The 288,358-nt window shown below is 44.7% G+C and overlaps 3 protein-coding genes across 5 annotated transcripts in view; all 3 read left to right on the top strand.

Moving 5' to 3' along the window:
• The window catches only part of LOC307014449 (uncharacterized protein), a 214,556-nt gene extending 144,739 nt beyond the window's left edge, over positions 1 to 69,817 (top strand). The window contains exon 2 of the mRNA XM_079642347.1: positions 67,418 to 69,817. Within this exon, the coding sequence (XP_079498473.1) occupies positions 67,418 to 69,762 (2,345 nt within the window). The 3' untranslated portion in view covers positions 69,763 to 69,817. The remainder of the gene's footprint in view (positions 1 to 67,417) is intronic.
• A 40,455-nt stretch (positions 69,818 to 110,272) lies between these two features.
• LOC307016200 (RNA binding protein fox-1 homolog 1-like) lies at positions 110,273 to 280,195 on the top strand (the record flags this gene model as incomplete). Its single annotated transcript, XM_079645243.1, is given in 12 exon segments — positions 110,273 to 110,362; positions 110,471 to 110,665; positions 114,867 to 115,013; positions 115,173 to 115,226; positions 117,114 to 117,206; positions 126,142 to 126,202; positions 135,349 to 135,506; positions 135,508 to 135,518; positions 162,283 to 162,322; positions 184,872 to 184,936; positions 229,442 to 229,517; positions 280,151 to 280,195. Coding segments are annotated over 12 exon segments (1,035 nt in total).
• On the top strand, positions 245,087 to 250,529 carry LOC307014462 (chromodomain-helicase-DNA-binding protein 8-like). Of its 3 annotated transcripts, none has more exons than XM_079642381.1 (7): positions 245,087 to 245,158; positions 245,856 to 245,943; positions 246,038 to 246,139; positions 246,308 to 246,406; positions 246,961 to 247,128; positions 247,277 to 247,419; positions 248,889 to 250,529. In XM_079642381.1, the coding sequence occupies exons 5-7, from the start codon at positions 247,042 to 247,044 to the stop codon at positions 248,992 to 248,994; spliced, it is 336 nt and encodes a 111-aa protein (XP_079498507.1). In that variant the 5' UTR covers positions 245,087 to 245,158; positions 245,856 to 245,943; positions 246,038 to 246,139; positions 246,308 to 246,406; positions 246,961 to 247,041; the 3' UTR covers positions 248,995 to 250,529. The 3 variants fall into 3 exon arrangements, with proteins under 3 accessions (XP_079498507.1, XP_079498509.1, XP_079498508.1); XM_079642383.1 differs by having other exon boundaries at positions 247,266 to 247,419; XM_079642382.1 differs by lacking the exons at positions 245,087 to 245,158; positions 245,856 to 245,943 and having other exon boundaries at positions 245,955 to 246,139.
• Positions 280,196 to 288,358: the final 8,163 nt, after the last annotated feature.

The raw sequence follows: 288,358 nt of genomic DNA, 5'->3' as shown, positions 1-288,358 counted from the left end.
CCAACCGCATCCAGGGGCCAGCGTTAACGCAGTGAGCCACTGGACCTGAGTACTCAAACATGGCTACTTGTGCATCTTAGAAACTCTGAATTCACTAAATGTACAACTTTTTCTCCATCAAAATGAACAAATGAGACATTAAATAACATCTACAGATCAAGACGAAGCGAATTGAAGCGGTCCCAGCCTCGTAGCTGTGAACAGCTGTGATCGCAGGAAAATGCTGTTACAAAGATTTCTCAGTATATCTCCGGGACATTTCCCTGGCTTTCCCACCAACACAATGGACAAACGACACATTAAATAACATCAACAGATCAAGACAAAGCGAATGGAAGTACCCCCGGAGTCATAGCATGTGTAAATCGAGACGAAACATCTCTCTCTCCCCCGCCTGCTTGCGAAGGGGAGGGGCAGTTTACAAACACACACGCAGCTGCTGCATGCAACAACGCACACACAGGGAGGAGATGGCAGAGAGAATGCACTCCCCTGAAAACTCCCCTTGAATTCCTCCAGACTCAGAAAATGTAAAAGTTCACTTTTTGGAGATCCATAGAAAAAGGGTGAAAATGGAAAAATGTATTCGAAAATAGTGCCTCATAAGGCGGGTAGAGTCCTTTGAAAACTCCCCTTGAATTCCTCCAGACTCAGAAAAAGTCAAAGTTGACTTTTTGGAGATCCATAGAAAAAGGGTGAAAATGGAAAAAATTATTCGAAAATAGTGCCTCATAAGGCGGGTAGAGTCCCTTGAAAACTCCCCTTGAATTCCTCCAGACTCAGAAAAAGTCAAAGTTGACTTTTTGGAGATCCATAGAAAAAGGGTGAAAATGAAAAAAAGTATGCTACAGCATGGATTCGAACACGCGACCAACCGCATCCAGGGGCGAGCGTTAACGCAGTGAGCCACTGGACCTGAGTACTCAAACATGCCTACTTGTGCATCTTAGAAACTCTGAATTCACTAAATGTACAACTTTTTCTCCATCAAAATGAACAAATGAGACATGAAATAACATCTACAGATCAAGACGAAGCGAATGGAAGCGGTCCCAGCCTCGTAGCTGCGAACAGCTGTGATCGCAGGAAAATGCTGTTCCAAAGATTTCTCAGTATATCTCCGGGACATTTCCCTGGCTTTGCCACCGTCACAATGGACAAATGAGACATGAAATAACATCAACAGATCAAGACGAAGCGAATGGAAGTACCCCCGGAGTCATAGCATGTGTAAATCGAGACGAAACATCTCTCTCTCCCCCGCCTGCTTGCGAAGGGGAGGGGCAGTTTACACACACACACACGCAGCTGCTGCATGCAGCAACGCACACACAGGGAGGAGATGGCAGAGAGAATGCACTCCCCTGAAAACTCCCCTTGAATTCCTCCAGACTCAGAAAATGTAAAAGTTCACTTTTTGGAGATCCATAGAAAAAGGTTGAAAATGAAAAAAAGAATGCCACAGCATGGATTCGAACACGCGACCAACCGCATCCAGGGGCGAGTGTTAACGCAGTGAGCCACTGGACCTGAGTACGCAAATATGCCTACTTGTGCATCTTAGACACTCTGAATTCACTAAATGTACAACTTTTTCTCCATCAAAATGAACAAATGAGACATGAAATAACATCTACAGATCAAGACGAAGCGAATGGAAGCGGTCCCAGTCTCGTAGCTGTGAACAGCTGTGATCGCAGGAAAATGCTGTTACAAAGATTTCTCAGTATATCTCCGGGACATTTCCCTGGCTTTCCCACCAACACAATGGACAAACGACACATTAAATAACATCAACAGATCAAGACGAAGCGAATGGAAGTACCCCCGGAGTCATAGCATGTGTAAATCGAGACGAAACATCTCTCTCTCCCCCGCCTGCTTGCGAAGGGGAGGGGCAGTTTACACACACACACGCAGCTGCTGCATGCAACAACGCACACACAGGGAGGAGATGGCAGAGAGAATGCACTCCCCTGAAAACTCCCCTTGAATTCCTCCAGACTCAGAAAATGTAAAAGTTCACTTTTTAGAGATCCATAGAAAAAGGGTGAAAATGGAAAAAAGTATTCGAAAATAGTGCCTCATAAGGCGGGTAGAGTCCTTTGAAAACTCCCCTTGAATTCCTCCAGACTCAGAAAAAGTCAAAGTTGACTTTTTGGAGATCCATAGAAAAAGGGTGAAAATGGAAAAAATTATTCGAAAATAGTGCCTCATAAGGCGGGTAGAGTCCCTTGAAAACTCCCCTTGAATTCCTCCAGACTCAGAAAAAGTCAAAGTTGACTTTTTGGAGATCCATAGAAAAAGGGTGAAAATGAAAAAAAGTACACCACAGCATGGATTCGAACACGCGACCAACCGCATCCAGGGGCCAGCGTTAACGCAGTGAGCCACTGGACCTGAGTACTCAAACATGGCTACTTGTGCATCTTAGAAACTCTGAATTCACTAAATGTACAACTTTTTCTCCATCAAAATGAACAAATGAGACATTAAATAACATCTACAGATCAAGACGAAGCGAATTGAAGCGGTCCCAGCCTCGTAGCTGTGAACAGCTGTGATCGCAGGAAAATGCTGTTACAAAGATTTCTCAGTATATCTCCGGGACATTTCCCTGGCTTTCCCACCTTCACAATGGACAAACGAGACATGAAATAACATCAACAGATCAAGACGAAGCGAATGGAGGTACCCCCGGAGTCATAGCATGTGTAAATCGAGACGAAACATCTCTCTCTCCCCCGCCTGCTTGCGAAGGGGAGGGGCAGTTTACACACACACGCAGCTGCTGCATGCAACAACGCACACACAGGGAGGAGATGGCAGAGAGAACGCACTCCCCTGAAAACTCCCCTTGAATTCCTCCAGACTCAGAAAATGTAAAAGTTCACTTTTTGGAGATCCATAGAAAAAGGGTGAAAATGGAAAAAAGTATTCGAAAATAGTGCCTCATAAGGCGGGTAGAGTCCCTTGAAAACTCCCCTTGAATTCCTCCAGACTCAGAAAAAGTCAAAGTTGACTTTTTGGAGATCCATAGAAAAAGGGTGAAAATGAAAAAAAGTATGCCACAGCATGGATTCGAACACCCGACCAACCGCATCCAGGGGCGAGCATTAACGCAGTGAGCCACTGGACCTGAGTACTCAAACATGCCTACTTGTGCATCTTAGAAACTCTGAATTCACTAAATGTACAACTTTTTCTCCATCAAAATGAACAAATGAGACATTAAATAACATCTAAAGATCAAGACGAAGCGAATGGAAGCGGTCCCAGCCTCGTAGCTTTGAACAGCTGTGATCGCAGGAAAATGCTGTTACAAAGATTTCTCAGTATATCTCCGGGACATTTCCCTGGCTTTCCCACCGTCACAATGGACAAACGAGACATGAAATAACATCAACAGATCAAGACGAAGCGAATGGAAGTACCCCCGGAGTCATAGCATGTGTAAATCGAGACGAAACATCTCTCTCTCCCCCGCCTGCTTGCGAATGGGAGGGGCAGTTTACACACACACACGCAGCTGCTGCAAGCAGCAACGCACACAGAGGGAGGAGATGGCAGAGAGAATGCACTCCCCTGAAAACTCCCCATGAATTCCTCCAGGCTCAGAAAATGTAAAAGTTCACTTTTTGGAGATCCATAGAAAAAGGGTGAAAATGGAAAAAAGTATTCGAAAATAGTGCCTCATAAGGCGGGTAGAGTCCCTTGAAAACTCCCCTTGAATTCCTCCAGACTCAGAAAAAGTCAAAGTTGACTTTTTGGAGATCCATAGAAAAAGGGTGAAAATGAAAAAAAGTATGCCACAGCATGGATTCGAACACTCGACCAACCGCATCCAGGGGCGAGCATTATCGCAGTGAGCCACTGGACCTGAGTACTCAAACATGCCTACTTTTGCATCTTAGAAACTCTGAATTCACTAAATGTACAACTTTTTCTCCATCAAAATGAACAAATGAGACATTAAATAACATCTACAGATCAAGACGAAGCGAATGGAAGCGATCCCAGCCTCGTAGCTGTGAACAGCTGTGATCGCAGGAAAATGCTGTTACAAAGATTTATCAGTATATCTCCGGGACATTTCCCTGGCTTTCCCACCGTCACAATGGACAAACGAGACATGAAATAACATCAACAGATCAAGACGAAGCGAATGGAGGTACCCCCGGAGTCATAGCATGTGTAAATCGAGACGAAACATCTCTCTCTCCCCCGCCTGCTTGCGAGGGGGAGGGGCAGTTTACACACACACGCAGCTGCTGCATGCAGCAACACACACACAGGGAGGAGATGGCAGAGAGAACGCACTCCCCTGAAAACTCCCCTTGAATTCCTCCAGACTCAGAAAATGTAAAAGATCACTTTTTGGAGATCCATAGAAAAAGGGTGAAAATGAAAAAAAGAATGCCACAGCATGGATTCGAACACGCGACCAACCGTATCCAGGGGCGAGCGTTAACACAGTGAGCCACTGGACCTGAGTACTCAAACATGCCTACTTGTGCATCTTAGACACTCTGAATTTACTAAATGTACAACTTTTTCTCCATCAAAATGAACAAATGAGACATTAAATAACATCTACAGATCAAGACGAAGCGAATGGAAGCGGTCCCAGCCTCGTAGCTGCGAACAGCTGTGATCGCAGGAAAATGCTGTTACAAAGATTTCTCAGTATATCTCCGGGACATTTCCCTGGCTTTCCCACCGTCACAATGGACAAACGAGACATGAAATAACATCAACAGATCAAGACGAAGCGAATGGAAGTACCCCCGGAGTCATAGCATGTGTAAATCGAGACGAAACATCTCTCTCTCCCCCGCCTGCTTGCGAAGGGGAGGGGCAGTTTACACACACACACGCAGCTGCTACATGCAGCAACGCACACACAGGGAGGAGATGGCAGAGAGAATGCACTCCCCTGAAAACTCCCCTTGAATTCCTCCAGACTCAGAAAATGTAAAAGTTCACTTTTTGGAGATCCATAGAAAAAGGGTGAAAATGGAAAAAAGTATTCGAAAATAGTGCCTCATAAGGCGGGTAGAGTCCCTTGAAAACTCCCCTTGAATTCCTCCAGACTCAGAAAAAGTCAAAGTTGACTTTTTGGAGATCCATAGAAAAAGGGTGAAAATGAAAAAAAGTATGCCACAGCATGGACTCGAACACGCGACCAACCGCATCCAGGGGCGAGCCTTAACGCAGTGAGCCACTGGACCTGAGTACTCAAACACGCCTACTTGTGCATCTTAGACACTCTGAATTTACTAAATGTACAACTTTTTCTCCATCAAAATGAACAAATGAGACATTAAATAACATCTACAGATCAAGACGAAGCGAATGGAAGCGGTCCCAGCCTCGTAGCTGCGAACAGCTGTGATCGCAGGAAAATGCTGTTACAAAGATTTCTCAGTATATCTCCGGGACATTTCCCTGGCTTTCCCACCGTCACAATGGACAAACGAGACATGAAATAACATCAACAGATCAAGACGAAGCGAATGGAGGTACCCCCGGAGTCATAGCATGTGTAAATCGAGACGAAACATCTCTCTCTCCCCCACCTGCTTGCGAGGTGGAGGGGCAGTTTACACACACACGCAGCTGCTGCATGCAGCAACACAAACACAGGGAGGAGATGGCAGAGAGAACGCACTCCCCTGAAAACTCCCCTTGAATTCCTCCAGACTCAGAAAATGTAAAAGTTCACTTTTTGGAGATCCATAGAAAAAGGGTGAAAATGGAAAAAAGTATTCGAAAATAGTGCCTCATAAGGCGGGTAGAGTCCCTTGAAAACTCCCCTTGAATTCCTCCAGACTCAGAAAAAGTCGAAGTTGACTTTTTGGAGATCCATAGAAAAAGGGTGAAAATGAAAAAAAGTATGCTACAGCATGGATTCGAACACGCGACCAACCGCATCCAGGGGCGAGCATTAACGCAGTGAGCCACTGGACCTGAGTACTCAAACATGCCTACTTTTGCATCTTAGACACTCTGAATTCACTAAATGTACAACTTTTTCTCCATCAAAATGAACAAATGAGACATGAAATAACATCTACAGATCAAGACGAAGCGAATGGAAGCGGTCCCAGCCTCGTAGCTGTGAACAGCTGTGATCGCAGGAAAATGCTGTTCCAAAGATTTCTCAGTATATCTCCGGGACATTTCCCTGGCTTTGCCACCGTCACAATGGACAAATGAGACATGAAATAACATCAACAGATCAAGACGAAGCGAATGGAAGTACCCCCGGAGTCATAGCATGTGTAAATCGAGACGAAACATCTCTCTCTCCCCCGCCTGCTTGCGAAGGGGAGGGGCAGTTTACACACACACACGCAGCTGCTGCATGCAGCAACGCACACAGAGGGAGGAGATGGCAGAGAGAATGCACTCCCCTGAAAACTCCCCTTGAATTCCTCCAGACTCAGAAAATGTAAAAGTTCACTTTTTGGAGATCCATAGAAAAAGGGTGAAAATGGAAAAAAGTATTCGAAAATAGTGCCTCATAAGGCGGGTAGAGTCCCTTGAAAACTCCCCTTGAATTCCTCCAGACTCAGAAAAAGTCAAAGTTGACTTTTTGGAGATCCATAGAAAAAGGGTGAAAATGAAAAAAAGTATTCCACAGTATGGAATCGAACACGCGACCAACCGCATCCAGGGGCGAGCATTAACGCAGTGAGCCACTGGACCTGAGTACTCAAACATGCCTACTTTTGCATCTTAGAAACTCTGAATTCACTAAATGTACAACTTTTGCTCCATCAAAATGAACAAATGAGACATTAAATAACATCTACAGATCAAGACGAAGCGAATGGAAGCGATCCCAGCCTCGTAGCTGTGAACAGCTGTGATCGCAGGAAAATGCTGTTCCAAAGATTTCTCAGTATATCTCCGGGACATTTCCCTGGCTTTCCCACCGTCACAATGGACAAACGAGACATGAAATAACATCAACAGATCAAGACGAAGCGAATGGAGGTACCCCCGGAGTCATAGCATGTGTAAATCGAGACGAAACATCTCTCTCTCCCCCGCCTGCTTGCGAAGGGGAGGGGCAGTTTACACACACACGCAGCTGCTGCATGCAGCAACACACACACAGGGAGGAGATGGCAGAGAGAACGCACTCCCCTGAAAACTCCCCTTGAATTCCTCCAGACTCAGAAAAAGTCAAAGTTCACTTTTTGGAGATCCATAGAAAAAGGGTGAAAATGAAATAAAGTATGCCACAGCATGGATTCGAACACGCGACCAACCGCATCCAGGGGCGAGCATCAACGCAGTGAGCCACTGGACCTGAGTACTCAAACACGCCTACTTGTGCATCTTAGACACTCTGAATTTACTAAATGTACAACTTTTTCTCCATCAAAATGAAAAAATGAGACATTAAATAACATCTACAGATCAAGACGAAGCGAATGGAAGCGGTCCCAGCCTCGTAGCTGCGAACAGCTGTGATCGCAGGAAAATGCTGTTACAAAGATTTCTCAGTATATATCCGGGACATTTCCCTGGCTTTCCCACCGTCACAATGGACAAACGAGACATGAAATAACATCAACAGATCAAGACGAAGCGAATGGAGGTACCCCCGGAGTCATAGCATGTGTAAATTGAGACGAAACATCTCTCTCTCCCCCACCTGCTTGCGAGGTGGAGGGGCAGTTTACACACACACGCAGCTGCTGCATGCAGCAACACACACACAGGGAGGAGATGGCAGAGAGAACGCACTCCCCTGAAAACTCCCCTTGAATTCCTCCAGACTCAGAAAATGTAAAAGTTCACTTTTTGGAGATCCATAGAAAAAGGGTGAAAATGGAAAAAAGTATTCGAAAATAGTGCCTCATAAGGCGGGTAGAGTCCCTTGAAAACTCCCCTTGAATTCCTCCAGACTCAGAAAAAGTCGAAGTTGACTTTTTGGAGATCCATAGAAAAAGGGTGAAAATGAAAAAAAGTATGCTACAGCATGGATTCGAACACGCGACCAACCGCATCCAGGGGCGAGCATTAACGCAGTGAGCCACTGGACCTGAGTACTCAAACATGCCTACTTTTGCATCTTAGACACTCTGAATTCACTAAATGTACAACTTTTTCTCCATCAAAATGAACAAATGAGACATGAAATAACATCTACAGATCAAGACGAAGCGAATGGAAGCGGTCCCAGCCTCGTAGCTGTGAACAGCTGTGATCGCAGGAAAATGCTGTTCCAAAGATTTCTCAGTATATCTCCGGGACATTTCCCTGGCTTTGCCACCGTCACAATGGACAAATGAGACATGAAATAACATCAACAGATCAAGACGAAGCGAATGGAAGTACCCCCGGAGTCATAGCATGTGTAAATCGAGACGAAACATCTCTCTCTCCCCCGCCTGCTTGCGAAGGGGAGGGGCAGTTTACACACACACACGCAGCTGCTGCATGCAGCAACGCACACAGAGGGAGGAGATGGCAGAGAGAATGCACTCCCCTGAAAACTCCCCTTGAATTCCTCCAGACTCAGAAAATGTAAAAGTTCACTTTTTGGAGATCCATAGAAAAAGGGTGAAAATGGAAAAAAGTATTCGAAAATAGTGCCTCATAAGGCGGGTAGAGTCCCTTGAAAACTCCCCTTGAATTCCTCCAGACTCAGAAAAAGTCAAAGTTGACTTTTTGGAGATCCATAGAAAAAGGGTGAAAATGAAAAAAAGTATTCCACAGTATGGAATCGAACACGCGACCAACCGCATCCAGGGGCGAGCATTAACGCAGTGAGCCACTGGACCTGAGTACTCAAACATGCCTACTTTTGCATCTTAGAAACTCTGAATTCACTAAATGTACAACTTTTTCTCCATCAAAATGAACAAATGAGACATTAAATAACATCTACAGATCAAGACGAAGCGAATGGAAGCGATCCCAGCCTCGTAGCTGTGAACAGCTGTGATCGCAGGAAAATGCTGTTACAAAGATTTCTCAGTATATCTCCGGGAAATTTCACTGGCTTTCCCACCGTCACAATGGACACACGAGACATGAAATAACATCAACAGATCAAGACGAAGCGAATGGAGGTACCCCCGGAGTCATAGCATGTGTAAATCGAGACGAAACATCTCTCTCTCCCCCACCTGCTTGCGAGGGGGAGGGGCAGTTTACACACACACGCAGCTGCTGCATGCAGCAACACACACATAGGGAGGAGATGGCAGAGAGAACGCACTCCCCTGAAAACTCCCCTTGAATTCCTCCAGACTCAGAAAATGTAAAAGATCACTTTTTGGAGATCCATAGAAAAAGGGTGAAAATGGAAAAAAGTATTCGAAAATAGTGCCTCATAAGGCAGGTAGAGTCCCTTGAAAACTCCCCTTGAATTCCTCCAGACTCAGAAAAAGTCAAAGTTGACTTTTTGGAGATCCATAGAAAAAAGGGTGAAAATGAAAAAAAGTATGCCACAGCATGGACTCGAACACGCGACCAACCGCATCCAGGGGCGAGCGTTAACACAGTGAGCCACTGGACCTGAGTACTCAAACATGCCTACTTGTGCATCTTAGAAACTCTGAATTCACTAAATGTACAACTTTTTCTCCATCAAAATGAACAAATGAGACATTAAATAACATCTACAGATCAAGACGAAGCGAATGGAAGCGGTCCCAGCCTCGTAGCTGCGAACAGCTGTGATCGCAGGAAAATGCTGTTACAAAGATTTCTCAGTATATCTCTGGGACATTTCCCTGGCTTTCCCACCGTCAGAATGGACAAACGAGACATGAAATAACATCAACAGATCAAGACGAAGCGAATGGAAGTACCCCCGGAGTCATAGCATGTGTAAATCGAGACGAAACATCTCTCTCTCCCCCGCCTGCTTGCGAAGGGGAGGGGCAGTTTACACACACGCAGTTGCTGCATGCAGCAACGCACACACAGGGAGGAGATGGCAGAGAGAACGCACTCCCCTGAAAACTCCCCTTGAATTCCTCCAGACTCAGAAAATGTAAAAGATCACTTTTTGGAGATCCATAGAAAAAGGTTGAAAATGAAAAAAAGAATGCCACAGCATGGATTCGAACACGCGACCAACCGCATCCAGGGGCGAGTGTTAACGCAGTGAGCCACTGGACCTGAGTACGCAAATATGCCTACTTGTGCATCTTAGACACTCTGAATTCACTAAATGTACAACTTTTTCTCCATCAAAATGAACAAATGAGACATGAAATAACATCTACAGATCAAGACGAAGCGAATGGAAGCGGTCCCAGTCTCGTAGCTGTGAACAGCTGTGATCGCAGGAAAATGCTGTTACAAAGATTTCTCAGTATATCTCCGGGACATTTCCCTGGCTTTCCCACCGTCACAATGGACAAACGAGACATTAAATAACATCAACAGATCAAGACGAAGCGAATGGAAGTACCCCCGGAGTCATAGCATGTGTAAATCGAGACGAAACATCTCTCTCTCCCCCGCCTGCTTGCGAAGGGGAGGGGCAGTTTACACACACACACGCAGCTGCTGCATGCAACAACGCACACACAGGGAGGAGATGGCAGAGAGAATGCACTCCCCTGAAAACTCCCCTTGAATTCCTCCAGACTCAGAAAATGTAAAAGTTCACTTTTTGGAGATCCATAGAAAAAGGGTGAAAATGGAAAAAAGTATTCGAAAATAGTGCCTCATAAGGCGGGTAGAGTCCTTTGAAAACTCCCCTTGAATTCCTCCAGACTCAGAAAAAGTCAAAGTTGACTTTTTGGAGATCCATAGAAAAAGGGTGAAAATGGAAAAAAGTATTCGAAAATAGTGCCTCATAAGGCGGGTAGAGTCCCTTGAAAACTCCCCTTGAATTCCTCCAGACTCAGAAAAAGTCAAAGTTGACTTTTTGGAGATCCATAGAAAAAGGGTGAAAATGAAAAAAAGTATGCCACAGCATGGATTCGAACACGCGACCAACCGCATCCAGGGGCGAGCATTAACGCAGTGAGCCACTGGACCTGAGTACTCAAACATGCCTACTTTTGCATCTTAGAAACTCTGAATTCACTAAATGTACAACTTTTTCTCCATCAACATGAACAACTGAGACATTAAATAACATCTACAGATCAAGACGAAGCGAATGGAAGCGGTCCCAGCCTCGTAGCTGCGAACAGCTGTGATCGCAGGAAAATGCTGTTACAAAGATTTCTCAGTATATCTCCGGGACATTTCCCTGGCTTTCCCACCGTCACAATGGACAAACAAGACATGAAATAACATCAACAGATCAAGACGAAGCGAATGGAAGTACCCCCGGAGTCATAGCATGTGTAAATTGAGACGAAACATCTCTCTCTCCCCCACCTGCTTGCGAGGTGGAGGGGCAGTTTACACACACACGCAGCTGCTGCATGCAGCAACACACACACAGGGAGGAGATGGCAGAGAGAACGCACTCCCCTGAAAACTCCCCTTGAATTCCTCCAGACTCAGAAAATGTAAAAGATCACTTTTTGGAGATCCATAGAAAAAGGGTGAAAATGGAAAAAAGTATTCGAAAATAGTGCCTCATAAGGCAGGTAGAGTCCCTTGAAAACTCCCCTTGAATTCCTCCAGACTCAGAAAAAGTCAAAGTTGACTTTTTGGAGATCCATAGAAAAAAGGGTGAAAATGAAAAAAAGTATGCCACAGCATGGACTCGAACACGCGACCAACCGCATCCAGGGGCGAGCGTTAACACAGTGAGCCACTGGACCTGAGTACTCAAACATGCCTACTTGTGCATCTTAGAAACTCTGAATTCACTAAATGTACAACTTTTTCTCCATCAAAATGAACAAATGAGACATTAAATAACATCTACAGATCAAGACGAAGCGAATGGAAGCGGTCCCAGCCTCGTAGCTGCGAACAGCTGTGATCGCAGGAAAATGCTGTTACAAAGATTTCTCAGTATATCTCCGGGACATTTCCCTGGCTTTCCCACCGTCACAATGGACAAACGAGACATGAAATAACATCAACAGATCAAGACGAAGCGAATGGAAGTACCCCCGGAGTCATAGCATGTGTAAATCGAGACGAAACATCTCTCTCTCCCCCGCCTGCTTGCGAAGGGGAGGGGCAGTTTACACACACGCAGTTGCTGCATGCAGCAACGCACACACAGGGAGGAGATGGCAGAGAGAATGCACTCCCCGGAAAACTCCCCTTGAATTCCTCCAGACTCAGAAAATGTAAAAGTTCACTTTTTGGAGATCCATAGAAAAAGGGTGAAAATGGAAAAAAGTATTCGAAAATAGTGCCTCATAAGGCGGGTAGAGTCCCTTGAAAACTCCCCTTGAATTCCTCCAGACTCAGAAAAAGTCAAAGTTGACTTTTTGGAGATCCATAGAAAAAGGGTGAAAATGAAAAAAAGTATGCTACAGCATGGATTCGAACACGCGACCAACCGCATCCAGGGGCGAGCGTTAACGCAGTGAGCCACTGGACCTGAGTACTCAAACATGCCTACTTTTGCATCTTAGAAACTCTGAATTCACTAAATGTACAACTTTTTCTCCATCAAAATGAACAAATGAGACATTAAATAACATCTACAGATCAAGACGAAGCGAATGGAAGCGGTCCCAGCCTCGTAGCTGCGAACAGCTGTGATCGCAGGAAAATGCTGTTCCAAAGATTTCTCAGTATATCTCCGGGACATTTCCCTGGCTTTGCCACCGTCACAATGGACAAATGAGACATGAAATAACATCAACAGATCAAGACGAAGCGAATGGAAGTACCCCCGGAGTCATAGCATGTGTAAATCGAGACGAAACATCTCTCTCTCCCCCGCCTGCTTGCGAGGGGGAGGGGCAGTTTACACACACACACACACACACACGCAGCTGCTGCATGCAGCAACGCACACAGAGGGAGGAGATGGCAGAGAGAATGCACTCCCCTGAAAACTCCCCTTGAATTCCTCCAGACTCAGAAAATGTAAAAGTTCAGAAAAAAGTATTCGAAAATAGTGCCTCATAAGGCGGGTAGAGTCCCTTGAAAACTCCCCTTGAATTCCTCCAGACTCAGAAAAAGTCAAAGTTGACTTTTTGGAGATCCATAGAAAAAGGGTGAAAATGAAAAAAAGTATGCCACAGCATGGATTCGAACACGCGACCAACCGCATCCAGGGGCGAGCATTAACGCAGTGAGCCACTGGACCTGAGTACTCAAACATGCCTACTTTTGCATCTTAGAAACTCTGAATTCACTAAATGTACAACTTTTTCTCCATCAACATGAACAACTGAGACATTAAATAACATCTACAGATCAAGACGAAGCGAATGGAAGCGGTCCCAGCCTCGTAGCTGCGAACAGCTGTGATCGCAGGAAAATGCTGTTACAAAGATTTCTCAGTATATCTCCGGGACATTTCCCTGGCTTTCCCACCGTCACAATGGACAAACAAGACATGAAATAACATCAACAGATCAAGACGAAGCGAATGGAAGTACCCCCGGAGTCATAGCATGTGTAAATTGAGACGAAACATCTCTCTCTCCCCCACCTGCTTGCGAGGTGGAGGGGCAGTTTACACACACACGCAGCTGCTGCATGCAGCAACACACACACAGGGAGGAGATGGCAGAGAGAATGCACTCCCCTGAAAACTCCCCTTGAATTCCTCCAGACTCAGAAAATGTAAAAGATCACTTTTTGGAGATCCATAGAAAAAGGGTGAAAATGGAAAAAAGTATTCGAAAATAGTGCCTCATAAGGCAGGTAGAGTCCCTTGAAAACTCCCCTTGAATTCCTCCAGACTCAGAAAAAGTCAAAGTTGACTTTTTGGAGATCCATAGAAAAAGGGTGAAAATGAAAAAAAGTATGCCACAGCATGGACTCGAACACGCGACCAACCGCATCCAGGGGCGAGCGTTAACACAGTGAGCCACTGGACCTGAGTACTCAAACATGCCTACTTGTGCATCTTAGAAACTCTGAATTCACTAAATGTACAACTTTTTCTCCATCAAAATGAACAAATGAGACATTAAATAACATCTACAGATCAAGACGAAGCGAATGGAAGCGGTCCCAGCCTCGTAGCTGCGAACAGCTGTGATCGCAGGAAAATGCTGTTACAAAGATTTCTCAGTATATCTCCGGGACATTTCCCTGGCTTTCCCACCGTCACAATGGACAAACGAGACATGAAATAACATCAACAGATCAAGACGAAGCGAATGGAAGTACCCCCGGAGTCATAGCATGTGTAAATCGAGACGAAACATCTCTCTCTCCCCCGCCTGCTTGCGAAGGGGAGGGGCAGTTTACACACACGCAGTTGCTGCATGCAGCAACGCACACACAGGGAGGAGATGGCAGAGAGAATGCACTCCCCGGAAAACTCCCCTTGAATTCCTCCAGACTCAGAAAATGTAAAAGTTCACTTTTTGGAGATCCATAGAAAAAGGGTGAAAATGGAAAAAAGTATTCGAAAATAGTGCCTCATAAGGCGGGTAGAGTCCCTTGAAAACTCCCCTTGAATTCCTCCAGACTCAGAAAAAGTCAAAGTTGACTTTTTGGAGATCCATAGAAAAAGGGTGAAAATGAAAAAAAGTATGCTACAGCATGGATTCGAACACGCGACCAACCGCATCCAGGGGCGAGCGTTAACGCAGTGAGCCACTGGACCTGAGTACTCAAACATGCCTACTTTTGCATCTTAGAAACTCTGAATTCACTAAATGTACAACTTTTTCTCCATCAAAATGAACAAATGAGACATTAAATAACATCTACAGATCAAGACGAAGCGAATGGAAGCGGTCCCAGCCTCGTAGCTGCGAACAGCTGTGATCGCAGGAAAATGCTGTTCCAAAGATTTCTCAGTATATCTCCGGGACATTTCCCTGGCTTTGCCACCGTCACAATGGACAAATGAGACATGAAATAACATCAACAGATCAAGACGAAGCGAATGGAAGTACCCCCGGAGTCATAGCATGTGTAAATCGAGACGAAACATCTCTCTCTCCCCCGCCTGCTTGCGAGGGGGAGGGGCAGTTTACACACACACACACACACACGCAGCTGCTGCATGCAGCAACGCACACAGAGGGAGGAGATGGCAGAGAGAATGCACTCCCCTGAAAACTCCCCTTGAATTCCTCCAGACTCAGAAAATGTAAAAGTTCAGAAAAAAGTATTCGAAAATAGTGCCTCATAAGGCGGGTAGAGTCCCTTGAAAACTCCCCTTGAATTCCTCCAGACTCAGAAAAAGTCAAAGTTGACTTTTTGGAGATCCATAGAAAAAGGGTGAAAATGAAAAAAAGTATGCCACATCATGGATTCGAACACGCGACCAACCGCATCCAGGGGCGAGCATTAACGCAGTGAGCCACTGGACCTGAGTACTCAAACATGCCTACTTTTGCATCTTAGAAACTCTGAATTCACTAAATGTACAACTTTTTCTCCATCAACATGAACAACTGAGACATTAAATAACATCTACAGATCAAGACGAAGCGAATGGAAGCGGTCCCAGCCTCGTAGCTGCGAACAGCTGTGATCGCAGGAAAATGCTGTTACAAAGATTTCTCAGTATATCTCCGGGACATTTCCCTGGCTTTCCCACCGTCACAATGGACAAACAAGACATGAAATAACATCAACAGATCAAGACGAAGCGAATGGAAGTACCCCCGGAGTCATAGCATGTGTAAATTGAGACGAAACATCTCTCTCTCCCCCACCTGCTTGCGAGGTGGAGGGGCAGTTTAGACACACACGCAGCTGCTGCATGCAGCAACACACACACAGGGAGGAGATGGCAGAGAGAACGCACTCCCCTGAAAACTCCCCTTGAATTCCTCCAGACTCAGAAAAAGTCAAAGTTGACTTTTTGGAGATCCATAGAAAAAGGGTGAAAATGAAAAAAAGTATGCCACAGCATGGACTCGAACATGCGACCAACCGCATCCAGGGGCGAGCTTTAACGCAGTGAGCCACTGGACCTGAGTACTCAAACATGCCTACTTGTGCATCTTAGAAACTCTGAATTCACTAAATGTACAACTTTTTCTCCATCAAAATGAACAAATGAGACATGAAATAACATCTACAGATCAAGACGAAGTGAATGGAAGCGGTCCCAGCCTCGTAGCTGTGAACAGCTGTGATCGCAGGAACATGCTGTTACAAAGATTTCTCAGTATATCTCCGGGACATTTCCCTGGCTTTCTCACCGTCACAATGGACAAACGAGACATGAAATAACATCAACAGATCAAGTCGAAGCGAATGGAGGTACCCCCGGAGTCATAGCATGTGTAAATCGAGACGAAACATCTCTCTCTCCCCCGCCTGCTTGCGAAGGGGAGGGGCAGTTTACACACACACGCAGCTGCTGCATGCAGCAACGCACACACAGGGAGGAGATGGCAGAGAGAACGCACTCCCCTGAAAACTCCCCTTGAATTCCTCCAGACTCAGAAAATGTAAAAGATCACTTTTTGGAGATCCATAGAAAAAGGTTGAAAATGAAAAAAAGAATGCCACAGCATGGATTCGAACACGCGACCAACCGCATCCAGGGGCGAGTGTTAACGCAGTGAGCCACTGGACCTGAGTACGCAAATATGCCTACTTGTGCATCTTAGACACTCTGAATTCACTAAATGTACAACTTTTTCTCCATCAAAATGAACAAATGAGACATGAAATAACATCTACAGATCAAGACGAAGCGAATGGAAGCGGTCCCAGTCTCGTAGCTGTGAACAGCTGTGATCGCAGGAAAATGCTGTTACAAAGATTTCTCAGTATATCTCCGGGACATTTCCCTGGCTTTCCCACCGTCACAATGGACAAACGAGACATTAAATAACATCAACAGATCAAGACAAAGCGAATGGAAGTACCCCCGGAGTCATATCATGTGTAAATCGAGACGAAACATCTCTCTCTCCCCCGCCTGCTTGCGAAGGGGAGGGGCAGTTTACACACACACACGCAGCTGCTGCATGCAACAACGCACACACAGGGAGGAGATGGCAGAGAGAATGCACTCCCCTGAAAACTCCCCTTGAATTCCTCCAGACTCAGAAAATGTAAAAGTTCACTTTTTGGAGATCCATAGAAAAAGGGTGAAAATGGAAAAAAGTATTCGAAAATAGTGCCTCATAAGGCGGGTAGAGTCCTTTGAAAACTCCCCTTGAATTCCTCCAGACTCAGAAAAAGTCAAAGTTGACTTTTTGGAGATCCATAGAAAAAAGGGTTAAAATGGAAAAAAGTATTCGAAAATAGTGCCTCATAAGGCGGGTAGAGTCCCTTGAAAACTCCCCTTGAATTCCTCCAGACTCAGAAAAAGTCAAAGTTGACTTTTTGGAGATCCATAGAAAAAGGGTGAAAATGAAAAAAAGTATGCCACAGCATGGATTCGAACACGCGACCAACCGCATCCAGGGGCGAGCGTTAACGCAGTGAGCCACTGGACCTGAGTACTCAAATATGCCTACTTGTGCATCTTAGACACTCTGAATTCACTAAATGTACAACTTTTTATCCATCAAAATGAACAAATGAGACATGAAATAACCTCTACAGATCAAGACGAAGCGAATGGAAGCGGTCCCAGCCTCGTAGCTGTGAACAGCTGTGATCGCAGGAAAATGCTGTTACAAAGATTTATCAGTATATCTCCGGGACATTTCCCTAGCTTTCCCACCGTCACAATGGACAAACGAGACAGGAAATAACATCAACAGATCAAGACGAAGCGAATGGAAGTACCCCCGGAGTCATAGCATGTGTAAATCGAGACGAAACATCTCTCTCTCCCCCGCCTGCTTGCGAAGGGGAGGGGCAGTTTACACACACACGCAGCTGCTGCATGCAGCAACGCACACACAGGGAGGAGATGGCAGAGAGAACGCACTCCCCTGAAAACTCCCCTTGAATTCCTCCAGACTCAGAAAATGTAAAAGATCACTTTTTGGAGATCCATAGAAAAAGGGTGAAAATGAAAAAAAGAATGCCACAGCATGGATTCGAACACGCGACCAACCGCATCCAGGGGCGAGCGTTAACACAGTGAGCCACTGGACCTGAGTACTCAAACATGCCTACTTTTGCATCTTAGACACTCTGAATTCACTAAATGTACAACTTTTTCTCCATCAAAATGAACAAATGAGACATGAAATAACATCTACAGATGAAGACGAAGCGAATGGAAGCGGTCCCAGCCTCGTAGCTGTGAACAGCTGTGATCGCAGGAAAATGCTGTTCCAAAGATTTCTCAGTATATCTCCGGGACATTTCCCTGGCTTTGCCACCGTCACAATGGACAAATGAGACATGAAATAACATCAACAGATCAAGACGAAGCGAATGGAAGTACCCCCGGAGTCATAGCATGTGTAAATCGAGACGAAACATCTCTCTCTCCCCCGCCTGCTTGCGAAGGGGAGGGGCAGTTTACACACACACACGCAGCTGCTGCATGCAGCAACGCACACACAGGGAGGAGATGGCAGAGAGAATGCACTCCCCTGAAAACTCCCCTTGAATTCCTCCAGACTCAGAAAATGTAAAAGTTCACTTTTTGGAGATCCATAGAAAAAGGGTGAAAATGGAAAAAAGTATTCGAAAATAGTGCCTCATAAGGCGGGTAGAGTCCCTTGAAAACTCCCCTTGAATTCCTCCAGACTCAGAAAAAGTCAAAGTTGACTTTTTGGAGATCCATAGAAAAAGGGTGAAAATGAAAAAAAGTATGCCACAGCATGGACTCGAACACGCGACCAACCGCATCCAGGGGCGAGCGTTAACGCAGTGAGCCACTGGACCTGAGTACTCAAACATGCCTACTTGTGCATCTTAGAAACTCTGAATTCACTAAATGTACAACTTTTTCTCCATCAAAATGAACAAATGAGACATGAAATAACATCTACAGATCAAGACGAAGCGAATGGAAGCGGTCCCAGCCTCGTAGCTGTGAACAGCTGTGATCGCAGGAAAATGCTGTTACAAAGATTTCTCAGTATATCTCCGGGACATTTCCCTGACTTTCCCACCGTCACAATGGACAAACGAGACATGAAATAACATCAACAGATCAAGACGAAGCGAATGGAGGTACCCCCGGAGTCATAGCATGTGTAAATCGAGACGAAACATCTCTCTCTCCCCCGCCTGCTTGCGAGGGGGAGGGGCAGTTTACACACACACGCAGCTGCTGCATGCAGCAACACACACATAGGGAGGAGATGGCAGAGAGAACGCACTCCCCTGAAAACTCCCCTTGAATTCCTCCAGACTCAGAAAATGTAAAAGATCACTTTTTGGAGATCCATAGAAAAAGGGTGAAAATGGAAAAAAGTATTCGAAAATAGTGCCTAGATAGATGTTATTTCATATAAATAGAGCTTCAGTTAGCTCATTGGTTAGCCTGGGCTAGCTCATTGGTTAGCCTGGGTTAGCTCATTGGTTAGCCTGGGTTAGCTCATTGGTTGGCTTCAGTAAGCTCATTGGTTAGCCTCGGTTAGCTCATTGGTTAGCATCAGTTAGCTCATTGTTTAGCTTCAGTTAGCTCATTGGTTAGCTTCAGTTAGCTCATTGGTTAGCCTGGGTTAGCTCATTGGTTAGCCTGGGTTAGCTCATTGGTTAGCATCAGTTAGCTCATTGGTTAGCCTCGGTTAGTTCATTGGTTAGCCTGGGTTAGCTCATTGGTTAGCATCAGTTAGCTCATTGGTTAGCCTCAGTTAGCTCATTGGTTAGCTTCGGTTAGCTCATTGGTTAGCCTGGGTTAGCTCATTGGTTAGCCTGGGTTAGCTCATTGGTTAGCTTCAGTTAGCTCATTGGTTAGCCTCGGTTAGCTCATAGGTTAGCCTGGGTTAGCTCATTCCTCGGTTAGCTCATTGGTTAGCCTGGGTTAGCTTCAGTTAGCTCATTGGTTAGCCTCGGTTAGCTCATTGGTTAGCATCAGTTAGCTCATTGGTTAGCCTCAGTTAGCTCATTGGTTAGCCTGGGTTAGCTCATTGGTTAGCCTCGGTTAGCTCATTGGTTAGCCTGGGTTAGCTCATTCGTTAGCCTGGATTAGCTCATTGGTTAGCATCAGTTAGCTCATTGGTTAGCCTCAGTTAGCTCAATGGTTAGCATCAGTTAGCTCATTGGTTAGCCTCGGTTAGCTCATTGGTTAGCTTCAGTTAGCTCATTGGTTAGCTTCAGTTAGCTCATTGGTTAGCCTCGGTTAGCTCATTGGTTAGCCTGGGTTAGCTCATTCCTGGGTTAGCCGGGGTTAGCTCATTGGTTAGCTTCAGTTAGCTCATTGGTTAGCCTCGGTTAGCTCATTGGTTAGCATCAGTTAGCTCATTAGTTAGCCTCAGTTAGCTCATTGTTAGCTTCAGTTAGCTCATTGGTTAGCCTGGGTTAGCCTGGGTTAGCTCATTGGTTAGCTTCGGTTAGCTCATTGGTTAGCCTGGGTTAGCTCATTGGTTAGCCTCGGTTAGCTCATTGGTTAGCTTCAGTTAGCTCATTGGTTAGCCTCGGTTAGCTCATTGGTTAGCATCAGTTAGCTCATTGGTTAGCCTCAGTTAGCTCATTGGTTAGCCTCGGTTAACTCATTGGTTAGATTCAGTTAGCTCATTGGTTAGCCTGGGCTAGCTCATTGGTTAGCCTGGGTTAGCTCATTGGTTAACCTGGGTTAGCTCATTGGTTAGCTTCAGTTAGCTCATTGGTTAGCCTCGGTTAGCTCATTGGTTAGCATGGGTTAGCTCATAGGTTAGCATCAGTTAGCTCATTGGTTAGCCTCAGTTAGCTCATTGGTTAGCCTCGGTTAGCTCATTAGTTAGCCTGGGTTAGCTCATTGGTTAGCCTGGGTTAGCTCATTGGTTAGCTTCAGTTAGCTCATTGGTTAGCCTGGGTTAGCTCATTCCTCGGTTAGCTCATTGGTTATCCTGGGTTAGCTTCAGTTAGCTCATTGGTTAGCCTCGGTTAGGTCATTGGTTAGCATCAGTTAGCTCATTGGTTAGCCTCAGTTAGCTCATTGGTTAGCCTCGGTTAGCTCATTGGTTAGCCTGGGTTAGCTCATTCCTCGGTTAGCTCATTGGTTAGCCTCGGTTAGCTCATTGGTTTGCCTGGGTTAGCTCATTCCTCGGTTAGCTCATTGGTTAGCCTGGGTTAGCTTCAGTTAGCTCATTGGTTAGCCTCGGTTAGCTCATTGGTTAGCCTGGGTTAGCTCATTACTCGGTTAGCTCATTGGTTAGCCTCGGTTAGCTCATTGGTTAGCTTCAGTTAGCTCATTGGTTAGCCTGGGCTAGCTCATTGGTTAGCATCAGTTAGCTCATTGTTTAGCTTCAGTTAGCTCATTGGTTAGCTTCAGTTAGCTCATTCGTTAGCCTCGGTTAGCTCATGGGTTAGCCTGGGTTAGCTCATTGGTTAGCATCAGTTAGCTCATTGGTTAGCCTCAGTTAGCTCATTGGTTAGCATCAGTTAGCTCATTGTTTAGACTCGGTTAGCTCATTGGTTAGCTTCAGTTAGCTCATTGGTTAGCTTCAGTTAGCTCATTGGTTAGCCTCGGTTAGCTCATTGGTTAGCCTGGGTTAGCTCATTGGTTAGCTTAAGTTAGCTCATTGGTTAGCCTCGGTTAGCTCATTGGTTAGCATCGGTTAGCACATTGGTTAGCCTCAGTTAGCTCATTGTTAGCTTCAGTTAGCTCATTGGTTAGCCTGGGTTAGCCTGGGTTAGCTCCAGTTAGCTCATTGGTTAGCATCAGTTAGCTCATTGTTTAGCCTCAGTTAGCTCATTGGTTAGCATGGGTTAGCTCATTGGTTAGCCTGGGTTAGCTCATTGGTTAGATTCAGTTAGCTCATTGGTTAGCCTGGGCTAGCTCATTGGTTAGCCTGGGTTTGCTCATTGGTTAGCATCAGTTAGCTCATTGGTTAGCCTCAGTTAGCTCATTGGTTATCCTCGGTTAGCTCATTGGTTAGCCTGGGTTAGCTCATTGGTTAGCCTGGGTTAGCTCATTGGTTAGCCTGGGTTAGCTCATTGGTTAGCCTGGGTTAGCTCATTGCTTAGCATCAGTTAGCTCATTGGTTAGCCTCGGTTAGCTCATTGGTTAGCTTCAGTTAGCTCATTGGTTAGCTTCATTTAGCCAATTGGTTAGCCTCGGTTAGCTCATTGGTTAGCCTGGGTTAGCTCATTCCTCGGTTAGCTCATTGGTTAGCCTGGGTTAGCTCATTGGTTAGCTTCAGTTAGCTCATTGGTTAGCCTGGGTTAGCTCATTGGTTAGATTCAGTTAGCTCATTGGTTAGCCTGGGCTAGCTCATTGGTTAGCCTGGTATAGCTCATTGGTTAGCATCAGTTAGCTCATTGGTTAGCCTCAGTTAGCTTATTGGTTATCCTCGGTTAGCTCATTGGTTAGCTTCAGTTAGCTCATTGGTTAGCCTCGGTTAGCTCATTGGTTAGCCTGGGTTAGCTCATTCCTCGGTTAGCTCATTGGTTAGCCTGGGTTAGCTTCAGTTAGCTCATTGGTTAGCCTCGGTTAGCTCATTGGTTAGCATCAGTTAGCTCATTGGTTAGCCTCAGTTACCTCATTGGTTAGCCTCGGTTAGCTCATTGGTTAGATTCAGTTAGCTCATTGGTTAGCCTCGGTTAGCTCATTGGTTAGCCTGGGTTAGCTCATTGGTTAGCATCAGTTAGTTCATTGGTAAGCCTCAGTTAGCTCATTGGTTAGCCTCGGTTAGCTCATTGGTTAGCCTGGGTTAGCTCATTGGTTAGCTTCAGTTAGCTCATTGGTTAGCCTCGGTTAGCTCATTGGTTAGCCTGGGTTAGCTCATTCCTCGGTTAGCTCATTGGTTAGCCTGGGTTAGCTTCAGTTAGCTCATTGGTTAGCCTCGGTTAGCTCATTGGTTAGCATCAGTTAGCTCATTGGTTAGCCTCAGTTAGCTCATTGGTTAGCCTCGGTTAGCTCATTGGTTAGATTCAGTTAGCTCATTGGTTAGCCTCGGTTAGCTCATTGGTTAGCCTGGGTTATTTCATTGGTTAGCATCAGTTAGCTCATTGGTTAGCCTCAGTTAGCTCATTGGTTAGCTTCGGTTAGCTCATTGTTTAGCCTGGGTTAGCTCATTGGTTAGCCTGGGTTAGCTCATTGGTTAGCTTCAGTTAGCTCATTGGTTAGCCTCGGTTAGCTTATAGGTTAGCCTGGGTTAGCTCATTCCTCGGTTAGCTCATTGGTTAGCCTGGGTTAGCTCATTGGTTAGCCTGGGTTAGCTCATTGCTTAGCATCAGTTAGCTCATTGGTTAGCCTCGGTTAGCTCATTGGTTAGCTTCAGTTAGCTCATTGGTTAGCTTCATTTAGCCAATTGGTTAGCCTCGGTTAGCTCATTGGTTAGCCTGGGTTAGCTCATTCCTCGGTTAGCTCATTGGTTAGCCTGGGTTAGCTCATTGGTTAGCTTCAGTTAGCTCATTGGTTAGCCTGGGTTAGCTCATTGGTTAGATTCAGTTAGCTCATTGGTTAGCCTGGGCTAGCTCATTGGTTAGCCTGGTATAGCTCATTGGTTAGCATCAGTTAGCTCATTGGTTAGCCTCAGTTAGCTTATTGGTTATCCTCGGTTAGCTCATTGGTTAGCCTGGGTTAGCTCATTGGTTAGCCTGGGTTAGCTCATTGGTTAGCTTCAGTTAGCTCATTGGTTAGCCTCGGTTAGCTCATTGGTTAGCCTGGGTTAGCTCATTCCTCGGTTAGCTCATTGGTTAGCCTGGGTTAGCTTCAGTTAGCTCATTGGTTAGCCTCGGTTAGCTCATTGGTTAGCATCAGTTAGCTCATTGGTTAGCCTCAGTTACCTCATTGGTTAGCCTCGGTTAGCTCATTGGTTAGATTCAGTTAGCTCATTGGTTAGCCTCGGTTAGCTCATTGGTTAGCCTGGGTTAGCTCATTGGTTAGCATCAGTTAGTTCATTGGTAAGCCTCAGTTAGCTCATTGGTTAGCCTCGGTTAGCTCATTGGTTAGCCTGGGTTAGCTCATTGGTTAGCTTCAGTTAGCTCATTGGTTAGCCTCGGTTAGCTCATTGGTTAGCCTGGGTTAGCTCATTCCTCGGTTAGCTCATTGGTTAGCCTGGGTTAGCTTCAGTTAGCTCATTGGTTAGCCTCGGTTAGCTCATTGGTTAGCATCAGTTAGCTCATTGGTTAGCCTCAGTTAGCTCATTGGTTAGCCTCGGTTAGCTCATTGGTTAGATTCAGTTAGCTCATTGGTTAGCCTCGGTTAGCTCATTGGTTAGCCTGGGTTATTTCATTGGTTAGCATCAGTTAGCTCATTGGTTAGCCTCAGTTAGCTCATTGGTTAGCTTCGGTTAGCTCATTGGTTAGCCTGGGTTAGCTCATTGGTTAGCCTGGGTTAGCTCATTGGTTAGCTTCAGTTAGCTCATTGGTTAGCCTCGGTTAGCTCATAGGTTAGCCTGGGTTAGCTCATTCCTCGGTTAGCTCATTGGTTAGCCTGGGTTAGCTTCAGTTAGCTCATTGGTTAGCCTCGGTTAGCTCATTGGTTAGCATCAGTTAGCTCATTGGTTAGCCTCAGTTAGCTCATTGGTTAGCCTCGGTTAGCTCATTGGTTAGATTCAGTTAGCTCATTGGTTAGCCTGGGCTAGCTCATTGGTTAGCCTGTGTTAGCTCATTGGTTAGCCTGGGTTAGCTAATTGGTTAGCTTCAGTTAGCTCATTGGTTAGCCTCGGTTAGCTCATTGGTTAGCCTGGGTTAGCTCATTGGTTAGCATCAGTTAGCTCATTGGTTAGCCTCGGTTAGCTCATTGGTTAACCTGGGTTAGCTCATTACTCGGTTAGCTCATTGGTTAGCCTCGGTTAGCTCATTGGTTAGCTTCAGTTAGCTCATTTGTTAGCCTGGGCTAGCTCATTGGTTAGCCTGGGTTAGCTCATTGGTTAGCCTGGGTTAGCTCATTGGTTAGCTTCAGTTAGCTCATTGGTTAGCCTCGGTTAGCTCATTGGTTAGCTTCAGTTAGCTCATTGGTTAGCTTCATTTAGCCAATTGGTTAGCCTCGGTTAGCTCATTGGTTAGCCTGGGTTAGCTCATTCCTCGGTTAGCTCATTGGTTAGCCTGGGTTAGCTCATTGGTTAGCTTCAGTTAGCTCATTGGTTAGCCTCGGTTAGCTCATTGGTTAGCTTCAGTTAGCTCATTGGTTAGCTTCATTTAGCCAATTGGTTAGCCTCGGTTAGCTCATTGGTTAGCCTGGGTTAGCTCATTCCTCGGTTAGCTCATTGGTTAGCCTGGGTTAGCTCATTGGTTAGCCTGGGTTAGCTCATTGGTTAGCTTCAGTTAGCTCATTGGTTAGCCTCGGTTAGCTCATTGGTTAGCTTCAGTTAGCTCATTGGTTAGCTTCATTTAGCCAATTGGTTAGCCTCGGTTAGCTCATTGGTTAGCCTGGGTTAGCTCATTCCTCGGTTAGCTCATTGGTTAGCCTGGGTTAGCTCATTGGTTAGCCTGGGTTAGCTCATTGGTTAGCTTCAGTTAGCTCATTGGTTAGCCTCGGGTAGCTCATTGGTTAGCATGGGTTAGCTCATAGGTTAGCATCAGTTAGCTCATTGGTTAGCCTCAGTTAGCTCATTGGTTAGCCTCGGTTAGCTCATTAGTTAGCCTGGGTTAGCTCATTGGTTAGCCTGGGTTAGCTCATTGGTTAGCTTCAGTTAGCTCATTGGTTAGCCTGGGTTAGCTCATTGGTTAGCCTGGGTTAGCTCATTCCTCGGTTAGCTCATTGGTTATCCTGGGTTAGCTTCAGTTAGCTCATTGGTTAGCCTCGGTTAGCTCATTGGTTAGCATCAGTTAGCTCATTGGTTAGCCTCAGTTAGCTCATTGGTTAGCCTCGGTTAGCTCATTGGTTAGCCTGGGTTAGCTCATTCCTCGGTTAGCTCATTGGTTAGCCTGGGTTAGCTCATTGGTTAGCCTGGGTTAGCTCATTCCTCGGTTAGCTCATTGGTTAGCCTGGGTTAGCTTCAGTTAGCTCATTGGTTAGCCTCGGTTAGCTCATTGGTTAGCCTGGGTTAGCTCATTACTCGGTTAGCTCATTGGTTAGCCTCGGTTAGCTCATTGGTTAGCTTCAGTTAGCTCATTGGTTAGCCTGGGCTAGCTCATTGGTTAGCATCAGTTAGCTCATTGTTTAGCTTCAGTTAGCTCATTGGTTAGCTTCAGTTAGCTCATTGGTTAGCCTCGGTTAGCTCATTGGTTAGCCTGGGTTAGCTCATTGGTTAGCTTCAGTTAGCTCATTGGTTAGCCTCGGTTAGCTCATTGGTTAGCATCAGTTAGCTCATTGGTTAGCCTCAGTTAGCTCATTGTTAGCTTCAGTTAGCTCATTGGTTAGCCTGGGTTAGCCTGGGTTAGCTCCAGTTAGCTCATTGGTTAGCATCAGTTAGCTCATTGTTTAGCCTCAGTTAGCTCATTGGTTAGCCTGGGTTAGCTCATTGGTTAGCCTGGGTTAGCTCATTGGTTATATTCAGTTAGCTCATTGGTTAGCCTGGGTTAGCTCATTGGTTAGCTTCAGTTAGCTCATTGGTTAGCCTCGGTTAGCTCATTGGTTAGCCTGGGTTAGCTCATTCCTCGGTTAGCTCATTGGTTAGCCTGGGTTAGCTTCAGTTAGCTCATTGGTTAGCCTCGGTTAGCTCATTGGTTAGCATCAGTTAGCTCATTGGTTAGCCTCAGTTAGCTCATTGGTTAGCCTCGGTTAGCTCATTGGTTAGATTCAGTTAGCTCATTGGTTAGCCTCGGTTAGTTCATTGGTTAGCCTCAGTTAGCTCATTGGTTAGCCTGGGTTAGCTCATTGGTTAGCCTGGGTTAGCTCATTGGTTAGCTTCAGTTAGCTCATTGGTTAGCCTCGGTTAGCTCATTGGTTAGCCTGGGTTAGCTCATTCCTCGGTTAGCTCATTGGTTAGCCTGGGTTAGCTTCAGTTAGCTCATTGGTTAGCCTCGGTTAGCTCATTGGTTAGCATCAGTTAGCTCATTGGTTAGCCTCAGTTAGCTCATTGGTTAGCCTCGGTTAGCTCATTGGTTAGATTCAGTTAGCTCATTGGTTAGCCTTGGTTAGCTCATTGGTTAGCCTGGGTTAGCTCATTGGTTAGCATCAGTTAGCTCATTGGTTAGCCTCAGTTAGCTCATTGGTTAGCTTCGGTTAGCTCATTGGTTAGCCTGGGTTAGCTCATTGGTTAGCCTGGGTTAGCTCATTGGTTAGCTTCAGTTAGCTCATTGGTTAGCCTCGGTTAGCTCATAGGTTAGCCTGGGTTAGCTCATTCCTCGGTTAGCTCATTGGTTAGCCTGGGTTAGCTTCAGTTAGCTCATTGGTTAGCCTCGGTTAGCTCATTGGTTAGCATCAGTTAGCTCATTGGTTATCCTCAGTTAGCTCATTGGTTAGTCTCGGTTAGCTCATTGGTTATATTCAGTTAGCTCATTGGTTAGCCTGGGCTAGCTCATTGGTTAGCCTGTGTTAGCTCATTGGTTAGCCTGGGTTAGCTCATTGGTTAGCTTCAATTAACTCATTGGTTAGCCTCGGTTAGCTCATTGGTTAGCCTGGGTTAGCTCATTGGTTAGCATCAGTTAGCTCATTGGTTAGCCTCAGTTAGCTCATTGGTTAGCCTCGGTTAGCTCATTGGTTAGCCTGGGTTAGCTCATTCGTTAGCCTGGATTAGCTCATTGGTTAGCATCAGTTAGCTCATTGGTTAGCCTCAGTTAGCTCAATGGTTAGCATCAGTTAGCTCATTGGTTAGCCTCGGTTAGCGCATTGGTTAGCTTCAGTTAGCTCATTGGTTAGCTTCAGTTAGCTCATTGGTTAGCCTCGGTTAGCTCATTGGTTAGCCTCAGTTAGCTCATTGCTTAGCCTCGGTTAGCTCATTGGTTAGCTTCAGTTAGCTAATTGGTTAGCTTAATTTAGCCAATTGGTTAGCCTCGGTTAGCTCATTGGTTAGCCTGGGTTAGCTCATTCCTCGGTTAGCTCATTGGTTAGCCTGGGTTAGCTCATTGGTTAGCTTCAGTTAGCTAATTGGTTAGCCTGGGTTAGCTCATTGGTTAGCCTCGGTTAGCTCATTGGTTAGCCTGGGTTAGCTCATTCGTTAGCCTGGATTAGCTCATTGGTTAGCATCAGTTAGCTCATTGGTTAGCCTCAGTTAGCTCAATGGTTAGCATCAGTTAGCTCATTGGTTAGCCTCGGTTAGCTCATTGGTTAGCTTCAGTTAGCTCATTGGTTAGCTTCAGTTAGCTCATTGGTTAGCCTCGGTTAGCTCATTGGTTAGCCTGGGTTAGCTCATTCCTGGGTTAGCCGGGGTTAGCTCATTGGTTAGCTTCAGTTAGCTCATTGGTTAGCCTCGGTTAGCTCATTGGTTAGCATCAGTTAGCTCATTAGTTAGCCTCAGTTAGCTCATTGTTAGCTTCAGTTAGCTCATTGGTTAGCCTGGGTTAGCCTGGGTTAGCTCATTGGTTAGCTTCGGTTAGCTCATTGGTTAGCCTGGGTTAGCTCATTGGTTAGCCTCGGTTAGCTCATTGGTTAGCTTCAGTTAGCTCATTGGTTAGCCTCGGTTAGCTCATTGGTTAGCATCAGTTAGCTCATTGGTTAGCCTCAGTTAGCTCATTGGTTAGCCTCGGTTAACTCATTGGTTAGATTCAGTTAGCTCATTGGTTAGCCTGGGCTAGCTCATTGGTTAGCCTGGGTTAGCTCATTGGTTAACCTGGGTTAGCTCATTGGTTAGCTTCAGTTAGCTCATTGGTTAGCCTCGGTTAGCTCATTGGTTAGCATGGGTTAGCTCATAGGTTAGCATCAGTTAGCTCATTGGTTAGCCTCAGTTAGCTCATTGGTTAGCCTCGGTTAGCTCATTAGTTAGCCTGGGTTAGCTCATTGGTTAGCCTGGGTTAGCTCATTGGTTAGCTTCAGTTAGCTCATTGGTTAGCCTGGGTTAGCTCATTCCTCGGTTAGCTCATTGGTTATCCTGGGTTAGCTTCAGTTAGCTCATTGGTTAGCCTCGGTTAGGTCATTGGTTAGCATCAGTTAGCTCATTGGTTAGCCTCAGTTAGCTCATTGGTTAGCCTCGGTTAGCTCATTGGTTAGCCTGGGTTAGCTCATTCCTCGGTTAGCTCATTGGTTAGCCTCGGTTAGCTCATTGGTTTGCCTGGGTTAGCTCATTCCTCGGTTAGCTCATTGGTTAGCCTGGGTTAGCTTCAGTTAGCTCATTGGTTAGCCTCGGTTAGCTCATTGGTTAGCCTGGGTTAGCTCATTACTCGGTTAGCTCATTGGTTAGCCTCGGTTAGCTCATTGGTTAGCTTCAGTTAGCTCATTGGTTAGCCTGGGCTAGCTCATTGGTTAGCATCAGTTAGCTCATTGTTTAGCTTCAGTTAGCTCATTGGTTAGCTTCAGTTAGCTCATTCGTTAGCCTCGGTTAGCTCATGGGTTAGCCTGGGTTAGCTCATTGGTTAGCATCAGTTAGCTCATTGGTTAGCCTCAGTTAGCTCATTGGTTAGCATCAGTTAGCTCATTGTTTAGACTCGGTTAGCTCATTGGTTAGCTTCAGTTAGCTCATTGGTTAGCTTCAGTTAGCTCATTGGTTAGCCTCGGTTAGCTCATTGGTTAGCCTGGGTTAGCTCATTGGTTAGCTTAAGTTAGCTCATTGGTTAGCCTCGGTTAGCTCATTGGTTAGCATCGGTTAGCACATTGGTTAGCCTCAGTTAGCTCATTGTTAGCTTCAGTTAGCTCATTGGTTAGCCTGGGTTAGCCTGGGTTAGCTCCAGTTAGCTCATTGGTTAGCATCAGTTAGCTCATTGTTTAGCCTCAGTTAGCTCATTGGTTAGCATGGGTTAGCTCATTGGTTAGCCTGGGTTAGCTCATTGGTTAGATTCAGTTAGCTCATTGGTTAGCCTGGGCTAGCTCATTGGTTAGCCTGGGTTTGCTCATTGGTTAGCATCAGTTAGCTCATTGGTTAGCCTCAGTTAGCTCATTGGTTATCCTCGGTTAGCTCATTGGTTAGCCTGGGTTAGCTCATTGGTTAGCCTGGGTTAGCTCATTGGTTAGCCTGGGTTAGCTCATTGGTTAGCCTGGGTTAGCTCATTGCTTAGCATCAGTTAGCTCATTGGTTAGCCTCGGTTAGCTCATTGGTTAGCTTCAGTTAGCTCATTGGTTAGCTTCATTTAGCCAATTGGTTAGCCTCGGTTAGCTCATTGGTTAGCCTGGGTTAGCTCATTCCTCGGTTAGCTCATTGGTTAGCCTGGGTTAGCTCATTGGTTAGCTTCAGTTAGCTCATTGGTTAGCCTGGGTTAGCTCATTGGTTAGATTCAGTTAGCTCATTGGTTAGCCTGGGCTAGCTCATTGGTTAGCCTGGTATAGCTCATTGGTTAACATCAGTTAGCTCATTGGTTAGCCTCAGTTAGCTTATTGGTTATCCTCGGTTAGCTCATTGGTTAGCTTCAGTTAGCTCATTGGTTAGCCTCGGTTAGCTCATTGGTTAGCCTGGGTTAGCTCATTCCTCGGTTAGCTCATTGGTTAGCCTGGGTTAGCTTCAGTTAGCTCATTGGTTAGCCTCGGTTAGCTCATTGGTTAGCATCAGTTAGCTCATTGGTTAGCCTCAGTTACCTCATTGGTTAGCCTCGGTTAGCTCATTGGTTAGATTCAGTTAGCTCATTGGTTAGCCTCGGTTAGCTCATTGGTTAGCCTGGGTTAGCTCATTGGTTAGCATCAGTTAGTTCATTGGTAAGCCTCAGTTAGCTCATTGGTTAGCCTCGGTTAGCTCATTGGTTAGCCTGGGTTAGCTCATTGGTTAGCTTCAGTTAGCTCATTGGTTAGCCTCGGTTAGCTCATTGGTTAGCCTGGGTTAGCTCATTCCTCGGTTAGCTCATTGGTTAGCCTGGGTTAGCTTCAGTTAGCTCATTGGTTAGCCTCGGTTAGCTCATTGGTTAGCATCAGTTAGCTCATTGGTTAGCCTCAGTTAGCTCATTGGTTAGCCTCGGTTAGCTCATTGGTTAGATTCAGTTAGCTCATTGGTTAGCCTCGGTTAGCTCATTGGTTAGCCTGGGTTATTTCATTGGTTAGCATCAGTTAGCTCATTGGTTAGCCTCAGTTAGCTCATTGGTTAGCTTCGGTTAGCTCATTGGTTAGCCTGGGTTAGCTCATTGGTTAGCCTGGGTTAGCTCATTGGTTAGCTTCAGTTAGCTCATTGGTTAGCCTCGGTTAGCTCATAGGTTAGCCTGGGTTAGCTCATTCCTCGGTTAGCTCATTGGTTAGCCTGGGTTAGCTCATTGGTTAGCCTGGGTTAGCTCATTGCTTAGCATCAGTTAGCTCATTGGTTAGCCTCGGTTAGCTCATTGGTTAGCTTCAGTTAGCTCATTGGTTAGCTTCATTTAGCCAATTGGTTAGCCTCGGTTAGCTCATTGGTTAGCCTGGGTTAGCTCATTCCTCGGTTAGCTCATTGGTTAGCCTGGGTTAGCTCATTGGTTAGCTTCAGTTAGCTCATTGGTTAGCCTGGGTTAGCTCATTGGTTAGATTCAGTTAGCTCATTGGTTAGCCTGGGCTAGCTCATTGGTTAGCCTGGTATAGCTCATTGGTTAGCATCAGTTAGCTCATTGGTTAGCCTCAGTTAGCTTATTGGTTATCCTCGGTTAGCTCATTGGTTAGCCTGGGTTAGCTCATTGGTTAGCCTGGGTTAGCTCATTGGTTAGCTTCAGTTAGCTCATTGGTTAGCCTCGGTTAGCTCATTGGTTAGCCTGGGTTAGCTCATTCCTCGGTTAGCTCATTGGTTAGCCTGGGTTAGCTTCAGTTAGCTCATTGGTTAGCCTCGGTTAGCTCATTGGTTAGCATCAGTTAGCTCATTGGTTAGCCTCAGTTACCTCATTGGTTAGCCTCGGTTAGCTCATTGGTTAGATTCAGTTAGCTCATTGGTTAGCCTCGGTTAGCTCATTGGTTAGCCTGGGTTAGCTCATTGGTTAGCATCAGTTAGTTCATTGGTAAGCCTCAGTTAGCTCATTGGTTAGCCTCGGTTAGCTCATTGGTTAGCCTGGGTTAGCTCATTGGTTAGCTTCAGTTAGCTCATTGGTTAGCCTCGGTTAGCTCATTGGTTAGCCTGGGTTAGCTCATTCCTCGGTTAGCTCATTGGTTAGCCTGGGTTAGCTTCAGTTAGCTCATTGGTTAGCCTCGGTTAGCTCATTGGTTAGCATCAGTTAGCTCATTGGTTAGCCTCAGTTAGCTCATTGGTTAGCCTCGGTTAGCTCATTGGTTAGATTCAGTTAGCTCATTGGTTAGCCTCGGTTAGCTCATTGGTTAGCCTGGGTTATTTCATTGGTTAGCATCAGTTAGCTCATTGGTTAGCCTCAGTTAGCTCATTGGTTAGCTTCGGTTAGCTCATTGGTTAGCCTGGGTTAGCTCATTGGTTAGCCTGGGTTAGCTCATTGGTTAGCTTCAGTTAGCTCATTGGTTAGCCTCGGTTAGCTCATAGGTTAGCCTGGGTTAGCTCATTCCTCGGTTAGCTCATTGGTTAGCCTGGGTTAGCTTCAGTTAGCTCATTGGTTAGCCTCGGTTAGCTCATTGGTTAGCATCAGTTAGCTCATTGGTTAGCCTCAGTTAGCTCATTGGTTAGCCTCGGTTAGCTCATTGGTTAGATTCAGTTAGCTCATTGGTTAGCCTGGGCTAGCTCATTGGTTAGCCTGTGTTAGCTCATTGGTTAGCCTGGGTTAGCTAATTGGTTAGCTTCAGTTAGCTCATTGGTTAGCCTCGGTTAGCTCATTGGTTAGCCTGGGTTAGCTCATTGGTTAGCATCAGTTAGCTCATTGGTTAGCCTCGGTTAGCTCATTGGTTAACCTGGGTTAGCTCATTACTCGGTTAGCTCATTGGTTAGCCTCGGTTAGCTCATTGGTTAGCTTCAGTTAGCTCATTTGTTAGCCTGGGCTAGCTCATTGGTTAGCCTGGGTTAGCTCATTGGTTAGCCTGGGTTAGCTCATTGGTTAGCTTCAGTTAGCTCATTGGTTAGCCTCGGTTAGCTCATTGGTTAGCTTCAGTTAGCTCATTGGTTAGCTTCATTTAGCCAATTGGTTAGCCTCGGTTAGCTCATTGGTTAGCCTGGGTTAGCTCATTCCTCGGTTAGCTCATTGGTTAGCCTGGGTTAGCTCATTGGTTAGCTTCAGTTAGCTCATTGGTTAGCCTGGGTTAGCTCATTGGTTAGATTCAGTTAGCTCATTGGTTAGCCTGGGCTAGCTCATTGGTTAGCCTGGTATAGCTCATTGGTTAGCATCAGTTAGCTCATTGGTTAGCCTCAGTTAGCTTATTGGTTATCCTCGGTTAGCTCATTGGTTAGCCTGGGTTAGCTCATTGGTTAGCCTGGGTTAGCTCATTGGTTAGCTTCAGTTAGCTCATTGGTTAGCCTCGGTTAGCTCATTGGTTAGCCTGGGTTAGCTCATTCCTCGGTTAGCTCATTGGTTAGCCTGGGTTAGCTTCAGTTAGCTCATTGGTTAGCCTCGGTTAGCTCATTGGTTAGCATCAGTTAGCTCATTGGTTAGCCTCAGTTACCTCATTGGTTAGCCTCGGTTAGCTCATTGGTTAGATTCAGTTAGCTCATTGGTTAGCCTCGGTTAGCTCATTGGTTAGCCTGGGTTAGCTCATTGGTTAGCATCAGTTAGTTCATTGGTAAGCCTCAGTTAGCTCATTGGTTAGCCTCGGTTAGCTCATTGGTTAGCCTGGGTTAGCTCATTGGTTAGCTTCAGTTAGCTCATTGGTTAGCCTCGGTTAGCTCATTGGTTAGCCTGGGTTAGCTCATTCCTCGGTTAGCTCATTGGTTAGCCTGGGTTAGCTTCAGTTAGCTCATTGGTTAGCCTCGGTTAGCTCATTGGTTAGCATCAGTTAGCTCATTGGTTAGCCTCAGTTAGCTCATTGGTTAGCCTCGGTTAGCTCATTGGTTAGATTCAGTTAGCTCATTGGTTAGCCTCGGTTAGCTCATTGGTTAGCCTGGGTTATTTCATTGGTTAGCATCAGTTAGCTCATTGGTTAGCCTCAGTTAGCTCATTGGTTAGCTTCGGTTAGCTCATTGGTTAGCCTGGGTTAGCTCATTGGTTAGCCTGGGTTAGCTCATTGGTTAGCTTCAGTTAGCTCATTGGTTAGCCTCGGTTAGCTCATAGGTTAGCCTGGGTTAGCTCATTCCTCGGTTAGCTCATTGGTTAGCCTGGGTTAGCTTCAGTTAGCTCATTGGTTAGCCTCGGTTAGCTCATTGGTTAGCATCAGTTAGCTCATTGGTTAGCCTGGGCTAGCTCATTGGTTAGCCTGTGTTAGCTCATTGGTTAGATTCAGTTAGCTCATTGGTTAGCCTGGGCTAGCTCATTGGTTAGCCTGTGTTAGCTCATTGGTTAGCCTGGGTTAGCTCATTGGTTAGCATCAGTTAGCTCATTGGTTAGCCTCGGTTAGCTCATTGGTTAACCTGGGTTAGCTCATTACTCGGTTAGCTCATTGGTTAGCCTCGGTTAGCTCATTGGTTAGCTTCAGTTAGCTCATTTGTTAGCCTGGGCTAGCTCATTGGTTAGCCTGGGTTAGCTCATTGGTTAGCCTGGGTTAGCTCATTGGTTAGCTTCAGTTAGCTCATTGGTTAGCCTCGGTTAGCTCATTTGTTAGCATCAGTTAGCTCATTGTTTAGCTTCAGTTAGCTCATTGGTTAGCTTCAGTTAGCTCATTGGTTAGCCTCGGTTAGCTCATTGGTTAGCCTGGGTTAGCTCATTCCTCGGTTAGCCGGGGTTAGTTCATTGGTTAGCTTCAGTTAGCTCATTGGTTAGCCTCGGTTAGCTCATTGGTTAGCATCAGTTAGCTCATTAGTTAGCCTCAGTTAGCTCATTGTTAGTTTCAGTTAGCTCATTGGTTAGCCTGGGTTAGCCTGGGTTAGCTCATTGGTTAGCTTCGGTTAGCTCATTGGTTAGCCTGGGTTAGCTCATTGGTTAGCCTCGGTTAGCTCATTGGTTAGCTTCAGTTAGCTCATTGGTTAGCCTCGGTTAGCTCATTGGTTAGCATCAGTTAGCTCATTGGTTAGCCTCAGTTAGCTCATTGGTTAGCCTCGGTTAACTCATTGGTTAGATTCAGTTAGCTCATTGGTTAGCCTGGGCTAGCTCATTGGTTAGCCTGGGTTAGCTCATTGGTTAACCTGGGTTAGCTCATTGGTTAGCTTCAGTTAGCTCATTGGTTAGCCTCGGTTAGCTCATTGGTTAGCATGGGTTAGCTCATAGGTTAGCATCAGTTAGCTCATTGGTTAGCCTCAGTTAGCTCATTGGTTAGCCTCGGTTAGCTCATTAGTTAGCCTGGGTTAGCTCATTGGTTAGCCTGGGTTAGCTCATTGGTTAGCTTCAGTTAGCTCATTGGTTAGCCTGGGTTCGCTCATTGGTTAGCCTGGGTTAGCTCATTCCTCGGTTAGCTCATTGGTTATCCTGGGTTAGCTTCAGTTAGCTCATTGGTTAGCCTCGGTTAGGTCATTGGTTAGCATCAGTTAGCTCATTGGTTAGCTTCAGTTAGCTCATTGGTTAGCCTCGGTTAGCTCATTGGTTAGCCTGGGTTAGCTCATTCCTCGGTTAGCTCATTGGTTAGCCTCGGTTAGCTCATTGGTTTGCCTGGGTTAGCTCATTCCTCGGTTAGCTCATTGGTTAGCCTGGGTTAGCTTCAGTTAGCTCATTGGTTAGCCTCGGTTAGCTCATTGGTTAGCCTGGGTTAGCTCATTACTCGGTTAGCTCATTGGTTAGCCTCGGTTAGCTCATTGGTTAGCTTCAGTTAGCTCATTGGTTAGCCTGGGCTAGCTCATTGGTTAGCATCAGTTAGCTCATTGTTTAGCTTCAGTTAGCTCATTGGTTAGCTTCAGTTAGCTCATTCGTTAGCCTCGGTTAGCTCATTGGTTAGCCTGGGTTAGCTCATTGGTTAGCATCAGTTAGCTCATTGGTTAGCCTCAGTTAGCTCATTGGTTAGCATCAGTTAGCTCATTGTTTAGCCTCGGTTAGCTCATTGGTTAGCTTCAGTTAGCTCATTGGTTAGCTTCAGTTAGCTCATTGGTTAGCCTTGGTTAGCTCATTGGTTAGCCTGGGTTAGCTCATTGGTTAGCTTAAGTTAGCTCATTGGTTAGCCTCGGTTAGCTCATTGGTTAGCATCAGTTAGCTCATTGGTTAGCCTCAGTTAGCTCATTGTTAGCTTCAGTTAGCTCATTGGTTAGCCTGGGTTAGCCTGGGTTAGCTCCAGTTAGCTCATTGGTTAGCATCAGTTAGCTCATTGTTTAGCCTCAGTTAGCTCATTGGTTAGCATGGGTTAGCTCATTGGTTAGCCTGGGTTAGCTCATTGGTTAGATTCAGTTAGCTCATTGGTTAGCCTGGGCTAGCTCATTGGTTAGCCTGGGTTTGCTCATTGGTTAGCATCAGTTAGCTCATTGGTTAGCCTCAGTTAGCTCATTGGTTATCCTCAGTTAGCTCATTGGTTAGCCTGGGTTAGCTCATTGGTTAGCCTGGGTTAGCTCATTGGTTAGCTTCAGTTAGCTCATTGGTTAGCCTCGGTTAGCTCATTGGTTAGCCTGGATTAGCTCATTCCTCGGTTAGCTTATTGGTTAGCCTGGGTTAGCTTCAGTTAGCTCATTGGTTAGCCTCGGTTAGCTCATTGGTTAGCATCAGTTAGCTCATTGGTTAGCCTCAGTTAGCTCATTGGTTAGCCTCGGTTAGCTCATTGGTTAGATTCAGTTAGCTCATTGGTTAGCCTCGGTTAGCTCATTGGTTAGCATGGGTTAGCTCATTGGTTAGCATCAGTTAGTTCATTGGTTAGCCTCAGTTAGCTCATTGTTTAGCCTCGGTTAGCTCATTGGTTAGCCTGGGTTAGCTCATTGGTTAGCTTCAGTTAGCTCATTGGTTAGCCTCGGTTAGCTCATTGGTTAGCCTGGGTTATCTCATTCCTCGGTTAGCTCATTGGTTAGCCTGGGTTAGCTTCAGTTAGCTCATTGGTTAGCCTCGGTTAGCTCATTGGTTAGCATCAGTTAGCTCATTGGTTAGCCTCAGTTAGCTCATTGGTTAGCCTCGGTTAGCTCATTGGTTAGATTCAGTTAGCTCATTGGTTAGCCTCGGTTAGCTCATTGGTTAGCCTGGGTTAGCTCATTGGTTAGCATCAGTTAGCTCATTGGTTAGCCTCAGTTAGCTCATTGGTTAGCTTCGGTTAGCTCATTGGTTAGCCTGGGTTAGCTCATTGGTTAGCCTGGGTTAGCTCATTGGTTAGCTTCAGTTAGCTCATTGGTTAGCCTGGGTTAGCTCATTCCTCGGTTAGCTCATTGGTTAGCCTGGGTTAGCTTCAGTTAGCTCATTGGTTAGCCTCGGTTAGCTCATTGGTTAGCATCAGTTAGCTCATTGGTTAGCCTCAGTTAGCTCATTGGTTAGCCTCGGATAGCTCATTGGTTAGATTCAGTTAGCTCATTGGTTAGCCTGGGCTAGCTTATTGGTTAGCCTGTGTTAGCTCATTGGTTAGCCTGGGTTAGCTCATTGGTTAGCTTCAGTTAGCTCATTGGTTAGCCTCGGTTAGCTCATTGGTTAGCCTGGGTTAGCTCATTGGTTAGCATCAGTTAGCTCATTGGTTAGCCTCAGTTAGCTCATTGGTTAGCCTCGGTTAGCTCATTGGTTAGCCTGGGTTAGCTCATTACTCGGTTAGCTCATTGGTTAGCTTCAGTTAGCTCATTCGTTAGCCTCGGTTAGCTCATTGGTTAGCCTGGGTTAGCTCATTGGTTAGCATCAGTTAGCTCATTGGTTAGCCTCAGTTAGCTCATTGGTTAGCATCAGTTAGCTCATTGTTTAGCCTCGGTTAGCTCATTGGTTAGCTTCAGTTAGCTCATTGGTTAGCTTCAGTTAGCTCATTGGTTAGCCTTGGTTAGCTCATTGATTAGCCTGGGTTAGCTCATTGGTTAGCTTAAGTTAGCTCATTGGTTAGCCTTGGTTAGCTCATTGGTTAGCATCAGTTAGCTCATTGGTTAGCCTCAGTTAGCTCATTGTTAGCTTCAGTTAGCTCATTGGTTAGCCTGGGTTAGCCTGGGTTAGCTCCAGTTAGCTCATTGGTTAGCATCAGTTAGCTCATTGTTTAGCCTCAGTTAGCTCATTGGTTAGCATGGGTTAGCTCATTGGTTAGCCTGGGTTAGCTCATTGGTTAGATGCAGTTAGCTCATTGGTTAGCCTGGGCTAGCTCATTGGTTAGCCTGGGTTTGCTCATTGGTTAGCATCAGTTAGCTCATTGGTTAGCCTCAGTTAGCTCATTGGTTATCCTCGGTTAGCTCATTGGTTAGCCTGGGTTAGCTCATTGGTTAGCCTGGGTTAGCTCATTGGTTAGCTTCAGTTAGCTCATTGGTTAGCCTCGGTTAGCTCATTGGTTAGCCTGGGTTAGCTCATTCCTCGGTTAGCTTATTGGTTAGCCTGGGTTAGCTTCAGTTAGCTCATTGGTTAGCCTCGGTTAGCTCATTGGTTAGCATCAGTTAGCTCATTGGTTAGCCTCAGTTAGCTCATTGGTTAGCCTCGGTTAGCTCATTGGTTAGATTCAGTTAGCTCATTGGTTAGCCTCGGTTAGCTCATTGGTTAGCATGGGTTAGCTCATTGGTTAGCATCAGTTAGTTCATTGGTTAGCCTCAGTTAGCTCATTGTTTAGCCTCGGTTAGCTCATTGGTTAGCCTGGGTTAGCTTCAGTTAGCTCATTGGTTAGCCTCGGTTAGCTCATTGGTTAGCATCAGTTAGCTCATTGGTTAGCCTCAGTTAGCTCATTGGTTAGCCTCGGTTAGCTCATTGGTTAGATTCAGTTAGCTCATTGGTTAGCCTCGGTTAGCTCATTGGTTAGCCTGGGTTAGCTCATTGGTTAGCATCAGTTAGCTCATTGGTTAGCCTCAGTTAGCTCATTGGTTAGCTTCGGTTAGCTCATTGGTTAGCCTGGGTTAGCTCATTGGTTAGCCTGGGTTAGCTCATTGGTTAGCTTCAGTTAGCTCATTGGTTAGCCTCGGTTAGCTCATAGGTTAGCCTGGGTTAGCTCATTCCTCGGTTAGCTCATTGGTTAGCCTGGGTTAGCTTCAGTTAGCTCATTGGTTAGCCTCGGTTAGCTCATTGGTTAGCATCAGTTAGCTCATTGGTTAGCCTCAGTTAGCTCATTGGTTAGCCTCGGATAGCTCATTGGTTAGATTCAGTTAGCTCATTGGTTAGCCTGGGCTAGCTTATTGGTTAGCCTGTGTTAGCTCATTGGTTAGCCTGGGTTAGCTCATTGGTTAGCTTCAGTTAGCTCATTGGTTAGCCTCGGTTAGCTCATTGGTTAGCCTGGGTTAGCTCATTGGTTAGCATCAGTTAGCTCATTGGTTAGCCTCAGTTAGCTCATTGGTTAGCCTCGGTTAGCTCATTGGTTAGCCTGGGTTAGCTCATTACTCGGTTAGCTCATTGGTTAGCTTCAGTTAGCTCATTGGTTAGCCTCGGTTAGCTCATTGGTTAGCCTGGGTTAGCTCATTGGTTAGCATCAGTTAGCTCATTGGTTAGCCTCAGTTAGCTCATTGGTTAGCTTCAGTTAGCTCATTGGTTAGCCTCGGTTAGCTCATTGGTTAGCATCAGTTAGCTCATTGTTTAGCTTCAGTTAGCTCATTGGTTAGCCTCGGTTAGCTCATTGGTTAGCATCAGTTAGCTCATTAGTTAGCCTCAGTTAGCTCATTGTTAGCTTCAGTTAGCTCATTGGTTAGCCTGGGTTAGCCTGGGTTAGCTCATTGGTTAGCTTCGGTTAGCTCATTGGTTAGCCTGGGTTAGCTCATTGGTTAGCCTCGGTTAGCTCATTGGTTAGCTTCAGTTAGCTCATTGGTTAGCCTCGGTTAGCTCATTGGTTAGCATCAGTTAGCTCATTGGTTAGCCTCAGTTAGCTCATTGGTTAGCCTCGGTTAACTCATTGGTTAGATTCAGTTAGCTCATTGGTTAGCCTGGGCTAGCTCATTGGTTAGCCTGGGTTAGCTCATTGGTTAACCTGGGTTAGCTCATTGGTTAGCTTCAGTTAGCTCATTGGTTAGCCTCGGTTAGCTCATTGGTTAGCATGGGTTAGCTCATAGGTTAGCATCAGTTAGCTCATTGGTTAGCCTCAGTTAGCTCATTGGTTAGCCTCGGTTAGCTCATTAGTTAGCCTGGGTTAGCTCATTGGTTAGCCTGGGTTAGCTCATTGGTTAGCTTCAGTTAGCTCATTGGTTAGCCTGGGTTAGCTCATTGGTTAGCCTGGGTTAGCTCATTCCTTGGTTAGCTCATTGGTTATCCTGGGTTAGCTTCAGTTAGCTCATTGGTTAGCCTCGGTTAGGTCATTGGTTAGCATCAGTTAGCTCATTGGTTAGCCTCAGTTAGCTCATTGGTTAGCCTCGGTTAGCACATTGGTTAGCCTGGGTTAGCTCATTCCTCGGTTAGCTCATTGGTTAGCCTCGGTTAGCTCATTGGTTTGCCTGGGTTAGCTCATTCCTCAGTTAGCTCATTGGTTAGCCTGGGTTAGCTTCAGTTAGCTCATTGGTTAGCCTCGGTTAGCTCATTGGTTAGCCTGGGTTAGCTCATTACTCGGTTAGCTCATTGGTTAGCCTCGGTTAGCTCATTGGTTAGCTTCAGTTAGCTCATTGGTTAGACTGGGCTAGCTCATTGGTTAGCATCAGTTAGCTCATTGTTTAGCTTCAGTTAGCTCATTGGTTAGCTTCAGTTAGCTCATTCGTTAGCCTTGGTTAGCTAATTGGTTAGCCTGGGTTAGCTCATTGGTTAGCATCAGTTAGCTCATTGGTTAGCCTCAGTTAGCTCATTGGTTTGCATCAGTTAGCTCATTGTTTAGCCTCGGTTAGCTCATTGGTTAGCTTCAGTTAGCTCATTGGTTAGCTTCAGTTAGCTCATTGGTTAGCCTTGGTTAGCTCATTGGTTAGCCTGGGTTAGCTCATTGGTTAGCCTCGGTTAGCTCATTGGTTAGCATCAGTTAGCTCATTGGTTAGCCTCAGTTAGCTCATTGTTAGCTTCAGTTAGCTCATTGGTTAGCCTGGGTTAGCCTGGGTTAGCTCCAGTTAGCTCATTGGTTAGCATCAGTTAGCTCATTGTTTAGCCTCAGTTAGCTCATTGGTTAGCATGGGTTAGCTCATTGGTTAGCCTGGGTTAGCTCATTGGTTAGATTCAGTTAGCTCATTGGTTAGCCTGGGCTAGCTCATTGGTTAGCCTGGGTTTGCTCATTGGTTAGCATCAGTTAGCTCATTGGTTAGCCTCAGTTAGCTCATTGGTTATCCTCGGTTAGCTCATTGGTTAGCCTGGGTTAGCTCATTGGTTAGCCTGGGTTAGCTCATTGGTTAGCTTCAGTTAGCTCATTGGTTAGCCTCGGTTAGCTCATTGGTTAGCCTGGGTTAGCTCATTCCTCGGTTAGCTTATTGGTTAGCCTGGGTTAGCTTCAGTTAGCTCATTGGTTAGCCTCGGTTAGCTCATTGGTTAGCATCAGTTAGCTCATTGGTTAGCCTCAGTTAGCTCATTGGTTAGCCTCGGTTAGCTCATTGGTTAGATTCAGTTAGCTCATTAGTTAGCCTCGGTTAGCTCATTGGTTAGCCTGGGTTAGCTCATTGGTTAGCATCAGTTAGTTCATTGGTTAGCCTCAGTTAGCTCATTGTTTAGCCTCAGTTAGCTCATTGGTTAGCCTCGGTTAGCTCATTGGTTAGCATCAGTTAGCTCATTGGTTAGCCTCAGTTAGCTCATTGGTTAGCCTCGGTTAGCTCATTGGTTAGATTCAGTTAGCTCATTAGTTAGCCTCGGTTAGCTCATTGGTTAGCCTGGGTTAGTTCATTGGTTAGCATCAGTTAGCTCATTGGTTAGCCTCAGTTAGCTCATTGGTTAGCTTCGGTTAGCTCATTGGTTAGCCTGGGTTAGCTCATTGGTTAGCCTGGGTTAGCTCATTGGTTAGCTTCAGTTAGCTCATTGGTTAGCCTCGGTTAGCTCATAGGTTAGCCTGGGTTAGCTCATTCCTCGGTTAGCTCATTGGTTAGCCTGGGTTAGCTTCAGTTAGCTCATTGGTTAGCCTCGGTTAGCTCATTGGTTAGCATCAGTTAGCTCATTGGTTAGCCTCAGTTAGCTCATTGGTTAGCCTTGGTTAGCTCATTGGTTAGATTCAGTTAGCTCATTGGTTAGCCTGGGCTAGCTCATTGGTTAGCCTGTGTTAGCTCATTGGTTTGCCTGGGTTAGCTAATTGGTTAGCTTCAGTTAGCTCATTGGTTAGCCTCGGTTAGCTCATTGGTTAGCCTGGGTTAGCTCATTGGTTAGCATCAGTTAGCTCATTGGTTAGCCTCAGTTAGCTCATTGGTTAGCCTCGGTTAGCTCATTGGTTAACCTGGGTTAGCTCATTACTCGGTTAGCTCATTGGTTAGCCTCGGTTAGCTCATTGGTTAGCTTCAGTTAGCTCATTTGTTAGCCTGGGCTAGCTCATTGGTTAGCCTGGGTTAGCTCATTGGTTAGCCTGGGTTAGCTCATTGGTTAGCTTCAGTTAGCTCATTGGTTAGCCTCGGTTAGCTCATTTGTTAGCATCAGTTAGCTCATTGTTTAGCTTCAGTTAGCTCATTGGTTAGCTTCAGTTAGCTCATTGGTTAGCCTCGGTTAGCTCATTGGTTAGCCTGGGTTAGCTCATTCCTCGGTTAGCCGGGGTTAGCTCATTGGTTAGCTTCAGTTAGCTCATTGGTTAGCCTCGGTTAGCTCATTGGTTAGCATCAGTTAGCTCATTAGTTAGCCTCAGTTAGCTCATTGTTAGCTTCAGTTAGCTCATTGGTTAGCCTGGGTTAGCCTGGGTTAGCTCATTGGTTAGCTTCGGTTAGCTCATTGGTTAGCCTGGGTTAGCTCATTGGTTAGCCTCGGTTAGCTCATTGGTTAGCTTCAGTTAGCTCATTGGTTAGCCTCGGTTAGCTCATTGGTTAGCATCAGTTAGCTCATTGGTTAGCCTCAGTTAGCTCATTGGTTAGCCTCGGTTAACTCATTGGTTAGATTCAGTTAGCTCATTGGTTAGCCTGGGCTAGCTCATTGGTTAGCCTGGGTTAGCTCATTGGTTACCCTGGGTTAGCTCATTGGTTAGCTTCAGTTAGCTCATTGGTTAGCCTCGGTTAGCTCATTGGTTAGCCTGGGTTAGCTCATTGGTTAGCTTCAGTTAGCTCATTGGTTAGCCTGGGTTCGCTCATTGGTTAGCCTGGGTTAGCTCATTCCTCGGTTAGCTCATTGGTTATCCTGGGTTAGCTTCAGTTAGCTCATTGGTTAGCCTCGGTTAGGTCATTGGTTAGCATCAGTTAGCTCATTGGTTAGCCTCAGTTAGCTCATTGGTTAGCCTCGGTTAGCTCATTGGTTAGCCTGGGTTAGCTCATTCCTCGGTTAGCTCATTGGTTAGCCTCGGTTAGCTCATTGGTTTGCCTGGGTTAGCTCATTCCTCGGTTAGCTCATTGGTTAGCCTGGGTTAGCTTCAGTTAGCTCATTGGTTAGCCTCGGTTAGCTCATTGGTTAGCCTGGGTTAGCTCATTACTCGGTTAGCTCATTGGTTAGCCTCGGTTAGCTCATTGGTTAGCTTCAGTTAGCTCATTGGTTAGCCTGGGCTAGCTCATTGGTTAGCATCAGTTAGCTCATTGTTTAGCTTCAGTTAGCTCATTGGTTAGCTTCAGTTAGCTCATTCGTTAGCCTCGGTTAGCTCATTGGTTAGCCTGGGTTAGCTCATTGGTTAGCATCAGTTAGCTCATTGGTTAGCCTCAGTTAGCTCATTGGTTAGCATCAGTTAGCTCATTGTTTAGCCTCGGTTAGCTCATTGGTTAGCTTCAGTTAGCTCATTGGTTAGCTTCAGTTAGCTCATTGGTTAGCCTTGGTTAGCTCATTGGTTAGCCTGGGTTAGCTCATTGGTTAGCATAAGTTAGCTCATTGGTTAGCCTCGGTTAGCTCATTGGTTAGCATCAGTTAGCTCATTGGTTAGCCTCAGTTAGCTCATTGTTAGCTTCAGTTAGCTCATTGGTTAGCCTGGGTTAGCCTGGGTTAGCTCCAGTTAGCTCATTGGTTAGCATCAGTTAGCTCATTGTTTAGCCTCAGTTAGCTCATTGGTTAGCATGGGTTAGCTCATTGGTTAGCCTGGGTTAGCTCATTGGTTAGATTCAGTTAGCTCATTGGTTAGCCTGGGCTAGCTCATTGGTTAGCCTGGGTTTGCTCATTGGTTAGCATCAGTTAGCTCATTGGTTAGCCTCAGTTAGCTCATTGGTTATCCTCGGTTAGCTCATTGGTTAGCCTGGGTTAGCTCATTGGTTAGCCTGGGTTAGCTCATTGGTTAGCTTCAGTTAGCTCATTGGTTAGCCTCGGTTAGCTCATTGGTTAGCCTGGGTTAGCTCATTCCTCGGTTAGCTTATTGGTTAGCCTGGGTTAGCTTCAGTTAGCTCATTGGTTAGCCTCGGTTAGCTCATTGGTTAGCATCAGTTAGCTCATTGGTTAGCCTCAGTTAGCTCATTGGTTAGCCTCGGTTAGCTCATTGGTTAGATTCAGTTAGCTCATTGGTTAGCCTCGGTTAGCTCATTGGTTAGCATGGGTTAGCTCATTGGTTAGCATCAGTTAGTTCATTGGTTAGCCTCAGTTAGCTCATTGTTTAGCCTCGGTTAGCTCATTGGTTAGCCTGGGTTAGCTCATTGGTTAGCTTCAGTTAGCTCATTGGTTAGCCTCGGTTAGCTCATTGGTTAGCCTGGGTTAGCTCATTCCTCGGTTAGCTCATTGGTTAGCCTGGGTTAGCTTCAGTTAGCTCATTGGTTAGCCTCGGTTAGCTCATTGGTTAGCATCAGTTAGCTCATTGGTTAGCCTCAGTTAGCTCATTGGTTAGCCTCGGTTAGCTCATTGGTTAGATTCAGTTAGCTCATTGGTTAGCCTCGGTTAGCTCATTGGTTAGCCTGGGTTAGCTCATTGGTTAGCATCAGTTAGCTCATTGGTTAGCCTCAGTTAGCTCATTGGTTAGCTTCGGTTAGCTCATTGGTTAGCCTGGGTTAGCTCATTGGTTAGCCTGGGTTAGCTCATTGGTTAGCTTCAGTTAGCTCATTGGTTAGCCTCGGTTAGCTCATAGGTTAGCCTGGGTTAGCTCATTCCTCGGTTAGCTCATTGGTTAGCCTGGGTTAGCTTCAGTTAGCTCATTGGTTAGCCTCGGTTAGCTCATTGGTTAGCATCAGTTAGCTCATTGGTTAGCCTCAGTTAGCTCATTGTTAGCTTCAGTTAGCTCATTGGTTAGCCTGGGTTAGCCTGGGTTAGCTCCAGTTAGCTCATTGGTTAGCATCAGTTAGCTCATTGTTTAGCCTCAGTTAGCTCATTGGTTAGCATGGGTTAGCTCATTGGTTAGCCTGGGTTAGCTCATTGGTTAGATGCAGTTAGCTCATTGGTTAGCCTGGGCTAGCTCATTGGTTAGCCTGGGTTTGCTCATTGGTTAGCATCAGTTAGCTCATTGGTTAGCCTCAGTTAGCTCATTGGTTATCCTCGGTTAGCTCATTGGTTAGCCTGGGTTAGCTCATTGGTTAGCCTGGGTTAGCTCATTGGTTAGCTTCAGTTAGCTCATTGGTTAGCCTCGGTTAGCTCATTGGTTAGCCTGGGTTAGCTCATTCCTCGGTTAGCTTATTGGTTAGCCTGGGTTAGCTTCAGTTAGCTCATTGGTTAGCCTCGGTTAGCTCATTGGTTAGCATCAGTTAGCTCATTGGTTAGCCTCAGTTAGCTCATTGGTTAGCCTCGGTTAGCTCATTGGTTAGCTTCAGTTAGCTCATTGGTTAGCCTCGGTTAGCTCATTGGTTAGCCTGGGTTAGCTCATTCCTCGGTTAGCTTATTGGTTAGCCTGGGTTAGCTTCAGTTAGCTCATTGGTTAGCCTCGGTTAGCTCATTGGTTAGCATCAGTTAGCTCATTGGTTAGCCTCAGTTAGCTCATTGGTTAGCCTCGGTTAGCTCATTGGTTAGATTCAGTTAGCTCATTGGTTAGCCTCGGTTAGCTCATTGGTTAGCATGGGTTAGCTCATTGGTTAGCATCAGTTAGTTCATTGGTTAGCCTCAGTTAGCTCATTGTTTAGCCTCGGTTAGCTCATTGGTTAGCCTGGGTTAGCTCATTGGTTAGCTTCAGTTAGCTCATTGGTTAGCCTCGGTTAGCTCATTGGTTAGCCTGGGTTAGCTCATTCCTCGGTTAGCTCATTGGTTAGCCTGGGTTAGCTTCAGTTAGCTCATTGGTTAGCCTCAGTTAGCTCATTGGTTAGCCTCGGTTAGCTCATTGGTTAGATTCAGTTAGCTCATTGGTTAGCCTCGGTTAGCTCATTGGTTAGCCTGGGTTAGCTCATTGGTTAGCATCAGTTAGCTCATTGGTTAGCCTCAGTTAGCTCATTGGTTAGCTTCGGTTAGCTCATTGGTTAGCCTGGGTTAGCTCATTGGTTAGCCTGGGTTAGCTCATTGGTTAGCTTCAGTTAGCTCATTGGTTAGCCTCGGTTAGCTCATAGGTTAGCCTGGGTTAGCTCATTCCTCGGTTAGCTCATTGGTTAGCCTGGGTTAGCTTCAGTTAGCTCATTGGTTAGCCTCGGTTAGCTCATTGGTTAGCATCAGTTAGCTCATTGGTTAGCCTCAGTTAGCTCATTGGTTAGCCTCGGATAGCTCATTGGTTAGATTCAGTTAGCTCATTGGTTAGCCTGGGCTAGCTTATTGGTTAGCCTGTGTTAGCTCATTGGTTAGCCTGGGTTAGCTCATTGGTTAGCTTCAGTTAGCTCATTGGTTAGCCTCGGTTAGCTCATTGGTTAGCCTGGGTTAGCTCATTGGTTAGCATCAGTTAGCTCATTGGTTAGCCTCAGTTAGCTCATTGGTTAGCCTCGGTTAGCTCATTGGTTAGCCTGGGTTAGCTCATTACTCGGTTAGCTCATTGGTTAGCTTCAGTTAGCTCATTGGTTAGCCTCGGTTAGCTCATTGGTTAGCCTGGGTTAGCTCATTGGTTAGCATCAGTTAGCTCATTGGTTAGCCTCAGTTAGCTCATTGGTTAGCTTCAGTTAGCTCATTGGTTAGCCTCGGTTAGCTCATTGGTTAGCATCAGTTAGCTCATTGTTTAGCTTCAGTTAGCTCATTGGTTAGCTTCAGTTAGCTCATTGGTTAGCCTCGGTTAGCTCATTGGTTAGCATCAGTTAGCTCATTAGTTAGCCTCAGTTAGCTCATTGTTAGCTTCAGTTAGCTCATTGGTTAGCCTGGGTTAGCCTGGGTTAGCTCATTGGTTAGCTTCGGTTAGCTCATTGGTTAGCCTGGGTTAGCTCATTGGTTAGCCTCGGTTAGCTCATTGGTTAGCTTCAGTTAGCTCATTGGTTAGCCTCGGTTAGCTCATTGGTTAGCATCAGTTAGCTCATTGGTTAGCCTCAGTTAGCTCATTGGTCAGCCTCGGTTAACTCATTGGTTAGATTCAGTTAGCTCATTGGTTAGCCTGGGCTAGCTCATTGGTTAGCCTGGGTTAGCTCATTGGTTAACCTGGGTTAGCTCATTGGTTAGCTTCAGTTAGCTCATTGGTTAGCCTCGGTTAGCTCATTGGTTAGCATGGGTTAGCTCATAGGTTAGCATCAGTTAGCTCATTGGTTAGCCTCAGTTAGCTCATTGGTTAGCCTCGGTTAGCTCATTAGTTAGCCTGGGTTAGCTCATTGGTTAGCCTGGGTTAGCTCATTGGTTAGCTTCAGTTAGCTCATTGGTTAGCCTGGGTTAGCTCATTGGTTAGCCTGGGTTAGCTCATTCCTCGGTTAGCTCATTGGTTATCCTGGGTTAGCTTCAGTTAGCTCATTGGTTAGCCTCGGTTAGGTCATTGGTTAGCATCAGTTAGCTCATTGGTTAGCCTCAGTTAGCTCATTGGTTAGCCTCGGTTAGCTCATTGGTTAGCCTGGGTTAGCTCATTCCTCGGTTAGCTCATTGGTTAGCCTCGGTTAGCTCATTGGTTTGCCTGGGTTAGCTCATTCCTCAGTTAGCTCATTGGTTAGCCTGGGTTAGCTTCAGTTAGCTCATTGGTTAGCCTCGGTTAGCTCATTGGTTAGCCTGGGTTAGCTCATTACTCGGTTAGCTCATTGGTTAGCCTCGGTTAGCTCATTGGTTAGCTTCAGTTAGCTCATTGGTTAGCCTGGGCTAGCTCATTGGTTAGCATCAGTTAGCTCATTGTTTAGCTTCAGTTAGCTCATTGGTTAGCTTCAGTTAGCTCATTCGTTAGCCTTGGTTAGCTCATTGGTTAGCCTGGGTTAGCTCATTGGTTAGCATCAGTTAGCTCATTGGTTAGCCTCAGTTAGCTCATTGGTTAGCATCAGTTAGCTCATTGTTTAGCCTCGGTTAGCTCATTGGTTAGCTTCAGTTAGCTCATTGGTTAGCTTCAGTTAGCTCATTGGTTAGCCTTGGTTAGCTCATTGGTTAGCCTGGGTTAGCTCATTGGTTAGCTTAAGTTAGCTCATTGGTTAGCCTCGGTTAGCTCATTGGTTAGCATCAGTTAGCTCATTGGTTAGCCTCAGTTAGCTCATTGTTAGCTTCAGTTAGCTCATTGGTTAGCCTGGGTTAGCCTGGGTTAGCTCCAATTAGCTCATTGGTTAGCATCAGTTAGCTCATTGTTTAGCCTCAGTTAGCTCATTGGTTAGCATGGGTTAGCTCATTGGTTAGCCTGGGTTAGCTCATTGGTTAGATTCAGTTAGCTCATTGGTTAGCCTGGGCTAGCTCATTGGTTAGCCTGGGTTTGCTCATTGGTTAGCATCAGTTAGCTCATTGGTTAGCCTCAGTTAGCTCATTGGTTATCCTCGGTTAGCTCATTGGTTAGCCTGGGTTAGCTCATTGGTTAGCCTGGGTTAGCTCATTGGTTAGCTTCAGTTAGCTCATTGGTTAGCCTCGGTTAGCTCATTGGTTAGCCTGGGTTAGCTCATTCCTCGGTTAGCTTATTGGTTAGCCTGGGTTAGCTTCAGTTAGCTCATTGGTTAGCCTCGGTTAGCTCATTGGTTAGCATCAGTTAGCTCATTGGTTAGCCTCAGTTAGCTCATTGGTTAGCCTCGGTTAGCTCATTGGTTAGATTCAGTTAGCTCATTAGTTAGCCTCGGTTAGCTCATTGGTTAGCCTGGGTTAGCTCATTGGTTAGCATCAGTTAGTTCATTGGTTAGCCTCAGTTAGCTCATTGTTTAGCCTCGGTTAGCTCATTGGTTAGCCTGGGTTAGCTCATTGGTTAGCTTCAGTTAGCTCATTGGTTAGCCTCGGTTAGCTCATTGGTTAGCCTGGGTTAGCTCATTCCTCGGTTAGCTCATTGGTTAGCCTGGGTTAGCTTCAGTTAGCTCATTGGTTAGCCTCGGTTAGCTCATTGGTTAGCATCAGTAAGCTCATTGGTTAGCCTCAGTTAGCTCATTGGTTAGCTTCAGTTAGCTCATTGGTTAGCCTCGGTTAGCTCATTGGTTAGCCTGGGTTAGCTCATTGGTTAGCATCAGTTAGCTCATTGGTTAGCCTCAGTTAGCTCATTGGTTAGCCTCGGTTAGCTCATTGGTTAGCCTGGGTTAGCTCATTACTCGGTTAGCTCATTGGTTAGCTTCAGTTAGCTCATTGGTTAGCCTCGGTTAGCTCATTGGTTAGCCTGGGTTAGCTCATTGGTTAGCATCAGTTAGCTCATTGGTTAGCCTCAGTTAGCTCATTGGTTAGCTTCAGTTAGCTCATTGGTTAGCCTCGGTTAGCTCATTGGTTAGCATCAGTTAGCTCATTGTTTAGCTTCAGTTAGCTCATTGGTTAGCTTCAGTTAGCTCATTGGTTAGCCTGGGTTAGCTCATTGGTTAGCCTGGGTTAGCTCATTGGTTAGCATCAGTTAGCTCATTGGTTAGCCTCGGTTAGCTCATTGGTTAGATTCAGTTAGCTCATTGGTTAGCCTGGGCTAGCTTATTGGTTAGCCTGTGTTAGCTCATTGGTTAGCCTGGGTTAGCTCATTGGTTAGCTTCAGTTAGCTCATTGGTTAGCCTCGGTTAGCTCATTGGTTAGCCTGGGTTAGCTCATTGGTTAGCATCAGTTAGCTCATTGGTTAGCCTCAGTTAGCTCATTGGTTAGCCTCGGTTAGCTCATTGGTTAGCCTGGGTTAGCTCATTACTCGGTTAGCTCATTGGTTAGCTTCAGTTAGCTCATTGGTTAGCCTCGGTTAGCTCATTGGTTAGCCTGGGTTAGCTCATTGGTTAGCATCAGTTAGCTCATTGGTTAGCCTCAGTTAGCTCATTGGTTAGCTTCAGTTAGCACATTGGTTAGCCTCGGTTAGCTCATTGGTTAGCATCAGTTAGCTCATTGTTTAGCTTCAGTTAGCTCATTGGTTAGCTTCAGTTAGCTCATTGGTTAGCCTGGGTTAGCTCATTGGTTAGCCTGGGTTAGCTCATTGGTTAGCATCAGTTAGCTCATTGGTTAGCCTCGGTTAGCTCATTGGTTAGCTTCAGTTAGCTCATTGGTTAGCTTCATTTAGCCAATTGGTTAGCCTCGGTTAGCTCATTGGTTAGCCTGGGTTAGCTCATTCCTCGGTTAGCTCATTGGTTAGCCTGGGTTAGCTCATTGGTTAGCTTCAGTTAGCTCATTGGTTAGCCTCGGTTAGCTCATTGGTTAGCCTGGGTTAGCTCATTCCTCGGTTAGCTCATTGGTTAGCCTGGGTTAGCTTCAGTTAGCTCATTGGTTAGCCTCGGTTAGCTCATTGGTTAGCATCAGTTAGCTCATTGGTTAGCCTCAGTTACCTCATTGGTTAGCCTCGGTTAGCTCATTGGTTAGATTCATTTAGCTCATTGGTTAGCCTCGGTTAGCTCATTGGTTAGCCTGGGTTAGCTCATTGGTTAGCATCAGTTAGTTCATTGGTAAGCCTCAGTTAGCTCATTGGTTAGCCTCGGTTAGCTCATTGGTTAGCCTGGGTTAGCTCATTGGTTAGCTTCAGTTAGCTCATTGGTTAGCCTCGGTTAGCTCATTGGTTAGCCTGGGTTAGCTCATTCCTCGGTTAGCTCATTGGTTAGCCTGGGTTAGCTTCAGTTAGCTCATTGGTTAGCCTCGGTTAGCTCATTGGTTAGCATCAGTTAGCTCATTGGTTAGCCTCAGTTAGCTCATTGGTTAGCCTCGGTTAGCTCATTGGTTAGATTCAGTTCAGTTAACCAATGAGCTAACCCAGGCTAACCCAGGCTAACCAATGAGATAACTGAGGCTAACCAAAGAGCTAACTGATGCTAACCAGAGAGCTAACCGAGGCTAACCAATGAGCTAACTGAAGCTAACCAATGAGCTAACCCCGGCTAACCGAGGAATGAGCTAACCCAGGCTAACCAATGAGCTAACCGAGGCTAACCAATGAGCTAACTGAAGCTAACCAATGAGCTAACCGAGGCTAACCAATGAGCTAACTGAAGCTAACCAATGAGCTAACCCCGGCTAACCGAGGAATGAGCTAACCCAGACTAACCAATGAGCTAACCGAGGCTAACCAATGAGCTAACTGAAGCTAACCAATGAGCTAACTGAAGCTAACCAATGAGCTAACCGAGGCTAACCAATGAGCTAACTGATGCTAACCATTGAGTTGACTGAGGCTAACCAATGAGCTAACTGATGCTAACCAATGAGCTAATCCAGGCTAACCAATGAGCTAACCCAGGCTAACCAATGAGCTAACCGAGGCTAACAATGAGCTAACCCAGGCTAACCAATGAGCTAACCGAGGAATGAGCTAACCCAGGCTAACCAATGAGCTAACCGCGGCTAACCAATTGGCTAAATGAAGCTAACCAATGAGCCAACTGAAGCTAACCAATGAGCTAACCGTGGCTAACCAATGAGCTAACTGATGCTAACCAATGAGCTAACTGAGGCTAACCAATGAGCTAACTGATGCTAACCAATGAGCTAACCTAGGCTAACCAATGAGCTAACCGAGGCGAACCAATGAGCTAACTGAAGCTAACCAATGAGCTAACTGAAGCTAAACAATGAGCTAACTGATGCTAACCAATGAGCTAACAGAGGCTAACCAATGAGCTAACTGAAGCCAACCAATGAACTAACCCAGGCTAACCAATGAGCTAACCCAGGCTAATCAATGAGCTAGCCCAGGCTAACCAATGAGCTAACTGAAGCTAACCAATGAGCTAACCGAGGCTAACCAATGAGCTAACCGAGTAATGAGCTAACCCAGGCTAACCAATGAGTTAACCGAGGTTAACCAATGAGCTAACTGAGGCTAACCAATGAGCTAACTGATGCTAACCAATGAGCTAACCCAGGCTAACCAATGAGCTAACCGAGGCTAACCAATGAGCTAACTGAATCTAACCAATGAGCTAACCCAGGCTAACCAATGAGCTAACACAGGCTAACCAATGAGCTAGGCCAGGTTAACCAATGAGCTAACTGAATCTAACCAATTAACTAACCGAGGCTAACCAATGAGCTAACTGAGGCTAAACAATGAGCTAACTGATGCTAACCAATGAGCTAACTGAAGCTAACCCAGGCTAACCAATGAGCTAACCGAGGAATGAGCTAACCCAGGCTAACCTATGAGCTAACCGAGGCTAACCAATGAGCTAACTGAAGCTAACCAATGAGCTAACCCAGGCTAACCAATGAGCTAACCCAGGCTAACCAATGAGCTAACCGAGGCAAACCAATGAGCTAACTGAGGCTAACCAATGAGCTAACTGATGCTAACCAATGAGCTAACCCAGGCTAACCAATGAGCTAACCGAGGCTAACCAATGAGCTAACTGAATCTAACCAATGAGCTAACCGAGGCTAACCAATGAGCAAACTGAGGCTAACCAATGAGCTAACTGATGCTAACCAATGAGCTAACCGAGGCTAACCAATGAGCTAACTGAAGCTAACCCAGGCTAACCAATGAGCTAACCGAGGAATGAGCTAACCCAGGCTAACCAATGAGCTAACCAAGGCTAACCAATGAGCTAACTGATGCTAACCAATGAGCTAACTGATGCTAACCAATGAGCTAACCCAGGCTAACCAATGAGCTAACCGAGGCTAACCAAAGAGCTAACTGAATCTAACCAATGAGCTAACCGAGGCTAACCAATGAGCTAACTGAGGCTAACCAATGAGCTAACTGATGCTAACCAATGAGCATCCGAGGCTAACCAATGAGCTAACTGAAGCTAACCCAGGATAACCAATGAGCTAACCTAGGAATGAGCTAACCCAGGCTAACCAATGAGCTAACCGAGGCTAACCAATGAGCTAACTGAAGCTAACCAATGAGCTAACCCAGGCTAACCAATGAGCTAACCCAGGCTAACCAATGAGCTAACCGAGGCTAACCAATGAGCTAACTGAGGCTAACCAATGAGCTAACTGATGCTAACCAATGAGCTAACCCAGGCTAACCAATGAGCTAGCCCAGGCTAACCAATGAGCTAACTGAATCTAACCAATGAGCTAACCGAGGCTAACCAATGAGCTAACTGAGGCTAACCAATGAGCTCACCCAGGCTAACCAATGAGCTAACTGAGGCTAACCAATGAGCTAACCCAGGCTAACCAATGAGCTAACTGAAGCTAACCAATGAGCTAACCGAGGAATGAGCTAACCCAGGCTAACCAATGAACTAACTGAGGCTAACCAAAGAGCTAACTGATGCTAACCAGAGAGCTAACTGATGCTAACCAATGAGCTAACCTAGGCTAACCAATGAGCTAACAGAAGCTAACCAATGAGCTAACCCAGGCTAACCAATGAGCTAACCCAGGCTAACCAATGAGCTAACTGAGGCTAAACAATGAGCTAACTGATGCTAACCAATGAGCTAACTGGAGCTAACCCAGGCTAACCCAGGCTAACCAATGAGCTAACTGAAGCTAACAATGAGCTAACTGAGGCTAACCAATGAGCTAACTGATGCTAACCAATGAGCTAACCGAGGCTAACCAATGAGCTAACTGAAGCTAACCAATGAGCTAACCCAGGCTAACCAATGAGTTAACCAAGGCTAACCAATGAGCTAACTGATGCTAACCAATGAGCTTACCCAGGCTAACCAATGAGCTAACCCAGGCTAACCAATGAGCTAACCAATGAGCTAACTGAAGCTAACCAATGAGCTAACGCAGGCTAACCAATGAGCTAACCGAGGCTAACCAATGAGCTAACTGAAGCTAACCAATGAGCTAACGCAGGCTAACCAATGAGCTAACCGAGGCTAACCAATGAGCTAACTGAAGCTAACCAATGAGCTAACTGCTCATTGGTTAGCTTAAGTTAGCTCATTGGTTAGCCTCGGTTAGCTCATTGGTTAGCATCAGTTAGCTCATTGGTTAGCCTCAGTTAGCTCATTGTTAGCTTCAGTTAGCTCATTGGTTAGCCTGGGTTAGCCTGGGTTAGCTCCAGTTAGCTCATCGGTTAGCATCAGTTAGCTCATTGTTTAGCCTCAGTTAGCTCATTGGTTAGCATGGGTTAGCTCATTGGTTAGCCTGGGTTAGCTCATTGGTTAGATTCAGTTAGCTCATTGGTTAGCCTGGGCTAGCTCATTGGTTAGCCTGGGTTTGCTCATTGGTTAGCATCAGTTAGCTCATTGGTTAGCCTCGGTTAGCTCATTGGTTATCCTCGGTTAGCTCATTGGTTAGCCTGGGTTAGCTCATTGGTTAGCCTGGGTTAGCTCATTGGTTAGCTTCAGTTAGCTCATTGGTTAGCCTCGGTTAGCTCATTGGTTAGCCTGGGTTAGCTCATTCCTCGGTTAGCTTATTGGTTAGCCTGGGTTAGCTTCAGTTAGCTCATTGGTTAGCCTCGGTTAGCTCATTGGTTAGATTCAGTTAGCTCATTGGTTAGCCTCGGTTAGCTCATTGGTTAGCCTGGGTTAGCTCATTGGTTAGCATCAGTTAGTTCATTGGTTAGCCTCAGTTAGCTCATTGTTTAGCCTCGGTTAGCTCATTGGTTAGCCTGGGTTAGCTCATTGGTTAGCTTCAGTTAGCTCATTGGTTAGCCTCGGTTAGCTCATTGGTTAGCCTGGGTTAGCTCATTCCTCGGTTAGCTCATTGGTTAGCCTGGGTTAGCTTCAGTTAGCTCATTGGTTAGCCTCGGTTAGCTCATTGGTTAGCATCAGTTAGCTCATTGGTTAGCCTCAGTTAGCTCATTGGTTAGCCTCAGTTAGCTCATTGGTTAGATTCAGTTAGCTCATTGGTTAGCCTCGGTTAGCTCATTGGTTAGCCTGGGTTAGCTCATTGGTTAGCATCAGTTAGCTCATTGGTTAGCCTCAGTTAGCTCATTGGTTAGCTTCGGTTAGCTCATTGGTTAGCCTGGGTTAGCTCATTGGTTAGCCTGGGTTAGCTCATTGGTTAGCTTCAGTTAGCTCATTGGTTAGCCTCGGTTAGCTCATAGGTTAGCCTGGGTTAGCTCATTCCTCGGTTAGCTCATTGGTTAGCCTGGGTTAGCTTCAGTTAGCTCATTGGTTAGCCTCGGTTAGCTCATTGGTTAGCATCAGTTAGCTCATTGGTTAGCCTCAGTTAGCTCATTGGTTAGCCTCGGATAGCTCATTGGTTAGATTCAGTTAGCTCATTGGTTAGCCTGGGCTAGCTTATTGGTTAGCCTGTGTTAGCTCATTGGTTAGCCTGGGTTAGCTCATTGGTTAGCTTCAGTTAGCTCATTGGTTAGACTCGGTTAGCTCATTGGTTAGCCTGGGTTAGCTCATTGGTTAGCATCAGTTAGCTCATTGGTTAGCCTCAGTTAGCTCATTGGTTAGCCTCGGTTAGCTCATTGGTTAGCCTGGGTTAGCTCATTACTCGGTTAGCTCATTGGTTAGCTTCAGTTTGCTCATTGGTTAGCCTCGGTTAGCTCATTGGTTAGCCTGGGTTAGCTCATTGGTTAGCATCAGTTAGCTCATTGGTTAGCCTCAGTTAGCTCATTGGTTAGCTTCAGTTAGCTCATTGGTTAGCCTCGGTTAGCTCATTGGTTAGCATCAGTTAGCTCATTGTTTAGCTTCAGTTAGCTCATTGGTTAGCTTCAGTTAGCTCATTGGTTAGCCTGGGTTAGCTCATTGGTTAGCCTGGGTTAGCTCATTGGTTAGCATCAGTTAGCTCATTGGTTAGCCTCGGTTAGCTCATTGGTTAGCTTCAGTTAGCTCATTGGTTAGCTTCATTTAGCCAATTGGTTAGCCTCGGTTAGCTCATTGGTTAGCCTGGGTTAGCTCATTCCTCGGTTAGCTCATTGGTTAGCCTGGGTTAGCTCATTGGTTAGCTTCAGTTAGCTCATTGGTTAGCCTGGGTTAGCTCATTGGTTAGATTCAGTTAGCTCATTGGTTAGCCTGGGCTAGCTCATTGGTTAGCCTGGTATAGCTCATTGGTTAGCATCAGTTAGCTCATTGGTTAGCCTCAGTTAGCTCATTGGTTATCCTCGGTTAGCTCATTGGTTAGCCTGGGTTAGCTCATTGGTTAGCCTGGGTTAGCTCATTGGTTAGCTTCAGTTAGCTCATTGGTTAGCCTTGGTTAGCTCATTGGTTAGCCTGGGTTAGCTCATTCCTCGGTTAGCTCATTGGTTAGCCTGGGTTAGCTTCAGTTAGCTCATTGGTTAGCCTCGGTTAGCTCATTGGTTAGCATCAGTTAGCTCATTGGTTAGCCTCAGTTACCTCATTGGTTAGCCTCGGTTAGCTCATTGGTTAGATTCAGTTAGCTCATTGGTTAGCCTCGGTTAGCTCAGCCTCAGTTAGCTCATTGGTTAGCCTCGGTTAGCTCATTGGTTAGCCTGGGTTAGCTCATTGGTTAGCTTCAGTTAGCTCATTGGTTAGCCTCGGTTAGCTCATTGGTTAGCCTGGGTTAGCTCATTCCTCGGTTAGCTCATTGGTTAGCCTGGGTTAGCTTCAGTTAGCTCATTGGTTAGCCTCGGTTAGCTCATTGGTTAGCATCAGTTAGCTCATTGGTTAGCCTCAGTTAGCTCATTGGTTAGCCTCGGTTAGCTCATTGGTTAGATTCAGTTAGCTCATTGGTTAGCCTCGGTTAGCTCATTGGTTAGCCTGGGTTAGTTAATTGGTTAGCATCAGTTAGCTCATTGGTTAGCCTCAGTTAGCTCATTGGTTAGCTTCGGTTAGCTCATTGGTTAGCCTGGGTTAGCTCATTGGTTAGCCTGGGTTAGCTCCTTGGTTAGCTTCAGTTAGCTCATTGGTTAGCCTCGGTTAGCTCATAGGTTAGCCTGGGTTAGCACATTCCTCGGTTAGCTCATTGGTTAGCCTGGGTTAGCTTCAGTTAGCTCATTGGTTAGCCTCGGTTAGCTCATTGGTTAGCATCAGTTAGCTCATTGGTTAGCCTCAGTAAGCTCATTGGTTAGCCTCGGTTAGCTCATTGGTTAGATTCAGTTAGCTCATTGGTTAGCCTGGGCTAGCTCATTGGTTAGCCTGTGTTAGCTCATTGGTTAGCCTGGGTTAGCTCATTGGTTAGCTTCAGTTAGCTCATTGGTTAGCCTCGGTTAGCTCATTGGTTAGCCTGGGTTAGCTCATTGGTTAGCATCAGTTAGCTCATTGGTTAGCCTCAGTTAGCTCATTGGTTAGCCTCGGTTAGCTCATTTGTTAGCCTGGGTTAGCTCATTACTCGGTTAGCTCATTGGTTAGCCTCGGTTAGCTCATTGGTTAGCTTCAGTTAGCTCATTGGTTAGCCTGGGCTAGCTCATTGGTTAGCCTGGGTTAGCTCATTGGTTAGCCTGGGTTAGCTCATTGGTTAGCTTCAGTTAGCTCATTGGTTAGCCTCGGTTAGCTCATTTGTTAGCATCAGTTAGCTCATTGTTTAGCTTCAGTTAGCTCATTGGTTAGCTTCAGTTAGCTCATTGGTTAGCCTCGGTTAGCTCATTGGTTAGCCTGGGTTAGCTCATTGGTTAGCATCAGTTAGCTCATTGGTTAGCCTCAGTTAGCTCATTGGTTAGCATCAGTTAGCTCATTGGTTAGCCTCGGTTAGCTCATTGGTTAGCTTCAGTTAGCTCATTGGTTAGCTTCATTTAGCCAATTGGTTAGCCTCGGTTAGCTCATTGGTTAGCCTGGGTTAGCTCATTCCTCGGTTAGCTCATTGGTTAGCCTGGGTTAGCTCATTGGTTAGCTTCAGTTAGCTCATTGGTTAGCCTGGGTTAGCTCATTGGTTAGCCTCGGTTAGCTCATTGGTTAGCCTGGGTTAGCTCATTGTTTAGCCTGGATTAGCTCATTGGTTAGCATCAGTTAGCTCATTGGTTAGCCTCAGTTAGCTCAATGGTTAGCATCAGTTAGCTCATTGGTTAGCCTCGGTTAGCTCATTGGTTAGCTTCAGTTAGCTCATTGGTTAGCTTCAGTTAGCTCATTGGTTAGCCTCGGTTAGCTCATTGGTTAGCCTGGGTTAGCTCATTCCTCGGTTAGCCGGGGTTAGCTCATTGGTTAGCTTCAGTTAGCTCATTGGTTAGCCTCGATTAGCTCATTGGTTAGCATCAGTTAGCTCATTAGTTAGCCTCAGTTAGCTCATTGTTAGCTTCAGTTAGCTCATTGGTTAGCCTGGGTTAGCCTGGGTTAGCTCATTGGTTAGCTTCGGTTAGCTCATTGGTTAGCCTCGGTTAGCTCATTGGTTAGCATCAGTTAGCTCTCTGGTTAGCATCAGTTAGCTCTTTGGTTAGCCTCAGTTAGCTCATTGGTTAGCCTGGGTTAGCTCATTCCTCGGTTAGCTCATTGGTTAGCTTCAGTTAGCTCATTGGTTAGCCTGGGTTAGCTCATTGGTTAGCCTCAGTTAGCTCATTGGTTAGCCTGGGTTAGCTCATTGGTTAGCTTCAGTTAGCTCATTGGTTAGCCTGGGTTAGCTCATTGGTTAGCCTCAGTTAGCTCATTGGTTAGCCTGGGTTAGCTCATTGGTTAGCTTCAGTTAGCTCATTGGTTAGCCTCGGTTAGCTCATTGGTTAGCCTGCGTTAGCTCATTGGTTAGCTTCAGTTAGCTCATTGGTTAGCCTCGGTTAGCTCATTGGTTAGCCTGCGTTAGCTCATTGGTTAGCTTCAGTTAGCTCATTGGTTAGCTCATTGGTTAGCCTGGGTTAGCTCATTGGTTAGCCTGGGTAAGCTCATTGGTTAGCATCAGTTAGCTCATTGGTTAGCCTTGGTTAGCTCATTGGTTAGCCTGGGTTAGCTTATTGGTTAGCTTCAGTTAGCTCATTGGTTAGCCTCGGTTAGCTCATTGGTTAGCATCAGTTAGCTCATTGGTTAGCCTCAGTTAGCTCATTGTTAGCTTCAGTTAGCTCATTGGTTAGCCTGAGTTAGCCTGGGTTAGCTCCAGTTAGCTCATTGGTTAGCATCAGTTAGCTCATTGTTTAGTCTCAGTTAGCTCATTGGTTAGCCTGGGTTAGCTCATTGGTTAGCCTGGGTTAGCTCATTGGTTAGCTTCTGTTAGCTCATTGGTTAGCCTAGGTTAGCTCATTGGTTAGCATCAGTTAACTCTCTGGTTAGCATCAGTTAGCTCTTTGGTTAGCCTCAGTTAGTTCATTGGTTAGCCTGGGTTAGCTCATTCCTCGGTTAGCTCATGGTTAGCTTCAGTTAGCTCATTGGTTAGCCTGGGTTAGCTCATTGGTTAGCCTCAGTTAGCTCATTGGTTAGCCTGGGTGAGCTCATTGGTTAGCCTCAGTTAGCTCATTGGTTAGCCTCGGTTAGCTCATTGGTTAGATTCAGTTAGCTCATTGGTTAGCCTGGGCTAGCTCATTGGTTAGCCTGGGTTAGCTCATTGGTTAGCATCAGTTAGCTCATTGGTTAGCCTCAGTTAGCTCATTGGTTAGCCTTGGTTAGCTCATTGGTTAGCCTGGGTTAGCTCATTGGTTAGCCTGGGTTAGCTCATTGGTTAGCTTCAGTTAGCTCATTGGTTAGCCTCGGTTAGCTCATTGGTTAGCCTGGGTTAGCTCATTCCTAGGTTAGCTCATTGGTTAGCCTGGGTTAGCTTCAGTTAGCTCATTGGTTAGCCTCGGATGCTCATTGGTTAGCATCAGTTAGCTCATTGGTTAGCCTCAGTTAGCTCATTGGTTAGCCTCGGTTAGCTCATTGGTTAGATTCAGTTAGCTCATTGGTTAGCCTCGGTTAGCTCATTGGTTAGCCTGGGTTAGCTCATTGGTTAGCATCAGTTAGCTCATTGGTTAGCCTCAGTTAGCTCATTGGTTAGCCTCGGTTAGCTCATTGGTTAGCCTGGGTTAGCTCATTCCTCGGTTAGCTCATTGGTTAGCCTGGGTTAGCTTCAGTTAGCTCATTGGTTAGCCTCGGTTAGCTCATTGGTTAGCATCAGTTAGCTCATTGGTTAGCCTCAGTTAGCTCATTGGTTAGCCTCGGTTAGCTCATTGGTTAGATTCAGTTAGCTCATTGGTTAGCCTCGGTTAGCTCATTGGTTAGCCTGGGTTAGCTCATTGGTTAGCATCAGTTAGCTCATTGGTTAGCCTCAGTTAGCTCATTGGTTTGCTTCGGTTAGCTCATTGGTTAGCCTGGGTTAGCTCATTGGATTGGTTAGCATCAGTTAGCTCATTGGTTAGCCTCAGTTAGCTCATTGGTTAGCATCAGTTAGCTCATTGGTTAGCCTCGGTTAGCTCATTGGTTAGCTTCAGTTAGCTCATTGGTTAGCTTCATTTAGCCAATTGGTTAGCCTCGGTTAGCTCATTGGTTAGCCTGGGTTAGGGAATGTTCCGGTATTTGGACAACATTAACATGGGATCACTCCGGTCAATGTACGTACTTCGTCTCACTGGAATATTAATGGCCAGATTGAATACAACATCGACCCAAATTCTCCGGTCAATGACAGGAGAGTTTTGAAAGTGACAAAACACTGTTCCACACATTTAAAAACACTTAATCAATGTTTACCCAGGATCCATGCACCTTTCCTGGCTTGTAAAATGTGGTGATGCGCCCTGGAGGTAGCGGGTAGGCTCTGTGCGTGGTGCTGAACCCCAGCCTGTCTATGTGGAATACAAAAACAAACAAAGACAAACACCTTTAAGGTCACCAGGGTCGTGAGGTTCTGGTTCTGGCGGTGTGCATGGAGGGGTTTAGTCCGAGTGAGGAGTGCTCGAGCGTGGGAGGATGTGTAAGGCAGAGGAGGGTAACAAAAGGTGTGTGCAGGAGCAGGGAGAAAAGAGAAAATAAAAAGACTCAAAGTGTTCCACCTTCCAGCAGCAGCAGCAGCAGCAGCGGGCCCGCGGTGCTGAACACCTGCCTGTCTATGTGGAGTACAAAAACAAACAAAGACAAACACCTTTAAGGTCACCAGGGTCGTGAGGTTCTGGTTCTGGCGGTGTGCATGGAGGGGTTTAGTCCGAGTGAGGAGTGCTCGAGCGTGGGAGGATGTGTAAGGCAGAGGAGGGTAACAAAAGGTGTGTGCAGGAGCAGGGAGAAAAGAGAAAATAAAAAGACTCAAAGTGTTCCACCTTCCAGCAGCAGCAGCAGCAGCAGCGGGCCCGCGGTGCTGAACACCTGCCTGTCTATGTGGAGTACAAAAACAAACAAAGACAAACACCTTTAAGGTCACCAGGGTCGTGAGGTTCTGGTTCTGGCGGTGTGCATGGAGGGGTTTGACCTGGCTCCCCGACACAATGCACATAGTCTGGAGCAGCGGAGCAGCGGCTGGGCCGTGTTCCCCCTTCTGTCCATTTGCCTATCAGTTTGTTAACGAAGTGGACAGAGGCTGTTTTTCGCCCCTAAAAGTGACTTTTAATGGTGTTTTTTGTATTTAAATGATGGGTCTTATCGTTCTCCAGGGTCCCCGACACAATGAAACTAGTCTGGAGCTCGCTGGGGTCCCGCAAAATGCTTTAATCACGATTTTGTCCTTTTCCCCATCACTTTGTTAACGAAGTGGACAGAGGCTGTTTTTTGCCCCTAAAAGTGACTTTTAATGGTGTTTTTGGCATTTAAATGATGTGTTTTATCATTATCCAGGGTCCCCGACACAATGAAACTAGTCTGGAGCTCGCTGGGGTCCCGCAAAATGCTTTAATCACGATTTGGTCCATTTCCCCATCAGTTTGTTAACGAAGTGGACAGAGGCTGTTTTTTGCTCCTAAAAGTGACTTTTAATGGTGTTTTTGGCATTTAAATGATGTGTTTTATCATTATCCAGGGTCCCCGACACAATGAAACTAGTCTGGAGCTCGCTGGGGTCCCGCAAAATGCTTTAATCACGATTTGGTCCTTTTCCCCATCAGTTTGTTAACGAAGTGGACAGAGGCTGTTTTTTGCCCCTAAAAGTGACTTTTAATGGTGTTTTTGGCATTTAAATGATGGGTTTTATCATTCTCCAGGGTCCCCGACACAATGAAACTAGTCTGGAGCTCGCTGGGGTCCCGCAAAATGCTTTAATCACGATTTGGTCCTTTTCCCCATCACTTTGTTAACGAAGTGGACAGAGGCTGTTTTTTGCCCCTAAAAGTGACTTTTAATGGTGTTTTTTGTATTTAAATGATGGGTTTTATCATTCTCCAGGGTCCCCGACACAATGAAACTAGTCTGGAGCTCGCTGGGGTCCCGCAAAATGCTTTAATCACGATTTGGTCCATTTCCCCATCAGTTTGTTAACGAAGTGGACAGAGGCTGTTTTTTGCCCCTAAAAGTGACTTTTAATGGTGTTTTTTGTATTTAAATGATGTGTTTTATCATTCTCCAGGGTCCCCGACACAATGAAACTAGTCTGGAGCTCGCTGGGGTCCCGCAAAATGCTTTAATCACGATTTGGTCCTTTTCCCCATCAGTTTGTTAACGAAGTGGACAGAGGCTGTTCTTTGCCCCTAAAAGTGACTTTTAATGGTGTTTTTGGCATTTAAATGATGTGTTTTATCATTCTCCAGGGTCCCCGACACAATGAAACTAGTCTGGAGCTCGCTGGGGTCCCGCAAAATGCTTTAATCACGATTTGGTCCTTTTCCCCATCAGTTTGTTAACGAAGTGGACAGAGGCTGTTCTTTGCCCCTAAAAGTGACTTTTAATGGTGTTTTTGGCATTTAAATGATGTGTTTTATCATTATCCAGGGTCCCCGACACAATGAAACTAGTCTGGAGCTCGCTGGGGTCCCGCAAATGCTTTAATCAGGCGTTTTAACACTTTTCCCCACGAAAATGATTTTTAATTATTTTTTGGGGGCTATATAAATCAAATTCCGGTTAATGCCGAGCACAATCGTACCTTTTACTATTTTAATGTATTTGCATGATATATATTTGGGCTATAAAAGCGACATGTTTGGATGACTTTGTCAGTTTATGGAGCTTATCCCACAAATCCCGGATGATCCGGGCCAAATTTGGGAGCTCATAGGCAGCCTGCCATAGGCCCCCACCCGTGGAATGAAAAAAAAATGAAAGAAAACGGTCAATTATATGTTAAAATAATCAAAAAATGAACTTTTAAAATTACATGGGAGAGGGGATCTGAAAAATTGGAGAAGGGGAAAAGTGTTCGGCGCTTCGGGACGAAGCCCCGAACACTTTTCCCCTCCCCCGTTGCAAGGTACAACGGAGAGGGGAATCCAGACTTCCCCTCCTCCGTTGTAAAAAACCGTTCATGTTTTACAAGCTACCTTCTGCACGAAATCGGAAACCCGGTTTTTGAGAGAACTCAGAAAAAAAACGGCTGTGTAACTTCATGGAGGAATTCATCCGCTGTATGTGCACTTTGGCTCGGATACATTTTGTTGCCTGGAGACCCCCCAGCATGGTTCTTACCAAACTTAAAGTTTTTGAACTGGGCTCTGGAGGAAGGTGAGGGGAGTTGACAGGGGACTTTATCCGCCTTATGGGGCACTATTCTCGGATACATTTCAACACTTTTAGCCCTTTTTGATGGTTCTCCAAAAAATAACTCTGACTTTTTCAGAGTGTGGAGGAAGGTGAGGGGAGTTGACAGGGGACTTTATCCGCCTTATGGGGCACTATTCTCGGATACATTTCAACACTTTTAGCCCTTTTTGATGGTTCTCCAAAAAATAACTCTGACTTTTTCAGAGTGTGGAGGAAGGTGAGGGGAGTTGACAGGGGACTTTATCCGCCTTATGGGGCACTATTCTCGGATACATTTCAACACTTTTAGCCCTTTTTGATGGTTCTCCAAAAAATAACTCTGACTTTTTCAGAGTGTGGAGGAAGGTGAGGGGAGTTGACAGGGGACTTTATCCGCCTTATGGGGCACTATTCTCGGATACATTTCAACACTTTTAGCCCTTTTTGATGGTTCTCCAAAAAATAACTCTGACTTTTTCAGAGTGTGGAGGAAGGTGAGGGGAGTTGACAGGGGACTTTACCCGCCTTATGGGGCACTATTCTCGGATACATTTTTTCATTTTCACCCATTTTTGATGGTTCTCCAAAAAATAACTCTGACTTTTTCAGAGTGTGGAGGAAGGTGAGGGGAGTTGACAGGGGACTTTACCCGCCTTATGGGGCACTATTCTCGGATACATTTTTTCATTTTCACCCATTTTTGATGGTTCTCCAAAAAATAACTCTGACTTTTTCAGAGTGTGGAGGAAGGTGAGGGGAGTTGACAGGGGACTTTACCCGCCTTATGGGGCACTATTCTCGGATACATTTTTTCATTTTCACCCATTTTTGATGGTTCTCCAAAAAATAACTCTGACTTTTTCAGAGTGTGGAGGAAGGTGAGGGGAGTTGACAGGGGACTTTACCCGCCTTATGGGGCACTATTCTCGGATACATTTTTTCATTTTCACCCATTTTTGATGGTTCTCCAAAAAATAACTCTGACTTTTTCAGAGTGTGGAGGAAGGTGAGGGGAGTTGACAGGGGACTTTACCCGCCTTATGGGGCACTATTCTCGGATACATTTTTTCATTTTCACCCATTTTTGATGGTTCTCCAAAAAGACAAGTTAGTCTTTTTTCTTCCCCCTTCCTCTTCTGATTTCTCACTGATCGAATGGCAAACGCGACCCGCCATCGGAGGGCCTCCGCCGGCCCGGCCTCGTGCCGGTGCTCTGGCGGTCGGTTCCTCCGAACTGCGGGTTCGACTCTGATGGCCGGGAGGGACGAGGGAAACGTCGGGGGGGTCTGCTGGAGGCTCCTGCTGGAGTGTTGCGTTCACTGGGACCTGGCTCGAAAAACTCGAAACCCTGACTCCAGTGCGGTGTTGCGGCCATGCGCCTCCGGGTACCAGACTCCCCTGCCTCCTCCGTGTTGCGTGGGCTGCGTGGGGGTAACCCTGCGTGTCCGTTACCCTGCGTGTCTCTTACCTCCCAGGCCGACTGATATGAAGCGTTTCCAAGACGAACCGTCTGACTCAGGGGTCCCACCACAGGTTCCGTAGCGGGGTGGAAGTTCCACCTCCCCTCTTTGCCGCGGAATGCAAAACAAACACCTGTTTCTCTCATCCTCCACTGTGGCATAGCGGCCTTAGTCGGCTGCGGCATTCAGCAATTGGCCTTGCTCCGGGCACAGGACCCTACTTCATCAAACTACCTATTTGATCCTGCGTAACAACCACATATATGCTTGTCTGCAAAGACATTGATCGAATGGCAAACGTGACCCGCCATCGGAAGGCCTCCGCCGGCCCGGCTTCGTGCCGGTGCTCTGGCGGTCGGTTCTTCCAAACTGCGGGTTTGACTCTGCTCCTGGGAGCACATATGCTTGTCTGCAAAGAGGGACATGCCTGGTCCCGCCCAGGTGTTCTTCTACGGCTAGTGTCCAGCCAGCTGCGGTATCATCAACTTTGACCCGCCATCGGAGGGCCTCCTCCCCGGGTCCAGCTTCCGGTGCTTGGCGGTCGGTTCCTCCAAACTGTGGGATTGACTCTGCTCCTGGGAGCACATATGCTTGTCTGCAAAGAGGGACATGCCTGGTCCCGCCCAGGTGTTCTTCTACGGCTAGTGTCCAGCCAGCTGCGGTATCATCAACTTTGACCCGCCATCGGAGGGCCTCCTCCCCGGGTCCAGCTTCCGGTGCTTGGCGGTCGGTTCCTCCAAACTGTGGGATTGACTCTGCTCCTGGGAGCACATATGCTTGTCTGCAAAGAGGGACATGCCTGGTCCCGCCCAGGTGTTCTTCTACGGCTAGTGTCCAGCCAGCTGCGGTATCATCAAATTTGACCCGCCATCGGAGGGCCTCCTCCCCGGGTCCAGCTTCCGGTGCTTGGTGGTCGGTTCCTCCAAACTGTGGGATTGACTCTGCTCCTGGGAGCACATATGCTTGTCTGCAAAGAGGGACATGCCTGGTCCCGCCCAGGTGTTCTTCTACGGCTAGTGTCCAGCCAGCTGCGGTATCATCAAATTTGACCCGCCATCGGAGGGCCTCCTCCCCGGGTCCAGCTTCCGGTGCTTGGCGGTCGGTTCATCCAAACTACGGGTAATCCTGGAGCGGACATAAACAAAGAATGATATTTTACAGGACATGATGGATATGTGTTTTTTCCAGGCTTTTTGGAAATAAACCAAATGTGATTTTGCAGTGCATGATATAGCTCATTTTACCCATGTGATGTTGTGCAGTACATTACTGAGCTCATTTAACGATATTGGTCTACCAGGTGAAGTGGGATGCTGCCATTTCCCAACTGGTCTCCGGAGGAATATAAGGAGAGTTGACAGGGGACTCTGCCCAGTGCTCATGAACCAAATGAGGGGTGTGTTAGAGGGGAAAGGCTCTGGCTGTTTCTGCAGCCTCTGCATCTACCTTCTCTCCCCACCCCGATACCAGCGCGTGCCTGCTGTAAAAGGCAGGTGCACGGGCTCTCACTTCCACTAACTCTGAGCCTGGCTCCCGAGCAGCACGTTCTCCCCGGCAGTCCGCCAGCAGATGAAAAACACCCACCTCTCCGCCTCTTCCGAGGGACGAGGGAACCGCGCGGGGGGGTCTGCTGGAGGTTCCTGCCGGGTGCTCCGTACTGCGTTTCACCGGGACCTGGCTCGAAAAACTCGGAACTCTGACTCCAGTGCGGTGTGGCGGTCTCGCCCTGGCCGTCCACCGTGCGCCTCCGGGTACCTGACTCCCCTGCCTCCTCCAGGGGCAGGTGCGAGGGGTTCAATGCCTCCTCCCCCCGCTGCGGCGAAAGCCGGAGCGGGACGGAGCGCCCGGAGGTACTGTTACCCCCACGTTTTGTACCCAAAACTGTCTTGTGAGTTCGTGGCAGAACCATGAAACAAAAAACAATCAATGTATCGGACCCATCGCCAGTCGCGTTGGTGCGGAGGTGGGACCATTTTAACCAGGTGGTAACCCAAGTCCTCCCCTTGGTCCGTGTTCCCTGCATTGAAGCATCGGACCCATGGTTGCAATCAGCAGTTGGCTAACGCATATAAACGGAGAAACAGAAAACCATTTAAATAGAATTCATTGTGTGTGTTTTTGGAAGGATGTTGACCGAATGCCCGGTGTGCAGCCTCCGCTATCTGGCTTTGAATAAGCACCTTAAGCACAAACATGCAGTGCGGAACCTGGATGAAAGAGGCATCATTCTTAAAATGGCCAGTGGTAGAATAAATGTTCGGACCAAACCCTGTCCCATCACAGGGTGTTCGTATGCTGGGAGGAAACTACACCGTCATGTAACTCGTGACCACCCTGAGTTCTCCCGAGATGAGGCACATCAGGTCATGGCAAGGCTGAAGCATAGTGTGGCCCTGCAGTTGCTCCATGACCTCCGAGAGACTAATCCCATCATTGGAATGGCTACATCATTGGATATAGACAATGAGGAGGAATACCCGGTGCACCCTCCACCCTTCTCCCCACATACCGAGTGTGACGAAGAGGACTGCATGCAGGTGAGGCTGGACAATGTGGCATTGAGGGCTCAGAAGGATGCCCTCATTGATGAGGTGAAGACCCTGCGCTCCAGGCTAAAACAGGGTCTAAAACCCAGGAAGCAGAATGCCACTGCTGCTCTGCTTGAGGAAGACGAAGAATGTATACGATTTAAGGGCGTAGCAATCCCAAGTACCCCCGACATGAACTCAGTAGCCTCCGGCAGCAATACCCCTCTCAAGACCCCGGTGAAGACTGTCATGCGGTCCATAGAAGCCTCTGCGAGTGAGACCCCCCTCAAGTCTGTGATGCGGTCCCCAGAAGCCTCCGGAAGCAAGACCCCGGTGAAGACTGTCATGCGGTCCGACAAAGCCTCCGGTAGTGAGACCCCGGTGAACACTGTCATGCGGTCCCCAGAAGCCTCCGGAAGCAAGACCCCGGTGAAGACTGTCATGCGGTCCGACAAAGCCTCCGGTAGAGAGACCCCTCTCAAGTCTGTGATGCGGTCCCCAGAAGCCTCCGGAAGCAAGACCCCAGTGAAGACTGTCATGTGGTCCCCAGAAGCCTCCGGTAGTGAGACCCCAGTGAAGACTGTCATGCGGTCCATAGAAGCCTCTGCGAGTGAGATCCCTCTCAAGTCTGTGATGCGGTCCCCAGAAGCCTCCGGAAGCAAGACCCCGATGCAGACTGTCATGCGGTCCGTAGAAGCCTCCTGTAGTGAGACCCCTGTATGCCAGAAGACCCGTGCGTCTGTCTCCAATAAGCTGAAAGCTAATCTGGCTAAGGACTGGCCCTCTTCCCAAAATCAATGGTGCACTGGGAAGGGACTGTGGAATACCATGCGTGAAATCACGTTGCCTAAAAGCATGGAGACGTACATTCAGACATACAGAGGTCATTGTGAGGGTCTTGCACCGACAGTAAAACGGAAAGAGAATTGTATGTCCAATGTCAGCCGGATAAAGAACTTCATAGTATTCATGGCCCATGGTTTTGACCGGCTGTCAGACTGGCTGTTTCTAAAAGACACAAAGAGGGTCCGTGGCTGGAGCAAGTATATTTCAGAGTCGGGCCGGACAGTCACAACATCGCTGTTGTTCCTGAAGACTGTGAACCATTTCCTGAGGTACTTGTCTGCATCAAAGCTCCGGGGGTGCAGGCTCACCCAGTCTGATATGACCAACATCATCAGAGAGGTGAAAGCCAACATTAACGATTTGAAAAAGTCTGTCACTCTCCACCAGTTTAAGGTGAAGAGGGACAAGCTGGATCGTCTGCCGAGCCAGGCGGAGCTTCTCGCCGCCATGGCGGCCGCTGAGAAGCGCATCCCTGATCTCCTTGACCTGATGGCTAGCAATCCGACCACAATGACCCAGTACCTGCTATATGGCTATCTAACCCTCCATTGGAGCCTCCTGTATGGCCACCGTCCGGGTGTGTATGCAAACATGACCAACACGGAGGTCTTTGAGGCGGACAGAAGGGGCACTGCTGAGGGCTACATCATCCACGTGCAGGATCACAAGACTGCCAAGACATTTGGTGAAGCACAGCTGGTGCTTACAATAAAGGAGTTTAGCTGGGTCATGCGGTGGATGGGGATAAAAGAGGGCTTGTCGGGTCCTCAGAATGAATTCTTCCTTTTCACATCGGGGAAGCAGGCTTCCAAGAACCTGAACGCTCACTTGAAGAGGGCTTGGGCTGATGCTGGGCTAGAAACAGCCGTCACCTTCACCATCTTGCGCACTGCCCTGGCTGACAATATCAAGCATCACCAAGATCCAGAAAGCAGGTCGATTCTGGCTAGGTTTATGTGCCACGACGTAAGCACTGCAGACCGGTTCTACGCGAATACGCCTGGAATAAAGGAGGCATTGAAGATCCGCTCCATGTTCAGGGCGGCGGCAGCAGCTGCAGCAGCATCATCATCAGAAGGAGGTCTACCACCGTCAGCTACCTCCGAAGAGGATTCAGGGGCGGAGAGCAGCGATACCTCTTCTTCAGGACCGATTGGTACTCCTGATGAGGGGAAAGGGGCCGTGGACTCAACCTTTTTTCCCCGGTGCACTGTACAAGTTAGACGGCTAATATGGCCCCCAGGCCCCTGTTAATCATGTTGTTATTATGTTTATTTTGTATACTGTTTTTGTAAAAGTGGTGTGATAATTAAATAAAAAATAAAAAAAAAACATTAGTATAACCTTGAAGGTTCCCAGGGGCAAATACAGTGCCTGTCATTTTGCAGGATATAATTTAACATGTAACCTCTCCTGGAAATGGACATACTCTGTGCATTTCCAGGAGAGGTTCCATGTTAAATTATATCCTGCAATATCCTCCAAAGAAGGGGTGGTAGTGTCATGAATAAGGCCGAATATGTATGCCGATGTGCGGACGGTAAAGCACCGCAAAATCCACCCCTTTAGGGTAACCAGGGGCATGAAGTTCTGTAGGGTGTGAACATCTGGGTTTAGTCCGAGTGAGGAGTGCTCGAGTGTGGGAGGATGTGTAAGGCAGAGGAGGGGAACAAAAGGTGTGTGCAGGAGCAGGGAGAAAAGAGAAAATAAAAAGCCTCAAAGTGTTCCACCTTCCAGCAGCAGCAGCAGCAGCGGGCAGGCTCTGTCCGTGGTGCTGAACACCTGCCTGTCTATGTGGAATACAAAAACAAACAAAGACAAACACCTTTAAGGTCACCAGGGGCGTGAGGTTCTGGTTCTGGCGGTGTGCATGGAGGGGTTTAGTCCGAGTGAGGAGTGCTCGAGCATGGGAGGATGTGTAAGGCAGAGGAGGGGAACAAAAAAAAACGAATACAAATAAGTTAAAGTGTGAACCTCCAGCAGGGCAGGTGCTGCTGCTGCTGCTGCTGCTGCTGCTGCTGTGAAGGAGGACGAATATTGATGCTTGTGTTCGGACGGTAAAGCACCGCAAAATCCACCCCCCCTTAAAGGTGACCAGGGGCATGAGATTCTGCAGGGTGTGAACATCTGGGTTTAGTCCGTGGGGGAGTGCTTAAGTCCGGGGGCCCGGGGTCTCACGGTGCACGAGGTTATGGAAGTGCAGCAGGGCAGGTGCTGCTGCTGCTGCTGCTGCTGCTGCTGCTGCTGCTGCTGCTGCTGCTGTGAAGGAGGACGAATATTGATGCTTGTGTTCGGACGGTAAAACACCGCAAAATCCACCCCCCCTTAAAGGTGACCAGGGGCATGAGATTCTGCAGGGTGTGAACATCTGGGTTTAGTCCGTGGGGGAGTGCTTAAGTCCGGGGGCCCGGGGTCTCACGGTGCACGAGGTTATGGAAGTGCCACTGTTGCCGGAGGTCCTTAGTCCGTCCTTTGGGGCTCTGTCAGGGGCTACAGAGAGGTGGTTTTCCCGGTCCCTCTCCTGGAGGTATGAAATAACCTGAGCTCCATGTGAGGGAGCCGTGCTGGAGCTGCTTAGTCCGTCCTTTGGTGGTCTTTGAGGGGCTAATGAGAGGTGTTTTCCCCGGTCTATTTGATGGAAGTCTGACACGAGCAGAGTGTGCATGCTTTGAAACTAATCCACCCACACTTAGCATGCTATTTTAGGGTATAAATCGTACCTTGTCACCATGCACTGTGCTCCTTGGGACGACGCGCCCTCCTGTGGGGACACATGAGAACTGCACTCAAATCACTTTGTGCTTTTTAAACAGTTTAACATATTTTTTTCCACATTTAAAAAACGCTTTCTGCCCTGGAAATCATTTCTAATCATTATTACCGTTATGGAGGGGCTGCAGGAACACTTTCCCCGCCTTGCAAACATTTATTCCTGGTTCAAATAATCAATTTGTTCCGCCTGCTTTGCGTCAGCACCTCTGCGGCTGTCGGATTAACACAGATGAATGCACTTTTAACACTCACGCAGCCAGAATTCCTGCTCTTTTCCTGGGTTACAAAGTGAGGTGACGCAGCCTGTCCTCTGAGTCTCCCCGCCTCTCATAGACTTATTTCTGGGTAAAAAAAGCCATGTGCTCCGCCCCCTGGATCTCTGCATGTGTGTGTGTGCCTGTGAGTCTGTGGCTACTGTCCACATGCCCGCATTAGGAGGCACTATTTTCGGATACATTTTCTCATTTTCACCACTTTTCATGTTTTTATTATGTATATTGTTATATTATTATTATTATTATTATTGTATATATGTATACTGTGTATACTGTTTTTGTAAAAATCATGTGATTATTAAATAAATAATAAAACATGAATATAACCTTGAAGTTTCCCAGGGGCAAATACAGTGCCAGGTGTCAGACTATTTAAACAATGTTTACCCAGGATTCCGACACCTTCCCTGGCTTGTAAAATGCGGTGATGCGCCCTGGAGGTATCAGAGTATTTTAAACAACTTTTCCCCGCCTTTCAAACACTTTTTCCTGGCTTATAGCCTGTCATTTTGCAGGATATAATTTAACATGGAACCTCTCCCAGGGGCAAATACAGTGCCAGGTGTCAGACTATTTAAACAATGTTTACCCAGGATTCCGACACCTTCCCTGGCTTGTAAAATGCGGTGATGCGCCCTGGAGGTATCAGAGTATTTTAAACAACTTTTCCCCGCCTTTCAAACACTTTTTCCTGGCTTATAGCCTGTCATTTTGCAGGATATAATTTAACATGGAACCTCTCCCAGGGGCAAATACAGTGCCAGGTGTCAGACTATTTAAACAATGTTTACCCAGGATTCCGACACCTTCCCTGGCTTGTAAAATGCGGTGATGCGCACTGGAGGTATCAGAGTATTTTAAACAACTTTTCCCCGCCTTTCAAACACTTTTTCCTGGCTTATAGCCTGTCATTTTGCAGGATATAATTTAACATGGAACCTCTCCCAGGGGCAAATACAGTGCCAGGTGTCAGACTATTTAAACAATGTTTACCCAGGATTCCGACACCTTCCCTGGCTTGTAAAATGCGGTGATGCGCCCTGGAGGTATCAGAGTATTTTAAACAACTTTTCCCCGCCTTTCAAACACTTTTTCCTGGCTTATAGCCTGTCATTTTGCAGGATATAATTTAACATGGAACCTCTCCCAGGGGCAAATACAGTGCCAGGTGTCAGACTATTTAAACAATGTTTACCCAGGATTCCGACACCTTCCCTGGCTTGTAAAATGCGGTGATGCGCCCTGGAGGTATCAGAGTATTTTAAACAACTTTTCCCCGCCTTTCAAACACTTTTTCCTGGCTTATAGCCTGTCATTTTGCAGGATATAATTTAACATGGAACCTCTCCTGGAAATGGACATACTCTGCGCATTTCCAGGAGAGGTTCCATGTTAAATGATATCCTGCAAAATGACAGGCAACAACTCTCTTCCAGACGTTTAAAAACACTTTTCCGACTATTTTAAACGACTTTTCCCCGCCTTTCAAACACTTGTTCCTGGCTTATAGCCTGTCATTTTGCAGGATATAATTTAACATGGAACCTCTCCTGGAAATGGACATACTCTGCATATTTCCAGGAGAGGTTCCATGTTAAATGATATCCTGCAAAATGACAGGCAACAACTCTCTTCCAGACGTTTAAAAACACTTTTCCGACTATTTTAAACAACTTTTCCCCGCCTTTCAAACACTTTTTCCTGGCTTATAGCCTGTCATTTTGCAGGATATAATTTAACATGGAACCTCTCCTGGAAATGGACATATTCTGTGCATTTCCAGGAGAGGTTACATGTTAAATGATATCCTGCAAAATGACAGGCTACAACTCTCTTCCAGACGTTTAAAAACACTTTTCCGACTATTTTAAACAACTTTTCCCCGCCTTTCAAACACTTTTTCCTGGCTTATAGCCTGTCATTTTGCAGGATATAATTTAACATGGAACCTCTCCTGGAAATGGACATACTCTGCGCATTTCCAGGAGAGGTTACATGTTAAATGATATCCTGCAAAATGACAGGCTACAACTCTCTTCCAGACGTTTAAAAACACTTTCCCCGACCATTTAAACATTATTTATGGCTTGTAAAGTGCGGTGATGAGCCCTGACAGTATCAGAATATTTAAAGGGTTACCAGGAGCATGAGAATATCCTCCACAGAAGGGGTGGTGGTGCCGTGAATAAGGCCGAATATGGATACCGATGTGCCGACGGTAAAGCACCGCAAAATCCACCCCCTTTAGGTTAACCAGGGGCATGGAGTTCTGTAGGGTGTGAACATCTGGTTTAGTCCGTGGGGGAGTGCTTAAGTCCGGGAGTCCGGGGACTCACGGTGTGCAAGGTTATGGAGGTGCCCATGTCAGGGACACATGCTGGAGGTCTGTGGTCCGTCCTTTGGGGGTCTTGGAGATGCCACAGAGAGGAGATTTCCCCGGTCTCTGTCCTGGATGAGTGAAATAAACAGAGTCTCCATGTCAGGGACACATGCTGGAGGTCTCTCTCCCGAGAGTGGACGTCCATTGCCTGTAAATTGGTCTAACATTAGGTCTGTCACTTTGGCTAACCGCACCACTGTCTGTCGTCTCCCGCAAGTGGACATCCATTGTCACTTTGGCTAACCGCACCACTGTCTGTCGTCTCCCGCAAGTGGACATCCATTGCCCCTAAATAGGGTTAAGGAATGTTCCGGTATTTGGACAACATTAACATGGGATCACTCCGGTCAATGTACGTACTTCGTCTCACTGGAATATTAATGGCCAGATTGAATACAACATCGACCCAAATTCTCCGGTCAATGACAGGAGAGTTTTGAAAGTGACAAAACACTGTTCCACACATTTAAAAACACTTAATCAATGTTTACCCAGGATCCATGCACCTTTCCTGGCTTGTAAAATGTGGTGATGCGCCCTGGAGGTAGCGGGTAGGCTCTGTGCGTGGTGCTGAACCCCAGCCTGTCTATGTGGAATACAAAAACAAACAAAGACAAACACCTTTAAGGTCACCAGGGTCGTGAGGTTCTGGTTCTGGCGGTGTGCATGGAGGGGTTTAGTCCGAGTGAGGAGTGCTCGAGCGTGGGAGGATGTGTAAGGCAGAGGAGGGTAACAAAAGGTGTGTGCAGGAGCAGGGAGAAAAGAGAAAATAAAAAGACTCAAAGTGTTCCACCTTCCAGCAGCAGCAGCAGCAGCAGCGGGCCCGCGGTGCTGAACACCTGCCTGTCTATGTGGAGTACAAAAACAAACAAAGACAAACACCTTTAAGGTCACCAGGGTCGTGAGGTTCTGGTTCTGGCGGTGTGCATGGAGGGGTTTAGTCCGAGTGAGGAGTGCTCGAGCGTGGGAGGATGTGTAAGGCAGAGGAGGGTAACAAAAGGTGTGTGCAGGAGCAGGGAGAAAAGAGAAAATAAAAAGACTCAAAGTGTTCCACCTTCCAGCAGCAGCAGCAGCAGCAGCGGGCCCGCGGTGCTGAACACCTGCCTGTCTATGTGGAGTACAAAAACAAACAAAGACAAACACCTTTAAGGTCACCAGGGTCGTGAGGTTCTGGTTCTGGCGGTGTGCATGGAGGGGTTTGACCTGGCTCCCCGACACAATGCACATAGTCTGGAGCAGCGGAGCAGCGGCTGGGCCGTGTTCCCCCTTCTGTCCATTTGCCTATCAGTTTGTTAACGAAGTGGACAGAGGCTGTTTTTTGCCCCTAAAAGTGACTTTTAATGGTGTTTTTTGTATTTAAATGATGTGTTTTATCTTTCTCCAGGGTCCCCGACGCAATGCACATAGTCTGGAGCTCGCTGGGGTCCCGCAAAATGCTTTAATCACGATTTTGTCCTTTTCCCCATCACTTTGTTAACGAAGTGGACAGAGGCTGTTTTTTGCCCCTAAAAGTGACTTTTAATGGTGTTTTTGGCATTTAAATGATGTGTTTTATCATTATCCAGGGTCCCCGACACAATGAAACTAGTCTGGAGCTCGCTGGGGTCCCGCAAAATGCTTTAATCACGATTTGGTCCATTTCCCCATCAGTTTGTTAACGAAGTGGACAGAGGCTGTTTTTTGCCCCTAAAAGTGACTTTTAATGGTGTTTTTGGCATTTAAATGATGGGTTTTATCTTTCTCCAGGGTCCCCGACACAATGAAACTAGTCTGGAGCTCGCTGGGGTCCCGCAAAATGCTTTAATCACGATTTTGTCCTTTTCCCCATCACTTTGTTAACGAAGTGGACAGAGGCTGTTTTTTGCCCCTAAAAGTGACTTTTAATGGTGTTTTTGGCATTTAAATGATGTGTTTTATCATTATCCAGGGTCCCCGACACAATGCACATAGTCTGGAGCTCGCTGGGGTCCCGGAAATGCTTTAATCACGATTTGGTCCATTTCCCCATCAGTTTGTTAACGAAGTGGACAGAGGCTGTTTTTTGCCCCTAAAAGTGACTTTTAATGGTGTTTTTGGCATTTAAATGATGTGTTTTATCATTATCCAGGGTCCCCGACACAATGAAACTAGTCTGGAGCTCGCTGGGGTCCCGCAAATGCTTTAATCAGGCGTTTTAACACTTTTCCCCACGAAAATGATTTTTAATTATTTTTTGGGGGCTATATAAATCAAATTCCGGTTAATGCCGAGCACAATCGTACCTTTTACTATTTTAATGTATTTGCATGATATATATTTGGGCTATAAAAGCGACATGTTTGGATGACTTTGTCAGTTTATGGAGCGTATCCCACAAATCCCGGATGATCCGGGCCAAATTTGGGAGCTCATAGGCAGCCTGCCATAGGCCCCCACCCGTGGAATGAAAAAAAAATGAAAGAAAACGGTCAATTATATGTTAAAATAATCAAAAAATGAACTTTTAAAATTACATGGGAGAGGGGATCTGAAAAATTGGAGAAGGGGAAAAGTGTTCGGCGCTTCGGGACGAAGCCCCGAACACTTTTCCCCTCCCCCGTTGCAAGGTACAACGGAGAGGGGAATCCAGACTTCCCCTCCTCCGTTGTAAAAAACCGTTCATGTTTTACAAGCTACCTTCTGCACGAAATCGGAAACCCGGTTTTTGAGAGGACTCAGAAAAAAAACGGCTGTGTAACTTCATGGAGGAATTCATCCGCTGTATGTGCACTTTGGCTCGGATACATTTTGTTGCCTGGAGACCCCCCAGCATGGTTCTTACCAAACTTAAAGTTTTTGAACTGGGCTCTGGAGGAAGGTGAGGGGAGTTGACAGGGGACTTTATCCGCCTTATGGGGCACTATTCTCGGATACATTTCAACACTTTTAGCCCTTTTTGATGGTTCTCCAAAAAATAACTCTGACTTTTTCAGAGTGTGGAGGAAGGTGAGGGGAGTTGACAGGGGACTTTATCCGCCTTATGGGGCACTATTCTCGGATACATTTCAACACTTTTAGCCCTTTTTGATGGTTCTCCAAAAAATAACTCTGACTTTTTCAGAGTGTGGAGGAAGGTGAGGGGAGTTGACAGGGGACTTTATCCGCCTTATGGGGCACTATTCTCGGATACATTTCAACACTTTTAGCCCTTTTTGATGGTTCTCCAAAAAATAACTCTGACTTTTTCAGAGTGTGGAGGAAGGTGAGGGGAGTTGACAGGGGACTTTATCCGCCTTATGGGGCACTATTCTCGGATACATTTCAACACTTTTAGCCCTTTTTGATGGTTCTCCAAAAAATAACTCTGACTTTTTCAGAGTGTGGAGGAAGGTGAGGGGAGTTGACAGGGGACTTTACCCGCCTTATGGGGCACTATTCTCGGATACATTTTTTCATTTTCACCCATTTTTGATGGTTCTCCAAAAAATAACTCTGACTTTTTCAGAGTGTGGAGGAAGGTGAGGGGAGTTGACAGGGGACTTTACCCGCCTTATGGGGCACTATTCTCGGATACATTTTTTCATTTTCACCCATTTTTGATGGTTCTCCAAAAAATAACTCTGACTTTTTCAGAGTGTGGAGGAAGGTGAGGGGAGTTGACAGGGGACTTTACCCGCCTTATGGGGCACTATTCTCGGATACATTTTTTCATTTTCACCCATTTTTGATGGTTCTCCAAAAAATAACTCTGACTTTTTCAGAGTGTGGAGGAAGGTGAGGGGAGTTGACAGGGGACTTTACCCGCCTTATGGGGCACTATTCTCGGATACATTTTTTCATTTTCACCCATTTTTGATGGTTCTCCAAAAAGACAAGTTAGTCTTTTTTCTTCCCCCTTCCTCTTCTGATTTCTCACTGATCGAATGGCAAACGCGACCCGCCATCGGAGGGCCTCCGCCGGCCCGGCCTCGTGCCGGTGCTCTGGCGGTCGGTTCCTCCGAACTGCGGGTTCGACTCTGATGGCCGGGAGGGACGAGGGAAACGTCGGGGGGGTCTGCTGGAGGCTCCTGCTGGAGTCTTGCGTTCACTGGGACCTGGCTCGAAAAACTCGAAACCCTGACTCCAGTGCGGTGTTGCGGCCATGCGCCTCCGGGTACCAGACTCCCCTGCCTCCTCCGTGTTGCGTGGGCTGCGTGGGGGTAACCCTGCGTGTCCGTTACCCTGCGTGTCTCTTACCTCCCAGGCCGACCGATATGAAGCGTTTCCAAGACGAACCGTCTGACTCAGGGGTCCCACCACAGGTTCCGTAGCGGGGTGGAAGTTCCACCTCCCCTCTTTGCCGCGGAATGCAAAACAAACACCTGTTTCTCTCATCCTCCACTGTGGCATAGCGGCCTTAGTCGGCTGCGGCATTCAGCAATTGGCCTTGCTCCGGGCACAGGACCCTACTTCATCAAACTACCTATTTGATCCTGCGTAACAACCACATATATGCTTGTCTGCAAAGACATTGATCGAATGGCAAACGTGACCCGCCATCGGAAGGCCTCCGCCGGCCCGGCTTCGTGCCGGTGCTCTGGCGGTCGGTTCTTCCAAACTGCGGGTTTGACTCTGCTCCTGGGAGCACATATGCTTGTCTGCAAAGAGGGACATGCCTGGTCCCGCCCAGGTGTTCTTCTACGGCTAGTGTCCAGCCAGCTGCGGTATCATCAACTTTGACCCGCCATCGGAGGGCCTCCTCCCCGGGTCCAGCTTCCGGTGCTTGGCGGTCGGTTCCTCCAAACTGTGGGATTGACTCTGCTCCTGGGAGCACATATGCTTGTCTGCAAAGAGGGACATGCCTGGTCCCGCCCAGGTGTTCTTCTACGGCTAGTGTCCAGCCAGCTGCGGTATCATCAAATTTGACCCGCCATCGGAGGGCCTCCTCCCCGGGTCCAGCTTCCGGTGCTTGGTGGTCGGTTCCTCCAAACTGTGGGATTGACTCTGCTCCTGGGAGCACATATGCTTGTCTGCAAAGAGGGACATGCCTGGTCCCGCCCAGGTGTTCTTCTACGGCTAGTGTCCAGCCAGCTGCGGTATCATCAAATTTGACCCGCCATCGGAGGGCCTCCTCCCCGGGTCCAGCTTCCGGTGCTTGGCGGTCGGTTCATCCAAACTACGGGTAATCCTGGAGCGGACATAAACAAAGAATGATATTTTACAGGACATGATGGATATGTGTTTTTTCCAGGCTTTTTGGAAATAAACCAAATGTGATTTTGCAGTGCATGATATAGCTCATTTTACCCATGTGATGTTGTCCAGTACATTACTGAGCTCATTTAACGATATTGGTCTACCAGGTGAAGTGGGATGCTGCCATTTCCCAACTGGTCTCCGGAGGAATATAAGGAGAGTTGACAGGGGACTCTGCCCAGTGCTCATGAACCAAATGAGGGGTGTGTTAGAGGGGAAAGGCTCTGGCTGTTTCTGCAGCCTCTGCATCTACCTTCTCTCCCCACCCCGATACCAGCGCGTGCCTGCTGTAAAAGGCAGGTGCACGGGCTCTCACTTCCACTAACTCTGAGCCTGGCTCCCGAGCAGCACGTTCTCCCCGGCAGTCCGCCAGCAGATGAAAAACACCCACCTCTCCGCCTCTTCCGAGGGACGAGGGAACCGCGCGGGGGGGTCTGCTGGAGGTTCCTGCCGGGTGCTCCGTACTGCGTTTCACCGGGACCTGGCTCGAAAAACTCGGAACTCTGACTCCAGTGCGGTGTGGCGGTCTCGCCCTGGCCGTCCACCGTGCGCCTCCGGGTACCTGACTCCCCTGCCTCCTCCGGGGGCAGGTGCGAGGGGTTCAATGCCTCCTCCCCCCGCTGCGGCGAAAGCCGGAGCGGGACGGAGCGCCCGGAGGTACTGTTACCCCCACGTTTTGTACCCAAAACTGTCTTGTGAGTTCGTGGCAGAACCATGAAACAAAAAACAATCAATGTATCGGACCCATCGCCAGTCGCGTTGGTGCGGAGGTGGGACCATTTTAACCAGGTGGTAACCCAAGTCCTCCCCTTGGTCCGTGTTCCCTGCATTGAAGCATCGGACCCATGGTTGCAATCAGCAGTTGGCTAACGCATATAAACGGAGAAACAGAAAACCATTTAAATAGAATTCATTGTGTGTGTTTTTGGAAGGATGTTGACCGAATGCCCGGTGTGCAGCCTCCGCTATCTGGCTTTGAATAAGCACCTTAAGCACAAACATGCAGTGCGGAACCTGGATGAAAGAGGCATCATTCTTAAAATGGCCAGTGGTAGAATAAATGTTCGGACCAAACCCTGTCCCATCACAGGGTGTTCGTATGCTGGGAGGAAACTACACCGTCATGTAACTCGTGACCACCCTGAGTTCTCCCGAGATGAGGCACATCAGGTCATGGCAAGGCTGAAGCATAGTGTGGCCCTGCAGTTGCTCCATGACCTCCGAGAGACTAATCCCATCATTGGAATGGCTACATCATTGGATATAGACAATGAGGAGGAATACCCGGTGCACCCTCCACCCTTCTCCCCACATACCGAGTGTGACGAAGAGGACTGCATGCAGGTGAGGCTGGACAATGTGGCATTGAGGGCTCAGAAGGATGCCCTCATTGATGAGGTGAAGACCCTGCGCTCCAGGCTAAAACAGGGTCTAAAACCCAGGAAGCAGAATGCCACTGCTGCTCTGCTTGAGGAAGACGAAGAATGTATACGATTTAAGGGCGTAGCAATCCCAAGTACCCCCGACATGAACTCAGTAGCCTCCGGCAGCAATACCCCTCTCAAGACCCCGGTGAAGACTGTCATGCGGTCCATAGAAGCCTCTGCGAGTGAGACCCCCCTCAAGTCTGTGATGCGGTCCCCAGAAGCCTCCGGAAGCAAGACCCCGGTGAAGACTGTCATGCGGTCCGACAAAGCCTCCGGTAGTGAGACCCCGGTGAACACTGTCATGCGGTCCCCAGAAGCCTCCGGAAGCAAGACCCCAGTGAAGACTGTCATGTGGTCCCCAGAAGCCTCCGGTAGTGAGACCCCAGTGAAGACTGTCATGCGGTCCATAGAAGCCTCTGCGAGTGAGATCCCTCTCAAGTCTGTGATGCGGTCCCCAGAAGCCTCCGGAAGCAAGACCCCGATGCAGACTGTCATGCGGTCCGTAGAAGCCTCCTGTAGTGAGACCCCTGTATGCCAGAAGACCCGTGCGTCTGTCTCCAATAAGCTGAAAGCTAATCTGGCTAAGGACTGGCCCTCTTCCCAAAATCAATGGTGCACTGGGAAGGGACTGCGGAATACCATGCGTGAAATCACGTTGCCTAAAAGCATGGAGACGTACATTCAGACATACAGAGGTCATTGTGAGGGTCTTGCACCGACAGTAAAACGGAAAGAGAATTGTATGTCCAATGTCAGCCGGATAAAGAACTTCATAGTATTCATGGCCCATGGTTTTGACCGGCTGTCAGACTGGCTGTTTCTAAAAGACACAAAGAGGGTCCGTGGCTGGAGCAAGTATATTTCAGAGTCGGGCCGGACAGTCACAACATCGCTGTTGTTCCTGAAGACTGTGAACCATTTCCTGAGGTACTTGTCTGCATCAAAGCTCCGGGGGTGCAGGCTCACCCAGTCTGATATGACCAACATCATCAGAGAGGTGAAAGCCAACATTAACGATTTGAAAAAGTCTGTCACTCTCCACCAGTTTAAGGTGAAGAGGGACAAGCTGGATCGTCTGCCGAGCCAGGCGGAGCTTCTCGCCGCCATGGCGGCCGCTGAGAAGCGCATCCCTGATCTCCTTGACCTGATGGCTAGCAATCCGACCACAATGACCCAGTACCTGCTATATGGCTATCTAACCCTCCATTGGAGCCTCCTGTATGGCCACCGTCCGGGTGTGTATGCAAACATGACCAACACGGAGGTCTTTGAGGCGGACAGAAGGGGCACTGCTGAGGGCTACATCATCCACGTGCAGGATCACAAGACTGCCAAGACATTTGGTGAAGCACAGCTGGTGCTTACAATAAAGGAGTTTAGCTGGGTCATGCGGTGGATGGGGATAAAAGAGGGCTTGTCGGGTCCTCAGAATGAATTCTTCCTTTTCACATCGGGGAAGCAGGCTTCCAAGAACCTGAACGCTCACTTGAAGAGGGCTTGGGCTGATGCTGGGCTAGAAACAGCCGTCACCTTCACCATCTTGCGCACTGCCCTGGCTGACAATATCAAGCATCACCAAGATCCAGAAAGCAGGTCGATTCTGGCTAGGTTTATGTGCCACGACGTAAGCACTGCAGACCGGTTCTACGCGAATACGCCTGGAATAAAGGAGGCATTGAAGATCCGCTCCATGTTCAGGGCGGCGGCAGCAGCTGCAGCAGCATCATCATCAGAAGGAGGTCTACCACCGTCAGCTACCTCCGAAGAGGATTCAGGGGCGGAGAGCAGCGATACCTCTTCTTCAGGACCGATTGGTACTCCTGATGAGGGGAAAGGGGCCGTGGACTAAACCTTTTTTCCCCGGTGCACTGTACAAGTTAGACGGCTAATATGGCCCCCAGGCCCCTGTTAATCATGTTGTTATTATGTTTATTTTGTATACTGTTTTTGTAAAAGTGGTGTGATAATTAAATAAAAAATAAAAAAAAAACATTAGTATAACCTTGAAGGTTCCCAGGGGCAAATACAGTGCCTGTCATTTTGCAGGATATAATTTAACATGTAACCTCTCCTGGAAATGGACATACTCTGTGCATTTCCAGGAGAGGTTCCATGTTAAATTATATCCTGCAATATCCTCCAAAGAAGGGGTGGTAGTGTCATGAATAAGGCCGAATATGTATGCCGATGTGCGGACGGTAAAGCACCGCAAAATCCACCCCTTTAGGGTAACCAGGGGCATGAAGTTCTGTAGGGTGTGAACATCTGGGTTTAGTCCGAGTGAGGAGTGCTCGAGCGTGGGAGGATGTGTAAGGCAGAGGAGGGGAACAAAAGGTGTGTGCAGGAGCAGGGAGAAAAGAGAAAATAAAAAGCCTCAAAGTGTTCCACCTTCCAGCAGCAGCAGCAGCGGGCAGGCTCTGTCCGTGGTGCTGAACACCTGCCTGTCTATGTGGAATACAAAAACAAACAAAGACAAACACCTTTAAGGTCACCAGGGGCGTGAGGTTCTGGTTCTGGCGGTGTGCATGGAGGGGTTTAGTCCGAGTGAGGAGTGCTCGAGCATGGGAGGATGTGTAAGGCAGAGGAGGGGAACAAAAAAAAACGAATACAAATAAGTTAAAGTGTGAACCTCCAGCAGGGCAGGTGCTGCTGCTGCTGCTGCTGCTGCTGCTGCTGCTGTGAAGGAGGACGAATATTGATGCTTGTGTTCGGACGGTAAAGCACCGCAAAATCCACCCCCCCTTAAAGGTGACCAGGGGCATGAGATTCTGCAGGGTGTGAACATCTGGGTTTAGTCCGTGGGGGAGTGCTTAAGTCCGGGGGCCCGGGGTCTCACGGTGCACGAGGTTATGGAAGTGCAGCAGGGCAGGTGCTGCTGCTGCTGCTGCTGCTGCTGCTGCTGCTGCTGCTGCTGCTGCTGCTGCTGTGAAGGAGGACGAATATTGATGCTTGTGTTCGGACGGTAAAGCACCGCAAAATCCACCCCCCCTTAAAGGTGACCAGGGGCATGAGATTCTGCAGGGTGTGAACATCTGGGTTTAGTCCGTGGGGGAGTGCTTAAGTCCGGGGGCCCGGGGTCTCACGGTGCACGAGGTTATGGAAGTGCCACTGTTGCCGGAGGTCCTTAGTCCGTCCTTTGGGGCTCTGTCAGGGGCTACAGAGAGGTGGTTTTCCCGGTCCCTCTCCTGGAGGTATGAAATAACCTGAGCTCCATGTGAGGGAGCCGTGCTGGAGCTGCTTAGTCCGTCCTTTGGTGGTCTTTGAGGGGCTAATGAGAGGTGTTTTCCCCGGTCTATTTGATGGAAGTCTGACACGAGCAGAGTGTGCATGCTTTGAAACTAATCCACCCACACTTAGCATGCTATTTTAGGGTATAAATCGTACCTTGTCACCATGCACTGTGCTCCCTGGGACGACGCGCCCTCCTGTGGGGACACATGAGAACTGCACTCAAATCACTTTGTGCTTTTTAAACAGTTTAACATATTTTTTTCCACATTTAAAAAACGCTTTCTGCCCTGGAAATCATTTCTAATCATTATTACCGTTATGGAGGGGCTGCAGGAACACTTTCCCCGCCTTGCAAACATTTATTCCTGGTTCAAATAATCAATTTGTTCCGCCTGCTTTGCGTCAGCACCTCTGCGGCTGTCGGATTAACACAGATGAATGCACTTTTAACACTCACCCAGCCAGAATTCCTGCTCTTTTCCTGGGTTACAAAGTGAGGTGACGCAGCCTGTCCTCTGAGTCTCCCCGCCTCTCATAGACTTATTTCTGGGTAAAAAAAGCCATGTGCTCCGCCCCCTGGATCTCTGCATGTGTGTGTGTGCCTGTGAGTCTGTGGCTACTGTCCACATGCCCGCATTAGGAGGCACTATTTTCGGATACATTTTCTCATTTTCACCACTTTTCATGTTTTTATTATGTATATTGTTATATTATTATTATTATTATTATTGTATATATGTATACTGTGTATACTGTTTTTGTAAAAATCATGTGATTATTAAATAAATAATAAAACATGAATATAACCTTGAAGTTTCCCAGGGGCAAATACAGTGCCAGGTGTCAGACTATTTAAACAATGTTTACCCAGGATTCCGACACCTTCCCTGGCTTGTAAAATGCGGTGATGCGCCCTGGAGGTATCAGAGTATTTTAAACAACTTTTCCCCGCCTTTCAAACACTTTTTCCTGGCTTATAGCCTGTCATTTTGCAGGATATAATTTAACATGGAACCTCTCCCAGGGGCAAATACAGTGCCAGGTGTCAGACTATTTAAACAATGTTTACCCAGGATTCCGACACCTTCCCTGGCTTGTAAAATGCGGTGATGCGCCCTGGAGGTATCAGAGTATTTTAAACAACTTTTCCCCGCCTTTCAAACACTTTTTCCTGGCTTATAGCCTGTCATTTTGCAGGATATAATTTAACATGGAACCTCTCCCAGGGGCAAATACAGTGCCAGGTGTCAGACTATTTAAACAATGTTTACCCAGGATTCCGACACCTTCCCTGGCTTGTAAAATGCGGTGATGCGCCCTGGAGGTATCAGAGTATTTTAAACAACTTTTCCCCGCCTTTCAAACACTTTTTCCTGGCTTATAGCCTGTCATTTTGCAGGATATAATTTAACATGGAACCTCTCCCAGGGGCAAATACAGTGCCAGGTGTCAGACTATTTAAACAATGTTTACCCAGGATTCCGACACCTTCCCTGGCTTGTAAAATGCGGTGATGCGCCCTGGAGGTATCAGAGTATTTTAAACAACTTTTCCCCGCCTTTCAAACACTTTTTCCTGGCTTATAGCCTGTCATTTTGCAGGATATAATTTAACATGGAACCTCTCCCAGGGGCAAATACAGTGCCAGGTGTCAGACTATTTAAACAATGTTTACCCAGGATTCCGACACCTTCCCTGGCTTGTAAAATGCGGTGATGCGCCCTGGAGGTATCAGAGTATTTTAAACAACTTTTCCCCGCCTTTCAAACACTTTTTCCTGGCTTATAGCCTGTCATTTTGCAGGATATAATTTAACATGGAACCTCTCCCAGGGGCAAATACAGTGCCAGGTGTCAGACTATTTAAACAATGTTTACCCAGGATTCCGACACCTTCCCTGGCTTGTAAAATGCGGTGATGCGCCCTGGAGGTATCAGAGTATTTTAAACAACTTTTCCCCGCCTTTCAAACACTTTTTCCTGGCTTATAGCCTGTCATTTTGCAGGATATAATTTAACATGGAACCTCTCCTGGAAATGGACATACTCTGCGCATTTCCAGGAGAGGTTCCATGTTAAATTATATCCTGCAAAATGACAGGCAACAACTCTCTTCCAGACGTTTAAAAACACTTTTCCGACTATTTTAAACAACTTTTCCCCGCCTTTCAAACACTTGTTCCTGGCTTATAGCCTGTCATTTTGCAGGATATAATTTAACATGGAACCTCTCCTGGAAATGGACATACTCTGCGCATTTCCAGGAGAGGTTCCATGTTAAATTATATCCTGCAAAATGACAGGCAACAACTCTCTTCCAGACGTTTAAAAACACTCTTCCGACTATTTTAAACAACTTTTCCCCGCCTTTCAAACACTTTTTCCTGGCTTATAGCCTGTCATTTTGCAGGATATAATTTAACATGGAACCTCTCCTGGAAATGGACATATTCTGTGCATTTCCAGGAGAGGTTACATGTTAAATGATATCCTGCAAAATGACAGGCTACAACTCTCTTCCAGACGTTTAAAAACACTTTCCCCGACCATTTAAACATTATTTATGGCTTGTAAAGTGCGGTGATGAGCCCTGACAGTATCAGACTATTTAAAGGGTTACCAGGAGCATGAGAATATCCTCCACAGAAGGGGTGGTGGTGCCGTGAATAAGGCCGAATATGGATACCGATGTGCCGACGGTAAAGCACCGCAAAATCCACCCCCTTTAGGTTAACCAGGGGCATGGAGTTCTGTAGGGTGTGAACATCTGGGTTTAGTCCGTGGGGGAGTGCTTAAGTCCGGGAGTCCGGGGACTCACGGTGTGCAAGGTTATGGAGGTGCCCATGTCAGGGACACATGCTGGAGGTCTGTGGTCCGTCCTTTGGGGGTCTTGGAGGGGCCACAGAGAGGAGATTTCCCCGGTCTCTGTCCTGGATGAGTGAAATAAACAGAGTCTCCATGTCAGGGACACATGCTGGAGGTCTCTCTCCCGAGAGTGGACGTCCATTGCCTGTAAATTGGTCTAACATTAGGTCTGTCACTTTGGCTAACCGCACCACTGTCTGTCGTCTCCCGCAAGTGGACATCCATTGTCACTTTGGCTAACCGCACCACTGTCTGTCGTCTCCCGCAAGTGGACATCCATTGCCCCTAAATAGGGGGCGGGACCAGGCATGTCCCTCTTTGCAGACAAGCATATGCGCTCCCAGGAGCAGAGTCAATCCCACAGTTTGGAGGAACCGACCGCCAAGCACCGGAAGCTGGACCCGGGGAGGAGGCCCTCCGATGGCGGGTCAAAGTTGATGATACCGCAGCTGGCTGGACACTAGCCGTAGAAGAACACCTGGGCGGGACCAGGCATGTCCCTCTTTGCAGACAAGCATATGTGCTCCCAGGAGCAGAGTCAATCCCACAGTTTGGAGGAACCGACCGCCAAGCACCGGAAGATGGACCCGGGGGAGGAGGCCCTCCGATGGCGGGTCAAATTTGATGATACCGCAGCTGGCTGGACACTAGCCGTAGAAGAACACCTGGGCGGGACCAGGCATGTCCCTCTTTGCAGACAAGCATATGCGCTCCCAGGAGCAGAGTCAATCCCACAGTTTGGAGGAACCGACCGCCAAGCACCGGAAGCTGGACCCGGGGAGGAGGCCCTCCGATGGCGGGTCAAATTTGATGATACCGCAGCTGGCTGGACACTAGCCATAGAAGAACACCTGGGCGGGACCAGGCATGTCCCTCTTTGCAGACAAGCATATGTGCTCCCAGGAGCAGAGTCAATCCCACAGTTTGGAGGAACCGACCGCCAAGCACCGGAAGCTGGACCCGGGGAGGAGGCCCTCCGATGGCGGGTCAAATTTGATGATACCGCAGCTGGCTGGACACTAGCCGTAGAAGAACACCTGGGCGGGACCAGGCATGTCCCTCTTTGCAGACAAGCATATGCGCTCCCAGGAGCAGAGTCAATCCCACAGTTTGGAGGAACCGACCGCCAAGCACCGGAAGCTTGACCCGGGGAGGAGGCCCTCCGATGGCGGGTCAAATTTGATGATACCGCAGCTGGCTGGACACTAGCCGTAGAAGAACACCTGGGCGGGACCAGGCATGTCCCTCTTTGCAGACAAGCATATGTGCTCCCAGGAGCAGAGTCAAACCCGCAGTTTGGAAGAACCGACCGCCAGAGCACCGGCACGAAGCCGGGCCGGCGGAGGCCTTCCGATGGCGGGTCACGTTTGCCATTCGATCAATGTCTTTGCAGACAAGCATATATGTGGTTGTTATGCAGGATCAAATCGGTAGTTTGATGAAGTAGGGTCCTGTGCCCGGAGCAAGGCCAATTGCTGAATGCCGCAGCCGACTAAGGCCGCTATGCCACAGTGGAGGATGAGAGAAACAGGTGTTTGTTTTGCATTCCGCGGCAAAGAGGGGAGGTGGAACTTCCACCCCGCTACGGAACCTGTGGTGGGACCCCTGAGTCAGACGGTTCGTCTTGGAAACGCTTCATATCGGTCGGCCTGGGAGGTAAGAGACACGCAGGGTAACGGACACGCAGGGTTACCCCCACGCAGCCCACGCAACACGGAGGAGGCAGGGGAGTCTGGTACCCGGAGGCGCATGGCCGCAACACTGCACTGGAGTCAGGGTTTCGAGTTTTTCGAGCCAGGTCCCAGTGAACGCAAGACTCCAGCAGGAGCCTCCAGCAGACCCCCCCGACGTTTCCCTCGTCCCTCCCGGCCATCAGAGTCGAACCCGCAGTTCGGAGGAACCGACCGCCAGAGCACCGGCACGAGGCCGGGCCGGCGGAGGCCCTCCGATGGCGGGTCGCGTTTGCCATTCGATCAGTGAGAAATCAGAAGAGGAAGGAGGAATAAAAAAGACTAACTTGTCTTTTTGGAGTTCCATCAAAAATGGGTGAAAATGAAAAAATGTATCCGAGAATAGTGCCCCATAAGGCGGGTAAAGTCCCCTGTCAACTCCCCTCACCTTCCTCCACACTCTGAAAAAGTCAGAGTTATTTTTTGGAGAACCATCAAAAATGGGTGAAAATGAAAAAATGTATCCGAGAATAGTGCCCCATAAGGCGGGTAAAGTCCCCTGTCAACTCCCCTCACCTTCCTCCACACTCTGAAAAAGTCAGAGTTATTTTTTGGAGAACCATCAAAAATGGGTGAAAATGAAAAAATGTATCCGAGAATAGTGCCCCATAAGGCGGGTAAAGTCCCCTGTCAACTCCCCTCACCTTCCTCCACACTCTGAAAAAGTCAGAGTTATTTTTTGGAGAACCATCAAAAATGGGTGAAAATGAAAAAATTTATCCGAGAATAGTGCCCCATAAGGCGGGTAAAGTCCCCTGTCAACTCCCCTCACCTTCCTCCACACTCTGAAAAAGTCAGAGTTATTTTTTGGAGAACCATCAAAAATGGGTGAAAATGAAAAAATGTATCCGAGAATAGTGCCCCATAAGGCGGGTAAAGTCCCCTGTCAACTCCCCTCACCTTCCTCCACACTCTGAAAAAGTCAGAGTTATTTTTTGGAGAACCATCAAAAATGTGTGAAAATGAAAAAATGTATCCGAGAATAGTGCCCCATAAGGCGGGTAAAGTCCCCTGTCAACTCCCCTCACCTTCCTCCACACTCTGAAAAAGTCAGAGTTATTTTTTGGAGAACCATCAAAAATGGGTGAAAATGAAAAAATGTATACGAGAATAGTGCCCCATAATGCGGGTAAAGTCCCCTGTCAACTCCCCTCACCTTCCTCCACACTCTGAAAAAGTCAGAGTTATTTTTTGGAGAACCATCAAAAAGGGCTAAAAGTGTTGAAATGTATCCGAGAATAGTGCCCCATAAGGCGGATAAAGTCCCCTGTCAACTCCCCTCACCTTCCTCCAGAGCCCAGTTCAAAAACTTTAAGTTTGGTAAGAACCATGCTGGGGGGTCTCCAGGCAACAAAATGTATCCGAGCCAAAGTGCACATACAGCGGATGAATTCCTCCATGAAGTTACACAGCCGTTTTTTTTCTGAGTCCTCTCAAAAACCGGGTTTCCGATTTCGTGCAGAAGGTAGCTTGTAAAACATGAACGTTTTTTTACAACGGAGGAGGGGAAGTCTGGATTCCCCTCTCCGTTGTACCTTGCAACGGGGGAGGGGAAAAGTGTTCGGCGCTTCGTCCCGAAGCGCCGAACACTTTTCCCCTTCTCCAATTTTCAGATCCCCTTTCCCATGTAATTTTAAAAGTTCATTTTTTGATTATTTTAACATATAATTGACCGTTTTCTTTCATTTTTTTTTCATTCCACGGGTGGGGGCCTATGGCAGGCTGCCTATGAGCTCCCAAATTTGGCCCGGATCATCCGTGATTTGTGGGATAAGCTCCATAAACTGACAAAGTCATCCAAACATGTCGCTTTTATAGCCCAAAGATATATCATGCAAATACATTAAAATAGTAAAGGTACGATTGTGCTCGGCATTAACCGGAATTTGATTTATATAGCCCCCAAAAAATGATTAAAAATCATTTTCGTGGGGAAAAGTGTTAAAACGCCTGATTAAAGCATTTGCGGGACACCAGCGAGCTCCAGACTATGTTCATTGTGTCGGGGACCCTGGAGAACGATAAGACCCATCATTTAAATACAAAAAACACCATTAAAAGTCACTTTTAGGGGCAAAAAACAGCCTCTGTCCACTTCGTTAACAAACTGATGGGCAAATGGACAAAAGTGTGATTAAAGCATTTGCGGGACCCCAGCGAGCTCCAGACTAGTTGCATTGTCTTGGGGACCCTCCACAAGGATAAGACCCATCATTTAAATACAAAAAACACCATTAAAAGTCACTTTTAAGGGCAAAAAACAGCCTCTGTCCACTTTGTTAACAAACTGATGGGGAAATGGACAAAATCGTGATTAAAGCATTTTGCGGGACCCCAACGAGCTCCAGACTAGTTGCATTGTGTCGGGGACCCTCCGCAATGATAAGACCAATCATTTAAATACAAAAAACACCATTAAAAGTCACTTTTAAGGGCTAAAAACAGCCTCTGTCCACTTCGTTAACAAACTGATAGGAAAATGGACAAAAGTGTCATTAAAGCATTTTGCGGGACACCAGCGAGCTCCAGACTAGTTTCATTGTGTCGGGGACCCTGGAGAACGATAAGACCCATCATTTAAATACAAAAAACACCATTAAAAGTCACTTTTAAGGGCAAAAAACAGCCTCTGTCCACTTCGTTAACAAACTGATAGGCAAATGGACAAAATCGTGATTAAAGCATTTGCGGGACCCCAGCGAGCTCCAGACTAGTTGCATTGTCTTGGGGACCCTCCACAATGATAAGACCCATCATTTAAATGCAAAACCCACCATTAAAAGTCACTTTTAGGGGCGAAAAACAGCCTCTGTCCACTTCGTTAACAAACTGATAGGCAAATGGACAGAAGGGGGAACACGGCCCAGCCGCTGCTCCGCTGCTCCAGACTATGTGCATTGTGTCAGGGAGCCAGGTCAAACCCCTCCATGCACACCGCCAGAACCAGAACCTCACGACCCTGGTGACCTTAAAGGTGTTTGTCTTTGTTTGTTTTTGTACTCCACATAGACAGGCAGGTGTTCAGCACCACGGACAGAGCGGGCCCGCTGCTGCTGCTGCTGGAAGGTGGAACACTTTGAGTCTTTTTATTTTCTCTTTTCTCCCTGCTCCTGCACACACCTTTTGTTCCCCTCCTCTGCCTTACACATCCTCCCACGCTCGAGCACTCCTCACTCGGACTAAACCCCTCCATGCACACCGCCAGAACCAGAACCTCACGACCCTGGTGACCTTAAAGGTGTTGTCTTTGTTTGTTTTTGTATTCCACATAGACAGGCTGGGGTTCAGCACCACGCACAGAGCCTACCCGCTACCTCCAGGGCGCATCACCACATTTTACAAGCCAGGAAAGGTGCATGGATCCTGGGTAAACATTGATTAAGTGTTTTTAAATGTGTGGAACAGTGTTTTGTCACTTTCAAAACTCTCCTGTCATTGACCGGAGAATTTGGGTCGATGTTGTATTCAATCTGGCCATTAATATTCCAGTGAGACGAAGTACGTACATTGACCGGAGTGATCCCATGTTAATATTGTCCAAATACCGGAACATTCCCTAACCCCATCACAGGTCACCCACATTTTTCAAGGTGAAATGAAGGTGGACGATACTTTAAACTGAAACTACTTTAATTAAAAGGCTTGGTCCGTACAAGGCAAGTCATAACAGAACAGAACTGTGTGTTAAAAAATATGAATCCGACGAAGGCTTAGCAAAACACAGGAACTATTAAAAGCAGAACTAATTAGGGGATGAAGTGCAGGTCAGGTGGTTGCAGGGATGATGGGGAACAGATGAAACTAATAAGACAGACATTCAAAAACGTAAACGGACAGGAAGTAAAGACGTGTCACAGGGGAAGGAACCAATCGGAATTAGAAAGAGACTGACCTTTTCAAGTCTCAGAGGTTTTGTCTTCACTGCGATTCATTGTCAGCTTTCACACCAGCCGAATATAACTATGAAACCCAGTCGGTCTGAACAGAGCAAACAGAGGAGATGTGAGACAGACTGCTCTCCTTTATCAAGTTTCACATTTCTTAAAATCTTTTTACAAATAATAATAATAATAAATGGGATTTATATAGCGCTTTTCTAGACCCAAAAATGCTTTACATTACGAGTAAGGTCGACAAACAAAAGAAGAACAAAAACACAAACAAAAACAAAGCAAAAACAGAAAAGCAGTCAGGAGGATGTTGGTTCAGAGGGGGGAGGGGCAGGTTTAAGGATAAGCAGAGTTGAAGAGGTGGGTTTTGAGACGGGACTGGAACAGGTAGAGGGAATCAGACTCACGGAGGTCTTGGGGGAGGGAGTTCCAGAGCTTCGGGGCTGCCACAGAGAAGGCTCTGTCCCCGAAGCTCCGGAGTTTGGCCTTGGGGATTGAAAGCAAACCGGCTGAGGTGGATTTGAGGGACCGGGGTGGTTGGTAGAGGATGAGGAGGTCAGTGAGGTAGGGGGGGGGGCCAGATGGTGGAGGGCTTTATAGGTGAGAACCAGGAGTTTGTAGTGAATGCGGTGTGAGACGGGGAGCCAGTGGAGTTCTTTGAGGACCGGGGTGATGTGATGCCATGATTTGGTGTGGGTGAGGAGTCTGGCGGCTGTGTTTTGACACGCTGGAGTCTGATCGGAGTGCTGATGCCAAAGAGGAGTGAATTGCAATAGTCAAGGCGGGAGGAGATGAAGGCGTGAATGAGTTGCTCAGCTGCGGGGCGGGTGAGAGAGGGACGGAGTTTGGCGATATTGCGGAGGTGGAAAAATGAGGTTTTTACAACTTGGCGGATGTGGGGGTCGAGGGAGAGGGTGGGGTCGAATATCACGCCAAGGTTGCGTGCCTGGGTGGAGGGGGAAACAGGGGTGCCATCGATGGTGAGTGTCAGGTTGGGGGTTTTTCTGAGGGTGGATTTGGAGCCGATGAGGAGGAGTTCAGTTTTATTGCTGTTGAGTTTGAGGAAGTTGTGTTGCATCCAGGATTTTATCTCAGTGAGACAGGATTCGATGTGTGTGAGAGGGGAGTTGTGGGAGGATTTGGGGCTGAGGTAGATCTGTGTGTCGTCAGCATAGCAGTGAAAGTCCAGGTTGTGATGGCGGAGAATCTGACCAAGGGGGAGGATGTAGATGATGAAGAGGAGGGGGCCGAGTACTGAACCTTGGGGAACACCTTGGGTGACTGAAGCTGTGGTAGAGGAGTGATTGTTGAGGGAGATGAAGTGGGATCTGTCAGAGAGTTAGGACTGGAGCCACCTGAGTGCAGTACCTTCGATACCGATATCCCGGAGTCGGGTAAGCAGGATGGTGTGGCTCACGGTACCGAAGGCTGCACTCATGTCAAGGAGGATGAGGATGTTGAGGGAACCGGTGTCAGCAGAGGTGAGGAGGGAATTGAGGACTTTGATGAGTGCCGTTTCTGTGCTGTGGTGAGGACGAAAACAAGACTGAAGTGATTCAAAAAGGTCATTTCTTTGGAGATGGCGGTGGAGTTGTTTGGAGATGATGCAATATTGTTTTTGAGAGAAAGGGGAGGTTGGAGATGGGGCGGTAATTACTGAGGGAGGAGGGATCCATACCGTGTTTCTTGAGGATGGGAGTGACAGCAGCAGTTTTGAAGGCAGAGGGAACGGTTCCTTGGGACAGGGAGGAGTTGAAAAGGTTGACAAGGTAGGGGCAGAGGACGGAGAGGCAGGACTTCAGAAGAGGGGTGGGTAGAGGGTCAAGCGAGCAGGTTGTGGGTTTGGATGAGCTGATCAGTTGGAGTATTTCAGGGGGGGTAACCAGAGTGAACTGGGAGAGAATGCCGTGGGGAGGAGGGCTCGGGAGGTCAAGGGAGATGGAGGGAGGAATTGTGGCGGTGGATGTTGGGGGAGATGTTTGTGTGTCAGATGCAGCGGATAGGGAGTGATTAATGGCAGTGATTTTGTCAGAGAAAAACTGGAGGAATGAGCTGCATAGAGTGGAAGTGGAGGAAGAGAGGGTGTCAGCACGGGGTTTGTAGGAGCTTGTTGACGGTGGAGAAGAGGGTCCTGGGGTTACGGGAGGGGTCGATGAAGATGGTGCAGAGTAGTTTGTAGGATTCATGGTGAACTGTGAGGGATCTGGCGGCCGGTTTGCTTCAGTTTACGGAGTGCAGGGGTGAACCAGGGTGAGGAGGTTTTAAAAGTGAATTTTTTCCTTTTGAGGGGGGCCAAGCTATTGAGGGAGGCGAGTAGGGTTGAATTAAGGTGGTTGAGTTGATCATCGGGTGAGCTGAGGTTCGAGTCCAGGGGGAGAGTAGAGGATAGCAGATCAGAGAGGTGCTGGGGATCGACAGAGCGTAAATTACGGAGAAAGTGATGTTCCTGGATGGGGGGGGGGGGAGGCGGTGGTGAACTGTATGAGTTTGTGGTCAGAGAGAGGAAACTGTGAGGTTGGTGGAGCAGACAAGGTCAAGGATGTGTCCTTTATCGTGGGTGGGGAAGGTGACATGTTGTGTAAATGAGAAATTGTCCAGAAGGGAGGAAAATTGAGAAGCGTGTTTGCAGGTGGTGGAGTCCATGTGGATGTTAAGGTCGCCGAGGAGTAACAGACGTGGGGAGAGGGATGAAGCAATGGTTAGGAGTTCAGTGAGATCAGAGAGGAAGGAAGGGTGTGGTTTAGGGGGGCGGTAAATGAGGATAACTGTCAGTGAGGGAGGGGTTTTGAAGGCGAGAAATTCGAGGATGGTACTGAGGGGAGGGTGAGTTCTGTAGTCCGAATGTTCTGGTTGTAGATGACAGCCAGCCCACCACCACGGCGTGAGGGGCGGGGTTTAGTGATGTAATTAAAACCAGGGGGGGATGTTCGATTGAGCGAGAAGAAGTCATTGGGTTGTTGCCAGGTTTCAGTGAGCAGAAGGAAGTCGATGGATTTGTCCAGGATGAGTTTGTGAAGGATGTGGGCTTTATTGTTGAGTGACCGTATATTTAGGAGGGCAAAATTGGTCAAGTGGGGGGTTTGAGGGGTGGTGGCAGGCTGGAGAGGTATGAGGTTGTCTAGATTAGCAGCGCAGGGGTGGGCATGAGAGGGGGGGCAGTGGAGCAGAGGAGGGGGGCTTGATGGTGGGGAGAAATGGCTTGTTATATGTGTTGGGAGGCGGAGGGGAGTGGGATCCGCTCCAGGTATTCCGTGCAGCTGGGAGTGTAGGTGAGCGGGTGAGGGTGTAAGAGGTGCAGTAGGAGTTGCGTTCTGATGACGCGTCAGGTGTGCGTCAGTGCGTTGCGTGGAGCAGATGGATGCAATGGATTGTCCGTGCTGAAGGTAAGGTAAACAAAACTGCGGCGGGTGCTTCGGTGAATGTAGCGGGGTCGACGAAGGAGTCCAAGATGTCTGATGACTGAGATGGAAGACGGAGTGGAGGAGTTAGTCAATGACAGCAGCTGTGAGATGGAGTATTTCAGCATGATGACAGGCGGAATGGCTGGGAGCAGTGTGATGGCAGCGATAGCAGCTAGCGGGCTAGGTTTACAGAGGTGGAGGATTGTTGTGGAGACGAGGAAGATCCACGACATGGCAGGAGGATGTGAGCAGCGGGACGGGACAGATGCACCCCAGAGATGAAGGCAGGAGGCAGAGAGAGTCCACGGTTGTTGCGTGGGACGGAGACAGACAGTAGGCGATGTAGCAGATAGCAATAGCCACCCGGCACTTTGATGGCTACGTGAGGGCAGCCGGCTACAGCCAGCAACGGAGGCACAAGTCCAAAATAAGTACAAATTTAAAAACAATGTGCATTGCATTAAAGATGTGTAATGCAGGGCAGTGGTCCAATTCGAAAGTTTGAAGAACGAATGTTAGCTGAGGGTGATAGAGGGTGACAGAGGCGGAGAAGCGGCGAACAGTCAACGCCAGCGTCCTCTCCAGCTGATTACAAGTATTTTGTGTTTGTTGAAAAGGTCTCTAATGGGTCTTGGTGTAACATTGGATATTGAGAAGAATTATCTGGGGATTGTTCGAGTATCGCAGCCTTCCAATTGCAGCTGCTGATGTTGTGTGCTGCTGTCTTTGATACATGGCAGTTGAACCGGTCATTGTAGGTGATGTGGAGCTGCTCCACTCCAAGGTTCCCCTTCAGTGTGTTTTTGTTTTGGCCATAAAGTCCCACTATAACAGATCCTACAGGATTATTTCCTCAGTGTTATCTGTTTACCACTCCAACACTCCAAAGACAATTATCAGTGATTTCTGGGGGCCTTTTTGAGCTACTGTTCTAATACAATTCATATAATTTTGAATACCGCATATATAGTGCTGCGTACCGGTACGCCGAACCGGTACTGGACTTGTAAAAAGTTTCGGTTCAAGTCCGGTTAAAACCGGAACGTCAGGAACCGGTACTTACGTATATTCTCCTTTGTGTTCTAAACCATCTAAAACCTTCCATAGATCGAGAAATTTGCGCTGAGAAAAGACGAAAAACATTGTTTTGGCTTCTGATATGGCGGCCATTACTGAACTCACGAAGTCTCGCAAAATATCGCAACTGCTCGCGAGATCTGTGTGACGTCAAGGGAAGCTGGCTTAGACATAGTGGACACTGACAGCGTGGGATACTGGTTGCCATATTTGGTAGTGTAGCTAAGCTAACTCCTTTGTATGTATGGTGATATAGTGTCTGCCGAAAGAGCAACACTTCACCCAGACAATGTCAATATGCTGTTGTTCTTGAACAAGAACACATAGACTTGTACTCTTGCATATTGAGTCTTGTATGTACATCACTATGTATGTAGTTGTGTTGTATAGTTAGTAACACATGTAGAGTTCTAGAAAATACATGGTGTAGACACAAGTTGGAAGGGGGCACAATAAACCTGACGAGTTTGAATTTGAGTTGATTATGAGTTTATTTTCAATTGATAATTAGCTCCCAATAAGTTCACTTTAGTTACTCACACAACTTGACACAAGTCCGGACTTATAGGTCCGGACATGAACCTGAACCTCTGGACTTGAGTCCGGACCTGAACCTGAATGTGAGTCCAGGTACACAGCACTACGCATATACCAGTACAGCCTCGTAGGCGTCAGCATTCTGCTGGTCATTTTCTTTCAATTTATAACTCGGTTCAATTTCATAAATATGTATTACACCATTAGTCCTAAGTGTCATACAAATTGATTATATTTTGTAAAGTAATAATGTGTTCCCTCAGATCTGCTAGAACTGCTTAGTTTTCTTGTTGTTTTTTGACTGGACTTCAAACTTAATTCACACAGTTAATAGTTATCTGAATCAAACATGAAGCTCTACCTACTTTGAAATTACAAAAATATTAACTTTACAGCAGTTTGTTTCAATCAGTAAGTCAGTATCTATATGGCAAGCAGCAATATGAGAATACATTTCCCTTAAATAAGTGATTTCATTTATTGGATATGTGTGGCGTAAGCAAAAACAGAACATATCTTTAAGTACAATGCAATAACAAAACATTTCTTAACACAAGCTGAAGAGATTAGCACGTTTTTTTCTAAGATATAAAATATATTAGTTAATATCCCACTGGTGAATGTCTGAAGTATCTCTATGTCTTAAAAATGGCGGTTGCTAACAAATGACTAAATGAGACTACTAAAAGTCATCACGCTAATATTAGCCGCCATTAGCTTAGCAGTGGTGACCTCATGTGACGGCGGAGTATTTTGTAGAGTCTAATTTCAAACCTTTATTTAATCAGATGGTCCCTTGAGATCATAGATCTCTTTTTCAAGGGAGACCTGCAGCATTTAGGTTCCACATGAAACATAAAACAATAAAGGACATCATACATTACATTTACAGGATACATTTACATAGTTATAGACACAAAGAACAGTGCGATGATGGCGGCACGCACAGTCGCAGTGGCTCGTAGCTCTTCCTTTCTGTGCTTTCTATGTGTGTTTTCGTCCGTATGTCTACTAGCCAATGTTACGGTTAGCAGTGCGAATCCCATGTACAGCCGCAGGGACCTACTTACGATAGGATTACAGTGCAATGTGGCGATAACAAGTGCATTTTCGTACTCCCACAATATACCGGAAGAGATAGCCAGGACACCGGGCTCTCCATGGATTGTTGTCGGCTCCACCAGGCATCGGAGGCGGAGGAGGAGCAGGAAGCAGAAGCGGGGATGCCGGTCCGGTCAACTGGCTAAGCTAAGGAGACAACCTCACAAACCACCGCTACCCAGCATCTTTCTCACTAACGCCAGATCAACAAAATGGATGAACTAAACCTAGAGATGTCTGAAAATAAATACGTACAAGACTGTTGCATCCTGATCATAACGGAGACATGGCTACACCCACTTATCCCAGACGGAGCCATTGAGCTAGCGGGGCGAACAGCATACCGCTGGGACAGAAACATCGACTCTGGTAAGAGCAGGGGAGGGGGGTTATGCATTTACATACATACCAACTGGTGCAAGGACGCCATAATCATGGACAGTCATTGTTCTTCAGACCTGGAGTACTTGACGGTGAAATGCAGGCCTTTTTACCTCCCTTGTGAGTTTACCGTTGTCATAGTAACAGCTGTCTACATACCACCAGATGCTAATGCTAAAATAGCGCTAGGCTACCTGCACAGTGCTATCAATTCACAACAAAGCACATACCCCGAAGCCGCCCATATCATAGCTGGTGATTTCAACCATGCAGACTTAAAGACAGTTCTCCCAAAGTTTGTACAACACATAAAATGTGTTACCAGGGTTAAAAACACACTGGATAAGGCCTATTCAAACATTAAGAAGGGATTTAACTCTGTACCACTAACACATCTAGCGCAGTCAGATCACCTGTCCATCCTTTTAACCCCAGCATACACCCCTGTCAGGAGGAAAACTCAACCCACCACAAAGAATGTTAAAACATGGCCTGAAGGAGCTTCCTCGCAGCTACAGGATTGCTTCGAAAGGACTAACTGGGATATTTTTGAGGTTCAGGACTTGGAGGAGTACGCATCAACTGTACTCTGCTATATACAGAACTGTGTGAATAATGTGATTGTTGAAAAACGTATTCAGATATACCCCAACCAGAAGCCCTGGATGACGAAGAAGGTCAGAGCTCTCCTCAAGGGCCGAAACATCGCCTTCAGGTCTGGTGATAGTGCTCAATACAGTGCAGCTAGAGCCAACCTGAAGAGAGGTATCAGGGATGCCAAAGCGGCCTACAAGAGGAAGATTGAGGACCACTTCACCAACAATGATCCACGTCGGGTGTGGCAAGGTATACAGCACATCACCATCTGCAAGAACAATAACAGCACAACGGTTGACGGGGACGCCTCACTGGCAGAGGAACTTAATTGTTTCTTTGCTCGTTTTGAGGTCAATGCAGTAGAGACGGACACAACAACCTCACCAGCATCCAACAGTCACACCCTCACTGTGTAGGAGCATGATGTGAGGCGTGTGCTCAGAGCGGTAAACCCGAGGAAAGCTGCAGGCCCTGATGGCATGACGGGAAGGGTGTTGAAGGAGTGTGCAGACCAACTTACGGAGGTCTTCACAAAGATCTTCAACCTGTCACTCTCCAAATCCATCATCCCTTCGTGCCTGAAATCTGCCACAATCATCCCTCTGCCGAAAAAAAAACATCATCTCCAGCCTCAACGACTACCTTCCGGTAGCACTCACACCGCTCATCATGAAGTGTTTCGAGAGGCTGGTCCTGCAGCACATCAAAACCATTCTCCCACCCCCCTTCGACCCAAATCAGTTTGCGTATAGAGCAAATAGGTCTACAGAGGATGCCATCGCCACTGTTCTTCACAGTGCACTGTCCCACCTTGAACACCAGGGGAGCTATGTGAGGATGCTCTTTGTTGATTAAAGTTCTGCCTTTAATACAGTCATCCCGGGCAGATTGGTGTTCAAGCTATCTGACCTAGGATTTTCCCCAAACATCTGCCAATGGATTAAAGACTTCCTAACTAACCGCCCCCAGACAGTGAGAATAGGCCCTCACCTCTCCTCCACCCTCACACTCAGCACCGGTTCACCACAAGGCTGTGTGCTTAGCCCCATGCTCTACTCCCTGTACACCTATGACTGTGCCCCAACTCACCCCACCAACACCATCGTCAAGTTCGCGGACGACACAACTGTGGTTGGACTGATCAGAAGAGGAGATGAGTCAGCCTACAGGGATGAAATCCAGAGACTGGCAGTGTGGTGTTCAGATAATAACCTTGTTCTGAACTCCATAAAAACAAAATAACTCATTATAGACTTCAGGAAAAACAGCACAACACCAGATCCACTGTACATCAACGGCAACTGTGTGGAAAGGGTTCCCGCCTTCAGGTTCCTCGACACACACATTGCTGAAGATCTATCCTGGTCTATCAACACCACAACATCTGTAAAAAAAGGCCCAGCAGCGACTCCACTTCCTGAGGATCCTCAGGAAAAACAACCTGGAGGAGAAGCTTCTGGTGTCTTTCTACCGCTGCTCCATAGAGTGTGCTGGCATATTGCCTACCCACGTGGTGTGCCAGCTGCTCAGAAAAGGACAGGAAATCCTTTCAGAGGGTCATCAACAAAGCCTAGAAGGTCATCGGCTGCTCACTGCCTTCTCTGGAGGAACTCTTCAGCCAACAACCTCAACAGAGCAGGCAAAATAATTGCAGACTCTTCACACCCTGGACACTTCCTGTTTGCTCTTCTGCCCTCCGGTAGACGCTACAGGTCAATTCAATCAAGGACAAACCGACTGAAAAACAGTTTCTACCCCAGAGCCATACGAGAACTGAACACCGTCAAACGCTGAACTGAACAGTTACAACTTGCAACTGCACTACTTTTTAATAATTGTATTAACTTATTAACTGATCGACATCAGAGATGCAAAATATCATCCCTGTCTTTTTTATATTGTAAACTGTATTTAAATTATGTGCGGGCATGTATGCATGTTGGTATGGATGTGTGAGCATATGTTTGTGTGTGTATGTGTTTATATAGATATATATTTATTCGTTTTATGTGGAAATGCACTGCGAGGATTGCTTTTTTAAATTTCGTTGTAACTGGTGCGATGACAATAAAGGAATTCTATTCTATTCTATTCTATTTACAAGTGCCCATAGTATCAATGAGCATTTCATTCAGCCTAGCTTTAAAATCATTCAGAGAAATGAGATTGCTCAGTTTCAATTCTTGCTGAAGATTGTTCCAAGCAAGTGGAGCTGCGCACATAAAAGCTGTCTTACCTGAGACAGTCCTTGCTCTTGGCACATGTAACAATACTACATAATGCGATCTCAGACAATAGAGAGATAAAAAGAGTCTACTGTTAGCTTTGCCATTAGACTCAAATGCCATATGTTTATATGGAAGTAACTAAGTACATTTAATCAAGTACTGTACTTAAGTACAATTTGAGACACTTGTACTTTACTTGTGTATTTTCATTTCTACTTTTTACTTCTACTTACAACAATTCAGAGGTACTGTAAATGGTGTACTTTTACTCTACTACATGTATTTAATACCTTTAGTTACTTCACAGATGTGGATGAATGATATGAAATCTAATCAAGTGTTAAATCAGACTTTAGTTCCACCTGGAGTAAATTCACAAGCTACCCTGCAGTATACAAAGTCATTCAAACTAGCTGCACCTTTTCCAGCTTTGAGAACACTTTAATGATCAATCATTATAAAACATATTAACGTAATTTTCGGATTATAAGCCGCGCCTTTTTCCCCACTTTTCGACCCTGCGGCTTATATAACGGTGCGGCTAATCTATGGATTTTTACAGCTAACGGCCACCAGGGGACCTCCTAAATCTATGGATTTTACAGGTTACAGTCCACCACCTTTAACTCTATGTGCTCTATGGCTGGTCCGCGCCCCCCACCTTTAAGCGGCGGGCTCCAGCAGGAAAAGCTGGAGGCCGGAAAAGAGCGAGACAGGTAGCGCGCAAAAGTAAAAGTGGAACCGAGAGTGGTACGAGAGACAGAACGAGAGCAAGACAGACAGACATTACGAGAGCGAGACAGTTTGTCCCCGTACCACTGTTTGAAAACCACTGCTGTAGATCACTGCCGGTACGTGCGCTGGGAGGTTGAAAGTTGAAAAGTTTGTGTGTCTGAAACGCTATGTGATACAGTACAGTTTACACATCACAGTATATGTTCTGTAGCTACTATTGCACTAAATGTTAACACTTGAATACGTTATGCAAATATGCAACTTGTTTGTTGAAATGTTAATAAATGGGTGCTTCCTCAAACAGCCATCTCTTTCCCGACAATCCCCTCTGTGCACGAACCCTTACATATGGTAATTAAACATTAAAACACCTGCGGTTTATAGTCCAGTGCGGCTTATATATGTACACATCATTCAATTTAGCAGCTGCGGCTTATATTCAGGTGCGCCTTATATTCCAAAAATTACGGTATATACTGTATATTATTCTGAAATGGACCAATCTGCACAATGAATACTTTTACTTTTGGTACTTTAACTATATGGTGATGCTAATACTTTTCTACTTTTACTTGAGTAACATTTTGAATGCAGGGCTTTTACTGTAACAGAGTATTCCTCCACTCTGGTTCTTCTACTTTTACTCAGGTACAAGATCTGAGAACTTCTACTTTTACTCAAGTACACGATCTGAATACTTCACCTCTGTATGCAGCGATGAGTCATAGACTATTGTCTTGGCTGCTATGCAAGGTGCCTCCTGCTTATTGGAGAGAGAAACATTGACATGCACTTACACACCGTTTGACTTTACCATCAGGAGACATCTTCAGTATATTCGACATGTTGACTGCAACTGTCCTTCCCATTGGTGGAAAATATCTTCTCTAGTTTTCCATTTAATCTTTCTAAATGTGCTTTAGCAGGAATGCATGTTTTGTGTATGTTGTGTGATGGTTTGGTTGCCACGTCCCCCGAGCTCCTCTACCAGCGGAGAGACTTTGGCTGCAGTTGAATAGTCCATTTAGCTTAGGAACCTTCCTAACCGAGTGAAATGACCCGGAAGTCCCTCAGTGGCAGCCATGATAAGTGCCGTTCGAAAGGAGGTTTCAAACTTCCTTTATAACCTCCTTTAGCTTAAGAACCACTGGACCTCCCTAACCGAAAGGAGAGGAGAAAATGCTGCCCCACAATGCCTTGCAGCCGCAGCATTTGACGTCACACAACAGTCGGCCGTTCACGGACACAAACGATTATGACGGAGAAATTATGTCATGAAAGTTACGGTGCTTAAGCATTTTAAAACGTATGTGGTAAGTTGCCAAAGTGCTTCTTTTTTTTTTTAACGTTCATCAGTATTATAATCAAAAAGAGAAATATGAACGTTAGTTTTTACTGAAATGATCAAATAAAGTCAACATTTCACTGAGCTGTGTGGGGTTTGTTCAACTTTTAAAAGATGTTTTAATGGTCATATAGGTGTTAAAGACTAACGTTTATAATAAATACATTTGTATTGATTTTAAGATCTTTTCATAGTTCATACAATCATACGTATTGGGATCATTTGTATTAATGTGGACTGGAGGGAGAGGGTGATGAGCATAAGTTTTACTTTTTTATTTCAATTCCAACTTTGGTCATGAAGAATATGTTTCTCAGTTGTTCATAAAGCATAAAGCAACAGGATCAGAGCACGGTGCAGTCTCTAGATGAGTCTGTCGTTCTCATTATACATCCATGTTGTAGTCCGCTGTATAGAAAACTGTAGTTTCCATAGTTTCCCCACAGCAGCAGACGCACAAAATGACGTCCACTGGCGCATCATAAACACGTCGGATAGTGAAAGTGCATTCGGATTCTCTAAAGTACCGCAGTCTCTTCTCCTAAATCCTTTTGAATTTTCCTATCCACTATCCCTTAACACCGTGACGTTTCACTCAGAGGTCAAGGAATAGGAGATAGGGTTAGAACTTAGGAGCTGATTTTTAAACTATCCGAACGCAACGTGAGAGAGAGCCTGTTGGCAGCACCAGGACGTCCATCTGTAAATCTTGAAGTCTCATCACACTCCCTCTCTGTCTGTCTGTCCGCTGCATTCCTTCCCCAACATCACCTCCCTCTCACTGCGATATTTAGCTGCTTCTCCTCATCATTTCAGAAGAATCCACTTAGTGTGTCTCCCCTACATGGATCAGCTGTTTGCCCCAACAGTGAATTTCCTTCCCAAATTAAAGCCAAGGAAACATAACAGAAGATACTGAGAACAGCTTATTATTTCATTTTACCAGGACAGTTTTTACCGTAATAAGAAACGGCCAAACAGCATGTCTAAATGTAAGGCTAAAATACATGACGAGAATATTGTTGTAATGTGTCCAGTACAATAAACGTCAGACTTATTTAACTTTGCATACTTAAAATAACTTCATACCCAATCCTGGAGCTCCTGATTCAGAGCTTTGAGGTGAAGAAATTAAAACTATGAGCCTGAAGCTGCCTTAATGTACATGAAACTCAATGTGCTCTCGGCGAGGTTGGGAGCTGATCCTTTAGATAAAAACAGATAGTTAGTTTTGTTTCTATAGTCACCTCCCCTGCTTGCCAGTGCTGCTTCACGCAGCTATACTCTGATTGGTTGCATGTCTAAAAGTCAGCGGCAATAAAGATCAAAGTTGAAACAAATTGAACTTTGGGTTGAACTTTTTGTCTACTTCCCTTGATTATACCATACAGTACTATTAGAGTGCTTTCAATGTATCTGACACCACTGGTGGAAAGCTGACTTCAATGATTTCAGAGGACAGAAAATGTAGCTGGGTCCAGATTTGTTTTGTTAATAAAGATTCCTGACTGAGTGAAATTAAACAGAAGCAACAGACATCATAAGAGCTGGTTGAGTGCTATTCATGCAAAGGAAAGGGCCTTATCTTATATCAAGGACAGTCATTTACCAAATAAAGGAGAGTAGGTAAATATGTCCCCCAATTCCTGGTGGCAGCACCATGTCAATAACATCTGCCTTCCTACAATTACGCACCCTATTGTAAAAGCTGTAGGAGATAGATAGGCTGCAAAACAAAACATCAGTAATAACCTGAGTTATAACCATCCTTAAAATCAAAGTATTTTGAATTCCAAATGAGTGTAATTAGCTTGCAGGGTGATTATTGAGCATTCTGGTTGATTTCCTGTTCGTGGAATCATGTTGTACGAGTAATATGATCATGTTATGGTATACTTTGAACACTTCTGTTCACAAAGGAGAAGTGGAAATGTTTGTATTTACAATACATGTATGTATTTACCTTATTCTATTATCTACTTGAATAATTTCAACTTCTCATCTGGCACAGTATAATGGCATTGCAACCAGCCTGCAATTGTTGCATCTGGTCCCCATAACATTGACTGTAACAAAAAGCACACAGACAGATCCAAAGTGTCCTGTGTTATCTGTGATTGTTGGTTTTGAAACAAACTGTTAAGCTCTCCGAGCTAAATACCAAGACGTATTACCACTGTGGTGAGACGACGAACTGGTGAATACTGGATGACGAAAACCGGGTATATAAGCAGGTGTAGGTGAGTAGATGAATCCGAGTGACGATCAACAGCTGAGGAGGTGAGTTGGCGGGAATCTAAAGTAGGTCAGCCACGCCCAGCCAGGAAGACAAACACACAGACAGACAACAACAACAAACACAAAAAAGGGGAGCAGAAGAAGGCAGCATTGTCGATCCTCACAGTACCCCTCCCTCAACGGGAGCCTCCTGGCGACCACCAGGCTTGTCAGGGTGTGCCCTGTGGAACTTCCTCACCATGACAGGGTCCATAATGCGTGACCGAGGAACCCAACAACGTTCCTCAAAGTTGTAACCCTCCCAATCAACCAAGTATTGCAAGCCCCGGCGCCTGAAATCCATAAGTCGACGTACGGTGTAGGCAGGATCATCGATGATTCGGGGGGGAGGAGGGGGGACGGTTGGAGGGGCACAGGTCGCTGGTGTGAACTGGCTTGATTTGAGAAACATGAAAGGTGGGATGAATCTTCATGGATCTGAGGAGTTTCAAGCGGACAGCAGAGGAGCTAATGATGCGCTCAATGAGGAAGGGGCCGAGAAACCGAGGGGACAGCTTTTTAGACTCGGTGAGGAGGGGGATATTCTTGGAAGACAACCAAACAGATTATCCAGGGGTGTAGGGGGGAGCGGCATGTCTGTGATGGTTGGCTTACCGTTGATTTTTGGCAGAAGTCTGGAGGAGTACAGAACGAGTGTCCCTCCAAATCTTTCGGCACCGACAAAGATGTTGCTGGACGGATGGAGATGCCAACTCACTCTCTTCCTCAGGAAACCGGGGAGGTTGGTACCCTAAGGAGGCTTCAAAGGGAGAGAGACCAGTAGCAGATGATGTGAGTGAATTGAAGGAATACTCAACCCAGGGTACAAGGGAGCTCCAGGTAGATTGATTGCAATTGGCAACACAGTGGAGAGTTGATTCCAGGTCTTGATTGGCCCTTTCTGTTTGGCCGTTAGACTGGGGATGATATCCAGAGATTAGACTGACAGATGCATCAAGTGAATGACAGACATTTTTCCAAACCTGAGAGGTGAACTGAGGGCCACGGTCGGAGACGATATCAGCCGGAATTCCATGTAAACGGAAGACGTGCTGGGTGAGTAATTGGGAGGTCTCCAGGGCTGAGGGGAGCTTGGGCAGGGCTACAAAATGGGCACATTTGGAGAAACGGTCAACAACAGTTAGGATTGTTGTGTTACCCTGTGAGGGAGGTAGGCTGGTGACAAAGTCCAGAGCAAAATGTGACCAGGGTCAACTTGGAATAGGAAGGGGCTGAAGCAATCCCGCAGTTCTCTGATGAGAGGCCTTGCTCCTAGCACACGTTGTACAGGCTGAAACAAACTCCTTGGTGTCTTTGTCAACTGTTGGCCACCAGAAATGTCTCCGGAGAAGGGAGAGTGTGCGGTTGGCTCTTGGATGATTGGCGAAACGGGAGCTGTGGACCCACTGCAGAACTTGGGAACGGGCTGAGTTGGGGACAAACTGACGATTAGCCGGACCGCTACCAGGGTCTGGTTGCTCCAAAAGCGCCTCCTGGATCGAGTTACTGATTTGCCAGGTGAGAGCACCCACAACACAACTCTGGGGGAGAATTGAGAACAAGGAGGTTACAGGTCCCACAGACGAGAACGACCTGGACAGGGCTTGGTATTTTTAGAACCAGGGTGATATGTAAGGGAGAAGTTGAAACGACCAAAAAAGAGGGCCCATCTGGCTTATCGGGAGTTTAGCCGTTTGGCTGACTGGATGTATTCAAGGTTGTTGTGGTCAGTCCAAACAAGGAATGGCTGCTCGCTGCCCTCGAGCCAGTTCTGCCACTCCTCCAATGCCATCTTCACTGACATAAACTCTCTGTTACCCACATCATAATTCCTCTCTGCTGGGGAAAGACGGCAAGAGAAGAAAGCACAAGGATGAAGTTTATTGTTTGGCCGTGCAGTCTGGGACAGAGCAGCGCCAACCCCAATGTCTGATGCATCAACCTAAACAATAAACTGCTTGCTTGAGTCCGGCTGGATGAGAATGGGGGCAGAAGTGAACAGGGACATGAGTTGAAGAAAGGCATTGTTAGCATCAGTGGTCCAGGAAAACTTGACTTTGATAGAAGTGAGACTGGAGAGTGGAGCTGCCACCTTGCTATAGTTCCTGATGAACCGGCGATAGAAGTTGGTAAATCCCAGGAACCTCTGCAACTCCTTCTGAGTTGTGGGAACTGGCCACTCAGTGACAACTTGAATCTTTCCTGGATCTGCCTCCAATTTGCCTTGCCTGATGATGTATCCAAGGAAACTGAGCCGTTCCTGGTGAAACTCACATTTCTCAGCTTTGACGAACAGTTTGTCCTCAAGCAGCCTCTGTAGAACCTGACTGACGTGGTTCTGGTGTTCCTCCAGGCTCTTGGAAAAGATCAAAATGTCGTCAATGTACACAAAAACGAACCGGTTGAGGAAATCTCACAGGACATAATTTACAAGGGCCTGGAAAACAGCTGGAGCATTAGAGAGTCCAAAGGGCATGACAAGATATTTAAAGTGACCAAGGGGGGTCTTCCACTCATCTCCTTGGCGAATTCAAACCAGGTGGTATGCATTTCTGAGGTCGAGTTTAGAGAAGATGGTGGCACCTTTGAGAGGCTCAAAAGCAGAGTCTATCAGGGGAAGTGGGTACTGTGATGTTATTTAACCCCTAAAAGTCAATACAGGGTCGTAGTGATTTATCCTTCTTGTCCACGAAGAAAAACCCAGCACCCAGAGGGGAGGAAGAAGGACGAATAATACCTGAAGCAAGGGAGTCACTGATGTATTTCTCCATGGCTTCTCTCTCTGGCCGGGACAGATTATAGAGTCTGCTGGTTGGTAAAGGAGCCCCAGGAAGCAGATCGATGGGACAATCATAGGGACGATGAGGTGGGAGAGAGAGAGCTTTATCCCTGTTGAAGGCCCCACTCAGGTTGTGGTAAATGTCAGGAACACCATATAAGTCAACATCAGCTGAGACACATGGAGCAGGCATATGGTTAACAGGGATGGGAGGCACAGCAGACTGTAAACAGTTAAGGTGGCACAACTGATTCCCTTCAATGATTCTTCCTCCAGCCCAAAGAATATGTGGATTTTGGGTGAGAAGCCATGGGTAACCAAGAACCAAAGGGGTAGCAGGGGCGGAAATGACCTTAAGTTGAATTACTTCTCTGTGATTTCCAGAAATAATCAGGGTTACAGGTTGTGTCTGCTGGGTGACTCTTGAAATGACCATTTAGGGCATAAGCAGTCATCGGATCCAGTAAGGTATCCAACTTGAGACCCAGCTGCTTGGCTAGCTCTAAGTCCACAAAACTGTCCTCTGCTCCAGAGTCAATGAGGGCAGTGAGGGGCAAGGTCTGAGTGTTAGCACAGAGTCTGGCAGGAAAGACAAAATGGCGCAAGATTGGGGCTACAATTGGTGTTGGATGTGGGCTCGTCAGGACCCCTAAATTCACTGACGAGCCCCAACGTTTGGGCGGACAGGACAACCAGCAAGGAAATGCCCCAATTTCCCACAATACAGGCACTCTCCAGACCTCTGACGTCGAAGGCGCTCCTCAGGAGATAGTCAGGCTCGTCCCAACTGCATTGCTTCCTCCTTAGCTGAGGTGAGGTGAGGTGGCGAGGTGAAGCCAGACGGTCTGGATACAGAGGGAGCATAATTGGATGAGTTGTTTAACTTACTAGGCAGAGAAAAAGGAGAACGCAGCGTTTGCTCTGCACGGCATTCCCGTAGCCGGCTGTCGAGACGAGACACCAAGGAGATTGGAGGTCAGCAGGCTCATCTCTTGCAGCCAGCTCATCCTTCAGTTGATCCTTCAACCCCCTAACAAACACTGCCTCGTCCCATCGGGCCTCTGCCGCCAGTGTGCAAAATCGATAGATTAATCTGCAACGGTTCGAGTCCCCTGTTGCAAATTTAGCAGACGGTTTGCAGCTGAGCCAGGGTAGTCGGGGTGATCAAAAACAGTGGACAAATGTTTAGAAAAAAAGAGTGTCGTAATCCACAGAAGAACTCAATGCTTCGGCCCAGGTTAATGCTTTGCCACGAAGCATAGTTAACACATAGTTAATTTTAGTCACATCAGAAGAAAAGGACAAGGGGCGCTGGCGAAATACCTTGTTGCATTGAAAAATAAATCCTCTGCATTTTTCCACCTCTCCGTGGAAGGCTCTGGGTCGGAGATGGGGAAATCCCGACATGGAGTGGATTCCTGAAGGAGATTGGAGGGTGGAGGAATTGCAGCAGAAGACGTCAGGGTTGAAATATGGGCTGCAAGATTTGTGATGTGATGTGGCATGGACTGATTGCTGTCAACTAAAGCTCTGATTAGCTGCTCATGTTGACCCAGAAGGTTTCCCTGATGAGACAGGGCGTGCTGAACAGCGGAGTGATCCGATCCAGTGTCAGAGAGGTTCATGACCAGTTCGTACTGTTAAGCTCTCCGAGAGGAGACTGAACTTTATTAAGCAAAAGGCTTTATTTCCCAAACCGGTTATACTGAACAGCTGAAGGAATAGGTATTCACAATGTCCAGGGCCAGGGAGTTTCTCCGGAGGTGGAGCGGAGGTCTGAAGCCAGGGATCCAGAGTTTGCAAGAGCGAGCAGGCTGGAGCAGGTGTGCGGAGATGCACGGAGTAACACAGGCGAGGTGAGCCGGGGATCCATAGCTGACAAGAGCAAGCAGGCTGGGGCAGGTGTGCGTGGAAGCAAGGAGGAACACAGTCGAGGGGTTGGTGGCCGGACGTGGCAGGCAGAGGAGTAGGCAGATGGATTCTGAACAGAGAGAGAATAAGTTGAGGATTTACAGGAACACTGAGATTAAGTTTTGCTAAGAGCTAAATACCAAGACGTATTACCACTGTGGTGAGACAACGAACTGGTGAATACTGGATGACGAAAACCGGGTATTTAAGCAAGTGAAGGTAGTAAGTAAGTAGATGAATCAGAGTGACGAGCAACAGCTGAGGGGATGAGTTGGCAGGAATCGAAAGTAGGTCAGCCACGCCCAGCCAGGAAGACAGACACACAGACAGACAAACAAACACAAAAAAACACAAAAAAAGGGGAACAGAAGGAGGAAGCACTGTAGATCCTCACACAAACAGCGTATACAAATGCACACCAATACAATTTGGTGAGCAAACAAATGTATGATAACAATGTGTTTTCTGCATTGCAAATGTCTTGAAAAAGTGAAAATAAAATTAGAAAGGGATTGCAACAAATTATAAATAGTTGTGAATGGACTGATTTGCCACTATTTACGTATTGTGGCTGGAGGTGGAAAGTCTATCTCTCTCAGTAATGTGAGTGTGTGTGTGTGTGTGTGTGTGTGTGTGTGTGTGTGTGTGTGTGTATGTGTGTGTGTGTGTGTGTGTGTATGTGTGTGTGTGTGTGTGTGTGTGTGTGCGTGTGTGTGTGAGTGTGTGTGTGTGTGTGTGTGTGTGTGTGTGTGTGTGTGTGTGTGTGTGTGTGTGTGTGTGTGTGTGTGTGTGTGTGTGTGTGTGTGTGTGTGTGTGTGTGTGTGTGTGTGTGTGTGCTATGTATCCAAGAAGAATTACCTCATCTTGTCAGTGTTTATTGAGCAACGTTAACCTCATTGTGAGCCCCACATGTGTGCAGTAAAAGAAAAGGGGGGTGGTAGAGGGGGAAGAACAGGATTTTTATGAAGTTGCAATCAAACCTGCCTTGTTTATATGTTCAAGTTCATCCAGACACGATGAGTCGCCCATCGTTGAAAACAAAGAGGAGATAAGGGGGAGAGGGGAGCAAAGCGTGAGGGGAAAGAAAGTAATGAGCAATCCTTTTTTTGGCATCTGATACTCTCCTTAGAACATTTTATTTTTGCCCTTCCTGGTGTTATTATAGATCTGCATAATTCCACAGTGAGGGAATGCAATGGAATAATTGCCATTGGATGCAATTTATACATTGCTGAGACATTCTCCCCAAAGAATCAGCCACTTTCCTTTTGGACCAAAAATCTCAACTTTTCACACATACAGTACCTTGATTTAATGGGCAGATCACCGTGACATTGCTGAAAACCTTCATGCTTCATAAGGGACATCTGAAATATTTTTCCAGCTGGTTTTGGATCTGAAGTGATGTCCCTCGGTCAGTCACCCTATGGGTCCAGGCTGAATTATGGTAACTGGTTTGCCGTGGTTACTAAAGATATGCATGGTAACCAGATAAATCCCTTTTTTTTGGCCATTTTTCTCACTTTTCATCTCGTCTGAAGCCTTCGCTTCCCCAATCAAACATCTCAACAGCTACAGAAGGGATTGCAACATTGTCAAAATGTCACTTTGTCCAAATTAACATATTGAACTCAAAGGAGAATACTTCTGTACTTTTTATTATTCTCAAATGGGCCATTGTGCAGAATGAGTAATTCACTTTTTGTAATTTATTACAAATAATAATAATACATTGTATTTATCTAAGGCTTTATCGGGTGCTCAAAGACACTTTACAGAGGTAAACAAATACGATGTAATTTGTTAGTATTTAATACCATGGTATTCATACTTTTACTTAAGTATAGGATCTGAGTACTTCTCCCAACACTGCTTATGTATGAATAACATAGCAGTGTTTAAGTGCTTTTTAGCAAGGCTGATTTCCATGTGCTATTTGGTTTCCTTTCTGATTTCCTCCCTTACTTCTGTTTCGTAAAACTGGTTCTAGAGATAAAACACATGTCCATTGTTCTCCAGATTACATTTCATTGTCTCTTGTGAGAACCTGATGTTAGAAATCATCTTTGTTTGATAACTCCAGCAAACCTGCTATATTCAGCCTCGATTCACCTCATGTTTCGGATTTCTGGTGCCAAAAAGATGAGATGCTGTTGGTTTTATTTCTGCGTTGCAAGTGCAGGCGGACGTCGCTGCACAGATGGTGATCACTGCAGTGTGTGTGCACTCCATATGTGCCGGTGTATACCTGGGCATTGCATGGAAGACTTGCAGTCTGCTGACCTTATGCTGCTTATTTTCAAGTGAACACACCCACACAAACACACACACACACACACACACACACACACACACACACACACACACACACACACACACACACACACACACACACACACACACACACACACACACACACACACACACACACACACACACACACACACAGAGAGTATTTTTAGCCGGCCTGAAGCCTGGGATTGTTCGTGAGCGAAAAGAAAAAAAAGACAGGAGATTTGGAAACCATTGTCTTTAGGTATTTTACACGTTGCAAAAGCAGCAGACTCCATCTTCACCAGAATCATTATTCAGACTAAACAACAATAGAAAGACAACCATTAGACATCCCCCCCCCCCCCCCCCCCTCCGTCCAGTTATACCACAGTTTAGGTGTTTTGACTGTCAGGTGTTGCTTCTAAAATATTTAGGCCAGTTTTGGGTGTTTTGTATAGGATTACTTTATAACCAATTTAATATTGTATGTTAATCAATGAACAAGACTAGTTTGTTCCGAAGCCAGCAACACACGCAGACACATGTTTTAACACACACGCTTGAATTTACCAGGAGACTGAAGTCCTCTCATGTGTGTATCAGCCATTGATATCCCTCACACTGAGAGCTAAAGGACAAACAGACTGCTGCTGACACTGAGGATGTTTTGTTTTTGTGTGTTTGCATATTTAACTAACTTCAGATTATTTTCGTCTCATGCACCAAATATAACTCCTTCATCATTTATGGGCTCTAAGGATCCATGAGGTTTCATAATGTGTTTGTGCTGAAGTGTTTAATAAGAGAACCAATCTGATATTAAAGAGAAATGTGTTTTATAAATGTGTGAAAATTGCATGTGCTTTCAAACCTCCCCCTTGTTTCAAATTGCAACCTGCAATCAGAGTTACGTACGTAAGCACGGTTCTCTGAATTTCAGATGAGGGTATTACATGGTTTTCTGTGGCAGTCAGTATGAATGAAAGAGTGGTGCTCTTAAACATTCATGTTCTTTAGCAGAGTGTTAAAGCCTAATCCACAGATTTTCCATAGATTATTTTCTGATCTAGAATACAGAATCTCTTGTTTTTATCGAGAAAAATATAACACCATTGACTATGTGAGAAAAGTGGTTTTGGTGTGAGGTTACTTATTGAGTTCACCTTTAGGGCCAAGCAGCAGAAATTAGCCTGAATACATTCAAAATGGTTCACCCTCTGGGGAGCATTGTGCTCTGTACATGTTATCACAATCTGCTCATCAGATATTTGCTATGTGGAAGTTTTAAGTTGGCCTGATGCTGGAAAAAAGGTCAGGATCATCTCTTGTAAATCATGAGTAACTATTTGGGTCACATGCATGGGCAGGGTTAGACTTCTGGAAGAGGTCTCTATGGCTTATGTGATGAGAGGTGGCTGACCTGATAGATCATCCAGTCAGAGTCCAACGTAGATCTCTGAGTGGTGTAATCTGCTTTAGTGTAAGAAATCATCATGCAATAACAGTTTTAGGGAACGCTTTAGGGCGTCCGGTCGCTTGCTCAAGGGCACCATGGCCCGGGAGGGGGGACCTAAATACTCCATATTTAGGTCTGTTCGGGGACTTGAACCGGTGACCCTACGGCTCACAGTCGAAGGCCCTACTGACATAAACACTAATTGTAAGTGAAAATAATAAATACATTTTCAAAAATGTGAATAAGGGAAGCAGCTTTCAATCTGCTCAATGGGACACATTCCCACTGACACAAGGTAAAAAAGAAAAATTGAATTAGGACTGAAACATCTGCTGAAACACAAAGTCAGCTCCTACCTGTGAACAAATAACTGAAGTTCAATGTTAGATTATTATAAAATATACATGCTATTTTCTTGTCAGATAAACTACAAAGATACTGGAAGGGCCATCGTACATGTTTCCTTTCCTTCATTGTCCTTTGTTCTGTGTTCCCAGCAGACAGATGAAGCCGCTCAGACAGACAGTCAGCCTTCATCACAGACAGTCCCTGAAAGCTCCGACAGCAAGGCCCAGCCCAAGAGACTGCATGTATCCAACATCCCCTTCAGGTTCAGAGACCCAGACCTCAGGCAAATGTTCGGCGTGAGTACTGAATGAAATTCATTCAATGTTAATGTTGATGTTTTACATTTGTATTCAAACAAAAAACAGAAATACAAAATGGTTGGGTTTAAATGTTCTGTTGGACCACAACAATATAAATCAATCACTGAGAGTTTTTTCTATTGTTTGTCTTCACAGCAATTTGGCAAAATCTTAGATGTGGAAATCATCTTCAACGAGCGAGGTTCTAAGGTACATGGTGTTTTTTGTGTTAGCATGTTTAAAAATGATTTTGTTGTGGTCCAGAATAATTGGCACAGCGAAGTAACACTGTTGGCTCTGATTCTTTGTGTTAGCTCAAATGTTCTTTATAATTCTCTATAAAAAACCTCACTTTTTAAACCCAAAAGCTAATATTAGTGTTGAGTAGTGTTTTATTGAAATATCCTCCTTAGAAGAAATTCCTTCTTTCATAGACTTATGTCTGTCACTTCCTTTCAGAATATTATATATGTTTTTATGTTCATATCTTGTGTGCTATACGTTTGATTATCAGTGTCATCTTTTGTATTATCTTTGCTGATGCCATGCCATTATTTTTGGTGCATTTGATTTACTCTCTTGTACTTCTTTAGACAAATCTTTTTTCCCAACTACATTGCCAACATGGGAATATTGCAGTGTATAATTTATATTTATCTACATTATGCAATAATCATAGACCTCTGCTATGAAAGCAGACATGTATGCATGTTATTAACCACTTGAGACGGGACAGTGCAGTTAATGAAAGGGGAAACAGATTGTGAGGCTTCAGTTCGAATCACTAACCATTGTGAATAAAATGTCTTACAGACAGTATTCCATTTTTCATTGTTCGCTTATACATTTTTACTGACTTATGTTCTATATGAATTAAAATGGCCGTTCACAAGGTTTTAGCTCCCAACAGCCATGGTCAACCATTGCAACAAAAACGACAGGCTGTCAAGCTTTGCATTTCTGAATATGACAAAGCAGTGTATGGGGCTCTAGTGAGAGCGATAATACATATCAAAGTTGGGAGGGTTGTATCTTCTAATCACCTGCAAGGAATGGTTTGCCTGGGGTGTTATACTAGCTGCAGTATGCAATGCAATGTTAGCATTAGTAAAACCCCATTCCAGACTTGAACATCCACTGCATACACAGTATACACTTACAGAGTTTGAGCTTGCGTCTGCAAACATAGACCACAAAAACAACAAACAAACTTGATATGTTCCCTAGAACACTCAGGTTTAGCCTCATTCTTTTAGCATGCTATCATTTTTGTAGCACTTGGGTGCAAATTGAAAACCCATTAGAAAGGTTACCACTTTAAAAGGATCCAGCCAACTACTCAAAGTTAAATTACGGCCAACAAAATCAATGTTCTCTGACTAAGAATGGCAATACTGATGTCGCACCCGTACAACCAGAAATCGTATGTAACCATGTCGTCTACAGGTATATATTGGTGCAGGACTTAGTCCTGAAACCCATAAGTGAGTCAGCATTTGAACACTTTCATTTTCATTTGGTCAGATGTCTGAAATAATATCTGTGGTTAAAACACGCTTTAGAGATATTCATTATTTGTCCATAAATTATGTCATTAAATACACCATTTGTGAATGAACCAAGCTTAGCAGTGGTGATAAGGTCGTAGACTGTCTATAGCCTTAATTATGACTTTAATTCTGGCGATTGCATTAATGCTTCAAAAAAAGTATGATTAACGTGTGTTTCTCAGAGATGTTATTTTCTGCAATATTCCAAAGTCCAATGAAAAATTCCATTGCTTTTTGTCTAGGGTCTTGCCTTTCGATGCTAACTTCCTGGTCAGCCTAAAAATGTATGTCATCACTGTACCACTATGTATTAAAGAATCTAAGGGGCAGGGCTTTTTAAAGGGTCTGTCTCCTCTTATCAATGATTTGCATTTTTGCACAGACTTGTAATAATATTGTATATTGATTAATATAGCATTCTGAAGAGATACTTGTGTGATCCACTGTGCTTATTTATTGAATCAGGAGGTTGTTCACTGTAATGACGAGTATCACATGTGAAATATAATGTGCATGTTGTTCTTGCCTCTCTCTGTCCTGCATGCAGGGTTTTGGGTTCGTAACGTTCGAACATAGCGTGGACGCCGACAGGGCCAGAGAGAAATTACACGGAACCGTGGTAGAAGGCCGTAAAATAGAGGTGCATGTTCTCAAATACTTCTTCCTTCTCCCTATCCCCCTTTTCCCTGTGTGTGTGTGTGTGTGTGTGTATGTGTGTGTTTGTGTATTTGTGTGTGAGCGTTTGACTGACGACTGCCACATCCCACTTCAAGCCATCCAAGCCGTATCGCCTCCCTTTCCTTGTGCATTTTCATTTACCAAACACAAATAATATCCACATATTATATAGAACAACATGATGGTATGATTAAGACCTTGCTTGTTTTATTATTAGTTTCTTTACATTTGTTTTCCCTTTTCCTGTTTTCCTTGTTTTTGTACAGCTGAGGCAATTGGCTTGACCAAAGGTTTAAGTCTGAAAGTCGACACGACCAGGAATTAAAAACTTATTTTGGCCAATATTTTCTATGTTTATTGATGAAAGAAGCTTTCCCGCAGAAATCCAATTTTGCTTATCCACGGACAGAGGAAGTACTTAAGAACTTGAGAGACAGGCAAGGTTTACAGATAAATACTGAATCAATCAATCAATCAATCAATCAATCAATCAATCAATCAATCAATCAATCAATCAATCAATCAATGTTTATTTATATAGCCCAATATCACAAATGTTACATTTGTCTCAGTGGACTTCACAGTTTGTAAAGAATATCAGTATGACAATATGACACCCTCTGTCCTTAGACCCTCACATCGTACAAGGGAAAACTTCCAGAGAAAACCCACAGTTTAAAGGGAAAATGGGAGAAACCTCAGGGAGAGCAACAAAAGAGGGATCCCTCTCCCAGGACGGACAGACGTGCAATAGATGCCGTGTGTAAATTGAAAAGATAATACATTTGCAACATAGGTAGTCCAAATGTTTGGAAATTCATGTGTGTATAATAGGAAGATGAATCCACGAGGATATCCATCCAGGACTCAAGATCCAGGACTCGCGATCCATGACACAGGACCGCAGGATCATCCATGACTCCGGATCCCGGCGTATATAGACACCAAAAAGAAAGACATTTGGGGAAGCTGGGTTAATCGGAACATGAGAGTACACAGGTATAGACAGAGAGAAGGAAGAAGTAAGATGTCCCCCGACAAACTAAGCCTATATCAGCAAAAATAGGGGCTGAATCTAATCAGCCCTAACTATAAGCTTTATCAAAAAGGAAGGTCTTAAGCGCACTCTTAAAAACAGATAGGGTGTCTGCCGCGCGAACACAAACTGGAAGCTGATTCCACAAAAGTGGAGCTTGATAAGAAAAGGCTCTGGCTCCCATTGTACTTTTAGAGACTCTAGGAACAACCAACAACCCTGCATTCTTGGAACGCAATGCCCTAGTAGGACAGTAGGGTATAATGAGTGCTTTAAGTTAAGATGGCGCCTGCCCATTAAGGGCTTTGTAGGCGAGAAGAAGAATTTTAAATTCTATCCTGTGTTCTATAGGGAGCCAGTGTAAGGCAGCCAGAACAGGAGTAATGTGGTCCCTTTTCCTAACTCTGGTGAGTACACGAGCTGCAGCATTTTGAATCAGTTGAAGCGACTTGACTGACTTCTTGGTACACCCTGATAATAATGAGTTACAATAATCCAGCCTTGAAGTAACAAATGCATGGACTAGTTTCTCTGCATCGTTTTGAGGCAAGATATGCCTGATTTTTACAATGTTACGTAGATGGAAGTAGGCGGTCCTTGAAATTGATTTTATGTGGGTGTTAAAGGATAAATCCTGATCAAATATAACACCAAGACTCCTTACAGTGTCACTGGAGGCCAAATTAATGCCATCCATAGTTAGTATATCTTTAGATAATTTGTTTCGTAGATTCTTCGGGCCAAGTACAATAACTTCAGTTTTGGTCGTGTTTAACATAAAACATTTTAAGGTCATCCGCGTTTTTAAGTACTTGAGGCAGTTTTGAATTTTATTTAGATGATTAATTTCATCAGGCTTGATTGATAAATATAGTTGAGTATCATCCGCATAACAATGAAAGTTTACAGAATGATTCCTTATAATATTGCCTAACAGAAGCATATATAGTGTGAACAAAATAGGTCCAAGCACTGAGCCCTGTGGCACTCCATGGCTAACTTTGGTTTGCATGGAAGATTCATCGTTGATACGTACAAACTGAGAGCGTTTAGATAGATAGGACCTAAACCAGCCTAAAGCAGTTCCCTGTATGCCAACTAATTGCTCTAGTCTTTGCAATAGGATATCATGGTCGATAGTATCAAATGCAGCACTAAGATCGAGCAAGACAAGAATAGAAACAAGTCCCTTGTCTGAGGCTATTAGAATGTCATTTCTGACTTTAACCAGAGCTGTCTCTGTGCTATGTTGTGTTCTAAAGACAGACTGAAAATCTTCAAATAAATCATAGTTTTTTAAGTAATCACACAGCTGTTTTGCGACTGCTTTCTCAAGAATTTTTGAGAGGAACGGAAGATTAGAAATAGGTCTATAGTTGGCTAAAACCTCTGGATCGAGGTTGTGCTTTTTAAGAAGCGGTTTTATCACTGCTACTTTGAATGATTGTGGAACATAGCCTGATAATAAAGACATATTCACAATATGTAATAAAGAAGTGCTAATTAATGGAAAAACTTCTTTTAACAGCTTAGTTGGAATCGGGTCTAAGATACACGTTGATGGTTTAGAAGAGAGAATCATTGAATTTAATTGTTCAAGGTTTATGGCTGAAAAGCATTATAGTTTACTATCTAGTGTAATATTAGAACTTACGTTTCCGGGAGCTGTTGATAATACTATACTGGTCAAAGGCAAGAGGTCATTGATTTTGTTTCTAAGAGTAACAATTTTATCATTAAAAAAGCACATAAAATCATTACTACTGAGTGCTATGGGAATAGAAGGCTCAGTCGAGCTGTGGCTCTGTCAGCCTTGCGACAGTGCTGAAAAGAAATCTTGCATTATTCTTATTCTCATCTATTAATGAAGAGTAGTAGGCTGCTCTCACTTTACGCAGTGCTTTCTTATATTAATTGAGAGTAATATGCCAAATTAAATGAGAATCTTCAAGTTTAGTGGAACGCCATATCCTTTCAAATTGTCTCGACTTTTGCTTTATTTTGCGGGTTTCGGCATTATGCCATGGAGCTTATCTATGTTGTTTTATTTTCTTATTTTTCAAAGGAGCAACAGAGTCTAATGTTTTTCGCAGCGCATCTGTAGCACTATCAACAACATGATCAATTTAGGGTGGTGTACATTTTGTATAAGTTTCCTCCCTTACATGCTATCAAATTAAGTATTGGTGGAATCTCTTCCTTAAATTTGGCTATAGCACTAACAGATAGGTTTCTGCTGCAGGAGCTTTTGACTAATGCTTTGTAGTCTAGTAACAGTACTTCAAAAGTTACTAAGAAATGGTCGGATGAAGCAGGATTATGCGGTTCGACTAATAGTTGCTCAATTTCAATACAATAAGTCAGAACAAGGTCGAGAGTGTGATTATAGCAGTGGGTTGGTTTATTTATACTCTGACAGAAACCAACAGAATCTAATATAGAGTTAAATGCAACAGTAAGGCTATTTTTATCATCGTCAACATGAATATTAAAGTCACCTACGATAATTACTTTATCTGTTTTAAGTACCAAAGTTGATAAAAACTCAGAGAATTCTGATAAGAATTCTGAATAAGGACCTGGTGCACGGTACACTGTAACAAATAAGATTGGCTGCAAAGTTTTCCAGGTCGGATGCGTAAGACTAAAAACGAGGCTTTCAAAGGAGGTATAATTAAATTTTTGTTTAGTATTGATAAGTGAACTTGAGTCAAAGATTGCTGCAACTCCACCTCCTCGGCCCGTGCCTCGGGCAATATGAGTATTGATATGGCTGGGTGGAGTGGCCTCATTTATGCTGACATATTCTTCATGTCTCAACCAAGTTTCAGTGAGACAGCATCTATTTATATTATAATCTGATATTAAATCATTTACCAATATTGCTTGAGATGCTAGAGATCTTATGTTTAAGAGACCACATTTAATCTTCCTGTTTGACATTGAATGGCTATTTCAATGTCTTTTGTACCTTAAGAAAAATAAGAGCAGACACCACCAGCCTTCAAGCATAACTCTGTCCATTTATCACAGTGCAGTTGCAATCTTCCATATCTTTTATACAAGGCAATATCTGCAACTGTACCTCGAGAAGATGCATCATTCCACTATTTTGGGGTTCCTATCCCATACCTGAATTTGCAGGTCTATATATAGAAACAATTCAAATACCTTCTTTGCAGCTGTAGCAACACAGCCAAAGATCATTCTCCACCATTATTACATAGTGTGTGTATATTGGTCGTCCAAAACGTTACCCATTATGCAATGATTATATTTTGTGAGATTAGGAACCCAGATACCAATATTAGATTGGATCAGTCTCACCCCTAGTACCTATTGATACAATATCTTCATCTATATGGCTGTATATGACCATGAGGTTGGGAATGTAGGTTGAGATGTAAATAAAGAGCTCTCAGCTTCCTTTTCACCATGCAGACCTGTTACAGTGTATCGATCATTTGATCTTCACTTTAAAACCCGACATATTCCTCACTTGAGGTAGTGACTACAGCCAAACATATTAAGCTAACAAATAGCATTCAAAGTTTCTACAGCACCTCCCTTACTGGGAAGCAGGTATCTCAAGCTGAATTAATCATCAAACCATCAGTCTGTGCAAGGTATACCCTACACCCTAATGCTATAGGCCTAAACCCCTTCTACCATTAGAGTCAGTTTTTTCTGCGGCACGCCAGGAGGTAACCTCAAGGCCCTGGTTGAGGGAGTTGCTACCCGAGTGTGTGGAGGACTGTTTTGGTAGCTTTGAGGTCAAGCCTATTTCCCGGCCTGCTAGCCCCATACATGCTAGCTCCCTGCCTGTGTGTTCCATCTAGGGATGGGTATCATTTGAAATGTATCGATTCCGATTCCGATTCCGGTTCTGCTTATCGATTCCGGTTCTTATCGATTCCCCGTTTCGATTCCAAAATTGTAAAAGAAAGAGGTCAAACGTTTAGAGAGCAAAAATATCTTTATTCTTTTAAGCTTTAACTGAAATTTTTATAAATAAAAAATATACATGCAATACAAATGTATTGCACAATAGCTGTGCTTTATTTTAACTGAGCTATGCCTGTGGCAAGCTATTAACAGGCATTACACTGTGCCCTGTCTTTTTCATTTTTTTAGTGTAGTGGAGCCTCACTTTAGAGCGTTTACCGCGACCCATCTTTTGTGTTATGAAGTGACTGAGCAAGTGAACTGTCTACGGGAGGGTGGGGGGAGCCTCGCTGCGGGGAAACTGTGGACCTCTGTCGCCGCAACTTACATGATGCCGTTTAAAAAAAATAAGGGCGGTGCCGGCTGTCAGCGTACCGAGCCGGCCGTCAACGGCACGCTGACGACCGGCCGTTCTGTGATTCTCCAGAACACACAGATGGCCAGTCCGCCCTTACTCTGTATTCCACCGGATCACCGCCGCGCAGACGGACCCGCGGCATAGACGGACCCGGTGGAATACAGGGTCTACCGCGTTTAGGAACCGTTAAGCAGAACCGAAATTGTTTATTTTGTATGGGTACCTGGTACCCGGCATTTTCTTATCGGTTCTCATCTGGAACCGAGTTTCGGTTACCAACCCTAGTTCCATCTGGATTCAACCCCTGGTTCTTCCCCAGTTCCTGCTCCTGTCCAGGAGCCGTTCTCTGGTACTCGTCTGGCTTTTGGAGGTCCACGGAGCCTCCAAAAGGCTCCTAAGAGAAGGAGCCGCAGGTCCAGGCTAGCAGCCCGAGCCCCAAAAGCCACACTTTGTACTCCAGTACCATCCCACACAGCCATGGTTCCGTGTTCCAGTTCCTTACCCAGCGGCCATGGTTCCGGCTCCAGAACCGGCCCACCCAGCCATGGTCCCGGCTCCAGAACCGGCCCACACAGCCATGGTTCCAGACCCAGTTCCGGCCCCAGTTCTGGCCCCAGCGGCCATGGTTCCGGCCCCAGTTCTGGCCCCAGCAGCCATGGTTCCGGCCATGGTTCCGGCTCCAGTTCCGGCCTCAGCAGCCATAGTCCCTCCTCTAGTCGCTCCTCTAGTCCCTTCTCCAGTCCCTTCTCCAGTCCCCTCTCAAGTCCCCTCTCTAGTCCCCTCTCGAGTCTCCTCTCGAGTCTCCTCTCAAGTCCCCTCTCGATTCACGTCTCAAGTCCATACCCAATGTCCTGGTCCGTTGGAGGTTCCGCTGGGGGTCCTGCCAACTCCATGTCCTGTCCCGTTGGGGGCCCCGCCGACTACTCTTCTGCCGGGGGTCCTGCCAACCCTATGTCCTTTGCCGTTGGAGGTCCCGCCAACTACTCTTCTGCCGGGGGTCCTGCCAATCCTATGTCCGTGCCGTTGGAGGTTCCGCTGGAGGTCCTGCCAACTCCATGTCCGTTCCCATTGGGGGTCCCGCTGACCACTCTTCTGCCGGGGGTCCGGCCAACCCTATGTCCTGTCCCGTTGGGGGTCCCGCTGACTACTCTTCTGCCGGGGGTCCTGCCAGCCCTATGTCCTGTGCCGTTGGAGGTTCCGCTGAGGGTCCTGCCAGCTCCATGTCCAGTCCCGTTGGAGGTCCCGCCAATTACTACTCTCCTGCCGGGGGTCCTGCCAATCATATGTCCTGTTCCTCTGGGGGTCCCGCCGACAATTCTTCTGCCGGGGTTCCTGCCAACCCCTTGTCCTGTTCCGTTGGAGGCCCCGCCATCACCTGTCTCGCCGGGGGTCCTGCCAACTCCTGGTCCTCTTCGGTGGGGATCCTGCCGAAGCCTGTCCCACCGGCTCCGGATCCTTCTCGGCCTCCGGAGCTGTCTGGTCTTCGCCCTCGAGCCCGGCCCCCTGAGAGCCGCGGTCTTCACCCTCGAGCCCGGCCAGTTTTGTATGTCTGGTTATGGGTGTTTTTCCTCCTTGTATATTGTCTGGTCCTTCTTCTTTGTTTTTCCCCTGTCGTTAGTTTCCCTGGTGTCTAATTGTCTGATTGTGTTCACCTGTCGCCCTTGTGTTTCTCCTCCCCTGCACGGCTGTTTCTCATCTTGTGATTACCCCTCTCTGTATTTAGTCTTGTCTCTTCCTGTGTTCAGTGTTGGTTCGTTATTTTGTCGTTCCTGTTCCCCTTCATGTTGGTCTCTGTCACCTTTGTATTGGATGCTACCTGGTACCTGTTTTTGGATTCTTGTTTTTGTTTAGCTTTTGTTGAATAAAGCTCACCTTTTGTTTCCTTTTGAAACCAATTTCCTCCTCATTCTGCATTTGGGTCTTAGTTTTCCCCAACCATGACACAATCAGTGTTTGGCTAATCAATCAATATAAAGATTGTTGCCTTGGTGGACCTATATTCATCTCTGACTATTAATCAGACCTACTAATTGATCTATCAGAAGCTATTGAGTATAACTGGATCGGCAGGGTCTTACTTGTACTAACTTCTGGAGAACCAGGTTCAATCGACTGCTGTTTTAAGGCAGACAATGTTGTAAATCTGTTAAAGCAATCCCGTAGGATCTGGTATCTGTAATGAGGTGTGGCCCTACCTAGGCGTGAGTGTTCAATCATACCTTAAAGCAGAACTTGATTTAACCTGGTTCCCCAGAAGTTAGTAGAGGTAAGACCTTGCTGATCCAGGTGGAAACTTGCATAGACTCAATAGCTTCTGATAGGTCAATTAGTAGGTCTGAATAATATTCTGAGATTAACACAGACCCGCTTACACAACAGGTTCACACAAAGCTAAAGGGTCAGTTATGCTTTCAGAGACCGGCTGACAGCTTTTACTGAGAGAGGTGAAAGAGACGTTTGTGCAGTGGAATGATTGTAAAGTTTTCTTGGCCACATGAGTAAGATGCTGCTTATTCCTTTCTCACCCCCTCCTCCCCCACCATACTTCTAACGGTAGCTTGTTTAGGGCCCCATCCAACACAGTTAAATCGGTAACAGTACACAAACAAGTGTGCGGGGCCAAGAGGTTTGGGAATGGTAAGTGTGGGCCAACGAGCCGTTCTGCCAGCATTTCCTCTCTCTTCCTCTCTCTTTGGAACGTTTGCAATGCTGAAACTCACATGACATTTATTTTTGAATTGTGGTTGAGTTGATGCTGTATATTGACATACATATGTTCTTGCGTGTCGGCGTGAGTGCCCATTCACTAAGTGTTCTTCTGAAGCTGCGTGTGCGAGCAATACTGACTGAGATTTGACTTTGTTTGCACATCTATCTGAGATTGTTGGAAACCCATTTATTCATTTATTTTCCTTTACTTTGGAAGGCAATGGACCCTCATTTTATTTTTCCCCGTTAGCTGTTGTTTGAATTTGGAATGATTTGATTGGTTGATTGACTTATTTATTTGAGTACATCTATTTCTTTGGTTGTTTTGATCTTAATATTGATTCTTGCAATCACTTAGAGAGACTGTTGTCTGAGTGTGAATGCTCCGTGTTGCTTTGGTCACAACAGTTCTTCTCACCACTTGAGGTTGACTGGATGTTGCGTAATGCTCCCAACATATTGCCTTCTCCCCTCCCCCAATGACATTTTCTTTGTCCGTTTTTTTCTCCTTCTCCCCCGCCCCCAACACATGAATCTTTGGGTTTAAAAAATGTCATTTTGCTAAGTGCATCTGTTGTTTCTTTACTTTTGTCTGTAAGTTATTGTAATCTCACTACATTTGGGGAGAGCATGCCGGTAATATGTCAGAAAAATAAAACCTATGCAAATTAGATAGATAACTGATTCGTTTTGAATGTGTGATCAAGTGTTTCTGAATGCAATTCTGAAAACATACAAATGATATTCTTTGTTTACAACATTGGGCCTATCTATGCATGCGGATTTATTGTAGCACTTACTGGTAACTCATAAGTATCATAACTCATGGACCTGTTTTATCTACCGTAGGTCAACAATGCAACAGCCCGGGTAATGACAAATAAGAAGACTGTCAACCCATATGCAAATGGTAAGGTCAAATCAGATTCTACAGCTAAATAAAGTCCAGAAATGAACCCAAAGCTCATGGTAAAAAAGGGTGAAGACTGGGTAGGGGTCAGGATGTGATCAAGGCTTTTGACCCATACAAACTTACAGAGCTTTAACTGGGACTATGAACTAAAAACCTACTGAAGCAGCATTTTTTTTTTTTAGCATTTATGTCTTCACTATCCAAGTTCGAACATAATTATTTAAAGGATAATTTTTATCTAAACATCAAGAAAGCCACTTCAACAAGTTTGAAGATGATGTAGATTTTACGAGTCATATAATAAGGTTATTTACATCCCCACCAGAAGAAAAATATAACATTTTTCAAGGGTGTAAATATTTTATATACATACACTGTATGAATGCATGCAATGCTTTGTCTCGAAAGACCACAGTAAAAAGTGTTCAGTCAATCACATAAGATGATCGGAAAGTACATCTAACCAGTTAACCAGTTAAGCCCGAGCCTGTTTTTCAGGCCTCACGCTCGAAAATGACATTCCCAGAACAAATTACTATAACTTCACTTCTAAAAGGGGTATAAATGGTTAATATTGTCTGATAGCTGAGTTTCTTCCCGTTAAGTGGGTATAGCACATTCATAGTTTGTTAAAGGTTAAGAAGCCCTCAGACGTTGTTTCTTGCAAGATGTTGCGTTTTGCCCCAGGAAAAAAACTTACTAGGCCATCAGGGTGGGTGGAGGGGGTCAGGAGGATGGGATTTTGGGCTGACAGCCGAGGAGCACAGTGGAGGACCCGGAAGGGATCTCGGGCGGATGGCCCGGGGGCAAGGCAGAGTCCAAGGTGGGGCGAAGGCCACAGCGGGCGAACTCAGGGGGCCAAGCATGAGGGCGAAGGTAGCGGCAGGAAGAGTGAGCGAGCCGGGCCCGAGGGCGAAGATCGCGGCACTCAGGAGGCCGGGCTCGAGGGCGAAGACCGTGGCTCTCAGGGGGTTGGGCTCGAGGGCGAAGAATGCGGCTCTCAGGGGGCCGGGCTCGAGGTCGAAGACCAGACATCTCCGGAGGCCGCGCAGGACCCGGTGTCGGCCGAACAGGAACCGGAGCCGGTGGGACAGGCTTCGGCAGGATCCCCCACGGAAATTGACCAGGAGTTGGCAGGACCCCGGGCGAGACAGGTGATGGCGGGGCCTCCAAAGGAACAGGACAAGGGGTTGGCAGGATCCCCGGCTGAAGAGTTGTCGGCGGGAACCCCAACAGGACAGGACATAGGATTGGCAGGACCCCCGGCAGGAGAGTAGTCGGCGGGACCCCCAACGGGACAGGACATAGGATTGGCAGGACCCCCGGCAGGAGAGTAGTCGGCGGGACCTCCAATGGGACTGGACATGGAGCTGGCAGGACCCCCAGCGGAACTTCCAACAGAATAGGACATAGGGTTGGCAGGACCCCCGGCAGAAGAGTAGTCGGCGGGACCCCTAACGGGACAGGACATGGAGTTGGCAGGACCCCCAGCGGAACCTCCAACGGCACTTCAGTAGGGACTTGAGTTGGGACTTAAGTAGGGACTTGAGTAGGGACTGGAGAGGGAACTCGAGAGGGGACTCGAGAGGGGACTCGAGAGAGGACTTGAGAGGGGACTTGAGAAGAAACTGGAGAGGGGACTCGAGAGGGAACTTGAGATGGGACTAGAGTTGGGTCTTGAGAAGGGACTAGAGAACTGACTAAATGAGGAACTGGAGAAGGAACTAGAGATGGGACTAGAGAATGGACTTGAGAAAGGAATTGAGTAGGGACTAGATATGGGACTATGGCAGCTGGGGCCAAAGCTGGGTCTAGAACCATGGCCGCTGGGGCCGGAACTGGGGCCGGGGCCATGGCTGCCGGAGCCAGAACTGGGTCTGGAACCATCGCTGCTGGGGCCAGAACCATGGCTGCTGTGGCCGGAACCAGGGCCGGAACCATGACCGCTGGGGCCAGAACTGGGTCTGGGACCATGGCTTCTGGGGCCGGAACTGGTTCTGGAACCATGGCTGCTGGGGCCAGAACTGGGGCCGGAACCATGGCTGCTGGGGCCAGAACTTGGGCCGGAACTATGGCTCTTGGGGCTCGGGCTGCTAGCCTGGCCTTGCGACTCCTTCTTTTAGGAGCCGTTTGGAGGCTTTGTGGACCTCCAAAAGCAAGACGAGTTCCAGAGAACGGCTCCTGGACAGGAGCAGGAGCTGGGGCAGAAGCAAGTGTTGACTCCAAACGGACCACACCGATGCATGTGGTTTCATAAAAGGAATTGGAAGGCAGAGAGCTAGCATCAGGCAGGGGATAACACACCGAGAGGAACTCCAAAATCCAGACAGGTGTGAATCTCACCAATCTCACCTGTTGCAAAAACAGGCTGTGTCTGACTCAGACTTGTGAATTCTCGCTTACGATGACTTGGACTCGGACTCATGAATTTTCCCCCCCACGATGACTCGGACTCGACTTGTACATCGACGCTCCGACTTGGACTCGAGTACGTTTTGTCTGGAGTCTGATGTCCTCTATCCTGGCGTGTGCACATGCGAGGCGAGTTCACGTACTGGGCCCCGCTATTCCAGTCTATAGATGTCTCAGACACACCCCGCATCCTGCTGTATGCTTTCACACATTCTGCTTCCACATTGGAGAAGAGCAGCGCAAAATGCTCGTTATGGAAATAATATTGAAGAGAAGGCTCCGTAACACATTACTCTAAGGATCGAGTTCAGACATATAGGCTGTCTTGAACACTATCATCAGAGTGACGTGATCTAATCAATAAATAAAGAATCAGCCGATAATACAAAAGCACATGCTACCTAACATTAGTGCTGGGGGGAAATGATTATTTTGAAAACGATTAATCGAGCGATTATTTCATTGATTAGTCGACTAATCTAACGATTATTTTTCTGTTGTTCGATTTATAAAAAACATACAAATATAATCACTTCTCTAAAAGGTAACTCATTTTAAATATAGTTAGACATATTAAAGGTAATTTACAATAATAATAATAATAATAATAATAATATTAATATTATTAATAAGCTTTATATTTGTATAGTACTATTACAAAAATTGTAGCCAAACTTGCTTCAATAGACAGATTAGTATAACATGACAGGATAAAAGCAATGTAGAAGAGCAGCCACATTTCAACACATATATCCACGAAGATTAATACATCAAGACTTGTGACTCAGACTTGGACTCAGACTCGAACACAGGTAATGTTGACTCGGACTCGACTCGGACACTCCTTAGGTGACTCAGACTTGGGCTCGGGGTCGAACACAGGTAATGATGACTCGACTCTGACTCGACTCTGACTCGACTCGGACGCTCCTTGGGTGACTCGGACTTGGACTTGGACTCGACTACGACTCCCCTAGGTGACTCAGACTTGGACTCGGACTCGAAGAGTGGTGACTCGAGAGTGACTTGGACTTGTGAATTGGTGACTTGACTACAACACTGGTCTGTTGTGCACTCTCGGGATAGGGAAAATGGGCTTTGCTCCATGTACTTCCTGGTTCCCAAGAAGACAGAATAATTCAGACCCATTCTTTTGTATTGTATATGTTTCTGTATTGTACAACATTGTACAATACAGGGACATATACAATGCAAATTAAAGTCCATTAATTGGACATGAAGCAGGCTACAATAAATCACTTGACAAGGCAGGAAAGGTGTTCCAAATGTCAGAGAAAGTGTCTTAAATAGGGAATGAGTGCATCACTGGACGGACTAAGGACCTCCAGCATGTCTCCCTAACATGTGCACTTGCCCCTGGTAATGCTGAAAGGGGGTGGATTTTGTGGTGCTTTGATGCCCGCCCCTCAGCATCCAAATGTGGCCTTCTTATTGGCACCACCACCACCACACATCCATAACCATGTGCACCATGACGGCCCTGGGACCCGCACTTAAGCATCCCCCTTCGGACTAAACCCCTCCATCCACACCCGCTAGAACCTCATGCCCCTGGTAATACTAAAAGGGGGTGGATTTTGTGGTGCTTTGATGCCCACCCCTCAGCATCCAAATGTGGCCTTCTTATTGGTACCACCACCCCTTCTGGGCCGGAGGTTCACACACTTTCACTTTTTTCCAACCTCCTCTTGCCTTACACCTCCTCCGCCAACACTTGAGCACTCCTCACAGGGTTCAGCACCAAGGAGAGCGCCTCCCTGGTGCTGATTGAAAGTGGCACTTTAGCTGCCCCTGGGAACCTTAAGGTGGGGGTGGGGGGAAACAGAGTTTTTTTCCAGAGTCTCCACTCTCATCATCCGGTACCAACTGAAATGTAATTTGTGTGCAAGTGTTGGTGTTTTTTACAAGTAGGACCAAGTATTTAATTATAACAATATATTTATTCAAATGTTAACAAAATAAATAGAGTATACACAGTATACATAGTCCCAAGATCAATGGTGGCCCAGGGTCTTATTTAGGGAACTCATTTTGAGCGTGCACTTGGCCAAACAGGTTGAGTCTATGGCTTCTGCCCCCTCCTCAGAACTGTCACTGTCTGGCTCACTGTCTTCAGTCCCCTCTGAGTCAGAGTCGTCAACCGGTACCGATGCCGTCTCTGCCTTCCGATTCCACTCCCGCTCCCGCTCCAACGACCCATCAGGTAACTCATCCTTGTCTCACGTAGACGAGGGATTGCTGGAGTCGCAGGGGATGGGTGCAAGGCTGCTGCTGATGCTGCTCTCAGCCCCTGAGCCCTCTTCGAAGGTATCCCCATCTGATGATGGTAAACCTGTGGCTTCTGCTGCTGCTACTTCTTTTATTTGCACCTCATGCGCCGCAACCACTGAGTCCCTGAACATGGTGCGGATGCGCAATGCCTCCTGTATTCCTGGCATATTTATGTAGAATCTATCAGCCGTGGATGTGTCGTGGCACATAAACCTGGCGAGAATTGCACTGCTTGCTGGATCGTGGTACTGCTTGATCTGTAAAGAACAAGCCCAATTAGTTACAGGTAAATGTTCACATGCAACCCCCCCACAACAGACAATAGTGTGTATTCAACTCATATTGTCACAGAGGGCAGTGCGCAGGACGGTGTAGGTCAGGGGTGGCCAACCCGCGGCTCTCGATCCGCATGCGGCTCTTTGCCTAGTTTCATGCGGCTCTTCAGTTCATATCGAATTTTATATGTGTGAGTTTGGGGGAGAGACACTGACTCCTGACTAGTGTTGCACGGTGTACCGATACTTGAAAGGTATACCGCGATACCCTGCCGTTAAAAACGTTACTATTCCTCCGTTTCATTAGTATGGTACTTTAAGAATGACGGGGGAAAGTACTCCGGTGAGAAAGCGCTGTTTTAATAAGAGGCGTGTGTGTTCAGCGCTCTGCTTCCACTCCCTGCACTGCAGCAGCCGTGCCTACAGTCCCGCCCCTCTCAAGCACGCTCTAAGTCCCTCCCCTCTCTCGTGCACGCGCTAGCTGCCAGAGCATGTGAGAAAACGAGAAGCATGCCTGCAAGTGGGAGTGCAACTGCTGTTGCGCCTCGGCTTGTTGACAAAAAAGACGCCAGAAGCGAAATTTTGATGTATTTTAGCTATACCTCTGACAGTGAGGGCAAGCCGACGGACACCACGAGGCCTGTCTGTAAGAAATGTTTTGAATTTTATTTAATACAAATTCTTGTCATTTATTTTATTTATTGTTCTCATTGTTTAAAAGTTTGTGTTATAGTTATGGTTCTGGTGTGAAATAAAGCACAATAATTACATTTAAGACTGTTTCGAAAAATAATCGGAATTCTTGTCTTGGTATCGAAACCAAAATGTTGGTATCGTGACAACACTACTCCTGACAGTTAAACCTGATATTTAGTAGGTATTGAATGCTGGTAATTCTGACGTAATTTGGCCGGTCAAAGTTGTGTGGGGTTGGATAAAATCTCTCTGTTATTTTCGTCCCATGTTACTTTCGTCCCAGCTCTACGTGTGTATGTGTGGTGTCAGTATGAGAGGATGACAGCGCGTCTAATTTTGATGTGGCCCAAGAGCCAATCACAATAATATCTGCGATGCAGTGAACCAATCACCTTTGAGGGGGGGGGGGGGGGGAAACCTATCGTTGATTAAACATTATCCAGTGTTTCCCTTACCATTGTCTTGGAGGGGCGCTGCGCTCCGCCAACTGAGCCCCGCGCCCCCCCCTGAAATTGAAAGTGTTTAAATAATATATATATATTTTTTTTAAATATATATATATTTAAATATATATATAGATATATATATATATATATATATATATATATATATATATATATAAATATATAGCACCAAATTGCAAATAATATATAACTACTGTCACTTTTCACATTGAACATGTGCTCTTTTATTAAATAAACTAAACGCTTTCATTTTAAGTTGTGAGTTTATTGTTTTTGACCCTAAGAAACACTGATGCATTAATCAATAACAATAATCCACAGCTCCTCTCTCTGCTCCAGAGGATTTAAAAAATATATATCCCAATGCCACAAAAATGCATCAGTGACGTGGTTGAAATCTTGTCTCCAGAAAACAAAAAACTGAAACAAGCGGTATCAGTGACTGTGTGTTTGATGTGGCTCTTTGCAGTAACATAGACAAAATGTGGCTCTTAATCTCTGACTGGTTGGCCACCCCTGGTTTAGGTGATGTCCCCTGTAAGCCCAGCATCAGCCCATAACATCTTCAAGTAGCTGCTCAGGTTCATGGAGGGATGCTTTCCCGTTGTGAGTAACCTGCCACTGGCTGGAGAATTTGCGTGAATTTGCATACCAAGTGGACGTCTCAATTTGATTGAGAGGATAGTCATACAATTGCCGGAGAAATCCCATGTTAGCTCGGTCAATAATGTGGAAATTTCCCTTACTACAGGGCAAACATGTGCTGGTGAGGAGCGACAACCGCACCACAGTGGCATACATCAACAGGCAGGGCGTAGTCCGCTCCGCCGCCTTGTTGAGCAGAGAATGTGTTGTCTCTGAAGGCCCTCCACATCCCGGGGCTGGAGAACAGGGGGGCCGACCTCATGTCGAGAGGCGGGCCCCTGCCAGATGAATGGATGTTTCACCCGGAGGTGGTGAAGCAGATCTGGGCCCAGTTCGGGAAAGCGGAGGTGGACCTGTTCGCCAACCGGCGCAACAGCCACTGTACCCTATGGTTTTTCCTGGCTTGGCAGGACAATCCACCCTTGGGGGTGGACGCATTTGCACACGAGCCATGGCCAAGATACTGCTTAACGCCTTTCCACCGCTGCGTCTCATTTTACCCCTCCTAGGTGAGACGAGAACGATTGGCTGTCATCCTGGTAGCCCCAGGTCGCAGCTCGGCTCCGTGGTATATGGATGTGACACAGATAATGGTGGGCCAGCCCTGGACGGTTCCTCAGGTCTAGGGGGCTTTGTCTCAGGAAGCAGGTGCAATAGGGTCGTTACCCACTCTGGGACAACCTCTCCAGGCTTGGCTCCTGAGAAGGACCGGCTGAGACGGGTTGGACTGTCTGACAAGGTTATTCAGACTATCCAGGCAGCAAGAGCAGGACCCACCACAGCCGGTTACAGGCCGAAGTGGTTGGGATTCCATCGGTGGTGTGAAGAAAGGAGTCTAGAGCCTCTATCCTGTATGTTGGGCTCTATTCTGTCCTATTTAAAGATAATGGTGGACAGGGGGCTTGCTCATTCCACAATTAAAGTGTATACAGCAGCCATCTCATGAGGGATTTGGCGGCCCTCCTTCCAGGTGACACACAGAGAAGCTCCCCACGGCATCCAGGAACTAAGTGAGGGGGGGTCATCAGACTTTAAGGGGAGCCAGGCCACTCGTCCCTGAGGTCAAGGTGACAAAAGATGAATTGGAACAATTACCAGCCTCTCTCCTCTCCTTGTCTCTCTTTGAGAAACTCTTATCCTTTGGCTCAAACCTTCCATTTTCATCAGGTCAATGAATGATTCACTGTATCTATTAGCATTTTATTAGATCTCCTTTTTGAAGATATGTATAATTAGGCATGGCTATGGCACCTCCATCTCCTTCTCCACCTTCACTCACCCCAGTTCTCAAATTAAGCTTTGCGTCAGTCATCCCCAATTAAGATGAATGATAAGCTAATAACCAAACCACAGCAATAGCTCCACTCTCTCTTTATTCTGTCTTTCTGCTCACATTCTGTTTCCACAACTGCAAACAGCAGAACACCTTCTTTACATAATCCAAATGTTAATGTAAAATACAGGTAAACAGCCTTTTTGGATTAGATTATATCAGATTCAACTTTAATGTCATTGCAGTACAAGTACTAAGAAAACAAAATGCAGTTAGCATCTAACCAGAAGTGCAAAAGGAGCAGTAAAGTGCAACGTAATGTCCAATATAATATAAATATACATCTGAGAGATATAATTGAACAGTTTATAGTGGTATATAAATAATAAATAGCAGGATAGAAATTGAATACACTATAGCAGGTAGACAGTATACTATATAGACAGTATAATACAGACACTGTAGACAGAATAAATATGAATACAAAATTCAACAATTAAATAAGAATAAACATGTTGTTACAGTATGAATAGAAAGACCAAAAGCTGACCAACAGTATTAGCCTCAGTGTTGTGCATCGCTCCAAAGTGTTGCTCAAAGTTCAAACTATTATAACTTAGACCTCAATTGCCACTAACCTTTGACACGCAAATATCTGCTGTATGAACATTACAAGCAGAGTTTGTAACCATAGAAATAAACTGTCTGTTTTCATTGCGTATCATGTGAATGTCACTACTAAATAACATCTGTTTGCATCTCATATATTCATCTATTATTACAATAACACGTCTTTTATTTCACTGTTCAGCATTCAATTTGACGTCCTTTTTTAGCTCATCTTATTCTATTTAATTTGCATATAGTTAAATTATCCTGCAGTTTCTTTTTGCGTTATTTAAAAAGAAAATGTAATAGTTTAATGTCTTACATACAATATATTTACGTTGCATTATTGCAATTGTTGGAGGAGCCTGTGAATTAAGTTTGTATTTGCATATCTACACTGTAGCTGCATATGGCAATAAAGGCCCCTTCCAACTTTGAGCTTTTAGCAGGAATGTTTTGGGGTCTTGGTGACCTCAGGGTCCGTGTTCATATTCTTCTGTCCTCTGCCTCCAGTACCAGGTTTCTCCTACCCAGCAGCTAGTGCAGCAGCAGCGTACAGAGGAGCCCACCTAAGAGGTCGAGGACGGACCGTGTACAACACATTCAGGGCGGCTGCTCCCCCCCCCCCAAATCCAAGCGTACGGAGGGTGAGCATTGCTTCCTGCTCCTGTTGTCATGTTCTCCTTTTGGCTTTCTCCCTCTGTCCGTTCTTTATCCAATGGCAGAGTCAGCGGTGCGATGCATGTCTGCCGCGCCACACAGCGATAACCCCCCCCCCCCCCCCCCCAACTCCAACAGCATGCTGAAGCAGCCAACAGGCATGTTCCCAGACATGTGCCTCTGCACGGACTCATGGGAAATGATTCGGCCTCGTATTCTGGTGTCATTGGAAGAGGCTGTGTTCATGTAGGGTGGTCCTTTACTTTGGGACCACTTTTCCAGTTTAGTCTATTGCCAACATAGTGCACCCTGAAATGTTGAGTACACCAAAGCTTTATGTTAGGAATGTATAGTAGCCTACGGGTCCCCAGCACATAGAAACTACCGGATGCTAACTTGCTGGGCAATTTGCACGATTAGCATAAGTTGCGTTATTAAAATGAATGGCATTATAGATATGTAAAAAAAAGTAAAACGATGACATGTCCGATTTGGACAATTTTGGAATGCTCTTGGGTGTTTTTGAGGAGGCTGAATCCATTTCTGACATGTTCAGGAAGTCAAATTGTAGTTTAAACTGGAAAGTGGCCATATTTTGATTTCAATGAGCAATGTCATTGGATATAGAGAGCACAAGATGAAGATTATTATCTCTACTGTGGACAATTATTTGTGTAATTTAGGCGACAAAATGATCCGGTCCCCTAAATCTTACAAATCGACCCTAAATATCAAGTACAAATATTAGCATTTTTCTAGTTAAAACAGAAATGTATGATACTGAAAATGTCAGAAATTGACTCCCCATTAACGGTAATTCATGCTAATTAGTGCAATATTTGCTAAATGTGCAAACAAATGTGAGTTAGTGTCTAGCAGTTTCTATGTGCTGGGGACACGTACTATATATTTCTAACATAACACTTTGGGGTCCTTCCGGGTTCTCGATAGGACTCTGGCCACTAAACTATTTCCCAGTGCCACAAAATAAATAAAAGCATCTTCCTATCCCGGCAGCAGCTCTGGCCGACCCTCCATGACTGACCGCCCTGGAGACGAGCCAAGCAGAGCAGTGCATTGTGGGCAGTCAGATCTGATTTGCCATTATTCTGTTTTTATTTTTATTTTGCTCTTTATGACTGCAAGCAAATGGACACTAAGGAGGCTGGCTGGGAATCTATTCAGGAATGGAAGCAGATTTTTGTTCTGCTCACAATAGGAAGCTTTATTTTTGAATGCAGTGATTTCCAGAATTTGGCAAAAGAAAGTGTGATTTATTGTGTTTTTATTTTCTACTGTGATGTGAATATTAGGAGTTGGTTCATGGTGATAAACAGCAGGAGAAAACATATCAAGATAAAATAAACTGACTTTGTGAATATAACAAACTTAAAACAGCTCCAGTCATCAGTTAGCTTGTTTCCTCTGCACTGTCACACAACATTTTAATTGATATTCACAGGGAAAACATTTGGTTTCATTGCCTAAGCCTAACAAAACAATTCATAATGCTTTGCATTTCTGCTGGTGCTAAACAACACTGATATGAATTGTATTCATATGAAGTTGACTTTTAACATACATAGTCTTTCCACCTTCTCTTTTATCGTCAAGCGTAAAGATGGTTTTGACAATATAATATTTTCTGCATGCAAATTCAAAATGTACCTTCACAAAGAGGAATGGAAACATACATTTCTTGTGACTGAGGACACCACAGGAATTGGCAACACATGTAAATTACAAGCATCCTTGTCAATAGCTGACCTCAATTAAACAAAAATATATATGTTATTCATTTTAAAATGAATAATTTTTTCCTTTTACACCCTTTATTTAGTCATTCTAAGAAAATATATAATTTCTTAGTTACATTACATCTGAAGAAAAATGTTAGCATATATTAGGACTGTCAAGTTAACGCGTTAATAACACCACTAATTATTTTAACGTGCGATTAACGCATGTGTATTTGTCGTCGGCCCGCCCCGTAGTTTCAGAGCCCAAAGGCTTGACGTTGTTGTTGTTGTTGTTGTTAGTTGGATGGTGGCAGATTATAGCGAGAGATATGGATACAAAAAAAGGTGTTTTAAACAGCAAGCCAAGCACACAGCTGATGCTGACAGCCCCGCTCCAGCCGCTCACTTGCGGCAGACCACGCTTGAAAGTTTGCCGGGGAGAGGCCTGGACACGGCGTCTACGAGCAGCTTTCAACAGCGATAGCTAAATGGGTGGCGGTGGCTCATTCGGATCGCATCCAACGTGTCGACTGCACATCACAGCGCATTATTTTGACCCTTGTGGGAACTTCAGTCTCATGCTTTGACTGTTATGAAGACAGAGGAGCGGCATTTCGCCGACAAATATAAACAGGCTTGTCTGTTTGAGCAACTGGCTCAGTGCAGAGAAGTACACAGGGCTGGGAGAGAGTGTAACGGCCCGTCTACACTACAGGCATCAACAAATCTTGAAGCTGGGCGTGTCTGAGGCTTGGCGATTTCTCGCGCCCAAGGCGACCAACAACCAATCAGGAATCTCCCAGGAATCTCCTGCCCCCGGCATACAAATCCTGTCCATTCAATGTTAAAACGAAGTAAACTGGATATAAACTCCCCAAACAGGTGAAAACCTACCAGTTTCACCAACTGTCTCTGCCACCTCCCGCCATGCCTGGTTCCTCCGGTTTAGGTCCCGGTAGGTGTTAACTGTGTTCGTTATTCTCCCGACCAGGAGAGAAGCTTTAAAATAGGAGACTAAATGGAGTCTCTGTGAAAGTTCAATTGGGTACTTTAATTTAAAAAGGCGCGGGTTGGACACAAGCATGATATTGTTCAGTCAGACAAACAGCTGTGATCTGGCTCTCCTCGATAGGGAAGAGAAGAGAATGGATCTCTCCTCCGGTGCTGTTTATACATCCTCTGCTGGCTCCTCCCCGCCAGCCGGCTCACCTCGTCTCCAATGTCCGTTATTGCATTTAAACAGAGGATAGGTTCTTTTCACATTCAATATATGCTTAACACGCCGTTTCTCCTCATATTCTCTTTCATCACTTTTCATTTAACACATTCTAAACGCTGTAATCAATACTCTAAACAATACTTCTCGGCTCGTTTGGTTTCCGGTCATTCCGGATGTTGTCACATGCTACTCTCGTCTGTAAACAATAATGTATTCAAATAAACTGTACCTTCATTTAATATTCAGCATGGTAGTATCTCGACATCTTTAGTTGTAGTGTTAAATCAGTAGGCTTCGGTTTTGAAGGATTATTTGAATTATTTGAAGGATTAAAGTAACGTGGTATGGCAGGAAAGTTCAATCTGGTATATTCCCTTTTAATGTCACCTTATATATATTCATGTGTGTTGAATTAGAAGGGACAAAGTATCTTTTCCCTCCCCCAATATATTGAGGTGAAGTCCTTGTGTATAGAGAGAGAGGTGAGAAGGGGACACCCTTATTTGGAGATAGTGCCGAAACTCTGGAATGTTTCCCTCGTAAAAGAAGGGTGTGCGCTACACAATCTTGTAGCAGATGTGTGTGTGTGTTTTCATTGCAGTAAAATATATGTGCTACAGGATTACTGGTCAACTATACCTCTGTTCTTATTCTTTCATGTGTGGGTACTAAATGGCTACAAACATTGTGGAGAAATTAGCTTAAACATCTTTCATTACTCTATATGAAATGGAAGCAGTTTTTTATGACAGGGACGAGAGAGTTGGGGGAGGGAGCGCATTCCGAAGAGTTTCAGCAGGTCAATTATCAGGGGAATCGACTTGTTTTCAATAGATGTGTGTGGTTGGTTACTTTGTATTAATAATAACAGTATGTGTAAAGGAAGCTGGAAATATACAATGTGAAACCTTTTTAATTGAAGTAAAGATGTGAACAATAGCTCAAACAAATGGAAAGGCTGTAAGACAAATGAGTGGATTCTCTGTATTGGGCCTGTGTGAAGTTTGACTATTTGAAAAGCATCTCTAATACTGCTTAAGAGCATAGGTAATGTGTTCCTCGTTATTATTGATATGAAAGTAATTAACATGTATTACGTATATTTAGCCAACTATAACAACTATATCTTGAAACATACTTTTAACTTGTGTGTGGTAACCTGAAGGGGGGAAGATGGACCCAGGGACAAAGGGCCATAAAAGGGGTGTGGGCTGGCTACAAGATGTGAACGAGGTTTCTTCTGCTGTGTCGCACTGATTGGGTGCGACAGGCCATGTGTTGGTCTCTGCCAATAAGATGACCTCGGGGGGAAAGCCCGCACACACCCCCTCCTGTGTTTTTAGTATGAAACACTGTGTTTTCCCGGGGTTCGACCTCTTTTTCTTCAGGCTGACCAGGAGGGTAGGACAGAGAGAGAGCAGGAAGTACTTCCTTTGTCTTTGTGTTTGTATGTGTATTTTGTGTTGTAAATGTTTATCATTAAAGCAAGATTATTGTTTAACTTGTATTCTGGTGTTTCTTAATCCCTTCCTTTTTCACGAATTCACCCAGCTTATCAAACGACACGCGGAGACGAGGTTGGTTTTCAACATCCTCCAAATCTCCAACAAATGGTGACCCGACGTTTCTGAGTGGGGTGTTTTCGGGGAAGAGACCACCAGCAGCAAGCGGACGGAATAGTCCAGGGCTAAACATCTCGGCTTCTTCTGACAACTAACAACAGAGCTCTGACAATAACAGGTAAACAGATGCCAGTTTAATTCGAAATCTGTGATTTGACCATATTCCAAATTTTAGGGTTGTCAGACGAAGTTTACAGTGTTTTTTATAGTAACAATGCAAATGCGTGTTTTAGTTGTTAAAACCGGATATTGAGTTCCGGCAGGCCAGAAGGGTATTAAAGTCCCTGGCTTGAAAGTGGAGGTATAAGAGTCCCCACAGTTAAAATCGGATATCGAGTTCCGACAGGCCAGAAGGGTATTGAAGTCCTGGGCTTGAAAGTGGCGGTATAGAGTCCCCACAGTTAAAATCGGATATCGAGTTCCGACAGGCCAGAAGGGTATTGAAGTCCCGGGCTTGAAAGTGGCGGTATTGAGTCCCCACAGTTGAAATAGGATATTAGGTTCCTAACGGGCCAGAAGGGTATTAAAGTCCCTGGCTTGAAAGTGGCGGTATTGAGTCCCCACAGTTAGACTGTCTAGAGTAGTCAGTTGGTTGTATTAAGTCTCCATATAAGACTGACCCAAAATAACGAATCCACAGCTCGACGGGGCTGGAGATGAGTTATTTGTTATAAGTGATCCAAAGGAGAGTAACGCAAACTTCAGAAAGTCATTCTGAAGTGACCGGGCCTCACTATATCCTTTGGTGTGTTGTGAATATTTACTGGTAACAAGGACAGTAAGTCAGATCAATAGATATGAAGTCTGTGAATATTGACTGGTAACAGAAATAGCCTAAGTCAGATGAATAGATACGAAGTCATAATGAAAGGAGAATTTTAACGACAGGAGCGTGAGTTAAGAGCTTACGAGGACAGTGGGTTCGAGCAGAAAAATTGAATAAAAGGATAGCAGAAGTGTTAATTGTTGAAAGAAGCCCCCTTTTCCAAAGGAGAGGCTGAGAGCTACAGCGGGGGAGAGAGAAGGGGTTGTCAGTATTTGTCTGTGAGAGTTCCCCCCACCCTTTTTCCTCTCGAGAGCAGCAGCGGCCCTGAGGGTGTCTGCTTGCTTTTGTCTCTAGTGATCTGAAGTTGGACTGAAATACATAGAAAATGAACAGATCAAGGTGTGATTTGAAGTGGTAGATATATTGAAATTAATAAACAATGATTTGCTGTTATTTAAATATAGTCTTTGAGAACTGATTGATACCGTTGCATTGCGTTGTGAATTTCATAGTATTTGTCATTAACTAAGGATTGTACTTAATTATACTTCAAGGAAAATTATGTTACATACAGTAACCTTAGGGGAAAGTAAAAAGAGATTTACTGAGAATATGAAGTACATTAAAGTTAAGGTTTTATTCAAATTAAATATGATAGGTGGATTTTTCCATCTAGAATACGACATGGAAAGAGGAACATTTGTTAGACATGAAATAACGAACTCATTGGAAGAAATATATATATTGAGAGGTTATTTAGGAGTTGTTATCATATACAGTTACTCTCAGTTGAGGGTTGTTTAAAGTAGATAGGAAACGGAAAACGTAAATGATTCACCACAATGGTGTTTTTTAGTTTATGAAGAAGAAGTAGACAGTAAAAATAATGTTTTTGTAAATGTGTCAGTCAGAGAGAATCTATTCATGTTTAAGCATGACAGAGGTCCTGCACGAGGTTTTGCTCCAGCCATCTCACACAGTTTCACAAAGGGGTGATTTGTGAGGGGCTGGAGCGGAGGCAGCTGCAGGGCGCAGTGAGACAGAAAGACAGGAGAAATGAGACGGTTTGAAGAAGTATAGAGAGAGTACAGGTTATATAGAGTTACTACTATTCTGGAAAATGTCATATTGTTTTGTGAGTAACATGAAATAAGAATATATTTACTAGATATAAGAACAACAGGCTTATCTAGGTTAACAGAACATTGCTATTAACCAGTTTCAGCTGCAACTATCCTGTCTTTGTTCTAAAGAGAACGTACGTTGCATTTACAATTAATATTAAGAAATGTTCACAATTGATACCATTAAAGACCGTTTGGGATTAATAGGACGAGTTTGTCATAAACATTCGTGCTTAGATGGAATAAAAGTGTTGAGAGATGTTCTCAAAAATGGGAGTTTTCACAATGCTTTTAGTTTTTATTAAAACAATTAAGTAATAAGGACAGAAAAATGTTCCGTGATGATTTATTTAGGTTTCAGCTTTAGTAATAATAAAGATTACATTTTGTAATAATTCCTTTAAGTGTTCCAAAATATATTCAATAACTGTAGTCAGATTACTTGTTTTAAATATATAGCGCTGGATACAGTTAGTTTTGTATTCTGTTACAAATCTAACCATGCTTGTAACACACAACTTAGATAAACAATTTGAAAAGAATAGAATAAGCAAGAAGATTAAAGATGAATCTATAGTGGTTAAGAAAAGTTTTTGTTTTGCCTATTAACTAAGAACTGAAGTAATGAAGAATAGGAAGACTGTTACCATTAATGGGTTTAACATTCACATGTTTCAGCATTCCTGACCATATAGACACTCAGCTGTTTTATTTTGTCACCCGCTGGGGGAGAGATTTACATTGAGTTTTTCTCAGTAGCTGATTTGCTGTGATTACAGCAGCATTGGATAGTTGTGCGCCACCTTTGGGTTGTACTCTGAATCAGGGTGTTGGTGAAAAGTTGCTCATTGCAAACAGAAGAACTGTGCAAAGAACACATCTCAGAGGAGGGTTTCACAGTTTGCTTGTGCCTCGTTGTCAAGGCAACAGTGGTGTGAAGAGGTACTGCAGTTTTGGGGGATTTCTGCGGCACAGAGGACAACGTGTGTCTGCTGATTGTATCACATTGATCCAGAGGTCCCTTCCCCCTCAGGACATCCCAATGCCAGAGAGAGTTTCCTTGGAGCCCACTGACCAGGGCCGGTTCTAGCTTTTTGGGGGCCCTGCCACTGACTACAGCTGAAGAGGACAATGAATCATTGACTGTTCTCAATATGACAAGATCTTGAGACAGGCTGGTCTCAGTCTGTTCAGACTCTGAAGAAATCATGCAATGATTTTACAGCATAACTGTGCAAGAGTTTATCAGAAGGTGGTGTAGAACGGTATGCTTAGTGTTTAAGAAGGGAGGCTGATTGTTTAATGATGGTCTGGAATGCTGAAAGGGTTAAGGTTTAATATCCTTGTTTGGCAAACAAGACATCTGATTATTATGTCACACATGATAATCTTGACATAGTGACTAGCTATGGGTAAACGTGTGGACGTTATACCATTATTATCATGAACTAAAAATAAATAGGGAAATAGTATCTGGTTAAAGATGAATGGATTTCATATCCTAGAGAGGATTAGTTATATTGTGAATACTTCACAAGGTATTTACTAATGTATTTTGAAGAACACACAAGAACACAGGTCCAGTTTTGTTTTTTTCTAGATTACATTTTCCATTACCAAAACTGTTCAGCTTAGGTCTAGCTTTAGACTTTGATAGTAAAAGAGTATTTAGGCTTATTTTTGTATATCTGACATTTTTTAAATATGTTGGTTATTCACTAGATAGAAAGATGGCATTACTCTCTATTTGTTAAGAACATTTCTGGAGATTAAATATTTGTTTCATTCCTAATATTCCTATTTAGGATGTAATTTGAGAGTAACAAGGCTGATGCTGAAATTGGAAAATATGTTAGTGGTTTACATGATGTAAACAAAAAAAAAAAAAAAAAAAAAAAAGATGTTGTTTGTTCAACCTCCAGTTAGATCTGGAACAGTAATAATGATTGATTTGGCCAAAGCTTAGTTTAACATCCTGATGTAACATTATGAGGTATGTTCACTTCTAAGGGTAAACAAATTGATAAAATGAATTATTATTATTATTATTGATTAATTTGGAATATTAATTCAAAAGGCCGTTTTCTGCAGGTTCACTTAAGAATGCCTTGCATGAACATTTGTCAGAACATTTGTTATTGTGTTTCCTAGGGGCGGTATATTAATAAAGTGTATTGATCATTTGTTTGTTAAACATCTGAAGAAAATGGTGCTGCGAACACGAGAAAAACTTTGTTGCATTGGTTGACATCAACACAATGATGTCACTAGTACAACTCAAGCTAGTAGAATATTAAAGTCTCTGCAGAGCACGACACATGGCCAATGAAACTGAGACCAAATGACCTTTGACCCTGACTGACAGTGTGACTTGAAAAAAGCACTATCAATGACTGACTCTGGGGCTGACCAAACTTGACTTTACAACCTGACAGTGTGGGTGTGAATGAATTTCTGCATGTGATCAGTGTAACTGCATGATTCTAAAACAATAACTAACCGAGCATGTCTTTGGACTAATACATTATTTTGGAGCTCCATGGGAAACACAGGTTTCCTACAATTCCACACATTTGGAAAAACGCACATGTGACCTGTTTCTAATTCCAACAGGAGTTGGCGGTTTGCAAATGTAAAACTCAAACTAAAATCTAAAGATTCTGTTTCTTTTAGGACTGCCAGCTGGAAATTAACACTTATTTTCCCTGGAGTGTTTACTGTGAAAAATGATGGATATACTTTTGTGAATGATGTTTGGTATTTTCTTATAACCACTGGTTACCTGAAGGTTTTCTTCCCATACAGAATTGTATTACACATGTTTACATGTGTAAAAAGGGGGAGTGTGGGATTTTTTCATTTAGGGACTGGAAGAAACTTGCCGCCCCAACTCAGATGTTCAATCTGACCATTGATTGACAGTTTTAGATTTAACCTGCTCCATATCTGGGGATAAGATAATGTTTGATTAATGTTGACATGTTTCTAATATTGATTGAGTTATAACAGGTAACACAGATGCAGAATCAGTGGCCAAGGGGCTACTGAGAGAGGTAATTCCAGAATGAGAATGAGAAGGTGAACTGTGATAATGAAAACAATTTTGTAATATTTCAACAGGTATTAAAGTAACTGAGGTTTGAAATGTAGAAAGAACATATTACAGCTAAGTTAAAACATAGTAATGTAATGAGATATAATTTAATTTAGACAACATCTTGTAACTAGCCTGGTAAAGAAGTAAAAGCCATAGACTGTTTAGATCATTATGGGGATGTACATTTAATTTAAAGTCATAATAGAAAGACATTTGATGACAGTATGTTGGATTTCTGTATTCATTTTTCAGCTTGATAATATCCAAGCAGTGACAGGTAGAAGCAGTCTCGCCTGGAAATTATTCACTTTGTCAGTATCATGATTTTAGTTGTTTTTAATCCATAACATTAGTGTGTTCCATTACCAGAGACGTTAGCAGTTCATATTATATTTAGATTTTAAATGGGATCTCAAGGATTTCATTTATAATAACACAGATGCTTGTCAGGAATTCAGAGCTATTGAGATATGTTATTTAGTTCACCTGAAGATGTTGGGGTTTATTTTGTTGACACAGGCCAAGTATTAGAATTCTGAAGCGGCCTACCAGTGGTGGGTCAAACCCCTGAGGGCCCAGAAGCCCTGAGCGTAGACTTGAGGGGTGGGTATCAGATTTCTCCACACAGGTTGCTGACGCCAAAAGGGGGACCCGAGGAGCAGGAGGTCGAAACAGCGGAGTTCGTCTGGCTGAAGGTCAAGAGGCCTACGTGGCTCAACTCCAGGTTCTCCGGCCTCTACAGAGTGACCCAGAGGACATCTCATGCAGTCCGCCGAGGAGCAAAGGGGGACATCTGGTACTACTGGAGCCAGTGTGCGGCGAGGAACACTCCGGCTAGGACCTTGGAGGACATCAGGATGGACCTGGCTATCGTCAACGCGGACATCCCTACAGCAGACGACTTGGAAGCAGGCATCAGCGGACTGGAGGAGAAGGACCTCGCGGACATCCCTACAGCAGACGACTTGGAAGGAGGCGTCAGCGGGCTGGGGGACTTCTCGAGGCAGCAGAGGAGTCTACTTCTCTCTGATCAGATTAATCAGTTCCACCTTTGAAGGAAAGGCCGCATCTCCCCCTCCCTATCAGCTGCCCTTGTTGGCGTATTCCGCTGAGGGGGGGGGGGGGGGGGCCTGATGATTCAACAACACGCAAGGATGCTGCTTTCTGGCACTCAGGCTCTCACTCTGATAGTTCCTTCACTGTCATTGGAGGTTGTTTTCTGTTCTCAAGGGTTTAATGAAGGGGGACAGACACAGTATCAAAGAAGGACAGTAGTTTTGTTTCAAATGTCTTATGTGTGTTGGTCTCGTTAATGCGAGACCAAAAAGGGGGAATTGAAGGATTATTTGAATTATTTGAAGGATTAAAGTAACGTGGTATGGCAGGAAAGTTCAATCTGGTATATTCCTTTTAATGTCACCTTATATATATTCATGTGTGTTGAATTAGAAGGGACAAAGTATCTTTTCCCTCCCCCAATATATTGAGGTGAAGTCCTTGTGTATAGAGAGAGAGGTGAGAAGGGGACACCCTTATTTGGAGATAGTGCCGAAACTCTGGAATGTTTCCCTCGTAAAAGAAGGGTGTGCGCTACACAATCTTGTAGCAGATGTGTGTGTGTTTTCATTGCAGTAAAATATATGTGCTACAGGATTACTGGTCAACTATACCTCTGTTCTTATTCTTTCATGTGTGGGTACTAAATGGCTACAAACATTGTGGAGAAATTAGCTTAAACATCTTTCATTACTCTATATGAAATGGAAGCAGTTTTTTATGACAGGGACGAGAGAGTTGGGGGAGGGAGCGCATTCCGAAGAGTTTCAGCAGGTCAATTATCAGGGGAATCGACTTGTTTTCAATAGATGTGTGTGGTTGGTTACTTTGTATTAATAATAACAGTATGTGTAAAGGAAGCTGGAAATATACAATGTGAAACCTTTTTAATTGAAGTAAAGATGTGAACAATAGCTCAAACAAATGGAAAGGCTGTAAGACAAATGAGTGGGTTCTCTGTATTGGGCCTGTGTGAAGTTTGACTATTTGAAAAGCATCTCTAATACTGCTTAAGAGCATAGGTAATGTGTTCCTCGTTATTATTGATATGAAAGTAATTAACATGTATTACGTATATTTAGTACGTGTGTTTTTAGTATGAAACACTGTGTTTTCCCGGGGTTCGACCTCTTTTTCTTCAGGCTGACCAGGAGGGTAGGACAGAGAGAGAGCAGGAAGTACTTCCTTTGTCTTTGTGTTTGTATGTGTATTTTGTGTTGTTACTGTTTATCATTAAAGCAAGATTATTGTTTAACTTGTATTCTGGTGTTTCTTAATCCCTTCCTTTTTCACGAATTCACCCAGCTTATCAAACGACACGCGGAGACGAGGTTGGTTTTCAACATCCTCCAAATCTCCAACAGTTTGCACCACTCCATATCATTTCGCTACTAAATTCACCTCTTTAGGAAATCGTATATTAGCCACATGCTAAATGCTAACCGGAGATGAAGGATTTTCAGAATAAAAGCTTAACTGCTTGTGCACAAGAATTTCTGGTTTTTCAGTATAAAAGAGCATTAAAACTGACGGCATGTTTAAACTACATTTCCCCATTAAAACATTGATTTTAATTTCTAACAGTCCCTCCTTACACACCTAAAAGGTGTGTATAATACTGAAATCAATGTTCTTCATCTGAACTTTGCATATTACATATCTCATATTAACAAACATACAATCAAATGGAATGGTTTTACAGCCGGCTTTACAAAAATACAAAATAAATTCTTGTCTGTGTTCAAACATAAAAGTTTTCCCTTGTGCATAACTTCTAGTGTTTACATTCAATATCATTCTTCAAAATAGCAGCAATGGCTTGGTATCAGAACATTTCTTCCTCCCTCCTTTCACAGAAACCGTTCTCATACCACGCTCAGTGTTAAGGCACTTGTTTTTACAAAGTGAAAAGAAATAAACCATTTTAGAATAGCAATAAAATAGTAAAGTCAAATAAAATAGACCATCTTGGTATAGTATAAAATAAATTGAAAATAAAAATACACTATCTTGGAATAGTATAAAATAAATTGAAATGGATTCACTCCATTTTAGCATTTTATTTTGCTCACTTCTTCACATGATTTCATAATGTAAAGAATCACATCAGCTGGACATTCATTGATCAATCTCATCTCCGAACATCCATATCATTTAAACTAACTCATCATTGTCATCAACATCTGTATACGGGGGTTGGTCGTCTTGTTCTGCTAGCATTTGTAACTGTCTCCTCATGAGAAATGTACCCTCCCTCCTTTCATACCATTTAAGGTATGAAAGTAATATGTTCTCTAGAAGGGGCCGTCGTGATCAATCGGTACGTTCTACTCTGGGGTACGGCATTCTAGACAGTCATTTCTGGGAGAAGATTTTGGTCAGTTACAACAGTTGTAGAGTTTCATCACTTAAAAGTTCCTTCTCATTACCTTTGGGTGGTCTGTTCTAATGCAGTGATAAAGTCCCTGAAATGGTGTGAGAACCAGTGGAATATCAATAACGCATTATACTAATTTATTTTCAATTCTTGTCTACTTAAATAGCTATGCTAACCCCTTTAACAGAACCTTGGGTGCTAGAGCATGTGATAATTACTCCCTCCTTTAACAAGAACTTTAAAACAGAAGTCATTTCATTAATGGTTTGCAGTTCAATTCAGGAATTTACACCTATGGCAGATATGTTTCTCCTTTAAATAACATCTCTAAAAGTCAGGTCATCACTGATTGAATGGATGACCTTTAGGAGCTGGTGGCGCTTGTCTTTTAAAACTCATACTCCATCTGAAGCTGCAAGTAAGATTTAAAACATCTGCAGGGTGGATCGAGCGACCCCTTCTCCCTGAACGATATTTGTTGTAAAATATGCACCATCACAATGAGTGATCCAAGGCCCCCCGTGTATTACTCCTAATTATATTAGTTTTTTTTAATTAAAATGTGCAATCTCTCTTTTGTCTTTTTAAAACTCTACATCTTGGACAAAAAACAACTGTTATTTCCACCTTAATCTTCCCTCCTGAGGTAATAACCATGCTACAATGGAGAAATCAATACTCTAGATTGGAACACTATCTTTGGCTTGGTACTAGCTCTACCTTTAACATTTTCCATACAAATAAAGTAACAAATTAAATCTTACCCAAATTCACACATGAATAAAAAAACTCTTAAAAGAATAATTTGTTCATATGATGAAAAGATTGAATAATATGTTCTACCCTCAGTGTGTTTTTAGGGTTATTTAATAGTTTCCTCTTTCTTTCTTTATAAATTCACCAATTGATTAATTCATGGCTAATAAATCTTTTTCTTTACGTATTTCTCGTTGTTGAATAAGTGTGTTTATGTGTAAACTCACTCACTCCCGTTTTCCTTCTCTCCCCCTCTGGTTGTCAAGCCACGACCCCCTCACGTTCTGCCGGACCATGCCAACTCCTCCGTCCTGTCCTCTTCTCCGTCCACCTTCTCCTCAGTCCATCTGCGCTTGGATCCTTCCGCTGTAACTCTCTTCAGTGGCCCAACTGCTTTGCTTTTCATCTCCTCCTTTACAGTCTCTACTTTGTTGCATGGAGGGCGTATTCTGCTCTCATGTCCCACACTCTGCTCTTGTGTCCAAATCTTGTGGCTCAGCTTGGAACTTCATGTCCTGTGGGGGACCGATGAGAGTGTGCCTTTTTATGTCACCTGTAGTTCTGGATTCCTCAGGTGGAGATGGTTCAGCTCTGCTTCTCTGTCTGTTCGATGGAGGAGGAGGAGTCTTCCGTGGTGAGGTCTTTTGTCTGCTTGGAAGTTGGGGTCGTAGCGTTCTGACAGGCGGAGAGATAGAGAGAGAGATCTCGGGACGCATTATCTATAGTTAACACACTGAGGTAAAATAAATCCGATCTTTCCCACTCTATATTTTCCTAACCATACTATCTTTCTTTGATGTTAAATGTCATCTAAGCCCAGTTAATGTTTTCTAATAATTGTACCATATCCCTAAACATTGTTTTCACCCACTGTAACATGTTTACTCCAATTAACTTTCAGGAAACCACTTTCTTCCATACATTTAAATACCTAGATGTTTCAAGCACCACATATTTCACACACTATAAAGGAACGTCTCCATATTTTCTCCATCACTTTAAATCTCACTGTTATTTAGAACATAAGTAACTTTGGTGACTGGACATATCTGCAATGTCGCCACTGTCTGCTAGGAAATTTTGTTCATATAGTTTGTACGTACAAAGCTGTACTTTTGGGTTAGTAGCCTGTGTACTCTTATCCCTAGGGGACCCCACAATTGGTTTGGCTTTGTTCTCGTCATCATCTCTATTTTATCCCTGGTTGTGTCCGTTACAGAATTTAAATAATGAGTCCAAAAATAACATACAAAAAATTGGACTCTTTTTCAGATGTAAAACAAAAAAATAGGTTTTCACATTAATGTACAATCTATAAAAATCTATAGACAATTTGTCTTTTGAGCTGTTTCTATCTTTATCTTATTTCTATTTATTGTTTTGTTCCAGCTCTGCCAAATCAGTCCTAACTCCCAATAATGTTCTGGAAGTTGCCAGTGAAGGGTGACAATGTGTGAGGTGGTGTCAATTTGCTCCTTTTTCTTTACCTTTAAACCGGAGCGCGTGTGAAGTTTGTTACAACTTTTCACGCTTCCGTCCACCGGGGATCAGCCCACTGTCTTTTGTGAACCTTCACCCTCACCCAATCACCTGGCCGAACAGGAGTCTCTTCTGGTGTCTCGTCTGGTATCTCTGTAGTTTTCCTAGCCTGCTGTGTAGACAAAACTTGCATAATATTACTTAGAGTTCTGACATATTCATCCACTTCTATTTGTCTAATATCCAAAACTGGACCACTCCCTCCTTGGAGAAGGCCCAAGCTTTGGCATACCTCTTGTTGTTTTATGACCTATTGTTGACTACATGTTATTATTTATTAACTACGTCACTGAAATCAACATATCTGTATAATCATGACACTCCCTCCTTTGAGCATAAAGTGCTCAATTAATATTGCAATGATTACCCTATTCTGAACAGGACATGTAAAACCCATAACGTTGCATTAAATAAATATAACTTCTCCGTGTACCCACAAGGCGTACAAAAATATCATATGATGTATGGCTTTCTGATGGCATAAATGCATATTCACAAAACATTTCCCATTAGCACTTCTAATAGTTTACTTGTTTCAATAATGGCTTTTGTCATGGTATTATGCATCATCGTTGCTGCGAAAAACAATACCCCGGGTGTCGCTAATACGTCTCAATAACTCTAGGATTAGAGGATTGGTTGACACTGCTGAACTAACATATGATAAAATAATCCTTCTCCAAACTGGAGGGAAAATATGAACTATTCTCACAGAGGGTGACCTGCATGAAGGGCTGGTGCCCCTCACTCAAATGAGATATTGCCTTACGCACTACACTATAAATCAGTAAAGTTACTCAAGAATAAATAAATAAAGACTGATTCTTGAAACTGTTGTAAAAACCCTACAACTTCTTCATCAGTGTTGTGTTATTTAATCTGCGGCTCATGCCTTAAAACAGACACTTCAGACCGATTATAAAATTGTGTTTATGAGAAAAATGTAATCTGACTCCATAAATCACATAATTGTTTGATTAAAAACTACACTTCTGGCTAAGAATAAGTGAAGTTCCCCTTTAAACACAGCCCCGGTCTTCTGACGGGGTCTATCTATGTACTGGCTGGAAAATGTTGGGCCAGTCTCTGTCGCTCCGTCACATCTTGACCTCACTAGTTGTGTGGACACAATAGTTTTCTGTGTGGGGGAACAACATCACTTGTAATCTGTATCCTTCTCATAATTACAAAAATAGTCTGCTAAATGTTCTACTCTGCTACTTCTAATTGGTGGATGCTCTGTGTAAATGCAAATTCAAAGCAAAAGGAGCAAATTGAATTTGCATTTCACGAAATGGCGATTGCCCTGTCTTTGTTTTTCCACATGTGGGGTGTAAACAAGATGGCACCCGATTATTTCGCACTCTGACCTGTAGACAAAGAGATTTGTCCATGCGGCTCTCAGGTGGGAGTTTAAACAATGGCGAGGTGATCTTTAAAGGAACCGTAACAAAGTAAACCACTGGTGTGGTATTATAAACCCTGAAATCCAAGCCAAAAAAACACTTAGTTTAAAATAACAACATTTCTATCTAGCTTACTATGAAAAAAATGGGCTTTATCTTATTGATATCATCACTTAAAGTTAGGAACCCTTACGCACTAGCTATAAACCTGTTCACGTAATATTTGACTTTATAGTCGACTATGGGCTTTATCTTATTAATATCATCACTTAAAGTTAGGAACCCTTACGCACTAGCTATAAACCTGTTCACGTAATATTTGACTTTATAGTCGACTATGGTTAACTGTTGCTATTTGGACACGCCAAACTGGGACTAATATGGAGACCTATCAGCCACTGATAATAGACCGTCGTCTTATTACTGCACTGCTGCTGTAACTCCGATTACCGTAACCCACCCACAATATCTTTTTTTAAACAGAACAGTTTTAACCACTGATAAAGGCTTAGACCTTAACCAAGCCTTTCTTGAAAAGGACTTTCTTTAAAGCACTGACTTCGGTCTTAACCCTTAGTTGATTCACTATGCCCCGCTGGTTTTCACTTACTCGGCCCTTAACCGATTCGCTATGTCTCCAGATCTTAACAAAAAATCGTCAAATGGGCTATATACCCTTACGTCATAGGCTAAATAACTATTAACGTAACAAGAGACACCCATGTGAAAGCAGCAAGGACTATCCGAAGTACAATGTCCACACACTATATATTTAACATTCAACACCCACACGTGGTTAATAGCATGCAGGGTTAATGGAACAAAAGAAAGTGTGAACTCACCCTGCTTGTGACAAAACAACGCCTCGTGGTTTTAGAGTGATTATTTTATCAATTTGGGTTGTTTTAACATTAAAATGCACAGCTATTTTCAGGATCAGCCGGCTGCCATCAAACACACAAATCTAACTTTGCCTAGTTTAACTAGTGAAGAATCTTTGTCATAACAGGCATCTTCTTACCGATTGATTTGAGCTCTTGTGTGTCGAATGGCTGCAAGCGTCTCCAGGAAACAGCCGGTTGGTTTTCTCTCCTCGGTCAGCGAGATCACGTCAGGGAATTCACCAGATTGTTAACTGTGTTTGTTATTCTCCCGACCAGGAGAGAAGCTTTAAAATAGGAGACTAAATGGAGTCTCTGTGAAAGTTCAATTGGGTACTTTAATTTAAAAAGGCGCGGGTTGGACACAAGCATGATATTGTTCGGTCAGACAAACAGCTGTGATCTGGCTCTCCTCGATAGGGAAGAGAAGAGAATGGATCTCTCCTCCGGTGCTGTTTATACATCCTCTGCTGGCTCCTCCCCGCCAGCCGGCTCACCTCGTCTCCAATGTCCGTTATTGCATTTAAACAGAGGATAGGTTCTTTTCACATTCATTATATGCTTAACACGCCGTTTCTCCTCATATTCTCTTTCATCACTTTTCATTTAACACATTCTAAACGCTGTAATCAATACTCTAAACAATACTTCTCGGCTCGTTTGGTTTCCGGTCATTCCGGATGTTGTCACATGCTACTCTCGTCTGTAAACAATAATGTATTCAAATAAACTGTACCTTCATTTAATATTCAGCATGGTAGTATCTCGACATCTATAGTTGTAGTGTTAAATTAGTAGGCTTCGGTTTGCACCACTCCATATCATTTCGCTACTAAATTCACCTCTTTAGGAAATCGTATATTAGCCACATGCTAAATGCTAACCGGAGATGAAGGATTTTCAGAATAAAAGCTTAACTGCTTGTGCACAAGAACTTCTGGTTTTTCAGTATAAAAGAGCATTAAAACTGACGGCATGTTTAAACTACATTTCCCCATTAAAACATTGATTTTAATTTCTAACATAGGTGAACAGAGTACAGTCATACAGGACTGGGACACTTGCCACGGCAATGATTAATTTATCCTCCATTTTGTGACATATGGAAAATAGTCAAGACCTGCCGAATCAGCATACACGCGGTTTGATTGGCTAGCGCTTGTACTGGCGGGAATTGCATAAACAGGATTTGATTGGCTGATGCCAAGCATCGAGCCTCAAAAGTTGAACATGCCAATAGATCCTTGTGATGCTTGCAAAGCCATGCCATGCTCCCCACAATGCAGTTCGGTGAAGATTAAAAATCTTCTACGTCACCCCAATCGAGTGAATGGGCGAAGCATTGAAAGCATTTTTCGATGCTTGTAGTGTAGACGGGCCGTAAGAGAGAGAGAGAGAGAGAGAGGTTCCAGGTTGTTGTATTGAGAATATTCATGAGAATATTTGTCATTGATCAAATGATAATAAACAAACATTTGCATAAAGCATATTTGTCCACTCATATGTTGATAAGAGTATTAGAAACTTGAAAAATATTCCTCTAAGGTACATTTAGAACAGATAAAAAGTGTGATTCATTTGTGATTAATCGCGATTAACTATGGACATCATGCAAATAATCGCGATTAAATATGTTAATCGACTGACAGCTTATATCTTCGTATAATAGTGGCCAACACAAACAGAGATAAACAAATAAATAAAATCAATAATGTATATTATATTTTTTTCCCCATTCCTTTCAGTGAAGGGAGGGATTATATCATGTATCATATTTTAAAATCCCTGATTGTGAAAAACAATACAACTAAAAATGAGTGGGACACTCTGAGATTATTTAGTAATTAATCCTAATATTTAAAACAAATAGTGAGTGCTCAGTATGAAATGACTCTTGTTTAACTGTTACTTGGTGCAGTGTGAATATACACTCAGTGTTTCCCCTATATACGAATAGTGGCGGCGCAGCGCCGCTGCTGAAATATGAGCGCCGCTGCTAGGGGGTGCCAGCCAGGTACCCAAAAAAAAAAGAAAAATATATATATTTTTTTATATTTTTTTCTTAAAATAATAATAAGTGGTGAACCCTTTTTCATTTTTTATTGTTTTTTATGTGGATTTGTAGTATTTGTATTACTGGCATAGGCGAAACAGGCGGTCGCCTAGGGCGCCAGATCTGGGGGGCGCTGCGCTGGTAGCTCTGGGAGGGAAAAACATTTTTGACCGTTGGTGCTCATCCAAATGTTCGGCCTTGATGTAAAAACATTCATAATTAAGTAAATGTAACACCCTTTTCACCCCGGTTACACTTTTAATTTGCCCTGTACGGTGGGCGCTGTAAGTGATGAAAGTGGGGGATGTTGGCTTATCAGGCGCCCGCAGCTCACAGCCAAAGTGGTAGCGTGGTAGCGAGAGAGCGAGCAAGGGAGAGGGTGCACCGGTACCGGCGCTGATGTTATTAGAATATGGTGCTAGCTGCGCTAACGGATATAAGAAGTAGATGTTTCTACAACCAGGGTGGAGGAGAGCTCTCCTGTCAGACTGAGAGGCTCAGTGAGGTTAAGGACTCTCTGAGTATTTAGATAGTTAATTTTAGTCTAAGTTATCTCAGTGGGTCTCAAACGCTTTGACCACAAATTATGTAAACACATATTTCCAAGGGACTCCTTTATAATTATTAGCATAAATAAAAACAGGTTTGAAATCATTCCAATGTATACTATAGGACAGTAAACCAAAAATATCGTTTCAAGTTGGAGAGATACAAAAATGTGCATAAATAAATAAATGTTAACTAGGTAAAATAAGATATGAATGAACAACAAAAATAAAATAAGCTACATGTATTTGTTATTGGCTATGGTAATTATTGGTTATGTTCACATACTTATTTGATTATTAAAATGTAAACCAATCTTTTTCATATGGGCGTTTTAGAGTTGTGCCCCCTAGATCAGGTCTCTAGTAATTGTGTGCTCAAAGTGCACCATATTGAAGCATTTTACATAACCCCCGGACCCCCCTAAAGGATGTGACGTCCACCCCCCAATTCAAACATGTTCATACAATACTGAATACATTTGAAGCCATTTTTATGTCTATTAACTATGTCAATAAGTTTCTGCAGTGTATTTGTCTTTTGTAGAAATGTTTCATTTATTCTTTACACATAAGATATCGCCTAAAATCTCACCTAGGGCAGCAAATTGTCTAGAACCGGCCCTGGTACTAGGCCTCAAGAGCCTTTCTTGTGCTGACACATAGAAACAAATTGGCGGGGCGCACTTCGCACGCACTAAAAAATTCCACGCGCTCCGCGCTCACATTATGCTGGGCCCACGTGCCTTAGCACCGCTGCTATGACTCCATTCTAGGGGAAACACTATACACTCTACTGAATGAATCATTAACAACTAAAGCCTTTTAGTGAAATATGAATGTATATAACTTAGAATTATTTCTTCTATGTGAACCTGCAGCAAATGAACACCTGCTTTTCAATTCAAGGCTATTTGAAAAATGTTGATATATTATTTAGTAGTCTAGACATGGAAATCACCCAAGACCTAACACCCTCCATCCAACACAGATACATTCAAACAGATGTGCTGGTGCTTCTGAAAAAATAAGAAAAAGCTTTCTAAAAGCTTTGTGTTGAAGGAAGAAGAGCTAGTTCTCCGTCACACAGGACGAGGTGTTTGGTGAACGCATGGTCTTGATAAAGAGATATGTGCTACAGATTGCACTTTCATTAGCACCGCTGCACACCTTAATTACCACGGTGGCAGCCGGCGGTGAATTATTAATGTGGAACATTATGTTTTTTTATTAAACTGTCTCGAGTGGCACAGCTAGGAAACCAAGTGTGTGTGTGTGTGTGTGTGTGTGTGTGTGTGTGTGCCAACAAGCCAATATGTGCTGTAGCTGCTGCAGCTCACAGAAAACATTTTAAGGAGGAAGCGGCTCTGTTGGACACCTTGACATTTGAGAAGTTATTGATTATGAATGAAAGCAGTCTATTTTAATTTGTTTTGTTTGTTCCTCTGAGAAGCTCTTCTTGTTAAACACAGATCCATCACGGTGCAGGGCTGACAGCAGCTCGTGCTAATGGAGGCCACACACACACACACACACACACACACACACCATGAAACAAGTGATCCTACTGCATATATTAGGACACAAGGATGAAGAAACACACAGTATGTCCCATTGATATGTGTTCTTGTTGTTATAATGACTATACAAATGAAGGTCAGTTACGTATCCATCGTTATGAGACTTTGTCTGCAGTTGTTAGAGCATGGTGAGTGTGATGCTGTGTCTCTTACACTTGCTATTTTAAGCTCTGGCGACCAGGTACCAACAACATGTGGGACAAAGAGTACTTTATTGCGGGACAATGCGGGACATAGAAGAGGTAGATTTAAATATAATGTCTATCCTTCTCTTAAAAATAAACATTTTCTATTTAAACTATTAGCTTTAAATGTTACTAACAATGCTTTACTATGGGTTAATTATTTGCACAAACTATGCAAGTGAAGTAATTCAATATGGAGTTTGAATGGAGTTTTTTTCAAACAAACTATTGTCCGTAAAAATGTCCACATAGCTAAGCTCTCTTGTTTTCTAAACAGCCTTGAATAAAAGTCAAGTTATAGAAGGGCGACTGTCAATGCAACGCGGGACATCGGCTAAATGTGTGGGACAAATGATTAAAATCCTGTGCAGTCCCTCACAAAGTGGGAAAACTGGTCACCCTATTTTAAGCACATAATTGCATCCAAACATTAAACTTCTCACACTTAACAATCTCCATCTTGGCTATGTAGCCGCTCTGCTGAGGGCACAGCAGCTGTGTGTGATTTAAGACAACTCTACATAGTCCAAATGTAACCTGTGAAGCCCCATAGCCCCCGCCAGCAGGGGCCACAGGCTTTTTTTTTTCACGAAACTGTGTCTCAGGGCTTCTTAACATTTAATAAACTATGAATGTGTCACTCATTTAACGGGAATAAACTCAGCTAAGTGACGATATGAACGATTTATACCGAAACAAAACACAAGTCTCACAAGAAGCATCTAAATTTGACCTGAGCGAAAAAATGCTACCGCACTTAGCACAGAACTCTAGGTATACATACTTTATTACTTATCGGATCTGCACAAACAAGATATATATAGAAAGCTGAGATTCCACAGATTCTAGAGGTATTAGTATCATCACTGAGCGACATGGGAAGCAAACACAGACAACACACAGCTTTAGGTAGCAAAAACTGAGATATTCTTACCTTAGCTGTTATTCTGATCAAAAGTGGTCTTCAATGGCAATAAAAACGAGAAAAACGTGGCTGAAGGTTAATCCAATGTGTCTGTGTCACTTTGAAAAAATTACTGGTAATCCATCATTTCAATTAATATTGGGAGTCATAACGTTACTTTGTTGAGAATGTGGCCATGTAATAAGCGGGATAATGTGCAGCGAATTGGTCATTATGGGGACCAAGTCTCTTCGCGTCGGGCTCCTCATCAGCCTGCCGGTGTTCTTTTCCCCATAATGACCGCGTCGCTGCACATTATCCCTTACTTATAACACATATGAGAGACATTCTGCAGTCAGGAGGGGCGTTTCACCGACGATAGGTGTTCTTACTTTTATGTAGCTGACGGAGAATTTTTACTTTACACGACGCTGTTCAACACTTCATTCTGCTTCACTCTTTAACTAAACAGTCTTGAAAGACTCTTTCGCTAAAGATTTTGAAGATATCTGCGTTCTTGTGATACGTAAATACTACGCTTCCTATGTTTTGTTGCAGACTGCGTTCACACCAGCAATGAACCGCTCCAGAGTTCGCAAGCAAGCGCTCCCGAGACCACCTATTTTAGCGGACCAGAGTCCGGTTGTTTAGTTCACTTAAGGTCTCGGATTGTGTTCACACCGACCCAAATTAACCGCACCAAGCGGCTAAACGCACCAGGGTTCGATTCAACCGGACTATACAAGGCAGGTGTGAACCCTTAGTCTCCGATCCCATCATTCAAGGGTGGTTTTCACTAATAAATAATGTTTTTATTTTGGACGGACACTATAATTAAAAAATGTTTACTATGTTCAATCTGAATTTACTTTAAAATAAAAAACATCTATATTGATTCTGACTTTTCCATCCAACTCACAGGTTTATCACTGCTTTGAGAACATTCACGGTTTGTGAAACCAGCAGGACCCAAATGCAGATATAAACTGAACATTCCTTTATTTCAAGGCTATGATATATATATATACATAATGACAAAACAGAACACTCACCACAGAACTAGTCAGGGAACAAGACGAACCGACCAAGACAGACAGAAAACCCAGAACTTAAATACACACAAGACTAAACACACAACAAGACACAGGTGAGGAGGGAGGAGAAAACACAGGGGCCCAGGTGAACATAATCAGACAATTAGACACACCAGGGAAACTAATGACAAGACAATAACCCAAAGGAAAACATGACATGGAAAACAGCAAAAACACCCAAACCTACAAAACTATAAACGTAACATAACATGAGAATCGTGACATAACCCCCCCCTCAAGGGACGGATTCCAGACGTCCCAAAAAAACAAAAGTCCATCAGGGTGGGTGGAGGGGGTCTGGAGGACGGCTCAGGACATGGGGTTGGCAGGACCCCCGGCAGAATAGCAGTCTGCGGGACCTCCAACGGCACAGGACATGGGGTTGGCAGGACCCTCGGCAGAAGAGCAGTCTGCGGGACCTCCAACGGTTCAGGACATGGGGTTGGCAGGACCCCGGGCAGAAAGGCAGTCTGCGGGACCTCCAACGACACTTGAGTGGGTTGGTTCGCCAACAGAACACGGGGAGCTGGCGTCGGACAAACAGCTAACAGGAGACAAGGTGCTGGAGTCGGCCGGTATGCCGACAGGACTCGGGGAGCTGGCGTCGGACGGACAGCCAACCGGAGACGAGGTGCTGGAGTCGGCCGGTATGCCGACAGGACTCGGGGAGCTGGCGTCGGACGGACAGCCAACCGGAGACGAGGTGCTGGAGTCGGCCGGTATGCCGACAGGACATGGGGAGCTGGCGTCGGACGGACAGCCCACAGGAGACGAGGTGCTGGAGTCGGCCGGTACGCCGACAGGACTCGAGGAGCTGGTATCGGCCGATGAGTCAGCAGGTGACGAGGAGCCGGATTCGGGACCATGGTTACTGGAGCCGGCACTGAAGCCGGGACCATGGCTGTAAGGTCCGGTTCTGGAGCCGGAAACATGGCTGTAAGGTCCGGCTCTGGAGCCGGAAACATGGCTGTGTGGGCCGGTTCTTGAGCCGGAAACATGGCTGTAAGGTCCGGCTCTGGAGCCGGAAACATGGCTGTGTGGGCCGGTTCTTGAGCCGGAAACATGGCTGTGTGGGCCGGCACTGGACCCGGAAACATGGCTGTAAGGTTCGGTTCTGGACCCGGCAACATGGCTGTAAGGGCCGGTTCTGGGGCCGGAAACTTGGCTGTAAGGTCCGGTTCTGGAGCCGGAACCCTGGCTGCTGGGCGGAAGCCTGGACCCTGGCTGTGTAAGCCAGGTAATGTAGTATGGAAGCAAAGCTGCATGGCCCGGCACTGGAGCACGGAGCCACAGCTGCTGGGGCCTGTTCTGGGGCTGGAACTATGGCTCTTGAGGCTTGAGCTGCTAGCTTGGCCTTGCGACTCCTCCTCTTAGCAGCCGCCTGAATACTCCGTGGACCTCCATAAGCCAGACGAGTTCCAGAATATGACTCCTGGACAGGAGCAGGAACTGGGGCAGAAGCATGGGTTGACTGCAGACGGAACCCACCGAGGCGTATGGTGCCAGGTTGGGAATTGGGAGGCCGGGAGCTAGCATGCCTGGGGCTAGCAGACCGGGAATCACACACAGGGAGGATCTTTGAAATCCAGCCAGGTAAGAACTTCACCATACCTGGTTTCTCTCTAGCCATCTGGCGCGCCTCCGACAACACAGCCTCCCGCTGCTGAACTCCGGGTGCTCTCTTCCATCTATCCGAGCAGTTAGCCAAAAAGAAGGAAAAATGTAATAATTCCAACTCGAACGGATCTACTGGGCCCATTTCTTGATCGGTTCGTACTGTCACTGTTTGTGAAACAAGCAGGACCCAAATGCAGATATAAACTGAAAATGCCTTTATTTCAAGGCTATGATATATATATATATATATATAGCCTATATACAATGACAAAACAGAACACTCACCGCAGAACTAGTCAGGGAACAAGGCAAACGACCAAGACAGACAGAAAATACAGAACTTAAATACACACAAGACTAATCACACAACAAGACACAGGTGAGGAGGGAGGAGAAAACACAGGGGTCCAGGTGAACATAATCAGACAATTAGACACACCAGGGAAACTAATGACAAGACAATGACCCAAAGGAAAACATGACATGGAAAACAGCAAAAACACCCAAACCTACAAAACTATAAACAGAGAACAAAGATTATTCATTTACCCCTTTTAGAAGTGAAGTTATGGTCATTTGTTCTGGGAATGTCCTTTTCGAGGCTGAGACCTGGAAAACAGGCTCAGGGCTTAAAGCACTGCACGTTTTCACAGTGTGAGACGAGACACTGTGCTGGAGAAGTGTCCACGTTTACACACAGCATAGGAACACCTAGGGTCTGAAAGAAGATCTTAATGCCTCAATTTGCTGTTTTTATCTGGAGTTTGAACTTTTTTAGAAACTGAGAGTGAGGGCACTGTGGCCTTTAATTGTTCATAAAAAAAGAGTGTAAAATCTTGCATTTGGAATAAATATATAACCCTAAATACTTTTTTATATGTATAATAAATCTTCAGATACACAACTCTAAATCCGATGCATGCTGATTGGACTCCATGTATGATATATCCGTGAATAAGACCTTCAGGATGTTTTTGTCCCCCCCCCAAGCCTCCTTACCCAGCCATCAGAGGCTGCCTGATGTATTCCCTTTTACCTCTATACTGTTTTTGGTTTGATTACTTTGGATTGTGGAGATTTGGGTTGTCTGAAAGCTAGCCCAGTCGCTGCATGTCAACATGCACTAATATGGATATTTTTGTTTTATTGTGTGTTTGTTTGTCTGTTTGTTTGTGTTTGCATCCTCTGCAGTGTTGTTTACCAGGATGGATTTTATGGTGCAGATATTTATGTAAGTATTATTTATTGGTATGACATTGCATGCTACATCGCCATCTCTGTGGTTTCTGGCCTGTTTCTACGCACATGCAAAATAATACAAACAAATACAAAAAAACACTGCAGAATATTCAGAGAGATTAATATTTATTTATTTATTTTGACTACTGCAAAAACACACAATGCAACAGAGTGGTAACATATTCAGAATGATCCAGAAGTGAACATCACAAGGGCTTACCCAGCTGAACGCAATAGGATTCCTCAATCAGATTTTGGAATGTTGCAGACAGAGGTTCTGTTCAGCAGGATTATCTCCACATGTTAACACCACTTATTGATTTTCAAAATCGAAACGAATCAGGTAAAAAGCTAATGTCAGACAAATAAGCTAAAGGCAGCTAATGTTGGGAGCGATGATGTTATTTCAGAGTTCCAAAAACAAAAGTTGACTTCGAGACGAGTGAACTGAAAGCTGGAAAACGCTCATTTCCTGTTTTTAGGAGTCATTCCTGCACCACTATATTCCCATCACATGTGGAGAAAGGGGATTTGACGAAAGGATTATTTAGGAATCTCATACATTGATGACATTTTAATTCATGATGGTACAACTTGATCCAAAATCTACAGTATTCTTTATTCAACAATTACAAATAAACACAACGTGCAGGCTCTATTATCAGATATTCCAAGCCATTCACTCATGATGTTAGTCTAGACTAGAGTGAGTAAGGCATTCAAAAGTAAACTAAGAGCAGCTTTTTGCACAGCTATACAACAAAATAAAATACATAAATAAATATGATAATGTATTATTGCTATATATATTTATTATAGAAAAATAGGCTGCGTCTCTTTTTATAATATTAAACAGGATTTGCATACACTGAACAAAAATATAAATGCAACACTTTTGTTTTTGCTCCCATTTTTCATGAGATGAACTCAAAGATCTAAAACATGTTCTATATACACAAAATAACCATTTATCTCAAATATTGTTCACAAATCTGAAAAAATCTGTGATAGTGAGCACTTCTCCTTTGCCGAGATAATCCATCCCACCTCACAGGTGTGGCATATCAAGATGCTGATTAGACAGCATGATTATTGCACAGGTGTGCCTTAGGCTGCCCACAATAAAAGGCCACCCTGAAACGTGCAGTTTTGCTTTATTGGGGGGGTCTGGGGGGGTCCGAAAACCCTAGGGTTAAACCCTAACCCTAACCTTATTTAGGCGCAATGGATGTCCACTTGCGGGAGACGACAGACAGTGGTGCGGTTAGCCAAAGTGACAATGGATGTCCACTTGCGGGAGACGACAGACAGTGGTGCGGTTAGCCAAAGTGACAGACCTAATGTTAGACCAATTTACAGGCAATGGACGTCCACTCTCGGGAGAGAGACCTCCAGCATGTGTCCCTGACATGGAGACTCTGTTTATTTCACTCATCCAGGACAGAGACCGGGGAAATCTCCTCTCTGTGGCCCCTCCAAGACCCCCAAAGGACGGACCACAGACCTCCAGCATGTGTCCCTGACATGGGCACCTCCATAACCTTGCACACCGTGAGTCCCCGGACTCCCGGACTTAAGCACTCCCCCACGGACTAAACCCAGATGTTCACACCCTACAGAACTCCATGCCCCTGGTTAACCTAAAGGGGGTGGATTTTGCGGTGCTTTACCGTCGGCACATCGGTATCCATATTCGGCCTTATTCACGGCACCACCACCCCTTCTGTGGAGGATATTCTCATGCTCCTGGTAACCCTTTAAATAGTCTGATACTGTCAGGGCTCATCACCGCACTTTACAAGCCATAAATAATGTTTAAATGGTCGGGGAAAGTGTTTTTAAACGTCTGGAAGAGAGTTGTAGCCTGTCATTTTGCAGGATATCATTTAACATGTAACCTCTCCTGGAAATGCACAGAATATGTCCATTTCCAGGAGAGGTTCCATGTTAAATTATATCCTGCAAAATGACAGGCTATAAGCCAGGAAAAAGTGTTTGAAAGGCGGGGAAAAGTTGTTTAAAATAGTCGGAAAAGTGTTTTTAAACGTCTGGAAGAGAGTTGTTGCCTGTCATTTTGCAGGATATCATTTAACATGGAACCTCTCCTGGGAATGCGCAGAGTATGTCCATTTCCAGGAGAGGTTCCATGTTAAATTATATCCTGAAAAATGACAGGCTATAAGCCAGGAAAAAGTGTTTGAAAGGCGGGGAAAAGTTGTTTAAAATAGTCGGAAAAGTGTTTTTAAACGTCTGGAAGAGAGTTGTTGCCTGTCATTTTGCAGGATATCATTTAACATGGAACCTCTCCTGGAAATGCGCAGAGTATGTCCATTTCCAGGAGAGGTTCCATGTTAAATTATATCCTGCAAAATGACAGGCTATAAGCCAGGAAAAAGTGTTTGAAAGGCGGGGAAAAGTTGTTTAAAATACTCTGATACCTCCAGGGCGCATCACCGCATTTTACAAGCCAGGGAAGGTGTCGGAATCCTGGGTAAACATTGTTTAAATAGTCTGACACCTGGCACTGTATTTGCCCCTGGGAGAGGTTCCATGTTAAATTATATCCTGCAAAATGACAGGCTATAAGCCAGGAAAAAGTGTTTGAAAGGCGGGGAAAAGTTGTTTAAAATACTCTGATACCTCCAGGGCGCATCACCGCATTTTACAAGCCAGGGAAGGTGTCGGAATCCTGGGTAAACATTGTTTAAATAGTCTGACACCTGGCACTGTATTTGCCCCTGGGAGAGGTTCCATGTTAAATTATATCCTGCAAAATGACAGGCTATAAGCCAGGAAAAAGTGTTTGAAAGGCGGGGAAAAGTTGTTTAAAATACTCTGATACCTCCAGGGCGCATCACCGCATTTTACAAGCCAGGGAAGGTGTCGGAATCCTGGGTAAACATTGTTTAAATAGTCTGACACCTGGCACTGTATTTGCCCCTGGGAGAGGTTCCATGTTAAATTATATCCTGCAAAATGACAGGCTATAAGCCAGGAAAAAGTGTTTGAAAGGCGGGGAAAAGTTGTTTAAAATACTCTGATACCTCCAGGGCGCATCACCGCATTTTACAAGCCAGGGAAGGTGTCGGAATCCTGGGTAAACATTGTTTAAATAGTCTGACACCTGGCACTGTATTTGCCCCTGGGAGAGGTTCCATGTTAAATTATATCCTGCAAAATGACAGGCTATAAGCCAGGAAAAAGTGTTTGAAAGGCGGGGAAAAGTTGTTTAAAATACTCTGATACCTCCAGGGCGCATCACCGCATTTTACAAGCCAGGGAAGGTGTCGGAATCCTGGGTAAACATTGTTTAAATAGTCTGACACCTGGCACTGTATTTGCCCCTGGGAGAGGTTCCATGTTAAATTATATCCTGCAAAATGACAGGCTATAAGCCAGGAAAAAGTGTTTGAAAGGCGGGGAAAAGTTGTTTAAAATACTCTGATACCTCCAGGGCGCATCACCGCATTTTACAAGCCAGGGAAGGTGTCGGAATCCTGGGTAAACATTGTTTAAATAGTCTGACACCTGGCACTGTATTTGCCCCTGGGAGAGGTTCCATGTTAAATTATATCCTGCAAAATGACAGGCTATAAGCCAGGAAAAAGTGTTTGAAAGGCGGGGAAAAGTTGTTTAAAATACTCTGATACCTCCAGGGCGCATCACCGCATTTTACAAGCCAGGGAAGGTGTCGGAATCCTGGGTAAACATTGTTTAAATAGTCTGACACCTGGCACTGTATTTGCCCCTGGGAAACTTCAAGGTTATATTCATGTTTTATTATTTATTTAATAATCACATGATTTTTACAAAAACAGTATACACAGTATACATATATACAATAATAATAATAATAATAATATAACAATATACATAATAAAAACATGAAAAGTGGTGAAAATGAGAAAATGTATCCGAAAATAGTGCCTCCTAATGCGGGCATGTGGACAGTAGCCACAGACTCACAGGCACACACACACATGCAGAGATCCAGGGGGCGGAGCACATGGCTTTTTTTACCCAGAAATAAGTCTATGAGAGGCGGGGAGACTCAGAGGACAGGCTGCGTCACCTCACTTTGTAACCCAGGAAAAGAGCAGGAATTCTGGCTGCGTGAGTGTTAAAAGTGCATTCATCTGTGTTAATCCGACAGCCGCAGAGGTGCTGACGCAAAGCAGGCGGAACAAATTGATTATTTGAACCAGGAATAAATGTTTGCAAGGCGGGGAAAGTGTTCCTGCAGCCCCTCCATAACGGTAATAATGATTAGAAATGATTTCCAGGGCAGAAAGCGTTTTTTAAATGTGGAAAAAAATATGTTAAACTGTTTAAAAAGCACAAAGTGATTTGAGTGCAGTTCTCATGTGTCCCCACAGGAGGGCGCGTCGTCCCAGGGAGCACAGTACATGGTGACAAGGTACGATTTATACCCTAAAATAGCATGCTAAGTGTGGGTGGATTAGTTTCAAAGCATGCACACTCTGCTCGTGTCAGACTTCCATCAAATAGACCGGGGAAAACACCTCTCATTAGCCCCTCAAAGACCACCAAAGGACGGACTAAGCAGCTCCAGCACGGCTCCCTCACATGGAGCTCAGGTTATTTCATACCTCCAGGAGAGGGACCGGGAAAACCACCTCTCTGTAGCCCCTGACAGAGCCCCAAAGGACGGACTAAGGACCTCCGGCAACAGTGGCACTTCCATAACCTCGTGCACCGTGAGACCCCGGGCCCCCGGACTTAAGCACTCCCCCACGGACTAAACCCAGATGTTCACACCCTGCAGAATCTCATGCCCCTGGTCACCTTTAAGGGGGGGTGGATTTTGCGGTGCTTTACCGTCCGAACACAAGCATCAATATTCGTCCTCCTTCACAGCAGCAGCAGCAGCAGCAGCAGCAGCAGCAGCAGCAGCAGCAGCAGCAGCACCTGCCCTGCTGCACTTCCATAACCTCGTGCACCGTGAGACCCCGGGCCCCCGGACTTAAGCACTCCCCCACGGACTAAACCCAGATGTTCACACCCTGCAGAATCTCATGCCCCTGGTCACCTTTAAGGGGGGGTGGATTTTGCGGTGCTTTACCGTCCGAACACAAGCATCAATATTCGTCCTCCTTCACAGCAGCAGCAGCAGCAGCAGCAGCAGCAGCAGCAGCAGCAGCAGCAGCAGCAGCAGCAGCAGCAGCAGCACCTGCCCTGCTGGAGGTTCACACTTTAACTTATTTGTATTCGTTTTTTTTTGTTCCCCTCCTCTGCCTTACACATCCTCCCACGCTCGAGCACTCCTCACTCGGACTAAACCCCTCCATGCACACCGCCAGAACCAGAACCTCACGCCCCTGGTGACCTTAAAGGTGTTTGTCTTTGTTTGTTTTTGTACTCCACATAGACAGGCAGGTGTTCAGCACCACGGACAGAGCGGGCCCGCTGCTGCTGCTGCTGGAAGGTGGAACACTTTGAGTCTTTTTATTTTCTCTTTTCTCCCTGCTCCTGCACACACCTTTTGTTACCCTCCTCTGCCTTACACATCCTCCCACGCTCGAGCACTCCTCACTCGGACTAAACCCAGATGTTCACACCCTACAGAACTTCATGCCCCTGGTTACCCTAAAGGGGTGGATTTTGCGGTGCTTTACCGTCCGCACATCGGCATACATATTCGGCCTTATTCATGACACTACCACCCCTTCTTTGGAGGATATTGCAGGATATAATTTAACATGGAACCTCTCCTGGAAATGCACAGAGTATGTCCATTTCCAGGAGAGGTTACATGTTAAATTATATCCTGCAAAATGACAGGCACTGTATTTGCCCCTGGGAACCTTCAAGGTTATACTAATTTTTTTTTTTATTTTTTATTTAATTATCACACCAATTTTACAAAAACAGTATACAAAATAAACATAAATAACAACATGATTAACAGGGGCCTTGGGGCCATATTAGCCGTCTAACTTGTACAGTGCACCGGGGAAAAAAGGTTGAGTCCACGGCCCCTTTCCCCTCATCAGGAGTACCAATCGGTCCTGAAGAAGAGGTATCGCTGCTCTCCGCCCCTGAATCCTCTTCGGAGGTAGCTGACGGTGGTAGACCTCCTTCTGATGATGATGCTGCTGCAGCTGCTGCCGCCGCCCTGAACATGGAGCGGATCTTCAATGCCTCCTTTATTCCAGGCGTATTCGCGTAGAACCGGTCTGCAGTGCTTACGTCGTGGCACATAAACCTAGCCAGAATCGACCTGCTTTCTGGATCTTGGTGATGCTTGATATTGTCAGCCAGGGCAGTGCGCAAGATGGTGAAGGTGACGGCTGTTTCTAGCCCAGCATCAGCCCAAGCCCTCTTCAAGTGAGCGTTCAGGTTCTTGGAAGCCTGCTTCCCCGATGTGAAAAGGAAGAATTCATTCTGAGGACCCGACAAGCCCTCTTTTATCCCCATCCACCGCATGACCCAGCTAAACTCCTTTATTGTAAGCACCAGCTGTGCTTCACCAAATGTCTTGGCAGTCTTGTGATCCTGCACGTGGATGATGTAGCCCTCAGCAGTGCCCCTTCTGTCCGCCTCAAAGACCTCCGTGTTGGTCATGTTTGCATACACACCCGGACGGTGGCCATACAGGAGGCTCCAATGGAGGGTTAGATAGCCATATAGCAGGTACTGGGTGATTGTGGTCGGATTGCTAGCCATCAGGTCAAGGAGATCAGGGATGCGCTTCTCAGCGGCCGCCATGGCGGCGAGAAGCTCCGCCTGGCTCGGCAGACGATCCAGCTTGTCCCTCTTCACCTTAAACTGGTGGAGAGTGACAGACTTTTTCAAATCGTTAATGTTGGCTTTCACCTCTCTGATGATGTGGGTCATATCAGACTGGGTGAGCCTGCACCCCCGGAGCTTTGATGCAGACAAGTACCTCAGGAAATGGTTCACAGTCTTCAGGAACAACAGCGATGTTGTGACTGTCCGGCCCGACTCTGAAATATACTTGCTCCAGCCACGGACCCTCTTTGTGTCTTTTAGAAACAGCCAGTCTGACAGCCGGTCAAAACCATGGGCCATGAATACTATGAAGTTCTTTATCCGGCTGACATTGGACATACAATTCTCTTTCCGTTTTACTGTCGGTGCAAGACCCTCACAATGACCTCTGTATGTCTGAATGTACGTCTCCATGCTTTTAGGCAACGTGATTTCACGCATGGTATTCCGCAGTCCCTTCCCAGTGCACCATTGATTTTGGGAAGAGGGCCAGTCCTTAGCCAGATTAGCTTTCAGCTTATTGGAGACAGACGCACGGGTCTTCTGGCATACAGGGGTCTCACTACAGGAGGCTTCTACGGACCGCATGACAGTCTGCATCGGGGTCTTGCTTCCGGAGGCTTCTGGGGACCGCATCACAGACTTGAGAGGGATCTCACTCGCAGAGGCTTCTATGGACCGCATGACAGTCTTCACTGGGGTCTCACTACCGGAGGCTTCTGGGGACCACATGACAGTCTTCACTGGGGTCTTGCTTCCGGAGGCTTCTGGGGACCGCATCACAGACTTGAGAGGGGTCTCTCTACCGGAGGCTTTGTTGGACCGCATGACAGTCTTCACCGGGGTCTTGCTTCCGGAGGCTTCTGGGGACCGCATGACAGTGTTCACCGGGGTCTCACTACCGGAGGCTTTGTCGGACCGCATGACAGTCTTCACCGGGGTCTTGCTTCCGGAGGCTTCTGGGGACCGCATCACAGACTTGAGGGGGGTCTCACTCGCAGAGGCTTCTATGGACCGCATGACAGTCTTCACCGGGGTCTTGAGAGGGGTATTGCTGCCGGAGGCTACTGAGTTCATGTCGGGGGTACTTGGGATTGCTACGCCCTTAAATCGTATACATTCTTCGTCTTCCTCAAGCAGAGCAGCAGTGGCATTCTGCTTCCTGGGTTTTAGACCCTGTTTTAGCCTGGAGCGCAGGGTCTTCACCTCATCAATGAGGGCATCCTTCTGAGCCCTCAATGCCACATTGTCCAGCCTCACCTGCATGCAGTCCTCTTCGTCACACTCGGTATGTGGGGAGAAGGGTGGAGGGTGCACCGGGTATTCCTCCTCATTGTCTATATCCAATGATGTAGCCATTCCAATGATGGGATTAGTCTCTCGGAGGTCATGGAGCAACTGCAGGGCCACACTATGCTTCAGCCTTGCCATGACCTGATGTGCCTCATCTCGGGAGAACTCAGGGTGGTCACGAGTTACATGACGGTGTAGTTTCCTCCCAGCATACGAACACCCTGTGATGGGACAGGGTTTGGTCCGAACATTTATTCTACCACTGGCCATTTTAAGAATGATGCCTCTTTCATCCAGGTTCCGCACTGCATGTTTGTGCTTAAGGTGCTTATTCAAAGCCAGATAGCGGAGGCTGCACACCGGGCATTCGGTCAACATCCTTCCAAAAACACACACAATGAATTATATTTAAATGGTTTTCTGTTTCTCCGTTTATATGCGTTAGCCAACTGCTGATTGCAACCATGGGTCCGATGCTTCAATGCAGGGAACACGGACCAAGGGGAGGACTTGGGTTACCACCTGGTTAAAATGGTCCCACCTCCGCACCAACGCGACTGGCGATGGGTCCGATACATTGATTGTTTTTTGTTTCATGGTTCTGCCACGAACTCACAAGACAGTTTTGGGTACAAAACGTGGGGGTAACAGTACCTCCGGGCGCTCCGTCCCGCTCCGGCTTTCGCCGCAGCGGGGGGAGGAGGCATTGAACCCCTCGCACCTGCCCCCGGAGGAGGCAGGGGAGTCAGGTACCCGGAGGCGCACGGTGGACGGCCAGGGCGAGACCGCCACACCGCACTGGAGTCAGAGTTCCGAGTTTTTCGAGCCAGGTCCCGGTGAAACGCAGTACGGAGCACCCGGCAGGAACCTCCAGCAGACCCCCCCGCGCGGTTCCCTCGTCCCTCGGAAGAGGCGGAGAGGTGGGTGTTTTTCATCTGCTGGCGGACTGCCGGGGAGAACGTGCTGCTCGGGAGCCAGGCTCAGAGTTAGTGGAAGTGAGAGCCCGTGCACCTGCCTTTTACAGCAGGCACGCGCTGGTATCGGGGTGGGGAGAGAAGGTAGATGCAGAGGCTGCAGAAACAGCCAGAGCATTTCCCCTCTAACACACCCCTCATTTGGTTCATGAGCACTGGGCAGAGTCCCCTGTCAACTCTCCTTATATTCCTCCGGAGACCAGTTGGGAAATGGCAGCATCCCACTTCACCTGGTAGACCAATATCGTTAAATGAGCTCAGTAATGTACTGCACAACATCACATGGGTAAAATGAGCTATATCATGCACTGCAAAATCACATTTGGTTTATTTCCAAAAAGCCTGGAAAAAACACATATCCATCATGTCCTGTAAAATATCATTCTTTGTTTATGTCCGCTCCAGGATTACCCGTAGTTTGGATGAACCGACCGCCAAGCACCGGAAGCTGGACCCGGGGAGGAGGCCCTCCGATGGCGGGTCAAAGTTGATGATACCGCAGCTGGCTGGACACTAGCCGTAGAAGAACACCTGGGCGGGACCAGGCATGTCCCTCTTTGCAGACAAGCATATGTGCTCCCAGGAGCAGAGTCAATCACACAGTTTGGAGGAACCGACCGCCTAGCACCGGAAGCTGGACCCGGGGAGGAGGCCCTCCGATGGCGGGTCAAAGTTGATGATACCGCAGCTGGCTGGACACTAGCCGTAGAAGAACACCTGGGCGGGACCAGGCATGTCCCTCTTTGCAGACAAGCATATGTGCTCCCAGGAGCAGAGTCAATCACACAGTTTGGAGGAACCGACCGCCTAGCACCGGAAGCTGGACCCGGGGAGGAGGCCCTCCGATGGCGGGTCAAAGTTGATGATACCGCAGCTGGCTGGACACTAGCCGTAGAAGAACACCTGGGCGGGACCAGGCATGTCCCTCTTTGCAGACAAGCATATGTGCTCCCAGGAGCAGAGTCAATCACACAGTTTGGAGGAACCGACCGCCTAGCACCGGAAGCTGGACCCGGGGAGGAGGCCCTCCGATGGCGGGTCAAAGTTGATGATACCGCAGCTGGCTGGACACTAGCCGTAGAAGAACACCTGGGCGGGACCAGGCATGTCCCTCTTTGCAGACAAGCATATGTGCTCCCAGGAGCAGAGTCAAACCCGCAGTTTGGAAGAACCGACCGCCAGAGCACCGGCACGAAGCCGGGCCGGCGGAGGCCTTCCGATGGCGGGTCACGTTTGCCATTCGATCAATGTCTTTGCAGACAAGCATATATGTGGTTGTTACGCAGGATCAAATAGGTAGTTTGATGAAGTAGGGTCCTGTGCCCGGAGCAAGGCCAATTGCTGAATGCCGCAGCCGACTAAGGCCGCTATGCCACAGTGGAGGATGAGAGAAACAGGTGTTTGTTTTGCATTCCGCGGCAAAGAGGGGAGGTGGAACTTCCACCCCGCTACGGAACCTGTGGTGGGACCCCTGAGTCAGACGGTTCGTCTTGGAAACGCTTCATATCGGTCGGCCTGGGAGGTAAGAGACACGCAGGGTAACGGACACGCAGGGTTACCCCCACGCAGCCCACGCAACACGGAGGAGGCAGGGGAGTCTGGTACCCGGAGGCGCATGGCCGCAACACCGCACTGGAGTCAGGGTTTCGAGTTTTTCGAGCCAGGTCCCAGTGAACGCAAGACTCCAGCAGGAGCCTCCAGCAGACCCCCCCGACGTTTCCCCCGTCCCTCCCGGCCATCAGAGTCGAACCCGCAGTTCGGAGGAACCGACCGCCAGAGCACCGGCACGAGGCCGGGCCGGCGGAGGCCCTCCGATGGCGGGTCACGTTTGCCATTCGATCAATGTCTTTGCAGACAAGCATATATGTGGTTGTTACGCAGGATCAAATAGGTAGTTTGATGAAGTAGGGTCCTGTGCCCGGAGCCTCCAGCAGACCCCCCCGACGTTTCCCTCGTCCCTCCCGGCCATCAGAGTCGAACCCGCAGTTCGGAGGAACCGACCGCCAGAGCACCGGCACGAGGCCGGGCCGGCGGAGGCCCTCCGATGGCGGGTCACGTTTGCCATTCGATCAATGTCTTTGCAGACAAGCATATATGTGGTTGTTACGCAGGATCAAATAGGTAGTTTGATGAAGTAGGGTCCTGTGCCCGGAGCAAGGCCAATTGCTGAATGCCGCAGCCGACTAAGGCCGCTATGCCACAGTGGAGGATGAGAGAAACAGGTGTTTGTTTTGCATTCCGCGGCAAAGAGGGGAGGTGGAACTTCCACCCCGCTACGGAACCTGTGGTGGGACCCCTGAGTCAGACGGTTCGTCTTGGAAACGCTTCATATCGGTCGGCCTGGGAGGTAAGAGACACGCAGGGTAACGGACACGCAGGGTTACCCCCACGCAGCCCACGCAACACGGAGGAGGCAGGGGAGTCTGGTACCCGGAGGCGCATGGCCGCAACACCGCACTGGAGTCAGGGTTTCGAGTTTTTCGAGCCAGGTCCCAGTGAACGCAAGACTCCAGCAGGAGCCTCCAGCAGACCCCCCCCGACGTTTCCCCCGTCCCTCCCGGCCATCAGAGTCGAACCCGCAGTTCGGAGGAACCGACCGCCAGAGCACCGGCACGAGGCCGGGCCGGCGGAGGCCCTCCGATGGCGGGTCACGTTTGCCATTCGATCAATGTCTTTGCAGACAAGCATATATGTGGTTGTTACGCAGGATCAAATAGGTAGTTTGATGAAGTAGGGTCCTGTGCCCGGAGCCTCCAGCAGACCCCCCCGACGTTTCCCTCGTCCCTCCCGGCCATCAGAGTCGAACCCGCAGTTCGGAGGAACCGACCGCCAGAGCACCGGCACGAGGCCGGGCCGGCGGAGGCCCTCCGATGGCGGGTCACGTTTGCCATTCGATCAATGTCTTTGCAGACAAGCATATATGTGGTTGTTACGCAGGATCAAATAGGTAGTTTGATGAAGTAGGGTCCTGTGCCCGGAGCAAGGCCAATTGCTGAATGCCACAGCCGACTAAGGCCGCTATGCCACAGTGGAGGATGAGAGAAACAGGTGTTTGTTTTGCATTCCGCGGCAAAGAGGGGAGGTGGAACTTCCACCCCGCTACGGAACCTGTGGTGGGACCCCTGAGTCAGACGGTTCGTCTTGGAAACGCTTCATATCGGTCGGCCTGGGAGGTAAGAGACACGCAGGGTAACGGACACGCAGGGTTACCCCCACGCAGCCCACGCAACACGGAGGAGGCAGGGGAGTCTGGTACCCGGAGGCGCATGGCCGCAACACCGCACTGGAGTCAGGGTTTCGAGTTTTTCGAGCCAGGTCCCAGTGAACGCAAGACTCCAGCAGGAGCCTCCAGCAGACCCCCCCGACGTTTCCCTCGTCCCTCCCGGCCATCAGAGTCGAACCCGCAGTTCGGAGGAACCGACCGCCAGAGCACCGGCACGAGGCCGGGCCGGCGGAGGCCCTCCGATGGCGGGTCGCGTTTGCCATTCGATCAGTGAGAAATCAGAAGAGGAAGGGGGAAGAAAAAAGACTAACTTGTCTTTTTGGAGAACCATCAAAAATGGGTGAAAATGAAAAAATGTATCCGAGAATAGTGCCCCATAAGGCGGGTAAAGTCCCCTGTCAACTCCCCTCACCTTCCTCCACACTCTGAAAAAGTCAGAGTTATTTTTTGGAGAACCATCAAAAAGGGCTAAAAGTGTTGAAATGTATCCGGGAATAGTGCCCCATAAGGCGGGTAAAGTCCCCTGTCAACTCCCCTCACCTTCCTCCACACTCTGAAAAAGTCAGAGTTATTTTTTGGAGAACCATCAAAAAGGGCTAAAAGTGTTGAAATGTATCCGGGAATAGTGCCCCATAAGGCGGGTAAAGTCCCCTGTCAACTCCCCTCACCTTCCTCCACACTCTGAAAAAGTCAGAGTTATTTTTTGGAGAACCATCAAAAAGGGCTAAAAGTGTTGAAATGTATCCGGGAATAGTGCCCCATAAGGCGGGTAAAGTCCCCTGTCAACTCCCCTCACCTTCCTCCACACTCTGAAAAAGTCAGAGTTATTTTTTGGAGAACCATCAAAAAGGGCTAAAAGTGTTGAAATGTATCCGGGAATAGTGCCCCATAAGGCGGGTAAAGTCCCCTGTCAACTCCCCTCACCTTCCTCCACACTCTGAAAAAGTCAGAGTTATTTTTTGGAGAACCATCAAAAAGGGCTAAAAGTGTTGAAATGTATCCGGGAATAGTGCCCCATAAGGCGGATAAAGTCCCCTGTCAACTCCCCTCACCTTCCTCCACACTCTGAAAAAGTCAGAGTTATTTTTTGGAGAACCATCAAAAAGGGCTAAAAGTGTTGAAATGTATCCGGGAATAGTGCCCCATAAGGCGGATAAAGTCCCCTGTCAACTCCCCTCACCTTCCTCCACACTCTGAAAAAGTCAGAGTTATTTTTTGGAGAACCATCAAAAAGGGCTAAAAGTGTTGAAATGTATCCGAGAATAGTGCCCCATAAGGCGGATAAAGTCCCCTGTCAACTCCCCTCACCTTCCTCCACACTCTGAAAAAGTCAGAGTTATTTTTTGGAGAACCATCAAAAAGGGCTAAAAGTGTTGAAATGTATCCGGGAATAGTGCCCCATAAGGCGGATAAAGTCCCCTGTCAACTCCCCTCACCTTCCTCCACACTCTGAAAAAGTCAGAGTTATTTTTTGGAGAACCATCAAAAAGGGCTAAAAGTGTTGAAATGTATCCGGGAATAGTGCCCCATAAGGCGGATAAAGTCCCCTGTCAACTCCCCTCACCTTCCTCCACACTCTGAAAAAGTCAGAGTTATTTTTTGGAGAACCATCAAAAAGGGCTAAAAGTGTTGAAATGTATCCGGGAATAGTGCCCCATAAGGCGGATAAAGTCCCCTGTCAACTCCCCTCACCTTCCTCCACACTCTGAAAAAGTCAGAGTTATTTTTTGGAGAACCATCAAAAAGGGCTAAAAGTGTTGAAATGTATCCGGGAATAGTGCCCCATAAGGCGGATAAAGTCCCCTGTCAACTCCCCTCACCTTCCTCCACACTCTGAAAAAGTCAGAGTTATTTTTTGGAGAACCATCAAAAAGGGCTAAAAGTGTTGAAATGTATCCGGGAATAGTGCCCCATAAGGCGGATAAAGTCCCCTGTCAACTCCCCTCACCTTCCTCCACACTCTGAAAAAGTCAGAGTTATTTTTTGGAGAACCATCAAAAAGGGCTAAAAGTGTTGAAATGTATCCGGGAATAGTGCCCCATAAGGCGGATAAAGTCCCCTGTCAACTCCCCTCACCTTCCTCCACACTCTGAAAAAGTCAGAGTTATTTTTTGGAGAACCATCAAAAAGGGCTAAAAGTGTTGAAATGTATCCGGGAATAGTGCCCCATAAGGCGGATAAAGTCCCCTGTCAACTCCCCTCACCTTCCTCCACACTCTGAAAAAGTCAGAGTTATTTTTTGGAGAACCATCAAAAAGGGCTAAAAGTGTTGAAATGTATCCGGGAATAGTGCCCCATAAGGCGGATAAAGTCCCCTGTCAACTCCCCTCACCTTCCTCCACACTCTGAAAAAGTCAGAGTTATTTTTTGGAGAACCATCAAAAAGGGCTAAAAGTGTTGAAATGTATCCGAGAATAGTGCCCCATAAGGCGGATAAAGTCCCCTGTCAACTCCCCTCACCTTCCTCCACACTCTGAAAAAGTCAGAGTTATTTTTTGGAGAACCATCAAAAAGGGCTAAAAGTGTTGAAATGTATCCGGGAATAGTGCCCCATAAGGCGGATAAAGTCCCCTGTCAACTCCCCTCACCTTCCTCCACACTCTGAAAAAGTCAGAGTTATTTTTTGGAGAACCATCAAAAAGGGCTAAAAGTGTTGAAATGTATCCGGGAATAGTGCCCCATAAGGCGGATAAAGTCCCCTGTCAACTCCCCTCACCTTCCTCCACACTCTGAAAAAGTCAGAGTTATTTTTTGGAGAACCATCAAAAAGGGCTAAAAGTGTTGAAATGTATCCGGGAATAGTGCCCCATAAGGCGGATAAAGTCCCCTGTCAACTCCCCTCACCTTCCTCCACACTCTGAAAAAGTCAGAGTTATTTTTTGGAGAACCATCAAAAAGGGCTAAAAGTGTTGAAATGTATCCGAGAATAGTGCCCCATAAGGCGGATAAAGTCCCCTGTCAACTCCCCTCACCTTCCTCCACACTCTGAAAAAGTCAGAGTTATTTTTTGGAGAACCATCAAAAAGGGCTAAAAGTGTTGAAATGTATCCGAAAATAGTGCCTCATGAGGCGGATTGAGTCCCCTGTCAACTCCCCTTACCTTCCTCCAGAGCCCAGTTCAAAAACTTTAAGTTTGGTAAGAACCATGCTGGGGGGTCTCCAGGCAACAAAATGTATCCGAGCCAAAGTGCACATACAGCGGATGAATTCCTCCATGAAGTTACACAGCCGTTTTTTTTCTGAGTCCTCTCAAAAACCGGGTTTCCGATTTCGTGCAGAAGGTAGCTTGTAAAACATGAACGGTTTTTTACAACGGAGGAGGGGAAGTCTGGATTCCCCTCTCCGTTGTACCTTGCAACGGGGTAGGGGAAAAGTGTTCGGCGCTTCGTCCCGAAGCGCCGAACACTTTTCCCCTTCTCCAATTTTTCAGATCCCCTCTCCCATGTAATTTTAAAAGTTCAGTTTTTGATTATTTTAACATATAATTGACCGTTTTCTTTCATTTTTTTTTCATTCCACGGGTGGGGGCCTATGGCAGGCTGCCTATGAGCTCCCAAATTTGGCCCGGATCATCCGGGATTTGTGGGATAAGCTCCATAAACTGACAAAGTCATCCAAATATGTCGCTTTTATCGCCCAAAGATATATCATGCAAATACATTAAAATAGTAAAAGGTACAATTGTGCTCGGCATTAACCGGAATTTGATTTATATAGCCCCCAAAAAATAATTAAAAATCATTTTCGTGGGGAAAAGTGTTAAAACGCCTGTTTAAAGCATTTGCGGGACCCCAGCGAGCTCCAGACTATGTGCATTGTGTCGGGGACCCTGGAGAATGATAAAACACATCATTTAAATACAAAAAACACCATTAAAAGTCACTTTTAGGGGCAAAAAACAGCCTCTGTCCACTTCGTTAACAAAGTGATGGGGAAAAGGACAAAATCGTGATTAAAGCATTTTGCGGGACCCCAGCGAGCTCCAGACTAGTTTCATTGTGTCGGGGACCCTGGAGAAAGATAAAACACATCATTTAAATACAAAAAACACCATTAAAAGTCACTTTTAGGGGCAAAAAACAGCCTCTGTCCACTTCGTTAACAAAGTGATGGGGAAAAGGACAAAATCGTGATTAAAGCATTTTGCGGGACCCCAGCGAGCTCCAGACTATGTGCATTGCGTCGGGGACCCTGGAGAAAGATAAAACACATCATTTAAATACAAAAAACACCATTAAAAGTCACTTTTAGGGGCAAAAACAGCCTCTGTCCACTTCGTTAACAAAGTGATGGGGAAAAGGACAAAATCGTGATTAAAGCATTTTGCGGGACCCCAGCGAGCTCCAGACTATGTGCATTGCGTCGGGGACCCTGGAGAAAGATAAAACACATCATTTGAATACAAAAAACACCATTAAAAGTCACTTTTAGGGGCAAAAAACAGCCTCTGTCCACTTCGTTAACAAAGTGATGGGGAAAAGGACCAAATCGTGATTAAAGCATTTGCGGGACCCCAGCGAGCTCCAGACTATGTGCATTGTGTCGGGGACCCTGGAGAATGATAAAACACATCATTTAAATACAAAAAACACCATTAAAAGTCACTTTTAGGAGCAAAAAACAGCCTCTGTCCACTTCGTTAACAAAGTGATGGGGAAAAGGACAAAATCGTGATTAAAGCATTTTGCGGGACCCCAGCGAGCTCCAGACTAGTTGCATTGTGTCGGGGACCCTGGATAATGATAAGACCCATCATTTAAATGCCAAAAACACCATTAAAAGTCACTTTTAGGGGCAAAAAACAGCCTCTGTCCACTTCGTTAACAAACTGATGGGGAAAAGTACAAAATCGTGATTAAAGCATTTTGCGGGACCCCAGCGAGCTCCAGACTAGTTTCATTGTGTCGGGGACCCTCCACAATGATAAGACCCATCATTTAAATACAAAAAACACCATTAAAAGTCACTTTTAGGGGCAAAAAACAGCCTCTGTCCACTTCGTTAACAAAGTGATGGGGAAAAGGACCAAATCGTGATTAAAGCATTTTGCGGGACCCCAGCGAGCTCCAGACTAGTTTCATTGTGTCGGGGACCCTGGAGAAATATAAAACACATCATTTAAATGCCAAAAACACCATTAAAAGTCACTTTTAGGGGCAAAAAACAGCCTCTGTCCACTTCGTTAACAAAGTGATGGGGAAAAGGACAAAATCGTGATTAAAGCATTTTGCGGGACCCCAGCGAGCTCCAGACTATGTGCATTGCGTCGGGGACCCTGGAGAAAGATAGAACACATCATTTAAATACAAAAAACACCATTAAAAGTCACTTTTAGGGGCAAAAAACAGCCTCTGTCCACTTCGTTAACAAAGTGATGGGGAAAAGGACCAAATCGTGATTAAAGCATTTTGCGGGACCCCAGCGAGCTCCAGACTAGTTTCATTGTGTCGGGGACCCTGGAGAAATATAAAACACATCATTTAAATGCCAAAAACACCATTAAAAGTCACTTTTAGGGGCAAAAAACAGCCTCTGTCCACTTCGTTAACAAAGTGATGGGGAAAAGGACAAAATCGTGATTAAAGCATTTTGCGGGACCCCAGCGAGCTCCAGACTATGTGCATTGCGTCGGGGACCCTGGAGAAAGATAGAACACATCATTTAAATACAAAAAACACCATTAAAAGTCACTTTTAGGGGCAAAAAACAGCCTCTGTCCACTTCGTTAACAAAGTGATGGGGAAAAGGACCAAATCGTGATTAAAGCATTTTGCGGGACCCCAGCGAGCTCCAGACTAGTTTCATTGTGTCGGGGACCCTGGATAACGATAAAACACATCATTTAAATGCCAAAAACACCATTAAAAGTCACTTTTAGGGGCAAAAAACAGCCTCTGTCCACTTCGTTAACAAACTGATAGGCAAATGGACAGAAGGGGGAACACGGCCCAGCCGCTGCTCCGCTGCTCCAGACTATGTGCATTGTGTCGGGGAGCCAGGTCAAACCCCTCCATGCACACCGCCAGAACCAGAACCTCACGACCCTGGTGACCTTAAAGGTGTTTGTCTTTGTTTGTTTTTGTACTCCACATAGACAGGCAGGTGTTCAGCACCGCGGGCCCGCTGCTGCTGCTGCTGCTGCTGGAAGGTGGAACACTTTGAGTCTTTTTATTTTCTCTTTTCTCCCTGCTCCTGCACACACCTTTTGTTCCCCTCCTCTGCCTTACACATCCTCCCACGCTCGAGCACTCCTCACTCGGACTAAACCCCTCCATGCACACCGCCAGAACCAGAACCTCACGACCCTGGTGACCTTAAAGGTGTTTGTCTTTGTTTGTTTTTGTATTCCACATAGACAGGCTGGGGTTCAGCACCACGCACAGAGCCTACCCGCTACCTCCAGGGCGCATCACCACATTTTACAAGCCAGGAAAGGTGCATGGATCCTGGGTAAACATTGATTAAGTGTTTTTAAATGTGTGGAACAGTGTTTTGTCACTTTCAAAACTCTCCTGTCATTGACCGGAGAATTTGGGTCGATTTTGTATTCAATCTGGCCATTAATATTCCAGTGAGACGAAGTACGTACATTGACCGGAGTGATCCCATGTTAATGTTGTCCAAATACCGGAACATTCCCTAACCCTAACATGTCACCCATTGAGCATGTTTGGGATGCGGAAATGAGTGCTGGAGTTGTCACTGAGACTGGAAGATGGAAAAAATAGCTTTTGTTTTATGATAAATTAAGGGAGGGGTTCTCAGCTACAGTGTGTGCCGTTTAACACTGGCAGTCCCCCCCCCCCCCCCCCCACTATCTCAGGTTACAACATAATATTTGCCACAACACTATAGCAAATTGCATTATAATGGTTTATTCTTTTGGAGGGGGGCTACAAGGGGGTCCAAGCACAGTGTTACAGGGGCACTGAAACCCGCCCAGCCGTGCATGCATTTAAAGGCAAACGGTCTACCAAGCTGTAATATAACATATAACAGCATCCATTTAATGACAAGAAAGAGTGAGCAAATCTCCACCATACACCAAAGTGCTGGTTCAAACAAAGTGCTCATTCAAACAACAATAAGTAGCTTTCTTAAGGTTTCATCCATGATGGCAGAGACAGCTTACAACGTCTAAACATAGAAAGCGAAATTCACCAAGTAGTCACATATACATTATAAGAACGAAATACACTCCAGAATATATTGGCACTTTGTACACAGTTTCAAAGGAACACTGTTTGATTTTGTCAAGACAAGTTTCATGACAGGAGTTTGACTCATGTCCAAAAGTTGAACCTAAACTGATGATGAAACTGATTTCTGGGTAAAAGGCTAACATTAAGTGGCAACCAATATTTCCAAAAGTAATCAATCACCGCTGAACAACTAACATTTGATCAAAAGGAAAAATATGTGTAAATAGTATTGTAAATATTTTGGTAATGATTTGATGTCCCAGACTACAATTATTTTTCTGAAGACCTAATAGAAATTAAAATCTTTGTTTGGTACAGATCCTCTTAAAAAAATCCCCGAATGATCAATCCCATAAGCAATTGCAAAATATGTCAAAGATAATTGAAAGAGCAACTTGCAGATTAGAGACACCAGTGAATAAATGTGTAGGAAAATGATGAATACACTAGATTTTCCCAAAAATATACAGAAATATACACTACAGTGACATCTGACGTCGTTTTAGTAAGACATTTTCACTTCCGCATAAAAAAGCCTCCGCACGTGACCTCCCGCGTGTGACGTAACATGGGGGCAACAAGGGGGAGAGCGGCCGGTCTAACGTATGAATAAACATGGATCACAATGCTAGTTTTGACACAGAAGAGGTTGAAAATATATATTCGAATGCATATGATTATAATTATGAGCCTGCTAGGCGTCCAAGAGACCAGGAGCAGCCAAGGATTAGAACAAATCTTTGGTGTGTGGAGAACCAGTGGAGAACAGAGCAGCTGTCTTGGTGAGTGACCGGCGTTAGCATGTTAGCTAACGTCAGTCACATCACAACATTGTAAAGTTAGCAATCATATATCAGGCTATAACTAAAGTAGCATTGATAATATAGTAACGTTACTGGCAGGACTTTTGATACTGATCCATAACAGAAACTAATGCGCAAGTATCAGCCGTATCTCGCGTTACCTAATGCAACTCCACACTACGGTGCTGACCGGAGGGGAGACGCGAGATACGGCTGATACTTGACGATCTGGCGGAGAAAGGTTGTGGAGCCTCCGTTGATATGCCGTTGTAAATGGCTTGATGGAAAGCAGGTGTGTAGTCGGGGAGGGTGCACAGCTGATTGCAGCAGGTGAGTGGAGGTTGAGCCGGGATCCAGGAGTGACAGCCACCACGCACACACAAACAACACAGACAGAGGGAAACAAACAAACACAAAGGAGACGGCTGGAGCAGTACAGCCACCACAGCGTTACCTAACTCCACACTACGGGTGCCGTTTACCAGAGGGGAGAGAGAGAGCAGCGAAGGGGGGAGAGAGAGAGCAGCGAAGGGGGGGAGAGAGATGTAATACGGTTTCTTGATAAAGCTGTGGAGACGGAGTATGTGCTTCAGGGAGGTGGATGCACAACGCACCCAGGAACGAACGCTAGCTCCGGTCCTTTTCCCGTGAGGGAAACTGTGGACTCGATGCCCTGACAGGCTTGAGTTTGTGCAACCTGCACAAACACAAGCTCACCATGATTACAAATGGTGAAATGCAATGTAAAATTACCGAAAAAATACCAGCTCACTAAATCACAACCGCTCAAACCAACTACAAACTACTACCGCGGATTGGGCAGAGAACGAGTCCGAGAAAGTTAACTCCCCCATGTGACGTAATATGACGCGTTTGACGTTAAAAAAAAGCAGTTTTTAGTAGCAGAGCTCAAAACGGCTCCTTTTCCTCTGAATTCCTGCCCTTATGTCTTGTAAAACATATCAAATCCTGCATTAACATTTTTAATTGTAATTTTCAGGTAAGGTTAAGCATAAATGTAGTAAAAAAAAAAAACCTGCAAGTTGCTCTTTAAAGTCGTGCAGCTCTATAATCAATTATTGTAACAGAAATGTAAAAGTTAAATCACAAAGCCCCAGGGTGAACCAGGGTTTATGGATTTGATATTTATATGCAAGGACTTCTGTTGGAGATCGGAGCTTTTGCAGGTTTCAAATCTTAAACAAAAAAAAGGATAGAACAAAGTAATGTACAAAGGCTTAAATAATAAAAAAAAAAAAAAAAAAAAATGGCATACACATACAGATCACAATACCATTTACAACAGCCATGTTCATGCTCAATTCATTTTTTTATTCTAAAAAAGGTATACAGATGTGTCTTCCCTTTTTATAATGTATTTTTTTTATGTTTGTTTGTTTGTTTGTTTGTTTGTATGCTGTACTGTTCTTGAACACAGAGCTGCTCTGTGTCATCACTACTGCTGGCATGTTCTGTGTGCATGTGTCTGTGATATATACAGTCTGAGAGCTGGGGCTTGTAAGGATGTGAAAGACAGGAAGTGATCAGCAGTGTTCTCTGAGTGTATCACATGACCTTGTCAGCTGACACTTCACCGTACTGTCGTGCAGTATGCAGCACCATGTCAGCACTACAGCGTAACATAATGCTGACAAACACCAACACATCTGACCCCACATACACTAAGAGAAAACAGGCACTTCAAATACTTAGACAACATTTTTCAGAAATTAAAAATAAAATAAGATAAGCATGGAATAATTACATTTCAGCTGGCTTTTGAAAACATATGCACTTATCCATAGGGTGAACATTACCTCCTAATCCACATTTTAGGGATGTAGGTGACCGATGCAGGTGGACCCAAAGGCAGGAAGACCAAATAATAAATATCTTTATTAAAAGGCTTGGTCAGAGGCCATCTTTAAATTTCTAGCGGTTTTTCATTTAGAAAGAAAACAAATGTTTCACATGAAAATTCACGTAGTTATTTATTTAGGTGTTAGGGAAGGGATAGCATGCACATACTGTAAGACAACATTTTTATAATTAGTTCATAATATCAGAATGTATATACTAGTATCTGGTACATTTGACAAAAATAGATGTATTAAAGTATCTGTCGCTGTGTCTGGCGTTTAGTACAGTAGAAAACAATTTGAGAGTATGACACTGAATCTGACACAATTGTTATTCTGTGTGTGTGTGTGTGTGTGTGTGTGTGTGTGTGTGTGTGTGTGTGTGTGTGTGTGTGTGTGTGTGTGTGTGTGTGTGTGTGTGTTTGTGTTTTCAGGGTGGTTACGCTGCCTACAGATATGTCCAGCCTACTGCTGCCACAGCTGCTGCATACAGTGACAGGTAAGATTTAAACTCAATGATACATCAAAATGTAAATTATTACCATTATCATTATTGTTATATTTAAAGGTCAAAATCAGATATCATGACCCACAGACCGGACTATCATCATGGTATCATTTCACAGAGGCAACACTGACTTAGTAACTCTAACCCTCACACTGAAAATCCTTTGTAATTCATGCATGCTTTTTAACAGAAATGTACAGAAATTAAGAAAAAAATATATTCACTATTGCTTCAGCTACAGCACAACTTTATTTAACAACTAATTGAATACATTTACTGTAGGGGAGAGTGGGGTAAGATGAGCGGGTTAGAGTCCGGTTGCTGAATATGCATCCATACCCTAACCCTTCTCTAACCCTAAACCTGACCCTTTGCTTACCTTAACCAAGCTTTTTAGTTGCCAGGGGTACTCAAACCTTTTTGTTAAAGGTCCACTTGTGAATTTTATACAAGGTCAATGGTCCGGATCAATGTCAGTAAAGTCCCCCCCCCCGGAGCGGAGCAACGAAGTTTCGGCTCGCATGGTGCCCCCTTGAGGGGGTTTCCCAACATGTCGTTGCAGTAAATTAAAGGGTGTTTCATGTTCATGTTGAACTCACGCAGCGTCAGACAATAAAACCCTCTCTCTTTTCCTCAGTACCCAAATCTTTTTAAAAACAGGGGTACAACGAGCGGGTACAGATTTGCTGCCGATCTGACGTCAAATCGGCGGCGGACCCACACAAAGTTGCTATCAGAAACAATGCCTGACATGTTTTGAACGTAATCTCGTCTTTGTTTACATTAGCAAGCCTCACTAACACTCAGAGCTAACCTGTACTGGAGAGCACTTGTGTTTAAAAAGCAGGAAATAAAAAAAAGAACTCACCTTGTGATAAACCCGCAAGAGAAAAAGCATTTGAGCTCCATACTGTTTCAGAAAATGTAATCTTTGATGTGGTTTAGAACAGGATGGCGTTTTATCACAGCATAATTTAACTTTATCTCCGGTAGAATTCTGATCAGGCATTAGCTCCGCCTCCTCTTTTTATTTTTTTAAAGCTAAGGACCCAAAATCCGCATTTCTCTAACAGGGCTGCAAAAGAGGTGTTTGAGCAGTATGAGGCATGGCTATAATGGGTGATCTGTTTGGTATTTTAAGCAAAAAACTTCACAGACATGTTTTGTATAGGTATGGCCCTACAATATATGTTTCCAATATAGCATAATAGGTCCACTTTAATTTACATCAGAATCAGATTTTTTTTTTTTTTTTATAATTGTTTTTTTTTTTTTAATAATGGGACACAGGGTTCGGTCAGGATTGATTTGCAGTTCGGTCCGGATCCGGACCTTGGTCCGGAGTTTGAGAAGCCCTAAACATAAATTCAATTTTTACAATATTTCCAAATATACTGTAGGAGCCATGTGCAGACTATGCATAATTCCAACTTGTTTCCTAGAAATGGGGCTGGGTGCACTAACTGAAAGACCACAAAGAGCAATTCAATCAATCAATAGGATACGGCTATAGTAGGCCTAGGGCCTTTTAGTCGCTAATAAACAGGGGCGCCGCCAGGGATTTTGGGCCCCATGAAAATATATCACATTGGGCCCCACCACCAGGCCCAGGCCACGCCAACCAAGCACAATGCTGTAACCACACCTCTAGAACCCAACCGACTCATTTACGCTTTAAATAACTCTACCTGTACAGGCTTGCATCTATCTTGTAGTCCAATACTAACTGCAAAATATTTACTGACACTGAGCGGTGAAAATATAACACTGTGCAGACGTGAAACATTCTACTGCAGTATACTTCACTATTTGATATAACACTAACATTCCTGACAATAGACATCAATAGTCATCTTTTATGGTGTACATGCCTTTTCATTAACATTTTTGAATGGAACATTCAAAAATCAAAATAAATATAACTTAAATATACATGACCTCTTAAATTAAAATAAAGTGAACATTAACACCAATATTGTCATTTATAAAATGCTATAACAAAAAAAATAACATAAGCAGCAGATTTTTTTATTAAATATACATACCAACTACAAAATAAGCGGGTATTAGTTTAAACGGACAACAAAACGGAAATGAAAATGAAAAGGCCTGATGGTGGTGCTAAATCAGAGCGTATTACCTGTTCTCAGTCTTTTTCTCATCATGCATCTTGTGTGTAGTGATCCAATATCGTTACCATAGCCTTGCCCTTTAACAGTTATTATGAGCCCTGGCTCAGCCTTATACACCAAGAGCCCAGCGCCTAGCCTTCTTACAGGCAAAGTCACTGATCAAGTCCTTGAAGTCCAGCTTTTTAGCCAACTGGCTTTCAATGGATAGCATGGCAAGACTGCAAAGCCTTATGGGGGGATAGGGCTGCTAAGCCTAAAGATGGATCTGTTGGTCCTGGCACCAGGGGAGGGACAACTGATTTAGTATGAATAGCTGCTAAAAATGTACCTGCATTTATTAAATGTCAGCTAAAAGAGGAGTGAAATGAAAAACCTCTGAATTTTCTGTGAAGATATTATCAGTACTTAAAGGTGGGGTAGGTAATTTTGGAGAAACCAGCTCGAGTGCGCTAGAATTTGAAAATACACAACCGGAAAAAATCTTCCACTTCCTTACAGAGCCCCTCCTCCAACACACACGATCGCGCACATGACCAATGAGGGCACAAGATAAGTTTGTGCACAGATGGAAGGCTGACAGGCTGGTAGGCCATCCAGTTATTTTAGCCTTGCCGGCTAAAATGATTGGTCGTGCTTTTTACAGCGCCACGGCTTCCACAGATTACATTTTTTTATGTATTTTTTGTCAAAGCACTTGAGATATTCATTGCTATCGGGATGTTAAGAGCACTCCATGCAATATAACAACAAGTGTATCTCGAGCCAGTTTCTCAAACTTACCTAACCCACCTTTAATGTCAGCAAAACATTACAATTATTATTTACAATGGACTACGCTTAGCTAACAGACTAATTTCCACCACTCATGGACCACACCCACCTTTTCTTTTGAAAAACTGGGTGACATACTGTCGCCCTTTAGTCCCTCTCTCTTGTCTTTCTCTCCTTTCTTTTCTTTCTTGAAAGCCTGACTTTGTTAGTCGTTGAGACATCGTACACACGTAAGTACTAGCATCCCTCCTCACATGCTCTCACTCTCTGCTAGAAAGGGCCGGTGCCGCACCGCGTTTGGAGGCAGGACCAAACCATTACATGTAAATAGAGGGGGGTGTTTAATGCCTTGGATAATTAACTTTTGGAAGAAAATAAGTTAAATTTATCGTAAGTTTAGTGAGTACATTATCAATATGACGTTATATTAATGTTAATTATTCATGATTGATGAAAGGTTACTTAAACATTTTTTCTTAATGTTCTAAAATGTTTTGGGACACCTGTCAGTCACGGGCCCTTAGAATCGTCCTAACTTTTCACCCCCTTACTCTTACCCCTTACCCTGCTCATAAATAGTAGATCACTGTTCTTTATATACTGCACTATGGATGCTGGCAACAGTCACATAGTCCAAAGTGAAGGTGATGTTTGACCAGTAATGGTCGAGGCGGGATTTGAGACAGTTAACAGTCTTGGATTTGACAACTATGGAGTCAGATTTGGGTCAATATTCTAGCGCGCAAAACAAGATACTCACAAGCAGAAAATGTGCTTTTACACGTGCATGAAATGACCCTCGCGCGCAGATTAAACCCCCGCGAGCAGAGACAGCCCTCTTGCTCGCTCGCGGGAGTGTCAGCCTCACTCGCTCACGGAGTCTGTCTGCGCGCGCGTGAAAAGTTTCTGAGAATTTGGGGCAGAGCCACTGGACTTTGATTGACGGCTGCCAGGAAGCCCAGAGTTGCCAGGTTTGATAAATGCCTGAACTACCAAGAGCCGAGTAGTTATAGCAGGAAGATCAGCTGGACGAGATTGAATGGTAAAGTTGTCCATAAAAAAAAATTATATTCGTAAAGTGTACAGCTAATATATATATATATATATAAATTAATTTGATACAAAAAAAATGACACATTAATTCTAAGAGTGTAATACTTTTACAAACACGATAGTAATAATATGCATTCATTATGACAATATCATACTATTACTATAGGAGTGTTCTATAGTGTGTTCAAAAAACAACTATAGAAACACTATATATTATACTATGTACTGTCTAAAATAATATAGGAATACTACAAAGATCTAGATACGTAGTATTACTATTGAAATATTATAGGGCTACAATAGCTAATAAAATGGCACAACAGAAAAAACTATATTAATACGATAGCTGGTGAAAAATACTACAGAACACTACAAACTTACTATAGGACACTATACAACTCTTACAGTATACTAATACTATAGTTTGTGTATAGTTCCTTTTGTAAGGGAGGTGCGTACAGCAGACAGTAGCTAGCAGTTTTCGACAAATACAGCCCACTCAAAAATATATTGTTTTATATCAAATTAATATATTAACTGTACACTTTACGAATATAATGTTTTTTTATGGACATCTTTACCATTCAGGGGCTGACACTCCCGCGAGCGAGCAAGAGGGCTGTCTCTGCTCGCAGGGGGTTTAATCTGCGCGCGAGGGTCATTTCATGCGCGTGTAAAAGCACATTTTCTGCTTGTGAGTATCTTGTTTTGCGCGCTAGAATATTGACCCAAATCTGACTCCATAACAACGCTTTCTGGCAGATCATTCCACAAGTCAACCACACGCAGGCTGAAAAATGTGTAGCGGATAGCCAGTCTTGAGTACTGTTATACTTCAACTTGAGGCAGTGTCCACGAGTCCTGGTGTTATAACTCCGTTGTAGTGGGCATGATGTTTTGTAGATGTTGTGGAGATATTTGAAAACTTCGATCATTTCTCCCCTCGCCCTTCTATAATACATACTCGGGATCTTAAAACTTTGCAGTCATTCTTGATATGGTAGGTCCTTTAGTTCTGGAACCAGCTTTGTTGCCCTTCTCTGTATTTTCTCGATGAGCTCAGCATCCTTGTTGTACATGGGGGACCAGGCGACATTCCCATACTCCAGGAGTGGCCGTACAAGAGAAGTGTATAAACGACATCAATGTTTTCAATTACAGGATTTAACCATGAGATGGCGCTTCATTCACAAATACACAAAGACAACTGAGTGTTGTAGGCCTTAGTATGTTTGCAATGTTTGCAGCTCTGCAGTTGTGTTTGCTGAATAGTGAATACTGTAGCATTTAATCACTTATTTGTTATGGTTTTCACAGGCTACTATAACGAAAAAACATAAATATTTTATATCAAATAAAGTATATCTTATCTTATTATCTTAATTGTAATTCAATAATACATAGTCTTTATATATTAAATATTCATAATAATAAGGTAAATGTGTACACTTCTTTATTTGTTATGCTCATACTTTTACCTTTACAATAGTTTGCTTTAATATGCAGTATATTTTTTGTAATATTGCTGTGGTGTACACAGTGCAGTAGATCATAGTAAATCAACTCATAAGTAAATCAACTCATGCATTATCACGTAGTATACAGTAATGTGTTGTATTATGAAGTAATATCATACATTAACCCCATTATAGCAGATGCCACATTGAATGGATGAACACATTTATGCATCAATAATTACAACGGAGTATTTCTAAATATAAGTTGTACAAATTATATGTATTTAATACTAATAACATAATGATTCATTTTACTTTCAGATGATAATGCTTTTGACTTGGGCTATTGACAATTTTGCGCCAGCGGACGTCATGAATGTGCGTCATCTGCTGTGGGAAAACTACAGTTTTCTATTCAGCGGACTACATGATGTAGGCCAGGGGTTCCCAAAGTGTGGGAAGGTGAGCCTCCCCTCAGAGAACATAATCACAGCCGCGCCCCCCCTCTATTATTATTATTAGTATTGTTGTTGTTGCTATAATGCAGAGGTATTCAATTGCATTTCAAAGAGGTCCAGTAAGACAAAATGTCATAAAATGCTCTGTTTTCGCTACTTTTCTCTTTTTTGATTGGCTGAGCGTCACCTCCTTAAAACATTAAACAATAGCTTTTTTAAACCTCTTTATGTTTTAAACATGTTGAGGTTAAGGATGGCAGCTTCCTCATACGTTGTACTCTGAGAGAAATAGTTGAGACGGAGATGTCTTTAGCAGCAGGGAGGAGTAACGTTACACCAATGTTGTGATGTTTACCTGCCTTAGCTATCCGTAATGCCACTCGGTATGATGCTTCGGTTGCCTTTGTATTCACAGTGCTAAATGTGTCAATTAAATGTTTCTGTGACTGCAATTCCTTGATGTTCTGTTAAAAAAACTCCAGTGGCTTGGTCACCAAACATGGGTTTTTCGCCTCAATATGACGCCGGAGTTTACATGGTCTCATACTGTCATTAGCTAGCACCTCGTTGCAGATAACACACTGTGGCAGTGGAGTGTCATCAGGACCGGTCCATGGAAATCCTAGCTTCAAATAATCATTGTCATTCTTCCTCTGTTTTCTGACAGACGCTGTCTCTTCTTTCACTTTAGGTAACTTCACTAAAAATCTATCCATATTTTGCCGCCCACATACATTTAGCTGAAGTTAACTATCTAGATTTCACTGTTTCTCTTTATTTTTTTCTGGCGGCTGCGCCTCCCTTGAAGCTCTCTAGCGCCCCCCAGGGGAGGCACGCCTCACACTTTGGGAACCCCTGATGTAGGCTATAATAAGAACAACAACAACCCAGCACCGTACTCTATCTAGATACTTTGCACCGCGCTCCCACTTGTTGTACCTGGCAGAGCAAGAAACACTCCAGCCTTTTATTTAAACTTGTTTAAAACATATCTGAATAAATATGTGTGTCCCGGGCCATAAATGTAAGTATGCTGTCAGATAAAGCCACGGCATCACAATTTCCCGTATATAGAGAGGTGAAGTCCCGCCCATCTACTTCCCACCCATGGGACCTTATTTCGGAAAAATGTATTAATTATGTATTTAAGTCAATGGGGAGAGAAAGATTATCTTTCGATCCCATTTGACTTGTGCCACGAATTACACATGATATTTGTCAATCTTAAAAAATCATTTCCATGTAAAGAAAGTCACAGTTTGTCGTAAAACTGTTGAAATATAAGACTATGAAAAATACGCAACCCGAAAGACTACAAATCCCAGAATCCTGGTCCTGCATGCTGGCTCTTACGGAACCGACTAACTCCCCTTTTGTGTATGTACAGCTCTCAACATGTCCAGACTTGTAGTGATTTTTCACCTCTTTTAATACTTTTTGCCTCATTCTGAAAAAAAGAAATGAAATTTGCCAACGTGATGGCCGTCTTGGTTTGTGGTGCGAGACGGGAGATGTAGTTTATTGAGCGATTTCACATCAAAAAAGTGTTACTTCACAATTTTACGACACATTTTATTTTTTTTGACTTGCAAAATTATCTTTTAAATTGACAAACATCATACGTGTAATTCGTGGCACAATTCAAACAGGATCGAAAGATAATCTTTCTCTCCCCATTGACTTCAATACATACTTTTTCCGAAATAAGGTCCCATGGAGGTCCCCCGGAAAGGGAGGGACTTCGCCTCTCTATTGCTTTCAACACACCAGTTTTTATGGAGAAAATAAGTTATATAATAATCAACCAAAGGCATGTTTCTCACTATTTCATGCATATAAACAACAGGCTACTGTGTGTGTGAGGAATCAGCTGTTTATTTCATATGAGTTTTATTGTGGCAGCGTCCATCACTGCTCTCCCTGGTTGCAATACACAAAGACAGCTAATTGTAAGCTTGTCACTCAGAGGGGGGTGGGGGCCATGGCTGATGGGCCATTAGGTGTGTAAACACACAGCTGATCATCTGAGAGCTGCCGTTTCATTCTGACTATTTAAAAAAAACACACAACAATGAACTCAATGTGTGATTGTTATAGCAGTAATATTAAACACTAATAATACAGTAAACTATTAACAATAGTATAATATTATAGCCCGTTTGCACATGATGAGATGATGAGGCTTCATTAAAAATAAACCTCTTTTTAGTGAATTACGGAGTTTGGGCAAGTTAATGACATGTTAATGAAGTTGACTACAGTATATTCATATTTGTCAGTGCTTTCATGTCAATTCGGCGAGCATAAACATAAATGATCGTGAAGATGATGATTAAATTAGGATTAAAAATCAGTAGTGAGAGCCGTGCTGCATTTCCTCCCGTCGGATGTGATATAAAAACAAACCAATTATTTTTGTAGTTGTAAACTCACGTGGATCAAACCACATTTGTTAGTGCTTTCATGTCAATTAGGCGAACATATGATACATTAAATGATCGTGAGGATGATGATTCAAAATCGGTTTTTTGAGCCGCTCTGCATTTCCTGATGAAAAAACAAACCGATGGTTTTGTGTAGTACGCCAACGTGGATTAAACAACATCATTTTGTTAAATAAAAACATGGTGATGTTTTGTAAATGATTACATGTCTCTTATTTAGCACAGAATATGATCCTATCCGTGACATATGGAACTTCTATCAGCTGTTTATTTCACATGAGTTCCAGTGTGGCAGCTTTTGAATCACTGGTGGATCCATGATCCATTGCAGCTGGTTTCATTATAATTTAATTGATTTATCAAGGAGGCGTATCAAGTCCTGCAAGGGGTTTTCCTTTCAGCAGGTGCCCACCCCGTGCCGATCCCGGGCCCACATGGGTAGTGGCGTCTGAAATGAGGTGCTACATCTGTACTACGTCAGAGTCCAAATAAGTGTATGGTCTGCGGGTCATTGCTAGGATACCATTCACTTTGTTAGCTGCCCGATGGATATGGTCACTAAATGTCAGGGCATTATCAACATTCACAGGAAGGTCCTTTTTATTCTGAATCTAAGATAGGTTTATATTGTTTGGTTTATCACCCATATTATACTCATATTTTGGGTTCAGAAAACCTGAGTGCATTACTTTGCACTTTGCCTTATTGAATTTGTGCTGCCAACACTCGGACCATCTTAGCATTTTCTGAGATCTGACTGGAGTTTTTCTGCATCCTCTTTACACTTAATTATATAGAAGACTTTAGTATCATCTGCATACATCTGGACCATGGAGCTCACATTATCGGGTAGGTCGTTGATATAGATGACAAACAGTGCAGGACCCAGGACACTATCTTGTGGAATTCCACTGAGAACTGGGCAACATCCAGATGGTTTCCCGTTAACAAAGACTCTCTGTCGCCTGTTTTTGAGAAAGTCTGAGATCCAGGTGAGTATGTCTCCACGGATGCCATATCCATAGAGCTTCTTCAGTAATCTTTTGTGAGGTACAGTATCAAATGCTTTCTGGAAATCCAAATAAATGACATTGAGACTTCCTCTTTCGTCAAAACCATATATCAAGGCAGACCAGGAGCTGGGTTGAACAGGATCTACCCTGGATGAAGCCGTGTTGGCGGTCTGATAATAGGTTGTTTGAGTCAAGATGTTCCACGACGGCATCACGCACTAAGGATTCAAGGAGTTTGCATACTATTGCTGTAAGGCTGACAGGTCTATAGTTTCAAGGAGTTAAATCAAGGTTCAAGGTTCTTTATTTGTCATACGAACATAGCTACAGAGTAGTTATGTCGATAACAATCTTAGGTCACAGGCTTCTCCAACAGTGCAACACAATAATACAGAAAAACAGAAAAATATAGTGCAAGTAAATATTAAAATGTAAATACAAAAAGAAAAATAGTTTAAAAAAAGTGAAGTAGTGAAATAAGAGTCTATATGCAAGCTATTGGAATGATACATTGGATAAATAAATAAATAATTACTAAGTAGCAGATGAATGTTATGGATGTTGTTACAACAGTTCAGGTTTTTAACAGTCTTATTGCCTGTGGAATGAAACTGTCTCTGAATCTGGTGGGTTTTGTCCGGATGCTGCGGTAATGCCTGCCAGATGTCAGCAGACTGAACAGTTTGTGGCTTGGGTGATGGGGGTCTTTTATAATCCGGAGGGACTTCTTGAGCCGCCGGGAGTAAAGGTCCTCCATGGATGGCAGCCTCGTCCTGGTGATGTTCTGTGCAGTTTTTATCACCCTCTGTAAAGCCTTACCATTGAGGGCGGTGCAGCTGCCGTACCAGGCCGTGATGCAGCCAGTCAGGATACTCTCTATGTTGCACCTGTAGAAGGTCAGGATGCTCTCGATGGTGCACCTGTAGAAGGTCAGGATGCTCTATATGTGCACCTGTAGAAGTTGCAGAGTATCCTGGAGTCCATGTTGAACCTCCTCAGCCTGCAGAGGAAGAAGCGCTGCTGTCGAGCTTTATTGGTGATGTTGGTGGTGTGAAGAGTCCATGTCAGGTCCTCAGTGATGTGGACACAGAGGAACCTGAAGCTGCTGACTCTCTCCACCCTAGTCCCATTGATGGCAATGGGGGCGTGTCCCTCTCTCTGCTGCTTCCTGTAATCCACAATCAGCTCCTTGGTTTTGCTGACGTTGAGATGGAGGTTGTTATCCTGGCACCAAGAGGTCAGGTTTTCGACCTCCTCTCTGTACGCCATCTCGTCGCCGTCTGTGATCTTGCGGATGATGGTCGTGTCGTCAGCAAACTTCAAGATGGTGTTGGAGCTGTGTGTGGCCACGCAGTCATGTGTGAACAGGGAGTAGAGGAGAGGGCTGAGCATGCAGCCTTGAGGGGCTCCGGTGTTGAGGATCAGGGTGGAGGATGTGATGTTTGCCACCCGCACTGCCTGGGGTCTGCCTGTCAGGAAGTTCAGGATTCAGTCACAGAGGGCGCTGTTGAGCCCGAGGTCTCTGAGCTTGATGACCAGCTTGGAGGGCACAATGGTGTTGAAAGCTGAACTGTAATCAATGAACAGCATTCTCACATACAGTATGTGTTCCTCTGTTCCAGGTGTGAGAGGGCAGTGTGGATGGTGAGGGCTATGGTGTCGTCTGTGGCCCTGTTTGCTCTGTAGGCAAACTGCAGGGGGTCCAGAGAGTCAGGGAGGGAGGAGGTGATGAAGGTTTTGACTAACAGCTCAAAGCACTTCATAATGATGGAGGTGAGTGCTACTGGGCGGTAGTCGTTGAGGCTGGTGATTTTTGTCTTTTTGCGGACGATGGTGGAGTGTTTGAAGCATGTGGGGACTACAGACTGCAGCAGGGACCTGTTGAAGATGTCTGTGAACACCTCTGCCAGCTGAACTGCACACACCCTGAGAACACGGCCAGGGATGCCATCAGGTCCAGGAGCCTTGTGTGGGTTAACCCTTTTAAAGGATTTGCACACATCTGCCCTGTTTAAAACAAAAGGGCAGGGCTCCTGGTCCTTCTGTGCCTCCACAGCCTGGCTGCTCTCGAATCGTGCAAAAAAACTGCTAAGCTCATCTGGGAGAGATGTGGACGCAGACACTTCCGCAGCACCCCCCACAGCACCCCCCGCTGCTCCTTTGTAGTCTGTCATAGTTCTTATTCCTGCCCACATATTCCAGGTGTTACAGCCTTTGAAGTCAGATTCAACCTTGTCTTTGTATTGCCTCTTTGCACTGCTGATAGCTCTCCGGAGTTCATACCTAGAATTCCTGTACTCCTCCAAATCTCCAGCTCTGTGCACAAAAGTGTGCGCTTTCAGTTTGCCAAACACCTCGCCTTTATCCAGGGCTTTTGATTTGTGAATGTTCGTACAGAAACCTTCGGTAGCACATCATCGATGCATTTCCCAATGTAGCAGATGACCGTGTCCGTGTGTGTGTTGATGTTATTGTCCTCAAACACACTCCAATCCGTAGATGCAAAGCAATCCTGCAGTGCTGAATCTGACTCCTCACTCCATCTTTCCAAGGCTGTGGTACCACACCTTCCTCAAGCGATTTTTTTAATAATGTAAGTAAGGGTTCATCTTGTTCGTCACACAATTCTTTGAGAATCCTGGGATAGATCCCATCCGGTCCTGATGCTTTTGAGGCATCTAAGTTCCATAGTTTTTTATGGATGTCCTTTGATGTGAAGTCCAATTTATTGAGTATATTATTAAATGGTCACTCTGTCCTGGAAGTCTGGTATTGATGAGGTACCCTTTTTTCTGAACACACTAGCAAAGAAGGAATTTAGTGTATTGGCTTTGTCATTGTCATTTTGAGTCAGGCTACCATCAGCCTTTTTCAGATCTCCGACTGTGGCATTGACTTTTAGCTTGCCCCTGGCATATTTATAAAAAGCTTTCGGATTCTCTTTGGCTTCCTTTGGAATTTTTCTTTTATGCTCTCTTTTAGCTTTCCGACACTCCCATTTAACTTGGTTGCACAATTAGAACCATGGAGTTGAGTAGTTGAATCACTACTTGCCTACAACTTTATAACAGGGCCATTTTATTACACTTATGTAACGTATCCTTGTAAATTATAGAAATATCACAATGAATATAAGTCAGTTCTGCTTATTGAATCAGGGTTCCTGCAGGTTTCACCAACTCAAATGTAAGACTTTTTAAGACCTTTTTAAGACTACTTTGAATATAATTTAAGACCTATTTCACGGCAAGAAAGTATGAAGGAAAATTGCTATGAAAGAAGAAATACGTCCCACAATTACTTACAAAGTAAATGTATTCACGTTCAACATAAGAACGATGACTGAACATAACAGCATAACAGTACACAGAACTGTGTTAGCGTGTTAGACAAAGAGTGTGTATGTGTCTCTGTGTATGTGTGTGTGTGTGTGTGTGTGTGTGTGTGTGTGTGTGTGTGTATGTGTGTGTGTGTGTGTGTGTGTGTGTGTGTGTGTGTGTGTGTGTGTGTGTGTGTGTGTGTGTGTGTGTGTGTGTGTGTGTGTGTGTGTGTGTGTGTGTGTGTGTGTGTGTGTGTGTGTGTGTGTGTGTCTGTGTGACAAGAGCTAGCTTCTGAGCTCTGCTGCCTTGGCTACAATCATTCATCGTTGCTGTTGTAGGATTGGTGTTTAGCTACGGTATTTAGCGTCCACAGACCACAGCTTTTAGGGTTGACGTAGACCCACACGTCGCCCGGAGGTCCCGCAATGTTGCACTAGCTAACGCTAGATTAGCAAAACAAACGCTAATTATTTTTTGCAAAAGGTGCAGCAGGCTTCAAACACGTTACCCTCCACTGGTTTCAACCAAGCACTCAATTCAATATTTTCCAACCAAATACAGTTGATATTTACACTTCCCCATATTTATTTGTTAGTAGATTCGATGATACCTGAGTTCCTGTCTGACTGCCGCTAGCTGAAGCTTGGTTTCTAGGTTACTAGCTGGGTGTTCTCCGATAAGGGCCGGGGGAAACAAAGTTAGTGATTACTGGTTCCATGTTGATTTATTTCAATACAAAATGTTCGGGGGAACTGAAGGGCTATTACCGTACTGGTTACTTTGCAGCCTGGACATTTCCCCCAAAAACATCATCCTACACCTCTCTTCAGCGAGCGGTATAGGACAGACAGTGCCCCTAGGTAGAGGGCTCCGCCTGTGCTTATATACCAAGGATTACAATACGTAACCCGGCGTTATATCTCACAGGCTCCGCCCTCTACTGGACTCTATGGGCACAGTGGGCGGAGCCCCGATGTATACAAGCACTGTCGTCCAGCACACTGCTCCACCTCACTGTCCCTGACCGACCACCTCACTCACTTCTCTCTCGGTTGTAACCATGGAGAAGTCCGTGCTGCGGCTGACAGAGCACACCCTGACGCGTTTGCCTCGCAAAAAAAAGTGTGCTTGAAAACAGTGCTGAGGGCTCCCCCCCGTCCGCCTATAGGCAGACAGAGAAAGTCTGCGGCCCTGTATGGGTTCACTAAGCACCCTCTCTCCCGAGTCCCTAAGGAGCACGGGGAGAGCGCAAGTGCCCCCCATTTCCCTACAGACACTGAACCCCGTGCAGAGTGTGTACTGGCCCTGTAAGGGCCCAGAGCGCATTACGTCACCCCGCGACCCTCCAGGGGCCGGTGAAAACATAAGCGCATTTATGCCTGGGGAGGGGGTCAGATGTCCTGTGTTGCCCCAGCAAGCACAGACGCTGATAAAGAGCACCGGGCAAAGGAGGTGTAATTTAGCTTCCCTGGCCCCACCATGGCGTGGAAGACTAAAACCCCCCAACTCAGGGGTCTGCAACCTTTTTGACCAAAAGAGCCATTTTGCTCCATTTTCCAAAACATTTTTTTGTCTGGAGCCGCAAAACATATTTCATATCTTGATAGCTAATAAAGTTGTATTTATTGTTATATCAGACAAAAACTATTTTTTTTTTGCATTTATTAGGCTATTTATTACATTATATAAAACTGTTAACCTCTAATAAGAAACAAAGAACTCCTATAAGGAGAATTAGAAATAATACACAGGCCTACTTTAAAATAAATTAAACACAGCACTTGAGGAGTCATCTGCACATTTGAAGGAAAAACAAATATTATTAAAAAGGGCCCACTTTGAAATAAATAAAACATATAGCTGCACCCTAAAATGAGTTAAAGGTAGGTAAGAATGGAGAAACCAGCTTGAGTGCGCTAGAATTTGAAAATACACAACCGGAACAAATATGCCTCTTCCTTCAGACTTTCTCACAGAGTCCCTCCTCCAACATAGTTTATCCATAGTTCGCTCATCGAGCCGGGGGTCAGGTTATTCGCCTCCAAGAAAAGGCGCTCCCGCGGGACCGTAGCAGGATGTGACGCATATTTTTAGTTCACCTAATTAAAACCGTTTGGTTTTTTATTTATGTGTCACAGTATCACCTCAAAATACAAGATACAAAACATTTTCAACCATGCAACAAAATATAAATAGTCCTACAAATACTTTTATTTTATTTCCTTCTTATTTTTGTCTAAACTCAAGGGAGCCAGAGCAGAGGGCTTAAAGGGCCGCATGCGGCCCGAGGGCCGCGGGTTGCCGACCCCTGCCCTAACTGAATAGCCCTCGACCTGAACGCACTCCTTAGGCTCTTGGGCACAAAGGAGGGGTTCGGTCTGAGTGTCGCCCCGCTCCTGTCACCCTGAATCAACAAGCAACTCGGGTGCACCGATAGAGCGGTTAACTCGGACACTCTTTTGGGTGACGTTAAGGCAAGTAGCAATGCTGTCTTCCATGACAGTGCTTTCAGGGAGGAGAGCTGCAGAGGCTCAAATGGTTGTGCGACCAGAGCCTCGAGCACCAGCGGCAGGTCCCACTGTGGGGCGGGGGCGTGCACTACTGGGCGCAGCCTCCTGACCCCCTGTAAAAACCGCGACATCAGTGTACGACAAAAGGCTGACCTGCCGTCAAATCCCTCATGGTAGGATGAGATGGCTGCTGCATACACTTTCACTGTGGAATGAGCAAGCCCTCTGTCCACCAATAACTGTAAGAAGGATAAAATAGAGCCCAACTCACAAGATAGGGGCTCTATTCTCCGCTCCTCACACCATCGCTGGAATCCCAGCCACTTTGGCCTGTAACAGGCTTTGGTGGATCCTGCTTTAGCTACCTGGATAGACTGAATAACGCTGTGAGACAATCCACCCTGTCTCAGCCTGTCCCTCTCAGGAGCCAAGCCTGGAGAGGACGGCCCAGAGTGGGTAACGCCCCTATTGCACCTGCCTCTTGAGACATCGCCCCCCCAGAACTGAGGCTACCAGGGCTGTCCCACCTTCATCTACAGGACTGTCTCAGAAAATTAGAATATTGTGATAAAGTTCTTTATTTTCTGTAATGCAATTAAAAAAACAAAAATGTCATACATTCTGGATTCATTACAAATCAACTGAAATATTGCAAGCCTTTTATTATTTTAATATTGCTGATTATGGCATACAGCTTAAGAAAACTCAAATATCCTATCTCTAAATATTAGAATATCATGAAAAAGTATACTAGTAGGGTGTTCAACGAATCACTTGAATCGTCTAATTAACTCGAAACACCTGCAAGGGTTTCCTGAGCCTTGAAAAACACTCAGCTTGGTTCAGTAAACTAAATCACAAGTATGGGGAAGACTGCTGATCTGACTGCTGTCCAGAGGACCGTCATTGACACCCTCCATCAGGAGGGTAAGACACAAAAAGAAATTTCTCAAAGAGCAAGCTGTTCACAGAGTGCAGTTTCAAAGCACATCCACAAAAAGTCTGTTGGAAGGGGGAAATGTGGCAGGAAACGCTGCACAACCAAGAGAGATGACCGCAGCCTTAACAGCATTGTGAAGAAGAGTCGCTTCCAGAATTTGGGGGAGCTTCAAAGACAGTGCACTGAAGCTGGAGTCCAGGTATCAAAAGTCACTGTTCACAGACGTGTCCGGGAAAAGGGCTACAATAGCCGTATTCCCATGGTCAAGCCACTTCTGAACTCAAGACAACGGAAGAGGCGTCTGACTTGGGCTAAGGAAAAGAAGCACTGGACAGTTGCACAGTGGTCCAAAGTCCTCTTTTCAGACGAAAGCAAGTTTTGTATTTCATTTGGAAGTCAAGGCGCCAGAGTCTGGAGAAAGGCTGGAGAGGAGCAAAATCCAAGTTGCTTGAAATCCAGTGTGAAGTTCCCACAGTCAGCGATGGTTTGGGGAGCCATGTCAGCTGCTGGTGTTGGTCCACTGTGTTTCATCAAGCCCAGAGTAAATGCAACTGTGTACCAAGAGATTTTAGAGCACTACATGCTTCCGTCTGCTGAAAAGCTCTATGGAGATGAGGAATTCATTTTCCAGCATGATCTGGCACCTGCCCACAGTGCCAAAACCACCAGTAACTGGTGTACTGACCATGGCATTACTGTCCTCGATTGGCCTGCAAATTCCCCTGACCTGAACCCCATAGAGAATATGTGGGGTATTGTGAAGAAGAAGCTGAAAGACACCAGACCCAACAATGCTAATGAGCTAAAGGCCGCTATTGAAGCATCCTGGGCATCCATAACACCTCAGCAATGCCACAGGCTGATTGCCTCCATGCCACGCCGCATTGATGCAGTAATCCGTGCAAAAGGATTCCCAACCAAGTACTGAGTGCATTAATGGACATTTTCAAATGTTTGATTGTGTTTTGCTGTTATAAATCTTTTTTTTTTACTTGGTCTGAGGAACTATTCTAATTTTTTGAGATAGGATTTTTGAGTTTTCTTAAGCTGTATGCCATAATCAGCAATATTAAAATAATAAAAGGCTTGCAATATTTCAGTTGATTTGTAATGAATCCAGAATGTATGACATTTTTGTTTTTTTAATTGCATTACAGAAAATAAAGAACTTTATCACAATATTCTAATTTTCTGAGACAGTCCTGTATGTCATCTCTGAGTGCCATGGCTCCCCGACGTGATCCGGTGCTACTAGGATGACTGCCAGAAGTTCTCGCCTCACTCTCCCCAGGAGAGGGAGAATGAGACGTATAGCAGCATCCTTGGCCATGGCTCGTGTGCAAACGCGTCCACCCCCAAGGGCGGGTCGTCGCTCAGGGCCATGGAGAACCACAGGGCACAGTGGTTGTTGCGCCGGATGGAGAACAGATGCACTTCCGCTCTCCCGAACTGGGCCCAGATCTGCTTCACCACCTCCGGGTGAAGCGTCCATTCGCCTGGCAGGGGGCTGCCCCTCGACATTAGGCCCCCTGTTCTCCAGTCCCGGGATATGGAGGGCTCTCAGAGAAAACACCACCTCTGAAGCCCATAACCACAGCTCGTAGCTCTAGGAGGTTGATGTGTCGTGTCTCTGTTAGAGACCAGGGCCGACCTATATCTAGGGCTGGGCGATATGGTCTCTAAATTATATAGCAATATTTACTGACTATATCGCGATACACGATATATATCGCGATATTCTGAAATTTCCTCTAAAACACATACATTTTTTTTTATTTAACCCCTTGATGTTTACAGTCATGCCAGTATGATGATTCTAGTAGTCCCTGTAACATATCTCTGCATTAAACCATTGTTATGTATACTGTCTTCATCCGTGGTTTCTATTAAAATGATTTTAACCAACACACAAAAAATATATACTTGTGTAGCCCCACAGTTAGCTGCAGTCTAACGGTTGTATTAGCCTACATATATTTGCATTGAGTAACAGTAAGGAGGTTTGGGTTTTTTGTAGCCTCACAGTCTCAGTCACACAGGGTCTGCCACTAACTTAACATTGGACTGAGAAACTGTTTTATTGACAGTCAGTCGATGTGCACATCAGGCTATAATATAGAAATAAATGTGGCTCATAATGTTGGCTAACTTGCTTTCTGCTTCGTCATTCTGTACCATACGGGGGGCTCTGAATACATCTGTGATTTTAGCACATTTCGCTGCACCCTCCTCGCATGCTTTTTTCTCCCTTTCCCTCTCTGCACCACCTTTCCTCCTATTTTTCGCAGGATGGGGGTCCATCCTTCCACATTATTAAGGCTGCCGGTGTCAGTTCAGTCGGTCCAGTCCACACTAATGCAAACAGCAGCGCGCTGGTCTCGTGAGAAACGGAGTGGAACAACCATCTTCATTATTCTCCTGAAATGTAAATGTGCCCAATTGCTAGTCGGACAGGTGCGTGGTTCTCACTGCGCCTCATACCGGTGCAAATTTATTTTGGACACCTGCCTGCCGCATTCATGGATTTGGCCTGCAGTCACCGCATCTGGCTGAATTAAACACGGGCCATGTCAGCAGGCCACATCATATTATGCCAGCGTTGCGTTCACAAGACATAGAAAAATAAAAAGAACATGTTGTGCTAAGGTTTAAACTAGCTAACCTTTCTTTCGCTCTCCTCAAAACAAATGCCTCTCTGTCACTGTGCGTGTGTGTAATGTTTGGGTGCAAGTTGGGCGGGGCCTGCGTGTGTGCCTGCGTGTGTGACTGTGTCTATGAGGGAGAAAGGAAAGCTCATTTTGGCCGCGGCGGAAACTGATTTGACAACATAATACTCGATGTTCACGATGTGGTCATTTACGACATTGCATGTAGTGCAATCCACGATGTATCGTGTAAACTTGATATATCGCCCAGCCCTACCTATAGTCCTCTTCAGGCAGGTCCCTCCCCATCCTGTTCTGGATGCGTCCGTGAACACTGTGATGTAGGAGGTTACACGTCCCAGTGGAGACCCCCTCCGAGGTGACCGGGGGACCCCCAGAACTGGAGGTTGCCCTCCACTAAGGGGGGGGGTGGGATGGTCACCAGCCGCCGTTTGTGCCTCTTGGGATCCAAACGCAGGCTGAAGAACCACCTCTGCAGGCGGCGCATATGCAGTAACCCCAGCGGGACCACAATGTGAGCAGCAGCCATGAGACTCAAAGTCTGCATGACAGTTAAAGCTGTCACTGTCGCCCCCTGTCGCAGCCTGTGAACCGCCTGGAGAAGGGACGCACCTCTGCTCTCTGACAGGGTGGCGCGTAGCACGCCTGCATCGAGCTCCACTCCCAACTACAACGCCTGTTGGTGAGGTATGGGAGTGCTCTTTTTGCAATTGATCGCAAAGCCTAATTTGGTTAGGTGTGTGATAAATTGTGCTGTGCACAGCTTTGCCTGTTCCCTGGACCTGGCCATGACTATGAGATTGTCTAGGTAAAAGAAGGTTCTCATGCCGTGGGCGCGCAGCGGTTGAAGCACAGTGGCCACACATATGCTGAACGTGCGTGGGGATAGGGAGTAGCCGAACGGTAATCTGTTGTACTCGTAGGCTAGCCCCTGGAAGGCAAACGCAGATATCGGTGCTCCGGAACAATTTCCACATGAAAATATGCGTCTTTCAGGTTGATGGTGGTCAACCAATCGCCCGGTTTGCAGTAGCCCCATTAACTGTGTTATAGTTAACATGCGGAATGTTCTGCAGGCAATGTAGCGATTCAGGCTGCGGAGATCTAGAAAAGGTCTGAATTCCCTTGTCTTCTTAAAAACCAGGAAGTACATGGAATAAAGATCCCTGAACGCACCGTTGCGCGCTCATGTGTGAGTGCGGGCTTTGCCATAATGCAGCCCTTACTGTGATATTAATGTGAATGTATTGTGCTCTCAGTATAACTGCGCCCCCTGCTGTCTACACAGCATATAGATACACTAGCAGTGATGAAGTGCACAGTAAGCATGTATAACCAGTGTTGGGCAAGTTACTTTTAAAAAGTAACTAGTAATAGTTATAGTTACTGCTCTCAAAAAGTAACTAGTTACTTTATTAGTTACTAAATTATAAAAGTAACAAGTTACTTTACTTTAAAAATAATAACAATAGAAATACAAGTTTGTGTGTTGTTCTGTGGCACAGTAAGAGAAAATACAACTCCCCATCATTGTGGCAATTATCATTATGAAATGTCGTGGAACAATAAAACACAGAAGATATGTTTAGACATTTTGACAGGCATCTTTATTGTAGCCTCAACAATAAATTTCTAAGTAGTGCAACTACACTCGTTTGGCAGTGTAACAATTAAACAAGAACTACACTCTTTTGGCAGTAACAATTAAATACATAATAAACTGTCAGACTGACACTGAAGACAAACAAACTATTTTCAGCCTCACAAAAACAAACTAACAGTGAAATAATGTACCTCACATCTGGCCATTTAGCATAAACAAAATCAATAATGGTGGATAAACTTAAGAAGAGGTGATTTCAGCCTTATAAGTAATTTCCAAGTTGTAAATGCGCTGCTGCTCTCGCTGATATCTGCCATTGTGTGTGTGTGTGTGTGTGTGTGTGTGTGTGTGTGCTGGTGGTAGGCATTGCCGTGTCTGTGTGTGTGTTAGCAAGTGTGTGTGTGTCCGTGTATTTTCCCCATAAGGCAAGACCCGCCCAACCATGTCTCTGATTGGCTTACCCTGAAATGTTACCCCGCGTTAACCAATCATCATTCCTCTCTGGTCACTTTCCCTTTTCCATGGTACTGTGAGAGGACATCACTGTATTCGCCTATAAGTTACATCCGCAGGGAGATTCGGTTCAGTTGGATCACATAATGTAATGCAGTAATGCACCCATTTCAATCACATCAACTATAACGGCGTTACGGAATGGGAATAGGTAACTAGTAACGTTATTAGTTTCCGCAAAAGGTAGTTGCGTAACCCCTAGTTTCCACCGGGTCCGTCTGCGTCGCGTTACGGCTGCTCCGCGGCGTCCGCCAGGATCGCGGCCACTCTAGTCAATGGGTGCTATTCCACCAGACGCGCCGCGTTACGGCTCAGAAGCTTCCCAGAAGCGTCTCGCCGCTGGGCTCCACTCGAAACAGGATTGAAGTCTATTTTTCGACGCGATGCAGCCATAAGGTAATGTCGGGCAGGCAGGAAGTGGAACGTTCAGAGCATATATAGCATATATATATTTAAACCTATATATATACACACAAACTAATTTTGAAGACCCTATCCCTCCTTAGTCTTTCAAGTAGGAGGAGAAATGCCAGCGTTCTCCTCCGGTTTACAGGCACTGTGTAAATATATATATAATAATTATGATGATGAATTAATTTTTTTACCACTAAAATACAGCAACACATCTTTGATTCATGTCGTTTATAATTGGGATATTACAATTATTATTAACTTTGTTTGTACAAAGTAGTCTTTCCTGGAAATATGCCGAAATCAACTAAAACTGCGAGCCGGCAGGGAAGACGCTCCGCTTCTGAAATACTTCTGAAACGCGCCCGGTAGGGTATGACGCCGGAGGAGGCCGGACCAAAACCGCGGCGCAGCCGTTACGCGACGCAGACGGACCATGTGGAAACTAGGGGTTACAGTAACGCGTTAGTTTGTAACGCGTTAGTCCCAACACTGTGTATAATGTGTGTGAGCCAGTACTGGTGAATAAACCCTGTTAACGTCCAGCAAATTGATTCTTTCATGTACAACATGGAAACATTACATTGGCGACGAGGAGTAAGCGAAAGGACACACAAAGGAGACACACGGACTTCGCTGATTTTTCCGAAAAAGAAAAGGAAGAAAAACGGACAAGTGGAGAGTGAGGCTAAGCTAACTACACTAAGCTACAAACGAAAATGTGGCAGTCGGCGCATCGCAGCAGCATTGGCCGTGAATACCGCTTCTCTCCCACCGTTTGACACAGAAACGGACCTTGGCTCTGTCGGACCTCGCTGGATGCAAAGGTTTGAAAACTACACCATTGCTATGACCATAAATGGCGATGCTAGGCTAAAGGCATTAATGCTGCACTTAGCAGGAGAACGTGTGCATGATATCTACGACACACTAGCAGCAGAAGATGACAAATATGCGGACGCTAAGCAGAAGATATCTACATACTTCTCCCCCAAGAAAAACGTCCAATATCAATTGTACATCTTCAGAAAAGCTAAGCAAGATCCAGGTGAAACTTTGGACAGTTATCACACAAGGTTGAGGATGTTAGCTAAGAACTGTGAGTTTACCAGCATGGATGCAGAGATTAAAACGCAAATCATAAAAAGTTGTGCATCATCCAGACTGCTCAGAAAGGCACTGAGAGAACCAGATTCAAGCCTAGATGCACTTTTGGACCATGGGAGAACAATGGAGCTCTCCGAACTTCAAGCTAGTGGCATAGAAAAGGGCACAACAGCTACAGTCAACAGGCTGGATCAAAAGACCGCAGAGAAGCATCCAAGCAGCAGTAAATGGTCGGAGAAATGCTTTTCCAGCAACCGCTGCATAAACTGCGGAGGTAAATATCCCCATGATGGTGAATGCCCTGCTAAAAGCAAACAATGTAGAGCCTGTGGTAAATCATTTTGCAAAACAATGTTGCTAAAGATCTAAAGACAGTGACACAAGACAGGCACAAAGCAGAGCTAACACGCATGCTAAGAAGATTCATCATATAAGAGGGGTTGCACCAAATGAGAAAACAGAGCATAACTCATCCAGCAGTGACGATGCTCATGTTTTTACAGTTGAAGCTGACAATATTTCAGAGCTGCCACAGACTTTATCCATTCCTCTCCAACGTCACATTGCCTGTTCGTGGATCATTCAGGTGCAATGTGGAGAAGGGACAGAAAAACACAATGTGCATATTCTTTTTGATTAAAGGAGATGGATTTAATATTCTAAGCTACCAGACATCCAAAACACTGGGACTGATTAAAATTGTCACTGCAGTGTCATCCAGACCACAGCATCTCACAGTCGCAGATGAGCTGGTGGAAAGCAATCCTGCACTGTTTAAGGGAATAGGCCAACTGAAAGACGTTCAGGTAAAGCTTCATATAAATCCTGACATCAAACCTACATGTCAACCACATCGACGAGTACCATTCCACATCCGCATGGTTGAGGATGAGCTTCGCAAGCTGGAAGCAGAGGACATCAAGGAGGAGGTGACTTGACCGACTCCATTGGTATCACCTATTGTTGCACCACCCAAGCCTAAAGACCCCGACAAAGTAAGAATTTGTGTTGACATGCGTCAGGCTAACACAGCCATAGAGAGGGAAAGACACATCACCCCCACAATGGATGATGTGATACATGAGTTAAACGGAGCAACTGTGTTCTCTAAACTTGACCTGAGAGCTGGATATCACCAGCTAGAGCTTCATCCAGACAGCAGATACATCACAACATTTTCCACTCACCTTGGACTAAGATGCTACAAAAGACTGAGTTTTGGCATATCCTCTGCTGCTGAGGTGTTCCAAAATACCACATGCCAAACACTGCACGGTCTGAAAGGTGTGAAGAATCTCAGCGATGACATCATTGTTCATGGTGCCACTCAGGCATGACAACAACCTCAAAGCCCTGTTACAGAGACTGAAAGACAGTGGTCTCACACTTAATCGTGAGAAATGTGAATTCAACAAATCCAGGCTTGAGTTTTTCGGCTTCATCTTCTCAGCGCAAGGTGTTTCAGCTGATCCCAAAAAGGTTGTGGCAGTCCATCATGTCACAGATCTTGAAAATCAGAGTGAGGTCAGAAGTCTGCTGGGCATGGCCAATTATTGCTCCAGCTTCATCAAAGATTTCTCATCCATTTCCGAGCCGCGACGAAGGCTCACCAGAAAAGACACACCCTGGTTATGGGGCCCAGAGCAGCAAACTGCTCTAAAGACACTGAAAGACAGTCTAACCAGCGACACAGTCATGTCATACTTGTACCCTGGCAGACAGACATAACTTATAGTGGATGCTAGCCCTGTGGGACTGGGTGCTATCCTCTGCCAGCATGATAAAAAAGGGGTGAAGCACATAATAGCATATGCAAGTAGGTCTCTAAGTGATGTAGAGAGGAGATACTCCCAGACTGAAAAATAAGCACTGGCTATTGTGTGGAGCTGTGAACATTTCCACATGTACATATATGGTCATCCTTTCAAACTAGTGACATATCATAAAGCACTGGAAATCATATGGAACAATCCCAAGTCGAAACCACCTGCGAGGATTGAAAGATGGGGACTCAGGCTTCAACCATATGACTTCAAGGTGGAATACAGAAAGGGAGCTGACAATCCAGCTGACTACATGTCTCGACACCCTCTACCGTCAAAGACAAGTTACAGCACACGAGCAGCAAAAGTCGCAGTGTATGTAAGCTTCATTGCAACTCATGCAACACCCAAAGCTATGACACTCACAGAGATCAAAGCAGAGACACTTTAAGACCCAATCCTTCAAGAGGTAATCTCTCATGTAACTCACAACACATGGCATAAGACTGATGAATCACAACACGCTGCCATATTAAAACAGTTTAGACGAGTAAGCAGCGAGCTGACAACGTCAACTGCATTAGACATAGTACTACGGGGCACTAGAATAGTGATTCCCACAGCCCTACAAGATAGAGTCATACAGCTAGCTCATGAAGGACATCAGGGCATCGCTAAAACCAAAGCACTACTCAGAACAAAGGTGTGGTTTCCAGATTTTGATCAGAGAGCAGAAGCATCACTACGCAACTGTCCTGCATGTCAGGCAAATACCCCAGCTGTACATACTGAGCCATTACAAATGTCAAGTCTACCAGAAGCACCCTGGCACAGCATCAGCACAGACTTTTATGGACCATTACCAACAGGAGAGTACCTGTTAGTCATGATAGATGATTATACACGCTACCCAGTTGTTGAGTGTTAGATCAACTTCAGCTAACACAATCATTCCAGTCCTGGACAAAGTTTTTCTCTATGTTTGGAATCCCCAGAGTGGTAAAAACTGATATTCAACAGCAGCCAATTCTCTCAGTTTGCAGACTACTTAGGATTTTATCATCGCCGGATCACACCGCTTTGGCCTTCACTGGGCTCACACGTCCTTGCTCACTTGTCATCCTGGGGTTAGAGGAACCATATTCGCACTTAAGCAGCGTTTCTGGTGGCCTTCCATGGCTAAATATGTTGTTGAATATGTGAATGGCTGTCCTGTTTGTGCTCGCAGCAAAACTTCTTCTGACATATCCATGGACTTTGTTACTGGACTCCCGATGTCTCAAGGTAATACCACTGTGCTAACAGTGGTAGATCGTTTTTCTAAAATGACTCATTTTATTCCTTTGACCAAACTACCCTCAGCCAAGGAAACGGCAGAAATTATGATGATCAATGTGTTCCGGATACATGGATTTCCCAGGGATATTGTGTCAGACCGGGGCCCACAGTTTGTTTCCAAGTTCTGGAAAGAGTTCTGCAGTCTTATTGGAGCCACCGCTAGCCTCTCCTCTGGGTATCACCCCCAGTCCAACGGACAAACGGAGAGATTAAATCAGGTGTTGGAGACATGTCTGAGGTGCTTGGTGGCTCAGAATCCCTCATCGTGGAGCAAGCATCTAATCTGTGTGGAATACGCCCACAATTCTCTTCCTACCTCTGCCACAGGTCTGACTCCCTTCCAGTACGTCTTTGGCTACCAACCACCTGGGTTTGCTGAGACTGAAAAGGAGGTCTTGGTCCCTTCCACACATGCCCTGGTCAGACGTTGCCACCGCATCTGGGCGGCTGCCCGTCAAACCCTTCTAAGGAGTTCTTCTTCAATGAAAAGGGGGGCTGACCGACACCGCCGGCCAGCTCCAGTGTACCAGCCTGGGCAGAAGGTTTGGTTTTCCACGAAAGATCTACCCCTCCATGTCGCTAAAAGAAAATTAGCCCCCAGGTTCGTTGGTACCTTTCCAATAACAAAGACTGTGAACCCTGTGTCTGTGCGCCTGCGACTCCCCAGGTCCCTGCGGGTCCACCCTACATTCCACGTTGGGAAGATCAAGCCTGTCAAGGAAAGCAGTTTGGTGCCCACAACCAAACCTCCGCCACCCCCCAGAGTTGTTGATGGTGGCCTTGTTTATACGGTCAAGAAACTGCTGGCAGTCCGAAGAAGGGGACGTGGCAGGCAGTTCCTTGTTGACTGGAAAGGCTATGGAGCAGAGGATAGGATGTGGATTCCTTCTCGCTACGTTGTGGATCAGGAGTTGATCAGGGATTTCTAAAGGCAACATCCTAATCTGCCTGGGCCATCAGGAGACGTCCCTAGAGGGGTGGGTAATGTTGTGACTCGACAGATATGTTAGGTTTTGTTATGTTTTTACTCTAGTTTTGTGTTTTGATCTTGTCACTTCCTGTTTTTATTTTTTAAGTAATCGTTCCTCTCATTCCAGATCCCACATTTCCTGCCTTTGTGTGTTTCCCACCCTTGAGATTGCTTGGCCCTGCCCTGATTGTTTTCACCTGTGCCCATCCCCCTCACCTATATATAGCCCTGGTGTTTCTTTGTTCCTTTGTCAGTTCGTTATGTTTCATGTCGTGAGAACCTGGGCCTTTTTTGACTCCTGATACCTACCTTGAGATTTAGACCTTTTGCCAAGTGAGTTTTTGTGTTGCTGTACAACTTAGCTTTGGCTATTTAACTGCTTTCTATTTTTTGAAAGTACGATTTAGTTTTTGTTATTAAAGAACATTCTATTTTTGGACAACTGTCTTTGAGTCCTGCTTTTGGGTCCTGCGTCCTGTGTCTCGGTTCATAACAGTAAACTGCATTGACTGGAGTCTCTGCTCTCGTCGTAGTGTGTTCTCTGATAGCAATACGCCGGCCATAATGCCCCTGTACCCGCATAGCGCTTTCCTTTAGATAGCACTCTGCGGTTCATCCCTCTCATCTGCGCCTACCCACTAGCCACCTCCTTTACAGGAGCTACAGCTGGGGCAGCGAATGGGGAATTTGTACGGTTAACATTGTCTGTAAGTGTAGCATTTGTGGAAACAAAAGACACTTAGATTTGGATAAAGATCAAACTCATTCTTATTAGAAAACCGAGTGATCTGTGCATTATAGAGGGAGGAGGCGGGATTCGCCCTCTCGTCCCGGGGGGAGAAAATCTCTCAGCTCCGTGAAGACGGAGCACCCCACCCGGCCGCTCTCTGCTACTGCGGAGCCTGCCGGGGCCTGGCTGGGCAGCCCATCCCCGTGAGTCACTCTAACTCTAACGCGCGCTCACGTATTAACGCTGTATTTCCCATTCAACGGTGAAATGCATTAATCGGAGCTATTATACCAGGCAAGGTGTGTTTTCTGACAGCAGCACGCCGGCAATAGCGTCTGTTAACAGCACTCGGTTTATTCCACTCACGTGCAAACGTCCACCTGCTGGCTCCCAATACTGGGGTTTACAGCCCCTACACACAGCGGCGTGCGTTGCCGCTTCAACGCTTCCGCCCATTCACTTTGAATGGGTTGACGTCACGATTCGCCGAACTGCATTGTGGGAGCAAAGGGTAGCTTCTCTCGCGGTGCTCGCCGCAAAAGTAGAGCAATGTTCTACTTTTGACGCCTCGACGGAGGCGTCAGCCAATCGAATCATATGCCAGTACAAGCTCTAGCCAATCAAACAGCGTGCTTGTGTGTCTGGGGCGGGAGATTCATGTGATTGGTTGTTGGTCGAGTTTCAGCCCCCCCCCCCGCCAGCAAGCGACAACGCACGCTACAGCAGAGGGGCGGGGGAGTGTAGGACAGTGTTCATTCCTCTGGGGATGGGCAATAAGCAGCCACGCTGCGATTACTCCTTATCCCGTGAGCAAGGAGATCGATCCAAAGGGCCCTTCTGTAAACACGGGGGCTCCCAGGAGATCAACACGTTCCTCTTTGCAAAGTGCCATGCGGCGTGATCCCCCAGGGACATCACACGGCAGGCAGTGGCTGCTACGTCTATAGAAATCTCAGTAGGTGAATGCTTGCATAGAGGGTAGTACCCATAGAGTCCAGTAGAGGGCGGAGCCTGTGAGAGATATAACAGTGGTTTCAGGGGCTGAAGAAAGATTTCAGGGTGTTTATCTCCCATGCGTCCTCCCCCACTCTACTAATAATAGATATGTTCATAACACCAGTGTTTCCCTTACCCTATTTAGGGACAATGGATGTCCACTCTCGGGAGACGATCGACAGTGGTGCGGTTAGCCAAAGTGACAGACCTAATGTTAGCCGTATTTACAGGCAATGGACGTCCACTCTCGGGAGACGACCGACAGTGGTGCGGTTAGCCAAAGTGTCAGACCTAATTTTACCCAGGCAAAAGTGGTGAAAATTAGAAAATGTATCCAAAAATAGTGCCTCATGCCTCGGGCATGTGGACAGTAGCCAGAGACTCACAGGCACACACACATGCAGAGATCCAGGGGGCGGAGCACATGGCTTTTTTTACCCAGAAATAAGTCTCTGAGAGGCGGGGAGACTCCACGGATGGCGCACACCCAGAGCAGTTTGAAACCATTTGAAATGACTCTCAGACATTACCTGGAAAAATGCTTGCATGTGGACAGTAGCCAGAGAGTAGCTGCCCCAGAGGACAGGCTGCGTCACCTCACTTTGTAATCCAGGAAAGGAGCAGGAATCCTGGCTGCGTGAGTGGTAAAAGCGCATTAAGCTGTTTTAATCCGACAGCCGCTGATGCGCACGGAAGTCTGTCCGTTTCGTTAACATTCGGATAGCCAAATGGACTAAAATCCGTCCGTTTCGTCAACATTTGAATGGCCAAATGGACAAGCCTGATTAACGTATATGCAGTACCCCAGTGAGCTCCAGACTATGTGCATTGTGTTAAGGAACCATATTAATGATAGCATCAATCATTTAAATGCAAAAATAACGATTACAAATCATTTTTAGGGGGAAAACGGTGGATCTGTCCATTTCGTTAACAATCTGATAGCCAAATGGATGGAAATCCTTCCGTTTCGTTAACATTCTGATAGCCAAATGGACAAGCAGGTAAAAACAGCCGAGTCGCTGCGGTCAGGGCCTCAGACTCACAGGCACACACACGTTCAGAGAACCAGGGCGGTGCACATGGCTTTTTTACCCAGCAATAAGTCTCTGAGAGGTGGGGGAAAGTTGTGTGGATAGAGGCAGAGCGCAGCGGCAGGCAGAGCACAGCAGCAGCAGCAGGCAGAGATGAGCAGGCAGCGATACCCCCCCCACAGAGCCCACCCAGAGGACAGGCTGCGTCACCTCACTTTGTAACCCAGGAAAGGAGCAGGAATCTTGGCTGCGTGAGTGGTAAAAGCGCATTAAGCTGTTTTAATCCGACAGCCGCTGATGCGCACGGAAGTCTGTCCGTTTCGTCAACATTCAGATAGCCAAATGGACGGAAATCCATCCGTTTCGTTAACATTTGAATAGCCAAATGGACAAGCAGGTAAAAACGGCAGAGTCGCTACTCTCAGGGCCCCAGGCTCACATGCACACACACATGCAGAGGTCCAGGAGCATGAATCCTGGGTACGTGAGTGTTAAAAGTGCATTAAACTGTTTTAATCCGACAGCCGCAGGTGCTGACGGAAAGCAGGTTGAATAAATGGATTATTTTACCCAGAAATAAATGTTTGCAAGGCAGGGAAAGTGTTCCTGCAGCCCCTCCATAACGGTAATAATGATTAGAAATGATTTCCAGGGCAGTTTTTAAATGTGGAAAAAACTATTTTAAACTGTTTAAAAAGTGATTTGAGTGCAGTTCTCATGTGTCCCCACAGGAGGGCACATCATCCCAGGGAGCACAGTGCATTAACAGTAACAAATACAACAAAAACAGGGCAAATCAATGGATTTAAAGTGCAGGGAAGCTCCGCACCACACACAGGTACATTGCTAAATCCCCACCATGGTGACCACGGTGATTTGAACTGGTTTCTGCGGGGAAAAGAGTGCTAAAAATCTGATTAAAGCCTGCTAACAGTGTGGTAAAAGTCTGATTGTTTCAGAGACCCATAGTAATGCAGGGCTGGGCCGGGTCAGTACTTGGATGGGAGACCGCCTGGGAATACCCGGTGTTGTAAGCTTTTTTTAAATACAGGTACATCCATGGTGATAAGATAAGATTTATACCCTAAAATAGCATGCTAATCGTGGTTGTATTAGTTTGAAAGCATGCACACTCTGCTCATGTCCGACTTCCATAAAATAGACCGGGAAAAGCACCTCTCTGTGGCTGTTCACAGACCCCCGAAGTAGCTCCAGCTCGGCTTCCTAATACGGGCAAACACATTTTGTCACACCTCCAGGAGAGGGACCGGGAAAACCACCTCTCTGTAGCCCCTCACAGAGCCCCAAAGGACGGACTAAGGACCTCCGGCCACAGTGGCACTTCCATAACCTCGTGCACCGTGAGTCCCCGGGCCCCCGGACTTAAGAACTCCCCCACGGACTAAACCCAAATGATCACACCCTACAGAACCTCATGCCCCTGGTAACCCTAAAGGGGGTGGATTTTGCGGTGCTTTACCGTCCGCACATCGGCACCCCCTCCCCCCCTGTGGAGGATATTCTCATGTTCCTGGTAACCCTTTACATATATCTCAAGGGCTCATCACCACACTTTATCAACTAATGTTTAAATGGTCGGGGAAAGTGTTTTTAAACGTCTGGAAGAGAGTTGTAGCCTGTCATTTTGCAAGATATAATTTAACATGTAACCTCTCCTGGAAATGCACAGGAGAGGTTACATGTTAAATTATATCGTGCAAAATGACAGGCTATAATCCAGGAATAAGTGTTTGAAAGGCGGATAAAAGTTGTTTAAAATAGTCTGATACCTCCAGGGCGCATCACCGCATTTTACAAGCAGGGAAGGTGTCTGCATCATGGGTAAACATTGTTTAAATAGTCTGATACCTGGCACTGTATTTGCCCCTGGGAACCTTCAAGGTTATACTAATGTTTTACTATTTATTTAATTATCACACGATTTTTACAAAAACAGTATACAAAATATACATAATAAACATAATAAACATAATAAACATAATAAAAACATGATTAGCAGGGGCCTGGGGGCCATATTAGCCGTCTAATTGTACGGTGCACCGGGGAAAAAAGGTTGAGTCCATGGCCCCTGTCACCTCATCAGGAGTATCAACCGGCCCTGAAGAAGAGGTATCGCTGCTCTCCGCCCCTGAGCCCTTTTCGGGGGTAGCTGACGGTGGTAGACCACCTTTTGATGATGCTGCTGCAGCTGCTGCCGCCCTGAACATGGAGCGCATCTTCAATCCCTCCTTTATTCCAGGCGTATTCGCGTAGAACCGGTCTGCAGTGCTTACGTCGTGACACATAAACCTAGCGAGAATCGACCTGCTTTCTGGATCTTGGTGATGCTTGATATTGTCAGCCAGGGCAGTGCGCAAGATGGTGAAGGTGACGGCTGTTTCTAGCTACCCAGCATCAGCCCAAGCCCTCTTCAAGTGAGCGTTCAGGTTCTTGGAGGTGTGCTTCCCCGTTGTGAAAAGGAATAATTCACTCTGAGGACCCGACAAGCCCTCTTTTATGCCCATCCACCGCATGACCCAGCTAAACTCCTTTACTGTAAGCACCAGCTGTGCTTCGCCAAATGTCTTGGCAGTCTTGTGATCCTGCACGTGAATGATGTAGCCCTCAGCAGTGCCCCTTCTGTCCGCCTCAAAGACCTCCGTGTTGGTCATGTTTGCGTACACACCCGGACGGTGGCCAGACAGGAGGCTCCAATGGAGGGTTAGATAGCCATATAGCAGGTACTGGGTGATTGAGGTCGGATTGCTAGCCATCAGGTCAAGGAGATCAGGGATGCGCTTCTCAGCGGCCGCCATGGCAGCGAGAAGCTCCGCCTGGCTCGGCAGACGATCCAGCTTGTTCCTCTTCACCTTAAACTGGTGGACAGTGACAGACTTTTTTCAAATCGTTCATGTTGGCTGTCACCTCTCTGATGATGTGGGTCATATCAGACTGGGTGAGCCTGCACCCCCGGAGCTTTGACACAGACAAGTACCTCAGGAAATGGTTTACAGTCTTCAGGAACAACAACGATGTTGTGACTGCCCGGCCCGACTTTGAAATATACTCGCTCCAGCCACGGACCCTCTTTGTGTCTTTTAGAAACAGCCAGTCTGACAGCCGGTCAACACCATGGGCCATGAATACTAGGAAGTTCTTTATCCGGCTGACATTGGACATACAATTCTCTTTCCGTTTTACTGTCGGTGCGACACCCTCACAATGACATCTGTATGTCTGAATGTACGTCTCCATGCTTTTAGGCAACGTGATTTCACGCATGGTATTCCCCCGTCCCTTCCCAGTGGACCAGTGATTTCGGGGAGAGGGCCAGCCCTTAGCCAGATTAGCTTTCAGCTTATTGGAGACAGACGCACAGGTCTTCTGGCATACAGGGGTCTCACTACCGGAGGCTTCTGCGGACCGCATGAGAGTCTTCACCGGGGTCTCACTACTGGAGGCTTCTGGGGACCGCATCACAGACTTGAGAGGGGTCTCACTACCGGAGGCTTCTGGGGACCGCATCACAGACGTGAGAGGGGTCTCACTACCGGAGGCTTCTACGGTCCGCATGACAGTCTTCACCGGGGTCTTGCTTCCGGAGGCTTCTGGGGACCGCATCACAGACTTGAGAGGGGTCTCACTCGCAGAGGCTTCTATGGACCGCATGACAGTCTTCACCTGGGTCTCACTACTGGAGGCTTCTGGGGACCGCATCACAGACTTGAGAGGGGTCTCACTCGCAGAGGCTTCTATGGACTGCATGACAGTCTTCACCTGGGTCTCACTACTGGAGGCTTCTGGGGACCGCATCACAGACTTGAGAGGGGTCTCACTACCGGAGGCTTCTACGGACCGCATGACAGTCTTCACCCGGGTCTCACTACCGGAGGCTTCTGGGGACCGCATCACAGACTTGAGAGGGGTCTCACTACCGGAGGCTTCTACGGACCGCATGACAGTCTTCACCGGGGTCTTGCTTCCGGAGGCTTCTGGGGACCGCATCACAGACTTGAGAGGGGTCTCACTACCGGAGGCTTCTACAGACCGCATGACAGTCTTCACCGGGGTCTCACTACCGGAGGCTTCTGGGGACCGCATCACAGACTTGAGAGGGGTCTCACTACCGGAGGCTTCTACAGACCGCATGACAGTCTTCACCTGGGTCTCACTACTGGAGGCTTCTGGGGACCGCATCACAGACTTGAGAGGGGTCTCACTACCGGAGGCTTCTACGGACCGCATGACAGTCTTCACCGGGGTCTTGCTTCCGGAGGCTTCTGGGGACCGCATCACAGACTTGAGAGGGGTCTCACTACCGGAGGCTTCTACGGACCGCATGACAGTCTTCACCGGGGTCTCACTACCGGAAGCTTCTGGGAACCGCATCACAGTTTTCACCAGGGTCTTGAGAGGGGTATTGCTGCCGGAGGCTACTGTGTTCATGCCGGGGGTACTTGAGATTGCTAGGCCCTTACATCGTATACATTCTTCGTCTTCCTCAAGCAGAGCAGCAGTGACACTCTGCTTCCTGGGTTTTAGACCATGTTTCAGCCTGGAGTGCAGGGTCTTCACCTCATCAATGAGGGCATCCGTCTGAGCCCTCAATGCCACATTTTCCAGCCTCACCTGCATGCAGTCCTCTTCGTCACACTCGGTATGTGGGAAGAAGGTTGGAGGGTGCACCGGGTATTCCTACTCGTTATCTGTGTCCCAATTCAGCGGCCGCATCCTCCTGAGGATGCATTCGGAGACCGCATACGTCACTTCCGCCAAACGAAGGCTGTTCCAATAAAAAAAAAAGACAAGACTCCTCCGAATGCGGCCCGCAAATGCAGCCTTCTTTCCCCAGATTTAGAGGATACATCTGATGTACACTCCGCGGTGTACCATATCCCAGGATGCAACAGGTGACTGTGACGAATGAGTTTTAAAAAAAAGATATGGCTTGTAACGTCCCATCAACGGCTAAAACGGTTTCAGCTGGATTCGTTTTTAAATGTACTCACCCAAATAGTAAACGACATGAAAGAAAAGTAAACCTATTTAATTTGTGTATTTAAATATACTGCCAATTGGAGATGTCTTCTTTATATTACGTACATAAAATAATATGAAGTGAAAATATTTCTAAACCCTGTTTGGTTTTCATATTGTTGGGATTCATTATAAAGCTAATTTATTTCTTTAACTGCTTTTGTTATACAAATCTTACTGCAACAATTTTGTTTTGATAGGGAGCAAGGAGCAGACTGCGCAATGTATCCAGATGCGCGAGGAGGATGAAGCCCTCTTCAAGGGTGCCTGTTGCGACCTCGGGAAAATAATTTAAACATATTATATAACACCAAAATAAGTACAGCTAGATCTGACTCCATATTGAACAGTTTTGAAAATAGTTTTGAAAAAAGGTTGAAAATATTTTACCTAGTGTCAGAAATTATTACCGGCACTTGTGACTGCAGCTGGTTGCTAGGTGACGGGAGCGGCAAAATGTAGGGGTAACTGCCGGTGACGTACAAGGACATGCTCCGTAGACCGTCTCATTTCGCAGTCCTTAGGAGGACCCAGCCTCTGAATTGGAACACAGCTATTGTCTATATCCAATGATGTAGCCATTCCAATGATGGGATTAGTCTCTCAGAGGTCATGGAGCAACTGCATGGCCACACTATGCTTCAGCCTTGCCATGACCTGATGTGCCTCATCTCGGGAGAACTCAGGGTGGTCACGAGTTACATGACGGTGTAGTCTCTTCCCAGCATACGAACACCCTGTGATGGGACAGGGTTTGGTCCGAACATTTATTCTGCCACTGGCCATTTTAAGAATGATGCCTCTTTCCTCCAGGTTCCGCACTGCATGTTTGGGCTTAAGGTGCTTATTCAAAGCCAGATAGCAGAGTCTGCGAACCGGGCATTCGGACAACATCCTTCCTAAAACACACACAATGAATTATATTTAAATGGTTTTCTGTTTCTCCGTTTATATGCGTTAGCTAACCGGTGATTGCAACCATAGGTCCGATGCTTCAATGCAGGGAACACGGACCAAGGGGAGGACTTGGGTTACCACCTGGTTAAAATGGTCCCACCTCCGCACCAACGCGGGGCTGGTGATGGGTCCGATACATTGATTGTTTTTTGTTTCTTGGTACTGCCACGAGCTCACAAGATAGTTTTGGGTACGAAAACGTGGGGATAACAGTACCTTCGGGCGCTCCATCCCACTCCGGCCTTCGCCGCAGCAGGGGGAGGAGGCATTGAACCCCTCGCACCTGCTCCCGGAGGAGGCAGGGGAGTCAGGTACCCGGAGGCGCACGGTGGACGGCCAGGTCGAGGCCGCCACACCGCACTGGAGTCAGGGTTCCGAGTTTTTCGAGCCAGGTCCCGGTGAAACGCAGTACGGAGCACCCGGCAGGAGCCTCCAGCAGAGCCTCCAGCAGAGCCTCCAGCAGACCCCCCCGCGCGGTTCCCTCGTCCCTCGGAAGAGGCGGAGAGGTGGGTGTTTTTAATCTGCTGGCGGACTGCCGGGGAGAACGTGCTGCTCGGGAGCCAGGCTCAGAGTTAGTGGCAGTGAGAGCCTTTGCACCTGCCTTTTACAGCAGGCACGCGCTGGTATCGGGGTGGGAGAGAAGGTAGAAGCAGAGGCTGCAGAAACAGCCAGAGCCTTCCCCTCTAACACACCCCTCATTCGGTCAATAAGCACTGGGCAGAGTCCCCTGTCAACTCTCCTTATATTCCTCCGGAGACCAGTTGGGACATGGCAGCATCCCACTTCTCCTGGTACACCATATCGTTAAATGAGCTCAGTAATGTACTGCACAACATCACATGGGTAAATGAGCTACATAATGCCCTGCAAAATCACATTTGGTTTATTTCCAAAAAGCCTGGAAAAAACACATATATCCGTCATGTCCTGTAAAATATCATTCTTTGTTTATTTCCATCCTTCAGGCAAATATACATATCTTTGTCCGCTCCAGGAGCACAGTCGAACCCGCAGTTTGGAGAAACCGACCGCCAAGCACCGGAACCTGGACCCGGGGAGGAGGCCCTCCGATGGCGGGTCAAATTTGCTGATACCGCAGCTGGCTGGACACTAGCCGTAGATGAACACCCGGGCGGGATCAGGCTTGTCCCTCTTTGCAGACAAGCATATATGCGCTCCGGCATTCGCCGCATATCTTTGTCCGCTCCAGGAGCAGAGTCGAACCCGCAGTTTGGATGAACCGACCGCCAAGCACCGAAACCTGGACCCGGGGAGGAGGCCCTCCGATGGCGGGTCAAATTTACTGATACCGCAGCTGGCTGGACACTAGCCATAGAGGAACACCCGGGCGGGACCAGGCATTTCCCTCTTTGCAGACAAGCATATATGTGGTTGTTACGCAGGATCAAACAGGTAGCCTGTGATGAAGTAGGGTCGACCATATATCATGTGAAGCCACCGAGCCGTGGTCCCCGAGGGAGCCGGTGCCCGGAGCAAGGCCAATTGCTGAATGCCACAGCCGACTAAGGCCGCTATGCAACAGTGTGGGATTAGAGAAACAGGTGTTTGTCTTGCACTCCGCGGAGAAGTGGGGAGGTGGAACTTCCACCCCACTGCGGAACCCTTGGTGGGACCTCTGAGTCAGACGGTTCGTCTTGGAAACGCTTCATATTGGTCAGCCCGGGAGGTAAGAGACACGCAGGGTAACGGACACGCAGGGTTAACCCCACGCAGCCCACGCAGCACACGGAGGAGGCAGGGGAGTCAGGTACCCGGAGGCGCACGGTGGACGGCCAGGTCGAGGCCGCCACACCGCACTGGAGTCAGGGTTCCGAGTTTTTCGAGCCAGGTCCCGGTGAAACGCAGTACGGAGCACCCGGCAGGAGCCTCCAGCAGAGCCTCCAGCAGAGCCTCCAGCAGACCCCCCCGCGCGGTTCCCTCGTCCCTCGGAAGAGGCGGAGAGGTGGGTGTTTTTAATCTGCTGGCGGACTGCCGGGGAGAACGTGCTGCTCGGGAGCCAGGCTCAGAGTTAGTGGCAGTGAGAGCCTTTGCACCTGCCTTTTACAGCAGGCACGCGCTGGTATCGGGTTGGGAGAGAAGGTAGAAGCAGAGGCTGCAGAAACAGCCAGAGCCTTCCCCTCTAACACACCCCTCATTCGGTCAATAAGCACTGGGCAGAGTCCCCTGTCAACTCTCCTTATATTCCTCCGGAGACCAGTTGGGACATGGCAGCATCCCACTTCTCCTGGTACACCATATCGTTAAATGAGCTCAGTAATGTACTGCACAACATCACATGGGTAAATGAGCTACGTAATGCCCTGCAAAATCACATTTGGTTTATTTCCAAAAAGCCTGGAAAAAACACATATATCCGTCATGTCCTGTAAAATATCATTCTTTGTTTATTTCCATCCTTCAGGCAAATATACATATCTTTGTCCGCTCCAGGAGCACAGTCGAACCCGCAGTTTGGAGAAACCGACCGCCAAGCACCGGAACCTGGACCCGGGGAGGAGGCCCTCCGATGGCGGGTCAAATTTGCTGATACCGCAGCTGGCTGGACACTAGCCGTAGATGAACACCCGGGCGGGATCAGGCTTGTCCCTCTTTGCAGACAAGCATATATGCGCTCCGGCATTCGCCGCATATCTTTGTCCGCTCCAGGAGCAGAGTCGAACCCGCAGTTTGGATGAACCGACCGCCAAGCACCGAAACCTGGACCCGGGGAGGAGGCCCTCCGATGGCGGGTCAAATTTACTGATACTTCCATAGAGGAACACCCGGGCGGGACCAGGCATTTCCCTCTTTGCAGACAAGCATATATGTGGTTGTTACGCAGGATCAAACAGGTAGCCTGTGATGAAGTAGGGTCGACCATATATCATGTGAAGCCACCGAGCCGTGGTCCCAGAGGGAGCCGGTGCCCGGAGCAAGGCCAATTGCTGAATGCCGCAGCCGACTAAGGCCGCTATGCAACAGTGTGGGATTAGAGAAACAGGTGTTTGTCTTGCACTCCGCGGAGAAGTGGGGAGGTGGAACTTCCACCCCACTGCGGAACCCTTGGTGGGACCTCTGAGTCAGACGGTTCGTCTTGGAAACGCTTCATATTGGTCAGCCCGGGAGGTAAGAGACACGCAGGGTAACGGACACGCAGGGTTAACCCCACGCAGCCCACGCAGTACACGGAGGAGGCAGGGGAGTCAGGTACCCGGAGGCGCACGGCCGCCACACCGCACTGGAGTCAGGGTTTCCAGTTTTTCGAGCCAGGTCCCGGTGAAACGCAGGACTCCAGCAGGAACCTCCAGCAGACCCCCCCGACGGTTCCCTCGTCCCTCCCGGCCATCAGAGTCGAACCCGCAGTTCGGAGGAACCGACCGCCAGAGCACCGGCACGAGGCCGGGCCGGCGGAGGCCCTCCGATGGCGGGTCGCATTTGCCATTCGATCTGTGTCACCCATAAAAAAGGGGTGAAAATGAAAAAATGTATCCCAAAATAGTGCCTCTTAATGCGGGTAGAGTCCCCTGCCAACTCCCTTTGCATTCCTCCAGACTCAGAAAAAGTCTAAGTCAACTTTTTGGAGAACCATAGAAAATGGGCGAAAAGGAAAAAATGTATCTCAAAATAGTGCCTCATAATGCGGGTAGAGTCCCCTGCCAACTCCCCTTGCATTCCTCCAGACTCAGAAAAAGTCTAAGTCAACTTTTTGGAGAACCATAGAAAATGGTTGAAAAGGAAAAAATGCATCCCAAAATAGTGCCTCATAATGCGGGTAGAGTCCCCTGCCAACTCCCCTTGCATTCCTCCAGACTCAGAAAAAGTCTAAGTCAACTTTTTGGAGAACAATAGTGCCTCATAATGCGGGTAGAGTCCCCTGCCAACTCCCCTTGCATTCCTCCAGACTCAGAAAAAGTCTAAGTCAACTTTTTTGAGAACCATAAAAAAGAGCTAAAAGTGTTAAAATGTATCCCAGAATAGTGCCACATAAGGCAGGTAGAGTCCCATCAAACTCCCCTTGCATTCCTCCAGAGGTCATTTAAAAAACTTAAAGTTTGTTAAGAACCATGCAGGGGGGGTCTCCGAGGCAACAAATGTATCCGAGCCAAAGTGCACAGAGAGCGGATGAATTCCTCCATGATGTTACACAGCCGTTTTTTTCCTGAGTCCTCTCAAAAACCGGGTTTCCGATTTTGTGCAGACAGTAGTCTGAAAATGATGAATACATTTTTTTGACAGAGAAGGGGAGGCTCAGATTCCCCTCTCCGTTGTAAGTTGCAACGGAGGGGGTGGAAAAGTCTCCGGGGCTTCGGCCCGAAGCGCCGAAGGGTTGAGCTTTTTGGAGCCCCCTCTCCGTTGGCACTCTGAAAAAATTCAACATTTTCAAAAAACTTAATTTTTGATTATTTTAAGATATAATTGATCGTTTTCTTTTCTTTTTTTTTCTTTCCACGGGTGGGGGCCTATGGCAGGCCGCCTATGAGCTCCCAAATTCGGCCTGGAACCTCCAGAGTTTGTGGGATAAGCTCCATAAACTGACAAAGTCATCCACAAATGTCACTTTTATAGCCCAAAGATATATAATACAAATAAATTAAAACAGTAAAAGGTACAATTGTGCTCCGCATTACCCGGAATTTGATTTATATAGCCCCATAAAAGTGTTTAAAAATCATTTTCGTGGGGAAAAAGTGTTAAAACGCCTGATTAAAGCATATGCAGGACCCCAGTGAGGTCCAGACTATGTGCATGTTGTTAAGGAACCATATGGATGATAGCATTCATCATTTAAATGCAAAGACAACGATTAAAAATCATTTTTAGGGGGAAAACTGTGGATCTGTCCATTTCGTTAACAATCTGATAGCCAAATGGACAAGCCTGATTAAAGTATATGCAGGACCCCAGTGAGAGCTCCAGACTATGTGCATTGTGTTAGGGAACCCTATGAATGGTGTACATGAGTGTATACATGTTTTAAATAGTAGGATACCTCCAGGGCGCATCACCACATTTTACAAGCCAGGGAAGGTGCATGGATCCTGGATAAACATTGATTAAGTGTCTTTAAATGTGTGGAACAGTGTTGTGTCACTTTCAAAACTCTCCTGTCATTGACCGGAGAAATTCGGTCGATGCTGTATTTAATCTGGCCATTAATATTCCAGTGAGACCAAGTACGTACATTGACCGGAGTGATCCCATGTTAATTTTGTCCAAAAACCGGAGCATTCCCTAGCCATTGTCTTGGAGGGGCGCTGCGCCCCGCCAACGGAGCCCCCGCGCCCCCCCTGAAATTCATTTTTTTTCCCAATTATTTTTTAAATATATATATATATATATATAGCACCACATTGCAACTAATCTATATCTACAGTACTGTCACTTTTAACATAGAACATGTGCTCTTTTATTCAATAAACTAAACACTTTCATTTTAAGTTGTGAGTTTAGTGTTTTTGACCCTAAGAAGCACTGATGCATTAATCAATAACAATCCACAGCTCCTCTCTCTGCTCCAGAGGATTTTAAAATTCCCCCCCGCTCAGGTAGCACCCCCCCAAAGCAGTAAACCTAGGCGAAACACTGTAACACTATTAATTATTTTGTTAATTTAGCTGGTGTGGAATTTTAGTTTATAATTGCATGGAACTCCTTTTCATGCATAATTTATTTTCTGCCTCACTTTCCCAAACTTCAGATTTATTACGAGCTTGGGTTAACAGTCTTAAAGGGCAGAAAAACCATCTGTCTAATTCAGGGGTGTGTTGTCCAATTGTTATACAGAGGGCTTTGGCTGAAGACAATAGAACAGCTAAGTAGGTACATAGTAGTTCCTCTTGAAAAGATGCTATCATACTCATTAATATTGACACTGGCTATATAAACAAAGCAAGACTGAAGGCAGAGCCAGGATTAGAAGTGCAGAGGGTTTATGCAACTGCATCCATACTGATAGTATCAGTTTAGTGACAACTGATACAAGAACAAAAGGGTGTTGCCTATCTGTAACATTGTGTTAATGTTATTGTCAGGGCTTGAATTGGGGGGGTGGGGGGGAAGTGCCAGTACTCCATTATTTGCATATTAGCATGCGTATCAGTAAAACATTACGACATGGAATAAAAAGCAAAGTTATTTTCATCTGCTCCAGGTTAAATTACACAGCCCTTTATGCCAATTGTGCAAATTGCCCAACATATTCAGGTTAGCATCAGTCAGTACTATACATTTTTTAAATATAACGTTGGGGTCCTCAACATCTCCGGGGTTCACTATGCAGGCAGCTTGCATCGAGCCTTAAACAGACCATGAACAAAGCCCTGCTTTAATGTTCCACCTTGGTCTGGCGTGGCATGAGGACTTGCTTGTGGCCCTGTGTGGCCCTGATGCACCCAGCTGTGGGGGGGCCACCCTGGCACCATGTTGGTCATGTCCATGCCACAAGGGTCACAGATGGTGGGGGGACAGCAGCTGCTCTCAGGAGGCTGGCAGACTGAGCAGTGCTAATGCAATACAGCTACTCCTGCACATATGTTCATGTGAGCACATTATGAGCATTCACACAGCACTACACACATGTGCATAGGAGATACTTTTGTCAACATGTTTCTGTAACAAGGTCATTTATTTGGTCACTTTAAAAATAAATGAAATAAGATAAGGTGAGATCTACTTCATTGATCCCACTGTGGGAAATGTTTTCAACACAGCAGCATGTAAATAAGGCATTGCACATGATACAATGAGAAGAAAATAAACAAACATCTACATAAATAACAAAAATGTGCAAAATAGAAGATACAACAGAACTAAAAAGTACAAATATATACATAATGACAGTGAAAGATAAAAATATGTAGACTATCTGTCATATATACTGTATACAGTATACTAAGAAGGGCCAATGTAGGATATTATAAACATTAAGTATTCAAGGAACCGCATATTACATTTAATATAAATGTAAAAGATCAAGTTTAAAGACACTTTATGAAGATGGGTGAAAAACGTTTTTGAAGGGAAAGGTGGCGGAGTCCAGTTGTCAAAGCAACATAAGAAACTATGGATTTTTCATGTAGCGCCATCATCAGGTCGAAACTGAGCTCAAAGCACAGCTGATCCTGCGGAGTCACACAATCTTCTTAGTGACTCCCACTTCATAAACTAGACACATACAGAGAGATTGTCTGTTCTTTTTTCAGAAATAATATGCTTGCTACTTATCCTAAAGGTTCATTATTTTGAAATTAAAACAACAAGGTTATTTTTCCGCTAAAAGACCAAGAAAACAACAGATTTAGGTCATCATTCTGCAGGACTTTATTTTAGAAACATAACTGTATATTGTATTTGAAAGGGTTTCTTCATTCAGCATATCCAGAAAACCTTGTGTGTTAGAGGAGGTTCACAACGATTTTATAGAACTGTCGAAAATGTTGTTTCTCTGTTTATCTTTTCACCTCAAGTTCATTTTAAACATGCATTTGACTCAAATTGCATTTGAATTTGTGATGTACTTGCAGCTTACCACATTCTCTCCTTCTCTCTCTCTCCCTCGCACGCACGCACGCACGCACGCACGACGCACGCACGCACGCACGCACGCACGCACGCACACACACACACACACACACACACACACACACACACACACACACACACACTGTGATGGTGGGTTAGGGCTCTGCTCTGGGAGATAAGCTAGGTCAGCAGCGGTGCTGGGTGGGTCTGGGTGTTGGGGGGGCTGCATGGTGAATAGCAATGTCCAAGACTAATTGGGATTAACTTCTAATTGCTTTAACCACTGGGCTGCTATTATAGGCACAGGCCCTGGCTCCTGATTAGCCCTTATCATGTCTGGGCTATGAGGACACAGCAGGGGGAAGGGAGTTGGGGGAGGGGGGGCTGGTTGTCCACAGCATGGCTGCTCTCTTGGAATGAACACTGCTGCAGATTATTTCCGTCTAAAAATGTAAAACTCTTTGATTCTTTCATAATGCTAATGTATCTGACTTTTCCCTTGTGTTCATTAAAATGCACGTGTATGTACATAGCTGGGGGGGATATTCAATATTGGTCCTCTCCAATCTGTGGTTCACAGATTCTGGTCAGATGGCCTTGGAGTTTGGATAATGTTCATCAGATGATTATAGTGATGCTTCTTTTTCTGCCACTATATCAAGCTAGGGTATAATGATACACAGAAACAACATTTCAATTTAACTGGAAGATTGCCATGATGTTTAGCAAATTACATCATATTACATGCACTGTTTAACTGTAGTGCATGTTAGTGCAGTAAAATATGAAAAAGAGTGATTGCTAGCTTTTAGAAGACATTATGTTGTCCTTTTAAAGGCACATCAAATTCTAAAACATTTATATAGGATGTTCTGAGCAAAACATTTTGGCATTTAATTGGTATGTTATTTGTTGGTTATGACAAAACATAAATACTAACTTTACATCAAAATCATCAGTAACTCTGATGTAGCTTTTTAGTTCACAATAATTAAGGATAAGTTACTTTTTACAATTTGAGGTATCAGCATATAGTGAATATCTTATGTCTACAAAGCTTCAAAGACCTGCAGATCAATAACATTAGGCGCATTCACACCAAGTACTTTTCCCACAAAGGTTCCTGAGAACTCTTTAGTTATGATGAACTAAGTACAGATCGCGTTCACACCGGAAATTAGTTCCTGGGGATGGATTAGGCAAATGAAGGCGCTGACGTCACTTATTCTTCTTCTGCTTTGGATTTACTGACAGGCCGCAAACAACTTCACGGCGTATACTGCCGCCCAAAATCCCCGGCCGGAAGTCCCCGGAGTTAGGGACTGGCTTCAGTAGAAGCTGCTGGGACTCCCAGCAGCTTCCAATGAAAGTCTCTCTAGCAGGGACCGAAAAGGGGGTAAAAAAGGTTCTCTAGAACTAATTTAGTTCCTGGGACTTTTTGATGTGAACGCAACTAAATCGTAGTTCTCAGGAACCTTTGTGGGAAAAGCACTTGGTGTGAACGCGGCTATTCAGTTACTTTTTGAAATGTTGTGAAATTTGTATCCATATAGAATACTTTTTGTTGAAATAATAGTAAAATAGTATTGTGCAAAGGAAGTGTAACCCACCTTCATTTTTACATTATATCCCAATGTATATCACAAATGATGGTAAGAAAATAAATAAAAAAGCCATGAGTAGTTATTTAGAGTCTCCATTTGACAGCCAATCGTAGTTTATTTAACCACCCTGTTATCTCATGTATTTCAGTTACGGACGAGTATACACTGCCGACCCCTACAACCACACACTCACTCCAGCAGCCACATACAGCGTTGGTGCCATGGTAAGACCTGCCACACATCTGTCCTGCATTCATTATACCACTTCCTTTCTTCATTTCGACAAACATGTTTCAAAAATACACATTTGAGCTCAAGCATCTTGCATGTCATCTGCATGTTCAGTGAGAGCTGCACAAACTTGAGAGGAGTGAGACTAACTGACCAAACATTCCATTTGGTATTTATGGAAGATATGGAAACTGAGTTTTGGTGACATATTTATTTTAAAACCGTGCGAAGCATAACAATATATTATCACAGTAAGTTAAACACATAGGATTCTTGTGGACATCTTCCTCTTCTATAATACTGTGAGCCTCTCCGCTCACACAGGGTTCAAACAGGGACGGAAAGAGCAGGTTGGTTGACCACAGGCGTTTATTATCTCCAAACAACACTATGCGCGGGTCTCAAACGTTGCCCGGGTGGGAAACTTCACAGGTCCTTTGGCGACCTTCCAGGATCCCGCCTACTGCATAACGGAACAGAACCAGGTTACGACATGCTTTTCTTCCCGCACTGATTACCTGATTCCGATCAGCTGTCTGGCCTCCGGCCGAGCCACTCCCTTCACTCCAGCAGCCAGCGCCCAAACCACACCCCGCTGCCACATACCCCCACCGCCCGACTCAGGCCGGGATCCCGCCGGCCGCAAGCTGACTCTCCCCCCCCCCCTCCGCCGAGCGAGAGAGGAAATCAGCCACGACCATCCGGTTACCCGGCCTGTGGATCACCTTGAAGTTGAAAGGCTGTAACGCCAGATACCACCGAGTGATCCTAGCGTTGGCATCCTTCATGCGGTGGAGCCACTGGAGCGGGGCATGGTCCGACCAGAGGGTGAAAGGGCGCCCCAGGAGGTAGTACCGCAGGGCACCGACCGCCCACCGTATGGCGAGACACTCCTTTTCCACCGTACTGTAGTTCACCTCCCTCTGGGCGAGCTTACGGCTAATGTACATTACGGGGCGGTCGACCCCCTCTACGTGCTGGGACAAAACGGCCCCCACCCCACTGTTCGAGGCGTCGGTCTGCAACACAAAAGGGAGAGAGAAGTCAGGAGAATACAGAAGCGGTTTACCACAGAGGGCTTTTTTAACCCTCTCAAACGCCAGCTGACACCGCTCCGTCCACTGGACCGGATCTGAAGCACCCTTTCGGGTCAGGTCGGTCAGGGGACTGGTCAGCTCCGAAAAGGACGGGATGAACCGCCTGTAGTAGCCGGCCAGCCCCATGAACCTCCTGACCTATTTTTTCGTCTTGGGCGCCAGACAGGCTGAAATGGCGGTTGTTTTCTCTATCTGTGGCCGCACCTGCCCGCCGCCCAAGTGGTACCCCAGATACCGTACCTCCCTCCGTCCAACCGCACACTTCTTCGGGTTGGCCGTGAGCCCCGCCTGCCTCAGGGACTCGAGCACCGCCCCCACCTGCTGCATATGCTGCTCCCATGTCTCACTGTGAATGATGACATCATCCAAGTAAGCAGCAGCATATGCAGAGTGGGGACGCAGCACCCAGTCCATGAGCCGCTGGAAGGTGGCTGGAGCTCCGAACAACCTGAAAGGAAGTGTGATGAATTGGTATAAACCATACGGAGTGGAGAAGGCCGTTTTTTCCTTAGACTCTGGAGAAAGGGGAATCTGCCAATAGCCTTTGGTTAAATCCAGCGTCGTGTAAAAGCGAGCAGTGCCTAGCCGATCCAGGAGTTCGTCGACCCGGGGCATTGGATAAGCATCACATTTGGACACCTCGTTCACCCTGCGGTAGACCACACAGAACCGGATTGACCCGTCGGACTTACGTACCAGCACAACGGGGCAACACCAGTCACTGGTGGACTCTTCTATCACTCCCATCTCTAACATAGCCTGAAGCTCCGCCTGAACAATTTTCCTCCTGTGTTCAGGCAGCCGATAGGGCCGTGAACGAATGGCCACACCCGGGGGCGTTTCTATGCGGTGGTGTATGAGAGAGGTGCGCCCTGGCAGCGTAGAGAACACGTCGGCAAACTGCCTTTGCAACGAAGCAACGTCTGCTCTCTGGCCCGGTGAGAGATTGTCGCCACAACAGACCGGGGCTACTTTGTTGCTTTTAATGACCTCCGGTCCCAACTCATCTCTCTCAATCACCGTGGTGGCCAGAGAAACCGACGCCACCTCCCTCCATGCTTTCAGGAGGTTAAGGTGGTAAATCTGTGTTGCTCCCCCCCTGTCAGAACGTACCACCTCATAATCTACGTCCCCCACTCGTCGTGTGACCACGAAGGGTCCTTGCCACTTGGCGAGTAGTTTAAAGCTAGAGGATGGGAGTAATACAAGCACTTTATCTCCCGGTGAAAATTGTCTCAGTTTTGACCCTCTGTTGTACAGGCGCTGCTGACGTTCCTGAGCCTGGAGCAAATTCTCCCGTGATATCTGCCCCAGTGAGTGGAGTTTTGCTCGCAGGTCCATAACGTACTGTATTTCGTTCTTACTGGTGCTTGGACCCTCCTCCCAGTTTTCCTTAACTAGGTCCAAAATACCCCGGGGCTTCCTACCAAATAACAGCTCAAAGGGAGAAAATCCCGTGGAGGACTGGGGCACCTCCCGCACTGCAAACAACAGAGGATCTAGCCATTTATCCCAATTACGGCTATCTTCGTGAACAAACTTACGAACCATGTTCTTTAGTGTTTTGTTAAACCGTTCCACCAGGCCGTCGGTCTGCGGATGGTAAACACTAGTCCGTATTGAATGGACGCCCAATAGTTCATACAGCTCGCGTAGTGTGCGTGATATAAACTGTGTGCCCTGGTCAGTCAGGATCTCTGTCGGGATCCCGACTCGGGAGATAATGTGAAACAGTGCCTGCGCGACGCTCTTTGCAGATATATTACGCAGCGGCACTGCCTCGGGATATCGCGTTTCATAATCCACTAGGACTAGTACAAAGCGATATCCCCGTGCACTCCGGTCTAATGGCCCGATGAGGTCCATTCCAACTCTCTCAAAAGGCACCTCAATCAATGGTAACGGGCGCAAAGGCGCTCTGGGGATGGCCGGCGGGTTAACCAGCTGACATTCACGGCAAGATGCACACCACCGCTTCACATCTGCGTGAATGCCCGGCCAATAAAATCGGGCCATTATCCGGTGTAGTGATTTGTCGTACCCTAGGTGACCTGACATGGGGCTATAATGAGCCGCCTGGAAAACCATTTCCCGACGGCTTTTTGGCACCAACAACTGGGTATTTATCTCTCCTGTCTGTGTGTCATGGCTTACACGATACAGCCTGTCCCTAACCACCGTAAAGTGTGGGTGAGTGAGTGCTGCGTTTGGGTGTAGCTGGGAGCCATCAATACTCACCACCTGGCCGAAGGCGTGCTGAAGGGTCTCGTCCCTCGACTGTTCGAGGGGGAAATCTTCCACGGGAAACACCAGCGGGTCCAGAGGGACCTCCGCGGCCCCCTCCGTGTCCGTTTCCCCCTCGACGTCGTCAGCCGCCTCCGACTCTCCACTAAACACAGCACACAACTCACATTTCCCTGCCGTCCGTGAACGCACCCCCATAGCCCCCGCTAGCTTAGCAAACCCCGGCCAATTCGTTCCCAAAATCAGAGGGTGCGTAAGGCGAGTGCTAACTCCAGCCCTGACTCTATGCTTTTTTCCCTTATAAGAAATTTCCAGCGTCACCTCCGGGTACTGGTGAATATCCCCATGCACACATCTCACCTTCACCCACGATGCTTCAATCAATGCCCCAGGCCGAACCAGGTGCTGATGGATCATCGTCTGATTACAGCCCATCTCCATCAGAGCCTGGTGTGTACCCCCCTGTATACATACCGGTATACGGTACGTCCCTTCCAAATCGGGGGCGGCAACTGGCGGTCCTGCAACCCGAACCAGCTGTCCGACCTCCATGAGAGGACACTCCCGTCGGAAGTGGCCGGGCTGCCCACACCGCCAGCAATCCTGCCCTGACGTCTGAGGAGCCCCCCGTGGTGCCGGACGACCAGAAGCGTAGGCCGGACCCTGGGGAGAGATAAAAACAGGAGGGTAAGGTAGAGCTAGGGGGGAAAGTGTCGGGGCTGCAGGGTTGGGGCCGTGTGATGGTGGGGAGGGAAGGGCAGCTGCTCCAGGAAACCTCCTCCTCTGGGCTGGGACGGGTCTGCCCGCTGAGACGGCTGGTGGTCGGGGCTCCTCTTTCATGCTCCGCCGGGGAAGCGAGAGGTGGTCCTCCGCAAGGACGACGGCTGCTTCCAGGTTGGCGGGGCGATGGCACTGGACCCAATTCGCCGTCGAAGATGGCAGGCCGGCGATTAACTGCTCCAGCGCCACCTGCCCAACGACTTTCTCAGCGGAGCGCACCCCCGGCTGGAGCCAGCGGCTCGCTACATCCAGGAGCCGCTGCACGTAGGAGAAGGGCCGGTCAGCGTCCTTGAAGGGGAGGGCCCGGAACCGGCGGCGATGTCCCTCTGGCGTGCTGCCAAGCCGGTCCAGGATGGCCTTTCTCAGATGCCGGTACACATGCCGAGAGGCTGCTGGCAGGCTGTGGGCGGCTAGCTGCGCACTCCCAGATAGCAGAGGCAATAGCCGCCCAGCTGCCCACTCCTCCTCCGGCCACCCGCACGCCGCCGCTTTGCCCTCAAAGATGTCCAGGTATGCCTCCGGATCATCCTCTGCCGTCAATTTCTTGAGGGCAATCGAAGGCGGTCGGGCCGGGTTGGTAGCGGGATCGGCCTCCCGAGCGGCCGGACGCTGCAGCAGCTCCCGTAGGAGAGCCCGGTCCTCGCGCTGGCTCCAGGCGATCCCGAGCAGAGCCTCGCTCTGCTGTTGGTGTAGTGCTGTGGTGGTCTCCTGCATGTGAGCGAGACGTTGGAGGGCCTGATCCAGCGGGGTTTCTCCTTCCGACATCAGGTCCCTGTTCAGGTGCCACTGTGGGTTCAAACAGGGACGGAAAGAGCAGGTTGGTTGACCACAGGCGTTTATTATCTCCAAACAACACTATGCGCGGGTCTCAATCGTTGCCCGGGTGGGAAACTTCACAGGTCCTTTGGCGACCTTCCAGGATCCCGCCTACTGCATAACAGAACAGAACCAGGTTACGACATGCTTTTCTTCCCGCACTGATTACCTGATTCCGATCAGCTGTCTGGCCTCCGGCCGAGCCACTCCCTTCACTCCAGCAGCCAGCGCCCAAACCACATCCCGCTGCCACAAATACAAATCACCCTCTCCTCTTATGGCGCATTTTCACTACAGGGCCTCGCTCGGCCTCGCTCGGTATGGCTAGGCCTAGTTAGGACTGGCTCACTTTATGCTGCGTTTCCATTACAGTTTAGTAGCTGGGGCAGTAACTATAGTAACGCAGTGTAGGCGGAGCCTTGATGTCATCTTCAATGAGAACCACAGAAATACAACATCAGCCGTTAGCTGTTAGCCCTCAGAGCTCACAGCTCCTCATACTGTTCAGAAACTAGAAAAAAGTTAAACAAGTATAAACCACAGACTGTCTGTGTCATGGTGAATACAGTCGCTGGTTTATTTATGTCTGTAGGCCGTTGTTGTGAGTGTGGATGGTCGGAGCATATACTGCGTTAGCTTAGCCGATCTCCATTCAGAAAACACGCTAAAAGGTTTTTCGCCTGCCGTCCGTCTGCAGACTTGTCAAAGCATTAATTCATGGTTTTTACTAACCGGTATCAGTATGTTGTTACTTCGGCATCATTTTGAAACGTGTATTACAATTAAATCACGGTCAAATATGTTCATTTTGTAATTCTCTCTCTAGTTTAGCATACTCAGCTTGACTCAGCCTGGTTGTTAGCCCGGAAAGAACCTCGATTTTATGGGGCCAGAAACACTGTGAAATAGTACCCGCTAGCCGGAACTACGCCAAGTGGAAACACAACCAAAAACAGGCCGGGCATGGCTCGCTTAAAGCAATAGCATCTTAACTAGGGGCTGGTCCAAGGTAAGCCTGAGCTGGAACCAACTAAGCTTTATCAAAGAGGCAAGCCATAAGCCTACTGTCAAATGTGTCTTCAAGTGGTGTAATATTGTATTGTAAGTACTTTAACATAAGTTGTTGCCTGATCATTGAAGGCTTTGAAGGTAAGGAGAGTGAATTATTAATTGTATTCTGGATTTTTAAAGGGAAAGAAGCTAAAATATATATGTTATAAATATGAACTTGTCTCCTAGTCAATACACTGGCCACCGTATCAACTGTAGAGTCTGAAACAAATGTTATGATAGCCTAATAAAAGGAAATTACAACAATCCAATCTACTGTAGAAGTGAATAGAAGAACATATATCATTACATAATGCATTTTGGTGGTGTTTGAGGCCAATTACAATAACTACGCTTTGACTATGCATCACAAGCTTGAAATGTATCAGTTTTTATTTGGGTATTATGTTTGGGTATTATGTTTATGTATTGTTTTTAAGAATATTGACTAAAGTAGGCATAGATAAGAAGATAAGAATAGGTCCAAGTACAGAACCTTGCGGAACTCCATGGTGTATTGAGACAATTACATTTTCTGATGTAATTGGGGGAAATATGTTTTGTCTTTTACCGCTGCAGTCTGTGCCTTAAGGCTGTTTTTCTCGGTTCCAGCCCGGCAGATTGTCGGTTCCAAATGGGAAGGTTTTTTTGGGCTCCAGACGGTGCTGGAAAAGGGGAATTTAGGCTCATATTGAAAAAGGGAAGGTTATATGTCCATTGTTGGTTTATTTCTCTGGATCAAGACTGGTCGTTTTAAAAAGAAGTTTAATTTCAACCTCATAATAAGGAAAGGTTGATCAAAATACACCAACTGCACTCCACAATCTTCATCCTCCATACTGTCTCCCTCCCCCACCCCATTATTTTCTTCAGTTGCTGTAGCTTAGCTTTTCTGCAGCGTTGACATCTCCTCACTTTAATTTGTCTGTGCTGCTAACGGCAGTCCAAATTACACATTAATCCCGCCTGTAGAAGGTGATGAATGTCTTCATGCCTTGGCAGCCCAGTCCATGTTAGTTATTATATTTCGAATTTGATGTATACCACTTCAACCTGCAATCCCTGGTAATGAAATAGATAGTCATTTGGATAATTAAATCCGTTGCGACGCCACACACTGGGAGGGGGCCAGGAAGAAAGAAATGAGCTGGGCAGACCGGTTAGCAACATAGCCGTCCAAACCCACAGCTCAGACTGTTGGCAAACACAAGAACATTGTCAGTCAGATGTCAGTGCAATAGACCAATAACTGGGAAATATGCTGTTGTTATGATATTGTACATGGTTTCATTGTTCACACAGTGATAGGAAATGTGTCACAAATCAGCTGAGGTGGAAGTAGTATTCAGATCTTGTACTTAGAGGGGACCTATCATGCAAAATGCACTTGTTGATGTCTTTTATACATAAATATGTTTCCCCGGTGTACCGGGGAACTCACGCAAAATTGCTATCAGAAACAATGCCTGACGTGTTTTGGACGTAATCTCGTCTTTGTTTACATTAGCAAGCCTCGCTAACACTCAGAGCTAACGTGTAATGTAGAGCACATGTGTTTAAAAAGCAGGAAATAAAGAAAGGAACTCACCTTGTGATAAACCCGCAAGAGAAAAGCATTTGAGCTCCATACTTTTTCAGAAATAATCTTTGATGTGGTTTAGAACAGAATGGCATTTTATCACAGCAGAATTTCACTTTATCTCCGGTAGAATTCTGATCAGGCATTAGCTCCACCTCCTCTTTTTTAATTTATTTTCAAGCTAAGGACCAAGCAGCAAACTCTGGGGAATAGCCGGGACGCCAATACGGAAGTGCTACACACTGCAGTTCATATATTGGCCGATAGGCGATGGCTGCAGAAAGGAGCAATTTCCATAGACCCCCATGTTAAAATGCCCAATTTTACCGTAGAAAAAAATATGTTTCTACCCCTGGCTCCATACATTTTATTATCGATACAGTTCGATTCCACTTTCATGATTATGGATCTGTCAGTGAATTGTTTTCTAACACGACCCTTTTATTTATATTAGGTCTTAAAGTTTTTGCATAAATTAGGGCGTGGTCACATTGAGTGACTGCTGCTGCTAGCTTCTTGTCTCTCTGCTACCTGCTCCGTGAAGCTAGCTACAGGGACTCTGCCTGGTCAGTTTATCCAGGAAACATAACTTGAAGCCGGCCGTGGTTGTTTGTTCTTCATGCTTATATATCGGACTATTGTGACTCGCTCTGCGGTTAAAACAGACGGTGCATGGATGCGGTTTTGCGGTAAGTGAAATTTGAGTGCTTTATTTATGTGTTAATGATTTTAATCAGCTACGTAATGAATGTTAAGGCCTGGGTTAGCGTGTAAGCGAGTGGTAGCTACATCGGTACCAACGATGCTAATCGTAGCCTCCAAGTTAAAATCATAGACTGTATATATAAAGGTTAAAACGAAATAGACAAGTGTTAAGTGGGATAATACTGTACAACAAACGGCTTCTGTTTGAGGTTGATAAAATAAGGTCATCCTTGTAACTTAGAGAGATATTTTATTATGTAGGTAGGAACTGTATTCATTGCTAAGGTTAATTTAAATTGGCTATTCTAAAGTATGTAGACAAGCTAATGTCGAAGTAGTAGTAGTGTATGTGAACTTTGACTTTAATAGTGACAAAATCATATTGCTTGTTAAGATCTAAATGTAACTTTTTGCATGGAAAAAACCCTCAACTTAACTGATGTGTAGTTGATCTAGTATTGTTTAATGGAATGTATATCAGTGTATTAAAGTCAATACTACATTCATTTAAACCAATATCTTTCTTGATTCTTTGTACAGTATGAATAATAGAGTCTTTATACCTGTGCTGAAGTTCACTGCTGTGAGGAGTCCAGTTATGTCTCTCACTCTCTGGTCCAGCCTGTCTGCATCACCTGGACACCTTAAACAAACAGATATATGTAAAGTACCATGTGTACAAACAATATAACTGATTATCTTCTGTTGAACATGTTGGATTGTGTATTGTCCGAGTCAGGGTCCTTTTTATTTTACTGTAACTTTGGAAGTTGTGTTACCAATGCTTACTGTTTATTTAATACCCATTTGGTAATGCAATTAATAAAAACAACAAGGTTTGGGTTCGTTCTTCAGATTACTGTGACGTTAACATGTAAGCTCAATAATGAACTCCAGATCAACCAACCATATTGTAATATCTAAGTAATCATCTTGAAATATGACATTAATAATTGTAATATACACACATGTTATTGTGAGGTTGATTTCAAATACACTACTTCGACATTAGGTTGTCTAAATACTTGAGCACAGCCAATTTAAATTAACCTTAGCGATGCATACAGTTCCTACCTACATAATAAAATATCTCTCTAAGTTACAAGGATGACCTTATTTGATCAACCTCAGCCAATTTAAATTAACCTTAGCGATGCATACAGTTCCTACCTACATAATAAAATATCTCTCTAAGTTACAAGGATGACCTTATTTGATCAACCTCAAACAGAAGCCGTTTGTTGTACAGTATTATCCCACTTAACGCTTAACACTTGTCTATTTCGTTTTAACCTTTATATATAGTCTATGATTTTAACTTGGAGGCTACTATTAGGATCGTTAGCACCGATGTAGCTACCACTCGCTAACATTCATTACGTAGCTGATTAAAATCATTAACACATAAATAAAGTACTCGAATTTCACTCACCGCAAAACCGCATTAATGCACCGTCTGTTTTAACCGCAGAGCGAGTCACAATAGTCCGATATATAAGCATGAAGAACAAACAACCACGGCCGGATCAAGTTGTGTTCCCTGGATGAACTGAGCAGGCAGAGTCCCTGTAGCTAGCTTCACGGAGCAGCTAGCAGAGAGACAAGAAGCTAGCAGCAGCAGTTATTGAACGGAGCTGTCACTCAATGTGACCACGCCCTAATATATGCATAACTTTAAGGCTTAATATTAATTAAACAGATGAGTTGAGAAAAGTTGCAGCCCCCCAATCCATATTCATGAAGGGGGGATCTAACTATACAGAGAATATGGTTTTTTGAACCACGATGTAAACATGTTTATTTCTGCTGTAAATTTGGGCATTTTAACATGGGGGTCTATGGAAATTGTTCCCTTCTGCAGACTGCTCCTACTGGCCACTAGATGAACTGCAGTGTGTAGAACTTCCGTATTGGCGTCCCGGCTCTTCCCCAGGGTTTTCCGCTTGGACAAAACCGATCATGCCCCTCCCTCTCACTGTCTAAGTGAACGGTGACGGTAAAAACTACACTGCGCATGCTCAGAGTATTGTCCAATTTAATATGTGTGGCAAAAATATAATGACCATAGGGGCAGTGAGTTGCCATCCCCACCATACGTCATCTCACATCATTCAGAGCTGATTGGCTGTAAGTACGTGTGACGCGAAAAGTGTGGTGTGTGAAGAGGAGACGAGAGACGCGTCCTAAAAACAGGAAGTAAGCTGCGCATGGCTTCCCTCCACAAAAAAGCAATGAGATTCCTCTATAGGATTTTAGAAAATAGCCCGAAATAAGATTTGTGGGAAACGTACCTGTTATATAAATGCACGTTTTGTTCAGCTGGATAATATCCACATGTCTACCCTACTTTTATAATTTTCTAATCATAAATCTATCGATTAGATTTATGATAGACTTTTGAAACTACAAGAAGGTAAGGAGGACTTTTACAAAACAATTATATAGATTTTTGTCCAGAAGGATAGGCAAATGGACTTCATCTTCAAGTCAAGGTAAGACCGCAATTTCATTGAAAATGGGATCTTACTAAGAGAGAACAATCCAATATTTAAATGATAAAATTATATTTTGTTGGTATCCCTTTGTTGAACTGTATTTAAAATTAATCAAAGCATTAGACAAAAAAAGCTTTTGAAAATAATATTATATTTTGATTTAGGTCCAAATATAATATTTGTAAACCTGAAGAGTCAGTGCCAGTGCCTCACCAGCCATGAACCTCACGGCAGAAGCTTATATATAGACATCTACGTTGTTTGTGCCCCACCACTTTTGTACATATAAAAACGCCACTGGGGGTACCAAATATATGCAGACCGCTGCAATAAGTACATTTAATTAACTGTCTTGTCTAAATTAATATGATACTATTAACAATAATCTTATTCCTATCAGCTGTCAATCACTGTTATGATTCAGTGTTATTATTAAATAAACTATATTTTTTGGAGGAGTTACTGTCATGATGAATGTTCCTCAGGATGCTTGCTCACCCTCCTTCAAATTTGAAAGATAAGTAATTACTATCATATATCAAAAAGAATCAAAGGAATAGTTCATCGCCCCATGACTTCATTGCAAACACTTACAACCTTGACTTTACATCAGAAAGAAAACACATTAAAGAAGTGACTAACTGCATCAGTTAGGGTTAAAAAAACGTGTATTCAGCTAAAACATATACATTGCTTCAGTTATTATCCAGTGGAAAGTCCTTACTTACTGACCTAGTTCAATCAAAGTGGTTACTTTTTTTTGGCTGGGCAGTGAAGTTTTACACACCGTCTTATTTGACTTTCTCAGGACTTGAAACTGTTTTTTGGGGGCAGATCCCCACAAACAAGAAAAATGTATTTACACACGTAAGGTCAGTAAGGTCAGATCTTAATAGTTTATTATGCTCATCGTGTCATCTGTGAGCAGAGCATCACGTTGGCATGCCTATAACAACTTAATGCGGCGATTACCATCTTGTTTAGCAAAACGCCTCACAAACTTATTAAGATTTAAAGTTATGCTGCGTTTTGATTCAATGCTGAGTACAGCCAAACTTGACAGTCTCTTGTCTGTCATTGTAGATCACAAATACCTCATTCCTTCCGTCTACTTGGATCCGAAATGCTTCTCATTTTGCGCTGTCCCCCCGTTCAAATGAAATCGCCGCCAATCATATTATTTCCACGCTTGCGCCAGGGCCGGGGGAGGGGTTACAAGACTCGCGTCTTGTGCTGCATTCACTTGCACTCGGACATTAGAGTTTTTCTCTCATAAATGTCCAATGAGCCACAACTTTTCTTTCAAAACAATATGGAATGCCATTTAAGGTCAAATTAAATAAATAAATAAATACATAAATAATTAAATAAATACATATATATATATATATATATATATATATATATTAGTGGTGGGCCATTATCGGCGTTAACGTGCTGCGTTAACGTGAGACTCTTGTCGGCGATAAAAAAAAATATCGCCGTTAATCTATTCTCAAAGTTGGGTTGGGAGCTGGGTCTATACTACGCAAGCGATGATGACTTTCACCTTGATAATTTAGCGCGGATGTATACCTAGCCGAATTGCACTGTAGGGGGCGAGATCGAGTCTTTGACCTGTGTTTCTTCTACTGTCTATGGATCTGACCCCGGTCAAATCAGCCACATTAAACGTGACATGCTAACATGGATACAGCAGGAATGAAGCCGCGGGGTTTGCTTCAGGGGACATTTATTTTTAAGAAGCTTCCCGATGGAAACCTCGACAAAAATAAGGTTGTTTGCACCTTGTGCAATGCGGAATTAGTTTACTGTAGGAGTTCATCCGGTCTCAAGTACCACCTAAACGCAAAGCATCCCTTAGCTAATGCGGAAGATGCCGGGCCGAGCACTGATGTAGCGCGGGGGAAGACTCGTCGTCAAACAACTATGTTTGAGTGCAACCGAGGCAAGCCCGTCAGCACAGCTCTATCAGCCAAGCTAACTAGTCTCCTCGCTCAGTGGATTGCCACCAGCTGCAGGCCCATTAGCGTGGTTGAAGATGACGGGCTCGAGCTTGTTCTCCAGGCGGCCACAGGTGACCCATCTTACAAACTGCCTGCGAGGCGAACTATCATGAGGAGAATACATGACCAGCACGCAGAAGAGAAAGCTACGAAAGTTGAGAAGATGGTAGAGGCGAGGTCTGTAGCACTGACTGGGGACCATTGGACGTCCGTTAACAACGACAACTACCTCGGCGTTACAGTACACCTCATCGATGCTAGCTGGGAACTTCACTCCTTCGCTTTAGGTATGCTACGTTATGTCATTTTAAATTACATAATTGAATTTTGTAGCCTTTTAATTACCACCACGTTATGTTTGCTTCTTGATAATTGCTAGTTGTTTACTACTAGTAGTGAAATTATTCTAATTTACTTTGTCTGTCTTTGTCAGTTTGTGATGCATTTTGGAAACTGGAGATGAGCCCCTGGTCTAATGCACCACCTGGCTTGAGAAACCCGTTCTCAAAGACTTACTTTTAGTCATTATTTGGGTAGCACACATATTCTGAATGCCTTCGGCAGAATTCAAATGAGCCATTTTAATCTAGATTAATCTAGATTAATTCCAAGAATACAGTGAGATTAATCTAGATTAAAAAAATTAATCTATGCCCACCACTAATATATATATATATATATATATATATATATATATATATATATATAAATATGCCTATGAAATACATTCTGAAATAAATAAATGAGGCAATAAATATATATACATGTACATTTAAATACACATTTATTTATTTCATGGGACTTTTATTTCATAATGACACATTTATTTATTTCAAGAGACTTTTATTTCATAATGACACATTTATTTATTTCAAGAGCTATTTATTTTGTAATGACACATTTATTTATTTCAGGGGGCTTGTATTTCATAATGACACATTTATTTATTTCAGGGGACTTGTATTTCATAATGCCACATTTCAATTCCTTATATGCAAATGAACGGGGCGTGGTTAGCTCACAGATCCAGACCAAAGCAACAGCACCACAACACTGACTCAATAGCTTTTGTTTCACACTCCAGTAATCTTAAGTGGTTTGCAAACTGCCAATAAACCAAACCGGTTCAAGAACCATTCTTGTGCTTTTCTGGTGCTTAACTGGTTCTTCTCTGGTTCTGAGTCCAGAGCCAGTTCCAGGCTACAGCCTGATTTAGCTCTGGTTCTTCCTGTTTCAGCCGCAGCGGAGCCGGCTCTAAACACAGAAAACCGGTTCTTAGCTGACCCCACTTGGCTGCCCGGCAAGAACCAAGAACCACGCTCACGTCGGATTAACCTGAGCCATAGCCTGATAACAGTTTATGGCGAGTACGGAAAATGAAAGTTGTAACAAGCAGTAGCGCTGAGCAAAGTGAGAAGATCGTTCTTATTATACATCCATGGTGAAGGTCAGTTGAGAGCGGTTGAGAGCGGTTTCTGTGACTCCGCCCAATGCTGCTCTTCTGAGAGTAACCGCTCTGACAGCTCTCTCTAGTCCAGTGGTCACCAACCTTTTTAAGCCCAAGATCACCGACCTCGGCCTAAGTGAAAGGCGAGATCTACCTATTGCAGAATTGAGTGAAAAAGACGGCCCAGACAGATATTTTTTTAAATATCGAAGATGAAAGCATCAATCTGGTGCACTTTGAGAGCAACATGAAGAGATCTATGGATTCATCTCTCAGCACCCATATGAGACAGAACTGTAAACAGATGTTCTTTTTCTTTATGGATATTTTACAAATCACTCCCCTTTTAAACTGTATTCTTGTTTTACTGCCATATAGTATTTCATACCTGTTTTTCATTTATTCTCTTATTGTTTGTATAACTATAATGATCATATGAAGGTGTACCGCGGATATAATCTTTTGAATAATTTGTGACAAAACCGTTCTAATCTAAACACTCAGAGTCCTTTAGCTCACCTGAGCCCCTCAGTCTGACAGGGGAAGACTCTCCTCCAGCTTGTTGTGGAAACAGCTCCTTATGTCCGTTAGTGCAGCTATCTAACCAGATGCTATCATCACGTTCCCCGCTAGCACCGGTTCCTCTCTCTCCCTCTCTCCCTCTATCACACTAAATGCGCTATTGCCACACACACACACACACACACACACACACACACACACACACACACACACACACACACACACACACACACACACACACACACACACACACACACACACACACACATACATACACACACACACACACACACACACACACACACACACACACACACACACACACACACACACACACACACACACATACATACATACATACATACATACATACATACATACATACATACATACACACACACACACACACACACACACACACACACACACACACACACACACACACACACACACACACACCCCCACACACACACACACACACACAGACACACAGACAGAGAGAGCCGAGCTTGAATGACACAAGCACACGTGTATTTCCATGCAACTCTCTGATTGGTCTGGTGACTTGCCTCTGTTGCATTCACTGAACACGGGAAATTACATTCCTGCCGTCCTCTCTTGTGTCATGATGAGGTTCACATAAAGCACAGTTAATGTATTATATTATTGAGGTGTCTCAAATATACGTCAATCAAGTGGCACCTGCTAACGGGGTGGTGGATGATATGTTTACATCTAAAAACATATTTTTCAAACATTATTATTTTTATTTTATTTTTCTTTCTTTTGTTACTTGTTTTGTTAACGGTCCGCGATCCACCCGCACCACACTCGACTGGTTGGTGACCACTGCTCTAGTCTCTACTGGGAAACAGCTAAAAGTCCTTCTGGAGGTAAGCAACGCTACACAATTACACCCAGTCTGAGAGTAAAATATTTCTCGACGGTTCGTTTTGCTTTCTTACAACGTTAAGTTAATGTCAACGTAACCTTAAGTTTGCTAGGAGGCTATTGTTACGAGCTAGCTGTCTTAGCTAACAACAGTTAGCAGCTTACGTTTTCTGCATTTTGTGTTGCCCTTGAAAAACGTGATGTAGTTATTTAAGGGTATATTATTGGAGTTGTTATTTTACTAGTTGAGAGAGTTAAGTTGCGTTTAAAATCGTCAATGTAATGCACGTTAGAGGTTTTCTGTTGGACATGAAGTCAGCTAACGTTTGCTAACTCTACCAGGTTAAGCTGTACTTTATGTGGCAGCTAGCTTAATAAAGAGGGGTTTTGTGCTTCATTGCTAACTTTTCTTACAAATGTGTGTTAATCTACCTGAAACTGTAGGGACAGTTTGTTTCTACTTAACTATACAGACCATGTTTGAGGAGATGCAAAACATTCTGTACATGAATTGGGTCCAACATATACCTTGAGTAATGTTACTTTGCTGCTAAAAATGAAACATCATTATCAGATGAGGACATCACTAAAGTGTGTGAGTCTGTCAGGGGATTTGATCTGTTCTCAGGATGTCGTACACACTGCTCTGGTATTACTTATCTTGTAAAATGTAAGTCTCCCGCTCTTGTCATCGTTCAGGCTTTGCATTTGAACTCATATGACTGGTTGCGGACTTGAAGTGAACGACTTCCTGGCCCTCCTGACCTTCCTGATATCCAGGAAAAAGGTGAGATTATAATACATTTGAATGCCAAAAGCAAGTTATTGTTTTTAACTTTTTAAATATTATTGTGTTGGGGCATTTATGTTTTATTGGACAGAGGCAGTAGATATCTACTGGAAACAGTGGAGAGGGAGGAGATGATATGCAGCAAAAGGCCCAGCCGGATGGTTGCTGCTCCGTGTGGAACGTGTTCTATCAGGTAAAGCACTACTTTCTTACCCAGTTATTTATGGTATTGAGTTTGAATTTAGCCTTTGGAATCTAATTTCCAACAGTGCATTGTAAAGACTGAAAAATGTAAAGCTTGACATGATTTGGTATTTTACTTAAGAGGATGTCTTCTCTTATTTCCTTATCTTTCTTTCAGGTGTAACATCTACCAATGGTTGTACATGACAGAGACCTCCTCCGCCTCTTTGCTGTCTTACTAGTCAATCCTTCTGATCAGGTCCTTTCCTAAATAGTGGTACGTTTTAAAGTTCAGTGTACGTTAATTTAGCAACTTAATGCTTTACTGCTGTTGAATAAACCCTATATTGCTAGTCATTTTTATTAAAACTACGATTTGTAAACTTTTTGATTCCAATTACAATAATCTTTTTGTGATAATTGTAAAACATATCTTAACATCCATCAGCAATCAATACAACAAATCATCCAACACTAGATAGAAGAAATCAGGACCTATTTCTTTTTATACAACAGCATGTTTTGGGACTGCTCATTGAGATTGCATTCATTGCATTCATTGCTCACTCATCAAGAGCCATTGAGTCTACCTTTTGTAGTCGGCCTCTTAGAATGTTTATCATTTCTTGTCTCTTAACATTCCTATAATATACGATATATATATCTGCTCTGTCTGTCCTAAAGATAGTTCAATAGGGCTACAACAACAACAGTCTTTCCATTTATTCCCTCGGTTCTTTAAGTGTCTATTTTCCCATTTAATGCTTAAAAACGTTGAACAGCAGCTGCACATGATGCTCTTTTGACCCCTCTTTTAATTTTTTATTTCAGGCTCAAGCTCGGTGTTATCGTTTTGGCCAGTCTAAGGCGGTGAAGGTATACCGTCTGATCACTAGAAACTATGAGAGGGAAATGCTGGATAAAGCTAGTCTGAAGCTCGGGCTGGACCGTGCCGTCCTGCAGAGCACGAGTGGGAACAAAGAATGCAACAACAACGGGGTGAGGAAAAGAAAATCTGTCATATTTCTAGATGCCAAGTCATTTTTGGGTCAGTCGCTGTTGCAGTACGCTTAGTTTATTTTCGAAAAGAGTTTTCTAAATCCAATTGTGTAAATGTCTCTCTGCGTCACCTTTAGCCGTCCAGCAGTTCTCCAAGAAGGAGATTGAGGACCTGCTGAGGAAAGGAGCCTACGCCGCCATCATGGACGAGAACGACAAAGGCAATCGCTTCTGCGAGAAGGACATCGACCAGATCCTGCAGCGAAGAGCCACCATCATCACCATCCCCAGGTATGTTCTTAGCAACACTAGCCACTTGCTCTTTGTGAGACACCAAGTACTTGGTTATTTGAAATGTAATATTGATGATGTAATAATTAAAACTAGGGATGGGTACCAAGCCCCAGTATTAACGGGGCCCAGGGGCTGAATTAGTAAAGACCGTGGTACAGTTAAGGTCCAACGTTATCGATATTTTTATCGCTACTGGAGACATTTAAAAAATAGATGTCATATGTATTATATCTACATAAAAATTATATTGCAGTCTTACTACAAAAAAGAGACTACAAAATGCGTTTATGATTTATTCTCGATGTTTTCAATCCAGACGAGAGATCTCTCCCCTGTCGGTGTGCGAGGGGATGGGGCAGTTTACACACACACACACACACACACACACACACACACACACACACACACACACACACACACACACACACACACACACACACACACACACACACACACACACACACACACACACACACACACACACACACACACACACACACACACACGCGCACGTGTGCGCACAGAAACACACACACACATGGCGGAGAGAACTAAGCGCCCCGAGGGTAGTTATATGTTACCCGTCTTGAGTATGGATGTATAATAAGAACTGGATACAGCATCGGAGGAGGGGTCTCGTTCTTTCCTATGAGAGCTGCTCATTGGCGCATTAAGTCAAAATGGCCCAACTTTTGAGAGAGCGAAACGTCATATTACCTGTCATGCCTAGCTGTCAGAGCAGAAGAACCCGTATGTGCGCTCACAGAGCATGCGCCCCTTAAGCCCCGCCCCCGAGCACCCACTCTCGGCTCACTAGAAAGAATGGAGAAAGAAAATAAATCTAGATTGGACTTTTAGTGCATTTTACAACTTTAAGGACCAAATGTTTCTAATAAGGGCTATAAAATAGTTCATACTGGGTCGTTTATTTAGTTTCAAAAAAATTATCCACCGATTTACAGACGTCTCTTTCCCAATGTTAGTCAATGGGAAAAAGTATTTCTGGGCCGGTCGACGTCACAGACTGGTAAGGAAATTGTGGTACCACCGTTTATTCAACACAACCAATATTTTCCTCAGAGTCCGGCGCACTTCCTGGGGGCTTGGTCTCGATGTGGAAAATGCTCATTGCCAAAAGTGCAATAAGAATTTAGCATGTAAGGGTGGTAACACAAGCTTTTTGTCTAAACATTTAGAAAAAGTGCACCACATTCAGACGGAGAAATGCACCGGGTTCGACTGTCTTTGTCGTAGCTCTGTAGCCCCATCCACGAGTAACGTTTCCACGTCAGGTATTATGTATGCTAGCAGCAACACACAGAGTTAACTCAATTATACAAACATGGGTTAAAGATTAGAGGTAACTGAGTTATTTATTTTGTTAAAGTTTCAGATATTCTGTTTGCAGTTCTATCATCACATAATTTAATATGATGTGTTAAAACATGGTTGTTTCTTATTTTCAGTTTGCTTCAAGCAGTGGCTGTACGAGAAAGACGTGGAGGACCAAGAAATGCTGGCCAAATTGGCAAAGACCGGAAGATATATAACAGAGAAGATAATGGATATTAACAAGAAAAAGAAAAAAAATGTTTATAATTTCTTTGTTGCTGTTTACATTTTGAATTATATTTGTTATTTTTAAATCAAATGCATCTATTTTAGATGATATATTTATTTAGATGTAGGTTTTTTTTGTAATATTATTGTATTAACAGTGCATGACATTAAGGATTTTGGGAGATGGCAATGTGGGCCATCTAAGCTAATTTAAAGATGGCCCTATTGCCCTGAAAAATGCGCGCGGACGAAATGGCACGAAGGGTTTTAGGGACCTCCCCCTAGAAAATGTAGATTTTTGCAGGTCTTAGATGCTGTCTGGTGCATTCTCTAGACTGAATTATAAGATGAACAACCACAATATTATATTGTACAATTTCAATTTGATTCTTCATTTCACTTGTTTGTTTGTTCTTTCGCTTGCCTGCCCTGCATAGCTATAAGAAATACTTAAGTTGTTGGTCAAGACACTTTCCATCTGATGAAGGCAAAGTCCTTCCCAGATGTAAAAAAGTAGAACACATTACATTCAGTTGTAACTGCCAAAACAAACATTATTTACACAATTATGGCCCCTGTTAAAAATGTTTGTAATGTTATCTACTGTAAGTTGGTCGAACGAATGCCTCCTCATCAGGAAGCTGACCGAGCAGACCCGAGCAGCAGTCGAGAGGAGCCGAGCGCATCCACGAAGCACACAAAATGGCGACGTCAGAGTTCCCGTTAGCCAGCAAATCTAAATCTCTCAAAATAATTTCCCTTTAGCGCAATACTGCTTCAGTTGCGCCACTTATGTGACAGACAAGAAGAGTATGTGACAGACAAGAATAGTCAATTATAATGTCTAACACTTAAAGAGCCTGTGACAATAGTTTCCCCCATCATCCAAACCCATCAATTTGAGTAAATATTGTCCCCTTGAAAACCGTTACTGAACTGATTTTGGATATTTGGACTATGATAACCATTAATCTGCCCTTCAATGTTGACCATTTTCTAGATCTTCTCGGGGATTCTTCAAGTCCCGCCAAATTATGTGTGACGTCATTGCGGGCACAGCGCTCCAGCTGCACCGTTCAGGATCCCAGCATCTGCATGTAAACGCACGATGGGGCACACAGCAGCAAGCTCAGACAGCGATGACAGTTTAATTTTGAACGTTTCTGAGAGCTCATATGAGGCTGAAGGATCGGTTTATGTTGTATCTGTTAGAAGTTTAGGAATTAGGTGCGTCAATATGGGCGATCATACGGTCATGTAGCCAGTGGTGGACTGGGACTAAAAATCAGCCCGGGACTCTCGACCGGCCCACTTCGGTACCACTAGTAAATTGTCAACGGTGGGAGTGGGGGATGTGCTAGTGACTTATCCGACCGGCCCACTTCGGTACCGGCCCATCGCGATTCGTCCAGATGGCCAGTCCGCCACTGCACCCAGCCCAGCCCACGTAAACTGTCAAAGGGGGGAGCCTCGCTGCGGGGAAACGGTGTCCCGATCGGAGTGGGAATAATAATAATAATAATAATCCTTGCATTTTATCCATTAATTTCCCCAACATTGTGGTAAAAAAAAACACACGTTTAATCCATGTTGGTGTACTACTACAACCAGTGGTGTAGTGGGGATGTTTTTACTGGGTGGACGGGGTGGTGGGTGGACAGGAGACACTATGGACGCGCTCGTGAACTGTCAACGGGGGGGGGGGGGCTTGGGGACCTCTGTATCGCCTGTCAGCGCAACTTACATGATGCCGTTTAGACAATATAATAATAAAGGGCGGTGCCGGCTGTCAGCGAACCGATCCGGCCTTTGTGCGCGACTATCACTCAAATGTGGGACATAGTCTCAATGTGTGGGACGCGGGACAAATAATAAAAATGCTGTGTGTGCAGTCCCGCACAGTGCGGGACACCTGGTCACCCTACACACACAGTTCTGCCCCTCACACACACACGCTTCAAATCAAGTTGCATAAATGCTTGAGCTACGTTTTTATTATAATTACTGTGAAATCTGCCTATTATGTTTTCGTCATCATTACAACAAACACACACTTGCAACTGATAACACTGGCAATGATTTTAGATGTATTAGACAATTAAAAAAAGAAATCATGCTTCAAATAAGTGGGGGTACGGCGTACCCCCGCGTCCAACGCCCACTACACCACTGACTGCAACTACAAAAAGCTAAGGTTTGTTTTCTCATCAGGAAATGCAGACCGGCTCAAACAAAAGATTTTTAAATCATCATCCTCACGATCATTTAATGTATCATATGTTCGCCGAATTGACATGAAAGCACTAATAAATGTAGTTTCATCCACTTGAGTTTACAACTACAAAAATAATCGATTTGTTTTTATATCACATCCGACGGGAGGAAATTCAGCAGCTCTCACTACCGATTTTGAATCCTAATTTAATCATCATCTTCACCACGATCATTTATGTTTATGTTCGCCGAATTGACATGAAAGCACTGACAAATATGAATATACTGTAGTCAACTTCATTAAAACGTTATTAACATGCCTAAACTCAGTAATTCACCATTTCTACGCATGACAACACACTTTGTCCGTGCTTGGCTCTCTCGCCGCACAGTGAAGCGTTCCCGCATTGACGTCACTTCCGGCTTCCCCCAAAACCTCAAAATGAGTCGAAGGAATTTTCCCGCGATGTTCAAAATGATTGATATTTATGGGAACGTTATCGCTTTTTCTTTTTTAAACTGACGGTTCGAGATTACTAGTAGCCCACTATTTCATTGCACAACAGTTGTTGGCTTCGTGTCACAGGCTCTTTAATGTGGAGAAAGAGATGTCCTGTATGGGTTGATTGTGCGTTGATCTGTTGGTAATGCCTCGGGGTTCCGGTGGGCATGTAAACAAATGCATAATGCCGTGCTATACTTTGTGGCCTCACCCAGTTGCATAGCAACACTTATTGTTTAGGTGTCTTTTAATAAGCAGGTTGCAAGCGGCAAACTCTGGGGAACAGCCGGGACGCCAATACGGAAGTGCAACACACTGCAGTTCATACATGGGCCGCTAGGGACTGAATGGAGAAAGGAGCAATTTCCATAGACCCCCATGTTAAAATGCCCAACTTTACAGCAGAAAAAAACATGTGTCTACCCATGGATGCAATAAATATTATTATCGATATAGTTAGATTCCACCTTCATGATTATGAATCTGTGAGTGAATTGTTTTCTAACACAACCATTTTATTTATATTAGGTCTTAAAGTTTTTGCATAAATTAGGGCGTGGTCACTTTGATGGACATGCCTCACTGTCAGCTAACAGCAACTTGTCCACTCTGCTAGGCTACAACCATAGAGGCTACAACGTTAGTTAGTCATAGTACTGTACTTGACCCTTTAGCTTTAGCCGTGTTCGTGGTGATTGTGCATTTTCGGGAATATTGTTACAAATACCAGACAATTAAAATGTCGTGCTGTGCGCTTGAATATACTAACAGAACTTCCAAGAAGTCTAAAATGATAATATTATACATGTTAATTCCGTTCGCAGGTGTTTGTGTGCTTGGTAGCTTAGCTTGTTACTTATTAGCCAGCTAAGGACGTAACCCTTTATATATACATATACATTTTAGTTTATGATTCAGCCTTGGGTAAGAGTTTTATAGTCTATGGCTATGACGCCCATAATGCTAAACGGGAGCAAATGTTAATAGGGGACCCAATTATCCCAGTGGTGGCCGCCGGAGCTAACGGAGCCGCAGGGGGCTAGCTCCAGCCGACGTCCTGGAACTAGCCCACTGCGGCTCCGTTAAGTCCGGGCAATGGAGTCCGTCGTTATAACTTGAGATCAAGGAATGCAGCGAAACGCAGACTTGGTTCGCCTGCTGTAGTATTAGCTAAATAAATTATGTTGAACAAAGCTTATTAAGCTGAACATCGCCACAATTGTTCTGCTATGTATCGGTACTTATTTTCTTAACGTGTGAATGACAAGCATTAAGAATAACAAAATATAGCTAATTATCTTGCAGATTGTCTCATTTGATTATGAATGTAACGTTTATATAGGGGAACTACACTGTTAGCAGTAACTTGGTATGAATGTATTTCATGTTAGCTTAGTTTCTTAGCCTGAGCTAGCTCTGTTTACTTCCAGTTCGGAGGCAGCAGTTCCCGCCTCGGCTCCGCCTCTTCGCCCTTATTTGGAGCAGGCTGGAGTAGGCGGGAGTTGAACTCTGACGTCACTGTCGAGCCGTTAGTGACCGACTCCGCCTACTAAGGGCTTCTCTGCAACTCTGCAGAATCCTATGGGTGATGTCACGGACACTACGTCCATTTATATATACAGTCTATAGCAGTTAGTCATATCATTAGCTAGAACTAGCTGGATCTGATCGATATGGACATAAACGCGAGTGAAGTCTAATCTGACGGGAGAGAGTGATCAGCTGCTGCTGACGAGTCGACACGCAGCTCTGCATGACCACATGCAGCGATGAGCAGATAAAACACACACTTCAGGTTAGAATATCACACGTAGCTATTTTAATTACCTCTCAAACACTAGTTATAGATATGTTTGGTTTTACTGTCGGGTCACTCATTACTGGATCCGCGAGCTGCATGATACTGGCATAATAGATTGCCCGATCGGGCAACCAGCAGGTGAGGCTTCATTGCCCGAGCTAAATACTAGATGGCCCCGGGCCATTGGGCAATCCTTAATGTCGAGCCCTGATTAAGTATAACTTATTAAATGCAAATACTGTTATGAACACTATACAATGTCTTTATTTTGATAGTTACCAGAATACATTGTATATTTAATACTAACTAGGGATGTAACGATACCAAAAACTCACGGTACGATAATATCGGGATAACAAGTCCACAGTACCGTATTTATCGCGATATTGAATAATAAAGGAAAGGAAAAAAAATTCAGACTTTTCTTTTTTTCAATAAAACATTTTTTTACTCGGAAAATGTTTTTTTATTACATAATAAATCGGATTTTTACAGCATTTTTGTAGGACAGCAGTATTTTAAAGTGTCAAAAACAAATTGACAGTAACAGACTGGAACAAGAAAACCAGTGTTTTTGTACCTACTAGTACTACCAAACAAAGTAAGCATTTTCTTTATGCCACTGCATCTCACAAATAAACAAGGACATTTAATAATCAGACCCTGCAATAAAATAAATCAAGTTTCACTTTAGTTTTTCAAGTAACTCAACTCAAACTCACTAGTCACTCACTCAGCATCATCAGACAGGTTTTTAGGAATATGAGAATGTCCACATTTCCAGGTATTTATAAGCTGGGATGTTTGGGCATTTACAATATCCCCTGCTCTGGAAAAAATCTCGCTTGGTACTGATGTTGCTGGGACACCAGTGGTCGCGTTAACCGAATATTTTATTTAACAATGATGGAAAAATCTGAAAGCAGTCTGTCATTTTGACAGATTAGAACAAACTCGGAACAGCGCCAACGTTCCCCCGCAGCCAGGCTCTGGTGTTATGCCGTGTTATGCATGCCCTCCAAAAGGAAATTATATAGTTTCCAAACCGTACTTTGCCGTACAGATCAATACATGTCTGGGAGGTCTTGCTTTACGCTGTGCGCGTCCCGCGAGGTGCATGCACACATGGCATAACACCGCCCCCTCCCCCCGTTGACAGTTCACGAGCATGCTCTATCGTGAACTTTTCAGACCCGACGGGTAATAAGGGATTATGACGGATATTTTACGATCCTGTCTGTCGAAATGAAGGACAGCGAAAAAGTCCAACGCCAGGCTTATTGACAGGGCGAGATATAAATATATGGTTGATACTTGTCAATGTCTCTAGGTGTGTAAATGTAGCCCTGTAAATACAAGGTCCTTTTGTGTTATCTGTTGTTTTATTTTCATGTTGTAACCTACTTGCTGCCATGTTAGACAGGTCTCTCTTGAAAAAGAGATCGATGATCTCAATGGGACCACCTGGTTAAATAAAGTGTTTAAAAAAAAAAAAAAAAAAGGAAAAATCTTTTTTTTTTTTTATCGCGGTAGATTTTGTTAGTCTCACGACGGTATTGGGAAGTTTATTTACCGCGATACCGCGATATTCGGTATATCGTTACATCCCTAATACTAACATAAGCTGGTGATAGATAAATCCTGGTCTCCTGGTATGCCAGCAGACCAGCATATGTTGTGTTTTGGTCACCAGCATGATCCACCAGCATGGACCATGCTGGTGACCAAAACACAACATATGCTGGTCCATGCTGGTTTTTTCAGCAGGAAGGCAACCACACACTTATAAAAAAAGAACACACTTTATAAAGTGTAATACTCTCTCAAAGTCCCCTCCTGAGAACAAAATCATGCTACTTCTGCCTTATTTTCATTCAGTAGTCCTTCTCCTCCATTTTCTTCCTCTTCTCGAGTAGTCAGTGTGGTCCTGTTGCTTTGGTCTGGGTCTCTGGATCTGTGAGCTAACCATGCCCCGTTCATCTGCATATAAGGAATGGAAATGAGACATTATGAAATACAAGTCCCCTGAAATAAATAAATAAATGTGTCATTATGAAGTACAAGTCTCTTGAAATAAATAAATGAGTCATTATGAAATACAAGTCACCAGAAATTGTTACGAACTCAGGCACTTAGGAGATACAGATGTAGCGATTAATTACAAACAGTTTGAAACGCGAGGGCCGTGATTGGTACGTGTTCTGCCCTCGCTCAAGGGAAAACCTCCAGCTTGACTTGAGACCGCCCCCGTGATAGATAAATGTAATTATAATGAAGCCAACTGCAATGGATCATTGATCCACCAGGGGGTGCAGTGGGGTTCCACACTGGAGCTCATGTGACATAAAGTGAGATACAGTATGCTGGATGTACAGCGGAACTTTGTTAAGATCCATATGTCACGGATATCATACTACTGTGCTAAATAAGAGACATGTAATCATTTACAAAACATCACCATGTTGTTATTTAACAAAATAATTTTGTTATTCCAAAATAAACGGGAGGAAATGCAGCCCGGCTCTCGATTTTTAATCCTAATTCAATCATCATCGTCACCACGATCATTTATGTTTATGTTCGCATTAAAACGTTATTAACGTGCCTAAACTCAGTAATTCACCAAAAATATGTATATTTTAATGGAGCTTCGTCGGTCGATCAGGATCCCAAAGCGTAGCGGAGGGATCCTCATCTGGATGAAGGGTGTTATTTTCCCCATGAGGAACAAGTCGCTGCAAATATCCCGCTTATTACATGGCCACATTCTCAACAAAGTAACAAAATGACTCCCAATATTAATTGAAATGCTTTTATGGATTTAGAAAATGTTTTTATTGATTTAAAAATAGTTGTATTGATTTAAATTGACATGCATCCGCTAAGAAAAATAGTCCGTTGTTACCATTTTTTAAACAGTCTGAATGAAACGGCAGCTCTCAGCTGTGTATTTACACAACTAATGGCCCATCAACCACAGCTCTCTCCCCCCTCCACCCCTGATCTTTCTTCTCCAGCAGCTGAATTAACAGTAGGTTACTCTGAGTGACCATAGACTGTATGTGACAAGCTTACAGTTAGTGACGTAACAACACCATAAAAGCTGGTGGGTTGAAAGCAATACGGGAGGTAAAAATAACTAGAATAATTGTGATTTATTTATTGTGGCTTTTAAGTTTTTAGGTATAAAATGTTATGTAATTCAGGCTTATAGTTCACCCTTCTCTAAAAGCCTTCAACAATGACAATATTCATTGTAATTTAATAAATCCTTCCAACACACATTGTAAAAAATAGCCTACTGTAAGTTAAGAAATCATTCCAATATGTACATCTTCTGATGTAACAACAATAACATTATAAATAGTAACATAGCTGAACATGGTATTGCACATTTAGCTTTGAGTGTTACTGACCTGAGATGTTTTTATTACATGAATTAAGGTGACTGAGGCTTTTTAACATACAGGGATGCAAACTCATCAGGTATGAAAAAGGTGACAAGGATCCGAGCCACCGGCTCCCCCACCCCACGGAATAACAGAGGATTTTAGCAGTCAGAACAACTAAAGCAGCAGTGTTAATAATAACAGAAACGCCAAAGAGTCACATCTAATAGAAATATATAAAAGCATTTATTTTAAATGATGTAGCAGTCAGTTTATAATTTTGGCAGCACTGTTGAGCATTTTGAAAATGTATTTTCATGCCTCTGTGCAAGGCTTAAGTCTTTTTATCTTTATAGCCACATGGTGTGAAGTAACTAAGTTCATAAACTCAACAAGTACTATACTTGGGCACAATTTTGAGATACTTGTACTTTATTTAAGTATTTAAATGTTTTGCTACTTTGTTCTTCTACTCCACTACAGTTCAGAGGTACATGCTCTACTTTTCCTCCACTCCATGTATGTAATACCTTTAGTTACTTTACAGATGTGGATGAATGATGTGAAATATAATCAAGTGTTAATTCCGACTTTAGTTCCACCTGGAGTAAATCCACAAGCTACCCTGCAGTATACAAAGTCATTCAAACTAGTTGCACCTTTACCAGCTTTGAGAACACTTTCATGATCAATCATTATAAAACATATCATATCTATTATTCTGAAATGGACCAATCTGCACAATCACTACTTTTACTGTCGCTACTTTCACTATATTTTGATGATAACACCGTTCTACTTTTACTTGAGGAACATTTTGAATGCAGGACTTTTACTGTAACAGAGTATTCCTACACTCTGGGACTATTACTTTTACTCAAGTACAAGATCTGAGTACTTCTTCTTTTACTCAAGTACAAGATTTGAGTACTTCTACTTTTACTCTAGTACAAGATCTGTGTGCTTCTACTTTTACTCAAGTACAAGATCTGAGTACTTCTACTTTTATTCAAGTACAAGACCTGAGTACTTCTACTTTTACTCAAGTACAAGATCTGAGTACTTCTACTTTTACTCAAGTACAATATATATATACTTATACCACCTCTGTTTATAGCCTATGAAAAAAACTATTATAAATAGAAGGCTAAAGCTAACGTTAGCAGATAGTGACAATGTATGCTAGCTAGCTAGCTCAACCATTCCTTAAATAATATTGCCACAGAAAAACTTTTCAGTTCACATCACGCTCTGCCGCTCCGACAGGGAGCTCTGCTCTGAACACCTGAATTGCCCGTTCTAACAGCTGTTCACCAGCGGTCCAGTCTGTGCGACAGTGACTCCGGACGCACAGTTAATATTAACGAACGCACCCGTAGGTAATGTAGCTGCTGAAGCTAGACCATAGTAGTATTATTCATCCCGCTTTCGTCTCATTAGTATGCATAGAAAGTGACAGGTGCTGTGACAGGTCACACCTCTCCCTACTTATGCTAATGAGCTAACTACCGCCTCCCCTTTGTTCGAGCTGTGAGATCTCAAGTAGGTGTGATATCCCAAGTAGGTGTGAGATCCGTCGATAGGAGGGGGGTGATGTGTATTCACAGGTGTGAAAAGCCCCCACTGTTGCGCCTTATGGTGTATAATAAAAAATGTTTCAATCACATTAGTATGCATAAAAAGTGACAGGTGGGCCCGCCCCCAAGTCTATTAAAACAAAATGCCGCTTCCATCACATTAGTATGCATAAAAGTGACAGAAGGGCCCGCCCCAATTATGTGATGTCAGAAGAACGAAGGGTTGGAGTGAGATAAAAAAAAAGAACCCCGTGCAGATAAAAAGCCAGTCATTTCCAATCATCAAGTCATCTTTCCAAAAAGAAAAAAATGGCCAAGAGACGCCTCGATATGGGTTTAATCAGCGAGACGCCTGTGACAACTTACCGCCATCCGTCCGGAGCGCCAATCAAGAAACGGATGCAGTATCTGTGCCGGGTTCAAACACCTCCGGTCGAAGATCTTGAAGAGAAATGGCTTCTGGAAAATGAACTTGTTTGGGGATACGTATTCAACTATATGGCGAATGAACTGCATTTCTACAATCTGAAGAATGGAGAAACGTATGGACCCCACAGTGTTAAAGCAACGTTGACCTCAACAGATTGGGCTGTGTTAACTCTGGTGTCTTCCAGAGATCTCCACGCAACCATTGTATCGGAAGAAGTAGTGCATCAAGAAAACACTGTGGAACCAGCGGTGTACAAGATATGTGCAACAAAAAGCAAAGAAACGCAAATAAAAAGCGAGATCAAAGAAGAGTTTTCACCATTACCCCTCAATGTGGAGGAAGAAGAAGGAAATATCCCCCCGCCGCCAGAAGTGAAAAGAGTCCTGACAAGCATCGTCTGGGAAACTAAAAGCGGACCATCTGGGCGATGGTATTACCGCGCAAGCCGTTTGCTGACGCAGGGGGGAGGGGTTCTCTCTAAAACACAGTGTCCTGCCATCTCTCTCTGTTTCTGCTGATGTGTAAAATATACAAAATAACGTTTTATATACTTACTCTCTTGTTAAAAGGTGATGAAGTTTGTAGCGTAAGCCAGCCATCAGTGTTCTAGTTTTAAGGATCGAAGGATCCAATGTATTTTTAAATGGAGCAGAAATATAACTAGTCTCCCAGTGCAAGTATCTTGAACAGGGAGTGTCATATTGGAACTCGCACTTGACTTTTTAAGAAACATATCCAGAAATTATCCAATACCATTAAATTCAACTTGCAACATTTTAAATAAATTAGACCTTTTTCTTAACTGTCAATGCTGCAAAGTCATACCTCCACTGTATGATTCTATCCCACATTGAATACTGTTTTACAAACTGGTCGTTTGCTTGTGCCACACACCTGAAACCCATAGAACAGCTGTTCAAGAGAGCTATCCAGGTGTTTGACAGAAAGCCACAGTCATACCACCACTGTACCATCCTTGAAAATCACAATTTCTTGAGTTTTTGACATTTTTTATGTCTTTTAAAAGTATGTGTTTTTAAAAAAATAATATTTACATGGGCTGGCCCCCTCTCCTTGGGGGAATTCATCCACAGAAAACACACTGGACGCAGCACTAGGTCAGAAACCAGAGGAGACTGTGAAGTCCACCACAGACGGACCACCTTTGGACAAAATGTCCTCTCCATTAAAGGCAGCTCATTGTGGAATAGCCCCCCCAACTGAGATACGGGATTGTCCCACTCTCAATAGTTTTAAAGGTCAACTTAAAGAATGGTTGAGCAACAAACAGACGTGTAATCACCGCTAAATAAATGCACTTTAACACAGGGGTATCTCCTCTTGCACTTTATGTAGCGCTTTTATCTTATCTTGCACTTTATATATCATAGCTGCTACATTGTACTGCCATGTGGTAAATGCTTGTATGCTGCTCATGCTCTTTCTGCATATCATGTATTTTATTTTTGCTGTATATATATATATATATAAATGTCATGTTCTTATATGCTGTATGTGACGGGACTACAGATGGAAATTAGCTCAAAGCTAAAATCTGTCTCATTTACACTTGTAAGCATTATTTCTGTTTTAAAGTGTTCATCAATGTGCACTACGGTAGCCCTGAAGAAAATTAAACATTAAAATATGTTATCGATGTCCCCATTCCCAGTTTGTTTTGGGAAAAATTGCGATGTTTACTATGTTTTGGTAGCTCTTAACAAAACAGAATTTTTGTAAAAGACTGCGACTCTAAAAGGCAAGTTTGTGATTTTAACACTGTTTCGATGAAACAATACATTATACAATATTACGACTTTTTGCCATATTTTGAACACAATATACTTGTACCTTTTTTTTTTTTTGTGGTTGTAGGGCTTCAAGATATTTTGCATGTCATGCATAAACACGGTGTCATATTTTCCTTGAAACTGCAGAACGTACGGTATGTTTGAAGACTAACCATTTATCCAGTTCAAGCTGTCTTTAAGATGTGACATTGCGCTCTGACTATTTCCCGTAAAATGGTGACAAAATATTACTTATTCTTAAATTTGACCTCTTGCTGCTTGGTTGAAAATGATAGTTGAAAAATAACTTTAAAAAAAAAAGACTCAAACAGCGAGGGACATTATACTGGTGAAAAAAACTCTCAATTCTACAGATGACTCCCCCTCCGCTCAACGCAATAAGTCCTTCCCTCCACTCAGCAAAGCATCTAAAACTAAGGACCCCACTAAGATGACAGTTTGAAAACTAGCTATGGATCTGAGAAAAACCAAGTCTCCCCCCCCCGTGATTTGCAGCCAGGAACAAACTCCTGGACTACCATCATCACCATCATTCTGGACACCCAAATCTTGCAGTACTACTGCTGCTTATTTTGCTCCTTGGGCCAAGACGTCTCTGTTTATGGACACAGTGAAATCAGTGTTGGTTGATATTGTGGAGGGGGTGATACATCGGTACAGAGAAGAAATATGCAACGGATGCCGAGTCAGTCACCCCGGCCAGAGGCAACACGATTGTCTGAATGACATGCCCGATTTTTTCTTCAGAAACAATTACAACACGTTAATGAAAAGACTCTGGCTCACCGACTTCATTACTGAGATCGACCAGACTCTTATTGATAAAGACATTTTCAGGGATGATTGGAGGATCCAAGGCGCTTCGGAGGCTTTTCTGCACAATCTCAAAAATTGTATATGCCTCAAGGAGAGACTTGAAAAGATCCATGCCGAGTTGGATGGAGAAGAAGAAGACTAATAACCTGCGGTTGGTTGAAGCCAGGGATTTTTTCTTTTTTGATACATTGACTTTTTGTTTAAAGTAAAATAAAAATGGGGAACTACAATGCAAAACGCTGGGTATATATTGATCAGAATGTAGTCAATACCCTTTGAATAAGTGTGGGGATGAGGATGATTGAAAACAGAGTGAATAGTGATCCCCGTGTAAACAGAATGGCTGAAGTTTGTAAACTAGAAGACATTTTGGATATCGTTCGTTCTGGCAGTACTATTCCTGGTCATTGGGAAACGATTGTAGTGAAAAAACTCCATCATGATATTTCCAGTAATCTGGGGAATTCTAAGCTGGAGATGGTCCTGGGGATGTTACAATCAGTATAACTATTGATTTTGTGTGTGAAAATGTTTAAATGTAAATAGAACATTTTTTTTTAAAAAGTAAAAAAAAGTGTTTTTCACATTTTAAAAACTGTTGTCTTCATTATAGCAAGGGGAGCGTGTCTGATACATGTGTATTACAGTCCTTCACATGCACTGTTTTCTTCATTATAACAAGGGGAGGGTAACAGTGAAGATGTATGATACATGTGTATTGAAACGTGCGTATTATAACCCCACAGAAACACAGAAACATGGAAACATGGAAACACAGAAACACAGAAACAAAGAAAACACTGAAACCACTGAAACACTGAAAAAACACAGAAACACTGAAACACCGACTCACAGAAACACAGAGACACAGAACTACAGAACTACCGAAACACAGAACCACAGAGACACAGAAACACAGAAACACAGAAACATGGAAACACAGAAAACACAGAAACACAGAAACACAAAAACACAAAAACACAATAACACTGAAACACCGGCACACCGAGACACAGAACCACAGAAACACAGAAACACAGAAACACAGAAACACAGAAACACAAAAACACAGAGAAACACAGAAACACAGAAACACAATAACACAAAAACACTGAAACACCGACACACCAAGACACAGAACCACAGAACCACAGAAACAAAAAAACACAGAAACACAGAAACACAAAAACACAGACACAAAGAAAACACAGAAACACAGAAACACAAAAACACAGAAACACCGACACACAGAAACACAGAAAACACAGAAACACAGAACCACAGAAACACAGAAAACACAGAAAACACTGAAACACAGAAATAAAAAAACACAAAAAACACAAAAACACTGAAACACCGACACACAGAAACACCGAAAACACTGAAAACACAAAAAACAGGCTAGTATGGTTTTTGAATAAACACATAATTATTTTAAAAAGTCAAATAGTATCAGCCTCCCATCGACTTTTTAAAATACTGATGTGTTTATTCAAAAACCATACTAGCACACAAGCCTGTTTTTTGTGTTTTCAGTGTTTTCGGTCTTTCTGTGTGTCGGTGTTTCAGTGTTTTTGTGTTTTTGTGTTTTTGTGTTTCTGTGTTTCTGTGTTTTCTGTGTTTTCTGTGTTTCTGTGGTTCTGTGTTTCTGTGTTTTCTGTGTTTCTCTGTGTCGGTGTTTCTGTGTTTTTGTGTTTCTGTGTTTTCTTTGTGTCTGTGTTTTTGTGTTTCTTTGTTTTCTGTGGTTCTGTGTCTCGGTGTGTCGGTGTTTCAGTGTTTTTGTGTTTTTGTGTTTCTGTGTTTCTCTGTGTTTTTGTGTTTCTTTGTTTCTGTGTTTCTGTGGTTCTGTGTCTCGGTGTGTCGGTGTTTCAGTGTTTTTGTGTTTTTGTGTTTTTGTGTTTCTGTGTTTCTGTGTTTTCTGTGTTTCTGTGTTTCTGTGTTTCTCTGTGTTTTTGTGTTTCTTTGTTTCTGTGTTTCTGTGGTTCTGTGTCTCGGTGTGTCGGTGTTTCAGTGTTTTTGTGTTTTTGTGTTTTTGTGTTTCTGTGTTTCTGTGTTTTCTGTGTTTCTGTGTTTCCATGTTTCTGTGTTTCTGTGTCTCTGTGGTTCTGTGTTTCTGTGTTTCTGTAGTTCTGTGTCTCTGTGTTTCGGTGTTTCTGTATGTCGGTGTTTCAGTGTTTCTGTGTTTTTTCAGTGTTTCAGTGGTTTCAGTGTTTTCTGTGTTTTTGTGTTTCCATGTTTCTGTGTTTCTGTGGGGGTAAAATACGCACGTTTCAATACACATGTATCATACATCTTCACTGTTACCCTCCCCTTGTTATAATGAAGACAAAAGTGCATGTGGAGGACTGTAATACACATGTATCAGACACGCTCCCCTTGCTATAATGAAGACAACAGTTTAAAAAAAAAAAAATGTTAAATGTCTTATTTACATTTAAACATTTTCACACACAAAATCAATAGTTATACTGATTGTAACATCCCCAGGACCGTCTCCAGCTTAGAATTCCCCGGATTACTGGAAATATCATGATGGCGTTTTTTCACTTCAGTCAAACATATTCATGTGTATGCTGTTTTTGACACAAAGATGCATTACATCTACAAACAGAGCATACAATGAGAGCACATGATACACTTTTGATGTTTGTTTCATTTCTTCGGTAATGTTACAGAATGTTTCGGAAAATGAAGATTCCAGGACCACTTTAAATGTTTTGTTTACAATCGTTTCCCAATGACCAGGAATAGTACTGCCAGAACGAACGATATCCAAAATGTCTTCTAGTTTACAAAATTCTGCCATTCTGTTTACACGGGATCACTATTCACTCTGTTTTCAATAGTCCTCATCACCACACTTATTAAAAGGGTATTGACTACATTCTGATCAATATATACCGAGCCTTTTGCATAGTAGTTCCCCATTTTTATTTTACTTTAAAGAAAAAGTCAATGTATCGAAAAAGAAAAAATCCCTGGCTTCAACCAACCGCAGGTTATTAGTCTTCTTCTTCTCCATCCAACTCGGCATGGATCTTTTCAAGTCTCTCCTTGAGGCGTCTACAATTTTTGAGATTGTGCAGAAAAGCCTCCGAAGCGCCTTGGATCCTCCAATCATCCGTGAACATGTCTTTATCAATAAGAGTCTGGTCGATCTCAGTAATGAAGTCGGTGAGCCAGAGTCTTTTCATTAACGCGTTGTAATTGTTTCTGAAGAAAAAATCGGGCATGTCATTCAGACAATCGTGTTGCCTCTGGCCGGGGTGACTGACTTGGCATCCGTTGCATATTTCTTCTCTGTACCGATGTATCACCCCTTCCACAATATCAACCAACACTGATTTCACTGTGTCCATAAACAGAGACGTCTTGGCCCAAGGAGCAAAATAAGCAGCAGTAGTACTGCAAGATTTGGGTGTCCAGAATGATGGTGATGATGGTAGTCCAGGAGTGTGTTCCTTGCTGCAACTCACGCGGGGGGAAACTCGGTTTTTCTCAGATCCATAGCTAGTTTTCAAACTGTCGTCTTAGTGGGGTCCTTAGTTTTAGATGCTTTGCTGAGGGGAGGGAGGGACTTATTGCGTTGAGTGGAGGGGGAGTCATCTGTAGAATTGAGAGTTTTTTTCACGAGTATAATGTCCCTCGCTGTTTGAGTCTTTTTTTTTTAAAGTTATTTTTCAACTATCATTTTCAACCAAGCAGCAAGAGGTCATATTTAAGAATAAGTAATAGTTTGTCACCATTTTACGGGAAATAGTCAGAGCGCAATGTTACATCTTAAAGACAGCTTGAACTGGATAAATGGTTAGTCTTCAAACATACCGTACGTTCTGCATGTTAGTTTATCTGGCCAATTGGTTTAGACCCTACTGCCCTAGACGCATGCTCTCAATAGGGAAGTTACGCTTTGGGAAGAGGTGTTTCATTTCACAGATCCACCTTGATTCTTGTTGTGCTGGCTGAAGGAAGAGGGACGGGGGAGGAAAATTCAGAGGATGAAGAAGCAGAAAAATAACTTATTTTGTAAAACGGGCAGCACGTCAGTTTGAAGGAAAAGATGACACCGTGTTTATGCATGACATGCAAAATATCTTGAAGCCCTACAACCACAAAAAAAAAAAGGTACAAGTATATTGTGTTAAAAATATGGCAAAAAGTCATAATATTGTATAATGTATTGTTTCATCGAAACAGTGTTAAAATCACAAACTTGCCTTTTAGAGTCGCAGTCTTTTACAAAAATTCTGTTTTGTTAAGAGCTACCAAAACATAGTAAACATCGCAATTATTCCCAAAACAAACTGGGAATGGGGACATCGATAACATATTTTAATGTTTAATTTTCTTCAGGGCTACCGTAGTGCACATTGATGAACACTTTAAAACAGAAATAATGCTTACAAGTGTAAATGAGACGGATTTTAGCTCTGAGCTAATTTCCATCTGTAGTCCCGTCACATACAGCATATAAGAACATGACATTTATATATATATATATACAGCAAAAATAAAATACATGATATGCAGAAAGAGCATGAGCAGCATACAAGCATTTAACACATGGCAGTACAATGTAGCAGCTATGAAATATAAAGTGCAAGATAAGATAAAAGCGCTACATAAAGTGCAAGAGGAGATACCCCTGTGTTAAAGTGCATTTATTTAGCGGTGATTACACGTCTGTATGTTGCTCAACCATTCTTTAAGTTGACCTTTAAAACTATTGAGAGTGGGACAATCCCGTATCTCAGTTGGGGGGGGCTATTCCACAATGAGCTGCCTTTAATGGAGAAGACATTTTGTCCAAAGGTGGTCCGTCTGTGGTGGACTTCACAGTCTCCTCTGGTTTCTGACCTAGTGCTGCGTCCAGTGTGTTTTCTGTGGATTAATTCCCCCAAGGGGAGGGGGGCCAGCCCATGTAAATATAATTTTTTTAAGAACACATACTTTTAAAAGACATAACAAATGTCAAAAACTCAAGAAATTGTGATTTTCAAGGATGGTACAGTGGTGGTATGACTGTGGCTTTCTGTCAAACACCTGGATAGCTCTCTTGGATAGCTGTTCTATGGGTTTCAGGTGTGTGGCACAAGCAAACGACCAGTTTGTAAAACAGTATTCAATGTGGGATAGAATCATACAGTGGAGGTATGACTTTGCAGCATTGACAGTTAAGAAAAAGGTCTAATTTGTTTAAAATGTTGCAAGTTGAATTTAATGGTATTGGATACTTTCTGGATATGTTTCTTAAAAAGTCAAGTGCGAGTTCCAATATGACACTCCCTGTTCAAGATACTTGCACTGGGAGACTAGTTCTATTTCTGCTCCATTTAAAAATACATTGGATCCTTCGATTTTGATTGATCGTTTACTGAACATCGTCGTTGAGAGTTTTTTCACCAGTATAATGTCCTTCGCTGTTTGAGTCTTTTTTTTTAAAGTTATTTTTTCATCTATCATTTTCAACCAAGCAGCAAGAGGTCAAATTTAAGAATAAGTAATAGTTTGTCACGATTTTACTGGGGATAGTCAGAGCGCAATGTCACATCTTAAAGACAGCTTGAACTGGAAAAATGGTTAGTCTTCAAACATACCGTACGTTCTGCATGTTAGTATATCTGGCCAATTGGTTTAGACCCTACTGCCCTAGACGCATGCTCTCAATAGGGAAGTCACGCTTTGGGAAGAGGTGTTTCATTTCACAGATCCACCTTGATTCTTGTTGTGCTGGCTGAAGGAAGAGGGACGGGGGAGGAAAATTCAGAGGATGACGAAGCAGAAAAATTACTTGTTTTGTAAAACGGGCACCACGTCAGTTTCAAGGAAAAGATGACACCGTGTTTATGCATGACATGCTAAATATCTTGAAGCCCTACAACCAAAAAAAAAAGATTGTGTTAAAAATATGTCAAAAATTCACAATATTGTATAATGTATTGTTTCATCAAAACAGTGTTAAAATCACAAACTTGCCTTTTAGAGTCGCAGTCTTTTACAAAAATTCTGTTTTGTTAAGAGCTATCAAAAACATAGTAAACATCGCAATTATTCCCAAAACAAACTGGGAAAGGGGACATCGATAACATATTTTAATGTTTAATTTTCTTCAGGGCTACCGTAGTGCACATTGATGAACACTTTAAAACAAATATAATGCTTACAAGTGTAAATGAGCCGGATTTTAGCTTTGAGCTAATTTCCATCTATAGTCCCGTCACACACAGCATATAAGAACATGACATTTATACATACAGAAAAAATAAATACATGATATGCAGAAAGAGCATGAGCAGCATATTCAAGGATGGTACAGTGGTGGTATGACTGTGGCTTTCTGTCAAACACCTGGATAGCTCTCTTGGATAGCTGTTCTATGGGTTTCAGGTGTGTGGCACAAGCAAACGACCGGTTTGTAAAACAGTATTCAATGTGGGATATAATCATACGGTGGAGGTATGACTTTGCAGCATTGACAGTTAAGAAAAAGGTCTAATTTGTTTAAAATGTTGCAAGTTGAATTTAATGGTATTGGATACTTTCTGGATATGTTTCTTAAAAAGTCAAGTGCGAGTTCCAATATGACACTCCCTGTTCAAGATACTTGCACTGGGAGACTAGTTCTATTTCTGCTCCATTTAAAAATACATTGGATCCTTCGATTTTGATTGATCGTTTACTGAACATCGTCGTTGAGAGTTTTTTCACCAGTATAATGTCCTTCGCTGTTTGAGTCTTTTTTTTTAAAGTTATTTTTTCATCTATCATTTTCAACCAAGCAGCAAGAGGTCAAATTTAAGAATAAGTAACAGTTTGTCACGATTTTACTGGGGATAGTCAGAGCGCAATGTCACATCTTAAAGACAGCTTGAACTGGAAAAATGGTTAGTCTTCAAACATACCGTACGTTCTGCATGTTAGTATATCTGGCCAATTGGTTTAGACCCTACTGCCCTAGACGCATGCTCTCAATAGGGAAGTCACGCTTTGGGAAGAGGTGTTTCATTTCACAGATCCACCTTGATTCTTGTTTTGCTGGCTGAAGGAAGAGGGACGGGGGAGGAAAATTCAGAGGATGACGAAGCAGAAAAATAACTTGTTTTGTAAAACGGGCAGCACGTCAGTTTGAAGGAAAAGATGACACCGTGTTTATGCATGACATGCAAAATATCTTGAAGCCCTACAACCAAAAAAAAAAGATTGTGTTAAAAATATGTCAAAAAGTCGTAATATTGTATAATGTATTGTTTCATCAAAACAGTGTTAAAATCACAAACTTGCCTTTTAGAGTCGCAGTCTTTTACAAAAATTCTGTTTTGTTAAGAGCTACCAAAAACATAGTAAACATCGCAATTATTCCCAAAACAAACTGGGAATGGGGACATCGATAACATATATTAATGTTTAATTTTCTTCACGGCTACCGTAGTGCACATTGATGAACACTTTAAAACAAATATAATGCTTACAAGTGTAAATGAGCCGGATTTTAGCTTTGAGCTAATTTCCATCTACAGTCCCGTCACACACAGCATATAAGAACATGACATTTATACATACAGAAAAAATAAATACATGATATGCAGAAAGAGCATGAGCAGCATATTCAAGGATGGTACAGTGGTGGTATGACTGTGGCTTTCTGTCAAACACCTGGATAGCTCTCTTGAACAGCTGTTCTATGGGTTTCAGGTGTGTGGCACAAGCAAACGACTAGTTTGTAAAACAGTATTCAATGTGGGATATAATCATACGGTGGAGGTATGACATTGGATCCTTCGATCCTTAAAACTAGAACACTGATGGCTGGCTTACGCTCCAAACTTCATCACCTTTTAACTTGAGAGTGAATATATAAAACGTTATTTTGTATATTTTACACATCAGCAGAAACAGAGAGAGATGGCAGGACACTGTGTTTTAGAGAGAACCCCTCCCCCCTGCGTCAGCAAACGGCTTGCGCGGTAATACCATCGCCCAGATGGTCCGCTTTTAGTTTCCCAGACGGTGCTTGTCAGGAGTCTTTTCACTTCTGGCGGCGGGGGGATATTTCCTTCTTCTTCCTCCACATTGAGGGGTAACGGTGAAAACTCTTCTTTGATCTCACTTTTTGTTTGCGTTTCTTTGCTTTTTGTTGCACATATCTTGTACACCGCTGGTTCCACAGTGTTTTCTTGATGCACTACTTCTTCCGATACAATGGTTGCATGGAGATCTCTGGAAGACACCAGAGTTAACACAGCCCAATCTGTTGAGGTCAACGTTGCTTTAACACTGTGGGGTCCATACGTTTCTCCATTCTTCAGATTGTAGAAATGCAGTTCATTCGCCATATAGTTGAATACTTATCCCCAAACATGTTCATTTTCCAGAAGCCATTTCTCTTCAAGATCTTCGACCGGAGGTGTTTGAACCCGGCACAGATACTGCATCCGTTTCTTGATTGGCGCTCCGGACGGATGGCGGTAAGTTGTCACAGGCGTCTCGCTGATTAAACCCATATCGAGGCGTCTCTTGGCCATTTTTTCTTTTTGGAAAGATGACTTGATGATTGGAAATGACTGGCTTTTTATCTGCACGGTGCTCTTTTTTTTTTATCTCACTCCACCCCTTCGGTCTTCTGACATCACATAATTGGGGCGGGCCCTTCTGTCACTTTTATGCATACTAATGTGATTGAAACATTTTTTATTATACACCATAAGGCGCAACAGTGGGGGCTTTTCACACCTGTGAATACACATCACCCCCCTCCTATCGACTGATCTCACACCTACTTGGGATATCACACCTACTTGAGATCTCACACCTCGAACAAAGGGGAGGCGGGACTTAGCTCATTAGCATAAGTAGGGAGAGGTGTGACCTGTCACAGTACCTGTCACTTTCTATGCATACTAATGAGACGAAAGCGGGATGAACAATACTACTGACATCATCTCGGAGCAGCAGAGCCTTATTATACATCCACCATGAGCAGAGCCGAAAGACAGGCAGTAAGACTTGAGCACACAGCTCGTACTTCAATATAATATATAAAAAAAGAACACCATGCATGTCATGATGGCACATAACAGCTCACGGCCGCAGATTACTCCGGGTCCCAGACCCCCCCATACCCCAAAAATATTTTTATTGCAGATCTACATGAATCACACAAACAACTTATTTTGGATTCAAAACGGCGAATTTCGCCGAAAGGTGACAAGTTTGCATCACTGAACATAGACAGAACACAACTGAAACATAACATCACAGATGTAACAACATGATACACTTTTTGGGGATACTTGGGATGTGAGGAGTGAGGGACACGGCTTAGAACGGGCGTGTAGCCTGGCAGGACAGGAGAGTGTGTGCACCAGTCTGCCTTGATCTATGAATTCATGTCCGTGACACTCACTGCTGCACACAGCTGTTTTATAGAAGGAAATTCCTTCACTTCATGAAAGTGTTTTAACCAAACACACCTCTACACACACATGATGGGTGTTATTTTCCCCATAAGGAACAAGTCGCTGCAAATTATCCCGCGTAATACACGGCCACATTCTCAACAAAGTAACGACATGACTCCCAATATTAATTTAAATGCTTTTATGGATTTAGAAAATGTTTTATTGATTTAAAAAATAGTTGTATGTATTGATCTAAAAAATAGTTGTATGTATTGATTTAAATTGACATGCATCCGCTAAGAAAAATAGTCCGTTGTTACCGTTTTTTTAAACAGTCTGAATGAAACGGCAGCTCTCAGCTGTGTATTTACACAACTAATGGCCCATCAACCACAGCTCTCTCCCCCCCTCCCCCCTTGATCTTTCTTCTCCAGCAGCTAAATCAACGGTAGGTTACTCTGAGTGACAAGCTTACAGTTAGACACAACACTGTCATTGCAAGTGACCCTCAGTTAGTTGACTTTTATGTTCAACTGCTAAATTCGTTACTGATAAAAAAGGGCTTCGACTGTACCTAATTACCTTAACACTAGAACCGCCAGAGGTTTTTGTATAGGCCTACCTAAACCCGTCAAATCCCGCTATTAGAATGCAATTTTTAACAACATAGGGTGCTACATAACATACTTTCAGGAAAAGTCAGGGACTGGGAGACTTTAATATTTTATTGAAAAAAAGTTACATTGCACACACACAACACACATCACACAAATTGACCCGATTGGCGGTTCTAGTGTTAAATAAACTCACTAATTAATGAAACAGTTCAATACGCATTATTCTTATTCTTATCATTCTTTATGAGCGCAGAAATAGTCTTAAAATCAGATCTGTTTTTTAAATGAAATCTGACGGCAGGCAGTTATCTCTGATCACCTATGATAAATGCGCCGTACCTAATCGCTGGCCATTCAGACACAGACACTGTTCGAAATGGGGGGGAGCTAGGGGAGCTAGGCTCCCCCGAAGAGGGAGGGAGCTCCCCTGAAGGCTGACTTTGAGATAAATAGGGGGAGCCCAAAACAATCGTGCATATTTGTGTCACACAGATTAGAAATGTTGATTTTCTGTAAATAACAGTTCTTGAAATAAATAATAGTTATTGTTCATTACAGTTTCTGAATATTTGTTTTATATTTGTGAATATGTCTGGGTGTTGCCATCTGTACGTGGCGGAGCTGCATTCTTACTTACGTTGCTATGGTTATGGCGGTGATGCCGGCGCGGTATTTGAAATGTTCATATTGATATTTTTTTAACTCTGGCTTTGTAATAAAAAATATGGCATAACGAAAACAGCCAAGCGTCACAGCTTTTGGATTCACAAACAAAGAAGCTAAGGAGTCTTAAAATTACAACGTGAACGGAAAACAACTTTTAGTTTGCCGGCTGTAAGCGGCATTAGGGTCGAGCTTGACAGCTCCACACCGAGGGAGAGGCCTGCCGATGCGGAGCCTGAAGAGGCTTCAACAACGGCCACATCCGCCGGCATAGTGACACCGTCTGTATTAGTAGAAGAGTGTTTTTATAGCAATTGATCGCATTCGCGCTGCTGCGCCAGTCAACAGAGCGTGCGTGTGACATATTTAGTAGCAGGATGTGCTCTGAAAAATAGGGCTCCCCGAAAGCAAATGGGTAATTCGAAAACTGAATGAGCTCCCTCTATACAAATCAAACTGTAGACGGTGTGAAAGCACCTATTGTTTTAAATAATGGTCGGAATGTGACCTGTAAGCCTTCTGAATTACCGTGGGACAGCACATTCTTAACTAAAATGTTCAATCAATAAAGTAACATCTTATGTTATCTTAATAATATCTTCATATTAATAATAATAATAAATCATACAGTATGTGTCCGAAAGGGAGCAGGAGGAAGCAAACACAAAAATATACAAAAAATATACTGCATATTAAAGCAAACGATTGTAAAGGTTAAAGTATGAGCATAACAAATAAAGAAGTGTAATGTAAACATTTACAATATAATTATGATTATTTAATATATAAAGACTATATATTATTGAATTACAAGATTAGATATACTTTAGTTGACCAAAAATATTGATGTGTTCAAATGCTCTTCAAAACACAACTGAAAGTCCATGAAACTTGTCTTTCTGTATTTGTGAATGAAGCGCCATCTCCTGGTTAAAACCTGAAATTGAAAATCTGGCAACGTCCTCTTGGAAAATAGTGGGAGGGCTTAACATTCCTCTATACTGGTCTTTGGCAGGTCGTAGGCAGGAAGCTGTAAGCTGGAGTCTGAAATGCAGTGCTACATCTGTAGGATCCAATTGCACGACCCGGGAGACAGAGGTAAAGTATTGGTAGGATACTTTATTTTTCAAAATACAGCAAAAAATGGTCACTAACTAATCTCAGGATGAGATGACAAAAAATGAGAACAAAAAGAAAATTGCTCACGTGGTGAGGAACAAAACTTTTCACGAGTACAAAAAAGAGCATAGACCTGACCAAGGCAAAAGACAAGGAGCACATAGACCTGAACATGACAAGGGACGAAAACGAACTGACACTGAACACTGGGAGACAGGGGAATTTAAACACAGGGTAACAAGACACAGGTGGGAATAATCAGGGGCGGGACACAGGAGACACAGAAGGGGGTGACAATAATCAGGAAATTAGACACACCAGGGAAAACTAACGACAGACAGGAAAACACAGGGAAAAAAGATCAGACAATATACAGGGAGGAAAACATGACAATGAGAATAGAAAAACAACCACTACCAGACACACACACTTAAAACCGTGACAGAAATAAATAAATGTGTCATTATGAAATGACCCATGAAATAAATAAATGTGTATTTAAATATACATGTAAACATATGTATTGCCTCATTTATTTATTTCAGAATTTATTTCATAGGCATATTTATATATATATATATATATATATATATATATGTATTTATTTAATTATTTATTTATTTATTTAATTTTGGCATACCCGTAGAACCGCCACTGGTATGAGGCAAGGCTACAATGGGTGATCTGTTTGGTATTTTAAGCAAAAAACTTCACAGACATGTTTTGTGTAGGTATGGCCCTACAATATATTTTTCCAATATAGCATAATAGGTCCACTTTAAGTAAAAGTACAAAAGTATTAGCATCATAGTATAGTAAGTATAGTAGTCATTGTGCAGATTGGTCCATTTCAGAATAATATATATGATATATTTTATAATGATTGATCATGAAAGTGTTCTCAAAGCTGGTAAAGGTGCAGCTAGTTTGAATGACTTTGCATACTGCAGGGTAGCTTGTGGATTTACTCCAGGTGGAACTAAAGTCTGATTTAACACTTGATTATATTTCACATCATTCATCCAGATCTGTAAAGTAACTAAAGGGATTAAATACATATAGTGGAGGAAAAGTACATAATTTACCTCAGAACTGGTCACTAACTAATCTCAGGATGAGATTACTAAAAATGAGAACAAAAAGAAAATCACTCACGTGGTGAGGAACAAAACTTTTCACGAGAACAAAAAAGAGCATAGAGCTGACCAAGGCAAAAGACAAGGAGCACATACAGATGTAGCACCTCATTTCAGACTCCAGCTTACAGCTTCCTGCCTACGACCTGCCTAAGACCAGTACCGAGGAATGTTAAGCCCTCCCACTATTTTCCAAGAGGGCGTTGCCACATTTTCAATTTCAGGTTTCAACCAGGAGATGGCGCTTCATTCACAGATACAGAAAGACAAGTTTCATGGACTTTCAGTTGTGTTTTGAAGAACATTTGAGAGGGAACTCGAGAGGAGACTTGAGAGGGGACTTGAGAAAGGACTTGAGAGGGGACTTGAGCAGGGACTTGAGAGGTAACTTGAGACGGTCGGTACGCCAACAGGACTCGGGGAGCTGGCGTCGGCTGGAGAGCCAACAGAAGATGAGGTGCTGGAGTCGGCCTGTACTCTGACAGGACACGGGGAGCTGGCGTCGGCTGGAGAGCCAGCAAGAGACGAGGTGATGGAGTCGGCCGGTATGCCGACAGGACTCGGGGAGCTGGCGTCGGCTGGAGAGCCAACAGGAGACGAGGTGCCGGGGTCAGGACCATGGCTGATGGGCCCGGTACTTGAGCCGGAATCATGGCTGGAAGTGGAGCCGGAACCATGACTGTATGGGCCGGTTCTGGAGCAGGGACCATGGTTGCATGGGCCGGTTCTGGTGCCGGAAACATGGCTGTAAGGTCCGGTTCTGGAGCAGGGATCATGGCTGCTGGGGCCGGCACTGGAGCCGGAACCATGGCTGCTGGGCAAGGAACCGGAACACGGAACCATGGCTGTGTGGGATGGTACTGGAGGTACCATGGCTGCTTGGGCCGGTTCTGGAGCAAGGACCATGGCTGCTGGGACCGGCACGGGAGCCGGAACCATGGCTGTTGGGCACGGAGCAGAAGCCTTGACCCTGGCTGTGTAAGCCAGGTAATGGAGTACGGAAGCAAAGCTGCGTGGGCCGGTACTGGTGCACGGATCCATGGCCTTGTGGGCCAGTTCTGGAGCAGGAACAAGATTACGAGCTGGCTTCCTGACCTTGCATTTCTTTTAGGTCTTTTGGAGGTTCCGTGGACCTCCAAACGCCAGGCGGGATCCCAAAAAAGGGTCAGAAAATTAAGACTAGCACTCAGGGCTGCGTGAGAAAACTCTGAGCCATTCAGGCAACGAGCTTCTCAACCATGGCATGCTGGCCACCTCCATTTGTGCCTTTCTGAGAATAGTCTCTTTGTCCCTTCTTGATGAGGTTCCACTCCACTCGGCAAAATAACATTGAAGAGAACAATCTAGATTGAACAGATCTAACTCAAAATCTTCAAAATCCGCTGGGTCCATATTTGGTCAGTTCGTTCTGTTACGAACTCAGGCACTTAGGAGATAGGACCCAATTGCACAACCCGGGAGACAGAGGTAAAGTATTGGTACGATAATTTATTTTCCAAAATACAGAAAAAAATGGTCACTAACTAATCTCAGGATGAGATGACAAAAAATGAGAACAAAAAGAAAATCGCTCACGTGGTGAGGAACAAAATTTTTCACGAGTACAAAAAAGAGCATAGACCTGACCAAGGCAAAAGACAAGGAGCACATAGACCTGAACATGACAAGGGACGAAAACGAACTGACACTGAACACTGGGAGACAGGGGAATTTAAACACAGGGTAACAAGACACAGGTGGGAATAATCAGGGGCGGGACACAGGAGACACAGAAGGGGGTGACAATAATCAGGAAATTAGACACACCAGGGAAAACTAACGACAGACAGGAAAACACAGGGAAAAAAGATCAGACAATATACAGGGAGGAAAACATGACAATGAGAATAGAAAAACACCCACTACCAGACACACACACTTAAAACCGTGACAGAAATAAATAAATGTGTCATTATGAAATAAAAGTCCCATGAAATAAATAAATGTGTATTTAAATATACATGTAAACATATTTATTGCCTCATTTATTTATTTCAGAGTTTATATCATAGGCATATTTATATATATATATATATATATATATATATATATATATATATATATGTATTTATTTCATTATTTATTTATTTATTTAATTTTGGCAGACCCGTAGAACCGCCACTGGTATGAGGCAAGGCTACAATTGGTGATCTGTTTGGTATTTTAAGCAAAAAACTTCACAGACATGTTTTGTATAGGTATGGCCCTACAATATATTTTTCCAATATAGCATAATAGGTCCACTTTAAGTAAAAGTACAAAAGTATTAGCATCATAGTATAGTAAGTATAGTAGTCATTGTGCAGATTGGTCAATTTCAGAATAATATATATGATATATTTTATAATGATTGATCATGAAAGTGTTCTCAAAGCTGGTAAAGGTGCAGCTAGTTTGAATGACTTTGTATACTGCAGGGTAGCTTGTGGATTTACTCCAGGTGGAACTAAAGTTTGATTTAACACTTGATTATATTTCACATCATTCATCCAGATCTGTAAAGTAACTAAAGGGATTAAATACATATAGTGGAGGAAAAGTACATAATTTACCTCAGAACTGTAGTGGAGTAGAATTACAAAGAAGCAAATAATTGAAATATAATCAAGTAAAGTTACTATCTACTTACTTACCTCATAGCACTGTGAATCGGGTGAGCATTTGAAGTCCATTATTAACGGTTGATTATGTTTGAACCTTCAGTATGAAACGTTCCCATTTCCCTTATTTGATGGCCCCCCAATCCTTGTTTGACCTGGAAGTTGTTCCACTCTGCCATAATGAAGAATACTATTTGTTCTCTGAGGATTGAGGGTCAAGCAGCGCAGACAGATCTCTGAGGAGAGGATACATGGGAGCAGCCTTGAGGTCATTTACCAGGCCAACACCCATTATAATAAATCTGACTGGACCATGCGGCTGGTCAGAATGCTGCAAATCACCCCCATTCTTCAAGAAAATCAACAGAATCAAGTTTTAGATTTGATTTCACCCCTCTGGTTGGAAAACGTTTTTCCTTGAGTAATGTCCCTTGACCTACTTCACCAAATAAAGAGAGCATTGCATCTCTATGATTTGTGTGTGTGTGTAAGATTCAGTGTTGGGACTAACGCGTTACAAAGTAACGCGTTACTGTAACGCCGTTATTTTTGGCAGTAACTAGTACTCTAACGCGTTATTTTTTTAATTCAGTAACTCAGTTACCGTTACTACATGGTGCGTTACTCCGTTATTTTTTGTATATAGTCTCGGCTCCCAGACGTTGGTGAGCGGCGCCAACAGCGAGGCGAACAGAGATGAGAACTGTACTTAAGTACTTGAGTAAATGTACTTAGATACTTCCTGTGTCACATGCGGAGACGCTTTGTGGGCGTGTTTGTGTTTAGTTAGCCTACTAACAATACTATCATGGCGACGGCGGAGCACAAGTCGAGTTTCTTCGCATGGAGATATGCTCACTATTTTACTTTTCTCGAGCATAAAGAAAATAATGTGTTAGTTAAGTGTAAGTTGTGTCTTGGCGGGTCAAAGATCCTATCTACAGCTCAAAACAGCAATTCCAATCTGTTAAAACATCTGCAAAAGCAACATGCTGGGACGAAGCTATTAGTTAAGACCACAGACCCAGAGCCATCCGACGCCACCCCACCTCCACCTCCACCCAAGCAACAGCGGCTGGATTTCAACCGAGGGACTGCTAGTCAGGTGAAAGTGGATAAAGCCATTACACGGTATGTTGTTGAACACGTGCAGGCTATTTCTACAGTGGAGTCACCCGCTTTCAGGGAGCTAGTAAGCATGATACCATGTCCGGGCGGCACACGGGACGCAAAACATTTTCCAACTACCTGGAGAAAGAATATACCAAAATGGATAGCGAGCTAAAGAAAACATTTGAGGGGCCGGAATACATCTCGACCACCGCAGACATTTGGTCTGTCCACAACAGAAGCTTCCTCGGGATAACATCTCACTGGATAGACCCCACCACTTTACAACGCCAGAAAGCTGCGTTGGCCTGTAAAAGGATAAAGGGTAGGCACACGTACGATCTTATTGCTTGTGAGATTGACCACATTCACTCTTTGTATGGAGTGTCAACAAAAGTTACCTCCACGGTTACTGATAACGGCTCTAACTTTGTGAAAGCCTTTGCCATGTATCAACCGGAATCGCTCTCTGACGACGATAAATTGGCACTTTGAAACATATCTTTGTTTTTGTATAGACCACATTGCTTAGCAGAGTTCAGTGATGCAAATGCATGTCAAGTTGATCAACAGATTGTATTATTCTCCAATGCAATAACAGTACTTAAATGAAGGCTATAAGGGCATTAATGGGAGAATTTTTTTTTTGGGACCCCCTTTTTTAAGTAACGAAAAAGTTACTTTTCACAGTAACGCATTACTTTTGTTGTAAGTAATCAGTAAAGTAACTGAGTTACTTTTGAAATGAAGTAACTAGTAATGTAACTAGTTACTGGTTTTCAGTAACTAGCACAACACTGGTAAGATTGCAGGTAAAACGAGGGGTCTGTTTAGCTGACATCCGTCTCTAAGACCCATTTTACATATAGCATTAACATGCCTCTCCACATGTGTCTTAAATGGCTACTTGATACTGTACTAGATCTACCTTAATAAGAAATATAATTATGTTATGCAAAGACCAAATGCAATGTTGTTTTTAACTGGTAAGGCAGCAGTGCACTTCATATATGCCAGAAATAAGTATAACAAGAAATACAAATTCCTCAATGTGTTAAACACACTCTAAAGGCCATTTTGATACAGCCGACATGTGATTCATTTATTACCTTGATAAGGAATGTAAGGGTAAGGACACCTCTGTAGCTGTCATATTTAAATATGACTGTTTTACTGTAAACAAGCAGGAGAGAACAAGTATTCCTGAGAATGTTTGGTCAGTTAGAACCAAACTTAACTCCTACTCTGAAGAGCTTGATAAAAAGCATGGTAATCAGATTCATAAATGCAGTTTCATCTGGACACACACAGAGGCAGATGGTATTAACATACTCTTTCAACAGTTTTGCAGAAACAAAGCACACTTCATAAAATACTTTAAATGCAGCTGCCTCAGAATCTCCATCAGCTCCACCCAGTGAAGCCAGCATGATCCATCCCAAACATTTAGCTAACCCTGGTTCACATCGGCTTCAAATAACCTTTTGACTTCAGTTTTTGATTTATCTTTTACTGCACTTTTCTATGGTTGTATTGATTGGATTTCTTTCACGTAGCAGTGGGCATGTTCCCCCGGCATGAAGCGTCTTGCTGTGCTTGCTGCATGACGGTTGCTCCGGTCGTTGGTCTTTTCATCTCCATGGGTTTGCACTGGAATAACGGTAATGTAATGTTGAAACTCCAGTTGAAGAAGTGCTGGACCATAGGGGCTAATGAGGGTTCCTGGTGTGTGTGTTTCCATGACTATCTCTGTGTGTGTGTGTGTGTGTGTGTGTGTGTGTGTGTGTGTGTGTGTGTGTGTGTGTGTGTGTGTGTGTGTGTGTGTGTGTGTGTGTGTGTGTGTGTGTGTTTGTGTGTGTGTGTTTCAGAACGCCTTCACCCCACTGACAGACGCGAAAACTCGGAGCCATGCCGACGATGTGGGGCTTGTGCTGTCCTCTCTCCAGGCTAGTATATACCGGGGAGGCTACAGCCGCTTTGCTCCCTATTAGCAACACCTCCAACCTGAACTCAACCTTCAACAGGACAGAAAGTGTGTGCGCGAGAGTGTGTGAGTGAATGAAACCACGAGTTATCAGAGAGACGTTAATGAATTGCAATACATGCAGTCTGTGCATCATTTCAGCGTCTTCTAAGAACGAAAAAAAGAAAAAGAAAACGACAGCTGATATTTTTCATCTTATACCTCAGATATTTTGTGCTGTGTATTTTGATATTGTGGGTTTTTAATTTCTAAAGATTTAAACCTAGATTATCAGCTGTAGGTTTTCAATAGAGAGCTGCTAGTGTAATGATGAGACATAAATAAAATATTTATCAGATTCAAATAGTTAGGGCTTGTATAGAACTCCAACCCTGTAAGAGAGTCACTTTTTGGAGTTTTCTTACGTTTTGTTAGTGTTAAAGTGACTATGCTAGTTAAGTATTGTTGTTTTTATCGTCTCAGCTTCTTTTGGTACTTCCTCTTTCAGTTTAGCTAGCTTTTTCTCCCCCTTTCGTTTGTGAAGAAGTGAAGAAGCCTTGAAAACCCAGTGACAACTTCTGAGGGTGGAGAGAGAGAAGCTGAGAACAGCCATTTTGCTGTTTGTAAGTTACCTCGAGAACAAGCTTTATTAATTGTGACTGCAACTTTTCTATCATATGCTTATGGATATTTTGCAAAAAGCAAGATAACAATAATTATACCAAAACAAAATGCAATGTCTGCATAGTCATGGAAACTGCATGTATTGTAGCCCAATTTTTATTGAGTGCGATATGATGTGTTTTTGGTTTGTAACATGAAATTGCATTGCATTTAAAAAGGGGAAGAAATAAATCATCTAAGTATTTAATAATAACACAATCCCTGGTCTATCTGAAATATTATCCACCGAACTTCCACAAACAGCCTGTTTTAAGATTGGCTTGTTTCATACATTAATTAACCTGAAAATAAAGGTTTAAAATGTTGCTACAGTAGAGTGGTGCAGTGATGACACATTTCTGTAGTCCTCCAAAAAAGGCAATAGCATTTTTCCATTGGATTTTGGAATATGCTGACAAAAGCTCTGTAGCTAAAACACGTTAATGATTCTTAAATGTTTAGCCGCATAATCTACACATATTATCACTTTATTCTTTTTGAAGCATAACTGCACTGTCAAGAAGTAGGTATCTAATATTAGGCTATAAAGGAACGACATCACGGTCCCATGGCAGCGCATCACCACCGCTAAGCTAAAAATTCTGCATTATGATGTTAGACTTTGTTAGCAACCACCGTTTTTTTGAGACGGGTAAAAGCTTCAGACTTTTTCCAGCACCAGGCCTTTAATCTGTCTGACAGTATTTGAAATTAGGACCAACAGCTGGCAGAAAGTAAACTTGGAGCCAAGAGGTTTCTATACCAGTGCAATCCACTCAACCAGTTTGTTGCAAAAGCAGTATTTTACTTAATGCTTAATGCTGATTTAGCATCTGATCAAATGAGATATGATTTAGGTCAGTGTGCTCGATATGCAAAAATACAATTATTGACTGACAAGATCACCACAACAACTCACACCATCCACTATGGCTATATTGATTAGACAGGGTGACAATAAATCTGGTTTAAATAAAATCATCTTGAAATCTTTAAGTCAAAGAGAGACTTAAAACCCTTTGGTGAATGCAATGTGTTTTCATAAACCACCATTCTTTGTTTGATGTTCCAAAAATATAACATGTTTTTGTAAAAAGGGCATTTCTGCTTTTTTATCTTGATAAAGGGAGTCATTAAGTTGTGATCACTTAATAAAACATGCAACTCTACAACAAGTATTGGCAGTCCCAGCTGCTCTCAGCTTCCATAGATAGTCCAGGTCAGTTTAGTTTCCTCTTAGAGAGAGAATGGTGTGAGTCAGTACATTATGCAGCCGGTTATTTACTGACTGAATCCTGTGCTAATGTCTTACACCACTTCATGCCAAAGGGTCTGATGGAAATATCTGTCGTGTGTGTGCGTACAGTAAAGGTTTTACATAGCTATAAATTAGGAGAAAAAAATTGCCATGGCAACTAAACGGTTCAACTATTTAATTGCTTTGTCCATACGCTGTGAGCTGCAAAAGAGTAAGCTCCTCATTAAAAAACTTAAAAACTTAATTTAATATGACCAATTAGAATTACTGCTGGATTATAAGAAGTCAGGGTCCTGGAGAAGTCAAACTTTAAATCAAATAATTTAAAGATGTATTATTTTGTCGCACTAATTCTCTTCCGTACTGAGTAGATGTCAAGGTTTTTTATATAAACTTCCAATATATTCATTGGTATAATTGATGATTTTTATATTACAGAAGAGATTTAAAAAATATATAGCAGTAGCCAAAGCCACTGTGTCTATTTTATCTCTTTGTTGATTTTGTTGCTTTTTTTTCTTTCATTACTACATTTTAAGAGGGATAAAGTACAGTATAATAATCCAACAATGTATTACAATTGAACTGTGCAGTGAAGATGTTCTCTTATATGAAATACACAATGGTATAATGTTTTAGATTTAGAAGAGTAGATCAGTTGTTAGGGCGAGCTATCTCATTTTCTATTGCATATCCTGATTTGTATTAACTCTTTACAAATGATGTAACCACAATCTAGATTCTCACACATCGAAAAAAATTTCAACTGTACCATTTTGCAAACGTCCTTTTCAGATAAAACTGAGACATATCAGTGCTGTAATCTTTCTTAACTTCTTTTCATTTCTGTAATGTCTTTCTCTTTTCTCTCATTCTTAATGTGAGATCCTTTCTGTTATTTTCTAGAAATCCAACTTTGTTCTCTGAAAATTAACTTTTTGAATATTATAACACTAAATACATATGAGAATTTGTTAACAGGCTAATCTACAGTATGATGTAAATAGAATTAATGGAATACTCTGTAGTGTATTTGAAAAGCACTACACGTATCAGGACTCTGATACAGCTGCACCGTAAGCCAGCCCGCTTCCTGTGCCACATTCTGTTTACAACTATTCCCAATAAGTGGTGTTGTTACATATCTCCTTTTTTGTATTTATAACACATTAGATAGGATCAACTCTCAGATGCATCACATAAAGAAGGCAGCAGTCAGAGCCTCGACGGTTCGAACCCCCCCGTGTCCGTCAGAAACAGGACCACTCGTTTTCCTCACTATGCTGAATGTCTGACTCCTCAACTACTTTATACAGGCTCTGCTTCCAGTAGGTGTTGTGGTTCAAAACAAGGCTTCCTACCCAGTCATTGCATGTGCATGTACTATGGTTCTTCCACTAATCAATAACCATCAATAAAGTTTTGTTTTCTCAATATGGTCCAGGCTGTCTGCTCTTTTTTTTGCGTGGAGACAGCCTCAAAGAAAAATTCAGTAGCTAGCCAGATTGCATTAAGTATGAATATGGTGTTAATACTGCGCAGTCAGTAACATGCATTGAAGTCAATGCACGGAGAGGCACTGGCTATACTGAGAGCCAGAAATACAACATTTGATAGAGTTAGCTTAAATGTACTATTTAACTGGGAATTTGCACAATGATTAGCCTTTTGGTTAGGCGACTGTGTGATGTACACTGCACACACACATGCCTACAGGTAAGTTATGGATTTGATTAACATTTTATAGGCTATCAGTGTTGGAGGATGTAGTCAGATATTTTACTTCAGTAAAAGTAACAATACTACAGTAAAAAAATACTCTGTTACATGGAAAATCCTTCAATCAAATTTGTACTCAAGTAATAGAGCTCCTGCGGTCACGTGACTTTTGGTTATCAGCCACCATTTTGGCAGTAAACATGACGACCGGCGCCAGCGTTTTCCTACCGTGCGAGTATACATCTCATTTTAATTCAAGTGAAATTCGGCTTTATAGTACAAAATTAGAAAGATTAAATATAAGCGACCCATATAATGCACCCGGTGTGCTTTTCAAGAGCATAACCTCCTGCTCTGAAGACGATGTACCCGACTTGCGCTACGCGGACATCCACAGCTATCTTGTAAGCTTTCCATCAGTGTACTCAGGAGACTCCCTCAGAGCTTACAAAAGCTTGGAGGCTTACAAATGGTGTCAGTCCGGCTTCGTAAACAACATTCAACTGTGGAGTCTTACATCCAAAAACTTCGGCATCATCACTGCAAGGGTAAGTATTAAATTATTCCAGTTTGATAGGCAGTGTCACGTTAGCATTGTTTGTTTATTAGCTTGTCTAGCTACGGCAGTGTCACGTTAGCATGTTTGTTTATTAGCTTGGATAGCTACTGCAGTGCGTCTGAAACTAGTTTGTATTTTTGCTTTTTGAAAACTTTTTGTAGCATTGTACTGTATTCCTTCACCCACCTGATATGAAGTGATCACTGCATAAGCGAAAGCAAACGGCCGGGGGGTCCCATCTTTCAGTCTTGTTCAGACGGCTCCTGGCTCTTTTAATCGCTGCGATCCACTTTTCCCTCCTCTCCGCGTCTTTTGGAATGCGATAATAAGATACACCTTTCTTCTTCCCACGCCTATTTGTGCAACCTGGTGCACAGCAGTTATCCACCATCCTCGACAGTCTGCCAGTGCCTGCCAATGAATTTACTGACGCGATTACTGCCAAAATGGCTGCCCCCTTCGTTTCTCGTCACGTGACCAGCATATGTGACATCATCCGCAGGAGCTCTATAGTACAAAAGACAGGCATTAAAAATTCCTTAAAACTTATGTTCATCACTTTAATGTTGGATCTAGTTAAGATAGGGTTTTCATTTAATTATTGTATTTACATTTAACCTATACAAATGCAACATAATTTATTAGATGCAAATCTATGTTTATCAATAGGATACATCTTCAAGGTAGCTAGTAACTAAAGCTGTACAATAAATGTAGTGGAGTAAAAAATCCCATATTTGCCCCAAAAGTGTAGAAGTAAAAGTTTAAAATAGCATAATCTGGAAGTACTCAGTTGAAGTACAAGTATCTTACATTTTTACTGAAGTACAGTACTTGAGTAAATGTACCAAAGTACATTTACTTTCCTCCACTGTAGGCTTTGCATACGTTGCATTCAACACAGATGGAAATATATATTGACCTTAACTTGTAAATCAAGTCTATTGGCTTACCTCTCTGGACAAAGATGTATTTGATTTCCTTGTAGAAGTCCTTTTTTTTTAGGTTTTAAAAGTCTCTCCTTCTCAATAGAGATGATTTCCAGGTTCCAAGGTTTTGCTGGAGCTGGCTAACGTGGAGGTGAGTAGATGCGATCGCTGCATCCCCCGGGCTTTTTCCTCCCATTTTCATGACAAGATTTTCATGCTAAGACCATCGGGGCAGCAGTAGTTCAGTCTGTAGGGACTTGGCTTCGTGACTGGAGGGTTACCGGTTCAAGTCCCAATCAGACCATACAAAAATAAAAGTGGGGACTGATAACTGGAGAGGTTTCAGAGCTCCTCCTCGGCACTGCAGAGGTGTCCTTGAGCAAGGTAGCAAACCCTGAACTGACGCCGGACTGACTGGCTCTGACACCTAAAATGCTTGTGCATGTGTGCACCTATGTGTATTTGTACTGTGTTTGTGTGTATTCAAAAATATAACACAATTTAAAATCAATAAAGGTTCATCTTTAACGTAATCTTTTACACATATGTGTAACAAATTACCTGGAATATGAGTAGGGGGCATAGGCGGCGCGTGAGGCTCAGGTTTGGGAAGGCTAAAGATGGTTTTTTACCTGACGCTGCCCGCCTCCCGCGTTTATCGTTTTTTCCAACCCAGTTTAGACCACGCCTACTTCCGCATTACGCAAGCATCGACGTAGCTCTACACGATAGCGTCATTGATGTCATCTTCGGCAGCCGGTGTAGCAAACATGCTAGTAGTAAGATTCATCCCGCTTTCATCTCATTAATATGCATAGAGGGTGACAGGTGCTGTGACAGGTCACACCTTCCCCTACTTATGCTAATGAGCTAAGCCCCGCATCCCTTTGTTCGAGGTGTGAGATCTCAAGTAGGTGTGATATCCTAAGTAGGTGTGAGATCCGTTGATAGGAGGGGGTTGATGTGTATTCACAGGTGTGAAAAGCCCCCACTGTTGCGCCTTATGGTGTATCATAAAAAATGTTTCAATCACATTAGTATGCATAAAAAGTGACAGGTGGGCCCGCCCCCAAGTCTATTAAAACAAAATGCCGCTTCCATCACATTAGTATGCATAAAAGTGACAGAAGGGCCCGCCCCAATTATGTGATGTCAGAAGACCAAGGGGGTGGAGTGAGATAAAAAAAAAAGAACCCCGTGCAGATAAAAAGCCAGTCATTTCCAATCATCAAGTCATCTTTCCAAAAAGAAAAAATGGCCAAGAGACGCCTCGATATGGGTTTAATCAGCGAGACGCCTGTGACAACTTACCGCCATCCGTCCGGAGCGCCAATCAAGAAACGGATGCAGTATCTGTGCCGGGTTCAAACACCTCCGGTCGAAGATCTTGAAGAAAAATGGCTTCTGGAAAATGAACATGTTTGGGGGATACGTATTCAACTATATGGCGAATGAACTGCATTTCTACAATCTGAAGAATGGAGAAACGTATGGACCCCACAGTGTTAAAGCGACGTTAACCTCAACAGATTGGGCTGTGTTAACTCTGGTGTCTTCCAGAGATCTCCACGCAACCATTGTATCGGAAGAAGTAGTGCATCAAGAAAATACTGTGAAACCAGCGGTGTACAAGATTTTTGCAACAAAAAGCAAAGAAACGCAAACAAAAAGCGAGATCAGAGAAGAGTTCTCACCGTTACCCCTCAATGTGGAGGAAGAAGAAGGAAATATCCCCCCGCTGCCAGAAGTGAAAAGAGTCCTGACAAGCACCGTCTGGGAAACTAAAAGCGGACCATCTGGACGATGGTATTACCGCGCAAGCCGTTTTGCTGACGCAGGGGGGAGGGGTTCTCTCTAAAACACAGTGTCCTGCCATCTATCTCTGTTTCTGCTGATGTGTAAAATATACAAAATAACGTTTTATATACTTACTCTCTTGTTAAAAGGTGATGAAGTTTGTAGCGTAAGCCAGCCATCAGTGTTCTAGTTTTAAGGATCGAAGGATACAATGTATTTTTAAATGGAGCAGAAATAGAACTAGTCTCCCAGTGCAAGTATCTTGAACAGAGAGTGTCATATTGGACTCACACTTGACTTTTTAAGAAACATATCAAGAAAGTATCCAATACCATGAAATTCAACTTGCAACATTTTAAAACAAATTAGACCTTTTTCTTAACTGTCAATGCTGCAAAGTTATACCTCCACTGTATGATTCTATCCCACATTGAATACTGTTTTACAAACTGGTCATTTGCTTGTGCCACACACCTGAAACCCATAGAACAGCTGTTCAAGAGAGCTATCCAGGTGTTTGACAGAAAGCCACAGTCATACCACCACTGTACCATCCTTGAATATGCTGCTCATGCTCTTTCTGCATATCATGTATTTATTTTTGCTGTATGTATATATATAAATGTCATGTTCTTATATGCTGTATGTGACGGGACTATAGATGGAAATGAGCTCAGAGCTAAAATCAGGCTCATTTACACTTGTAATCATTATATTTGTTTTAAAGTGTTCATCAATGTGCACTACGGTAGCCCTGAAGAAAATTAAACATTAAAATATGTTATCGATGTCCCCATTCCCAGTTTGTTTTTGGGAATAATTGTGATGTTTACTATGTTTTGGTAGCTCTTAACAAAACAGAATTTTTGTAAAAGACTGCGACTCTAAAAGGCAAGTTTGTGATTTTAACACTGTTTCGATGAAACAATACATTATACAATATTACGACTTTTTGCCATATTTTTAACACAATCTTTTTTTTGTGGTTGTAGGGCTTCAAGATATTTTGCATGTCATGCATAAACACGGTGTCATCTTTTCCTTGAAACTGACGTGCTGCCCGTTTTACAAAACAAGTTATTTTTCTGCTTCTTCATCCTCTGAATTTTCCTCCCCCCGTCCCTCTTCCTTCAGCCAGCACAACAACAATCAAGGTGGATCTGTGAAATGAAACACCTCTTCCCAAAGCGTGACTTCCATATTGAGAGCATGCGTCTAGGGCAGTAGGGTCTAAACCAATTGGCCAGATATACTAACATGCAGAAC

Source organism: Notothenia rossii (genome assembly GCF_949606895.1).
Source record: "Notothenia rossii genome assembly, chromosome: 8".
NCBI lineage: Eukaryota > Metazoa > Chordata > Actinopteri > Perciformes > Nototheniidae > Notothenia > Notothenia rossii.
The sequence above is the reverse complement of the archived record's forward strand: the minus strand, read 5'-3'. Positions and strand labels throughout refer to the sequence as shown.

Excerpts from the sequence above, each read along its gene's own strand:
- LOC307014462 (XM_079642381.1), top strand. The coding sequence starts at position 247,042 with ATGCTGGATAAAGCTAGTCTGAAGCTCGGGCTGGACCGTGCCGTCCTG. Across the intron at positions 247,129-247,276 it reads AAGAATGCAACAACAACGGG|TTCTCCAAGAAGGAGATTGA; the intron begins GTGAGGAAAAGA and ends GCCGTCCAGCAG. Across the intron at positions 247,420-248,888 it reads ACCATCATCACCATCCCCAG|TTTGCTTCAAGCAGTGGCTG; the intron begins GTATGTTCTTAG and ends TCTTATTTTCAG.